Below are 288,358 nucleotides of genomic sequence, written 5' to 3' on the forward strand. Positions count from 1 at the left end.
TAAAGTAAATTGTATTTTGCATTCCTGTCTTTCAACAGTGGTGGCTTGTCAGCCACCTCTGTATCCCCAGTTCATCCCCTCATACCTGGCACAGGAGCTCCATCAACACTTCACAGTACTTTAAAAAAGTCTTTGATACTCCACTAGTTTCTACTGAGATCTCTGTTATCACAGACTCCGTGGTGTCTGCTGGTCTAGACTCTGTTATTTCTGGGTTGTACTTGGGGCAAGAGAACCTTTGGCAAATTTAGGAGAGCCTGTGACGTTCACCTCCTCCCTCCAGGTGAACATCACAAATCACAGGCTGGCTTACTACAGACCTTGCCTTTTCGGAGAGTACCATCACTCCATCTAGGGTGACCATCTATGACCCCCGAGTTTGCCATATTTCTGTGGTTCTACAACTGAACATCCCACATTCTGGGAACTTGAACCTCTAACTTATCTTCTGTCCCTGTGGGCTGGGGGAGTGGGATGTAACTCTTTCCTACCCTCATAATCCCTCCACTCTCAGCTCACCAACCAGGACACCACGTACAAGCTCGGCAGTTACAACCATGAGCAAGAGCTGACAACATCTGGTGGCTGGCCCACGGAGACGGAGGCAGAGAACACACAAGCTGTTACCCAGATAACCAACAAAGGAGGGAAACCCCAAAAGAAAGATCATCTAATTAGCCTGCCCATCTACATACAAATCATTGAGCCCAATGCCTGATTTGTAGTAAATAGTAACAATTGTTATTATTCCTGTATATTAGATGCAGTCAAAGCAAAATAACACAGGGATCTTGCTCTCAATGGCCTAGCACTCCGATGAAGAAAGACAGGAAGAAAAGACATGTGTCTGTATATTTCAAGTTAGATCTGACTCAAGGTATTTATCTGGCCTGATGTGCGTGAGACGGCCAAGATGTTTTTGGAGTCAAGAAAAGAACAGAAGATGGCAAAAAGTCCTTGCAAGAGCCAGTGAAGCAGCAGCGTGCCACTCAGTCTGTGTATGGTCAGATTTTATTACCTCTCCTCATTTGAGGACATAATGCTTCTGTCATTTCCGACGGCCTTCTTAATCTTCTTTGGTGGCTCAAATGAAATTCTGCTGCCTCTCTAGAAATAAAATAGGAAGTGATTTCTCTCGATGCTCATTTAACTGATCTCCAAATGTGTTTTCAGAGTTTGGGGACGCATCATCTACAGTTAACAGGGACAAGGTTTTAAAAGTGGTTTGTTCTCTTGTACCTTTCTAATTAGGTCAATAAACAAATATGCTAAAGAAATGCTATCTTTGCAAGCTTTCACTGGCTGTGCGTCTAAAAATTGCCCTGGAGACCCTCACTTTAATTAGATTCAGTAGGGGGTCCAGACACTTTTATTGTCATTAGAATTTTTTGGTGTCCCACTTCAAGCATGCAATGAAGAAATGGTGGCTAACATACGACTCCAAAATGAAGCATACAATAATATAGATTTATTTTTCGTCACTTGGACAATAGCGTTACTAAAGCTCTGCTTGGTGCTTTGCTTTTCAAATATTTATTTTCCAAATAGGAATTCAGTCCTGTTTGTCACAACGTTGTTGATAAGAGTAACAACTGGCAATAGTCCGAATGTGAAGCCACAGACATGGAGTTTAGCTATAACAATGCAGTCATTCAACACAGAGCTATCTATATAATGACACAGAAAAATCAACTGGAAAAACAATATGTATAATAAAACCCTATTTTGAACACATATATGATTAGAAATAAGGATGCACTGTGAACAGTGTTAACATTTGTATCTGAATTATGGGAATGTGTTGATTTTTTTGACATCTCTTCTCTGAATACTGGTGAATTACTGGTATATGAATAGCTGGCATAATTAAAACTAAATAATATGAATTGAAAGATAGAAATGAGTTTCTACTATAGCAGAGAACTGCTACTGACTCCAGTGCCCAGTGGACCTGGAAGATGGCTCTGCAGGAGGTACTGAAATTAGAGCACATTAGACCCAATGTGACCCTGGAGACCCAACTGTTCTTCCTCATCTCACGGTGAGGGAGCAAAAGCCCTAGAGGCCAAATACCTTGCTCTAACCACTGCTCCTCATTAGTGTAGTCACTGGGTTTTTCTGACTCACTTTTGAGTAGATTTCACATGCCTCACAGTCTTAAGGAGAATTGCTCACACAATCCACTTTGTGTTTCGCACACAGCTAGACACTTCAAAGAATACGGAATAATTGTATTCCGTAGAATACAATTGAAGAATAATGGTTAAATGCAATCACTGGTCACAAATAAAAAGGTGAAAAGTTTTGGAAATTCCTGGCATCAGCCAGGCTTGGCTTGGTAGAGTGACGTGTGTGGAATAGGGCTGGGATGGGTCCTCTCTCTGCACAGNATGCCTCACAGTCTTAAGGAGAATTGCTCACACAATCCACTTTGTGTTTCGCACACAGCTAGACACTTCAAAGAATACGGAATAATTGTATTCCGTAGAATACAATTGAAGAATAATGGTTAAATGCAATCACTGGTCACAAATAAAAAGGTGAAAAGTTTTGGAAATTCCTGGCATCAGCCAGGCTTGGCTTGGTAGAGTGACATGTGTGTGGAATAGGGCTGGGATGGGTCCTCTCTCTGCACAGTCTCTCCTCCTCCAGCTGGACAGTCCAGGCTCATTTACTTGGTTCTCAAAACAGAGCAGAAGCTATAGGACCTTTTAAAGTCTAGGCATGGAGCTGGGGCACTGTCATTTTCATATTATGTTAGTCAAAGCGAATCACAGGCCAGCCCAGACCCAAGGATAAGGAAATGGACTCTGCTTCTTGATGGGAGGAGCTGCAAAGAATTGTGGCCACGTTTGCGATCTATTACATGTATACAAGTACAAGGAAAGCAATCAGTTGCAACAGGAATAACCTAACGTGACCCTATGTTCTTCAGGTCACCCAGACACTAAAGATGAGCCTGGATACAAGGCTGAATCAATTAGACAGCTAATGATCATTGAGTCCCAGACTTGAGATTTCAACTTTGGCAGAACAAGGTCCTTCACCATGATTCCTCACCACTCAACTCACAGAGCATCTCTATTACCACATTGTTATTCACATATCCAAAGTGAATATATCCTTTCTTTGAGCCTCCATAGCAATATACAGGTCATCTGTGATAGACCTTACCTTGCCCTACTATGCTGTACAGGCACATTTCTACTTTGACCCCTATTCCAAATGTAGGCTGTGTTCCAGCAGGCATTGAGGGCAGGCACTGAGCAGAGCAAACACAATGGAACACGGCTGCTGTACTTTAAGACATTTGCATTGATATTTATAACTGTTTGGTCTGTGGTTTTTCTTCTCCTGTGCCCTCCATGACAGACTTTTTAAACAATGTACATCTGCATTATAAAAATAACCTAGAAATGTCCCTTCCTTTTTGTACCATGAAATAATTTAAATATTATTGGAATCATTTCTTCCTTGAAAGTACAGTATAATTCTCCTCTGAAACCATCTGTACCTTTACAGTGAGGTAGTCTTTAACACCTTTATTGTTCTCTAGTAAGAAACTTGTTTAAATGTTCTGTCTTTACAGGGCTTAGTTCTAACTATTTTATTTTCCTAAACAATCATCTTTTTCTTTTTTTTAAGATTTTACTTATTTGTCTGTAGAGGGGGAGAGAAGGAGAGAGGAAGAGAAATATCAGTGTATGGTTACCTCTCATGGGTCCCCTGCTGGGAACTGGCCTGCAACCCAGGCATGTGCCCTGACTGGGAATCAAACCGCTATCCTCTGGTTCACAGGCCTGCGCTCAATCCACTGAGCTACACCAGCCAGGGCAACAATCATCTTTTTCTTTTAAGCTCTCAAATTTATTGTGTATGTCTGAACATAATAGTCTCCAACGACTGCCTTAATTTATTGCCCCTGTATCTGTGTTTATTTCCCCATTATTATTGTTAACTTTGGGTATTTTGTGCATTTTATCTCACTTCTTTATTTTAAATTTAATTAGCTAATGGTTCTGAAAATTTTGGTTCTTAGTTTTGTTACTTTCCCAGAAATATCAAATTTAGCATTTACATATTAGCTTTGCTATGTTTCTGCTTTGTAATGTATTTTTTCTATTTAATAAAACACTTGATCATAAAATATAACACTCATATAGAAAGGTAAATGGGGCATGAAATATAAATGCATAACTTCATGAATTATTATATGGTTAAGACTTGCATACCCAGAACTCAAGTCAGTAAATCAGACATTTCCAGAAACCCTGCTGGCATGCCCATTCCATTTCAACATCATCCCTCTCCCTTAGACATAATACACTGGCCTTTAGGTGATTATTCCTTGTTTTTCCTTATAATGTCAACTCTTACACTGGCAACCTAAACCTTATATTTTAACTTACCTATTTTGGAATTTTATATGCAAAATCACAATGTGTGTATGTTTACATTATTTCATGTAGCACGTAAAACTGAAGACTTGAGTTCTGTTGCTAAATAACATTCCATTGTATGACTATACTCTTGCTTACTTATTTCATCTTTTAATGAGATTGGCAATACTTACAATTTTTTACTATCACAAACAATGTTGTGGAGTGCAGGCTTCTAATTGGGTCCTAATGTACACTTCTATGTAGAGATCCTTAATCTTTGGGTCCATGAACAGAATTTAGAGAATTCATGAACTTGAATGGGGAAAATATTACATTTGAATATTCATTAACATCACCCTGAAATGCAGCCTTCCACTTCATTTCCAATGTAAACAAAAGAAACACACCTGCACTTGTAGCTTTGTCCTAGGTAGCTTTATAATTTGTTGTTGATAGAAATAAGAGATTTTAGCCCTGGCTGGTGTAGCTCAGTGGACTGAGTGTGGGCCTGTGAACCACAAGATCACAGTTCAATTCCCAGTTAGGGCACACGCCTGGGTTGCAGGCCAATTCCCAGCAGGGGACTCACGAGAGGCAACCATACATTGATATTTCTCTCCTTCTCTCCTTCCCTTCCCCTCTAAAGATAAATAAATAAAATCTTTAAAAAAAAGAAATAACAGATTTTACACCACATGATGGCTGCAGATATCTAGAAGTATCATCTGTGCTCATCACTGTTTTGAAATTATGGTAGTTATTAGACTCACTATTAGAAGTTGTTATTTAATATGTTAATAAAGATGCACAATTTTCACCACACCACAAATTTATTGCTTAAATAGAGGGTGGGGTAAAAGTAGGTTTACAGTTATTCATATGGAAAATAATACACAAATAAATAATAATGCAAGAATAAACTCTGTGTTTCATGTACTCAGAGCTGTAAACCTACTTTTGCCTCACCCTATATTTGATAGCTGTATTCTCTAATACAACTGGATTAAAAGGCTCAATATTACAAATATTTTGAATGTCTGCTAAATTGGTCTAACACGTCAATGCCATCCCAATCGTATTCTAAATCAGTTTTTCACACTAACACAGTTCCCAAAATTTAAATGGAAATGCTAAAGATTGAGTATATCTATGAAAATACTAAAGAAGAATAAAGATATACTATGAAGCTATAGTGAGAACAGCATAGTATTGATACAAGGATAAATATACAGCAAATAAAATTAAAATCAGAGTCCATAAAGAAGCCCAAACCCATAGGCACTTGATTTATGTAAGAGATGACACTCCGGGGAAATTGGAAAGGTGAACCTTTTTATAAACGGTGCTATATCACTTTGAATAGCCATATAAAACAAAAAAATACTATTGGGACCTCTTCTTATACCATATCCACACTCAAAAGAAATTCATATTAAAAACCAGATGTAAATGTGAGAGGCCACCTAGTTATATACATTGAACTTGCTTTATCATCTGTATTTTCTCAGTCTTCTCTGTTTTGAATAGAAAATACATGCAACTTGGGACGGTGGAGGCAGCAGGGCGGATGTGACCACAGCGGTCGCCAGGAGAGCCATGGTGGGACAACTGGGTGGGTCCCTGGGAGCAGTTGAGAGTCAGCCAAAGACCAAATCACCTCTTCATCAAAACCACTTCCCGAATCCAAAATAAGCGAGTCAAACTATGTATGGCCTCATTTAAAAATTTGTGCGAAAACAAAATCATTTCCTTTTTTGTCCTCAGTTAGCCATACAAGAGATTTCACGTGCAGAACCATTTTTTCATATTTTTAGATTTAAATTTCTCACAACACCCTCTGTAACACTTGGACATCAGCTGTGCTGATTTTGTCTGTGTTTACAGAGCAGATAAGGCCCGTTCTCTTTGACTTAGCACAGCTGTGTGGCAGCAAGCTCTTGCAGAGCCTAAGAGAAAATAAACTCTCCATGAAACTAAAAAAAAAAAAAAATCGTATTAAAGTTACAGTATTTCCTGAGAGTGGCTTGTAGAGGGAGAGATCATCTAATTACAAAGATTATAGGGGAAACACTGCCTTTTTTTCAGAAAGCCTCACAATCCATCTAGCATGAAAGAAATAACATCTGTTGCCTTATTCTCAAAAAATAAAAATGTAGTCACAGTTCAACAGAGAAAATCTGAAACTGAAAAACAGTTCCCATATTCTACCATTTCAACACTTTTTGTTGAACATATGCATGAATACCAAAAAATGTGTGTATGTACCATAAGTATACAACTTATCAAATTTTCATAAAATGAACATCTCCATCCATCCAGATCAAGCAACCAGACCGAGAAACAGAATATCGCCAGCACCCGGGAACCCATCTGTGCTTTTCTCTCAGGCAATACTCCATGCCTGTCAAATATAACACTCTCCTTATTCCTAACAGCACAATTAGTATTGCCTGTTTTTGCACTTTAATAAATTGAACCGTGCCTCCCATACTTTTTCATGTCTATTTTCTTTCATACCATTTTGGTTGCAGGAATGATTAGTATTGTTGCAGATCCTCCATTTTCACTGCTGCATAATATCTCATTATGTAAATATATCACCATTGTTTACAGTTGATTGGCATTTGGGTAGTTGCTAGTTTGGGACTATTGAGAACAGTGCTTATATGAACCTTTGTGTATAGTCTTCTAATACATACACCATGAATTTCAGTTAGGAATAGACTCAAGAATAAAAGCTTGCTTTAGAAAAGAAGTATGAACATTAGAAATTTACTGGTGTAATTAATCATGTATTTGAGAATAAAGAAAATATAGACCATCTCAACAAATGCAGGAAAAGCATTTCTGAAATTAAACATATACTCATGATTTAATTTTTTGTGTCCCCCAAAATACGCATTGAAGCTCTAACCCCCGACACCTCAGAATATGTCTGTTTGGAAATATGGTCTTTAAAGAGGTGATGAAATTATAATGAGGCCCTTATGGTGGGTCTAATTTAATATGATTGGCATCCTTCTAAGAAGAGGAAATATAGACACAAAAGGAGACACCAGGATACATGCCCACAGAGAAAAACCACATAGGGACACAATGAGCAGGCAGCCAAGGAGAGAGGCCACAGGAAAAAAAAAAAAAACCGCTGACACCTTGATCTTAGACTCCTAGCCTAAGAGAAAAAAATTCCCCGCTGTGGAAGCCACACAGGCTGTAGTAATTTGTCATGGCAGCCCCCTACTTTTTTAATATGGCAAGTACCTTTTCTGTTGTTGAATGTCAAAAGCATTGCCACTAAGATTAGGAACAGGACAAGGACAATGCCATCACCTCCCACACTTAGTATTCTATTCAAAGTCCTGGTCAATGTCACAAGGAAAGAAAATAAGCAAAATGGGTAATGACCAAAAGAAAAAACACAATCCTGACATTATTACAGATGACATAAGAGGTATATGTTTAAAAAAACTCAAACTCAAATAAGTTATTAGAAGAAATAAGAGATTTTAGCAAGACTGTAACCTCTGAAAACAATATTACATTTTTATGCAATTAACACTTAGAAAATGTAATTTTAAAACATTTACAAATACATCAAAAATATAATTATACATATGCCTAGAGAAAATACTATTAAAGTCATTTAAATAACTTTCAAAAATTATGAAACTAATGAAAATTGTCAAAGAAAACCTAAATAAGCAGCAAGATACACCTATTTTCTGGATAAGAAAAGTCAATGCCATAAAGATGTCGATTCTCCAAACCGAGTAATAAAGAATTGATACAATTGTGATCAAAATGCCAAAGGACCCCTTACCCCCAGGTACTCAATAAGTATTGTAATATTTATAAGGAAAAACAAAGACCAAGGACTGCCAACTGTCTGCAGAAGAACAAAAGGAACACTTGCCCTATTAAATATCACGACAGATTTTTAAAGCTACAATACTGAACATGATATGATAAAAGTGGACGAATACAACAAAACAACAGGAAAACAAGAATGAATTAAGATCCCATTCATAGACTCTCACGTATGTGGATGCCCCCATTATTATACTGTGGACATTTCTGGTCAACTGAACACATTGATTACTTAATAATGGCCTTGAATCATTAGATATGTATGTCAAATTAGAAACTGCATATTAATCACATGCCATAGTCAAACACAAAATTCCAAGTGCCTTAAATATATAAATATGAAAGTAAAATATATTAAACTTACGCAGGTCTCTGGGTAGAAAAGGATTTATGATTTAAAAAACGGAACAGCAAACCACAATTTTTAAAAAAAAGACAAAATCAACTATTTCAAAAAACAGAATTGCCATGTACTTGGCGGCCCCGTACATGGAGGGCAAGGAATTCCGAACAGAGAGCAGGTGGCAGGTTGAACAAGCAGGGAAACTTACGTAGGAGGGTGTCTCCCGCAGCTGCAAGAGGAGATCTCCACACCGCCAGCCGGCCCGCAGGAATCATCAGAGTTTACATAGAGGCCTAAATGAGGTTCATTCGCGTATTTCTTCCTGAGGGTCGTTGAAGTACTCTCTCAAGGTTCCGACCTTGAAAACGGTTCCTAGTGAGAACGATGGACAGAACTACATACTAAGAGCAGGGGAGTGGAGAAGGAACCTCCAACTGCCCAGGTCCAGCTACGGGTCAACTGCGGGTCGCATCCGGTTGATGACTGCCTCCAACGACATTAAAAAAAAAATCAGAATGTATTTGCAGGTTCAGAAAATGGCAAGGGAATGTTATCGGAATTTTAAAATTGTAAGAAAAAAGATAACTCAAAAGGAAAACTGCAAAAGATATGAACAGATGAGGAAATTTAAGCAGCCAATATGCATAAAGTTCAACTTCATTATTTATTAAGGAAATATAAATTAAAACCACAAGATACAATTTCACTCTGTCTCAGTGGGGAAAAAATTAAACTATGATAGCAAATGCTGGCAAGGATGTGGAACCACGGCAGTTCTCGTTTTTGACGAGCAGTGCAAAGGTACATGCATTCACAAAAAACCACGCACACTCCCCTTTTGACAATCGTAAAGTTTCTAGAACAAAACAACATTCTATGTCTCAATCTGGGTAGTGATGATAGATGTTTGTTATATTATTCTCTAAAATTTCACCATAATAAAAATTATGAAAAAATGTTAAGACCTACTGATTCACCAGGCACAGAGAATTCAGAGATTTAAATATATTCAGCCCTTAAAGGAAACGATGATGCAAACACTTTTTTTTCAGTATAAAAGAGGAAGAAACTATGCTACCCACTATGCTATACACCTGAAACTAATACAAAATAATATTAAATGTAAAAAATACCGATTTCATATAAATACCAACCTGTAAAAGAATATCCCATAGAAATGTAGGAATCCAACCAAATTAATGAATATTTTGTACAAAATTATTCGTTAAAATACTAGCAACAAAATCCAGTAGCACTTTAATTCAATAATACTTGTTCCCATTAATGAAAAGATGGTTAAATATTAGGTCGTTTATTACTATGTCATCAGGTTAGTAAGTCAAGTGAGAATGAAATTGTCATTATACCCATACATGACAAAGTCATTCAATATGCTCGTAAGTGGAGAACAACAAAGAATGAAACTTTTCAGGTGAGATAATTTTTTCAATGATTTTACTGTTGTTCAATTACAGTTATCTGCATTTCCCCCTTCCACTCCCCTGCACCCCAGCCAAACCTCCCTCCATCCCTTGCTTCCACCTCCCCCCTTGGTTTTGTCCATGTGTCCTTTATAGTAGTTCCTGAAAATTCCTCCTCCCTTTGTCCCCTCCCCCCTCCCCTCCGGTTATTGTTAGATTGTTCTTCATTTCAATGTCTCTGGTTCTATTTTGGTTGCCTTTTTCTTTTGTTTAAGGTGAGATAATTAAGGTGGGGACTCAGTCCCCCTCAAAAGAAGACCAGCTAGCAACTACCCATGGGAACAATACCATCTCGAAAATCTCAGAACGTGGGGTGAGGCAAAGCACCTCCTGGAAATTGTTAAAATGTTCACCTGGCCTGGGGACAGAGAAACAAAGCAAAGTGAGGTACTGTGTGTCCAGCAGAAATTAAGGTAGTTGTGGTTATTTTAATGCATTTATTTTTTAACTGTTAAACTACAGTTATAAGTGAATTTATACACCACATTACAATATTAGTGCACCTAACTTGAACTATACATTTAACAATTATCAGTGAGTTTCATACATTTATGTTTTTACAATGTCAGTTAGCTTCCTCTTACTTCAACTTGAAAAATTTCCTTTCACGTTTTGGTAAAGAAATTAAAATATAATTTGAATGTGAATTGTATGACATAGACATATATGTATATTATGAGTTTTTCATTTGATTGTCTGCTAGGGATAACAACTACTTCTCTACCACTATCCAATAGAAATATACTATGAGTAACAAAAGTAAGCCATATACATAATTCTAAATTTTCTATATGTTGTACATATTCTGTTTTAATTTTTCATTTACTTTGGTACATATTTAGTTCATTTTTTTGTTCCTCATGTAGTTGGTATGTATTTTTTTAATTCCCTAATCAGACTGCGAACATTTTATTTTGAAGCTTTCCTAAAATAATGTATTTTGGCTTTATTGAGCCAACTTGTGTTTTTAATTCATTGATTTGGTGCTTTATATTTGTTAATTTCCTCTTCCTATTTATGTTACATTTGCTCTTCATTCTTTACCATGCTTTTTGGTAATTGTTCTTTTCCTTCTTTCTTTCTTTTTTTCTTTTACTTTCTACAGAATGCATTAAGCACGTATTCTGAACATGATTTTAGCACATTTCCTATTGGGCACTTAGAGGGCTTTTTTATCTGGGGAAAAAAGAACCCTGAGCCTTCCTTCAGCTAAATGGCGATATCTTCTCCTTCTCTTCCTCTCCCCTTTCTCCTTCCTCTTCTTACTCCTCTTTCTTGTTGCTTTTTATTTTCATCCCCTCGTTACAGGTTTCTCCTTCTGTGTGTCTGTTTTCATAAATACTAGACCCTCTGTATTTGTTCTCCAAGTCTCCTTATTTGTCTCTCATGTTCCCCCTTTCTGTTGCTTGGCTCTATATTCTCGGACAGTGTTTCTCAAACTTGAGTAATAATTATTTGTCTCTTAAGCTAAAAATACACCTGAAATACCAAAAGCATTATCCAGACTGTTTAAGAAACATCCTTTTTTTAGTTCAATAACTCAGTTTTCCATCTTATCTAGTTAGCCTTTCTTTTGAGTTTCTTTTTAACTTCTGCGATCATATGTCTGCATTTTCATACTTCCTTAACCTGATTCCTTTCATAGCAGCTGTGTCTTCTCAATTTGCTCTAAAGATTCTCTGGGAAATATTTTTTAGGTCCTATTTAACTTGACCTCACAAGCTTTTCATGATAAGGAATTTTGAAAAACATCTTTAAAAAGAAAGGTTGACTACAAAACAGGAAGATAGTAGGATGACTCCAGGGACAACCAAGAGAAAGGAAGTCTCCAGAGCCATTTATGTGATTTTTTGTCTTGTTTTCTCAAAGCCACATACAGCCACACTCTCTTTGGTATTCAGTACAAAAATAAGTCTTAAGTATTATAAGATATGGGTAATATGAGAGGGAGAACAAGCACAATAAAATAATAACCACAAGGTAAAAATTAAGAAGACATAAAACTATAACTTAAAATAAAAAATTCAAATAATTATAAGAAAAATAAAAAGAAACACATGTATAAACCTGATATCAAAAAATAGTATAAAAACAACTTTAGAAGGATAACAAACTAATCATATAAAATATAATATGAAAACTAAATCAATAAAAGATAAAAAGTGAAAAATATATATATAAAATGTGGTACCAGATAATAGTTAAGAAATAGAAGATTAAACTTAAAGAGTAAAAATCAAAGGAAAATTTTAGAAGTTAAAATGAAAATATATGTATGTCAAGGAACCTCCAAATTATCCTCAGGTTTAATGATTCACTAGAACTCACTGAACTGAGAAAACCTGCAAAAGTTTTATAATGTTGAAAGGAAGTTTATTAAAGTTAACAAAGGGGAAATGTAGATGGAGTAAAGTCTGGGAAAAACCAGTAACCGCCTTCCATTTCCCTCTTCCGGTGGAATTACATGGATGGGCCTAATTCTCCCAGCAGCAATATATGACAACACACGCAAAGTCTTGCCACCCAGAGAAGCTTGCTAGAGCCTTGGTATCTAGGATTCTTAGGGGGGTTCAGCTGTAGCACCTGCATGACTGACCTTAGTTACTCAGTGAGTACCAGGGGCTCTGGCTCACAAAACCAGGCACGCACCGTAAATTATATTGGTAGCACTAGTATTCCATGGGCCAAGGCCTCAGTCATACAACAATAGTTTTATCAGGCAGAATATCCCAAGAGCTCAGAGCTCATCCCCCCAGGAGCCAGCCACCTGCCAGTCCTGAAAACAGGCATTTCTTGGGTATGTGCAAGGTTGAAACAGCCCAAACCTGTTGAATTAACCCTGTCCTGCATCATAGCATGGAAGAAAAAAAAAGAAAATGAGAATGAAGAACTAATGCTAAAAATCTAAGAGCTAGAAGAATTAAGTGATAAGTAAATACAATTGATCTCAGTAACTAAGTCTATTAAATCAAAGCCAAGTTTCTCAATTGAAATAAGAGTACAGGGAGACAAAAGAAGGGAAAGAAGTAAGGAAAATTAGTTGTAGGCAAGAAAACAAAAGGCTCCCGCTGAGAGGCTGGTGCTGGAGAAGAAAGAATCAGAGAGGCTGTCCAGCCTCCACCCTTCTCCCAGCTTCGCATGGCCAGCAGTGTCCCAAATTCTTCCAGCACCTTCCATGATGGGTCCCACCTGGTTAGGGAAGCCACCCTTCCAGAGGCTTCAGGCAACAACAGGCTTTTGTCCTTTCCTGTGTTTGGATGCCCTTCTTTCTCTATTAAGGTCGTTGGCTCTATCATGCTCATACACTATGGAGCACATTCATGTAGACATCTTGGATTGAAAGTGTATGGCTGGCTGCTTCACTAATCACCTTAGCCTCATCTTAGCCATTTTCTCATTGTGTATCATCTGTTCTGTGAGTCCAACCTCTCTCCACCCCCAAGAATCTACATGTTACAGGAGCAGAAATTGTCCATTTAGGGAAACAAAAAGTCTGATGGGCGTCATGTCACTGTGACTCGCAGATGTCTAAAAGCTCCCACGTCAACCTTCAACAGTGGAGACAAATGAGAAAAAGAGAGTGCTGTAGGCTTTTGAGAGCATGTTATATGCCACTGCAAAGTGAAAAATGCATTTGCTGAAAGCTAACGGCCATCATTTATGAAAAGCTATCGGGGCTCCAAGTCCAATTAAGAAAGGAAAAAAAATCAATAGTGATCTACTTCCTTGTTAGAGAAATTGATTTTCCTGATAAAGTTCACAATATTCTTAGAGTTTGTCTTAATCATTTTCTTGTGAAATGGAACAGCTCCAACTCTCCCAAATTGTATAGCTAAATTGAGCTCAGCGGTTTAGCCATGCAGGGAGTTACAAATCAATTTTATCAAGGGGGACAGCATCCTTCAGATGGAAAATAAGCAAAACTACTATCCAGTCATCCTCTTGCCCAATATTTGAATGCTTGATTTATCTCTAAAGAATCTAGAAAAGGACGACGATCTTCCAGTTTTCATTCAGACCTTAGCATCAGAATAGATATCTGGTTTCATTTTCCTGGTTCTGATCAATAAAACTGTGTCCTTGGGTTTCGAAGACCTAAGTCTGTGTTCTTTTGCTGAACATGTGACTCTGGGAAAATTATAACACTTCCTTGAATGGTTTCTTCATCTTTGAAAAGCTTGGATTTGCCAGTGTTGTGCTTGATATATATTGTGGCTGTCCAACAATCATGTATAATTCAGCAATTACATACAATTAAGCAATTACGTATAGCAGACGCTGGGCTAAGTGCACCAACTCATCGATCCCGCGTGATCTCCCTATGAAAAAGCTATTATTATAATTCTTTTTTAAAGACAAGTACACAGGCACTTAGAAAAGTTTAGGTATTTTACCCAATCTTAACTCTTATCCAAGGGTATACATGCACTCATAAGTTGTGGTTTTTTCCTACTGGTATCATGTTTCATATCTTCTCTGTATATTCTAGCACACTGCTGTTTCACTACTGACACATTAAGATGAAAAATTCAGCATGAGATCATTTCCTCTCTAGGTTCAAGGAGGTTAATGTCCAAGTACCATCAAGCCGTGTCTGCGTGTGTGTGTGTTTGTGTGCGTGTGCATCCTATGGCCCAGAGGCCAAACTAAATCCTGCCTTCCTCCTGTTTTTGTACATCCCAGGCTAAGAATAGTTCCTATTTTTTTTTAATCTTTGAGAAGAGAAACAAGAAATATGTTGTGACAAGTGAAAAATATATAAAACTAGAATTTTGGTGTCCTTCAATTTCACTGGAATACAGCCCCCCCCCCCCATTTGTTTACATACTCTCCACAGGATGGCTGCTTTCATGCTACCACAGCCAAGTTGAGTAGTTTGGACAGAGACCGTAGGGTTTACAAAACCCCAAATATTTACTGTTTGGCCCTTTACAAAAAAGTTTGCCAACTTCTGCCTTATGCTCAGGCATTTTCTACAATGTGTTTTGGCTGAAAAAATACAGTTTCTTCAATGAGCGGACATCTGCAGAATAAACTTAGTTAGTTTTCTAACTTTACTTAATGTATAATAGAAGGCAGTATGACTTGGTAGGAATCTCGGGGCTTAAGACCTGTGTGTGAACCTTGACTTTGGTTTTTTTAGCTGTCAGTCCTAGGATAGCCATTTGCACATGCTCATTCTCAGTTTCCTCATCTATGAAATCAGATTCACGAACTTAGCCTGGTGCCTACCACGAAGCAATCTCCCCATAGATGTCATTTGCCTGTCTCAGCGTCTGGCAAGGCCCATGGGGAATGCATCACAAATAGACTCCAGCAATTTATCTTGTAGTCTAGACCACAAAACCACTGAAAAGTAAGGAGCAGACCAGCACCCAACCTGCTTCCGGCAGCTTGCTCACCATACTTTTCACATCTAGCTGACTGAAAAATTATATTTCAGACAGATCATTTGATTTAGCTTTTCCTTCCTGTAAACAATCACCTGGTTGCATGTGCTTCTCACCAGAAATGTGTTCCAATGCTAGACCTCCAGCCTGACCTCCGCCCAGCCAGCTCAGAGGAAAAACCCTGGAGAACATTGGCATGGCACCCCCACAAGTGGGAAAGAGGTGGAAGGCAGGGCATAGCTCCGGAGTTGGCCTTCTAACTGCTTACACAAGCCAGATGATGAGATGCACCCCCGCCCCTGCCCAAACTGCTGGGTGCTGAAAACACAACAACCACGGCAGGCAGGCTTTGCCAGCTCCCTCAGCTCACGTGCTCTTATGCCTTACCCAGTTGTGTTCTTCACGGCTGCATTTCTGCAGGGTCTGAACACCTAAGTGTGCTGGAAGCGGCGATGCTTCCCCCAGATCCTCTGGGGCAGGCTGATGTACCCATTCCCAAACATCTGTGGGTGATGCCCCTGCTCAGAAGTGCCCTTGACCAAAACCTTGGGGTGTGTCCTATTCTCCTTGCTCAGGAACAGCCCAGAGCTAATAAATGACTGGTACAGGGGTGCAAAAGGCTGTCCCTTTGTCTCCAGACATGACAAGTGCTCCACTCTGGGCTCCACGGGTACCTCCCACCACTCCCAGGGGATCAGGCCAAGGATAATGTCTCCTGACTCTACATCCTCGCTCGGCTCATTCCCCTTTCCTATCTCACTGCTTTCGTATGTCCCTACCAGACTTTCGCTGTGAAAGACACTCCCTTATTAAGTCATAAATCCTTGTCTTGGTCTCTGCTTCTAAGAAGCTTAACCTACAAGATCTCAAGTCACCCAAAGAGCACAGGACTGTCCCACAACTGAACAACCAGGTTCCTCCTCCATCAGATTAACCATGGCCACCGGTTATCCTAACAGAGGTGACAGCTCGACCAACCCAACCTGAGGAGAAGCCCAGGAGAGGAGCATGGGATCAGGGCGTAAGCCCACCCCTTCGGGGAAGCTGGCTGCACTGCCTGAGAGCAGGACTCAAAGAATACCCTTGGCCAGGACCAGCGTCAGGGGCTCCACCTGCACCCAAGATGAATTGTCTCTGAGGACTGCTTTCGTCAAGAGTCAGTGCACATTTGATTGATTGCAGGGCCGCATTTAGGCGTGAGTGGGGGTAAGGAAAAAACAAGGGGGCCTCCAGGGAAGCAATTCAAAGATTATTCGATGGCATTGTAATCTCGGACTGAAAGCCTGATGGAGTGGCGATAGCTTGAAGAGCATAAAGGGAAACACGGCCCCTTGGCAAGGTGAGGCCACGAAGAGGGCCAGGACAGCATGAGATTTAAAACAGTTCTGGGAAGAGATGGATGCTTACAGAGATTTCTCTCTTAACCCCTGGTTAACCACGATGCTACTGGACCTGAAGGATAGCAACTCACCTGACTGATGATGGAGCTGAGAGCCAAGGCCACAGGAAGCTTAAAACAACAAACAGGAGAGGGCTTTCTCTTCCCCTCTCCCTTCACTGGGGGAGGGCGATGGGGGATGGTGTGGAGACCACCGTGACTGGGAGGTGGCCAAGAGGTCATTACGTCAGGCCTGTATGCACCCAAGCACCAGCCTCATCGAGGGCGTCAGGAAGGGCAGTGGTCACCTGGTCTGCGAAGGTGATTGATGGATAGGTCTGAAGGTCGACTTTCTGCCAGATGAAACGGGTTTTGCTTCAGTGCTTATGGCTGATCGAGCAGGAAGGGAGAAGAGGACGTTTAAAGAGGATGAAAGAAAAGCTAAGAAAATAGTCCATCATAACAAAAGGAATGATGCCTTCGAAGACAAGTAGGAATGATGTTTGTGAAACCCAGAGGGCCTACAGCCCAATGGAAACTAAACCAATGACAGAAGGACTTAGTGGGAGAGAGGAAAACAAGTAGACTTAGGTACCCTCTGCTTTCTCTGACAGGAAGAACTGAGGAGGGCCCAGCTTACCAGAACAGTTGTGGAACATGGTGTGGCATTGGATATAGTGGGGGTTGCCAGTTAAATCTGTGAAAGGAATTGTATGTAACAAGTTTATACAACAGATCACAAAGGAGTATGGAGGAGCTTTCCGAGGAGGTAAAACAGTCTGTGTGTTCACTGCAGTGCTGGTTACGTAAGGTTAATGTTTGCCACGCGTTATTAAGCTGCGTTCTTGAAGTGTGTGAATTTTATTGTACATAAATTATACCTCATGAGGTTGTTTCTTTTAAGTTGATATAACAAATATGTAATGATTGTGTGATAATAAAAGGTTGTTTTACCTACGACTTTAATCAACTAGTAAGTTACAGGATAGGTTGAATCTCGGTCTTAAAACTACAGAATTATATGAATTGCATTGATAGATAACTGAGTTCAAAGAGATGGTTTTCAGAGATATCAGAGTTGGCCAAAAATGTGCCATTTTCATTTTTTAATAAGCTTCTTGACTCTGAAACTTTGCTAGGAAACAAGTGTATACATGTGAGCGGGCTGGAAAACTAGGTTGCGGTGTTTGGACTGGATTTACCAGATGATTTTATTATTTCCAGATGGCTTACAGTTCTCAAGTGTACTGAACTGCAGTGGGCACAGTGGAATCAACTAGAGCATCATTGTTATTCACATAGTATTTTTTAAATAATGAGCTCGGTGTGTTTTCAATAAATATACTCTTGTTTTTCAGGTGAAAATTTGTTTTGGAGAGAGAACATCTGCTGGACCCAAAGCTGAGATGGAAAGGGGATAGAGATCTGGCAATAATAAATATACTTAGGACCATGGTTGTCAACATGATTTTCCCCTAGCTGAATTCTGTGTGGCAATTTTTTCATGTGTCAGCCCCTTCTAGAACCTCATCTTGTGGTCACGGATTCTGACCACAAGACCACCTTTTCTGACCACCTTTTCTCTAGTAAAAGGTGATTTGCAAAAATGAAAAAGACTTACAAATGCCAATTGGGAATGTTTCTATTTGGAGACTTAATGTTAAAATCTTTTCATAGAAACAAGCCCATGGAAAGGTGTTAGAAAATGTGTATAATAAAACATGGAGAGCTAATATTAAGACATTCTTTATCATATGTTCTAAATCGGAATGGGAAAAGTATTTCTGGGCATGTTATCAATATTTGTGGGCATGCATCTGTTAAAGTCACTGCAGAATATTCGATTGGAGTGCCCTAAAATGTATGTGATTTTTAACTTTAAAGTATTTTGTTCTTAGGTAGTGTATATTTGTCTGGCTCAGGCAATTGTAGAGACTTGGAAGGTCCACAATGTTCAGGGTAGACTGTGGGCTGGAGGCTCAGGAAAGAGTCAAGTCTGAAGGGGATTTGCTGACAGAATTTCCTTTTGCTCAGAAGAGCCATTCTTTCTATGATAAGCCTTCCGCTGTCTGGATGAAGCCAATACACATGATGAAGAGCAGTCTGCTTCGCTCAGAATCTACTGATTTAAATGTTCATCTCGTACATAAAAGTATATTCAGAGAAACAGAATAATAATTGACCAAATATTCCAATATTGTGGCCCAGCCACGTTGAACACATAAAATTATCCATCACCTGACACAGGTGAGGAGGAAGGGGAAAAAACCTTCTGAAACATGTCAAAAATGGCTAGGCAAATGAAAATGAAAATGAAATATGCTGCGACCCTCTTGTATTTGCAACTTTGGTGATGTTTTTGGTGGAACGGTGCACATTCAGTACCATGAAAGTCACAAAGAGCTGGAAGGTGTATCACAAAGACATTCTCAGTCATGCCCTGGTCAGCATGGCTCAGTTGGTTGAACTGTCATCCCGTGAACTGAAAGGTCAGGGTTAGATTGCCAACGGGGGCACGTGTCTGGGTTGCAGGTTCAGTTCTTAGTCAGGGCACATATAGGAGGCAGCCAATCAGTGTTTCTCACACCGACCTCTCTCTCCCCCTCTGTCTCTCTGGAATCAAAAATAATTAAAATAAATGTTTAAAAAAATATTCCCACTCAAATGCTTCTCATTGTAATACAGGCTGTATTTCTCCGACAGTGGAATAATAATACTATAGTTTTATTTTCTGGTATGTTCAAAGTTGGAGGATTTGGTATAGTTAAATCTTAAGTAATAGTCTATGTATCTTGGGGCATCGAGGAAATTGAAAGCAACACCAGTCTTCAATAAGTTACTTTACAGTTAATAGTGGTGCTAATGAAAATGGAAATAGGGAAATGGAGGAAAGGGGAGAAAACACTTACAGAGGTTACTCCATTTATTACCAAGCCCAACCAATTGCTCAGTTTCAAAGGACCCTCTTTAGAGAGATCATGTGATTACTATACCTCAGGATGGGCCATGAGAGAACAGAGAGCAATTTATCTCCCAGTCTTCATCTCCTTGTCTCCCCATCTTCCCTTGATAAAGAGTTTAATCCTTTGGGCTTTAACTTCCCTACACATCCAGGTCATGTATCTGTGGTTGCCAGCTGGGGCCCAGTGAGTGTTATGTTCCCACAGCAACCAGGAAGTCAGGGACCTCAGGCAAGAAGCCTGTCATACTAGCATGAGATGTGTGGTCAGGTGTGTCTATGTTGGTCAGCGTCCACAGTACAGCTGTCCCACACTGGGTTCCCTGGGAACAAACCCTGACATGGGGACTTGGGCACACATTTGGTGTCATTACTGATGTAGGAGGATTTACATCTGCCATTTTGCTCTTCGGTTCCTATGTGTTTTTTATTATTCTAGTCCTCCTTTACTGTTGTCTTTAACATTAATAGGTGTTTTCTAATGCAGTATTTAAATTTATTTAATTTAATGATTTTTTATCTATTCCTTAGCAGTTGCTCTAGGGTATACCATATGCATCTTAAGTTTCCAGAATTAGTTTCAGACTCATACAAATTGTATTCCAGTTAGTACAGAAACATTACTCCTGTGTTGGTCTGTTCTCTTTTCCTCCTTTTTGTATATTAAGCATATATATGTCTTACATCTATAAATGTTACCCAATAATCTATAATTTTAGGACTTTTGAAGATGCTGATAGAAGAAAGAGAAAGTACATATTTGTAGATTTTGCTATCTTAATGTTCTTATTTGTCTTTCTGTTCACTTCACTTGTTTCTGCAAATTTGAGTTCCCATCTGGAGTCATTATTTTAGTCCAAAATGGCTTTGCTCCCATCTTTCTCATTTGTGCATTGGGAAATACACTACAATGCATTACACACATATTGTTTTATACAAAAGCTTTTAAAACAAGTTAAGAGAATAGAAGAACAAATATGAATTTATTCTCTCTCTTACAATAACATAGTTATCTTTGTCAACGACCATTGTTTTAAAGTGCCATCTGGAATCTCTTTCTTTCAATCAGAATGTTCTTCAGTGCTTCTTGTAAGATGAACTGGCTAGAAACAAATTCTCTCGGTTTGTGATTATCCCAAAATGTCTTTACTTCACCTCTGTTTTTCAAAAATAGCTTTGCTGGATATAGCATTCTTAATGGACAGTTTTTCCTCCAGCACTTCAAACATGATATTCCACTGCCTTCTAGCCTCCATTATTTCTGCTGAGAAATAAGATGTTAATCTTACTGGGGTTCCCTTATTAATGATTAGTCTTTTTTCTGCTGCCGTTTTTCTAGATTTTCTCCTTGTCTCTGGTTTTCAGCATTTTTGCTATGATGTGTTTATTTGTATACCTCTTTGCACATTAATTCAACTTGAACTTTATTGAGCTTTCTGGATATGTAGGTTAGTGTTTCTCAGTAAATCTGGAATGTTTTCATCCATTATTTCTTCAATATTTTTTGTTCCTTTCTCTGTCTCCTGTCTTTCTGTTATTTATATCACACAAATGTTGACACACTTAGCACTCCAACATTTCTCTGAGGCTCTGTTCATTATTCTTCATTATCTCTTTTCCATTTCTTCAGGTTCCATTATTTCCATTGATCTCCCTTGATGTCTGCTAATTCTTCCTTCTGCCAGTTTAAACTACAATGAAGCCCTTCTAGTAAGTTTTTACATTATATATTTTATTCTTCAACTCAAGAAATTCCATTTGTTCTATAATACAATTTCTATCTTGTTATTGATATTTTCTATTCAATGGAACATAATCATCATACCTTTCTTTACTTTTCTTTAATCCTCACCCGAGGACATGCTTATTGATTTTAGAGAGAAGGGAAGAGAGGTAGAAAGACAGGGAGAGAAACATCAGTGTGAAATAAAAAGACACCATTGGTTGCCTTTCATACACACCCCAACCAAGGATGAACCTGCAGCTTAGGCATGTGCTCTGCCTAGGGATCAAACCCATGACTTTTCAGTTTGCTGGATAACACCCAACCAACGAAGTCACACTGGCCAGGGTCCTTTCCTTCTTTAATCATTGTATGCCAAACACATTCCCATTCCAGGGAATTTCACTTTTGCTTCTCCTTCTCACTGAAAGACTCTCCCTGTAGACATTATAAGGGCTTACTTGCTCCTTACATTTTGGTTCTGGGTCAAATGTTATTTCCACCAAAAAAAAAATCTTCTCTGGCAAATCTACATTAAAAAAAGCAGTCTTTCTTGGGTGGCTTCCTAGTTTCATGCTTTTCCAAAATACTTATACTGACTTGCATGATTACATTTTTTTTTAATTGTCCATCTCACACACTACAATGTAAGAGTCACAAAGCATAAAATCCGTGGGTCACATTCATTGTTATATCATGTCCAGAGTCTAAAAGTTCTTGGCACAGAGGAGGCATTCACCAAATATTTGTTAATTAAGTAGATGAAAAATGAATAAATAATAATGTCTCCCTATACTAGGCATTTAAAGTGGGGGAGTATATTCTATGAAGAAGACTAAAAGAGACAGCAAAGACAATCTTCCCCCCTCTGCCACACGCTACTCTGTGTCTGGAGAGGTAACTCCTACTCGAAAGGCTTCCCTGCCTTGTTTTTTGCTCTCAAATCTCACAAATCCCAAAGCTGCAAGGTATGAGAGAGAGAGATGTGGTACAGGAGGAAAAAGGAATTTGTGTTTAATTTTCACAAGCACTTGTATTTTCCAGGGTTAGGGAAATATGTACAAGGGCCAGTATAAAGGATCTCAGAAACTCAGGGAAATGTTGCATGTAAGTTTTCCCGAAAAGGTTTATATATTGCTCTATGTAACAAGGTCATGCCTCTGGTTCTAATTCTTTAAAAAAAAATCTCTGATTTCTGCCAGAAAAAAAGACACCTATTCTTCTATTTTTCCATATATTTTATTTTATATCTATTTTATGAAAGATCTTCACACCTCATGTAATCAGATCCTTAATGTAACTAAAAGATTCTATAGGCCTCAGCTTCCCTCTCTATGTGTTCCTGCACTCCGCAAGCTTTCCCTTTCAAGCCTGGCCTTGGTAACTTTGACTCATATTTCAGGTCTCAGTGAAAGTCTTACCCCCACCAGGCCTCCTCTGGCCTTAAACTAAATAATTCCCTGCATTCGTTCAGGGGAAGCCAGCTGCTGTAACAAGTAGGTTGCAACACAAAACTGGCTCAGACAGAACAGAAGTGTGTGTCTCACCCGTGTAGCAATCCAAGGCAGGATAATTCAAGGACAAAGACTGATGTGGTCTCCAGCATCTTTAGCACATTGCTTTTAAGATGACCATGATTATTTCCTTCTCGGTCAGCTGGTATGATAAGAGAAGAGCACAGATGGGAGATTTTATGGTCAAACCTGAAATTGCCACATATCACATCTCACATTCCATTGTCTGGATATCAGTCATATGGCCATGCCCACCTGCAAGGGAGACCGGGAAATATACTCCAGCTGCATTCCCAGGAGAAAGAGGAGAATTTGGGTTTTGGCAAAAAGGTAGCAGATTCTGCCACAAGGCTCCCTTCTCTGCCAGTCCATTATATATTTTCATAGCACCTGACATTTCTCCATCACAAAGCCCAATGCACATGTGACATGTGAGACATAAAAAGTCTATAAAGGCAGGGGCGGAGTCTGCCTATGCCCCACTACCTGCGTTGCAAGCCTGGCATGTAATAGGTTCTCAGTAAATATTATATTGAACTCTGTGAAACAGCCGTTCTATTTGTCATAAAATGTCTGATATCGGCAATGTAAGAACAGCTTTTAAAGGCACACCTTTGACAAATGAGTTGTTTTGTGGAGCATCTTTCACAGGTTGGTGACAAGCTATTACACAGAACTCAATTTTCTGCAGCTTGCTTCTTTCCACTTGTTTTAAGCCTCGATATGTAATTAAACTCCTTGCCAGGGAAATATTTGCAGAACAAAGCGTTTTATGAACTAACTGCAGAGTCATACAGCCTGTGGAAATTCGGGGGGATGAAGAGGGTACTCACACACAGAGTTCCACTTACTCCTAAAAGAAAGCTTTGTCAGGCAGCTTAATGAATGACAGACCTTAGGTTCTAGCCCAGTTAAGCAAACATTTGTTCAGCAGCTACTGTGTGCCAGGGACTAGGTCCAGAGCCAAGGTCACAGACCATTGCCTCCTTTGAGGAGCCTATAAACTTGCGAGGGACTCATGATCAGTTTGTTTTGGAAATGTCCGCTGAGCAGTTTGCAGAAGGATAGAAAGAAAAGCCATCTGAGAGTTGATTTTAATAGTCCAAGCAAGAGATGGTGTCCTACATTATTTTCCTTTTCTTCCTTTCTTTCCTTTTATGGGGAGAGAGGGTGGGAGGAGAGGTAGTAATTGGGAGGGTTAGGGGGTGGAGAAGCTCAGCTACTGAACAAGGAAAGCAATTGTCCTTCACCTGCTGAAGAGGAAAGCAGGTAAGGCACAGGAGGGGGCAGCTGCTGGGCAGATAAATGCCAGTGGATGGATGTGCTGTGCTTAGAAGGTGCATCTGCTAACAAGGTCCCCTCTCCTTTCCAATCCCTTAAACTAAAGAAATCTGCCAGCGAAATGAAGAAAAATGGGGATCACGAGCATGAAAGACAGGAGGCTATACAGCCTTTTCCTCCTGTCCTTTAGTCCTTAGGCTCCACCTTAATCACCGTGAGCTCGCACCAGAGAAGAGGGAAGGAAAGCCCACTCCAGGGCACATGCATTCCATCATTTGTCAAGCAGGAGCCGTCTTTTCGCTGGGTCTTTGTTGCTCTCATGCTCTGAGCTAAAAATAGACTTTCCAAAGAAAGCTCCCTTTAGGTGGTCCCACCAAGGCAATTTATATTATCAGCTCTGAGCTTCGGGGCTAATTTGGAGCACTCCTGCATTTGCTGTGCTCCAGTTTTGTTTCCAGGGGCGGCTGCTTGTTCACAACAGATTGCAAAGAAGCACAATCACCACAGCCATCTCAAACCTTGGGCCAAGAATTAGGACAGAAGGTGGGGGGGGGGGCTCCCCCCACCTATAGTTTAGGTACCATGTAAACTCCAGTCGGAATCTCTGCACCAGCCTATCAAATTCTTCTGTCCATTTTCCTCCTATTTGAAGGTTAAAAATATGTGCCCACATAATTATACTCCCCTAAGTCTTCTGTTAAACACCTTGTAACGTGTATGGAGCAACAAGTCAGCTGGAGAGCAGGCTGCAGTTGTCACTGTAGAGGCTGGAAGAGCACTTCCGTCACAGCACAAAGATCTGGGGGCAGGCCTCCAATTGAGTGGCCCGTCATATTCAGGTCATTCTGAGCAATGTCACAGAGCCTGAGCCTGACACCCGGCATCATGGTTGTCTCCTCGGCCGTGGAACCTCAAGGCCATGACCAAGAAGTGCCTGAGTCCCCGTCGTTAAATAATAAGCTGTCGGTGTTGACCACGTGCAAGCAATCCCTTTCAATAGTGTGACTCCGCTGACAGGTCTGACTTCTGTTACCAAATGGCTTGTGTATAACCTGTCACATTATAAACACACCTTCCAAAGGTAATTTATTATTTAGCCATGTTGACTTACATTCTAAAGAGGAAGAAATGACAAATTCTAAAGAGGAGGAAATGAAAACTCTGGGGAGTTAATTGACTTGTCTGAGTTCAAACTTGCCCAAATCTTGAGTGAATGAAAATAAAATTGATAATTATCTTAGTGACACTCACCATCTATTTGGTAATATGTCTTCCCATCCAGAAATAAGATACCTCTCACCATCTATTAAAATCTCAAGGGCAGCCCTCCATTCACTGGTTCAACAATTACAGACTAAGAGCCCAGTGTGTGGACCAGTAGCTTTTGTTGTTATTATTTTTGTTTTAGTTCATTTATTATATGTATATGTATACATATGTTCTGCATAATTTTAAAGATTTTATTTATTTATTTTTCAAGAGAGTGGAAGGGAAGGAGAAAGAGAGGGAGACAAACATCAATGTATGAGAGATACATTAATCTGTTGCCTTGCCTCGTGCACATCCGTAACCAGGCACCTGACCCACAGCCCAGGCATGTGCCCTGACCTGGAATCAAACAGCAACCTTTCTGTTCACAGGCCGACATTCAGTCTACTGAGCCACACCAGCCAGGGCAGTTCTGCGTAATTTTATAGAGTCTATTTCTTAAGATTTTAAAAAAGTATTCTTGTTGTTTGAGTGAGGCCTTGTTTGCATTTTATCTCTCATGTATTACAGGTAGAGAGGAAAGCTATTGCCATTTCCACTTTAATTTCCTAACCAACCCCCAATTGCACTCTCTAATGAGTTTTAATAGACTTTAAGTTAGTTCCCTTGTGCTTTTCAGGTAGACAACTATGCCACCTGAAAATAACGATACTATTAATTAAAATTTAAAATTTTCCTATATCCCTCCCTCTTACATTTGTCTCTTTTTCTCTGCTATAACTACCTTCCTTCAATGAACTGTCTCATATTGCTGGAAATGAAATGTTCTCTTTATGTTGGAATGAGGGTAGTTGAGGTTAAGAGAAAAATTCAACATTTTCATATCTCAGTGGCTTTCAGGGGTGGAGGGAAGGCACAAAATCTGCTCTACCCATATTCTGAAAAATAAACTTAGAGGATAAGGTCTTTCTGAGAGAGCTGGAGGCGGTGGCCTATTCTTTGCAAGGTTCTGATGGGAAGTGAAGACTTCAGTGGTTTCCCTCCAGAACCAGAGAACATGCATCCCTTATGCGGACAAACTCTCAGAACAACCGTATGCTGGGTTGCCCAGCACTACACAGACCACTCCAGATGGCCACATCAATTGGCTTATCTCATCTGGGATGACACACAAGATCAAGAGCAGTGCTCACCTGGGACAAGACATGACCTCGTGGCGTGATGGGTAGGCATGGGGGCTCTGGATTTCATTTGAATGGACTTGAACCCTGGCCCTACTACTTCCTGTGACACCACTGGGGAAAATTACTCTTCTCTGTGCCTAATTTTTGTAGCTATAAAAGGATATTATGTGTGCCTACTCAGGGCTTCAGGGAGGCATAAATTAGTAAATATATGTAAAGTTATGAGAACAATGCCAGGCCTATACATAGTATGTGCTCAATAAATCTTGACTAGACTACTACCTGGCAAGTGAGCCTCCTTAGTACTAGGGTTCTGATGTCCTCCGGTGGTAAGACTTTGGGAAAGACACTTAAAATTTCCAGTTAACCTTTCTGAGCCTCACTTCCTTGGTCTGTGGACCTCAGAACACCTTCTTCATTGAATCACTAGGAGAATTATTTGAGAAAATGTATATAAAACAGCTAAAATAGTGATGAAATAAAGTCGGTTTCCTTTCCATTCAATGTCCGTATCGGATCATCAGTTCCATAAGTTCCTATGCCTAAACCCATCAGGGACTCAAATAGATCCAAAGAGAAAGAAAGATATTGGACTAAATAAGAAATTGCGAAGTTAAATTTCATTCCTCTTTCCCTTGGCACCGAGTCAATTTGGGGGAAGTACTTTGACTTTGGTCCTGTCAGTATTCCTTCAGGAGGATGATTTAAGGAGGGTTAATTTACAAAGAGACTATTTACAAAGCTGTAATGAAATTGGAAGTGATCACCAGGTAGTACAGTAACACAGAGCTGGTAACAACAGTACAGCTGTTTTCACCCCTTGGCGTCTACAGGGTCAAAGTCAAGGGGAAGGACTGGTGCCAGGAACTTGGAAAGAGAGATTCATGAAAAAAGTTTCTTTTCAAGGATTCGGTCAAGTAAAAATGTCAGCCAGCCAGAGGTGACCTCCCACAAAGGGAAGTAGGAAAGTAAATATTTTGAACTTCCTCCTCTATCTCCCATCAGATTTCTACTGGAGTTCCTGGTGATGGACCTCAGCCGGAATCCAGATGGGATGAAAGTAGGGTTGACAGATTAAGCAAATTAAAAATGGGAGACACATAGGTAAATTCTAATTTCAGATAATAAATGGTTAGTATGAGTGAATCCCAAATATTTCATAGGGCATTTTTACACTATAAATGAATTCATTATTCTTCTGACATTCGAATTCTAACTCTGCACCCTGCATTTTGTCAGACAATCCTAGATGAGAGATCATTGGTGGATTCTATGTAGGTCAGCCTCCCTAAGCAGATGGAAAGTCCAAAAGAGGGGTGGGAAGTGGAGTTTGAGAGGCAAATGCAAAACAGTCTGACACAAACATTAGCTCTCCTCTTTTGCCCCAACACATACGATATTTTCTCTTATTTAGAAAAGTTCAAAACCCCAACACAGGGACTCCACGAGATCACATGAGCTATCACATCATCACCGAGGAATGTCAGTTAGGTCAGGGTCCTCTCCGAAGCCACCTCCAGAACCACGTGAAGTAAACTTCTGTTGTTTTAAAGTGACTCGATCTGAGGTATTTTTATAGCATCCCAAATGGAAAAAGACACCATCATTTTTCTTCTCTGTTAATTGGTCCTGGGAAATTCCTAGTGAAGCCATAACCATGCATTAAGGGGAAGACAGTGAATGTGTTGATGGTGTTCTATTTTTAACTGAGACATTTGTATATGTGTGTTTGTAATTAATGTTTATTTATGATATCAATTTGTTATATGTCTTATTTGTGTCTATGCAAACAAGAAGGACAGATGGAAGGAGGGAAGCAAGGATACAGGGAGGGAGGGAAAGGGAGATAGGGAGGAAAACATGAAAAATATACCCAAGAAAATAAAATTAATTAATTAAGATAATTAATTAAATGGCTGTTTTCTGTATACTAACTAGTAATGGAAAACAATTACTCTTTGATATCGACTCTGAGAACGATGTTTTAGTCACTCACTAAATCTCAACTTTCTAAACTTTACAATGGAATTTCTAGTACCTGGATTACAGAATTTTTGGTGAGTTTAGAGACAAGGAATATATAAAACCTAACACGGTTTTGAAACATAAAATAATTGCTTATTAGCAATAGTAAGAGTATTTTACCTAAAAATGTGTCATACCACATGTATTTTTTTCAAATTCATAAACTTAAAAAGTCTGATGAATTTAATGGCACAATCACTCTTGATCTCCTGATCATACAAACAAAAGATAAATTCTAAAATTGCCAGTCTCTAAAGATCATAAAATAGAAACTACAGGGCCAATACTTGTCAGCATTTTGGTTTCAGTTTTAGAAGCTTTGTCTACTTTATATATCTTCCTCTAGACACTAGTCATTGTGTTTATAATTTTAGCAATGCTAATATTTATGTGTTCGGTGAATAATTAACACAATTCAGGCACCCACACAGAAAAAGTTTTCAAAACTCCAGTAGTACTTTAATGTAGTTATATCAATAAGAAAATGGGTAGATAGGATGTTCGCATAGAAATACTTTCATGATACCTATGGAATTTTTAAAATTTCAACGACACACTTAACAAAGTAGGTAGGTGTAGGTGGGTGAATACATCAGGAAACAGGAGAAGAATCAGAGTGGAGAAAGGATGTAGGTAGAATAGTAAAGAACATCTCAACTGAAGTTCCTGATTTCACCAAAAAGGAAACAGACCTAAGGCAGTAGAAAGACTTGCCACGTAACAGTTGCCATCCCAGTTATCCTTGGCTTTGAGGGAAGAGCCAGCTCAACTCTACTCCCTATCTAGAACCTTTTAATCAAGACTGACAAATGCGCTGATTTGTGAGGTTTTAATAATGTCAGAGGAAATGACTCCATGTGGAAAACAAACATTTAACCTCGCAATACGTGGACTTCATGTGCTCTAGGGAAAAAAAAGGGGGGGCTTCAAGCAATGGCACCCGTAGAGAAAACATTCATCTATAAAGTTAAAGGGAGAAGATTCCTCTTGGATTTCCTGCTGACGTGCTTATTGTTCCTGCTCTTGGTTTAATCACCCAAGTCAAGCTTATAGGGAATATTCAAGACAATAAATACCTACAATAAATGCCAACAGGTTATACCAGCTGATCCTGCCAATATGTTGTGCCCAGAACATGTGGCCAAAGCAAACTTTAATGTATGCCACAAGGAGACCAGAACCCAACTGTGGTTTTTCTGGAAGGGGGTAATAGAGTAGAAAATCGACTGGAGCAACAGCTGGAAGACTGGGATTTTTAGACTTATTTCAGCATTTTACTGAATTTGTGAGATTGAGTAAGACACCCGGTTTCCATGAGAGTCAAACAGAGAAAATAATGGTGAGGACAAGCTTGACAGTATAGTAAGACTTCAGAAGTATTATTTATAATAATCAGTATTTCATCATTATAATCTTCCAAGTTACTGGGTTAAACAAAAATGCATGTATGAAAAATTGTAAACCATTATGTAAACATAAGAAACTACGTAAGTCACTGCAGATGTTAACGCCAGTATCCTATCTTACTCTTGTTACTTGAAACTTTAAAGTTCAGGATGACAGCTATTGGAGGCAGGGGGAGATCAGAGGGTGGAGGGATCAAGCAAAATGGAGAAGGGACTCACAGACATGGACAACAGTGTGGCAATTGCAGGGGGAAGAAAGGCATAAGGGAGTTAAATGGTAATGGGAAAAATTTTTTAAATTTAAATGAATAAAATTCAGATGAATGAAATGTTCTTCAAGGTATAAAACTAAGTAAAAACTTTAAAAATATGCACAGAATTACTTTTCTTGACGATGATTGCAACTAGGAAAGGAACTACCTATGTATATGGATAAGGACTGGAAGGGAACATGGAAAAACAAACATAATTGTATTTGCTAGTGGTAGTAGAAATATGGGTTATTCCTTTTTATTTCTCTGTATTTTAATCTGTTTTTCATATTAAAATAGCTTTATTTTTAAAATAATAAAGTACAGCATGTTAAGCTAAGCATCAGGTTTTCCATCAGAGGAAATCGGTGCCCGTACAAAACTAATCATGGTAGTAACAGCAGTTCATTTTACTGAGGACTTGCAGAGAGTTACGCACTGTGCTGAGCACTTGACCTACACAGAGCTGGCTAATCTTCCCCACAATACCATGAACCATAAGGCACAAATGAGGAAACCAGTCTTCCAGCGGGTAAGTGCAGAATTACACAAGTGCTTTGCACATAACAGTTCAGAGTAAACATCGTTCCATTTAATCTGGGAAAAATAGATGGTGAGCATCACACCAGCTTTTTTGTGGTATCAGGAATATTAAAGAAAAAGTAAAGTCTATGACCTATGAATATTTTTACTTAGGTTTCATTCACTCTTACACCTGTGTGAATGGCACCAACTTCCCATCCCTTCGTGCTTGCTGGTATCCTCCACCCAGTTAAGTGCACATGCATGTAGCGTGTGCAAGGACAATTCAAAAAGTAGCCAACAGACGAGAAGTAAAACCTAGAGAGACATGGAGGAATTCACCATGTTTGTGGGACAGAAAAGAACCAAAATGACCATGGGGGCATCCAGGAGCCTGCATCGGCTCTGGAAGAACTCAGGTACTCCCGAATCAGTTCCAAATTCAGACACAGGGCCCACCAAGCAGGGTGCACAGCAGCACAGCTGCATGTCCAGGAAGGAAGGAGGAGGCTGCTGCTTCCCAGAACCTGTTTCTCTAGGGGTGCAGAAAGTTCCCTCCTTCAAAAGTATGGACAGTCTGGGGAACCCAGCTGCACCCCATCCTTGATGTTGCAAAACTGGATGCAAAGTTGGTTCTAAAGTCCTTACTTGCTCTGTGAATCTAATTTAAGTTTTTTTTATTAATGCTGCTATTTTAAACCTACCTAAAATAACAAAAAAAATAGAATACTTTTCTAGAATTTTGGAATCAAAAATAAAAGGTTTATTGTTGCTTTTTGCGAAGGAGTTGATGATGTTTAACTGAGGGTGATAGTAAAGCATCCCTAACTACACAATGGCACTGTCCACGTGACTGGAACAGTTTCTTGCCAGTGGGTAAATTATCATGCTTTCTTCAGCAAGTTGTTTTTGAGCACAAACACTGTACCAAAGACTGGACCAATCATCAGGGCTGTAGATAATAATTAGACATAATCCCTGCCTAGTCTAGAGAGCGAACACTGTATTATGATCAATGCTTCAATATCATGGCATAAATGCTTTGGCAGATGAATGCACACAACAGGAATGCACAGAGAGGACTAATTTCTATTGGGAGCTGGAGGACAGCAGGAGCTTATAAAATAACAAAAAGGCAAAGACCCACCCCCCAAAATGGGACAGTATTCTGGAAAATGATAGAGATGCATTTTTGAGACACACTATAGGGTCAGGATTGGGGACATGGGCTTTGAAATCTATGTTCCAAGCCTGGCTCTGGCCATTATTCTCTATGATCTTCCAGCCCCGATATTTCTACTGCCCTTCGCTGTGTGAATTGCAGCTTCTCCAATCAAGCTTATGCACTGCGCCTGGCTTTGCCATGTGACTTGCTTTGTGACACAAGTAGGAGCTTGTCAAGCACTTGAACATTGTGCCTTTTTCCTCTCTTTGGGTGCTGGGAACACTGTGACCACCATGCACATGGCCCAATAGCCTGTTGTTGGGTGAAAGTTGACAAGAGCTGGCAGGTGACCTTGGTCATGTGAGTGAGGCGAGCAAACACTCTCTGGCCCAGCTCACCCCAACTGCTTACCTACCGACTTCAAAGAGGAAGAGGGATCACTCGCCTGAGCGCTGGGTGGGTGTGGTTTGTCATAGAACAAAATCGAACTGGTCCACTCAGTGGCTCTGGATAATTTTCTCCACCTCTTCAAACTTGGGTCTATTACATGGAAATAATGAGAGTAACTGTCTCCTGGGTTGCTGAGAGTATCAAATAAGGTAATGCATGACAGATACTTAGAGTGCCTAGCACTAGATAGTGACTGACAGCATAACTGCAGGCTTATGCCCAGAATTTAATTTTTCCAGAGATTCAGGAGTGGCCCAATGGGATGCTGTCTATTCTATAACTATATGAGCTATTAAGTTCCTGGGACATGTTACAAAAGTGAAACATGGGGATTTTTTTGATATTTCATATAGTAGTTACTGGGTATTAAAATGCTATTTGGTGAGGTGCTGTGTTTTTGTGGGTTTTCTTTTTCCTAAATTCAACATTTTCTTTCTTTTTTTAACCATTGCCTCTGCACAGCGAAGTCAGAGCAGCTGAATTTTCTGTTTTCTGTGATTTCAGTGGAACATAATGTCTTCCTGATTCATCCCCCCTGGGGAAGCATGGGGAAGAAAATAATACTTGACTATATCACAGGAAGGATATGTGGGTTTGCTAATGGTCTTCTGAAAAAATTAAATGCTAAGTGTTTCGATTCTTTCCACTTCTCTGTCTTAAACATCAAAGCTAACAGAATTAATTTGGTAAAAATTAAAATTCTGTCCTAATGGAACACAGTTAGGAAACTATGTGAACGCTCCCTTTTCAATAATGTAGATTTAATTTCTTTTAAGTAACTTCAAGTAATATCTAATAGACATGAGTGTTTATGTTCCAACTGAAGTTAGAAATGGATGCAAATTTAAAGTAGCTGCAAATTATTGATACTTAGATTTTGAGTTTTTAACTATTTTTTAAAAAAATTAGTTACATGCTAATATTTCATATCTTTGAACTGGGTTCCACCTGACCTTCAACTGTAGTAATCCTGAAATACAAAACCTTGCCAAAGATAACACACTTATCCTTCAAGTAGAATTATTTAAGGAAACTTCAGTAATGCACCTACAAATAACAGTTTCCTGGTAGGCAACAGCATTACTACATCCTTAGTTTAAGTTCCATCTGAACCTAAACATGAGCGTTTGTAAGAACACATATAAAGGCTACAAAACCAGATGTCCAGCCACAAAGACAATGAGAGAGCTTTCAGTAAGAGTGTTGTTTATGTTCAGAGCATCTGTTCCTCCATTTGCTTGAACTGATTTATACCATAGGTCTAATTATATGTGCCTGTAAATAAAAGATAAGGTACTTAAGTCACAAGAATACTTCTGAGTCGCCCACTGGCATTTTGAATCCTAGTAGGGTGTTCAATTTGGTGACAGTATAACAAACAAGAGTATGATTCTGTGATCAGAATGCCTTCGCTTAATAGCTCTGTGCTCTTGAGCAAGATGTGTCACCGCTCTGAGCCACAGGTTCTCATTAGCAAAGTATGGTATTGCCTCCCAGACTTAGGAGAGATAATGCACATAAAACTACTTAAAACAGTATCTGGCACATAATCAGCACTCAGTACATGCTTGTTGAAGTTGGGTAGTGCATTTGACCCTGGATGACTGTGTCCTGTGATCGAGATAGTATGGCTCAGACCATTGTTCATGGACAGGCAACAATAGTCGGGGCAGTAGGACCCTCATCTAAGACAGGTTGACATGAGGGATCTCATGTCAACTTGTATTGAACCAAACACTATATATGATATCACATATAGTCTGGGACTGTGTGATGTGAAATCAAGGAAAATAAAAAAACAGTCCCAAAAAGAAAAGAGAAGCTAAGTTGAGATGCATCCTGGATTTGAGTATAATTACCAAGGAAATGTGATTGATTCATGTGCCTGGAAATATCTGCAGAGTGCAACATGCAAGCATCACCTACCTAGAGTGCTGTTCTTTGCACGGGTCAACCCCAAGTCTGGTAACCAATGAAAAGTGAGAGTGGTGGATGATGGAAGGAACACTGCCAATGTGGGAATTAGAGTGTGGCAGTGCCTACAGTGGGAACAACATGAGATTATGAGTAGAGGAACCAGTGAGTCACAGACTGTCTAAATCTCTGGTTGTTTTTGCTCCTACCTAGCAGTCTGGACTATTCGTAATGATCCTAGTCAGAATTTACTCATTACAGTCCAGAGCACATTGAAATAAGGAAATAAGCCATTCAACCCCCAAAGAGGTTAAGAATCAATAAAGTTTTAAATTAGAAGAAATGGCACAGCACTTTCAAACCATATTAGGAAGTTGTGGGGAAGTTATAACAACACTTAGAAGAATGGAACCAAGAAATAGGTCAAAATACAGTGCATCCGTTTTCAGCAATTAGGTCTGGTTTAGAGATGGTCACCTGTAGAAAATAAGGTATGGCTGATCCATTCTTTGTGTGGTTTAGGATGGGGAATTGTACTATGAGATAATGTTACTTTATCAGTGTTCTGTTGAAAGAGTTAAGTAATATTAGACATGTGTTTCTAACAGGGGAAAAGTAATACTTTTGGAGGAAAAATAACTTAGAAAAATGCATATAAAAAGTGGGAGAATATTGAATGGAAGCCATTCATCAAACAGAGTAGTATAAAAAAGGAAAGAAAGGCATTAAGGAATGACATTGGGACATTCTGGAAAAACCACAGCAAGTCACTGCCATTGTTGTTAATGGTCACATGGATGTTTAAACGATAAAGGCATCTCTTAGTGTGTGTTAGTTTCATGCTACTGACCTGTTATAATTTCCAATGAGTGAGGTTTATACATTATCCCTCTTTGCTGAGGTACCTGAATTTTCTGTAGGTAGACACATCTGTGGCTTTAGTCAAACATTCCTCATATAGAAAATGCTGTTTTCACATTGCACGTCCTTTTCCACAACTGTAATGTTCTTTGTGAGAGAGTGCTTTTCTGTCATTGGTTTTTCCCAGTGATCCTCTTTCTAAGCGTTTTCTTTCTAGAAGAAAGAAGTGACCACTTGACTCTCCTTGCCACAATCCCCCAGGCCACCTTCCTGGCAGTCCACATGCTGAGGAAGTTCAGGAGGTTTTAGTGTCCCTCCCTTAGATGCTGTGATGAAGTCAACTTTGATTTGCAAGGTTTGGCATTGTCCATGGTCAGTGATCATTTTATAATTAGCCTGATTTCCCGAATTTGGGAATCGTGACTTGGTCCACGTCAAAAGGATGCTCAACTAAAATAACTTGAATTTTAAATTTTCCTTTAGAAGTTTGTTTCTGTATACTAATTTCCCTTTTAATTCCTTTGTTGCATATCATAACAATTAAGAATGATCCAGCCAGTCATTTACATCTCCCCAATACAATGTGAGTGGCTGAGCACCCCCAAGAGGACGTCCCACGAAGAATGTGTATGGACAACATGTAAGGAAATAACAATGTAGCCTCTGAGTGGAGATTTTATGAAGCAAGAAGCATATGTAGTTCCAAAAAATGTTCTCCAAAAACCAAAAAAGCAGCCTTTCTTAATTCTTCATTTTCCATTTCTCAACAGGTGCTTGGTTCATGGTCCTTCTTTCCTTTACTTCCTGTAATAGAAGCCTAGGTGGGCCCTGGCTGGTGTGAGTCAGTGGATTGAATGCTGGCCTGCGAACCAAAGGGTCCCTAATTCGATTCCCAGTCAGGGCATGTGCCTGGGTTGTGGGCCAGGTCCCCAGTAGGGGTGTGCAAGAGGCAACCACACATTGATATTTCTCTGCCTCTCTTTCACCCTGCTTTACCCTCCCTAAAAAAAATAAATAAATAAAATATTTAAGAAAAAGAAACGCAATGTTAAAAAGAAGAAGAAGAAGAAGAAGCCTGTGTGGTTGGGGCTGGCTACTAAGAAGAGAATGTTTTTTTAATATTTTATTTATTTTTAGAGAGATGGGAGGGAAGGAGAAAGAGTGGGAGAGAAACATCAATGTGTGGTTGCCTCTCATGTGTCCCCTACTGGGGACCTGGCCTGCAACCTAGGCATGTGCCCTGACTGGAATCAAACCAGTGACCCTTTGCTTCACAGGCCCGTGCCCAATCCACTGAGCTACACCAGCCAGGGTGAAGGGAATGTTTTTTAAGAAAGGCAGGATTGTCACTTGGTGGAATAACTAGGGTTAGAGGGTTGGATGACCTTGAAGAGGGATGATTCACCCACTCAGTTTTCTCATGGACTGACTATCTTTCTGAGATTGCTTCCAACCCCCAATTTTTGGGACTACGTGATATGGAATCGGGGCAAAGTTAAGTCCCAAGAAGAAAGGAGAAACAGCGGAAAGTAAAAAAAAAAAAAAAAAAAAAGATTATGCAGAAAGAATAATGGCTTCTCCAGGTTCCTAAGGATTTTTAGGACAATACAGGAATCTGGAAGTTTTCAGTATTACAAGAAAGCAAATGTAGTGGAAATCATGTACTTAGAAATAGGTTACCCAGTCAGATTATCTAACAAATTAGATTTCTTTTTTTTTTTTTTTGAGTAGGAGTTAAATCGCCTGAAGGTGCTCAACTCAGTTAGTCATCGGGGAAATGCAAATAAAGCCAGAGAGATAAAATTAGAAATAATGCAGAACCCAGGATGGGTTCCATCAAGTGGCAGCCATAACTTGTGCTTAGGCCTTATCCTAACCCACAGTCACGTTCGAGAAGAGTCAGAGCAGCACTGGTCATTATAAGCAAAAATGGGAACAGCCTCACAGTCCACCAACACACAACGGATTCAAGAAACTCTGGCAGATTCATCCAGTCCGATTCTGTACAGCAATGAAAGATAATACATTCAACAGCATGGGTCTTCATCCACTTTAAATGATCTTTGCATATTTTACTTTTAATGTAGTTTTAAAAAATCAAACTGCTTATCTAAAATAAGTTAGAAAGAGGAAATATGCTACAGCACAATGTTTTATGCAGCTTAAAACATTTATACACACAAATGTACTCCATATATTTTCCATACATCCATACAAATATCCATACATATCTAAGAGATATATATTTAAAACACTATAGTGGGTGTCATTGAAGAAAGGAAATTTTGAGGGAGAGTTGGATTATATTGGGGGCAATTAGTAAAATGAATTAAAATGATAAAAGGGGAATTGAAAGAAATAATGGTGACATATCTAGGTCCCTTTACTACTCCAAAGTAACAATAATAAAATAAACAAACACAGATAATAAAAGCAGAGACACATATTCATCCTAAGATGCTCAGGATGACCTTTTTCTTCTCTTTCTGGAAAACTGCTACTTACCTGTCAATATTAAATCTCTTCCTTTGGTGAATCTTCCCCTAGCTCCTCGGAAAAATGAGCTCTTTCCTCCCCTGGTTACTACAGCCCTCTCTTCAAGTTTATGGTCATTATTTTGTCCCCAATTCTGCCTTCCTTGCTAAGTTGAATTTTCCTTTGGTTCAGGGAATCTGCATATAGGTCTCTACGTGCCTAGAAATAATAAAGTGTCTGGTGCGGAGCAGGTGTCAGCAACTATTGATAGATAAATCAGCAAATAAAATAAGGACTTTGTTTAGTTAGACATCTCTACCTTATTTTATAATGTCCTTAAGCTGAATAATAACTCCTTCCTCCCGCTAACACACAAGGGGTAGAAGCAAGGAGCCTTGGCGACTCAGCAGATGGCTTCCTTAAAGCATTAGACCATTGCCTGGTAGACTTGAGAATCGTGGCAGCTTGCATTTTGGGGGGCAAATGGGACGGAGATGCAGCCAGCAACCACCTCTGATCTGTCTGAATCACAACCTCGTGGAAATTGTCGCCCACTGTATCCTGCATCTGATAACTTATCATTGTTAATGGAAGAGGCAAAATCCCTATTTCCTGGCCAACTCTGCAATAATAAAGACAAATGGAACAGGTATCCTTCCTAAGTCCATGATTTATGGTAAGTTTTCCTCAGCAACGGAGGGAAGACAATGGCATTTGAGGTTTAAGGCCTGAGTCATCTTTTCCAGGCCACTAGTCAAGAGCCTGATGGATGGCTCTGAGCTGCCAAGTTAGTTATTGGAGCAACACAAAGGGCTACAGAAGGCAGAAGGAGAAAGCAGTGACATAACCCCTCCTTGGAAAACACTGTACAGAGAAGATTTGAGATTCATTTGCCCCCAACATAAATCTACAAGCTTCTGGAACACATTCATTTCAAAGTAAGTGCAAAGATTTACAGATAGAGAGCGGAGACTGTTATCCGTTTTGGCTCGGGTTCCTATTCTCTGTTTTGAGAGTCAGTCCTACTACTCACTTGTAGGGATGTCACTTAAGACACACAAGGATTAACAAAATGAATGCTCCTAATCCTTTAGGGATTGCAAATGTGCAATTTTGAATTTTAGGACCCTCTATGCAGAATGGGGTCCTGCTTCTTAGGGAACGGGAGGACCCTATATATCTGCCTGCCAGGTGTGAAGATCTTGTGTGCCTGTCAGCATGCTGGCCCTCTCCTAATCTGTGACCCATTTAAACCCCCAGAAATCTGCATGATGCTTTTTATTCTTCCCTCTGTTACTAATGAAAACTGTCCCTCCCAGGCTGAGAGAGATCAGCTTTTCTGAACAATCACTTGTAAAGGTACTTAGAACTACCCCTCAAAGAATTTCTCTGGCTCCAGCTTTTCCCTTTCTTTGTAAGCATTGTCTACACATCAGTAAAAATTACAAAGAAAAGAGACCGTGGTGCTGTAAGAACCAAACCTGAGCATCTTTTGCACAAGCACACGATCTATGTCTGCATTGACGCTGTAGATTCTGCTCAAGATTCCTTCTGGAGAAAATTGTAGTCACCTTTCCAAGGCCACTGGAACTGCCTCCAACATCCTCTCTACTTGGCGGGCCTCATCCTTCCCCTGCTCTCTGAGTTTCACTCTCTGCTCCCATTGTGAGGAGCCTGAGGCGTAGAGTCTGAGGGTGTGGGCTGGACCCTCCACTCTGCACTTACCATATCCCACCAGGGAAGTCATAATGCCTCTCAGGTTTCCGGTGATCTCATCTGCAAAATGGGCCTAATAGGATGGTACCTTGCCAGGTTGATGTTTAAGAATAAAAGAGGTAATGAGTTCTTAATTGTTCTCCAACAGTTCCTAGCAAAAAGCATGAACAATAATACATGAATAAATTATGGAGCATCTATACAGTGGGAAACACACTCAAAAAAGATAGTGTATCCTTTATTTATTTATTTAATCCTCGCCTGAGGATGTGTGTATTGATATCAAAGAGGAAAGGAGAGACAGAAACATCAACGTGAGAGAGAAGCATCAATCAATTGACTCCCGTGTGTGCCCCTCTACCAGGGATCGAACCTGCAACTAGGTCCATGTTTGACCGGGAATTGAACCTACAACCCTTTGGTGTATGGGATGCCACTCAACCATCTGAGCCACCTGGCCAGAGCAACACTGACATTTACTGATACATAACTACCTCTATGACATACTGTTGAAGGGAAAGGAAGTTACAAAACACTTAGTGTCCTGAGATTACTTTTCTGTAAATATATATAATTTAAAATATACTCATCTATGCACATGCTTCTAAAAGAAGGCTCACCAAGAAGCTAGTTGCTATTGCCTGGAGGTTATGGAATTTGGGGAGGTTTTTAATGTCTTAGCACTCTTTTTGAATACTGCTTGAATAATGAGGAAGTGGTTGTTTTGGAAAACAGCATCTAGAAATACTATGTGTAATATCATAATAAATTTGAAAGCTCAGAAAAGAAACTTGTGCAGCTGGTGAGTTAGCCATGTGTATTCCAAAGCTGAATAAAGCAATGACCAGTGGGATCGCTGAGCAAATAAACAAACATGGTTCGTTATGCCATTTACCAACTGACTTTGTGCAATCATTTAACCTGTGTGGGTTTCCATTTTACCTTGTACAAAATAGTTTTATATTAGACCTGTAAGTTCCTCCCCAGCACTGACATTTTATCTTTCATTCATTTAATAAATAGTGCCCAAGGACACCAATTATATGAACACCTAAGCATCCAAGGTAGATGACGAAGAGGAAAGAGAAGGCCCCCGATCTCGTGGAGCTTGTACTCTGAAAGACACCGAACAAGAAAAGAAAGAAACAGGATGTTGTCCATTGGTAGACACTGAGATCCAAAACTGGAGGAGAGCTGGCCTTGGCGGGTAACAGTGGGATTCTCTGATGCAGACACCAGCCACGAGCACCGAAGTGGGAGAGAGAACAGACCAGGCATTTTTGAGGAGCAGAAATGCCAGAGTGGGCTGCTCTTGTGCCTCTTGGACTGGGACCCTGAACTCATAGAGGAGGGTATGTAAAGTTAAATGCTAATTGCTAGTCAAAGGTCCAAAATGTATGAGAAACTTGGTAGTTGCTGCTTCTGAACTCTCCAAACAGGAACTATTAACAGTTTGGGAAATGTAGATATTATATGGGTATTTGGCTATAATGAACAGAAAATCCAGTTTAAACCAAATATGTTTGACCAAAATCATATGATTAATGATGATAACAATAATAATATCAGGCCTGGGCATTTCAGTCTCTAATCCTTATAGAAACTCTATGAAATAGGAATTATTATCCCATTTTGGACTTGAAACTGAGGCTGAGAGAGAGCAAATCAATTGTCTAGCCATGGCTGGTGTGGCTCAGTGGACTGAGTGCTGGCCTGTGAACCAAAGAGTCGTGGTTCGATTCCCAGTCAGGGCACATGCCTGGGTTGCAGACCAGTTCCCAGCAGGGGACATGTTTTTCTTCCTCTCTCCTTCCCTTCCCCTCTGAAGGTAAATAAATAAAATCTTTTAAAAAAAAACTAAAAATAAATCAATTGTCTAACTTTCAAATGAAGAGCTGGGATGTTTACAGTTTAGGTTCACAGCCTTTTCACTAAATGCGGGATAAAGATTCAAGTCCCCTCTATCTTGCAACTAGAGCAAGTTTGTGCATTTTCTCTTTAGAGGAGAGAGCCAGATCTTACCCAGAAAGCAGCTACTTGAGGTTTGGGTCCTGCTGCCCTTTTCTAGGCATTTCCAGTGGGACGGAATTCCATGCAGTGAAACAGTGCTACTCGGATACGCTTTTCTGTTATTCTTGCCATTATTACTATTCATTGGTAGTTAGAGAAACCAGTTCAGGATGCTTAAGCAGGATCTCACATCCTGACAACACCAGTCCCCAAATTAAATTGTTAGCTTTGGGGCTGAGGAGAGGCCAGCCCTGAGTTGCTGTGAGGGCTGCAGTCTGGCATTAAGGGTTGCTCGAAGTAGAGGCTGTTGTTGTGTTGTTGTTGTTGTTACTGTGTTATAGTTGTTGTTAGCTTAAGACTGCGGGCAATGCACTTAGTTTGTCGGGGTCTGAAAGCAGGTCCATGAGGCAAGGTTGCCAGAGGGTGACAACTAATGCTGAAATGCACTCCCCTCCAGCCCACTGCCCCCAACCTACCATTTTGTACAGGCTGGATGGCATTGGCTGGTGCTTCCTGCTTCATTTGTCTTGACTTCTGGGCTACCTTCAAAATTCGATCTAGTTATTATTTACTCTTAAGGTAAAAGAATGGAGCAGTCATCTGTTCATTCTTTGAGGACTCCCTCTGTATCTTCTATGAGAGCTGTAGCTCTTCCCTTTAAGGCCTGCCACTTCCTCACCAGCTCTGGGTTCTACCATTGAGGGGCGGGGGACAGGGGGAGCAGGGGGGGGAAGCGAGCAACAGAGTGGCTAAAACTTGATCCTGAAACAGAATATATCTGGATTCAAATCCTTGTTTCCGTGCTCACTATGGAGGCTCTGATAATTTTCTTTATCTTGTTAAGATTTTGCAGAGATTCAATTAAATAGTATATAGAAAATATACTATAGCACAGTAGAAGCCCGATATTTGTAAGCTATCACTATTATCAACAATGCCATTGCCAAACCCTACATTCTTCTCTCGTCCCATTACCAGAATGACTCTGACACGTCTGACTTTGAGGACCATTCCTTTACTGAGACCCTCTCTCCATTAGTCTTACCAATTCTCCATCCCCTGGACATTCTCATGATTTTTTTGTCTTCCCTTTCCTTGCTGGTCTTTTTGCATCCTTTATCAGTATGGCCATTTTAGTGAAGCAATCTTGATAATACCTTTTTTACCAAATGGCTCTAGAAGAAGCCAAAGTCCATAGGATAAAAGTCTGGTCTTCTATCCAGATTCAGAACAAGTGATGAGAGGAGGGCGAAAGCATTGTACACTCTTCAGATGAGCAGTGTTACGGCAAAGGGCGGCTGTATGTGATCAGGAGAAGGGCTTTGCCCTTTTCACAAATCAGTGAATGAGTAAATGTAAATGAACCAGGAGTGGCAGCTTCCAGTTCAAGATTAGAAAGACAAAATTTTGCACCCCTCACCCTTCTTCTGCCTTGATATTTAGCCAGCAACCAGAGCGACATGGACCACAAAAGGAAGCTACAAAAATCACAGGGTCCTGATACAAACTCAGGACTTAGGATAATTATTTACAACTTGAATTTTCCCCAGGTTTCACCAGCCTACAGTAGAAATGAAGTCACCTGGACCACTGTAGCTAAAATGTTACTGCAGCTGCTAAGGACCTCCAGTCTTCTGTGAGGTCTGGCCCACAGTTTGACTGGGAGCCCTGAGAGGACACCCCACATGGGGCCATGAAAAAGTGCACTTCTGCTCAGTGATGTCTGTGCTTTATCACGTGTCCTCTGGGAATCACTTAGCTGTCCTACCATCCACTGACCTCCAGGACATGAAGAACATCAGTCCTCTTCACTGTTCTCTGGGCATCACTATCGATGTATCAATGGCCCTTTAGTACCAGGTCAGGGCTGGCTTTCAGGACAATGTGAGAGGACTCTCATCCCTCCAGGACTTAGAATCAGGATGGTCATCCAGTCCCAAAGCAGCAGGGTGTGTGACCCAAGCCTCAAGGCATACTGCTGTAATGCAGGGCCATCCACCACTGCCAGCAGCCCTCCCCCGCCAGACTCAGACAAAGCAGCGCCCTGTCCGCTTCCACTCCTATTCCCAGAAACGAGCTGTGAACCTTGTGTCCTGATCACAGACCTTTCACCTTCGTGCAAACCAGTGAAGCCCACGTGCACAGACCGCCATGACTCTCAGTTTAAGATCCTCTCAATTCAACAAGGACAAAATCCTTGTGTCATTTGAAATCCCACGGCTTTCTAGAAATATCCAGCATCTTTCTCTAGTCAGTGGATGGAGGGCACTTGGAGTAACTAACGCCAAGGCTACTTTAAAACTCAGGGGGCTACAAGGGCAGTCTCCTTTTCCCACCTAGGGAACTAACATTGTTCCAAGGACCAAGGAAACAAGACAAACACAACAAGGTCCCTGCCTCAGCTCATAGCCCAGCAGGAGGTTGTATAGCTTTATCATTAATTACTTAGGGGAGGTTGCCATGAGAACATGATTTGGAAATTTAAATCAGACTAATGGGGTCAAGGAAAGAGATTTCAAGAGTAATAAATGTTCGGAGATCTGTTTTGAAGAATAAGACATGTTGCCAAGAGAACAAAAGAGAAATGAGATGGAAAGGGATTTACGTGAAAGAAACACAGGAGCAAAGTCTTGATCAGTTTGGGGAGCTACAGGTACCTTGACAATTTCCTAAGAAAGGTAGCTATTCCTGATCAAACCGAGGATTTCTGCTACAAGGGTTGGGGTTGTGAGGAGAAAAGACATACTAGCTTTTGAAAAATTTCCTTCAGGGGGACATTTAAATGCATTGGCTATTGTTTATCAGAGCTAAGCATTTACTAAAACAAAGGGTGGCATCTTACAGCTGCTCTTGAGTTCTTACAGAAAACCAAACCCAGGGATGAAAAATTGCTTGTTATCAGGATGCACTTGCCCCCCAAGATTGAAATTGCCCCTACTCCCTGGGGGTTTCACTTCCTCGGGAAAACCCTTCTCTGACCTCACGTTAGATTAGGTTTCGTATCTGCACACACTCATTAGAAGCCTTTACATTTCCCTGTCACAGCCCACGAGAAATGGCTGTGTGTGTGCCTGTGCGCATGTGACTTAATTAGTCACTGTCTCCCTCATGAGGCTCTAAGTCCCAGGAGAATGGATTCGATGCAGGCTTTCTCGCTGTTGTATCGGTAGCTTCTAGCACAATGCCTGGCACAGGGGAGATGCTTGATAGGGGTGGGTTGAGACTGCTGCTCCTGTCATTGTGTGCTCTGTTCGCTACTGTCTGTGCCTTTGGGTGTTAGAACGTGGTCTCCGTTGAATGATGAGGAATTGGGTTTTGAGGAGGAAAACGCCATGGCCACTGGGTTAGCCCTTCCAGCCTGGTCAAACGAGAGGCTCCAGGGCACTACGGTATTCAGAGCACTCCGGGGGCCCAATGTCCAGTAAGAAAGAGGCTGTCAATCAGAACAGGAGCTGTCAGTTGATGTCCAGGGTGGAAAAAGCAATAGGCTCGGCCCTGGCTGGTGTAGCTCAGTGGATTGAGTGCGGGCTTTCGAACCAGAGTATCGCGGTTCGATTCCCAGTCAGGGCACATGCCTGGGTTGCAGGCCAGTTCCCAGCAGGGGATGCATGAGGGGCAACCATACATTGATATTTCTCTCCTTCTCTCCTTCCCTTCCTCTCTAAAGACAAATAAGTAAAATCTTTAAAAAAAAGAAAGAAAAAGCAAAAAAAAAAAGAAAGAAAAAGCAATAGGCTCTTTCCAAAGGACATGAGCTACGGCCAACACACAGGACCAGATACATAATTCACAGGGTCCAGTCCCAAATAAAAATGCAGGATCCCTCATGGAAAAATTACTTAAAGTTTCAAGACAGCAAAAGAAGAACACTAAGCCAAGTGCCTCATGTCACAGGTGGCATACCCGTGAGGCTGGACTTGCAAACATTTACTGTTCATAAAGAACACATGAACCTAAGTTTACAATTATCTGTTAGAAAATAAAGGAGGGAGTTTTGTATTAATTTTTTAGTCTTTTAAATATCCAGGTGTATTTCCTTTCCCGAGGTAGAGGCTGTATCTTCAAAAAATATTGGATCTTTCTGCCCTTTACGCGGTGGGGCCATGTCATCGTTTCCCAGAGATCTACTGAGGCAGAATAGCTTGTCTCTCTGTGAACAGTCCTGGACTCGCGGCTGTACTGCAACACCCCGTTACCCCACTACTGTGAAGATCTGGCCTAGATTTGAAGCCCCACAGTCCAAAAAGCATGGATTTTAAAGTCAAAATGGGTTCCAGTTCCAGCCCCACCATTTACAGTCCAGTGACTTGAAGCAAATTATTTAGCCTCCCTAAAACCTCAGTTGGCTCTTTTGTAAAACGGAAGTGGCAGTGCCTAGCCCAATAGTGTGGTCTTGGGGACTCAACAAGATGAAAAGCGTTCAGGGGGTTAGCAATGAAATGCACAGCAAAGTGAGGACACAGCGCATCGCATTGTCTCTCTGTTTTAGTCCAAAGCTGAATGGGGGAACCCCAGCTCCGATTCCTGATCTTCGTCACTGAGCCCTATAAATAACTTGGCTAAGTCACTGTCTCCCATGGAGCCGCTCTTGCTCTGGGTGAGGAAGGAGGGAGCTGTTGCAGGTGGTTCCTCCTGGCTCAGCCATGCACGGGTTTTCTGTTCACTTGGGGTTTGGTCTGAATGTTCACTACTCCTTCTAAAGATTCACCCCGACCTGGTGCGGTGCAGCGTGCGCCCAGCCCGCAGCGTTGGCTCTCTCTGGCGCGGCCTCTGCCTGCCCTCGCCACCCTGGCATTGGCCGCGCAGCCCCGCCCGGAGCCGCCTCCCCGCCTCCCGTTTCTCCGGGGCAAGCAAGCCCGAGCCTGAGCCCGATCACCCGCTGCCGGGTGGCAGTCACGACTGTTCAATTGCCGGCGTGCGCGGCGGGGCGGGGCGCGCTCTCCTTTACCCGCCTGTCGGTGGGCAGGGCCCGGTTGGGGGCGAGGGCAGCGGAGAGCTGTCGGTGCCTCAGCGAGAATGGGAGTCCCCGGGACCCGCAGCTGAGCGGCCCAGCTGCTCAGCACGGCGGAGAGGACGCACCGGAGGAAGGCGAGCCTGGCTGTTCCTCTGGGAGCCCAACACCATTCCCGCGCCGCCACAATGATCCCTCCAAGCGGCGCCCGCGAGGACGGCGTGGACGGGCTGCCCAAGGAGGCAGCGAGCGCAGAGCACCCGCCCTCTCCCGCGTCCACCAGCTCCCAGGAATCCAAGGTACTGCGCACACTTGCCCCAAGAGAACCCCAAACTCTCCTTCTCTCTCTCTCTCTCTCTCTCTCTCTGTCCACCTTTGTTCCCTCTGAACTGGCGCTGGCATGGGAGGCTGAGACGTGTCCCTAAGTCCACCAGGGTTAGAGAACCGTTCCTCCCTTGGCACTTGAATGTCCGTCTTGACTCTCTGCTAAGGGCGCTGGACCACGTCCCTGTGGATGGACCCAGCCTTCTCTCCCCCATACCCCCAAGGCTTCACTGGGCTTCCACCCCGCGAGCACACGCAGTTCACCTGGACTCTGGGTTCGGAAATCAATCGATCTCCGGTGGTGGTAGCTTGGATGTCCGTTGCCTGTTTGTGTCCAGACGTGAATTGGGTATTTATGAGCGGGAAAAGAGTGGTCTGTGTCCCAAGGGTCTCACAGACCCTTTGCTTAGCAGGGCTCATCCCTAACTTCAGATTTCGCTTATGTTAGAAAAACTAGGCGATGGGGAATGCCGCGATCGCGGGGAAGTGGATGCCCCTCTGGTGGAAGTTAATACTCCAAGAACTTCCATTTGCTTCCGTGAGAGTTCCACTGACACACATACACAAAACCGATCCCGCAGCGCCTCGCCTGTCCCTGTGACTCTGAAGCCCTTGTGGGTGCCAGGCACGTGCGTGGAACGCTTGGAAGAGGATCAAGTAAAATGCCGCTGCATCCAAGTGGGATGCCATTTGGAGTGAAAATTCTAAGGTGGAGTTGGTACTTTTACAGCTTTTTTTTTTTTTTTTACAAAAGTACTAGGTTCTTGGCTGTGTATGCAGATCTCCCGGTGAGTTCCCCCAGCATCTTTTGCATGAGAGTGAAGGAAAGAGGGGTACCAGTTTGAAGAGCAGGTCAGATGGGGCAAAGAAAAGTCCCCTCTCTCCCCCACACACCCCTGGAAGCCACTGACCCACCAGCAGGAGCAAAATCAAAGCCTGGGGCCTCGCGGTTTCAGTGACACTAGGCATTGTATACATCCCAGCCTCCAGAAGTTAGATGGTTATCCAAGGCAGAGAGCTTTGCATTATTTTAATTCTAATTTAACTTTTTTGGATAAATGTTTGACCTAGGGCATGTGTGTCCACTAAAACTCAGTTGGGAACAGGGGCCAAAGCTTCACTTTCCAGTCCTTGTGAGGAATGGGTGAGGTAACCTAAAGCCCACCCTGGTACAATCTCAGGAATCAATGTTTCCCCTTTTTCTGCCCGAGAAAAGGAGCTGGCATCTGTCTCACCACAGACAGTCCCTCCGAAGCAGCCTCACAGCCTACACACACCGACCACCTTCCCTCCCACCAAAAGTTTCTGAGCGTCTCACTGTCCGTCCTTCACCATCAGTCACCTAAGTGATATGAGTTAGCGGCCATTTCAAAGGTCATCTAGAATGCTATGATAGAAACGAATGTAGCCAAACTCCAGAGGGAAGCTGGCATTAAACTTTTTGAACGTGGCCTGTTGCTCCGCAGTAGGTGTGTTCTGGAAAGGGCTTAGCATTTGGCTGGGTAGCGGCATGATTCAAGCACACCGCATGAGCTTGCTATTTATAGATCCGCTCATGTAAATTATGTGGCAAAGCAAAAACTACCTGTGTAATACCCGTAATTACCCACCAATTTATCTGGCTTATGGTTTCAGATTTGTGCGTGTCAGTTTTTCTCAAACATGCCTGACGTGTGTTTACCCATTCCTAAATTTGGCTTAGGTGCTCTTAATCAGTAGCGGTGGGCTACGCATTAGGTAGGGGTGGGAAGAGAATGACATGAGCCCCAGGAAATTGAATACAAAATAGTGTGCCTAGATGAATTTCCCCTGGCATACCACTTGTGGTGTTCTCCAAGGGGTCCATGCCCCTCCCACAGGCTGACTTCTGGTGTGGAGGAACGTGTCCCGAGGAGACAGGATGGTGAGAAAGGGGGGCAGAGGGAGGCTCACCAGCATTGACAAGAATCCTACAGAAGAGCCTGGTGAGGGAAGTGTGAGCAAGACATTGGTGATCACCCCACCTCACTCCCCTGGAGTGGCCCATTTGTCCAAACACTGAGTGTGACAAGCACAGGCACTAAACTTTCTCAAGAAACACTTCAAAAATTCCTTTTTAATAACACTTTTTTACTCTGACTGTTGAGAGTAGCAGATTGGAGAAGTCGAAACAAAAATAAAGAAGAAAATCGCCCATTGGGCACAATCCACAGGCGACTACTGATAATCTCTGACTTATAGCTTATGTCTTTTTTTCTGTCTATTTTCTATTTGTACAATTGAAAGAACAATGGTGAGCCTCAGCTGGATGCTGGCTACGTATCAGGCACACCTCGACTCTTCACAGTTACCTTCTGAGGGCGATGGTGCCGGTGTTTTCCATTTTATGGGTGGGGAAGCGGAGCTCAGAAAGGTTAGGTGACTTACCCAGGAGCACAGAGTTAGCTGAGTGACACCATGAGGACAGGGACCCAGGTGGCGTTGTTCTGGAGTGTGAGTTCTCAACCACAGCACGGCTGTCCCTCCTGCTTCTGTGATTGTTTTACACACCCCATTTCATTCAACATCCTAACCAAGTCCTTAATGTGTCACCAGAAGTTATTTACAACAGTTAGTTTGGTCTTCTTAGTATTTGAAATGAACTCAGCCACATTATCGTATGAAATAAAGACCAATTTTTGTCCGGCTTCTTTGCTTTTGGTTTTACTGCCCTTTCCCCAAAAGTATATTTCTGGAAGTAATTGAATGGAATATCACAGAACCATCTGGAGAATGGGGCCACACAAACCCTTTAGTCCAGAGGGTTCGTTAAAAGAGCAACGACACTGATTTAATGCCCTGAGCACATCAAATGTTTCCAGAAGTGCTTTTCCTTGCACATTCTTTGGAATGCTACATCATGGAATATCGGGATTAGAAACACTGACGACCGTCTATTCCAGGTATTTTAAAATGATAGATCATCTTTACAGTGTAAATTTATTTTATGGTGGAGAATTCCAACATACACAAAAGTAGAAAAAACCACATGAAGAAAGATCATGTACCTAATCACCTGGCCTCATCAATCAGCAATTCATAGACCATCATGCTTCATCTATTACCCCCCCTCCACACGCACTGGGTCGTTTTAGAGCAAAGTCCAGACATCAAATTATTTCACCCAAAGCTATTTCGGGTCACGTCTCTAAGAGGCAAGGGATCGTTTTGTAAACAGGGGCACAATCCCATTATCACATTTTCCAGGTGTTTAAATCAAGGGTTAGTACCATATTTTTAGGACTATAAGATGCACCAGACCGTAAGATGCACCTACATATTAGAGGAAGAAAATAAGAAAAAAAATGAAGCAAAAAATGTTGTAAAATATTTAATAACCTATAATCCCGCTCCAGAGCTGCCCCTCCCTCCAACAGCGAGCCAGGTAAGCTACATTCGGACTGTAAGACGCACCCCATTTGCTTCCAGATTTGGGGGGTGCCTCTTATAGTCCAAAAATGTGGTATATCCTTTGGGGGTTCGTGAATGGCCTTTGGAAGATCCATGAACAGCCAAAACATGCCAACTTGTGCAGGTACACGCCTCTGAGCATCATCGGGGGATGGAGCATTAGCTTATATCAGATCAATAAAGTGTCTCCAGCCTTCAAAGTGTATTCAGATATTCCCCATTATTCTCTTTCTTGCATTAATCCCGGCCCAGAGGGAGGCCATGGCTTGCCTAGGATTACGCAACTAGTTTCTGGCAATACCCTGCCCAAGAACCCTGTCTTGAACTTTGGATACCCCAGGACAATTTCCTCAGAGCAAATTCCTGTAAACACAAGTGGTAATGTAGTTTATATGATTTTCTTTGTCATAAAATCAGTTGAGTTAAAAGAGTTTGAAAGCTATTGATGAGCCTCAGTCCTCTGTCTTCCCACTCACTATTCCAGAAAAACCACAACCTAATTTATTTTCTAAGGGCTTCATGGAGAATATTGAACACTAAGAAAAAAATTCACATTTCAGCATCCCTTAATTCAATAAATGTCTTTTCTCCTACTGACTTATTGACAACATAGAAATCTCACTAGTGTCTAATAGGAAGTTTTGCTATGGATACCTTTTGCCAATGCTTATATGACCCAAGGTCACCTTATGGTAATATGAAGGGATTATACGTTTTGAGGCCAAATAGACAAGAATTCAAATCTCTGCTCATCAGTTGGCACCTGTGTGACCATGGGCAAGTTGCCTAACCTCTCTGAGCCTCAGCTCTGTAATCTCTAGAATGGGGATGCTAATGCTAAATTGGAATGATTTTCTTTCAAAGCCTGAACATATGCATAGCAGCTAATGTGTTATCAGCATGTGTAAACTTAAAACGTTGTTTACGTTCTCTTCCTGCTTCCAGTTAAATGACTTCTGTCACTAGCCAACCCCAAATGTCATCATTGGAAGAATTTCAGTAATCAAAACTGGTATTTCAATAATACAACTGAGTTTACTTCCCTTTAGCATTTTAGTTATGCTGTTGATTGCAGTGAGATTTCACCTTAGCTATTTTGCCTGCTGAAGGAGTTAAGCCATAGACTCACCAACATGTGACTTCGATATTGAAAGGGTGATAGAAGCCATCCAATGTCCATTAGAACCATGGACAAGGTGCCCCCCCATTCCAGAATGGTCTTCTCTGAACCTGGACCACTGTTCAAGCTAGGGAGAAGAAATCCCTAACCATGAAGGCATCCCCTATACTTCCTGGAAAGATTTCTGTGACATCAAACTATTTACCTATTTTGTGTCCAGTGCTATATATATATATATTTTTTAAGAAATTTTCCTTGCACTCAGAAGGGAAGGTAAAATAAAATGTAACCTTGGCTTTGTATTCACATCACCTGGGGAGCCCAGGCCATAGGCCTGACCTGTCAAATGGAAATCTCTGAATGAGGGTCTCAGGCATCAGTATTTTTTTAAATACTTGCTTAGTGATTTTGTTGTACAGCCAAGTTTCAGAAACTCTAGTCTAGGCTACAGAGATTGTAGAATGTCAAAGAAAGCAAGATCCTTTCCCCTCCAACCTAGTAGGTAGTTGAAGGAATCATTTGTATTTACTGTCTCTTCTTTATTTTCCATTTATACTTCACTCCAAAGAAATGGCTCTGGCAAACATGACCTGCTGTTGCCATCCATGTTGCCAAAGAATCTTAGGTGTTATTCAGATGCAGTTGCATTTACAAGGATGACTATGTCTTACTAAGTTGTCTTCATGACTGTAAAAGTAATCAGTGCTCAGTGTAGAAAACTGGAAAGCACATTAAAATGCAAAGAAAAAATTATTTATCACATAACCACCAAACGTAACAGTGGTTAAAATTTTTGCTGGATTTCCTTTGCATACATTTGTACTTTTACACACATGCATGCTTATAGCAGAATTAGCATAGTGTGTACACAAATGCACAGTGTGCTTTTTTTTCACCTAATGTTTTGCATAAAGTTTTCCTGTACTCTTAATACTCAGTAACATGAATATTAAAGATGGCATAATAGGCTATTTCATTGTCACACAACATCTATTTCATCAATCCCTTTTGATTACATATTTAGGTTCTTTCTCAGCTTTTATACACTGAAAAATATTAAAGCGTATATTTAATATTGTTATGTATTTATGCTTACTTTCATGGGAAGTAGAATTACTAGGTTTAGATATAAACACCTCTAAGGTCTTTCATTCTCATTGACACAGTGCCCTCAAGAAAAATTCTGTACCTTTTCTTTTCTTAATAAACCTTTTATGGAAATATGACATCATTCCAGAAATTCCATACAAATCATTTCAGAAATTCCATAGATCAGAGCTTAATGAGTTTTTAAAAAACAAACTCCTGCTGTGCATAACCACCACATAAATCAAGAAATACCATATGATCTCACCTAGAAGAGGAATCTAATGAACAAAATAAACTAAGGAATAAAATAGAACCAAAGTCATGGAAACATGGGCCAGACTGAAAGTGACCAGAGGGGAGAGGCAAGGGGCATAATGGTGGGAAGAAGGGGAAGGGACTAGACAAAGAACGTGTACGAATGACCCATGGACATGGACAGCAGTGCGGGGATTGACTGTGGTAGTAAGGGGGTGGGACGGACGAGGGCAAAGGGGGGGAATGGAAACTCATTCTAGAAGGTGCTAGACAAGCACTTCTTTTGAGTGCAAACCTTGGAGCACCATTGCCGGGTGTATGGCGTACATATACTCAGCCTAATAGACACTGTCCCCTTTCTGAAATAGCTCTACCAACTCATAGTCCCACCAGCAGTGCATGAGTTCCACCTTCTCTTCGTCCTAGCAACACTTGGCATCGTCTGTCTTTCTCACTTTGGCCAGTCTCACGGTGATTGGTGGTAGCACACTGTGGTTTTAATTTGTAGTTCACCGATGACTCCTGACTTTAGCAGTTTCTGTGTTTATTATGACTGTCATATCCTCTTTTGTGAAGTAGTTCTTCAGGTCTTTAGCCTGTTTTTCTATTATGTGATCTGTTTTTCTTCTTAATTTGTAAGAATTCTTTACATATGCTGAATACAGCTGCTGTGAGAGATCAATGTATTGCAAATATCTTCTGCTGTTTGGCTTACCTCTCTCTTCTCAACCTAAACTTTACTTTAATGTGGTCAGTTTCGCAATGCCCTTCCTTAGAGTTGTCAGTGCTTTTGTGTTCTGCTTATGAAATGTTTGCCTACACCAAAGACATGAGGGTGTTCTCCTATATTATTCCTTAGAAATGTTTTTAGTGTTGCCTTTCACACATGGTTCTATAATCCACCAGGAATTAGTTTCTTGGTATGGTGTTAGGTAGGGGTCAAGATTCATTATGGCACTGCACCACCAACTTTGCCATAAATCAGGAGACTAGATACCTGACTTACGTGGTGGTTTCTGTAATGCCCCAGTGGTCTCTTCCTCTATCCTTGTACCAGTACTGCGTGTCTTAAATGCAAAGGCTTTATGGAAAAGTTTTGGTATCTGGCAGATTAAGTCTTCCAGCTTTGCTCTGCTTTTTCAAAACTGTTTCGGTTATATTGAACCCTTGGCATTTCTATGTGCAGTTTAGAATCAGCTAATCCATTTCTACAAAAATACCTGCTAGGATTTTGATTGGTGTTAGCATAAATCTATATATTCATTTGGAGTGAATGGACATGTTTATACTATAAGTTCTCCAATAATAAATTCCACTCCAGAGTGTTTTCTGCTGCCAAGTGTCTCACCAGCTGAGAACCTAATTTTCTTACCTTTGTATTGAGGTGGGGGGGCCTTCCCATATCAAAATTTGAGCCCCAAATCTATGAGAAGGCAGGTCTGTGACTGTGAATTCCCAGGGAATTAATTAATTAGTTAGTTAGTTAATTAATTAATTTTTTGCTATGCTAAGATTTCTTTTATTATCTACTGAGTTGGTGAGAAATTTGTTTCTAGTTCATTCTGTCCTTCGTTTTCAGACCTCCAGTCCATGCAGGCATCCAATTCCAATCGCCCTACATTGATTTTTATTTATGGGAAAATAGACATGAGATAAAACATGCCACATTAACCATTTTGAAGTGTACAACTCTGAAGTACGTTTTGAAGTACGTTCATGCTGTATGGGGTCATCAGCCATCCGTCTCCAGAACTCCTCCGCAGACTGGGACTCTGTCCCCACTAAACAGCAGCCCTCCACCCTCCTCTTGCCCCAGCCCCTGGCCCCCGCCTTTCCATTTTCTGTTTCTATGAATCTGAGTCCTCTAGATGCCTCACACGAGAGGGATCGTGTCACATTAGGCCCTTTGCCACTGGTTTATTTCACTTAGTGTGAATCTTCCAGGTCCATCCCTGGGGTGTTAGGTTTTAAGGCTGCATAATATTTGACTGTATATATTGATACATACCACCTTTTGTTTATCCATTCCTCTGACCGTGGACATTTGGGTCACTTTGACCTTTTGGCTATTTTGAATAATACTGCTATGAACTTGGGTGTACAGTATCTGTTCAAGTCTCTGCTTTCATTTTTGGAGGGAGGTAGATAGCAGGAAGTGGGATTCCTGGATTATGTGGGAATTCTATATTGAATGCTTTCAGGATTCATCATCCTGGTTTTCACAGCGGCGGCCCCATTTTAGATTTCCGCCAGCATTTCGAAAGTCTTCCAGTTTCTCTACCTCCTCACTAACACTTCCTGTTTTCTAATTTTTAGATCCTAATGGGTGTGAAATGTTATCTTAGATTTTGATTTGCATTTTCCTAATGATTAGTGATGTTGAGCATCCTTTCATGAGTTTATCGCCCACTTGTATATCGTCTTTGGAGAAATGCCCATTCAAGGCCTTTGCCCACTTTTAATCGGTTTTTTGTTTTGTTTTTTATTGAGTTGAAGTATGATAGCCATTTCAGTCAGCAAATTTGAAGGACAAAGATGTATTGAACGTTCTTATTGTCTTAATTACACTTATTCACTAAAGAGAATTGTTTTTCATATTTTTCAAATTGTCCTTTTTCTTTTGTAAATTGCCTATTCATGTCCTTGTACATTTTAATAGAGCATTCATCCATTTCCTATTGATGTTTTAGAATTCTTTATAAATATTAAAACCATGACCTTTCACATATGTTGCTAACATTTCCCCAAATGAAAATTTGTTTTCAATTTTATTACATTTTCAACATAGAAGATTTCTTTTTTATGTTGTTAAATGTCACAAATGTGTTCAGGCATGGCTTCTTCTTTCAATTTATATTTAGACAGGTTTCCCCACCTTGGGAGCAGATTAAATATTAGCCAATATGTTTTTTTAGGTCTGTAATATATATTTTTATCTTTTATCACTTTAATCCATCTGGAATTTATGTTGATATGTGGTATGAAAAAATCTATTTTTTGGAAATAATTAATAAGTTTTCTAAAATCATTTGTTGAATAATTTATTCTTTTTTTCATTTACTTGAAATGTTACATTTATTTAATAAATGATAATATACAGTAGGTTCCCTTTTAGAATCATCTGTTACTTTCTAATGAGTTTACCTTTACTATTGCATTGTACTTTTGCATTACTATTATAATGTTTTAATTATTATAACTTTATAATAGACGTAATTCATAACACAAGTACCTTCCTGGGAGTTTTATTATTTACTTATTTAGCTACACTCTTCTTTTTGTTTTCACATCAAGTTATAAAAATAATATTTTGAAAGTAATTGCATCAAATTTTTAAGGTAATTTTAGTGACCTCTTTACAAGTAATGAGATTTCCCATCCAAGAACATAGTATATATCTTTAGTTAGTTACTAAAATGTCTTTTGTGCCATTCATAAATGCTTGAGAATTTTCTTCAAATAACTCCTGCCCAGTTCTCTGTTAGCTCCTTCCAGGGTATTTTATATTCTGGGTTACTCCTAGGAACTCTCTCTTAAATCTTCTAACCAGCTGACACAGGAAATTTGCTTTATATCAATTTTGTAACCCAAGATATTTTAGATGACATTTCTTACTCATTAGTAAAGAAATATAGTGTTGCTTTCTGGTTCCGGGCAGTGACTCTGGGGTCAGACACAGCCATATCAAAATGCCACTTTGGGGTGCCACCGAACAAGTCCCCTGTCCTTTATTTGCCTGAGCGTCCCTGTTCATTCAGCCAAGTGAGCACAAGAATGCCTTCTGAAGCACTGTCATTAGGGTTAAGTTTAGTGTGCACTCAGTGCTTACCACAGCACCTGGTGCATAGTAAGTAGATGTTAGCTGTTAGACTAAATTATCATACAATCCACAATCATCATTTTGCCCCTCTCATTTTCTCCCTTTTTCAGGAGAGCGGGGGAGGAACAAGGTAGGTGGGAACAAAGCTATATTATATTAGAATTTCCAAAATAGGGTTAAGAATTAGCGGAGGCATTGAGCCGGTGGCTGGCTCAATTTCAATGCTACCGATGCTTTGCTGCGAGTGCACGTTGTCTGTGAGTGCGCGTTGCGTGGTGCCGGTGCTAGGGAGTGGTCTCAGCGCGTTATATTCCGAGCCACTCTGGAAGCCCCTGCGGATTGAGACATTCAGCCCGAGAAACCTAAGTGGTGCTTTAAGAATTTAACTTCAAGACAAATCCCTTTCCGATGAAATCGTTCATTCAGTCCCCCTTTTACCCACAATCCAGACTTCCCACTCATGTTACCATTCAACGGAGACAGTCCTTCTAGTGTAGAAGAAGGGTAGTGTCCTCAGCTTACTAAGAATCTCCATCAGGAGTGGATGTGGAACCAAATCTTTTCTGGGCCCCCTCCTTGGCTGCACCCTGTATCAATGAGGGGGTGCTTTGGCCTCATTACGTGATGGATTGTATTAATAGATGGCCTAATATTAAACCCTTCTTACATTCCTGGAACAGGTCCTACTTGGCCATGGGGATTTTCTTTTAATAAACTGCTGGGTTTTGATTGCCAATACTTTATTATTTTTACATCTATATACATAAGGAGGTTGTTCTATGACTGTAACTTTGTGTCCTTGGCCAGATTTTATTTTTAAAGATACGCCAGTTTTAAAAAGTGATTTGGGAATATTCCATGGATGTTTTTGTTTGTCTTAATTTTTCCATGGGACAGTTTCTAGAACCCATATCTCTTCTTTGGATGTTTGAAAAATGGCAATAGTCCTGGCCGGTGTAGCTCAGTGGATTGAGTGCGGGCTTGCGAACCAGACGATCGCGGTTCGATTCCCAGTCAGGGCACATGCCTGGGTTGCAGGCCAGTTCCCAGCAGGGGACTCATGAGAGGCAACCATACATTGATATTTCTCTCCTTCTCTCCTTCCCTTCCCCTCTGAAGATAAATAAATAAAATCTTTAAAAAAATTAAAATAAAATAAAATAAAAATGGCAATAGTAACTAATCCTGGTGCCTATTTTAAAATAAATTTTGACATTTTTTTATTTTTTATTCTATTTTTTATAAGTTAGCTCAAGTCAGGTTGGTTAACTTGTAGTTCACCAGCAAATTATCCATTTCATTTAGATCTTTGTAACCTCTCTGGATGAGCTCCCTCCTACCTCATCTCCCCATCACTCTCACTGGCAGGAGTCCCAGGTGCTTCTACCCTGTGAACACACCTTTCAGGTAGTTCTCTACATTTGCATAACATTAGTTCCTTAGATGTGGATTTGCAATCAGGAGAGTTGAACAGCAGTGCTTAACATCTCCACTTTGGAGCGTGAGGATAAGAGGAGCCATTAACATTGTAATAGTGAAGTGAAGGATGGATTGTATTAAAGGAAGCCTAAAACGGGGCGGGGAATCAGTCATAAGAAAATGACAGAGGGGAAATGGGAAGGAAGAGAAGAAACGTGTGCATGAGAGGACTTTCAAAGACAGGGAGGAGTGCCCGGTTCTTCCTCAGAGCGCCCACTTCACAGAGATTGCATAGGGTGGATGCTGGGTTCAACCACGAGGGCCCTACCTGGCCAGAGACCATACAGTTAGAGTCAATGGCCAGGGAAATTGAATAGGAAGGTAAGAGAAACAAGGAGACAGTGAAATCTCAAAGGGTGGGGTAAGAAGGCAAGCGAGTGTAAGAGCCAATGTTGGCAGCAAAGAAAATAAGAAGCAGGATGGAGTGAGGTAGAAACAAAGCCATCAAGAATTCAGATTGTGCCCTGGCTGGTGTAGCTCAGTGGATTGAGCGCGGGCCTGCGAACCACATGATCGCAGTTTGATTCCCAGTCAGGGCACATACCTGGGTTGCAGGCCACTTCCCAGCAGGGGACTCACGAGAGGCAACCATACATTGATATTTCTCTCCTTCTCTCCTTCCCTTCCCCTCTAAAGATAAATAAATAAAATCTTTAAAAAAAAATTCAGATTGTTACCACCAGGCTTTACTGAAGCTGTTCTCTGCTCTGCTGTTTGGTCCATGCAGGTTGTCAGACAACCAACTTGTAGTTAGAAGGATTGGATTGGCCGTGAGTCACGGTAATGTACATTCCTATCTCCTTATGTGGCAAGGAGATGACAAGGACCAGACTCATCCATCAAGAAGATACTTTGATTTCTGGCTTTCATTAGCTTGGGCCATCTCTCCCCCGAATTTAAAACCAGGTGAGGGTCAAGGAAAAGGACCTTGAATTGGAATAACTTCCTTCAGTCAGGGAGTCTTTCTGGTAAACGATAGTTATTATTTCTATAATAGAAAAAGTTCCCTGCTCATAATTCTGGCAGAGATCTATTTCTTCCTCTAATTAATTAACCTTCCCCGATTAATTTTTTTCTAAAAGTACAAAGAAAGTCCCCACCCTGGAGTTTAATAAGCTTAATGAGATTTTTAAACTGATTAACTATATCTTTTCAGCACACAGTGAGCCAAAGTTTCATTTAGTGGGGTATCTATGACTTGGATGTACACATAAAATAGTCAGTTATAAGTTGTAACTCTGTTCTTTGAGCAATATTTTCCTACTGAGAAATTTGAAATGAAGTTTCTTGGAAAAATGGCAAAAATCACATGGTACAAATGCAATGAATCTTTTCAATGAGATTCATGATTGAAAAGTGCTAAAATAATTTCCTTTTTTTAAAGATTCTATTTATTTATCTCTAGAGGGGAAGGGAAGGAGAGAGGGAGAAAAATATCAATGTATAACCATTGACATTTGCCCTAATACATGCCCTCTCAGGCATCCCCTGCTGGGAGTTGGCCCGCAACCCAGGCATGTGCCCTGACTGGGAATTGAACTGTGATCCTTTGGTTCGCAGGCCCGCGCTCAATCCTCTGAGCTACACCAGCCCTGGCAAGAACAATGTCTTTTTATGTTCCAAGCATTTACTTCCATGTTGGGAATTTTGCTTGCAAATTTTCCTATAATCTGGTTCATATTTCTCTGCTTTCAGATGTAGAATATGCCACATGGAATCTCATTCATATATAACAGAACTGCAAATGCTTTGTAAATTTCAAAGCAATTACATTGTTTTGTAATTTCCTTTTTCTGATTACCCAGGATCACCATTTTAAACACCAGTTATTGAACTTTTTGCATGTTGTAGTTTTTTTTCCCCTTGTACTTATGACTTCCTACTGCTGGATGATCTAAAAATTTTTCTTACTCACCCTACACAAAGACCTGCCCTCTCTGCAGGTACTTTGAGACTTCTAATTTACTACTTGTAATTTGCTTTCATATTAGAAAAAATATCATCAAATTAGTTGGAGTTTCATGTTCCTTAAAATGAAATAGAAACTGAGTCTAATATCAGGGAAGCAAATAGAAGATATATATTTTAGTGCTTTTTTGTTTTGTTTTTGTTTTGATTTTACATAGCGATTTGTCTGCTAGTGATTTATCAGACTTTTTATTTACATTTCCTAGTTCTTGGCTGCACTTTTTTATAAGTCAGTTGCTGCATTTTCCTCATAGGTTTGCTATTCTCTAACTCTTATTTAAAAGGCAAATTGATTAAGCTGAAGTTGCTGATTTCATTTGTTTCATTAATACATTTTTACTGGATGCTTAATAGGTTGATCAGTTTGCTGGTGATTATCCCCAATGGAGATGACTTTCCAAATATCATTTTATGGAGTGAATTTTTTTCTATCTCTTCTAGGTAGATAGTGTGTAGCCTGTAAGTGACATGTCCACGAATAAGTTGGACAATGCAGTAAGGTGGGGAGGGTGTGCAAAAAGAAGCAAACATCCAGCTTACGAAGTTACTGTATTTTGCCATGTATAAGGCACACTTTTTTTGCCCAAATTTTTGAGGGAAAAATAAGGGTGCCAGTTATACACAGGTATAATGATTACATACCATGGGGATAATAATCTCATGTATAATATACATTAAAACACGGGTGTGTATGGCAAAATACACATGGCAGACATGGCAAAATGCAGTCAAATACGCAGTTTGTGGTTCTTCTGATACATACAAGAAAAAAACATGATGTAAAGGAAACAGGCTTCACATCAAACAACTCAGCCCATGGCAGCCTCTTAGTGTTCCTCCGCAGATGGGCAGGCCCTCAGTCCCTGTTGATGGCCTTTCTTCCAGAGGGAATATCCCCAACCTCCTCTTGTTAATCCCGGTGTTCTAGAATTTTAGTGGTTTTATGAACTTGTCTCAGAAAGCAATACACATTGTTTCATCTGTTCTTTGTTTGTTTGTTCTTGTGGGTAGAATTATTTTGGCCAAGTTTCTATCCCAGACTGCCCATAAGGTGACTTTCGCAGGTAGCAGGAAGTCAAAAACCTGATTACTTTGTAATATATCATGGGGGTTGAAGATGAGAGATACTTTAAACTTGTATTTCGGGAGCCAAGAGCAACAGGCCAAGCCATCTAGTGTTGTGGCAGGACCCTTTCTGGTTCCTAATTGGAAATGGACTCGTACGTTTGTCCACAGCCTGATTCCATGGCTGCACAGAGACCCTGCATCCAGCACCTGGAGCTCAGGTACCTGGTTCCCAGGCTCTGGACGGCAGCTGGGAGACAGGCATGGGCCCGTGAAGGGAGCATCGGCGTTGATCTCACCCAGTGTTCGGATTAAAACGCCACCTGCCAGTTTAATCTTTGTAAGAAGACTATTCTAGTAACATCTATAAAAATATACCAGGAGGGAGGGAAGGCAAGAAAGAAGGAAGGTAGGAAGAAGGGAAGGAGGGAAAGAAGGAAAGGGAAAAAGAGAGAAAAGAAAGTAGGAAGAGAAACAGAGTCATGGTCATCAAAACACAGAGGTCCAACTTTGAGAAATCCTTCTTCCCACACACAAAGTTGCCATAGCTACAGAAGGTACTGAGTTCATTTTTTAAAAATCATTCCTTTATCCTTCACTGTAAGTTGGAGTGTCTAGAAGCAGAGCCTGAGGTTCAGAGCATGTAATTCATTGAGGCTGTGCTCTCAGGAGAAACCTACAAGGAAGAAGGGAAGGATTATAAGATGGGAGATAGGGCAGAACAAGAGTGTGGCCTCAGGTAAAGTCCTGGCCACATCTGCAGACTGCACCCAGCTCTCCCTGCCTCAAGGCAATACGGCATGACTGTGTCACTCTGTATCGATCTTTGGACCAAAGTCATTTGTTTTATTTGTGGTGGCAGGTGGCATAATCTTCCAGGAGAGGTAGTTCCCATCAGCTGAGGGCAATTCTTAGAAGAAAGAGTGGTCTGCAGACCAAAGCAGTGGGTAATGGGTGCCGGGAACCCCACAGCACCCACCACCTCAGTTTCTACCCGCCCTGTTTCAGCCATAGCAGTTGCCTCCCTCTTCCATGCTCTACAATGAGGAATTTTGCTAAAAATTTTGGTCAACAAAAGACTGTTACATTTGCAGAAAGTCTGATACACATCCGATGAAAACAGAAGTTGTCAGCCACAGGAACTGGCTGTGTACCCCTAAAATACCACTGCATCCTGAGACAGGAGAGTCGGCTAGGGATCCTGGTGAAGGGAGTGGTCTCTTCTACCCACTCTCCCACCCCCTCCAAAAAAAAAGAAAAAAACACACTTAAGGAGGACAGCCCTTGATAGGCAGGGTTTTGCTTGGCCAATTTAACATCCAAAAATGGCTGGAGGACAAGTGGTCCAACTGCCTTGCTCCTTCAACACATTATTGACCTTGCCCTCTAATGCGACCATTCTTTAACCTTGGATAAAGACCCCTGAGAAACCTGCTGCTGTGGGGTGACTAACTCAGGACCACTGGGAAGACTTTAGCTAAACTGATTCACATGCATTCATGGGTTTCTAGAAAAATTCCCCCAACAGACTTTGAGGTCATGTGTAGCACGGGAGCCCCAAACCAGGGGGCTGCTTAAGTGCTCATGATACTCCACAAAAAAAAATTTAAAAAAATACCCAGAAGACTGGCAGATGTGGGCATGCCGTTTGTTATTGACATTACAAAGGAGTGCACCGATGGCGGGGATCGGGGCAAGAGAAGAGAGACCGCGCCTCCTCCAGTCGCAGGCTGGGTAAAAAGGGTCCCAGACAAAGGCAGCATGGATCCAGGTTGCACAAACCTACATGTGACCCACATGTGTCGTGTGCATGTGCCAAAGGAAAAGGACTAGAAGCAGTCGCAGGACAAGAAGCCACTCCCAAAAGGAGATAAGAAGGGAGTTACAATCCATTCCTAAAACAATACACATTCCTTCTGACCACAGGCCCCCTAGCCAGCCCTTATCACAGGTGGTGAAAGAGCCATGTATTGACCCCACATCATGGACACACCAAAGCCCAGACCTGGAGTCAGTGCCTAGATCAATCAGCCTGGATTACCCCTCTAGGTGTCACAGGCTTTGACCAGCCACTGACAATTCTGTGCCTTGCAGAGCCCCACACAAAATGTGGCACTCATGTTCAAACACTTTGATAAACATTTTGGAGAATGATAAGGGACAGGGAAGGGGTTAATGCACTTAAAAAGAGGGTGAGGATAATGTTCCTGTCCATGGGAGGAAAGCAACAAGTAGTGACTGCCCTTTCAGAGCTTTTATGTTCCAGACTCAGCACCGAACACTTGACTTTCATCGTATCACCCCCTGCAAAAGAGGCACTTTCCCAATTTGACAGATGTGAAGTAGCAGATAAGTGTCTTATTCAGCTCCTCTCACTGAAAACCTGAGCTACTATATTGCAGATTCAGGTAGATGATACATAGTTTAATAGACATAGAGATATATAAACAGGTACGTTGTACTAACTTTTCACCTACTGTCCAATGATCATCTGTTTCTGTGTTATGTAACTATTTACAAGTGTATGTAAAATATACTTTTCCCCTGATTGGTGTGGCTCAGTAGGCTGGGTGTCATCCTGCAAACTGAAACATCACAGGTTCGATTCCTAATCAGGGCACGCACCTAGGTTAAGGGCCAGGTCCCTGTTTGGGGGCGTGCGAGAGGCAGCTAATCAATGTTTCTCTCACACATCAGTGTTGCTTTCCCTCTCTTTCTTCCTCCCTTCCCCTCTTTCCAAAAAATAAATACATAAAATAGATCCCAGTGCATACACAATCTAGTGTGGAAGGAACATTTGGCATCATCACAGACGATCTGTTGATATTAGGGTTGAAGAAACTGAGGGCCAGAGAGTTCAAGTTCTTCTCTCAGTTACACAATGAGCACTACAACTCTAAGCCACGGGATGGACCATTTAGGCATTTACGCTGGTTTAGGAAGCCTCATGATGACCTTCAAAGACTGCCATGGAGCAAATGGTTGAAAACTTGTGTGTGCGTCAGAATCACCTAGGGGGCCTGTTAGAACACAGATTACTGGGCCCTGCCCCCTGAGTTTCTGACCTTGTAGGTTTTGTGAGGTCAGCCTGACTTTGCAGTTCTAAAAAGGTTCAGATGACGCCGAGTCTGTGGGCACCGGGAACACTCTGAGAACCACTGCTGTTGAGGTAGCTACCTACTCTGCATGCATGCGGTACCCACCCTCTTAATTTACGGCATTAACTATAATTACTCACAGGTGTTCTCTTGACGCAAGCAGGTCTGCATGTATGTTAGGGCTCTGGCTGTAGTCTCTATCAACCCACAGAGGACCAGAATGAATTCAGCCAGCAAGGAGGAATGGGCCAGGACCATGCTGGGTTGGCCCAGCCTGTCTCCCCTTCTCGCATCCTCTGTCTCGTGTGGATTTGGATAAAGAAAGCAAGGGAGATTGGCATCACATGGCTGAGATTACCTTGCTCAAACCGCCAAACAGTGTTTTGTGTTCACTTGGAAACAGCTAGGAATCCAGCCTCTGGAAAGGTTACTGTGCCTGCCCTTTAGAGCTACTCTGGCTCGTGAAAACCAGTCTCTGTCTCCTCTGGAAAGAAGGGGGCAGATGGCCAACTGAGGTCCATGAGGGGGACAGGGGATGCTCCCATCCATGCATTTCCTTGGGATTTCACATTTGAGGACACATGCTGGTTCGTGCATAGCATGAGCCTGCCTTTTCCGGCATATTCCTGGAGATTTTCTTATGTTCAAAAAAAGGCTCATTCCTTTAAAAGTCATTAACAAAAAAGGCAGTCAGTGGCATCCCTTTCAGAACTTTGCAGAGAAGTTCCTGGAAGGACCCAGAGGGAAAACAGCAAGTGTGTCCCATCAGAGCTATAGTTAGCTCAGCTGCAGGAGACCCAAGGAAGCCTGCACTGGCTGAGTCCAGAACTTGGGTGGAAATGACTCTGGAGAGCTGCAACCACAGGCAGCTGATGATTCTACGTGCTGCCTTCAGGCACCTGGGAACCACCTTCTTCTCTGTCTGCTGCCCGTCAGCCTTCTAACTAGGATGGATTCAAGGAGTGCTGGGCTCAGAGCTGTGCCTGCAGAGAAAACTCGCCCCAGCACCTAAGGATCAGGCTAATTCTATACATATTAATAAGAACAACTAAAGCATAAATTGGAAGGACCAGTGTTCACAAACCAAATAAACAAATCCAGACAAATGAGAGATTACGCAAGGATTATGAATAAGTTTTAAAACTTTCTAATTGCTATCTTCAGAAAGATCCAATAAGTATACTGATCATACCAAAAACTGGTTTCTGTTTTTTCTGAAGAGTCGATCAATGCCTAGAAATGAACTTTTGAAAAACTGAAAAGCCTCAAGTTCCTCATCAATAAAGCGAGATACATATTACTTTTGTTGACATAAGAATGTCAAAACCTGCAGAGAATTTTTATGAGTTTATTTGAGCCAAACTGATGACGTGTTGAGAAGCAAGATCTCAAATGCTCTGCAGAATGACAGTTTTGCAGTTTCTTTTCATACCTTCGGGATTTAGGAGGGAACCCTTGAAGGTGGAAGAAAGCAAGGTGAGGAAGTCTCTCTGGTTGGATTACAGGGTAGTTAACAAGATCCTGTGCCCTCTTGAGGGTGGTTATGCCTCCCAGAGACCTGGGAAAGAGGGTTACTTCCGGCATTTCCAAGGTCTTCATTTACCTAGACGCACAGGCAGGGTCAGGGCTTGCTTACAGTACAAATCGTTTACTGACCTGGGGCCTGCCCACCCACCACAGGCCGGCCCAGTCAAGAGTTTATAACCAGATCACCCTGTGAGATCGCTTTCGGTCACTGAACTTGCACATAGTCCCTTTTCGTTCACATCTTCTTTTCAGGGGATAGGAAACATTAAAAGAGAAAGCATATACACTCACAGTACCTGGCATTATCTATATGTTCACGGACATGAGAGCCAGTGGCTTTATTCAAAAAGTTCTATGACATTTTAAGGCTGAAAAAACTAGAATCCCACTTCCTTATTTGAGTGGAGTAGATGCGTTTGTTTTGTTAAAAAAAAAAAATTAAAAAAACTTACATCCTGCCAGGAATGTATGGCCTTTTGTACTGTGCAAATGTGACAGACAGCCTTGACGGTCTCAGAGGTATCATGCTTTATGTATCTGGTCCAGATTCTAATGAACTGGAGCAAGCCAAATCCCATAAATGAAAAGGATTGTAATTTGGAGGTAACAACTAATATGTCGTTGCTGTTCGGAATGCCCTCCCATTAGCAGGTAGCACTGTGCTGTGGGCTAGCGCCAGATCATCTCTAGGACAGGATTTCCAGAGGTGACAGTCCCCGCCCATTTGATGGGGCATTTACTGCCTTTGGATGAGCCACCTCGTTCACGCTATTGTATTTAGTCAAGGCAATGCTAGCTGCTATGAACGACGGAAGATAAACATCGAAGAATAAGTTTATTTCCCACATCCAATAGGCCACCGTGGGTATATTAGTTTCTATGGCTGCATAACAAAATGCCACAAATTTACCACCTTAATACAACATATATTTATTATCCCACAGTTTCTGTGGGTCAGGAGTCTAGGTACAAGCTAGAAGGCCCCTTTGCTAGAATCTTACCAGAAGGAAATTAAGGGATCAGCCAACACTGCAATCTAATCTAAGGCTCGGGGTCTTCCTTCAAGCTCACTGCCTGTGGGAAAAGTTCGGTTCTTTGTAGCTGTACAGCTGAGGTCCCCACTTTCCCACTAACGGCCAGGGGTGGCCTCAGTAACTAGAGGCCATCTCGAGTCCTTGCCACATGGCCAGCCTCCACGCGTAACATGGAAGCTTACGTCTTGAAGGTCAATACGACAGTCTCACTTCAGTCTGCGAAGATGAAGTTTTATATAACATGGTAATCCCCAGAGTGATTTTTCCCTCACCTTCTCATGTAATATAACCTAACTGGGGGAGTCACTATCCCACCATCATCACAAGCTCTGCCCCTACTCTAGGGGAGGGAATTATGTACTCTTGCTTCCTAAATCTTTCCTGTCTTCTTCTTTCACGTTGTCTCCCCTTTTTCCTCTTCCAATGCCTCTTCACCTACCACTGGCCCAGTTGTTCTCCACCAAGGTCTCTGCATGTTTAGGAGACACTGTTGGTTGCCAATCCCAGAGCCAATTACTCCTTTCTTCTTTCTTATAAAATGCTGATACCACTCTGGGGTCTCCACCCTTCTCTTTATAGCCACGCTCTTCAGGAAACATTTTTCTCAACCTATGTACCAATGCAGTAAATCCTGATTGATCTAAGCTAAATATACTGGCTTCCCTTTTCTCATCAGTAATTGGTTGAGGAAGAACATGTGTTACAATTTTGGCCAATGAGAGAAGGGGAGTCTGATGAGAAACCTGGGGAAGGTTTTCAGGCTGATAAGAACAGATGCACTGGAGGGTGCCATCGCCCTTCTGCGGCTGGATATTTGCAAACAGGTGGCCATTGTAGAGCACGAGGGAAGCCAGCTCTGAGGCTGAGATGAGGAAGACAAAGTAAATTGATGGAAAGAACATAACTCTTTCGTGATATCATTCTGCGGCTGAATTATCCATCTCCAGTGTCTCCCTGCATTACACCTCCTGTTCTATCAGGCAATATCCTTATTGCTTCAACCAGGTTGACTCTGGGATTTCCGATACTTGCGATTATAGGTACCTAAATGAGTGTGCGTGTGAATCAGGGCAAAATATTGTGGTTTCCTTACTTTACACACTATGGTTGGAAATATTAGTAATGACGATGATGGTGATGATGACGATGACGATAATGACAATAACACCACTAATGTAGAGAGGAACTACCTCTGTCCAGGGAATGATATCGAAGTCACCTGCATGAGATTTGCAAAATTCATTGCCCTTGACTTGGCTGAATGGCATCTAGGATATAAATGGAGATTTGACATATTTCCTGTACTCTTCTGGATGCAGTGCCCCCTGGTGGGAAGATCCAGAGTCAGTGTGCCAGGCAGATTCTAGAGGAGCTGTTAACAATTTGGTGTTAAGATCTTGATCAGCTGTCTCTTTCCAATCCAAATCATGGAAGCAGGGTTGTCCAAATCAGAATTTAATTGGTGTATGGATATTAAGATTATAAGGAGATGAATAGAATTCATGCTTAGACTCCATTAGCATTGGGCCAACAGTTAATTTTTCCAATATACAGTGCATTCCAGTGTTGTTCTTATTCCAAGTATTATTTTTTTTAATTTAGTATTTCTTTATTGCCATAAATGTGCATTGCAGCACTATAGATGATGTGAACTGAGGGGACCTGGACCCAGAAAGCCAAGTGAATGAATTCTTCAGGAATAGTGTCCATCAAAAGCTTAGTTGGCTTATAGCCCTGGTCAGATAGCTGATTTCATTGGAGCATCACCCCATACACCAAAAGATCACAGGTTCGATTCTCAGTCAGTACATATGTCTAAGTTGAGGCTTCAATACCAAGTCAGGGTGCTTATGGGAGGCAACTGATCAATGTTTCTTTTTCACATCAATGTCTCTCTCTCTCTCTCTCATAAAAAAAGCAATAAATATATCCTCAGGTGAGAATTTAAAAAAAGTTTACTTGACTTATAGTACTGAGAGCAATTCATCTGCTTTTACACAGTGACTATGACTTGGGAAGTATCTTGTACCCACTCAATTCATTCATGTGCATCTGGAGGAAGAAATCAAGAAGGCAAGTCACGTACTAAATTATCAAGGTAAAATACTCCATGTAAAAGGCTCCCTAAAGCCAAACAGAATGAACATTCAACTGGCAGAATCAGGAGAAATCTCTCAGCCTTACATTTCTATTTTATACAAATCCAACAAACAGATGAGGCAAAACTAGGGCATTTTGCAAAGTGGGAGAGATTTGTTCATTCCACCGAGTCACGTTGCTTGGGATAGATTAGCAGTAAGTCTCTAAAAAGAATGGAATTTGTATTTTCTTTTAAGGTGTATGGAAATGAGAATTCAAGATCATCGGGGTGGCCTATTTTTAGAGAAAGTGATTTACTGAGAGTATTTGTCACTCACTCAGGAGGACAGCCAGCAGTGAACCATGGCGGACATCCGTAGTAACAGCCAGCTCTTGGAAGAAAAAGAAAATAATCTTTCCATTCTTGAAAAGCATTGAAAAGAAATGTTATGAAGTCAAAGGTAGGCAAGGCAGGCAGTGAGGGAATGAGAAGATTTAAGGCATTTGCTATAGCACATGTGTGCATGGACCACAGATGGAGATTTACCATAATGTGTTTACCAGTTCATGGCTGTAAAGATACAGGGTCAGGGGGTTATGTGTGTCTGTACTGCATGATTTTGTGAATTTAAGAAATAACAGCTAATATGTACTGGATTGAAACTATGTCCCAGACTTTGTGCTAACAGCTTACTAGAGATTGGCTCCTTGAATTATCTCTACAGCCAATGTTTTCCATTCATGAAGAGGCTAAAAGAGCTCTTAGGAATCAAAACCAGGATTCAAACCCAGGCAGCTTGACCATTTTGGGTGGTGAGCTCCCCAGAGCCCTTTGCCATTGGTTACATTACCATGCTGCGTAACAACATCGTTTTAATGCATTATCTTATTCTGTATTTTTTGTTTGTTTTGGAGAAAATCTTGAAGGGGAGCAGTGCTGTCTATTGTCTGCCTTAAAACAGAATCAGTACATGTTTCAGGCAAAGATAATTAACCAAACAAATAAACATATTCATCTTCTTGGCAACATATTAATGAGTAACAGCAATATGCTACCAAGAAGTAACATCAGTAAATTCATCGGGAACACCAGTAAATTGAGATAGAAAAGCTAGAATTTCAAAGTGTTTTTAATTCCTGCTTGATCTTTGTCTTCATCTTCAACCCTATCTCCTAATTCATACAGTTCACTCTGCTACCTTGCCATCTGGCCTCTGGCTTACAGTTTGATGTGGTGCTTAGGGCTGTGGATTTAGAAGACTTCAAGTCTCTACACCACATCTCCACATGGATATCTAAAGTCAACACAGTAGCAACCCATCAAAAACAGTTGCCCGATATTCATCCCCTCCTTCCATCAAACACACTCCTTCCCACTGTCCACTATCTCAGTAAATGGCCACTTCTCCTCTGGCCACTGGACTCAAAAGCCTTGGACTCATCCTTGGTTACTCTCTTCTCCCATCCAACATCCAACCCACTAAGAAATCTTGTTGACTCTACTTCATAACATGTTCAAAACACGCCTCTTCTTACCATTCGGATTGCCATGGCCTGGCTCAAGCCATCATCCAGCTACGGAGTGTTCACCCTTCCTCCACACATAAGCCAGCTCAATCCTTCATTGATATACTGCTCACTCGAAATCGGGCAATGACTTCACAACACACTGAGAATGAATCTGATGCCCCTGCCAAGGCCTCTGAGGTCCTACAGGATCCAGTCTCTGCATGTGTAACCTTATCTTCATCCTTTGCCTCCTCTTCTCTCAGTCTGTTCCAATCGTTGAACAGCCATGCTCCTCAGACACACAGGACACAGTCCCATCTGGGGTTGGGAGAACGACCAGGATTGAAGAGTGCTAATAGGGGATGTTACAAAGTGGGTCTTATAGAAGTACCCAAGTAAGGCAGGCAGTATTTTGCAACTTTGATAGGAAGTGAGACCATGGCAGCTAAGCCCAGGAGAGAGTGTTCCTCTATGGTATGGTCTCTGAGGGGCAGTGGTGAGAGATCCCAAAATCTCCATGTGGCCAAGGGATGTGACGACAGTCAGCACACATACCCTGTGATGCAGCACCATGTACAGGGCACAAACATATATTATGGAATCTTGAAAGACCTGGATTTGACTCCTGACTTTGCCACTTGCTTACTATTAGCATGACTGTGGACAAGCAGCCTCTCTGAGTCTCGGTCTCCAGGTTACAAAATTTTACAGCAGTTTACTCTCCTGCAATAATATTTTGGCTTCGTCAAAAATCTGCATATAGCCCTGGCTGGTGTAGCTCAGTGGATTGAGCGTGGACCTGCGACTCAGATGATTGCAGTTTGATTCTCAGTCAGGGCACATGCCTGGGTTGCAGGCCAGTTCCCTGCAGGCCAACTCCCAGCAGGGGACGCACGAAAGGCAACCATACATTGATGTTTCTCTCCCTCTCTCCTTCCCTTCACCTCTAAAGATAAATAAATAAAATCTTTAAAAAATAAAAACAAACAAAAACCCCAATAACTTATTTAAAGAAAATTCAGAGTAAACAGAAGTGCTCTCCACAACTTTCTCTGCCAAAAATAAATAAAAATAAATTTTAAAAAAATCTGCATATACCCATGGGAGTGTAGCATATATGTGCTGTCCCAGTTAAAGCTGTATGAGTTAAAAGATCATTTTGGCTAAAAGTAACTGTAAAGCCAACTTACAGTAATTTAAACAAGTATGCGGTTGTTGTTCTCAGGTAGCAGGAGGTCTGGAGGTAGGACGTTCTTGGCCTTGGCTCACGAGTGAGCAAAGCCATTTGAATCTTCCTTTTCTCTCCTTGGGCGCCTTGGCCTGCTGGCTTATGTCCTCCTGTTTATTGTCTTGAGTTGGCAAGAGCATTGCTGTAGCTTTAGACACCATGCGTACGTTCAAGAAAAGAAGGACAAAGAAACGCAGGACCAAATAAGTCTTCTGTCTTTGATCAAGAAATCCACTCCCTGGAGACTGCGACATTGCATGTACATTTCACTGGCCAGAACTGTGGCATTCAGTCACTTTCAGCTCTAAAGAAAGCTGGACACAGGGCTATGCCAAACAAAATGGAGGTTTTGTAAGAAGAAGAGAAGCGAAGGCTGGAAGTTGGGTACGTGGCGAACAGTCTTCCATGGGCAGAGGAAGAAGGAAAGAAAGAACCGTGTAAATAATAGTCTTTGTTCCCAGAATAGAATAAACCCTTTTGGCCAAGGAACATAATCATTTCAATACATAGATTCATTTGATATTCTAGTATTTTATTTAGGATGTTTTTTTCCACGTTCAAAAATGAAATTGGTTTGTAGAATGTGAATGTTTGTATATTTGGGGGGCATATTCTCTTCATTGATATCTAGCATTGGTGTCTATTTTAGATTGGACAAAAGCATGAATTTGGAACATCACCCATTTGTGTCTATGTGATGGAACATCTTATAAAGCATAGAATTTATGTGTTCCTTAAATTTTGAGGGGAACTTACCTCTTAAAGTTTGGGTCCAGGCCCCTTTTTGCAGATAATTATTTAAAAATAATTTCTCATCTTTATAGTAGTTGAGCTAATCAACTATCCTACTATTTCTACATTAATCTTAGCAATTTAATTTCCCTACAAAATTATCCTTTTAAACCAAATTTTCAAGTGCATCAGTAGAGGATCTGAAATCACTTGCCCTTGTGATTATACCTCCTTTCTCATTTAAAATTTTGTGTATTTAGTGGAGGTATCTTTCATCTTCTCAGTTAGACTGTTTTTTTCATTTTAGTATTTTTTCGATAAACTAATTATTGGATTTATCTATTCTTTGATCTTCTTTAATGTCTGCTTTTATTTATTAAGTGCTGTCTCCTGATTTCCTTGTACTTGCTTTGTTGTTCTTTTTAAAATTTTTTTTAAGTTCCATTCTTAGTTCACCAACTTTCACTATGTTATTTGTAACAACGAAAGCTGTTGTGGCTTTGTAATCCTGCACACAACTGTGATTATGTATCTCTTAAATTTTATGACTGTTATTCCCATCATTATTTCTGAGCATTCCAAAACAGAAGCAGGTGTGTATGTGTATGTGTGTAGCTAATGAGAAGGCAGGGGTTAATTTCCAACTGGTTAGTTGTTTTTATGTTATTTGCTTTCTGGTCCTTAAATTCTTGTTGTATAGTTCTGTGCTCATCATATATAGCCTGTCTAATCATCTGTTTTGTGGAACTCACTGCGGATTCCTTTGTGGTTGCTTATAAGGTAATTTTGGGTGGGTGTCTCATAGGCCCTTGAAAAGAATATGTATTTCCTAAAGTGTTAAGAGTGTTAATGATTAAAAATACATTGTAAATTCAACTGTTCAGATATTTTATACTTTCTTTTACAATGTTAGATTTGTCAGGGATGGAAGGAAACCAGTTCAAGTTATTTTATTACTGATTCATTTCTTACTGTTTCATTTTTACAGTCTAAAAGTCTTATCTCATATATCATTAATGTCCTGTTATTTGGTGCATAACAGCTCACCACTGTTTAAACTTCATTATCACTGCGCCTTTCACCATTGACTAACTTCCCACTCTGCCCCTCTCACTTCTTTTAACTTAAATTCTGTTCTGTATCCTTGTAATGCTGCAAGGCCATCTCCTTTGCCGGCATTTGTCCCTCTTTGCTCATTCTCTTATTTAATCTCTATGGGTTATTTTGGTTTTAGTGCAGATCTTCTCAACTATGTTTTACATTTATTTAATGAGGAACATAATCGTTAACATTTATTGCCATATGTTTGATTTTTCTCTGTTGTTTTATTTCTGTTTCTGGAGATTGTCATGCTCCTTACTCTTTTTTTTTTAACTATTCTTTAACATCTGAACTTCTTTTTTTCAACAAGTTGAAGACAAACCAATTTAGTTAATATACTACTGGCTATTTAGAACATTTTACTAACACTTATTGCAACTATGTGCTTCTCATTATTAATACTGAGAGCAGAACAACACATCTGTCCCCTCTTATATCTTAAAACGAGGGTAGTGATAATAGGGCCTACCTGATAGGGTGGGTTGGAGGGTTAGAAGAGATGATGACGCATTTAAAGTTCTAAACCGTGTGTCACACATCTAAAGGACCCAAATGTCAGTTACAACTAGCACTGTTGTTGTCCTTGTTACTTGGCCTCCGTATAAAATGTGGAAATTAGCACACCCTGACCTCCTCCTCCATCCCCCACCCCCATTCCACCTACCTCCCACCCACCCCCACCCTATTTCACCCCAGACCCCTTTCTCTACTGCTTGTGTCTTGTTACTACAAGTCATGGTATTTTTATTACTGTTAAAACACTTCTAAATTATGTGTCATCTGTTTCATTAAGTATTTATAACAGGTGAGTGTTCTTTGTGACCTGTTTATAGCAGTCGTTTTTAACTCAACCATGTTTAAATTATTTCAAGCACAAGCCCTTTCATGCGTCATGTTCTCCATAGTTTCCGATCTTTTGTTTTCTCTGCCCTCGAATGGTAATTTGTCTGGGTGAAGAACGCTTGGGTCACAACTCCGTCTCATATTGTTTCAGACTGGTTCAGAGGAGAACTCTGACATGCGTCTCAGGTTTCCTTCTTTGCGGATGACCCCCTTTCCGGCCTGTGTGCGCGGATGTCCCTCTGCACTTGGGACACTTGAAGTTCCTGACGGGAGATGCGAGCACAAGCACGCTGGCAGGAAAGGAGATGTTTCTCTTCGCCAGGCTGAGCCAACACATGGTGATTCCCTCCTCGACAGATGGATCTTCTTTCCTCTTTTAGCCCAAGAACTCTCTTATCTTTGAAAGTCTCTTCAAGATCCAGTCCTCTTTTTAAATCTCTAGTGATTGTCAACTTCCTATATTTGGGGGATTCCGTGGGAGCTTCTCCAACACAGCCTCCACCTCGCTGAGTTCAGCCTTTCTGCTGAACTAGTTTTTCTTGCTTTTACCGTTCCCTATTGTTTTTTTAACTTCATAGAAACTTTGTGTGTTTTAAAAGTTTATTTTTTATTGTATTGTTTTCCATTACCATTTATCCCCCTTATTATACGCTCCTCCACCACCACCCACCTTAAATCTTCCTGGGCTGTTGCTGTGGCTACAAAGTCTTCCCTTCCCCAGTCCTAACCTACTTGGATCATCTCAGCTTTCATATCTTACTTTATATTTTTTATACTAAAATCACATTTCTTCAGATTTATTGAGAGCACAAAGTAGTGAGTATATAAAATGTACTTTTTATTCCAATAGGCAATATTTTTACAACCATGGTCTTCCTTTACTGTTGTGATCTTTCCTCATTTTATGTTGTAGAAGTTTTCACAGGCCCGGTGTTATTGGTGCGTGTTTGATGTTCCTTCATTTCTAGGTGAGAAGAGGGTTTCCAGATCTGGAATTTGTGCCTAAATATAGTGAGGAAAGTCTCCGATGACCAGTTTAGTATTCATGTGGAGGCCGTTAGAGTTCTCGTATTATATCTAAAGCTAGACAGTAGATCAGTGTAAGTTTATAAGAGCTGAGTGATACAGTAACCTCCGCGATCACATAAAATAAGCAAATAGTAAATCTTCAGTAAATGTTGGCCATCATTAGCAGCAGCAGCATCGTTAATAAATTTGACTCAATAAAAATTTGAAACCATCCACTGTTAACATAGTCAGTGAGTAAAGTCAGAGACGAGTACAAACTGAGAAGAATATTATATCGCACAAACAGCAGAGTTTTTATAAACCTATAAACATTTACATATCAATAAAAAGATCTATAACTTACTAGACAAACTGATTAAGTATAGAGCATTTAATTTCTGCCCATCCTCCACATAAATTTGACCCTATTGATAAATAAGAAATTGAAAGTTTATAACCATTTTTTTTTACCTATTGCTTGAAGTTAATTACACGGTGGAACAAAAGTAGATTTACAGTTGTTCAGATGGAAAATGATACAATAATTCATAAATAAAAATACAAAAATAAACTCTGTATTTCACACACAACTGTGAACCTGCTTCGGCCCACCCTGTATAACAACATTGCCCAAGGTGAAAAGGACATTCCATTATACAAACCAATGGAACTGAATTTAAAAATACTCCTTTTGCCAAGAAAATGTACATCGGGCACTATGGTTCTTTGATGTCTTTGCCTGTGTACGAAAAGATGTACATACAAAATGTTTGTGCTAGTATTGTTTGTAAAAGAATACATATTCGTAAAAAAGAAGCCCAACAAATATTCAGTGGGTCAAAAATATGGACATTTTCTTTTCTCTCACATGGGTTTCCAGGTAAACTGTCTAGGTAAGCAGGGCGGCTGTACTCTTTGTGGACCGATTTCCTTCTAAGAGACCACTCTGCCATCCCCAAGGGCATTGTCATCATGGCCACGGTCAAAGGGAATCCACCCCACGTCCACTGCAGGGTGTGGAAGGGGAGGGAGAATGGAGCAAGCAGCGCACAGCCTTTGGCCTAGTTTCAGAATTGGCACATTTCCTTTGACTATATTCCATTAGCAACTATACAGTCTCATTTCTGCATTTATGTGGCAAAAGCTTTGGGATGTGTAATCTAACCATATAGCCAGGAAGAAAATGATAATGGATTTTGGGGTACAACTACATGACTCTGCCTCAAGAAACACTAGAAATAATCAAATGTCCATCAAAAGAAGAATAATTAGTTAATCTGGTACCTACCTTTGGTGGAATATTAGACTGCAATTAAAGAATGAGTGAAATCTTCCATTCTGCTAGATCCAGATAATAGAAACATCCCAATGGATTATAAAATTAAAAGGAAAGATACAGAAAAATATACGTAACATACATTTGTATTTTTATAGAGAAGATATTCTATACACTTAGATACACTTATACGCCCAGAGCGTTTCTGGGAGAGGCTACTGAAGGAGGTTTAAGTCCAAGTTGAACTAGAAGTCTGATGTGAGAAGAAAACTTGCTTTTCCATAAGTTCCCTTTTTGTATTATATTAACCATGACTGATATTATGACTAATGACTAACGACTAGTCATTAGTAATATTGACTAATATTACCAAATGTGAATATATAAATATGAATAAGCCCTTCCTTGCTTAATACTCTTCAGCAATAACCTGTTTCTGTAAATAGTGTCCAGGCTTATTCACACCTTTTCCAAGTGCTCTTCCTTTTAGAGTCCTGTCTACTCTTTTTTAGAGGGGAAGGGAGAGAGGGAGAGAAATATCAATGTACAGTTGCCTCTCGTGAGTCCCCTGCAGGGAACTGGCCTGCAACCCAGGCATGTGCCCTGACTGGGAATCGAACTGCAATCTTTTGCTTTGCAGGCCCGCACTCAATCCACTGAGCTACTCCAGCCAGGGCTGGGTCCTGTCTACTCTTGTGCCTTGAACTTGCAGCTCACTACCTGTGCTGTTTCCTGTTTTCATTCCTTTGTTTATAGTCTATCCACCTCAAATACTCCTCCAAAAACCTTGCCACCCAGTATTTTTTTTCTTTCTTTTTCTTTCTTTCTTTCTTTCTTTCTTTCTTTCTTTCTTTCTTTCTTTCTTTCTCTTGGGGTGAGGGGATGGAGCTTGCAGAGTGAGTTCAGTGCCATAAAATTAACATCATGGATCTATCCATATTTTTCCTCCAGTGAGATCAAAACCTAAGGACCAGGGGCATGTCATTGCCCCTCCTCGTCCCTAGCAGAGTGGATGACACATGGCAGGTAGTCAACAAATATCTGTTGAAGGGCAAAGGTCCTCCCACCTACATAATTTGAACAACATGTATTAAGTGACTACATCCTGACTCTCTAAAGTAGCTTCTTCACTCCTCAGATTCTTTCCAGATTCTCTGTTTCATCATGTGTATTTGCTCCCAATGAATTTCTGTCCCCTCCTGCTCTGGTGTCATTTCAATGATACAAGCCTTAGAGTCCAGCATTGCACATGTGGACGAGCGAACAATGAAACATGGTTTAACGAATAAGGGAGTATCCTGGTATGAACTCGTGGCTTTTAATGTTATGCATATAGATTGACACAAAAATAAATATAGGTGTGTTGTAGGAGTGTGTGAGTACACATTCATATGTCTTCTACTGCTGTCTACTGAGAGATCCTAAAGTCAATGGCACCTGAGTGGCCCTGAGCACCTCCAGGACCCAGACCTCAGTTTGCAGGTACTGCTCCCCAGGGAGACCAATGAGGGCTCCTTGGGGAAATGGCTGGCTGCAAGGTGGGAACAGAGAAAATACAAGATAAGCCTGGAGAATCCTGTGCTGTTAGAAAGCAAGGAAGTGTTCAAAAATAATTGCAACATGTCAAAAAGGACGCATATACTAACCGAAAGGAGATGCTAATGACCAAACTTTGGATAATTTGAACAATATGAATAATGATACTAGCACATTGTAAATTATAGAATAAAGCAAATAGCCATTAGGATATGCTAATAGAAATGAATATCTGAATGATTGGATAAATAAATAGAAAATTCTGTGGTAGAATGCCAATGAATAAATATGGAAGAATACCTCTGGTTTTATTCTCTTTTTCTCAGGATTACTTCGACTGTTCAGGGTCTTTTATGATTCCAAAGAAATTTTAGGATTTTTTGTTCTATTTCTGTGAAAAAGGCCATTGGGATTTTGATAGGGATTTGTACTGAATCTACAGATTTTTAGGTGATATAGGCATTTTAACAATATTAATTTTTTCAATCTATAAGCACAGAATATCTTTCCATTTTTTGTATCTTCTTTAACTGATGTCAACAGTGTCTTGTAGTTTTCAATGTACAGGTTTTTCATTTCCTTTGTTAGATTTATTCCTATGTATTTTATTCTTTTTGTAACCAGAGGTATAATAGTCCCCAGTTTCAAACTATACTACAAAGCTATAGTCTTTAAAATGGTATTGTGTTGGCAAAAAAACACAGACCAATGGAACAATTAAAAGCACATCTATATATATGGAAAACTAGTTTATAACAAAGGAATCAAAGAGAAAGGAAGGTTTCTTCAACCAATAGTATTGGAAAAATTGGACAACCACATGCAAAAGAACAAAACTAGGCCACTATCTCACACAATACACAAAAATTACCTCAAAATGAATTATACAGACTTGAATATAAGACTGAAACTATACAACACATAGAAGAACAGAGGTGCCAAGCTTCTGGATCCCGATCTTAGCGATGTTTCTGTGGATTTGACTCCAAGGACAAAAGAAACAAAAAGAAAAATAAACAAACATAGCAAGACTAATGGAAATAGAACATCACCATTAGGCAAACACCAGGTAATAAGTTTTGCAGGCAAGAATCATCAATTTATGTTGAAATTAAAGGGCAAATGTTTGATGACAAACAGGATATTTGCATAGTCTCAGAGCATTTTCCCTACATAAAACCTGTTCATTACAAAAAGAAAACTATTAATTTTAGCGTGGAACAGCCTGGCAAATATCACCTAAACCCAGTGACCAAAGTTAATATTACCTGTAATAGGACATACTGACCTCAGGTCATTCCTAGTAGGCTGCACTGAGAAGAAGGCATCACTTTTGTCCTATTCTTATCAAAAATATTTAACTTCAGTCTAAAAGTGGGGAAACATCAGATGAACCCAAATTTTAAGACATTCTGCAAAATACTGTCTAGTAGAGCTTCTAGTCAAGATGGCAGCACAGATAAATGCAGTACTCAGAACCTCCCAAAACCACATCAGAATCACAACTCCATTACAGAACAACTACCATTTAAGACCACCTGCAATCTCGTTGAACAGAAACCCTACAACTAAGGATATAAAGAAGCCACATATACACTGGTAGGAGAGACAAAGAAGCAGAACAGATTGGACCCACACCCACATGTGGCAAATAAAAATTGGGGGAGAGATCTCAGCTGTGGAGGTTCCTCCTCGAAGAGCCAGGGATCCCAGCCCATGGTTCTAGGACTAGGAAGAGAAATCCCCATAGTTTATGACTGTGAAAACCTTCAGGATTGTGGCTGAGTTAGACAGAGGGCTTCTAGAGTCCCAGGCATTTCTCTTAAAGAGCCCATGCATGGACTTACCTGAACTTACTCCCTCTGACCTCTAGTGCTAGGGGGGCAGCTCAAAAGGGATGTCCTGGAAGGAACTGAATCATCTGGCACCAGGATGAGGGCTGAAGGGGCACCTTTTTTCAGGCAGAAGTGCTAGGGGAGGCCATTGTTTCTTTGCTAAGCCCTCCCCACACAGGGCCAGCAGGTGGGCACTATATCTGAGTCTCTGCCAACCAGGCTGACACTGTTCGCCCCGCCCTAGTGATTCCCTGAGACTCTACCCCACCCAACTCCTGGGCCAAACCCATGCCCTTTCTCGTGGCTTTTCCATGCAAATGGCCGGTCTTGGTTCGTGCTTCAGAACCTCCATAATGGCTCAAAGGTTCACAAATGCTAAATAAGCTGCATCTGACCTTCACATTCCCCATACATCTTGTTAAATGGTCCCAGCCTGGATTAAATGCTCCAATTAAAAGACATCCGGTGGCTGAATGAGTAACAAAACAAGACCCTTACATGTGCAATCTACAAGAGACTTACTTCAAATTGAAAGACACGTACAGAATGAAAGTTAAGGGATAGAATAAAGTATTTTATTAAAATGGAAACAAAAAAACTGAGGTAGTTATACTTATATCAAACAAGATAAACTTGCAAATAAAGGCTATAACAACAAAGAAAGATCCAGCAATTCCACCTCTGAGTACTTACCTGAAGAAACCCCAAACACTAAATCTAAAAGACATATACACCTATATATTCGTTGCGGCATTATTTACAATAGCCAAGACCTGGAAGTGACCTAAGTGTCCACGAGTGTATGAAAGAATAAAGAAGTAGTGACTATATACAATGCAATATGATTCCGCCATAAAAAGAACAAAATCTTGCCCTCGCAACAACTTAGAAGGTATTGTGCCAAGTGCAATAAGTCAGACAGAGAAAGGCAAATGTCAGATGATTTCACTTAACTGTAGAATCTAAATAAAAAGAATAAACAAGCAAACAGAGCAGAAACAGACTCATAGATACAGAGAACATTTTAACAGTTGCCAGATGAGGGAGAGTTGCGGGGAGAAGAGTGAAAAAGGTCAAGGGATTAAGAAGTACAAATTGGGAGCTGTAGAATATTCATGGGGATGTAAAGTACAGGACAGGGAATATAGTCAGTAATATTGTAATAACTGTATATGGTGTTAGATTGGGTACTAAATTTATCAGGGCAGTCACTTTTCAAGTTACACAAATGTCAAATCACTGGGCTGTATACCTGAAACTAGTAAAATATTGTACATGAACTGTAATTTTTAAAAAATTTTAAATTAAAAATAAAAATCTATGGCAGTCAAAAGAAAAAATACTTGCTAGGAGTCTTCCAAAGGGTCAAGGTTATGAAAGATGAATACTGAGGACCTGATATAGATTGAAACATAACTAAATGCAATATAGAATCCTGGACTGGATCCTGGACTAGAAAAAGAGACATTATGGGACAACTGGCAAACTTCTGATCAAGTCTATTGATTAGTTAATAGTTTCATATCAGTGTTAATTTCCTAGCTGCAACTAATTTATTCTGGTTATATAAGATGTCGGCATCAGGGAAGAATACGTAGAAGGCATTTTACAACTTTTCTGTGTGTGTGCGTAACTTTATATTAAAATGAAAATTTGGGGAAAAAAGAAATAAATCGTGCAATTTACCACTGGGTTGTTCTTTCATAGATAAACAATCCAGAGCCTACTAAATTGAAAGTTCAGAATAATTCTCCAACACCTAATAGCTAATGTTTAAAATCCATAATTTCCCCCCCCTCTCATTTCATATAATCTGACCCCGGGCTTGTTTTCTTGACTATCTAGAAGAAGCAGAGTTTTTGTTATTCCTTTGGCAAGAAAAACTGCCCTTATCTTATCTCTAGCTAGACAGATTGTTAAAGCCAGAGCAAGGCCTGATGAAGCTCTAAACAGAGCTGGATTTCTACTTGCTGCTCTGATTCTCCAAAGGCCTTTAAAGCTGTGAGCCGTCTAATGGAAAACCATTTACTGGGTTCCTGTGCATCCCAGCTTTAGAGGGGTTCTGCAGTGCAATGAAAATGAAAAGTCAAGGACCATACACAGGGTAGGAGGTACACAAAGGAGTCAGCATATAAACTGACTTTATTAGCCACTTTTTTAAGACATAAATATTATGAGTTACTACAATACAAAATCTCAGAACCAGGCTGTGGGAAAGGTCTCCATATGTGAACTCAGAAGCTTGGGGTCCAAGTTCTGCTCCTGCCATTAATTATCTAATCTCTATGAAAATGATCCTTAAATAGAGATGAGAAAACCAGTTTATTAAGGGCCTGAACTCGGTGTGGGGCCCTCAGCTATTGGCCTAATTTTTCTCCTCTCACACTCTTCTAACTTGGTCGGTCAGCATTTGGTTCATGACCTCTTAAAAATATAGGCGTATGTCATAGCTTTCATTATTTTTCATTAGAAACTCATTTTCGGGTATTAAAAGTTTAGTTCGTGTGAAACAAACTGTTAGCCTGACAGCAAATTCACTGCCATTCCCCTGTCCCCACCATCAACTTCCTCCTTGCCTTGATCCACAAACATGCCAGGTCAGGCTGAGCACGTACTCTGGAATCAAGCTTTCTCCAGGCAGACTGACTCCCAGACAGAACAGAGGCTCTGAAGGCTTTTGAGAAGAATTGAAAATCCAGGGGCTGCTTGTAGTGTGTCGGTGTGCCTGGGGGTGCAGGAGGGGTGCTAGGCATAACGGTGGGCAGGTGGGTTTTGTACTCCCCACAGTAAGGAACCTGGATATAACCTAGAAGAGAGGGGGCTATCTAAGCACTTAAAGAGTTGAATTATATGTTTTAAAGTTGAGTCTTCCTTCAGGGTTTAGAAGAAGGTCTCGGACTATTCCAACCTGTGCTGGTAGCTCTCTTTTCTGACATCTTAGATCAGGCAGCAATCAATACACTCCACCTATCACTTGATAATACAAATATAGGGTCTTTCGTCACCTTTGGGTAGTTTTTGGCATTGCTTTTTGTCTCCTGAATTAGATCTCCAACTTCCTGTAAGTAGAGACTGCTGAAAGTCCTTTGTATTCCCTCCCTGTGCTGCATTTCCAGAGCTGGGAGAGAACTTAGCAGCCCCTGAGCCCATCCTTTCTATGAACGGATGAAATCCAAGTCAAGGAGCTTGAGAGACCCGTCCCAGCCACACAGCTTGTTGGTGGAAGAGCAGGCGATTGGCCGTATTCACTAACTATTGTTTTACTGATATATTCATGAACAGCTGTTTTTTACAGCTGGTTCTGACAGAGCCAGGTAGATGCAAGAAGACAATTTCCGACTTAAAGTCTCCATCCAAACTGAATCAAGTCAGGACCTGGAAGAGATTGTGCTTGTCTTAAAGGAAATGAGGCCATGGATGGGTAAAAATGTTGGTAAGAAAATTAGTCCTCATTACAGGCATTGTTTCTAAAGACCCCAGCACTTACGCTTTGCCTATAGAGCCAGGGGTAATATATTCTGGGAGAGTGTGGGAAGAGCCCCAACAAACCAGAGCCTGACTTTGGAATGGAATGAGGGTGTCTGCATGGCCGATGGCGTGCGAAGGGGGCTGGGCTTCAGGTGCAAGTCACAGGGACTGTTCCGCTTGCTGCAGCATGACAAATAACCTATTTCCTTGCCATCAAGGGATTTAGTAATAACTTTTTGGGAAAAACAAAGAAAAGGATGAGCATTTCCATAGAAGGCATCACCCTACTTGAGAAGATTTTTTTTTAATTTTTTATTTAATTCTTGTTCAAGTAGTTTTCTGTCTTATGTTCCCAGCCCTGCCTTGAGAAGATTTTAAATGTGAAAAAGAAAAAATGTTCACGCTAAAATCAAAGATGTGGATCACATATGGACATCCAGAATGAGACATTTGGACATTTGCTCATCAAATGTTCTCTGATGACCTCATTCCAACTCAGAAGCAAGCCAGTGCATCACTGGCGTGGTCTTTCAAAAGCAAAGGAAACATCCTTAGAAGTGACTTCATGGTTAACTGTCAATAGGCAGGAGACTGAAGTGACATGGTGACTGTGCCTCCTGATTTATGCCTGTGTGGGTGGGCAGAGGCTCATTTGCTCCCAAATCTCCCCTGCCCCCCCAACATAGTGCAGACTTTAGATCCTGGCTGTAATGATCTAACGCGTGCTGGCTAATTAACTTTATGGGCCACTGCAGAACAGACTTGGTAAATCAGTAGACCTGCCACTGTGGTCACCTGCAGGCAGTATTCTGTGTTCCATTGCTCTGATGATGCCTGATTTCTGTTCTTCCCCAGTCAATTGCCATAGAAGTGCTTCTCAACATGGCAATCACATGGGTTATTGCTAAAATTCCAGCTGGCTCCGAAGCACACTAAGCGGAGGAATTTTACAAAGAAGAGGTCAGGGTGGAAAACCTCCTGATAGTCAGTTTGGCTTAAGGAGCTTGAGAACCCTCAAGAGACCTGTATGTGGGTCTCATTCTGCAACTTACTAGCCATTTAACTGGGTTGCGGTGGTCTCATCTGTCAAACGAGGTGATAACCTGAAATGGACCCTCTGTGCCACCCCCGCCCCCAGCCTTATACTGGGCAACGCTCTAATCTGTTCTCTCTCTGCTCTCTGAAACAGCTCTTCTGTATCTTCTCGCCCAACTTCTAGCATCTCCTCCCTCCACTTCCCCCTTGCGCTCACTCAGGAAATAGACTTCTTTCCCTTTTCATTGATAGAAACAGATGCAGTCAGAAGAGAAGATCCAACCAACACCCACTGTCTGCGTGTGCATCTCTCTCCTGACGGATGCACTGCCGCAATCCAATAAGTCAACCCTTCCTCCCCTCCCGAGGCTGCACCTCGTCGCCACCCATCTACTCAAGGACATCACTCCTGCATGTCCCCCCTGCTCATCCTTTAAAATGTGCTGAAATAATCTTCCATCTTTAAACAGTACAAAACAGAAAACTTCTGATGCTAGACCCCCCTCTTCATGACTGCTTTTTACTAACCCCCTTGGGAGCAAAACTGCCCTTGCCCTACCCCCATGCACTTCCCCTCCAGCCATTCTTTCTTGAAATCTTGCCAGTTAGGTTGTCATCCCCCTCACCGCCCCCCCCCCCACCACCACCACTTCACTGGATGCGCTCAGGTCCTGTTAAGGCTACCACCAAGGTCTCCCGGCGTCACTCCGTTTGCCAAGTTTAACTGCCAACCCTCGCACCTCCTACGACTTGACATCCGAGCTCCATTCGATGCTGCTGGGTGTTCTCTCCTCCTTGAATCATTTCCTTCCCTTAGAGTCTAAAACCTCCCTCCCTCTCATCCTCCTCCTTCTTCACCAGCCCCTCCTCCTCAGATTTCTTTCTTTGTCCTTAATCCTCTTGACGTCCAAATTGTTTGTTATTAATCCTCTAGGAGTCCTGGGCTCTGTGCTCAGCGTCTGCACACCCTAGGTAGTGACCTCACCCAGTCTCGTGGCTGCAAATGCCATCTCTAGGCTCGTGACTCCCACGTGTTTTACTGCAGTTGGGCCCTGTCCTCTGAACCCCAGAATTGCATATTCAATGGCCTTCTTGGCAGCAACACTTGAATTCAAAGCAAGCATTTCAAACTTGACTTTCCCCAGACTCGACTCTGATTTCGACCCTACTCCCTACACCAACTTACTTCTTCTCCAGGGTCCTTGCTTAGTTGTCCCCCATTCACCCAGTTGCTCCAGCCAAGCCTCTTGAAATCATTATTGACTCTTCTCTTTTCCTCATATTCCACATCCAGTTTCTCAACAAACCTCATTAGTTCTGCCTTCAAATTATGCCCCGAATTCAACCACGTCTTTCTATAACTGTATAAGGACAAGCCACAAGTACTTCTCACAAGGACACATGCAAAAGTCTCCCAATAGTCTCCCTGCTCCCACCATGGCCTCCTATGGTCAGTTTTCCACAGCAGCCAGAGTAACTTTTTAAAAACAAGGGCCAGGCCCTGTCACTCCTCTGCTCCAAACCATCATCCTTAGGATAAAGTTCAAAGCCCTTGCCATGACCTGCAAATTCCCACCATGAAGCTGGCCCTTGACCTCTCTGCGCTTTCTCTCCCTCCTTGCTGTGTCCCATACACATTGACCTCTTAGAGTTCCTCAGACACACCTGTCTTGCTCTCTTGTAGAGGCTTTTGTCTTTGGTTTCCCCACTACGCAGAATGCTCTTCTCCAAAGTAGTCCCTACATTCATTTCATGTCTCTGCTCCAATGTCACCTGTCCAATTTCAAGAAGACCTGCTTTTCACCTTCTAAAGCCTGGCTCTGGCCTTTACACCTACCCAAATTTATATTATTATACATCTTTGAATACTTGCTTATTTTCTATCTTTACCCATGAGACTATATCCCCAAAGCTCAGGGCAATGTCTGACTCATAGTAGTATCCCAATAAGTATTCATTGAATGAATTATTTTAATAAATGGATGAATGAGTGAATGGTCCTCTTAGTCACAGGGTTGGTGGGGTGATTACATGAAAGGAAGTATATTTAGAGCAGTCTCTAGCACATGGTAAAGTACTCAAGACTATCTGTTCCTTTTACCATGACTATTATAAATAGAATGGATGGGCTGTGGCAATGGTGTATGGAAGCTAATCATTCTGTGACATCTGCTATTATCAGAGTTTGCTTCTATTTCTGCATCTCATATGTCCCCATCTGGCCCCTGCTCTGGTAGGGATAATTGGAGAAAGCATGTTCCTTTGAGCTTACCGCTCAGACTCCGTTTAGCTTGTAGGCATTTCTCTTCAGCTGTCCACTTGAATAAAAAATGTCACATGAGCTCCCAGAGCAAATTCTCCAGCTTTAGAGGCAGGCAGCCTCCGAAGGTCTGACAGAATTTTCGTCCACATCTCTCAGGGCAAGAAAAGTGCTACAGGTTTCTTGGCATCATCCTAAACTTCCAGGGGACACAGAATGCCACAGGGATGGAAGGGTTCGGATGGAGGAAAGAAGCAGGTGAGCACAGGAGGGAGCCCAGACTGCACATAGGTTGGTGTGACCCCACCACCATCCTGGTATTGGCAGCAGGAGACCATGCAGGGATGTCTGATGCTCTGCTTTGGTCAACAATGTATGTCCCTTTATTATTTTTAAAAAACTTGAAATATATAAGATAAAGGAAGTAGCTCCCCCAAAGCAGATTTGCTTTCCCACTGCACATCCCTTCCCGTGCTCACGGACCACCAGCACTTCCAGCCCCCTCGTGGTGAGAGGTGTTTCTCCTCCACACCCCCATCTACCCTTGGTCAAGTCACCGGCATGGGAGTCAGAGGAAGGCAGATTTAGGTCTTTACTCACCTAAGCTGTGTGACCTTGGACAAGTTTCTTAACCTCTCTCAGCCTCCATTTCTGTAGGGGAAAATAAGAAAGGCTTCACTGAATGGTGGAGAAGATGAAGAGGCATCACCTGAGATGCTTAGGCTAGTCCCACCCTCCCGGCTCCACCCCCCCTTGCTCTGCCCACCCCCCTCCTTCCATTTGTATTGTGTGGAACTCTCAGCTCTCTCAAAGACAAATACCATGTGATTTCACTGGTATGTGGAACCTAAGAGCAAAATAAGCAAACAAAACAGAAACAGAATCGTAGAAATAGAACAGACTGATGGTGGCCAGAGGGGAGGTGGGTCAGGGGGCTGGGTGAAAAAGGCAAAGGGACTGAGAAGTGCAGATTGGAGGTTATGAATAGTCGTGGGGACGTAAAACACAGCATAGGGAACAGAGTCAATAATGCTGTAATGACTACATCTGGTAACAAGTGGAAAAAGAGGGGAAAATACTTTATGAGGTATATGATGTCTAACCACCTGATGGACACCTGAAGCTAATACAAAATAATATTTAATGTAAACTGTAATTGAAAAATGAAATGAAAAGAAGCATTAAAAAAGAATTTCCAGCTTTCTCATAGACTGTCCTCTGCTACCTTCACAACTGTGCGCTGATAAAATCAGGATAGGTGTTATGTTCTATTTCTGAGACGAGGGTAGCCAATTTATTGAACCATTTGAATTGCATGGGAGGAAAATAGAAAATGACTTTATTGTGCTATGACATTTGCTTTGATAAACCGCCCGCCCTCTCCGTGGTTTTCATAGTCCATGACAAAATCTTGGCAGATTCCTTAACTTCCTGGTTACTTTAATTTATTCAAATCTCTCTAAAATAAAACTCCAATCTCACCTCCTATTTAAGTGCCCCTTCCTCCATCACCAAGCCAGCATGTAGCCAGAAGGACCTGAAGTGTAGAAGGTCTGTTCTGCGCCTTTGCTGCTTCCAGGTCCGCGCTTCAGCGTGGCTCGGTCTCAAAGAGTGAGGGTCCTATGCCTCCCTCTCACTTACCTTTGCTGCAGATGGAGGGTCAGCTTCCCAGTAAATGCTGAGCTGCCTGGGGCTCATGACTCCATTCTCCTGTATCCATCAGGATATGCTAGTTTATGGCCCAGTAACAAATTGCAAAACAACTCAGCAGCACCCACTTCCTCCTGCTTCTGCAGCAGCCCCAACCCCTCTGGCAGGTTTGGGCTGTAGGGCAGGGGGAGAGGGACAAGAGAAAAGTCTTGGCTGGCCCACTGTTTTTGGTCTTTCTATGTGTGATGTTGCTGCGTGCCTGGCCGGTGAGACCCTGTCTGGCTGACAATGCCCCATTGCTGGACCCAGTGGGGCTTCTCCAGAGGGTCCCGCGGGGCCTCCCTTCCCTAGGGCTACCTGAAGGAGAGAGTTGGCCACAGTCAGCTTCAAATGAACAATAAAGTACATTCCCACCACATGCCAGGAAACTGGGGAGAACAGCACTGTGTTGTGTACACACAATAGATTCCCACCTTACTGGCTTAAAAGACTAGCCATCTCTCTAGTTGACGGTTCTGTGTGTTGACCATTTGAACAGGACTCAGCTGGTTTCATCTAAACGCCTTTATTCCTTGCAGGGAAGCAGGTGGCTCTGCTTCTGGGGTCCCACTTGAGTGATAAAAAGTGACTGGACCATGTGTCTCCCGTCATCCTTCAGGCTAAGTCGGGTTTGTTCCCATGGCAGGTTAGCACATTTCCAGGGGGAAGACAGAAGCAAGTGAGGCATCTTAAGGTCTGGGTTAAAACTGGCTTAAAGTCACATCTGCCACTTTCTATTGATCGAACTCCCCGAACCAATTACATTCACAGAGTGGGGAAATGTGCTCTACTTTTGATGGGAGGACTGTAAAGGCACATTGTAAAGGGGAATGGGAGAGGGGAGAGACAGAGAACCATGGCATTACTGGAGTCTATGCCCTAATAAACTCCAATATCTAATGAACATCATCCTTCTGATCTTCTTTAGGGAGGTGTTGGTGGGGGAGATGCAGACATTGCTAGGCTTGGCGGGGCCAGAACAGCCACCTTGTGTGTCCTGTTGGGGGTTTGATCACACTTAGCACAGGCCTTCATTAGAATAATGTGCTTAGCTTCTTTTTCTCCGCCAGTTTAGGCCAGGGACATTTGTTCCAGGCAATAGAGCAAGTCCCCATGGATATTCAATTACAAAAGGAACTTCCTTAAAGGCAAAGGGACTTACTGCAGGTGAGGCAGCTACTCCGTGGTTTATTTCTTTTGTCCAGGCAGAGGGAAAGCTGTGCAGTAAGGACTGGTAGTAAAAGTGCATAGTAAAACCAGAGACTTGTAAAAGGCCACTATGGCTGGGACGGATAAAGCAAGACAACTGGGGTGTAAGCTGTCATTGGATCCAGAGTTTGCCAGTAGCTGGAGACCATGCCAATCTGCTTTTCTTTCAATTTAAGAACAAAGGAAACTTCACAAAGGATTTTAAGCACATGCTGACGTCTTCTAAAAGATTCTTCTAGCTCCAATGTGAGGCCTGGACTGGAGGTTCAAATTGGCCCAAACTGACACTTTTGAAAGTTAGAACTTTTCCAAGCTTCTTCATGAATCCCAAAAGCAGAGGAGAGATGGTCCGGTTTGTCAAATGGACAAAAACAAGCAGCAGGACAAGGGGAAGCACAGAGAACGTCGAATGGGCAATTCCACATTGCGTCCCCCTCAAACATGCACACACACGCATGAAGGTTACTTATCCATCGTATGCTTCAGACCCAGGCAGGCTTAAGAGTTTGTGTTCTCTGGATACTTGATTCAGAGTTTGGCCGTGGCTTCTCCTGCTTTGCTGGGTAAAGAGACAAATAGCTGCTAACTGACCATGAGCAAGAAAGGCCAGCAGAGGCCTCAGCATTATAGAACCAGGCTTTGAGCCCAAGAGTTTGTACATGTAATATTTCCGCAACTCAAATTCAAAACACAAGTGCTGTCCAAACCCAGTGTCAGGGGATATTTTGACAGCACATTGGTGGGACCTCAAGGAGGCAAGGAGGTGGAGTAGGGGCAGAAGCTAAGGCAACACAGAACCTCTTTCTGTTATCTGGGTTGGCAGGGGGGTGGGCTGTCGAACTCCCTCTAGGCACCACCCCAACCACAGAGGGGCATCTAAGAGCTTCCTGGGGGCTGAGGGTGTCCGTGGGAACAGTGAAGTGCATGGAGCAGACTCCACCCCCACCGCATGCACCTGCACAACTGATCGTAAAAGAGTCTGTTCTGTCGTTGCATTGCAGCTCCAGAAACTAAAACGATCACTTTCTTTCAAGACCAAGAGTCTACGGAGCAAAAGTGCTGACAACTTCTTCCAGCAAACCAACAGCGACGTGAAGCTGCAAGGCGACATGCTGACTGAGGTCAGCCCCAGCTCCAGCCCACTCCCGGCCCCCGCCAGCCTGACGTCCACACCCACCAGGGCTGGCCTGCACCCGGGCAGTGGCAAGGCCCATGCCTTTCAGGAACACATCTTCAAGAAGCCCACTTTCTGTGACGTCTGCAACCACATGATCGTGGGTAAGGCCTTCACTGCCCCTTCCTCTCGGTCCCCACTGCAAAGCCCAGGGAATGTGGTATAGCATGGGTCCAGGTTCCCACAGACTCTGTGCCTCAGAGGTGTGCACACAGGAGGGTTGTTTGGGAGCATTTTGGGGGACAGTATTTGTGGAAAGGTATGGGAAGCAGGACCAGGCTGTGGAGAAGTCAGGTTGTGATATCGTTGTAACAACACTGTCAGCTGATCCTCCAGGGACCTCTAGCCCTTTATAATCCAACTTGCATTGAGGCTGGAGGCCTGGGACTTTGTACCTTTGCAGGGGATATAACTTTGAACAAAGTAGCCCTTCTTAGCCAAGGGCAAATAGCAAAGGGGGAATTAGTAGGAGGCAACCAAAATAACATTTGATGATGGTGCAGTTTGGCAGGAGCATCTAAATGAGCATCCCAGCATCTACTACAATGTGCATGGGATGTCTACCTGGGGCAGCCTACAGAAGGGGCTATTTCTTGGTGACTTACAGGTGAATGACCCAGACAGGGAAGTGTGTAAGGGATCATTCTGGGGACAGGGATCACTTTGGGGAGGTACTGAACCAGGCAGGAAATACGGTTGCACCACCGTTACATTACAACGCTGGACCCAGAGAGAACTCACTCGTGGTCCCTCAGAGAAATGGTGGTGGCCTGAGAGTCTTAGGGGTTGTACGCAGACGAAGAGAATGACATCTACAATGCCCCAGCTGGAAGAAAAATATGTGTCATTCAGGGTCACAGGGGCAGAGATTCCGCACTTCCGCCTCAAACAAAGAGAAGGTGGGTGGGACTCAGTGAATTTAAACCAGTGGTTTCAAGAACAGCAGTGTATCCTGGACATGGAATAAGAGAAAAGAGGGAAGGAGGGAAGGAGACAGGTGCATGTCTGCTCTCGGGGGTGTGAGGATGCACTCCCCTGCCCCCAGAAACTCCCTATTAGGAGAAGTTATAGGGCAAAGGCCGGAGAGGAAAATGAGGCTGAAAATCAAAAGATGCCAGGCTGATGCAGCTGCAGACTGTCTTCCTGAGACAGCGCTGATGTTCCAGACATATAGCCATTCAAATTCCCAGATTGCCTGAGAGAACACCGTGAGGAAGGTGGGTGTGAGAACAGGCCTTGCCATCCCACCCCAGCCCAGCCCTGTGGTTCCCAGGCCAGGCCTGTACCGTGGCTCCTGCTCACTTACAGCCTGGACCCTGCAGCTGGGGGCTTGGCAAGGATGCTTTAGGGAAGAACACTTAGATCAAGAGCCTCAGATGGTCCAGCTGGGAGTCAGGGCCTGGCGTAGCCCCGGGCAAAAAGCTAACACATGTATCATTCCCTCTCACCATCCAGCTCCTCCACACTGACACACAGCCCTCCTCTGAACCCCACATTTCCCCTCCTTTTCCTGTGGCCCTGGCATCTCTTCCAAGGAGGACAGTTGTCTCAGGCCTGATTCCCTAGAGGCAGAGCCTGAGATGGGATTCAAGAGCACCTAAGTCATTGAGCGGGTGTTGTCAGGAGAAGGGAGAGAGAGGAAAGCGGTGGGGTGGGGAAGGAGCTAAACAAGGAAGTGGTCTCAGCTGGGGTCTCGCGTTTGGTCTGCAGGGACCTGTGGCCTGGGAATGGCACCAGGTGTCAGTGGCCTTTGGAGGCGCCTCACGCTCTGCTGGAGGAAATTTTCAGAAGAAAGGGGTAGCAACCAGCATTTCCTGTCAGTGTATTAGTGGTTTTCACTATGGTAACGAATCACCGTACAGTTGGTGGCTTAAAACAACACAAATGCATTACCTTATATTTCTGGAGGCCAGACGTCCTCACTGGGTCTCCCTGGGCTAAAATCAAGGTGTCCGTAGGGCTGACTTCCTTTCTGGAGGTTCTAGAGGAGAATCCGTGTTCTTGCCTTTTCCAGCTTCTAGAGGCAACCACACCCTGGCTTGTGGCCCCTTGCCACGTTCAAAGTCAGCAATGGCAGGTCACATCTTTCTCACACTGCCCTTTCTCACGAGGATCCTTGTGGTTGCAGTAGAATCACCTGGATAAACCAGGATGAGGTCACCTGATTAGCAGCCTTACTTCCACGGGGACCGTGATTTTCCCTCACCATGTAACACAGCACGTTCACCAATTCTAGGGGTTAGGACGTGAATATCTGGGGGGGACGGGCGTTCTCTGCCTGTGCCCACCCAGGAAAGGGTGTCCAGGCAGGGCATGGGCAGTATCTGCCACAATGATAGGAGAAAACCTTGGCTGATCACAGGACTGGCTTCTGTTGATTCCTTTCCTTCCTGGCTCTAATGCCAATCATGAGACTGTTGTATTTCACCTGATGGCTTTGTAATGTCACATAATAAGGAGCCATTTTTATTCAAAGCAGGCATAGAGGTACCCTTCTGTTTGGTGCACCGAATGGGAGAACAATGACTCGGGTTTTGCTCCTGGCTATTCTAATGACATAATGAGCCCTTTGCCTTCCCAAACAAGATGAGATGAGGCCGTGGGGGTGGTAGAAAGGCCACGATCATGGAATCAGAGGGCTTGGATTTCTTCATCACTCTCCTTGGAGCAAAGGAAGATATTGGGAGGGTAAAACAAATTAGCTTAACAGAAAAATTTTTAACTTAATAGGCATAAATAATTGAGCATGTAATGTCCAGGTAACAAGTAATTAGTCTCTCATCTGCATAGCAATATTTCACATACACCTTGAGGATTATCTCTAATCCTGCATGCCATATTTTATGAGGGGTAGGGACAAGCAAGTGGGTGTCTAGATGAGAGTGACCAGAATGGTGAGTGGCACATCAGCACAAAATTGTGGGGAAACCCTGCAATTCTGGTGTAGAAAAAACTTAACAGTTACAGCTGTGTTCTAAAATAACATCTTTGGCGAGTGAAAAGAAATAACGTATTTGAAGAGTGAAGAGGCTCATTCTGTGTGCCTTCAGAGGAAAGGGTTGGGAACAGGTAAAGGTAAAAAGGCAAGTTTCAGTGAGTGAGAATATAACCTTTTCACTGATGCACTTGACCTGTCACTGAACGACTTGCCTTGTGAGTGGCACATGATTTAATGTCTGTCAGGCATAGGGTCATCTCAAAGGTCTTCTCTTACTTGAATATCTGATTTTCTTTAAAATGAGACTTAGAATGTCCATTGCTCCCCAAAGAGGCCAATATCTGTCATCACTGAACTTGAACTTCTGGTGTCCAATATGATCAAGAAGGCAGAGTTCTGCAACTCCCTTCAGACGTGACCAAGATGTAGTCAAGAGGTGGGATGTCCAAAATGGGATTGCTCCCAATGTCAGCCCTTCTTGTGACCATACACATGGGGCTATCCTCGTCTTCAGAAAACCATCATTTACCCACATTCTTATTTTCTCATCACTCTTATTCATGGGCTTCCTTCAAACAGGCTGCATTTTGGATCGGTGTTTGTGTCAGTCAAGGATTTCCACAGTAATGCTGCATAACACATACTCTCAAACATCAGCACTTTTTAAGTAACTTTCTTTTGTACTCACTTAGGCATCTTCGGATCAACTGGGACTTGACCAATCCAGACTAAACTCAGTTACTTATCTTCTCTCCAGTCCTTATTTCTCACTCTTTCCATGGACCAGTGGGCTAGCTGTAGCGTGTTCTTCTCATGGCAAGGGCATATGGAAGCATACAAAGCTTCTTAAGGCTTTGGATTAGAAGTGACACTGTCCCTTCCTATAGCATTCCACCAGAATGGGAGCCAAGCCCAAGCCAAGTGCACTTCTCTGTGCACTTCCACAAAGAAGTGCAGTCTGTCTCAAGTGTCAGGGACTTCAAAGCCACCTGGCAAAAGGCACGGGTATGAAGATGGGGTTAATAATTCAACCTACCATGGTGCTGAGGATGGCCTCTGGATTACTCATTTTGTTTGGTAGATTCTGCAAAGTCTTGGAGCCATACCACCCTTCAAATTCACTTCTCCATCTGGAAGTGATGCCTGGCACCTGACTGTGAGCGTGTCGGGGAGGAGGTCTCACATGGTCCATGCTCAGAATGCTTAGGCAGTTTGGCCTCCGACTTAGTTTTTGTGTCTGCCTCCCTAGCTTCTGAGTCTGATGCATCAGTTTCAGTGCCTGCACAAATTTCTGTCAGGCCTTTTCAAAGCTGTGGTATTCATAACTCTTAAGTGACTATGCATCACTATTTTAAATCTCATTGTGACCAGTGTGAAAAGACAACAGGAACGCATGTTTCTAAAATGCATAAGAGAAATGAGTTCACCTCTGAGGAATGTCACAATCATTGCCCTACAGAGGATTCCAGGTACACCTCAAGTACAGCAACAATTCTGCAAGACTTTATTTTGAAAAATCACAAAAAAACATGCCCTGTGCCAAAGAGAATTGCACTATACTTTCCTCTTATCAGAATTGAATTTATATCGTAGCTGGCTTTTTATCCTCAGAAAGAAAGAGGAAAAGAACAACCCACAAGGCCTGCTGCTCTTTTCAAAGACAAAAACAAAGTAAACCAAATAGCAGTCTCTTTGTAGGAAAGACGAAAGGGGATGAGAGAGGCAGGAGGGAAGGAGGAGCGAGAAAGGGCAGGAGGAAGGAGGTGAAGAGAGGAAAAGAAGTGAGATGAAGTAGAGGCTGATAAATGTTTTAACTCCCTGGGACTGTGCCTAGGCCTTTGTAATCTGGGACAATGGGGCCCAGTGGTTCTGCCCCTTATTTCTTTCTTTCTTTACTCCTCAAACCTGGCCTCCTGTCTCTACATAGATCACCTGAAGATTTGTTTTTTCAAGCCACAGGTTCGTTTTCATATTCTACGTTCTAAGGAAAGACCACCTGCTGCTATCCCCTTAGAATAGCATTTTGGAAAATATATTAAAGCAGATACTTTTTCCTTTCATCAAGAACCAAAGGTTATATAACCATGGCCAAGAACAATCAAATCTCATTTCTGCAGTTTCTAGATGATGGATATTTGTTTAAAAATAAAAGGAAGCTGGCCCTGGCCAGTGTGGCTCAGTTGGTTGGAATGCCATCCCGTGGCCAAAGGTTGAGGGTTTGATTCCCAGTCAGGGCACATACGTAAGTGGTGGGTTGGATCCCCAGTCCAGGCACAGGCGGGAGGTAGCCAACAGATGTTTCTGTCTCACATCAATGTTTCTCTCTCCCCCTTCTTTTCTCTAAAAACAACAACAACAAAAAATCCTTGGGTGAGAAAAAAATAAATAGATAGATAAATAAATAAATAAATCTGGCATTCTCACAGTTTAGGACTTCTAAGTTGGAGTGGGCACTCAGCATTGGGTCTACAAAGCCTCCAATTGGGCCTTGCCTGACTGCCTGTTCCTTAAAGCTGGAAGAGCTACCCGTTTGCCACAAGCAAGTGGCCAATAAAAGTAGACCTGGACCCCAGCCTCAGTCCCTGCCCATCTGTTTAGAACATCCTTAGCTCCTTCACCCTGTAATTCATTCCCGATGGCCAGCTTTGCCCTTGTCCTTGGACTTGACACCTGAGACTGTTCCTCCCCGACTGACCTGGCTCCCATGCCTTTTGGACTAAGCAGACCCTGTGGCATTCATACCTGCTAATCGAATCTTGCCTCCAGGACATTGCTGCCTTTTATGATCCTCCTTAAACTCACCAGAAAAGTTGGTCACCTACGCAAGCCAAAGGTGATCAACCCAAGCTTTCTGGGAGACCTGAGGGAAATAGGCAGTCAGGTGTATTTGTCTACCCCAGTGCTGGATGTCCGAGTCTTTGAGTCCACAGGACTCAAGACTCAGTCTTAGACTAGGAGAACCCTCTTGTACTTGGTGAGATGAACATACTTGCTCCACCAAACACATTCACTCTTGCCATCCTTAGGCCATGGCAATGGGAGTTGGGGGTGGCGGGGCTCATCTTCATTGTGCATCAACTAAATGTATTCCATCTACGGCACTGTCTTCACATTGAATTAACTACCTACAATTACTCATTTCAAGAGAGTATAGGGATATCCTTGTGGTAATCCGCATCTCATTGAAATCTCAAGACTTGAACAAGTCAACGTGCACTATAATGTAACTAACTCAATGCATGAGTGTACTCCATAAATTAAGGTCTTTCCAAGGAACTCTATCTATTCTTCTATTTACCAACAGATACTTTCTTTCAAAAACTATTTTTAAATTAACTAAGTATTTTTGTTGGGGTTCAATTAGAAGTCACAGCATATTAAAGGAGTTTATATCTTCTATACAAATATTTAGCAAAGTGACTAGATTTCATGGCCTAAAATTTTAAGTTTTCTTATAGTCAATGCAGAGTCTAAGAATCATTCACTTTCAAACTGTCTATGTAGCAAGCACTGGGGAAAATAATAATAATGGCTTTGTCGTAAGTAAAAATCCCTAAACAGCTCCTGAGATAGAGGTTCTTGTGAACATGGTTTGTTGTGGGGCGTGCTCAGGAACAGGGGAATCAGAGCAGCTGGAGGGTCCAGCAAAGGAGCTAAGCAAGTATGTGGTGTCAGCTGAACTTGGCTTCAGGCTGGTCCCACCCATGGGGAGCTCTGGAACACAGACTCTATCACCCAGTGGTGCCAAAGGGGTTGGCCTTTGGAGTCATTGGCCATGGCTGCCCTCAGGAGGCAGTGGGGCTGTGACATCCCAGGCAAGGAAGACCTCATTTGGATGAGAGTGATCCTCTGAGAAAAAGGCACGTGTGAGCCATTAGCAGCCAACACTCACAGCATTAGCATGATAAATAAGATCTGGACAAGGCACCAGCACCACTGCCACGTTAAACATCCTCTAATGCCATAAGATGCAACATAAAAACATCCTCTAATAGGAATGCATTTAAAATGCAGATGGGCCTTAGGCATCGTGTACCTATAACACTGTGTTATCATGACAATAAATAATACGACATGAGGAAATATTGCATCACACTGAGTCCAGGACCTTTCTGCTCTGCCCTTGTTTCACCATTCACTTCATTATTTCCTAACCTCGTCCAACCTTGTCCAGTTGCTCAAAAAAGCCAGATCAACCAAACCTTGAATGGAAAACATATGCACACACAACTAGAAAGACAAAAGCAGTGTTCACTCACCAATAAAGTTATCTCTTATCAGGAAAGGCCAAACAGAAACCGAGGGGACTATTAAAAAGCAAAGGTCAAATCCGTGTATTCTCTGAATGGAATTAAAACCCCGAGGTGCCATCAGTCATTGAACTGGACAGTTGCTTTTAGGAGCTGTACAGCTTAAATAAGAAAATACCAACACTCTCTAGGATCATTTCCTTTAATTTCAAATAGATACTTTTCTCTGAGCCATGGTATGTGTCCATCTTAAAACACTGTGGCCAGACCTTAGTGGTTTGGCTGACGGGATGGTTAATCTGTGGTGTTTTAACTGCTACTTTTTCTTACTCAGGGGCAAAAATGCCTTGTGATGCCCAGTCCAACCAAAGTAATCTCTCTGTATTTCTTGTTCATCGGGTCCCCTTGAGAGAATCATTCTGGCTCTGGGGCCCGAATTTTAAGCACGAGTAAGAAAAACAGAGCCCAGTCAGGCTAGAGAGATGGTGACCCAACCAGATGGATGTTTGCAGGAGCTGGCACTGTCCGGACGGGAGAACACGTGGAGAAACACGGTCATTGTCTTGAAATAGCTGAAGAGCTCTCATCTGGAAGAGAGATGAGACTCACCCAGCATCCCAAGCACACACTGATAGAGGACGCAGTGAGGCAAGAGTTCCAGATAAAGAGGAAGAGCTTCTAAAAGTAATTTCAGAAATAGACACCATAGGTGTGGGGAGAGGAGACCTTCCACGGTAAAATATGCGGTATGTTTAGAAATGTTGTGTGCTCTTCTCCCTTTAGCTATTCTTCGTACTCTTTAGCATTGACGAGTCCTTCTATCCTGAGAATGGCCTAGTGTTATCGGTGGGGAACAGAGGGAGTGGAGCAAATGGATTATAACTGAAGAGTTCTCACTTTGCTCTAATTCTTCTTGACTGCTGTCGAACGCCCCTTGGCATCTATCTCTTTAATGTGCACAATTCAGAGAGCCTTTCCAATGCCTGTAAAAGCAAATTTATTAACAAGTTATTGAGATGTCAATTCGGGCCCAGTGTTCACAAGAAAACATTGTACCCGGCCCTGTTCAACTAAAGGGGCACAAACTACTTTTAAGCCAGCATCTTATATTAGTTTCCTGAAATTTTATGCCTTCTGCCAAGTACTGTTTATTTTAAGAAATCTCTCACTGCAAATTACCTAAATGAAAAAGTAAACCACATTCCTTCCAGCAAAGATGGAGCAGAAATGGATGTTAGCTGACTGTCAGGACGGAGGTATCTTGGAGTCTTGCACAGAAATGGAAGCAACAGCTGGTAGCGGCTAGCGTTATCCTCTGGGGCCTCAATGGGACACACAGGTCATTGCTTTGAAAATGTAAAAATCCTTGACCTGCCACCAAAAACGAAGACAGGACGAGGGGAGGTGGAGAGGACTTCCCATGGTACCATATTTCTCACTACTTCCTGCTCCATCTCTCCCTCTATCCTCATTTCAAATCAATCAAGACCCAATTAAAATGTTCTAGACACCAGGTCTTGACTGACCACTTATTTTCTTGGAATTTGCATGTCATTTTCCAGACAAACTTGACTTTGGTAAGCTCCTCGAAGATGTGTTGGGTCTAATGTATGTTCCTAGTCCCACAGTAGCACGCACCAGGTGTACCTAGCAGAGCACATACCTGGCACTGCATATTTTAAAAAAGAGTAATTAGTGAGTGGGGAAAAAATAGTCTGCCGTCAAATACTAACCAACACAATCAAGGTGAATTTAAAACAGTGCAGAAGAAAAACATGGGAAAATCTCTAATCCTTCTGAAACTCACTCCCAGGCACATCAAGACTCCAGCCTGCCCAAGAGGAAGCTGGACACAGAAGCCCTATTTTCTCATCTGTCATCTTTCTCTTTTAGTTCTCCTCTGTGTTGCATATTTTCACGCCAAGTTCCTCAGCACACAGAGGGCCATTACAGAAATATCTCCATTGTGAATTACATCCATATCCAAATAAAATGACCTCCTATCTTGTTTAATACTCTTTGTCATGAATTCCACTGTTAAAATAATCCTTGCACTGTACTTTTTTTCTAATCACCTGTTTTGCCTTTATCTACCCTTTAACTTTAAACCTTTTCACCATGTTACCTAATTGCTTCTCTTGAAAATACACTTAATTGGATTTTAGATTACATGTCCCCCTAACCTGAATTTTTATTCTTAAATAGAAGAGGTTTATAGATGTGCATTCATTGTCATGAGTAAAATATTTGGCTTCTGTCTGTCTGTTACTCTTTTTTTCTGTTTCCTGTTTCCTTCCAGTGTGTATGTGTTAGTTGTGTGTGGTTTATATGTTCTTTCTTTTCATGATCTTTTGTGTTTTGAAAGACATATACTTTTTTCCTAATGATTACCTCTAAGATTTTCAAAAGACACTCTTTATTCTATATGTCTCAAGTTATTAAAAGTAAAGGTAAATATGATATTTTGATTCCTCAGTTATTTGAAATATGCTCCTCGAACTTTTAATCCCAACTTCCATCCCACCAGTAATAGTATTTCTATGCCTTGCTTTTGCAGATTAAGTATAGCATTCTTCTCAGCCCAGATTTTTATTGTTATTCCAATGTTTTGCAAGTCAGTCATTTGAGAATAAATCTTAAAATACATGTACATTTTATAACAAGACTTATACATTTATTTAAACATTTCTAGTTTTAACTGATTTCAACATTTACCACCAGTTCTCTAGTTACAGAATATCTCCAGTCTTAAGCTCTTCGCTTTGTTTTCTTTCTCGGTTGTTCCTGAGCACCAAAGGCATAAGTGAGTAAATTGCCACAGGCCCCACTTGCTTGGCTCATGAATCTCTTGCAGATTGAGGCTGATTGGTGATGAGTTCAACCTGGATCTTCTTGCAGTCTCTACTCACTGTCCCTTGGCACGGCTTTGTATCCCTGCCCACTCTGCCTAGTAGCACGTTCTCCTCTTCCAAATTAGTCCACGAAATTCAAAGGTCTGGGAACTGCAGCTTTACGACAGTATTTAAATCACCTATAGCATCCTTTCTTTCCTTCATACCTCTAGTAAGGATTTTGATTATAAAATTGTATTTTTTTGCATCCTTACAGTCCCCATACATTATTTCAGGTCTTTTCTTTTTAATTTCTTCCTTTGACTCCTTTATTGTAACATCCGGTTCTTCTGTATTTTTTGTCAACAAAAAACAGATGCTGTATATAAGTGTCTGTTTAACATAACGAAACAAGGTATGCCTCCTCTTACGGCATTGGTGACAGGAGCAGAGGAGGTGGGTTATGTCACGCAGCCACGCAGGCTAGGCATGTGGCGAGTGTGACGGCATCAGCTCAGGAGGGCGGAGGCGGTGGGTGTCATGCTGTGTTCTCTGTAGAAGCCTTAGTGCTAAGCCCAGCACCATTCTGTAACTGTTGTTCAGTATGAATTTGTCAGGGAAGTGAATGCAAAGATGAATGACTGCTCGACCAATGAGAACCATTGTCGGGATTATGATTCTGATTATTTGTGTTACACACAAAGCAACACACTCAGAATTGAGAAGGTAGAACTCTAGATAGCGTCGACAACCAGTTGTCCATCAAACCCCGGCACCGGCTGTGTGCCTGGCCCTTTGCTGCTATCTGCCATCTTCATAAGTTCAAATGAGGAGGCCAAGAGGTCGCAAAGGAAAGGGAAATAGAAGTTATCTAGAAAGAAAGAAGTGAGAGGGGGCCGTGGTCACTCTAAGCTGAGACCCGTTGGGCCTTCCCTCACAACAGACTCTGCAGTATTCAGAGTACGAGGTGGGTTTAACCAGCCTCACGCTGCTCTCACTGGTCTTCCTCCAGAGCCATCTCATCCCCACCCCCACCCACGTAGGCGATCAGACTAGGACATCCTGAAGCCAGGTTATGGATGGGAGGATCTCTGAACCGCATTTGGGGACCAGTTTGAGGAAGTCAGGAAGCTAAGGGAACTGTCAGAGTCTAGTTAATCTCAGTGATGTTGGTCATACTTCCACACATGTTCCTAATTCTTTTTTTTGCAATGTATGCATATGCTAATATTAGGAAGACAGGGACACCGCCTCTCTCCTCCACCCCATCATTAACACCCTGTGACTATTGAGAATAAGAAAGGGACCAAGTGGTGAAAAGAGAATCTTTGTATGTGTCCAACTTCCCAGAAAATAAAAATTTCCCAAGCTGCCACACACTGCCGTTATCTTATCAATGTAAGAAAGAAAATGCGGAACTTCATTCCTGTGAATTATTTATTTTACTAGTAATTGAAGAAAGACTTAAATGGTCAAGTTTGGGGGAAAACATCATTTTTAAAAAGTCAGCCAAAGGCAAGAGATGGGCGCTCGTCAGTGAGAAATGATGGTGTTTGCAAGCGCTTTGCTGATTTCCTGAATCATGGCCCGGAGGTGACCTTTCAGAAAAACAATAGGTTTTTTTGGTGCCCCAAAGAAGAGCTTCACATTCTAGCACCTTTTAACATCACACCTTAGCAGAAAGAAATGACACTACTGGAAAGTATTTTCACTGTGTATGGAACCAACCAGAGTGGAGAGAATGACCATTAAGGTGGCCTTTGTTCAGTGTTTAGTCATTGCCTATCTGTCACCAGCTAGATGCTATTTAGTAATATCATAGCAAATATATACTAATTCTATTTCCATGTTCTTCTGACCTACTGTGCTTCATATATTTTTCCCCTTGTCCTGTCCACCAAGAAATAAAAATGGTGCCAGGGCAGAAGGAAAGGAGGAGGAATCACTCCAGGCTGGGTTTGGGTGGACAGAATTAGGCCCTGCTGTGAATGCTGGATATGCTTAGAGAGGTGTCCAAACTTGAAGCTGCAAAGCCTTTTTGTGACCGTGCGATTGCTGGCTCTCATCTTCCTGCGAGGGGTCAGACCAACCCATGACAGACAAATGTAGACAGGCTTCCTGCCCTCGGACCCATGAGCAGTTCCATGGTTGGAAGCTGGGGATCTAGGGGAGTAGGCCACCTCCTGTTGTAAACACAGGGGGATAAGGACCTGTGGGAAAACGGGCGTCCTGCACTCCCATTCGGCTGCCACAACAAGGAATGCTCTACTGACCTACTTTAGAATAGTCGTTTGGTTGGGCAGCCACGGTGGATACCACATCATAAAGTGACAGAACGGGGCCCGCAGTGAAAAGTGGGGCATCTTCCCTGTGTGTCTGAGGCTCAAAGCATCAGAAGGTGTGTGTGTCTGCGTGTGTCTGCGTGTGTGTGTGTGTGTCTATGGGAGATACTTGGACACTGTGACCCAGCCATTAAAGAAAGAGGATGGGGGCAAGAGAAGTACATGGTTATTTCCTACTAAAGCACTTTTTTGTAGCTTATCATCACTGGCTGATTGTACAACCAGAAAAACAAAACATAGATTATTTTTTCCACAGGCTAAGCTTACCTGGGGGGAAAATATAAAAGCCTACAGCTACCCTGTACTCCCCACCCCAACAACAAGATAAGAAACAAGTTTGTGAGTACACACATTTACGCATGTGTGCACACCATACACACACTTCTGCACCCCCACCTTCCACTACACAGGAGAATTGACACGGGAAATGTGTGTTTCCATTGGCACAGCAGAACCGTGGTTTAAAGAATTCACACCCACTTCAACCTGTGCCTGAGCCCTTACTATCTAAGATCCAAACACCATCTTCATCCTGTTCATAATGTTGTACAGAGAAGTAACCAGAATCACATGTCATTAAAACCAAAGAGGGACAATGAACCAGCCTGACTCAGTTTGGCCCAGAAGGACTCTATCACTTTGCATGAGACTGGCCTGATATCCCTGTTGATAAAAGGAAATTTCGGGGAACATTTTCAGAGCATCTGTTTTCTGATTTAGAAAGAGAAATGAAAAACGCCTATCCGACAGAGGTGGTACAAAGATTACATGTGACCATAACCAAAGTGGTGGTGTTCGGGTAGCAGTCACAGGGGTCTTGGCTTCTCCCTGTCTTGCTGTGCTGCTGCTGGCCTGCCCTACTTTCCAAGGTCTAGCTTCTCATTCCCCTGCCAGAACCTTGCTGCCCAGGTGTCTTGTCGATACCAAAGTATTTAAATGTGTCCACAGTGGGACAAAGCATCTTCCCCTCTCGTACAACCTGCCCCTTCACTGATGTCCTCTCCTGTTGGGGCAGATGGCACCTGCGTGCTCTCAGCTACCTGGCCAGAACCTCAAGGCCACCTTGGACTCCTCCCTTCCCCCTCTGTTCAGAAAGCACCCCCACGAGCACACTGTCAATTCTCCTTCTGTGAGTTCCCTGAGGCCAGGCCACTCCTCCCTTCCCCACTGCTCCCACCCAGTCCAGGCTTCAACACATCTCACATGAGTCTGTTTTAAGAATTTCTGAAATAATGTTCTTTCTGTCCATCTTTACCTCCTCATCCACTTTACACATGCTGCCAACCCTCTTCTCAAAGCCAACAGACACCGAATTACTGCTCCCCTCAGAAATGCTTGCACTGCCTCACTGCCTAAAGATTTGCTCAAGGCTTATTCTAAAACCTCTAGTAGCTGACAAAGGTGAAGAAGGGCTCTGTCCCAGCTGATCTGTAGAAGGTGAAGCTTTGTTCACTACTCTGAACATCCATCAGCAAGAGCCCTGGTGAGCATCTATGGTTACAAACTCCAAGTCCAGAGCTGCAAGAGGGGGCTGGGAGAGAGGCAGAATGGCTCAGGGGAGTCATGGGTGGGCACTTGCAGTCTGGCTCTGCACTAAGTAGATCAACTGACCTTGGACAACTTCATTTACCTTCTCTCTAATCCCAGTGTCTTTCAAGTGACATTGCAAATAACACCTAATTCCTGGAATTTTGGACAAAGTGACATAAATAATGTTCTTTGTGAACTCTAAAACTTAAAAATGGCTCACTATCAGTAAAGCTCCCTTTATGCATGAAAGGCTGATGTTAGCCATCTGCCAATTTCCTAGGAAAGCAAGAAGGGGTCGTGCATGGGTTGGCCCATCCATTCTTGGGAGGACTGAGGACAGATACAACTGCTTGAGCCTGAAGCTAGAAGAATAATTGTGAAGAAAGCAAATGAGACCGTGGACACTGCAGACCTTGGAGAAGGGAAGAAAGCACAGCAGAGATTATTAATACTAGGGTCAGGGGTGTCAAGCCCAGATATTTCCCAGATGGTCATGAGAAAGTGATGATCCTGGAGGACGTCTCCTCTCAGAATTTTAAGCCAAACTCACATAACAGAAGGCAAGCTCGGCAGCCATGATATTACGATGTGAACTGGTGACCCAGGGGGTAGAGGCTATGGACTTCAAGCTCAAAGCTCTGAGCCAACCCCGCTCCTGTTGCTATTTTTAAAGTTCAGTGCGGGTGAGGGGCGGGGGAAGTAGGGAGAGTTTTTCCACTAGTAGTCAGGAACCTAAATAGGAAAGATCAACAAAGGCATTTATAAACAATGAATGCCATTGATTTTTTTAAGCTAAGAAGGGGGTTGGAAAAGTCGTTGTGTAGCAAGGAGTGGGGAATACATGCAGAGAAAGATGGCCCAGGGTCTTCATAATTTTTCATGGTTCTTTCTGCCTCCTTGGTGAATTTCAAGTCACTGGTGAATTACTAGGTCACTGACTTTCTTGGGAAACTTAGAAACCATCTTGTTCGATTGAACGCGTAGTGGGAAAGACATAGGCTGCGTTATTTTTAATCAAGGTCTCATGACTAGAGTTCAAGTGTGATATAAAACATCTCCCCCCTTTATCCCCTTTAGAAGGAAACTTTCTAACTATTGAGTGATATCTTCAGTTTGGGAGCAGTTTAAGGAGTATTGCTCTAATTCCAAAGCTCCAGCTCTTTGAAGGACACCACTGTGAGGACAGTGACAAGTAACCTAGGACTCCTTTTAGGATTGTGAGAAACAGGTCGTTGTAAGCTCTGGTTTGAGCTATGTCTGCTTAGCTTCCCAGCATGGGGCAATGAGGAGACCGGACATCGTATTCTAATATCAGCTCCGCCGTGAAGGAGCATGTAGTGTTTGCCACACTGCTTTGTTTCTTTGAGCCTTAGTTTCTTTATCTGTAAAATGAGAGGGTTGCCTACTTATGGTTTTCTTTTTATTATTTTTAATCTTTGCACATTTGATAGAAAAAAATGCATATCTTGCGGTTTTTATTTCCAGTTCTTTGATTACCAGTAAAACCTGCCATTCATTAAATGCTTAACTCTCAATTCTGTTTCTTTTAATAAGCTGTCAGTTTGTCTTGGACCATATATTTTTGGCTTATTCATCTTTTCCCTTTACTTTGTAAGAAATGCTCATAAATCTTTTACAATACAGTATCATACCCATAGTTTTATAGGGCAAACATTTGCCCCAATTTATCTGCCCTTCAGTTTTGTACTAGTGGGTATATTTTTATGTAATCAAATTTACCAACCTTTTGGTATATTGCTTTCTCTCATAAAATATTACTTAGAAAGATCTTCTTAAATCATGAATAAATAAGCTAGTATTTATATTTTCTTCAATTAATATAATGGTTTCAACTTTTATTTAATTTCTTCACCCATCCAAACTTTTGTTCAGAATATCCTGTGAATTAAGTATCTAGTGTTTCCCCAAAATAATTTACCAGGTGACTCAACAATATCTGATTTGAAAATCATTTTTATTGAACATTATTAAATTCTTAAAGATGCTTAAGTATATTTTGTGTTCAGCACCACTAACACTCTGGTTTAATTATTATTGTGGCTTATAATAGCTCTTTTTCAAAAATATTTTGCTGCTCTCAAACATTTATTCTTCAACATTAATTTTAGAATCATTTTGTGAAGTCCTCCACCCAAATCCCATTGAGATTTCGGCTTGAATTCTGGAATATTTGCAGAACTGTTTGGAGAAAATTGGCATCTCTTCCATGCATTTCTTTTCTTATTTAATAATAGCATACTGAGTATTAGTAACATCAGGCATCTTTGTCTTCTTTCCAACTTAAATAGGAATTCACTCAAAAAACGTTTGTGGGGTATCTCCTCTGTGCCAGGCTTTGCTCCGAGCACTTAGGTTGTATCAGTGAACAAACCAGGCAAATATCTTTGCCTTTGCAGAGCTGACATTGTGTTTGAGGAGACGATGGCTGGATGGAGTATTCTAAGGTAATAGGTAATGTGGAAAGAACGATGTTAAGCAGGGTGAGAAAGATCTGAAGTCCTGGGGCAAGAGGCGGGTTGCTGTACCGCATGAGATGGTCAGGGTCAATCAGATCTGAGCAAGACTCGAAGGTGAGAAAACTCCGAGGAAGGAGCATCCAAGTGAAGGAAACAACTAGAGCAAGGCAGGAGCATGCTGCATTTAAGCACCAGCCAGACAGCCAGTGTGGGGTGCGGCAGAATTAATGAAGAGCAGAGAGTAAAGGAGGGCAGGGACCTTGCGCAACTCTGCTGGCCATTGTGAGGACTCTGGCTTTTGCTCTGTAAAGTAACTATAGCACTTCAATCTAATTATATTTGAAAGTATCACTCTGGCTGCTATGTGAAGAACAGAATTTGCTGGGATGGGGGCAAGGATTGAAGCAGAGAAGACAGGAGGCTATTCCCACAGTAATTCAGGTAATAGATCAAGGTAGAGCAGGAAGAACTGAGAATGGTCCAGATTCATGCTGTATTTTGGAGGAAGTACCCAGCAGGATGTTCTGCATGTGGGCTGCCTGGGGAAAATAGGAAACAGGGATACTTCCGAGGTTTCTGGCCCTAGTTACTGGAAGAGTCATTTGCCATCAACTGAGATGGGGAAATTGTAGGTTGAGTAAGTTCAATCCTGTGAAATCTTTTGTTAAGCCAAAATGGCATAAAGTGGAGAGTATCTCAAGCTTTCCAAAAGTTTGCTTTGTGCCAGAAAGACCTACATTAGTTGGGAATAGACTTTCCCATGAAAGTGAAGATCCTCTTCGGATTCCTGCATTTAGCTCTGTCTTCATGCTACAACAGCAGAGTTCAATAGATGCAATGGAAACCACTGTGGCCTGCAAAACCCCAAATCCTTACTTTCTTGCCCTTTACAGAGAAACTTTTCTGGCTTCTAATCTAACTCCTCAGAAGGAAAAAACAAACAGACAAACAAACAAAAATACCTCCTAACTTTGGTTCCAAGCTTGGCATTTTTGGAAAGTTTTCTTCTGGAGAGATCCTTCATTCTGTTGCCAAAGTCTCCACATTCTTGGAATGTAGGTGTTTTTCAAAGAAAGAATCAGGAGGTATCTGTTTTTCTCCTGGTAGCTAAGTCTTCACTTGATTATCCTGCAAACCACATTTTGAAAAGACCATACTGGACAATGAGAAAGTATTTCTAATGCTGCGGGGAGTGTCACACTGGTGGTATGCTCAGTGTGGGAGACATGAGTCCCAGAGAGAAGGACAGGAGAGTACTTCTGTCCCCTCTCCCTCTGGGTGTGTGAGGAACTGAGAAGAAGGCTAACCTGCACTGTCCCCTCTAGCCCTCAGCCTCTTGTTTCTCCCCTATTTCCTTAAAATCAAAATGGCGAATGAGGGCTAGGGCACGAGGACCCACCAATGGCAGCAGACATGACATTCTCGGTCCTGACGGCTCCCCCACAACCCCTGACAGAGCTTCCCAAGTCCTAGTCTGATCTGAAACCTGAAGTCTGATGTTTCAGCTGCGTTTTTCTACAACGCGAATGAGAGGTTGCACCCATTCATTTTGGTCTTGCTTTTGTAAAAAAAAAAAAAAAAAAAAAGTCTTCTCTTCTCGCTCTCAAACCTGTCCCAGTGTACCTTTTTGCTAGAGCTCCCTGGAGGATCTCTCCAGACGAAGGCCAACCGTGCACTGTGGACATACACGTTCCCAGAGAGCTGAGGGGCCAGGGCTCGGTGCACTGGCAGCTCACTCCGGCTGGAACGTAGCGCCAGTGCTCCAAGGTTCTCAGTCTCTTTTTAGCCATGGCTCTGAAAACTCAGCATTTTGGTCTGCCTCGGGTTGTAAGAGGCCCTTAAATCGCCAACCTATCACATTAGTGTGTAAATAAAATATAACTATTATATATGATTATGTTTAAATATTATTTAAATAAAAATAATAGAGTTGATCAATATAAATCTTATTTTTGAAAGAACGTTGGAGGGAATTATTCCATTATATAAATGAGACATTTCTTTAATATTTTATGTCATACTTGAGTTCAAAAGGTATTTGAAGAATTCTTTTACAAAACAAGGATCGATTTGCTTGTTTGTAAATCGAGTTATAAGGAGGGATGCGGTGCACACAGGAGAGTGGGGCAGAGCTCTGTCTGGGTCATGCCTGACCCAGTCCTGAGTTCCAAACATCCAGGTAAACCTTAAGGAAATTGGAAATATGCTCTCAAGGAAAGCCATTGTTCAGAAATGCCGATGACATGCCTTCCAGCCATGGCACAGCTGACTTTTGCATGGTGAGTTATGCTTACCAAAGACAGGGCCCTTGATTTTCCCATTCTGTGCTCATGACCCCTTTCTCAGATGGGAAGACTGAGGCTCAGAGACTGAGTGCCTTGTCCAACGTCTCAGAGCTGAGGACTAATATCTTAGCCTTTTGATGCCTGAGACCTGACTTCTTCCACCCCACCATGGTGTCTTCATATATCATATATACAAGTACAAACACACATATGTAGGTATGAACATACACATGTAATAGAGTTTGGGCATGGAAGTGTTAATAAGATGTAAAACAGCCGCCCTGCTTTTGTACTTTTATATCCTCCCATTTGTACTTCGGCTCCACTCCTCCTTTTAAGAGACTCAACCAAGATGAAAACATCGTTTTGATGAAAGGCATTTGGGACATTGATGCCATTTCCAAAACAAAAAGTACGTACCTGAATTAGTGCGTATGAAAACTAGAAACGGCAGTGTACCCTTTTATCGGTGCATTTGTGGCCTTGTTTCCTAATGCATTACTGAGCTTGTGAGTCATCACCAGCTTAGAGGGCTTGGCAGTGAAGTCTGCCATCGGAAGGACTCTGTATTTCCTGCACTTTCCTCCTGCATTTTCGCAAGGGCCTGCACTGGGCTATAGAGCAGTGGAGCCTATAACCCCACATCTTCATATACCGAGGACTACATTATCCCAAGGCAGTGACTTAACCCAGTTCCCAGCAACTTTATTTATTCACTTTTTGTCACAGGAGTACATGAGATGAGTTTAAATATGGTTCTGCAAATTCTACCATGAAAACTGTCTCATTCTATAACCCAGATAACTTCCAGAACAGCAACAACTTTCAATCTCTTTGTATGTTCTGGCATGTATTTCAATATTTCTGAATGCTGTGCTTCTACTACTATTTATTGATTAATCAAACATTCATTGGCTTTCTGTAATAGGAGGTGAGAATTCAGCTCTCAGCCCTCCAACACTCTCCTGCTTATTTCCTTCTTTTCACTCTCGTGGTTCCAAAAGGGTCATACCACATTTTTTGCTCCCTTGCTCTCATCTTCCCAAGTAGTTTTATCACAGTTTTGTGTTAACTAGATGGCCCATTTATGCACTAGGGTGACTACTGCACACTTCTGATTCAAGCATTTTCCTGTGATTATGTTTTCTTTCCTTGTGCAGTTTTATATTTTCTTAAATTAGATATTACCCTTTTCATTTTCTTGACTTTCATGCACCTAAAATTGATTTTTAAATGCTCCATATATCTGGTAAATGTCATATCTATTATAATATCCAAACTTCAAAAGCATCAGTAAACTTTAAAGTTCCGTTTTCATCGTGTAGCACCTGTCTAACTTGGGCCATTGCCGAGTTTTTGTGTGGCCCTAGTATTTGCTTCTCTGTATCAGTTCATCTGTTGTACACTGGATCCGACAATGTCCTCTTCCTGGGTTTATTCCCTCACCTTTCCAAGGCACATCATTCATTAGTTTTCTAAGAAGGGTATGTAGAAAGTCAATATTTTGAATCCCTGAAGATCTGAATAGGTGTTTATTCTATCTTTATACTTACTGGTAATTTGGCTGAATATAAGATTCTAGGTCAAAAATTATTGTCTCCCAGATTTTTGAAATTCCACGCATGTTCAAGGTCCACAGTCTCTAGTTTCTAAGCTGCTGTTGGGAAATTCAGTCTTCCTCTTTTCTGCTAAATTGATTACCTTTCCTCCAGTTGCTCTCTATCTTCCAAATATATGTTGAACTCTCTTCTACTCTCACTGCTCTCCCCAGTAACCTTGTCATCTGAGATTTATACAATTTTTTAATTATTGGACTGTAATTTCATTGAGGTTTTCATATGAATAAGTGAAATCATGTAGTCAGTCCATTATGTTTACTCAAAGTCCAGTGACATTTCTATGTCTCCAAGTATTTCAACCCATACAATCCACTTTGCATATTTTTTTAAAACGAGGGTTTCTTTTTTTTAAGATTTTTTATTTATTTATCTTTAGAGGGGAAGGGAAGGAGAGAAGGAGAGAAATATCAATGTATGGTTGCCTCTCGTGAGTACCCCCCCCCCCGGGAACTGGCCTGCAACCCAGGCATGTGCCCTGACGGGAAATCAAACCGTGATCATGTGATTTGCAGGCCCGTGCTCAATCCACTGAGCTACACCAGCCAGGGCACTTGGCATATGTTTTGACACTGTGACTATTAGAAACCCTCAGAGTAGTTAGTGCTATTCCCATCTGATACAGAGACAGCTGAGGCCCTGGGAATGTTAATAGTTTTCTTAAGTTTAAAGAGCCAGCATGAGACAGATGTGAATTTAAATTCATATTTTCCTCACTCTCCTTGAGGCATTAGGGTCACATGCAGTGATGTCTTTGTGATGGAGGTCACTTTATTAATAGCACATGTCAAACCACAGCTTTCCTCATCTTGCGGCAGTAAACTAATACCACGGCTTGATATGAGTTATTCCTTTGAATTATACTCTGAACCACAGCATATAGGTTTTCCTCTTCAATCATTCCTGCTATTCCAGAGCAGAAATTGGAACACCTAAACCAAAATAATTGCTGCTCGTCTGACTCACACAAAATAGTAGATTGTATTAGAACAGACAAAGAAAACTAGAATTATGGTGTTCAGGTGTGAAGGAGGGGGAACAGCCTTTAATATATAACGGTGCTCTTTCAGAGTCCAGGACACAAGGAAATAACTTTGTTCTTTGAAGCTTTTACTTATATTTTCCACAAAGGGCACAAATAGCCTTCTGTAATCAAAAAAAAGTGGCTCCTTTCGAAGTCCTGTCTTTTGAAGGCATTGCAGTCTTTCAGCTAAGTCGTTCCTCTCACAGGTGACACAGGCTTTCCTGCCAGTATCGGTGAACATGCACACACACCCAGTCATTCATGGCGTGTGTATAGATCACTTCAATTTCCTGTGGTTGTAACAGCAGATATGCTTTGTGTTCAACGAAGTCTTCCTGAAAGGATTTTTCAGGTATTACCTCCCGAAGGGTTTTCTAAGCCCTTTCCAAGTCAAAAGTTTCCCTGTTGTCTTAGTTTTGGGGTTTTTTTTTTCAGCTGAATGTCAGGTTTTTGTACCCATTATTCTACCATCTTATTACACCCAAGTACATCTTCATGTAGGTTAAGCAAACCAAGGAATGGGAGGAAGTGTCTGGGTCAAGCAATAAGAGTGATACTAGGCAGGCCCTTCTCTGACCTGGGGCAAATCATTCCACTGCTTAGACCCTCAGGCTGCTGATCTGTAGAATAAAATCATACCCATAAATGACCTCCAAGTCCTCTTTCAGCTCTTGAATATCATTTCTAGGCCATCAATGAATCATGGTTTCAATGTATTATCTAAATCAGGCACCACTGTTTCAATGTATGTGTGACCATGAAAGACGTCGCTTGTTAACTTATTTAATATATTGGCCGTTGTACTCAGAGCTGGTCATACAGTGACGAACGAACTTAGCCTCACTGCATTCACAGTCCAGAGGAAAAGGCAGACACAAACAAACTCTCAAATAAATAATTGTGATTTTAAAAAATGCCTTGACAGAGTATTATGAGAAGGAATAATAGGAAAAAGACAATTTAGACAGTAGAAGGGGAAGGTTTCCAAGAAAGCTTCATGGAAGAAATGACAAGTGATTCAAAGGATGAAGAATAGTAAGACAATTGAAGAATGATAGAAACAGCATCCTAGGCATATAGGGCAGCCTGTGCAAAGATCCTGAGGCATTAAAGAGCTTGTGCACTCAAGGAACCTGAAGAAGATCACCTGGTTAGAGCATAGTGAACAAGCGGGGTTGGCCTGTGATAAAAGTAAGAAGTCGGTTCCCACCAAATCATACAAAGCCTCGTCACAATGGGGAGCATTTTATAAAACACCAGAAAGGTGGGGGAACCTACTGAAAGATGGTAAAACAAGAGAAGGAGTTGATTCAAGTATCTTTTTAAAAGATCACCCTGGTCACTCTACACAGATCGAAGGAAGGCAAAAACACATTAAGACAGTTCAGTGGAAAATTAGTTCAGATAAGGGATAATGGTAGTTTGGGTGAGGAGGAGGCTATGGCGCAGAAGATGGTGAATTGTACATATCTTGGGATATCCTCACTTTGCATCTGTAGTCAGCTGTGATACACAGTGGGATATCTGTTCCACCTGTATTGGTCATTTTTCTGGGAGTTACACAACTCAGAGTCAGTGGTAGGAATTCAGGTAAAAATGCACAAAATCTCTGGACTTGCACTACTCAACAGTACACACAGAAGAGCAGAAACAGGTGACCTATATAAAGAGCAAAGAAAATGGAATTTACTAGCTGGAATTGAGAGAATAATGAAAGTGAAGGCAGCTAAGATTTTCTGGGGTAATGGATAGAAACAGTGGAAAGAACCAAACCTGACAGCGTAGGTAGGAAGTGTGGGAGAAGCTAAAAGACTCTACCATAATATTTTGCCCCTTTTGAAAGGTTCATGCACAAGTCACAGAAGAGAAGAATTCCCTGGGTTGTGCAAGTGATCGCTTTTCCAGTGAGTTCATATTAGTCACCAGCAAAGGGTAGGTTGTATCCTAACCAAAGCTCACCCACCATGTGTCTGACAGGAACAAATGCGAAGCACGGACTACGCTGCAAAGCCTGTAAGATGAGCATCCACCACAAGTGCTTGGAAGGCCTGGCATCCCAGCGGTGCATGGGCAAGCTGGTAAGGGCTCGTGTCAGGAGGGAGCCCCAAGAATGCCTTGCCCAGGCACTTGCCTGCCCCTATGAGATCACTCTGTTCAAACTCCTTCCCTGCAGCACCCCTGAGAACTGACACCTGGAAGGCAGCCCCAGAAACCCTGGGGCTTGTTGGCAGAATCCCTGCAACTTGGCTTCCTAGCTTGCAAAGTGATAGAGCAAAGGAGTAGCTTTGTCAGCATAAGGGATGAACGCTCCACATAGAAAACGGACTTGGTATCCTGAATAGGGTGACCGACTTGTCCCAGATGGGGACTTGCTCAGTTTTAGAAACTGGAAGTCCCACATCCTGGGACTGTCTAGGTTATAAAAGTGAAACTTAAGCCACCAGGAACATTGCCTCAGTCCCAGGCAAACTAGGGTGAGTGGTCATATTAGTCCTCAATGGGCCAACAGCTCAGTGGGTATCATGAATGGGGCAGAGATTAGCCACCCTACCAAAAGCAGAGAGAGTAATAAAATCTGCAGCACTGTAATAGAATCATGGTGGCCAAACCCAAGGAGGTTGGGTAACCCTGGCCCTTTCTGGACTGGTCATATCGTCTCAGGAACGTGGCCTTCATTCATTACTGAAGTCATACATAGTTAAAAAGCAACCCAGAGGATATTTCAAAACTAGGATAGCCAAAGAATTGCAGAAGGAACCAAGAATGTCTACCCTAGAGACACTTACAGCATAACAGTTGTCTTCAATAATAATTAATAATAATAATAACAACAACAGCAACAATACTTGCCACACAAAAGAAGTGTTGTCCTGTGTAGCTCCAGAAAAAAAGGACCTAGGATCAGTAGGCACCAAGTCTTAATAATCAGAGATAAAATCAACAAAGACCTGCTTCCAGGGTTAGTGCGAGCTCCCCTACCCCCCAACCTTCCATCACTGGCAATGTGCAAACAACAGAGAATACCAATGCCAGGACTATTGGAGAGGATTGTGGAATTCCAACAGAGGCTGGGACACTAAGTGTTCGTTCCAGGAATATAATCCTGGAATATAGTAAGTCAAGGCTCTTAAAGAGTTCATCATCTTACTCTGATTGACAACATCCTCTTCTCTAAGACCCTGCCTACCTGTTCCCCTCCTCCTCTTCCAATGGTGATTCCCAAATGCCAAGGCAAAGACCATGAATGAGAGGTCAGAAAAAAACAGAATATAATCTAGCACAAAGCAAATGGTTCTGGGTAGAGCTCTTCAGACAGGCAAAGACCTTTAGGCTGACCTCTGAGGTCTGCTTTCCCATTCCCAGGCCTTTTATGATTTTAACAAACCACAATAATAAGCTGTGGTGAAATAAGGCATCACGATCCATTTGTATTCTGGAAGATAATGAGGATCCCAGAGACAAGGGAGGCTGCCACGGGCTGCAGAGAGGAAAGAAACAGGACAGGGAAGGGCAGGGCTGGGGCTTGCTTTCTGGATGGAGTGTGGCTTAGGACAAGTCACATTTTAAAGGAAAAAAAGGAGGTCCCCCAGGAAAAGCAACTGTTTAATTTTTAGGGTTCTTATGCGACTTTCTCCATCTCATCGGTGGCATTAAGCCCTTCTCTTTCTCATTCTCTCTCCAGCCCAAGGGGTTTCGGCGTTACTACAGCTCCCCCTTGCTCATTCATGAACAGTTTGGATGCATTAAAGAAGTTATGCCCATTGGTGAGTTGGAACATTGGTGGGTTGAGCTGGGATTGGAGCAGCGATGTCAGAGTTAATGGCTACTGTTCTCCCAGGCCTGTGAAAACCATGGTCCTTCATGGGGTGTGTTTCTGCATTTGTTTTGATGATGGGGTTATGATTGCCTGTGTATTTTGCTGAAAGGGAAATATAAGGTGGACCAAATTATGCAGAAATATAAGGTGGACCAAATTATGCAGGAATATTCATCTTCTCCCTGATGAATCTCAAACCACACCCAAGTTCCTAAGGCTACCCCACCCATCAGCAGCATGGTGCAGTGGAGAGAGCATGGAGTGTGGCATCCCACAGTCCTGGTTCAAAGCCCAGCTTCCCCACTGACCAATGTGCATCTGAACCAGCTCCCCAACCTGTCAACCCTATAAAAAGAGAAAACCCTAATAGTTGCTTTTCGTAATTGTTGTAAAGAAATAAATTTAAATTGTAGACCAATGCTGGGAAGGCACTCAGTGAGTATCAGTTGCTCTTTAATGAGGACAAAAAATGCCTTACACATTTAGATGGTTTTTGGTTTGAATTTATTCTTTAACAATATTGTTCAATGTACTTCTATTTTTTTCTCTCTCAAAATCTCTACATCAATGTCTGTCTCTTGGCAGGGGTAAGAGGGTGAGTTTTAAACTAAAAGTTTATAAACTAATAAGTTTGGCATTAGAATTCATGAGGCCTGGGAGGGTCAAATTCTTTCAAAAACACTTGCTTCCTACTGCAAACTTTGCGTCTCAAGGCTTCGTATCTGGGAGAGCCAAGCCTTGCAATAGAGGAAGTAAAGCTGGTCTCTGGGAAGAAACTGGAGATTGGCATCCTGAGGACAGATAATGAAAGAGGAAAAAGCAATCCATCGGGAAATGTTTGGGAGCGGAGGGTGCTGGGTGCAGTGGAGGGACCTGGAAAATGGGCCCAAGTCATAGGGATCACATATGTGAGGAAAGTTTATCCACAAAAACCCCATGTTCCCAGGGGTTAGTGGGTCTGCTGCTCAGCCCCTGCTTTCTGGTGCATTTGAGAGGTGGCGCATGACGCAACCCAGGATATGCGATAGGTGATCCGATGCATTCCTGAGAGGGAGGTGAGGAAACCTTTCTCTCAGATGAGCTTTCTCTTCCATTGCAGCCTGTGGCAATAAGGTGGACCCTGTGTACGAGACACTCCGCTTTGGCACCTCGCTGGCTCAAAGGACAAAGAAGAGCAGCTGTGGCAGTGGCTCTGATTCGCCTCCCAGAACCTCTGTAATTGTCCTCTTCCTCCCTCAGTCCTCCATGGTCCTCTTGGGCAGGGTAGGGCTCAGGCACTGAGGTGCGAAGGGTTCCACCTAATGGATCATGAGGGCAGTTCTGTTGGGAGTCAGGCAGCCTCCAAAAGGAAACACTCTCCATCACCCTACCACCAATGTGAGATAACACATCACTCAGCACAGGTTACTCAAACAATGGCAGAAGCAGGGAGTCCCAACTGTGCCCAGTTCTCCCTCCAGCTATATCCCAGTTCAGCAATACAGCCATTTCTCACATCTGCTCAGTCCTTTCTCTGTAAGGCAAGGTATACCCTTGGTTTCCCACAAGAACTGCCCACCCCAGAGGCACTTGACCTGTGACTGGATGAGTGTCTCCCAGAGACACTCATCCCTCCCAAGCACCTCAACCGTGTTTTACCTGTCTGAAAGTGAGTGCTCCGTGCATCTCCATGACCTGCTATCATCATCCCGCCTCTGGATGCCCCAGCCAGAATTTCTAAAAATGCTCCAAGTGCCATACAACTCTACAGCTGAAGGCTACCATGTCTTCTACAAGGAGACCTAAAACTTCCAATTCACATTCCCAATTAGGATAGCTTGCACACAGTTATCAGTTCCATTGTTGCAGCCTCTGCTGAACTGGGGAATTCCGGGAAAGACAGAGAGAAGCCTTCAAATGGTCTGCCCCACAGGGTCCTCTCAACGTGCAGTGATTGGGGTAGGTTGTGGGTGGAGGGCAGGCTGACCCCTGAGAGGGGTTCTCGGGGGCTGAGTTGAAGCATGTCCTTCACTGGGTGTGGGTCAATCAGCAAGATTACAGATTGTTGTCTGTGGTAGGTATGTAGGTCCAGTGGATAGGTAGGTAGGTTTGTAGTTCTTCTGACCAATACCACATGGGCATTCTAGAAGCCATCTTTAAACTTACAGAAAGCCCTGTTCTTCATATATCCCACTAACTTCAAAGAAGAAACAAAAATGATTCTCACTCTTTTTCCTTGCTGAAAATACAATTAATATTAATTAGTTCTTTCTTTTACTACTCAGTTAGCAAAGATGAATTAAGTGCTTACAATTACTGGCAATGTAGGGGGCAGAAGAGAAGTGGAAGACAAATGGAAGGTTCCAGTCAAGGTGACAGTGTAGGTAAATGTGGTACTGGAACCTCCCACAACCATATTAAAACTACATCTGAACTACAGAACAACCATCGTTCAGAACCACCTGAAATGTAGCTGAAAGAAGTCCTATAACTATGGATATAAAAACAAAGGCACATTGAAACTGGTAGGAGAGGCAAAGAGGCAGAAAGTGCTGGTTGCATACCCACGTAGGACTATTAAAAATAAGGAGAGATATGTCGGATGCAGAGAACCCACCTGAGAAGCCAGGGGTCCTCCCGCACACCAAGTCCCCCAGCCCAGGGTTCCAGGGCTGGGGAGAGAATTCCTCATAACTTGTGGTTACGAAAACCAGCAGGATTGTGGCTGAGTAAGACAGAGGGCCGCAGAAGTCCCAGGCATTCCTCTTAAAGGGCCCACACATGGACTTACCTGAACTCACTTGCTCTGAGCTCCAGCACTGGGAAGCAGCTCAAAAGGCACCAGGGATATCCAGGGAGGAACTGAATTGTCTAGCATCAGGATGAGTGATGGATGGGGCAGCTTTCTCCAAGACTGAAGTACTGGCAGTGCCACTGCTCCTTTGCTGAGCCCTCCCCCCACAGAGCCAGCAAGTGGGTGTCATATCTGAGTGTCCATCAACCTGGCTAACACAGTTTATCCCACTCTAGTGATTGCCTGAGAACCCAGCAACTCAACAATGGGCCAACCCAAGTCATTTGCAGTGGTTTTTCTATACAAATGGCCTGCCTTGGCTCAGGCTTCAAACCATTCTACAATCTCTCAAACAAGCAACATCTGGTCTTGGTATGCCCTGTAACTCTCACTAAATGGTCCCAGGCCCAGCATTAGCAGCAGCTGGAGTTGGTTCACTGCTTTGTGTCTCCTAGGCACCTCTAAGCCCGACACCAGTACCAGCCATCTGCAGATCACCTTGTAGCTCATGCAGGCTGGGCAGGACACAGGTGGTAGCTGATCTTGGCCTGCACCTCCTAGAAGGCCCCAGAGCCAGCACACCCAGTGGACAGCTTCAGGCTATACTAAAGCACCACCCTCAAAGGTCCACAAGCAACACAAGGGTCAGACTCAGCAGGCACCAGAGAACAACAAAAGTTAAGTCCTGCTCCATGGGGTGGGCCCCTGCATAGCTGATTCTTCACAGTAGTGGAAGCCAGTCTTCACAGTTGATTGGCCTGGGGGTAAATCCCTCCCACTGATGTGCCAGCAGCAATCAAAGCTCAACTACAACAGAAGGGTGCACACAGCTCACACAGTGGGGAGTGCGGGGTGCATCTGGAGTGCCCAGCTTGGGTGATTAGGGAGGCTGTGCCACTGAGCCTTACGGGACACCCACTACATAAGACCACTCTACCAAGATCAAGAGATGTAGAAACAAACACAGAGAGACTGCCAAAATAAGGAGGAAAAAAACATGTCCCAAATATAAGAATAGAACAAAACTCCAGAAAAATAACTAAATGGAGATAAGCAATCAACCAAATGCAGAGTTTAAAATGCTGGTTATGAGAATGCTCAATAAATTTAGGAGGAAAATAGGTAAACTAAGTGAGGAGATAGAAAACATAAAAATAAACCAGTCAGAAATGAAGAATAATGAACTGAAATGAAGAATACATTATAGGAAGTCAACAGCAGAGTAGATAAAACAGAGGATCAAATCAGAAATTTGGAAGATAAGGAAGCAGAAAACATCCAATCAGAACAGCAAAAAGAAGAAAGAAAAAAATGATGACAGTATAAGTCTGTGGAACAACTTCAAACATACCAACATTTGCATCATGGGTTTACTAGAAGGAGGAGAAAAGGCAAGAATTGAAAACCTATGTGAAAAAAATAATGGAAAACTTTCCTACTTTGGTGAAGGAAATAGGCATATAAGTCCAGAAAGTGCAAAGAGACAAAACAAGATGAATCCAAAGAGGCCCACTCCAAGACACTCAGTGTTTAATCGTAATTAAAACACCAATGGTTAAAGACAGAGAATCTTAAAAGCAGCAAGAATAAAGCAGTTAGTTACTTACAAGGGAGCTCCCATAAGACTGTCAACTGATTTCCAAACAGAAACATTTCTGGCCAGAAGGGACTGGCAAGAAGTATTCAAAGTGAGGCAGAGCAAGTACCTACAACCAAGATTACTCTGGAATTGAACGACAGGTAAAGAGCCTCTTAAACAAGAAAAAGCTAAAGGAGTTTATCAGCACAAAACCAGTATTACAAGAAGTATTAAAGAGTCTTCTTTAAAAAGAAGAAGAAAAAACATGAGAGGATCAAAACTATGAATAATAAAATTACAATAAATATACCTACCAACAATTGCTTTAAATGCAAATGGTTTAAATGCTTCAATCAAAAGATGTATGGAAGCTGAATTGACAACAAAATGTGACCCTTACGTATGCTATCTACAAGAGACCCATTTCAGACTGATAGACACATGCAGACTGGAAAGTAAAGGGATGAAATAAATATTTTGTTAAAATGGAAATAAGCAAACAAAAAAAAAACCTGAGGTAGCAACACTTATACCAGATAAAGTAGACTTTAAAACAAAGGCTTTGTTACAAGAGACAAAGAAGGACCCAGCAATTCCACTTCTGGGTATCTACCCCCAAAAACTCAAAACACTAGGTCAAAAAGATTTATACATCCATATGTTCATTGCAGTATTGTTTACAATAGTTAATATATGGTAACAACCTAAGTGTGCATCAACAGGTGAAATAATAAAGAAGAAGTTATGCATGTATATAATGGAATATGACTGGGCTATTTAAAAAAAATAAAATCTTGCCATCTGTAGCAACATGATGGACCTAGAGGGTATTGCATTGAGTGAAATAAGTCAGACAGAGGAAGACAAATGCCATAAGATTTAACTTATGTGTGGAATCCAAAAAAAAACAAAAACAAAAATGAACAAGCAGAGAAGAAAGAGACTCATAGATACAGAGAACATTTTGACACTTGCCAGATGGGAGGGGGTTGGGGAGTTGGGTAAAAACTTGAAGGGATTAACACGTATAAATTGGTAGCTACAAAATAGTCATAGGGATGTAAAATACAATATGAGGAATATAGTCAATAATACTGTCATAACTATGTATGGTGTTAGATGGGTGAGGGATTTATTAAAATGATCACTTAGTAAATTATATAGATTTCTAATCACTGGTTGTACACCTAAAACTAACATAATATGATATGTCAACTGTAATCAAGAAATAAAAAATAAATAAAAGGAAGAATCTGACAAAAAAGAAGACATAGAGGGCATGGCTCTTTACCCTTAGAAATCACAATTTATTTCTCAAGAACAAACTAAAAGAAAGCTGATAATGGTAGTTTATTTAGCATTTTTATATGTCTTAATCTCTCTTTATGCAGAATAAGAACATACCATGTATGTGTTAAGCATTATAATAATGTCATGTAAATGCTAAATGATTTCACAGTAAAAATGGAAAATGTTTACCTTCATTAGGCATTGCCTCAAAACAGTGAGGGTGTAATTTGTAGCATTTTAAGAGGCCTGAACCTGATGAACTTCCTAGGGGTCTATAAATCAAGTCAGTGGTCCCAATGATAATGTTAATTCATTTACTGAAAGGAGGATAGAAATGGTGCTCAATGCAATGGAAACATACAAAGTACATATGGATAGGATATATATTATATACAAATACATTATGGCTGAGTGGGTTGGATAGTAATAATAGTGTAAGTAAAGTTCCTAGCACAGGACCTGGCATAATTGACCCTCAGTAAGTAAGTAGCAGTTGCTGTTTTTTTTTTCATTAAGCATCTAGGCCAGCTGGGATTTCTCCAAACAGGACTTATTAAGTGAAACAAGGTTGTAATCTATTCAAAAGGTCAATGTGTTCTCTGAAAAGAGCATTTCCCAGGGCTACCTTTAACACGGTCTATTCTTAGCTCTGTAGGGAACCCCTGTGTCACTCCAGGGTTCCACTCTGGTCTGCGCAGCCTGTCTCCTCTGACATGTCCTCCAGCCATTCCTGTGTTGGGTCCGCTTTGGCTTGGGCTTTGTGTTCTATGTGCTTTTCCTGATTACCTTTTTCACATTCCTTTTGTCCAACCATTATCTATCTCTAAGCTGATGCCTCCCTGAGATATTTCCTGTCCTAACATCTTTTCCAAATGTTAGACCAAGTCCTACAGATCTCTCAAAATCAGCATGTCCACACAAAACTCACGTTCCACTGGTAAGGAGCTCCTATAATTCAGAACTCAGGATCCCTTCTCTCTATGCCCAAGGTTTGAAACCCATCATCACTTGCGCAGATTACTACAAAGGTACTCTTCCATTTGAGTCTACTCTTAGCAACACCTCCAGATTTATCATCTCTCAAAGAAAGACGGTGCAATTAAAACACTCTATGGATTCTCTTAAGCCCCAACTCTTTAACAAGACAAATGAGGCCCGTCACTACTCTAAAGATCCTCCTTCACCTGAACTCACCAAGCTTTTTAGCATCTGCGTACCTTGGAGCATGCTGTTCCCCCCACTTGAAATTCTTTAAAACTCAGGTTGTTTTTTTATACAAACTGTGAAGAGTTCTCAGACTCCCCAAGCATGGTGAATTATTCCTCCCACAAGCCTTCAAAACTTTCTTTCTTATAGCATCTAGAGCATTGCCCTAGATGCAATGCTCTAGATGTAATTCTCTGCTTTTGTATCTCTTTTCTGAACTAAACGCTGAGCTCCTATACATCAGGGCCCCATTCCTTATTCATTTCATTACACCAGTGCCTGGCTCTTAGTGGGCACTGGAGAAATGCTTGATGAGCAAGGAAGAATTAACAAGAAATCCTTGAAGACTGACCGCAGAGCGCTCAGGGATTCACACAACACCTCCTTCTCCTGCCCTCAGCACCAGGCAGTTTGCCACTCTCTGAGTAGCAGACCCTCTCCAGTCGTTGAGCCTTGCCCACTCCCTGTCTCTGCCTCTACGCAGATAGCAGCTCTCTTCCTGGTCTGGGTTGGGCATGCCTCCCCTGAGTTCCCACAGCAACCAATTTATTCATCATAATGTCTTTGTATTGCTTGGAAATCTTCATGGTTTAATTTCATTTTTCTCTTCTGCAGTGCCTTCCTCAACTAGACTAAGCTGCTGAGTAAGGATTCTTATTCACTTACTTCCATTACTTTATGCTAGTGATCCTCAAACTTCGGTGGGTCTCAGTGTTCACTGAAGCGCTTTGTAAAAATATGAAGGCCGAGGCCATGTCCTACTTCCACAAGCCTGGACCTCTGTATGCATTATCAGCTCTCCAGGTGATAGGTGATTCTGATACCCTCCAAACTTTGACAACCTCTGACCTATACAGTTCTAGTCTTTGTATAATCTCACTAAGTATGTGGAGAATGAACAAATGAGTTAATGAATGAATGAACACCCTTCTAAGTCAAACTCTCTAAAATTCTCAGAGGAACCTAAAACCAGCCCTGGGTTCAATCAGTGGTTCTCACTGTGTGGTAACTGGATCAGCAGCAGTATTGCCTGGGGACTTGTGAGAAAGGCAAACATGCATTTTCCTCTCAGACCTCCAGAATCAGAAAATCTAAGGGTGGAGCCCAATAATCTGTGTTTTAACAAACACTCCAGGTGGCTCTGATGCACACTAGCATTGGAGAATCGTTGAATTAAATAAAGGACTTAAGTTGATTTCCAAGAAACCAGCCCTGCCAATCCTCCCTCTTCCTTCTTCATGTTCTCTTGTTCTTACTCCCTCTCTGTGTGAACAGCTCTTGAACCATACATTCACACTTGATCTGAAGTCTGGAGGTTCAAAAATGCCAACCACGTCCCTACCACCATGGACCGCATTCCATTTCCCTCCTCGGGAGAGTGAGGAGGACCAGCAAATCCTTTCCCCCAAAGCCACATGGAGCTGGCCCTTGGCCTGCAGCCATCCCTTCTTTGCAAGTCAAGACTTTTTGTAGATACTACTCAACAATCCAAAAGATAAGCACAAACAGCGCTGGCCAGAGTAGGGACCTCTGTGCGCTCTGGCCTGTATCCTGAATACCCATCTTTGGTGTGAGCCTGTATATTCTCATCCCTCTCCCAGCCCATGCACCCGCCAGGCCCCACTGAGGCCAGCATTGGTGGAAGGCAGATGTAAAGCCAGGTAGGGAGGCAAGAACGGAAAGGAGGCTTCTCCAGGGATGGCTTGACCTGTCCACATCAGCCTCAGGTGGCCACTCCTGTGAAAGCTCTGCAGAACTGCTGAGGGGCAGACAGCCTCAGAAACACTCACAGCAGCCGATGACCCTTTTAGCCTCCACATTCTGGGCTCCTGCTAAGAAGCAGCAAGACTGTCAGGGAGGCAATTTGTCCAGTTTGCTTTCATGTCTAAAATAACTTTGTTTCTAGCACTGTCTGGACCCCACAGGCTGATTTTATGGTCAAAAAGCATAGTTTTCTGAATGTCAAGGAAGTGTCTATTTGTCACAGTCCACTTAGGCTTCCTGGCACTGGTTCCTTCAGTAAAGGTTTCCTGGAATTTTGCTTGGTGACAGCGTTGTTCTGAGACCTGCAGGGAGACGAGGACAAATCAAATTGTGCTGAAGTATCTGTCACTTCACTACTTCCCCGGAGCCCAACTTGCCTTGACGGTGGAAAACAGAAACAATTGATTGGTCCTTTAAAATGATTTCGCTTTCTTCCTGCAGGGGCAGATGATAATGAAAACTGGTCTCTTACCATTCTTGCAGTACTATGTCCTAGAGCTAACATATTCCCACACAGCAAAGCTCGGTCCCGCGGGCTAATTTTCTTCCAGGGCTGGAGAGGCATTTCCTTTACGTTGTCGGGAAATCACTGCCTGGCTGTTTCTGAATGGTTATGTTTCCTTTAATGGTCTTTCAAATGCTTCTAGAATGTAAAAGGCTTTATGGCTTTGAGAAGGCCTGCGAAACTAAATTCAGACAACTTTCTGGGAGTTGGTTGGCTAGTTTATGAATAATCTTCAGTTTCATAAGGTTAAATTAATCTAATGGCAACTTTTGTTCAGCAATCGTGAGCTTCAAAGGAGCAGAATGCAAGTGACTGAGAGGCTCGGTGACATTTGCTGTTTTTCTTATTCCTGATATATCATGAAAATAAGAATGGCTGAAAAAAATCTTAAAGTTAATTTTTTTGTCATATAAATTAGTCTCTGAAGAGTTCTGCTAAAGTGCTCTAGAGCTAATTAGGAGAGGTAAGAAGGGAAATGTGTTCTTCTCTGATAAGAAAAAATAAGTAAAATATTTTTAAAATGTGACTCTCCTTTGAGACCCCCTAAATTCCTCTTTTAGGGAGCCAGGCAGATTGAAGTGGGGGCCTCTGGCCCTTTGAAGGAGACGATCTGAAATCAGAGATGTGCTAGTAAATGTTTAACCACCAGCTGGGACTGTGCCTAATGGGGAGCACCTGCCAGTTTCCGTGGTGTAAATACCGCTCCCACCATCAGGTTTAAGCTCCCAGTGGGGAGGACTCCCACGGCTCTGCCCAGCCCACCTGCCTCGCTCCAGCACACCCCTGGATGGAGCACCGTGCTTACAAGCGCAAGCTCTGGAAACAACCCCTGGGGCTTGAACCCCAGATCCCCCTTATCATCTGTGGGACATCAAGCAGAGTTACTAATTCTTGCTGGGCTTCCAGTACCTATCAGAAAAATAGTTCTACCTAGGATTATGGTGAAGAAAAAATTAGATGATATATATAAAAGAACTTATATGATAAATGATCAAAAACCATCACTACTTAGAGTGCTATTATTGTTGCTATTGTTGTTGTTCTGTATCCTAAATGGAAGAACTACTATGACTTCTCTTATTCTAAAAAAAAAAAGGCAAAAATAAGTATTACAAAAACAATTGATTTTTGCAGCAGTGGAGTTTTTAACTTGTACCCAAGTAACACAGCCCTCACTAGTGCATCTCATTCTCTGTGATTAATACTTAAAACTCGCCTACAGAGAGAGCTTTAGTTCTATTGAAAATTAGCCCTGGCTGGTGTAGCTCAGTGGATTGAGCGTGGGCCTGCGAACCACACGATCACGGTTCGATTCCCAGTCAGGGCACATGCCTGGGTTGCAGGCCAGTTCCCAGCAGGGGACTCACAAGAGGCAACCATACATTGATACTTCTCTCCTTCCCTTCCCATCTAAAGATAAATAAATAAATTTTAAAAAAAATAAAATTATAATTGACAGGACATGGGCAGGAAATCTGATTTCTCTGTGTTGTCTCTTCCTGAGAAGAAGCCTAACTGTGACCTATTAGGCATCTCATCCAACACGTGTTGAATACCTACCATGGGCTAAGCCCTGAGCCTGCCACAAATACCTGCAAAATGGGACAGTGCCCCTGAGGGAAAACATGGCCTCTCTGAAGTTAGCCAAATGGACAAGAAAGCAGTGATTGGATTCTTAGGAGAGTGTCATGCAAATTCTACCCCAGTTGTCCTACTGACATGGAAATCTCTGTTCAGTTGACCCACTCACAGGACATTGCTCATTCCATGCTGTTCCCTCTTTTCTCCAAGACATCAGATCTTGTGGAGGTTCCTGAAGAAGCTGACGGGCCGGGAGACGGGTACGACCTACGGAAACGCAGCAACAGCGGTAAGTGAGGAAATGGGGGACCGAGCCCCAGCACAAATGCAAATCACATTAGTCCAAGCCAGCAGGCAGGAAAGTAGGTTTCCAGTCCCCCTGCTTCCTCTGCTAGCTCAGGAATTCAGTCTGGGCAAGTGCTCAACATTCTGGAGAGCAACTGGCCATCCTTACTGGTGGATTTCAGTGATTTCAGTAGAATGATCCCTGAGTTCTGCTGCCTGAGTTCTCATGCCTCATGGACTTAACTATAATGGGGTTTAGGATTCACCTCCAGGCCTTTTTGACAAAGTGTCATTCCCCCCACTAACCTACATAAGATCAACAAAGTCACAGAGAAGCTACTCCATGCTACACCGGAAGGACCTCAGCCCGGGGGGCGGGGCAGGGGGGCGGCCAGGGAGGGAAATAGCAGCCTCACATGTGGCTCTCTCCCAGCAGGGACAACCAAGTCTCTGGTATGTGCAGTCTAGCCCAACATTCCTTATTAATATCATTTAATTTTCTAATAGCTTCAGCCCTGCTACAATAATTTCTAAAATAGTTATTAAATGATAACTACATACAATTGCTTGCTAACATTAAGAAAGAACCACCTCTTAAACCAGAGCTTAAGGAAACATAACCAGCCTCTTATGAATGCATCCTGCCGAGCCTCTATCACATGAACAACTACTTAATCTCCACGCGTTTATCCAGAAAACGTTTATGAAACATTTACTATCCCCAGCAAAGGGACCTACGTCACTGACACTGTCCTCGAGCCACTCATAACCGAGCAAGGCTGCATGTCCTGACTTGTGTCATTTACTGGGCTGAGTGCATCCTCAAGGCAGAGGTTGCCCCTCCCGACTGTCATGCCCGCATGGGAAGCGTGGGAACATACCCCTTAGGTAGATTTTCCCTTGGCAGCCTGCCCTGCCTTTTCCAGACTGGAAGCAGTATCTCGTAGTTGCTTTGTCAGCAGCTATCTTACAAAGCATCACTTTTGCTTCCTCAGTCCCAGGAACCCATGTTCGTCTCTTCTCTAGTTAAGACTGTGCCTCTAGGAGTCCCCCAAGGCAGCACGCACTTAGCTTCCCCCATGACTCTCCTCGCTAAACAAGCACCAGCGTTTGCACAGCCCGCCTTGCCACGCCTGCACACATCTGCTAAAGCCTGCTTCGAGGGGAAGGATTCTTTGCATCGCATGGGGAAACTGCACTTTGAGTCAATGCAAACACTCACTGAGCACTTGGCAGTGTCATCAGAGAGACAAACTAAAGAGTGCCAATGGTCAGGGGATGCTCACAGCAAGCAGTAACGTGGCAGGACCGTCCCAGCCCACGTCTGTCCAGCATTGCAGGTCCAGCAGCTGAATTTTGTCAGCAACCTCCGGGTTCTTCAGCATCCGAAGAACAAACTCACAAGAGGCTGGGATATAATTCAGACATGCCTGCGTTTTAATGCTTCTGGGTCTGGTTAGCTGCTCTGTCCCTGAGTCTGACTTCTGCTTGCACTCCTCACCTCACCCTTCTCACCAACATGAGGGCCTCCTCGTCACCAACCATGCTGGGCGTCTTTGGCCCTTGGCCCCTCCTGGCTCTGGTGGCAGACTGCCGGACTGTACCTGGTGATCGTGTGGCTGTGAAGCAGTGACCTAGCCTCTCTCTACCTCTGTTGACTCATCTATAAAATGAGGATAATCATATCACCAAATCTATAGGACATTATGATCTTTAAATGAGATAATGAATGTAAGTGCCTTGTGTACACTGATCGCTGAAACCCCATTTCCAGAACCAGGGCTTCTTTGCTGTCTCCAGACACCTACAGCCTCCTGGATACGGCCATCTGAATGTGGACTAGGCATCTCTAAGTTAACACTGGATTCCCGATTGCTTCACCCACCTATCCGCCCAGGCTGGCTCTTCCCGGGTTGCCCTGCTCAGTAAATAGAAACTCCCTTCTATTAGTTGATCAGGCCAAAACTTGTGGCATCAGCCTTGACTCTCCCTTCTTCTCACACCTCACATCTAATCTGTCAACAGGTCTTAGCTGCTGCTCTTCAAAACCTTGCCCAGCCTGCGCCTTCCACTTGCCCCATCCTGCTCCAGCTCTCCCGATGCTATTGTTCACCCATGCCCTTAGTGGTTACGGTCTTTATTGGCCCTGGGGGTTTCGTTACTCAATAAGGGGTCTTCATAGGATTTTATAATGTGAAGGAATCATCATCCCGATAGGAATCCTCAATATGAAGCACAGTGGTTGTTAATTAAGTCATCATAAGGTCACAAAGTGTCAGAGATGCCGTTTCAAGCCTCACTACTCCAAGGGTAGCCCATTGGCCGCAGCCTGGGCACCACTTGAGAGCCTTTTAGAAATGCAGAATCTCAGGCTGTTCTAGAACAACTGCAGAATCAGAATTCATATGTGAATCTGTGACAGGAACCCCGTTAAAGTTGGAGTAGCAGGATTAGAAGTCATGGAGCCAAACTCCTCCCCTCCAATACATACACACACATGGATATACACACACCACATACTGTTAGATGGGGAAACTAAGGCACTGAGTAATACACTCAAAGACTCAAAAGATTCACCATCTTTCTATGTTAAGGCACATTTTTACACACTGATTCAAAGAAATCTGTTAAAAGAACCTAGCAAGCAATAAACTTCTAACAAGCTTGGCAGATATATTAGCTATTCCTTTGATCAGCAGTTGCTTTCTTTCTAACGCACCCTTGGAAGCAAGAGAGATTAATAATGCAGCAGTTTGTGTCAAAACATTTTCTTTGATTAGATGCAATCCCTTGTCCATGCAGTTTAAGAAACAGCATAGGGCGAACACCCTGCTCAGGAGCCCCGGTTCCCACTAGTCTTTTCAGCATCGTGGCGAGGATGGTGCTGGCTCTTCAGAAGCAGCACTTGGTTTCCAGGCTCAAACAGTTCTGCACTACATGTTTCCTTTATGTTCTGAGACAGGCACAGTGCACACAAGTATTATTTCTGCCCACAGGTGGTATGTTGTCCTGGAGGAATAGTTCCAAAGCCACCTTAGAAGAGAGTGCAATTCGTGTTCATATCTTTACTGTTAGGAATGCAGTCTCTGCTTTCTTTTCCTAGAGGCTCTTGGGCAGGTCTGAGTATTTCTGGTTGTTGTTTTCAACACCATTCCTGGATGCAGCAGAAATACACGAGGGGAGAGTTGCTGGTCTTCACCTTCGCTTTAACTGCCAGACACTCCACCGGAAGCAAGGTGGTGAGCAAAGGGAGAACAAAAATCTAGGCTGCCTATTTAGGCTCAAAATGCCAAAAAGTGATGTTACTGGCTGCCTTCGATAATTGTATCTCAGTCTAAGTGTATGTGATCATAACTTTCCTGGAAGAAAAGTAGAGGGAAAAGAACATAAGCAAGGCAGATTCCTAGAAATAGTCTTTTTAAAGGACTGAGTTAATCACATTCACTTGAGGAGGTTACACAGCCCAGTAGAATCTTAGGTTGCACTAAAGCCAGGGAATTTTTGCCCAGGAAGGGAAGTGGCAAGCACATATTTGTAAAATGTATTCTTGCCTTTAGTATGCACTGGTTCTATATCTCAAGTTTTGAGTTGTCACCAAAAGAAGCGGGAGCAAATATGTTAATGGCTCTCTTGGCAGATGCTCCTGGTTCTGGTCCCCCTCCAGTGGACAATTCCCAGATTACAGATCAAATATTACACATGTTTTTACAATACACGATTAGAATCTAGACCATTTTAAACAACATGGATGGGCCCAGAGAGTATTGTGCTCAGTGAAACAAGTCGGACAAAGAAAGACAGATACCATCTGATTTCACTTACATGTGGAATCCAAAACAAACAAAATGGAAACAAACTCATAGATACAGAGAACAAATAGATACTTGCCAAGGTAAAGGTATTGAGATGTACAAATTGGTAGTTATAAAAACAGTCACCGGACTGTAAAGCACAGAAGAGGGGCTATAGTCAATAATAGTGTCATAACTGTGTGGGGTGTCAGATGGGTCCTAGACTTACTGGGTGATTACTTCAAAAGTTGTACAAATATCTAACCACTGTGTTTTACACCTGAAACGAACAGAATATTGTATTTCCACTGTAATTGAAAAATAATGTTTAAAATGTTTAAGTTACTCTAGGCAAATGTTAAGCAAAAGAAAAATTATATAGCTATATTAATGTGTGGGAAAATGGACTTGAAGATCAGGGGGGAAAAAGCATTACTAGGGAATAGCATCCTTACCTGGCCACGCTCACTTCACCAGAAGATATAAATGCTAAATTTCCATCCGCCTAATATGTAGCCTTTAAATAACGGAAACTCAAAGAGGAATGGATAGAACTATTAGGGAAATTGACACCCCCCTTCATAGTGAGGGATTTTAACACAGTTTTCAGTCATTGGCAAGTTGGATAGATGAAAAGATTCAATACAAATCTAGAGGAACTAAGGACCCATTTGACAATTCTAATTGACTTGAAAAGGACACTCCATCTAACAAATGGACAACTCACATTCTTTTTAAGACCATTTGGAACAATTATAAAAATCGATTACCTGCTAGGCCACAAGCAAGCTTCATAAATTAATATCATATAGAACACATCTTTCTGACTACCATAGAAATCAAGTCAAAGGAGAAGTGGGAAAACCCATAATTTGGGAAATTAGAACACACTTTTAAAATGCTTGTGTGTTTTTTAAAAATCCACAATGAAAATTGGAATAGATTTAAAACTAAGTAATAGGGAAAACCCTATATATCAAAATTTGTGGAATGCAGCTAAAGTTGTAACTAGAGTATTTAGGTTTAAAACTATTTTATTAAAAAAGTAAGAAATGCTGAAAAGTAATGATCTAAGCATCATATTTAAGAAGTCAGAAAAAATAAATAGAATAAAGCCAGTTAAAGCAGTAGGAAGGCAAAAAGATAAGAGCAGAAATGATTAAACTACCAAGACAGGTCATAAACCCTAAGAGTGGCTCTTTAAAAATTAAACTTATAACATTTGGCAATTTTAAGAATAAAGTAGAGATCCAAAACTAAAAGCAATAATAAAAAGAATGAATATTTTTTAAAAATGAATATTCAGAGATGAATAAATCTTAAAACTTTTTCTAAATGGGCAGATACCAAGAAAGATATCAATGACCAAAGTGACTCGAGAAGTAATAGAAATAGAAAACTTGACTTGGCCTGTAATTGTAATAGAAATGGAATCAATACTTTCATTTTTTTGTGCAATGAAAATACAAGGTCCAGTCAACTATGTAAGTACATGCTACCAAACATTTAAGGAACAGACAGTTTCAATATCACATAAGCTCTTCCTGGACAACAAAAAGTGGCCAGGAGAGAGAGCAGTAGCATCATCTAACTTAGTTTATGAGGCTAGTACAGTAGTGACCTCAAAACCAAACAAAGAGAGTGAGAGAAAGGAAAATCAGGGGCCAGTTTCCCTCCTGAACATGGAACAGGAATCTGAAACAAGATCTTAGTAAACTGAATCCAATAATATATTTGTAAAAGGCAATGCATAATTAGCAAATTGGACATTTCAGAGATGCAAATTTGGGTCAATGTCAGATAAGCCAATTATGTAACTGGCTGCACTACCAGGATACAGATAAAAAAGTAAGAATAATCCTCTCATTAGAAAACACAGTGGTGGACATGGTCCTCAGAGGACTACAAGGTGACAAAGAAAGAAGATGGAAAAGGAACAGACTCAAGTCCTTTGGGGATATGGTAAAAACTAAAGATTCATTGTGTGTCTATAAAAGAAAATACTGCCCTGGCAAGTATAGCTCAGTGGATTGAGCGTGGGCCTGCGAACCACACGATCGCAGTTCGATTCCCAGTCAGGGCACATGCCTGGGTTGCAGGCCAGTTCCCAGCAGGGGACTCACGAGAGGCAACCATACATTGATACTTCTCTCCTTCCCTTCCCCTCTAAAAGATAAATAAGTAAAATCTTAAAAAAAAAACTGCTAAATGAAATAAATCATATGGAAAAAGATAAGAGCCATATGATTTCACCCATATGTGGAATATAAAACACAAAGCAACAAATGAACAGACACAGACAACAGTACGGTGGTCACTAGAGGGGAGGGGGGTGGATGAAGAAGTTTCAGGGCATCCAATACATCCAGGTGGAAGGAGCCTAGGCTTTGGGTGGTAAGCACACAATGCAATATACAGATGATATATTGTAGAATTGTACATTTGAAACTTATATCATGTTTTTAACCAAGCCTACCTCAATAAACTTAATTTAAAAAAGAAAATATGCCTGAATAAGGAACATATTCTTTGCATACTTGTCATGGATGAAACTAACCATCAAATTTTTTAACAAGATCCTGAAAACCCTGTCACCTGCTTTATTTCTGAAGAAGGAGAAAGGGAGAAAATATCCCCTTGGACTTGAGGGGCAGCTAGCCACAATTGAAAGCAACCGTAGCCACAATTCTACGCCTCTAAGTTTCTTCTGATCCATAGAGAATGCTTCAACTTCCTTGACTGGAGATTCAAGAGTCTCACCTTTCCCCCAGAGCAAGACCATTGGGATGAAAGAACAAAGAACAACAAACTCAATAGCACCAAATGGGGTTTAACACAGACAATGGGGCCTGATTTGTCCTTTCAAATGAAATTTTTACACTAAAATGTGTTTAGAAGTCATAGTTGTTTTTCCTCTTATGTTCAAAGAACATGGGGTTCAAGCCCTCCCCTCCCCCCAACAGGGGCATCTGCATTACTAACCAGATAAACCAACCAGCCGCCCGTACCACACGGGACTCTGATGGCCAGCGGGGCTGGCCTGGCTCAGCCTGCCCACAGGGACAGGATGCAGTGACTATGCTCCCAGGGAGAACTTGTACTGAGGACGCCACCAGTCAAAGAGTCAAACGCTGTGCTCTGGGTCCGAGATGACTCGCGCACCCTGCTCACTGCGCAGTTTCCCCCCACTGCGGACGGGAGAGTCTTGGAACACCAGTCTCACCGATGGTGCCGCGTTTCTGTGCTCACATTGATGGTAAACAGAGTGACTATCATCCCCACAAGGGAATGAAGGTGAAATTGAGGGTGACCTGCAGGAGGTCCTGGTCGGCGCTGGCGTGAGCATGTTGGTACTGAACAGGAGGCTGCAGCACCCCCGTGCACTTGCTCTTTAATCTAGGAACTGGTTTTGAACTTGAAGTCGAAGTTCCACATTGGTTTCTGTCTGTTCCCAACAATCTGTTTTGGAATTCTTTAATGAGCTGGGCATGCTCTGTGGAATGGCGGGGTTTGGGGAGACCCCAGTAGCAAAGGGCTCATCTCTAGGGTGCGGAGATCGGATCACGCATGCCCAGAGGCAGTGCAGCTTTTCCGTGGACTCTGGTCCCAGGCGCAAAGGCAGAGAGGAGTCCAGCGTGTGGTGCCTTCCGTACAACCTGGTCCAAAAGGCAGCAGTGCAAGTGGCAGTCCAGGCACTCTTACAAATCAGGGAGAAGTTCACAGCGTCCTCGGGGCGGATTGTAGGAGGCCAGCCACAGCCGAATATCCGTGGGGTACTCTCCTCGTCCAGCCCCGTTCAGGTCCCTGTGCCTCCTGGTTTTCTTTTTTCTGGAGACAGTTCTCTCTCATCTGGGCATCCATCTCGTCATTGCTGTCGATGACGTCACAGGGCTCCCACAGCCGCAGAAAGAGCTTTCATTGCAGGAACCGGAGAGTCTTCCAAGCCACAAAGATTTTACTTTTTGCTGAACGGCGTTGGCAACAGCTTCCTTGACTCAGCCAGACCTCAAAACAGCCGGGTCCGAGTTGACATAGTCCTCCACGGTCACTCATCCAGAGCAGAAATCGTCGGCTCAGAACTTGAGTCACTTCCCTCGCCTGAGCACTGCAGTGGTGTCAGAGTGAGGCCGGCCTAGTGGCCCAGGACCCCGGACCACGTCTCGGGCCCCAGAGCCAGCTCCGGGGGCCACAGGCCAGCTCCAGCGGCTCCATGGCCATCGTGCCCCTCAAATTGTTTTTAATAAAATAAATGTAAAGAACCAAATATAAAAGGTGTATTATATATATATATATAAATGTGTGTGTGTGTATATATATGTATATATATATATGTGTGTATATATATATATATGTAAAACAGTTACCTTTCTTATTTCTTTTCCCTCAAACCAAAGTCTTAGACTTGATTCTGGAAAGAATGGGCTTTACAAAGTAGTTTGGCACTGTTCAGTTCTGCTTGCAACCGCGTAGCTGAAAACCCATTTGGGGGCACTTCAAACTGACGTTTTGTGTAGTTCACAAAAATGATACCAGATGTCTAATGGATATTCAATATAAAGCTAAAATGAGGTGAAATTACAAAATTGTAAACCCAGCCCAAACCACTCATGGCGTCTGCTCCTTATGCAGTTCCCATTTTAGCGCCAATCAGCAGATTTCTAGGAAGATTCTCTTTGTGGGTTTTCATTCAAATAGTTAACATTCTTTTAGAAGTATCCAGTTTTCTGCTTACAGAATCAAGTATTTGCACCCGGATTTCAGGTAATCGGATTATACCAGTGAAAAGTATTGCTGCTTTTACTGATTTTAAACTAAATTGAGTGGTCAAATGTTGGGGCAGATGAGGGCCAGAGGATTGGCCCTTCATTTTCCAGTCACCTAAAAACCCAAGCTTCTCCAGGGCTACATATTGGTCTCCTAGGGGTAATGGGATTGCGTCCATAGGCCCTGGCACTGCAAACTGGAGAACAGCTGCTTGCCGTGCGTCGGCACATTTACAGGGGCTGTTCCGATGCGTGCTTTCTACATAGTCATCGAGCCCATTTTAAGGACAGTGGACGTTGTCCATTTCACTCCCTGAAATTGGCAATAGAGCTTCTTGTGGTAGATGGAGTTTTCTCTTCCTCTACTGATATTTCCTTGATAATCAAAAGGGTGACCAAAAGGAAGAATAAGTCAGCAATGTGTGATTTTTTTAAATGTCAAGTCATCTAAGTGGTAGGTTGATTTAGACACCATAACTGTATCGTATAAGCTTGGAAACATTTGCCACATGTGTGTTTAAAGAGAAGACATGCAGTGGGAACAAGGCCATGACTTTGGTCACCAGCGTGCACTTGGCTGATAGAACTGGCCAAGGCAGAGCCTTCACACCCATCGGGGACCTCCCACAGCTGTGCAGCAGACAGGAAGCCTCCTGCCCATTTTGAGGAGCCTTGTTTTTGATCAGAGGCCACAAAGGGGCTGCTTAAATGCAAAAGCGAGACAAATGTACAACCCAAGAACAAAGTGAGAAACCATGATTTTATTTTTTAATCCAAATAATCACCTCAATGCATTGACAATAAGAGATCAAGGAACTATTATAAAATTTAAAGCTAAAGCTTTAACCCACACAAAATAGAATACAGACATCATTAAGAAACTAGAATCAAGATACTGACATAGATAAGAGAATCCAGTATTTAGAAAAGTTTACTTAAATATCGTTAAATAGGGCCATACATCGCCCTCCACCCCATAACAAATGATTTGATACATTTTACATAGATGAATGGCACGCTTTCTATTCATGAGGCTAGCACTGTCAAATGAGGCCAAGTCGTAACCGCACAACTGCCAGGCAATGAAGAGGACGCGTGCCAGCTGGAGGCGTGTACAGGGTGTGGGCAGGCAGAGAAGGCAGAGCCGAATGTTGCCTGGGGAGTCAGGGAAGCAGCACATGGATGATGGTGTGAGAGCAGGGTCACCGAGAGCAAGGCAACGGCAGTGGGTCGGAGTGAAGTGCAATCTGTGGTACAGGGAATAATAAAGGCTCGCCTTTCAAGCACGTTTCCCAAACATGGTGACTGGATTCATAGCACTCCTGTTTTCTCTGTCCCCTTCAGTGTTTACGTACCCAGAAAATGGCGCTGACGATGTCCAAGACCAAGCAAAGAACATAAACCACCAGGTATTTATGGATGCCATGGAAGGCCGTTTTTGTTTCCACATGTATGTTACGTGCAAGTAGATATATTCTCTGTAGTGTGTAAATTATTGACTATATTTTATAGTATATAAATCAATAGTCTTATTTTTATGTTCATTTATATGTTGTTACAATAGAGCCCCTAAGACAGAATAAACTGATAGAATCAAGAGAATAAAATAAAACATACTTCAGCTTTGGATAGCAGAATAAACCAAATAAGAAGGATACATTTGTGTACTCTTTTTGTTTTATGTACAGCACATATTTATTACATTATTATATATTTAAATATAATATATAATTATATATTATTACATATTGTATAATGTATACCTGTATGTAGCATTATACATTTATATATTATATAATTTTAATTTATTATATGTAATTTAAAGTATAAACATTATATAGAGCATTTACATTTAATTGGTTAATAATAGTAACTAATATTTATATAACACTTATAGTTCTCTTTATAGTCTACAAATTGGGGATAACAATAAAATCTTCCCCACAGGGCTGTTGTGAGGTCATGCTAACAAATGAAACATGCTGTCTGCCACACAATCAGCTATCAAAATAGTAGATTTTATTATCATTATTGCAAGGTTTCGTAGCTGGTAGATGGTGATTCCATGACATAAACTAAATATGTCTGATGTCAAAATCTGTGCTTTTTGCAACTGATAAAAAGTCAATTTGAGCCCTAGCTGGCATGGCTCAGTGGATTGAACACCGGACTGTGAAGCAAAGGGTGGCCAGTTCAATTCCCAGCCAGGGTACATGCCTGGGTTGTGGGCCAGGTCCCCAGTAGGGGGCACACAAGAGGCAACCACACATTGATGTTTCTCTCTTTCTCCTTCCCTTCCCTTCTCTCTAAAAATAAATATTTTTTAAAGTCAATTTTATGGATCACTTAGTAAATTATATAAATATCTAACCACTATGCTGCACACCTGAAACTAATATGATATTGAATGTCAGCTGTAATTGAAAAATAAAAAAAAATTTTCAGAAGTCAATTTGAGGAACCATTTATTCCTTGTCACATGTTCCTCTTTCTATGGGGAGAATATTCTCATTCCTGGGGCCAAGCCTGTATCACCCTTCATGAGGGACTAAATATAAAATATTATTTGAAGAAAATTATAGTATTTCTGACAAAGAACTCCACATAACTGTTTTCAAATGGTTTGTAGTAAAGTCAATCTCATCTAAGAAATTAAAAATAAACCAATAGTTGAAATAAAAACTAAAAACTAAAAGAAGCCACTGGTCTTTAATAATGGTTAGACATTTTATTTCATAAGCTCCATACACTTAATTACATTTCATTAACTTCACCAATTTTTTTCTCCTCTTAATTTCTTACTCCTTCTCTAATTCTTCTTATATTTTCCCTCTCAGGAACCTCTTTCCAAAGACCCATTACAGATGAACACCTATGTTGCCTTGTACAAATTTGTACCACAGGAGAATGAAGATTTGGAAATGAGGTAAAAACATCTTTTAAAGGGACAAAAAAAAAGGCAAGAGTGAAAGAAAAACAAAAGTCATTCTATGCAAAAAAAAAAAATCATTGAATTGTGCCACCTCTGGGAAATTTAGAACAATTCTCAAATTTTACTGTGCATGCAATGAGCTGAGGGACTGGTTCCCACACAGATGGCTGGGCCACTCCCTGCAGTTTCTGATTCTGTGTGTCCCGGATTGGGCTTGAGAAGCAGTGTTTCTAACTGGTCCGCAGGCAGTGCCGATGCTGCTGATCAGAGACCACACTTTCAGAAGCACGGTTTTAGCACAGCTGGCAACAGATAGGCTAAAGGCAGTTTTCATGAACACTGACCATCAGATGCCCTTGGCATCCTGTGGGGGAATCACACGGATTGAAGAAGTAGGCTAAAACAACTTGTTTCTCCTGCTGGCGTCCGGCATCTTCCCCTGGCTCGCACCCCGAGATAGGCTTTTGTTTCAGGATCCATCCCACTTATGGTCACAGACCCATGGGGATGGTAAGGTGAGGTTTGGGGACCCTGGGGAGATCTGAAACCTTCTCCTGAGCTTAGTTTGGGGGCCTGGTGTTTCAGGGGTAGCTAAGCTGGAGTCAGCCCTGCGTTCACATCCTCCTGTTGTGTGGCCTCAAGCAACTTATAAACCTCTCATTGCTCTGACTTCCTCCCGTATAAAAGAATAAGAATGACCTCTCCCCAGAAGGTATTTGTGAGGATGAAATAAGTAATATTTGTGAAGCATATAGCGCAGTGCCTGGTAAACCCTCAGTAACTGGTAGTTACTACAGTTTTTATAATAAGGTGTTCACTGGCCTGTCTCTAAGAAAGGCTTTACTCCCCCTCCTCCATTCCTGGCCCTAAAATGTAAGTCATCTGGGGAGAAGGCGTTGGCGTTTTCCAGGCCTGGAACGGGATAGTAAGGGCTGCTTCTCTAGTCAAGTGGGCCCTTGGAGATTGGCTCTTTCCAAGTCTGAAAGAATGGAGGGAAAAATTAACACTGAAAACTACTGGAATGTCAGAGCATCAATGAACCGGTCCCCATTTTGGGGTGGACTCCTCCTGTGTGAATGCCAAGGTGGAGCCACCAGTCACCCTCTTCCTATGGCTCCCAGAGGGGCCTGTCTCCCCACCCGAAGGCTGTGCAAGCTTCTCTACATCCTCAGACTCGTACCATTTCCCAGAGTCCCTCTGGCACTTGCCTGAATACAGCTTCCCACCTCAGTGACATCTGCCTCTTCTTTTCCACTTTCCCCAAATCCCCTTAAAGGGGGAGAGCTGCCCAAAAGACTCCAGTTACACCCTGCTGGCTGGCTCCATGTGCCAGTGGGTCAACATCTGCTGGCCCTTAGAGTGCGGCATTCAGTGCAACTCCACAGCAGGTGTGTGTATCCTACTGTGCCTGGTAACACCTCCTGGCTCACACCCGAGGCCAGCTTCGTTTCGGTATTCCTGTGGTCTGCTTCCAAGCGATTCTCGGGCCTTTGCAGAGCAGAGTGCAGGGCCTGGATCCCGGCTCCTTCGACTTCTGTGGACCTGTAGGCTCTCGTACATCGGAGTTTTCTCCATCACTGAGTAAGAGGGGCCATGCTGAAGTCCCTGGCTAGAGTTGTAAACACTACTCAGTCTGGCATTGGTGCAGGAGAAGGAGGTGGCATCTGTCAAGTGGAGCCCCGTTCTGTCAGAGGCAGACCAAGCCCTGAAGGTTAGAGCCTGCCTAGGATCCATCACTGGGGTGGCGCCTGCTCTTAGCCAACAGCCCACACTGACCTTTTTGCTGATGAAGACAGGATGACACGTGTGTACTTTTCAATAAGTACAGTGTATTTTGTTCTTGAGATTGTCATTGGCGTATCTAAAATTTTAAATTTACCAACTTCCTATTATGTGGGTTTTACCGTTTCATATTAGAAAATTATCTGAAATCATCAGATAAAAAAAATTCCTGCTAACTATACAATGTTACTGAGGAATGATGTCTAGCTGCCCAGTGGTGGCCATAACGTTTGGTGCTTATAATAGGCAGCCGCAGGCCATTAAAACTCAAATGGTCTGCTCACAAATCCAGCGTTTACGGTCTGCTTCGAGGCATACAGTTCATTCCCCGGAGTGAAATGTCTACATTACACAGGCTGCAAGATTGGAGTGATACATCATACTTAAATTTTTTTTTCTTTTGCCAAGAGATTCTAGGTTCACATTTGAAAAGCCAGCTGCTTGATTTAGAATGTGTAAGGCAATGCCTGGGGAGTTGGTATAATTCCATGAATGAACTGGGGCTTGGTGAATGATTGTTTTCTCCTTAAACCAGAAAGTAGGGTGGAAAATCCCTTTGAACAAAAGACCACTCATATCCACCTGTGTTCTGATGGAGGGGAGCATGCTGGGTAATGTCCTCAGGCAAGAAAACAAAAGAGGTGAGAGTCTGGGGAATGTTAGGAGGGTGAGCTGGGAGGCAAAGAAGGCCCAATAAAGCCAACAGTCGTAGATCAGAGCAGATGAATCTTCACTTCAGCGGACATTTATTACACATCTGCACAAGAATAAGGAAATCTTTTTTCTGCCAACATCCAGCAAACGGTCCAGATCTCCCTACTGACTTCCAGTGGCACATCTAAGCCCGCCTATCCTAGGAATGGATAGCATACAGCAGCTCCACCCTCCCTCCCACACACCTGCCCCTTAGGGTGAATGGTGTCACCATCTGCCCCGACTTCCAGCCAGCCACCGGAGACTTCCCTTTACCTTGTGCCCAAAATGTATTTAATATTCAGATTCTACTGGTTCTCTTTGCCTAAAGTCTACTTACTATCTCCATTCCCACCTTCACCTCTCTCCTGGATTGGTGTAGTAGGCCCTACCTAGTCTCTGGGTTTCTAGGCTTACCTCCCACGCCTACCTTCCCATCCAGTTTGGGAAGAGAGTACCCAAAGGGGACAGTGCTGTGCTTTGGCTGGAGGATGTCTAAATTTGGAGTCAGAGAGAATGGGTTCAAATCCCAGCTACTCTTACAATAGATCATTTTACCTAACTTTCTTTTTTTTAATATTTTATTTATTTATCTTTAGAGGGGAACGGAAGGAGAGAGGGAGAGAAATATCAATGTGTGGTTGCCTCTCATGCATCCCCTGCTGGGAACTGGCCTGCAACCCAGGCATGTGCCCCGACTGGGAATTAAACTACGATCCTTTAGTTTGCAGGCCCGTGCTCAATCCACTGAGCTACACCAACCAGGGTTTACCTAACTTTCTGAACTTCTGTTTTCTCATCTTGAAAATGGGGACACAAAGCTTCCCTTATAGGATGGCTGTGATTGAATAAGATGACAATATCATGTACAGAGTGGTAACTTAATAGTGTTCGCTCTAATCAGTTCTATTCCTACTATAAAAGTAGATGCTTTCTTTTCAGACTTAAGACATTAGAGAAAGAGAATGAGTATCTCAACATGGATTTCCTGAATATTTAAGAATGAAATGTCTGGGCATTTACTTGACATGGGTTAAGTCCCTGGGAAGCCACTCACTAGCTGTGTAACTACAGATGCCTGCCTCAGGTCTGCTCGCAACACATGAATCTTTGCTTAAAACTATCCAGTGTCCTCCTATTTCCCTTGTGTAAAACCCAGAACATTTACAAGGATGTCCAGAACCTGTACAGTCTCATCCCTGGTGACATCTCTGCTTTGTGTTCCCCTCACCTCCCTGCTCCATCCACATGGCCTTTTCCCTTCCCTAGAAGGTCCATGCAACCACCTGCCAAGGGATTGGCCTTCCTGTAGTCTGCTCCGCCCCTCTCCCCACTCCTATCCACCCGCCGCCACCATCACACCACACACACACACATATGTGCACACATATACACTATTCTAGTTGATAATCGTGCACCCACTAGATCTCAGTTCAGATTGTGCTTTCTTGGTTCAGCTTTTCCTGACACCCCCCACCTGGGTGAGCTCCCTCTTTTATATATTTTCATGACACCATACTTCTTCCCTCTGAAGCACTTGTCTCGACTTGGATTTAAATGTTTCTAGTACTACTTGGTTAACCTCTCTTGCCCTTATAAACTCAACGAGAAGAAATCTGTAATCGTGGCCTTTTCTATCCCGGTAGCATAGTACAGTCCTTAAAATATAGTAGATGCTAGTAAATATTTGATGAATCCATGAATGAGCACTATGGAAATTAAATGAGCTACTGTTGTACCTGGCATCTATAATGAGTGAGCACGTGAAGTGCATGGTAATCTAATAGAAAATATAAAGGGGGAAGCCAACCAAGCCCAGAGGGGCTCTCCAGAACCTATTTCTTAGAGGAGATGGGCTTTGACCCCACGATGAGTATTTGTCAAGGAGAAACTATAGAATGCAAAGCCAAAAGGAGCCCACGGTCATATTCACAAGGAGCAAAGGATTAAAGACCATTTGGAAGAAGCCCTTTACTGAGCATTCACAGGGAAAAGAAGCCAGGTGCTGTCCCCTTATTCTTAGGGCAATGAGTACTCCTCTTGGAAGCACTGTGGTCCCATCACTAGTCTCTAAATGCTGTCTAAAGACAGGGTTCACACAATCTGCTTTGCTACAGTGTCCGCAGCATACACTTCCTCCCTAAATTCATCTACCGTTATCTTCTGAAATCCCCAGAGCTCACATACACTGATGATGCTCTACCTTCCCACCACCATGGGCAGGGAGTTGGAGAGAATAGGTGAGAGGGCAGCAAAAAGAAATACCTGGGAGTCACTTAGACCTCATCTACCATCCAGCTCAGATCCTCATTAGCTGCATCAACATGAGCACACTGTTCTCTGGGGCCTCAGTTCTCCCCTCCCTAGGGCAACTGAATATTTAACAAGCTATTTAAAATAAAAGCTGGGATTTCATTCCAAATACAAAGCAAGGTGCATCATATATTTTAGATATCTTCTGTTCATAATTTGCATCTTTCCTAGTCTTCTAAACAAGCTCATTATTAACACAGCCCTAAGGATATATAGTACCAAAAAAAACCCACAGTCAATGACTGTCTCTGGCCATTGAGCACATCTAATGAGACTTTGTCTAATTGCTCTAGTGACAAGGAGGCTGTGATATCCTACCCCTCATATTCTGAGTAGGTTTTCTCGTTGCTGAAAAACATGCCACACGTATGGCATTTCACCACTGACATGAGAGATGCGATGCCCTCACATGTGAGATCTCTAGTTCATTGCTGATGATTTGTGGTCTCAGAATATTATAGAGCCACCCAAGTTCCTCTGCGTGGAATGAGCTCACGCAGATAACCTTCTGTAATGAAGGCTCTTAACAATTTCCATCAATAACCCTTATTATCAAGTTTTTTTAAAGAGCTCAGAAAATTACATTTTATGAGCTGCCAGCTTAATTCATGAACGAAATTCCTTAAAATGCTACTTGAAATAAAAACGGGAGAACACCATTATAGTCAGTATTGATCTATTGCTTCCTGTAGTCCCACCAGCCATGTATCAAATCATCCACTTGGCTAAGTGGGTGAGCATGTGTGTGTTATATACTTACATATGCACAATGTGCACACACATTCCCACATATACACAGTCAGATCTGCACAAACACAGTCACACATATTCATGGGCACACATTCACACACCCATGCAAACCCAAGTATACATTCATTCACACACACTCATACACATGTATCATTAGCATGAGCTTGATAATACAAGCTTAGCTTTTCCTTTTTTTTTATTTTTAAGTATATCTTATTGATTATGCTATTACAGTTGTCCCATTTTTTCTCCCCTTTATCCCCCTCTGCCCTGCATCGCCCTTCCCACCAGCATTCCCTCCCTGTTTTATATGTCCATGGGTCATACATAGAAATTCTTTGGCTTCTCCATTTCCTATACTATTCTTAACCTCCCCCTGTCTATTCTGTACCTACCCATTATGCTTCTTATTCCCTGTACCTTCTCCCTCCTCTCCCTCCCTGCTGATAGCCCTCCCTGTGATCTCCATGTCTGTGATTCTGTTCCTGTTCTAGTTGTTTGCTTGGTTTGTTTTTGGTTTTTAGGTTCAGTTGTTGATAGTAAGCTTTGCAAAGAAAGTAAATCTTGCCCTCCCTATGGGCAATGGGGCCAGCCCCGTTATCCTCACGGCTTTTGGATTCAGAGGTCTGCCAACAAAGTCACAGAGCCATTGCTTATTATTCACACCAACGCATCTTTTCAAATTCAACAAGAATTACTATTTTGGCTTTGACAGGTTGATATTATCACATAAGTAACCGGCAGAGGTGAATAATTCCGAGTAAACACAAACCCCTAAACATCTTAAGAACTCTGAAATAAAAGATCCAGAGTAAATGAAAGACGTAACGGTTCAGATGCACCATATCATGCCTATTCCAAAGAATACATTTTGGCTTCCCACATCTAACTCATTTTCATTTTTATTAGTTCTCCTGAAAAAGATTTATATGATAATGGCCATGTTTCATAAAGGGGGGGGGTAGTTTATGAGCCAAGAGAGTGAAAGCAGGAACTGCTTTGTCAATGGTATTAAATTCTAAGAAAGACACAAATTAATTGCCACTCCAGTGTATGTCACCTAAATTTGGGGGGCTTCAAAGAAATACCTATCCTATTTTGTAACCCCAAATGAGGATTTAGATTCTTGATAAACTAGACCCTAGAAACAGGAAGCCTCAGATTCTTCCATGGGTGAGTCTGAATGAAACCAGCCAACTCTTTGTCTCGTTAGCTAGTGTTTGTTAAGAACCTCTCATTTCATTCTGATCTCTTTTGGAGCACCATTTGGTTGAGTTAAAACTGATTTTAACTCCTGCATGACTGTTCCCAGGATTTGTTTCATCTGTCCATCGCATAGTGAATGTACACCGGCTACCTAACCATTCGCAGGCTGAGTCCTCAAAAAGCTCATGTAGACAGGGCCGGGGGTGTGGAGGCAGAGGGTCAAAGTGTAGACAAGACGGTACACTTCAGCGTGAGGTCTTGTGGTGGGGTGGCAGCCCAGGATGCTGCCACGGTACCTCAAGGGGGCAACATCCCAGCAGCCTTGGCAAGTCAAGGAAGGCTTTGCAAGAAGGTGGCATTATAGCCACACCAGGGCTTCAGGAAAGGGGACATGGGACTTGTGCAGCTTGTTAGTGAGCAGTCTACAGTGAGGAAGCAGTCTAGTCCTTTCCTCTACAGTGAGGAAAGGACCAGAGAAGAACAGGTCAAATAGCAAGACAAGAGGATTACATTAAGAGGTCCCAAATGGAAGGGGTGGGTGGGAAAAGCAAACAAAAGCATTACAAAAAGAGGTGGTGCCTAATCATTGCAGGAGCAGGGGCATGTTTAGATAATTACATTCATTCCAGTCTTCATTCTGAAAAGACTGCCTTAAAATTCAGTAAAGCACAGTGAATGGACAGTTAGCTGTTTATGGTCCCTCACATCTTGGGGAAAAGGTGGGAGTTCTACCTGGGTTTTACCAGAACCCAGAACGCACAGATAGAAAGTAGATATCGGGCTACAAACCAGGGAGACAGACTCTGAGTCCACTTGTCTTTCTCTCACCCCAAGCTTTCCATCCTACATTGATTGTGGTAGTTATCCTCTCTGATAAGGTTGACAATTACATTGAAACCAGCAGAGTCAGACAGTGTATTAATTTACCCCATGTTAGAACCATTCCCATTGCTTCTTATGAGTCTATTAGGATTGTGACGCTCGTGTATAAGACCAGGACACTTATGAGCTGTAGAATGTGTTCATGAAAAGTCACTCTTCTTCAGGGATAATTTTATTTTAATTAAGATAAAATCATGACTCCCATACAAATATAAAATGAACACATCGTGTTAAAATTTTTATTAGACTCGGTAATTAATGAGAGAACCAGCAATGTGCCAGATCTGGTTCAAAGGAGAATTCAAGCAGCACACATATGTAGGCAATCAGGGGTGTTGATGTGAATTCACAAAGGCATGCAAAACGGGTCAGTATTCACAAGGTAGTCATTGATCGTATTCCATCAGACATGATTTACTTGCATTTCTATGGACAAGAATCATTTGTGTTCTTATCAGTTCTCTACAACTTGTGGATATGAAAAATAATAGCTCAAAGACATTGAGAGGGGGATATCCTGGGAGGGTGGGCTAGACAGATACCCAGATCGGTAGGCCTTTTTTGCCCGTTTCAAAGTCTTTCACAATTTTCCCTGACATCCTTTTGTGTTCTTTCAGCAAATCTGCTGGGCTACCCGAGCAAGTTGTATTTTACAGAGGAGAAAGCTGTGGCTAGGATGGGTCACACTTGTTAACAAGCCAAAGAATCTCCTGGAGAAAATTAAACTAAAGATTCCTGGGCTCCACCAAAGCTTAGCAAGTCAAATCCCATTTGGAAATATGTATGTTGGATGTTTCCCCAGATTCTGATTATCTTCCTGATTTGAGAACCACTGTGACATATCAGATAATACACAGTGGGCCAGGCGCAGACTCCAACCCAGGAGGCAGTTTTCCTGATTCTCAGTCCTGAGGCTTAGTACACTGGACTTCATTGGAGTTTTGGCCTGTAACTCTGTGCTGATGTCCTTCACTCTGTAATGCTTTATACACCTGCCATAATGTAATGAGAGCCCTTGAGACAGAATAAGACAATAAGACTCCCTTGGTATCTCATTTCCATTCTCTAAGTACATTACTGCTTGGCAAATGCATCAAGTTAATTAAAACTAAATGTAATTCTAATGCACCAATTTGATTTAAAAATAATCTTCACAGTCACCAGGACATCAAAATGCAATTAAGGCTATTTGAGGCAAGTCTCTGATGCATATTATGTTTGGATGCTGCTCTGTGTCAAGAAACCCAGATCTTCCCAAATGTCACTAATGTGTTTAGCAGCCTCTGTCTCACTCAAATGCCTCTTTCAATTAGGTTCTGGAGAGCGTGATCCATGACAGTTCAGGAACACTCGCCCAATCCCATCCAACCAGCCTCTTAGCCAAATGCCTTTTCTCTGAGCTGGTCTCTGAACTTGGGAACACGCAGGCAGTCTTCTGGATACCGGGCTTAAGACAGAATCAAATTGCACCATTCCAGAGTTCCTTGTTACCTACCTGCGTTCTCAGATTGTAAAAGGCTCTGGACGAGGATTATGGAAATCGAGAAATGGGTCTCAGGGAAAAAATAAGAGATAGATCTAAGATTAATGGAGCAGTTTGGCAGTCTCCTTTTCTCTGTTCCCCTTAGGCTGATTTTCCTGGACATCTGTTTTGGCTGAGTGACTATGGTTGCTGTAAGCTTCATTTGGAATTCTTTTTGCATAATGAATGGGAAAGGGTGAGAAATATTAAAGATATCTCAAAGTACTTGCAGAGAAAAAATGGGTGGTTCTGATGCGTTCTCACAAGGCGTGGGTGGTACAAGAGGCAGCTTGATCTAGCGCTGTTAGTAATGGATTCAAACCTGTCCGTTAGTGGTGAAGTCTCTCTGAACCTTCTTTCTCGTGTGAAAACACCACATGTCATTTCCACTTCACACAGTGAACATTGTTGTCCCCTCTGCAACTTGGCTGTCCTCAAAATCTCCAGCCTCTTTATTGCAATCAGCCCCTGGGTGGCAGAAATACTAACGCCAGCCCCCAGACTTGCCATACCTGTGTGGTCACTACCTGACGTGGAGGGGCAAGAGGTATAGAGAATGTAAGGGGAGGAAAAACTTTTCCAAAGCTCTGAATTAGAGCCAAATATTAGTGTCTGAAGCCGCTAAAACCAAGAGTTCAAAGCTATTTTATTAACCAACGACCTCTGCCAAAAACCTAAGAGAACGCTCCATTAAAAAGAAATTATCGTTAGATCTCCTCATTTCCAAGTGAAAAATTACGAGGAAATTAGAATGTGTAAATCCTTACTGTATATCAGTCACAGCGTTAAAAACTTCCACTTATACATTCTTATTTAATATACACATGGCAACTTTGCAAAATAAAAATAGTCCTTATCTGTTTGTGGTGCATAGTATGTAACTATTTGACTATAATGGAGGTAGCTGAGTCTTAAAAAGGCATGTATGTTGGGAGTTTTACACAGGGTCAATTTCCCATTTGTCTGTGCCCCCTGGCATGTTTCTCATTCTATAGAAACACTATAGAATGTCTATAAATACCAGTAAATACCAGACTATAAATACCAGTTTCCAGGTCTTTCCCCTTTAAGATCACAAACATCTTAAGAACAATGGCTATATCTTAATAACAATAATCGCCACCACCTACTGTGGGCTTGTCCAAATGTGCTTTACAAGTGTTATCTTAGTCCTCAAAAATATTGATGAGATGGGTACTATTATTATCTTCACCTGACCGACTAAAACAGAAAACACTGATGCTAAGAAAGATCTTTCCATCTCTGTGCACTCAGGGCACACCCAAAACCTAACTTGTCATAAGCATTCAAGAAATACATGTCATATCATTTCCTCCAGCTCAATAGGCAGAGATGGCAGGATAAAGAAAGATAAATGTCCTTTGTATCCAAAATATTCAGTATATCCAAAACGTTATAAAAGCAGAGAAGGTCCAGAGCAGCCTGCCTTGTCCACATGCTTCCAAAGGAGGGCTGATGTAAAGGCTTAGGTTGTCCCAGACAGTGGAGATGGTGGCTCTCAGAAGCAGTGCCCTCAACACAGGGGTGTCAGGGTCTCCACTCTTAGGAATCTGTGCTCCACGTGAGGGATAGAGAGAGGCTGCGCAGGAGGGTTGTGGGAGAACTTACACTCCACCCTCCAGGAACTCCTACCCGTAGAAGATTTCAGGGTCTCCATAACACCACGCAGAAGACTTCCTTCCAGTTGGCCAGGCTCAGTGAGGACTGCGAGAATGAACCCGGATAGGCAATCATCGAGCTCACAGGCAAATACACATGAACACACAGATACACTCACAAAGAAACTCTGTCCTTTTCACCATTAAACCATAATGCTATGGTTAGGTTTTGTTTTCTCATTCCTGCCCTTGTTGACAGTTCCCCATTACCTCATCATTTTAAAGCTTCCCGTAAATCATGATATAACCAAACCAAACTCTTCCTCTGAGCCCAGAAAAATTTTCCTGAGCAAACAGAAATAAGAGGCCAGCTATGGTGCTCTGATCTATCTGCATGGAGTAGTACACTGATGCTTTCATTGTTTATGAATTGTGTTATCCTTTGTATCATGCCATACACACACACAAATACACACACACACCTCTAGCTTATGTATGGTACAAGCAGAATTTGCACCTAAATGTAGGATGTTCTGATTAAATTAAGCAAAAGTAACCTCAGTAAGCATTTGGGGGCCTGACAAGTTTGTCCACAAGAATTTGGAAATAAAGACAGAGTTAAAATCTATGCATAAGAATAGACCAGGAACATCAAGTCGCCTGAAAGAAAGAGAATGGTTGTTAGACCTGAGCTGGATTTTCCTCGAACATGCTCGGAGTATGATAACCTGAAATAAGGGAGAATTGTTCCATGGAACAGGACCTGGTCCACCACAAAAGCATGAAACAATTTGGGGCAGAGAGTCATGTGCTGGCCAGTGTCCCTCCTAGGACTAACCAGGGCAGGGAGAATTTTAGACATTAGACTTCCACTCTCCTGGGAACAACAGCAAGGTTCTCCTTATGTAGAGCAGGTGGGCAGAGTGTTTGGTTTCAGTCCTTTGATGGCAGGACAGAGAACCCCGACACCACAGGAAGGAGAAGAGAACTAAGTTGAGACCTGGTTTGAGAAGAGAACTCCCAGCTGGGAGTACAGGGCTGCCACCAGGGCCACACAGGCCTGCATCTAAGATTTCAGGTAAACAGCAGGATGGAGCTGTTGGGGCAGCTTAGCTATGGCCAGCTGCTGGGGTCAGCTAGGTTTACCAGGCTCCCTGTGAATTGGCTAATTTGAATAATTTCACAGGCTCCAAGGCATAAGAGTTGCCCCTACTGGTCTGGTGTCTGCCCCACCCCACCCCCAACATCCCTGGGCAATTAAGGCTGGAGGCAGTGCACAGTGGCTGGAGTTTGAGAGCCCAAAGATAGGTGGTTGGAGTGTTGACTTAATCAGCTCCTTAAAGGAAACTCTCTAGTCTCTACCCAGAGTTTCAAAACTGAGTCAAGACACATGAAAAATGAAAACTAAAAACACTATACTGCACAGAGTGGTTTTATTTGCATGCCTACTCAGGTCCACCACCTGGAGCCTAGTGTTGAAAGGGATTCTGATGCAGGCTCAGCAGGAAGCCTGCTGAGACAGGTGGGGGTGCCAGGCAGGAGTAGAGGGGCAGCACAATTCCCACAGCTGACCCCGATGTTAGAGAGCTGCATCTTTGGTTCAAGGGCTGCCCTAGAGCAAGATCCCCCCTTGCTCTAGGCAAAAAGAGGCATTGGCCTTCTCCACTGTTTGGCTGGAGCACAGACTAATATCAGGAGTCTGCTCTCATTCTTTACGACAGCATCCTCTTTATTTCCTTCATTGCCCTTAAGATAATTTCCAATTATATATACACATTATATATTTATTATTTATATGTCTAGGAAGTGTTTTACTATTTGCTTATTATCTATCTTCTCATTAGAATATTAGCTTCAGAGGGACTTTATTCTCCAGAGTATAACCAGGGTCTACTAAACTGGCTCTTTCAGAGTCAGCATTCTAGAATATTTTTTAACTGAGTGGATGAATTAAAAAAAAAAAAAAAAGAATAGCCCTGGCTGGTGTGGCTTAGCTGGTTGAGCATCATCCAACAACCAAAAGACTGCAGGCTCACTCCCCAGTCAGAGCACATACATAGGTTGCGGGTTCTGCCCTTGGTCAGGGTGCATATGGGAGGCAACCAATCAGTGTTTCTCTCTCACATCGATGTTTCTCTCCATCTCTTTCTCCCTCCCTTCTCCTCTCTCTAACATCAATAAGCATGTCCTCAGGTGAGGACATGATTATTGTCCTCACAATAAGGATGTCCTCGCCCACCAAGCCATGCTTCTGATTCTGCCGGTGCTCTATTTTTAGGAAAAGACAGAATCCCCATCACAACATCAGGAGTATGTCTGGTATTTCCCATAAAAGCATAGCTTGTACTCCAGGGAGTGCGTTATTCTAATGTGTGGCTTAGTTAACAGGGGTCATGCACGCTGCTGGGAGAGTTCACCTCCGGGCGCAGCCAAGAGTGAGTCCCCATGCAGACTAGAGAAATAGAGGTTGGTTTAGGCAGCATCTTCTGGCATCCTTAGCACAAGGTGCCTCCCTCCATCTCCAGTTTTACATTCTATGTAAAATTTCTCCCAAGCCATCAGCAAAGTCTTTGTAGTTGATATTAACACATGGTTTCTCAGGTTATTCGGTTAAATAAAATCGGCTAGAGCTAGAAAGATTTTTCTACGCCAACTTTCATCCTTGCTGCTTAATTAAATCCCTCACCTGGGAAAAGAGTCATTTTCGGCCACCTTGCTTTCCTTTGTGGCATCAGCATGAGACTGTGACTGCTGGAATACCAAAATGCCAGTTGTGTTTAATGTTTCAGGTGTGACAAGCCTGATATACTTGGCATCCCCTATGAAGATAGGTATTAACTGAGAATTGAAAATGACTGCAGCGGAGAATCAGAAGAGCACAATGAGCACACAAATCTACTTCCCCTCCTTCTACAATCCCTTAAAATGTCAGAAAATATATACTTTTTAAAGAATACATCCACAACCATACTAGAAAATGAGAAATGATGCCTTGAGAGGCCCCCAAATCTTGGGAGTTTCCTGGCAGCCTAGGAAATAGAATTGAGTGGAGAACAAGATGACCAGAGACCAAAGAATGCTCAGGAAAAAATCTTTAGCTGTAGCAGCACAGAGAGACACTGAACTCACAGAAAATTCACTGAAGGGCATGAGGTGTGTCTGGTGGTTCGACTGTGTTAATGGCCCAAATTCTTCACCCCAACCTGTACTCATGAACGTTCCTTCTTACCACAGAGGTGGTGCCTACTACCCCATCCCTTGAGTCTGTACTGACTTCATGACTTGTGTTGCCCAATAAAATGAGGCAGAAATGACCATGTGGAAAAGGTATTAAAACACACGTCCACACACTCACACACACATGCAGATGTAAAAATCAAACAAGACGTGGTAGATCACCAACACATCAAAATATGTAAGTCTTCAGTTAAACTCAAGTAATTCCTCATGAATGATGTAACACACACACACAAGTCTAGAACAAACTCCCAAATTATACCAACGTTAAGAGGCCAGGAGAGTAGAGCTAAGCAAAAAAGGATAATAGGTTTTAAGAAGGTGCTGAGAAAATGCAGATAATGTTAAAGATACTGACTAATTTTAAATGCAGTAGGAAACTAAAGAAAAATCAAAATACATAAACATATCTGCATGTAAACATAAGTGTATGGAGGAAACACGGGAAACCACTGACAGTGGCCCCCTCTGGGCCATGAGAGGAGGATTGTGGGGCAGAATATGAAGGGTAACCTGCCCTTGAAACTTACCTACGTCCAAATTTTGGAGTTTGTTAATAATGTAAATATGGTGATCTATGTCCAGGGTCCTGCAGAACTAATGTGTGCTTGGGTGTGGTCAGTAGGGTAATAATATAGGTGTGATAATTTATGTTTGAATTTGAACATTTCCCCTAAAATGACACATGGTGTGCTTCAGTGTGATATTGTTATGTTACAGAATGACATGCTTATGATTTTTGAATAAAAGATTTTATAACAAAAAGGGAGCATTATTTGTGCCAGACCCTGTATAAAAATAAACCTAAGGATTATTTTTTAATATAGCACAGATATTGCACTTGCTCTCAGTATTTAACAAAACTATTTCATGGGTGGGTAGAACTGGTAAAAATCATGTTTATTTTCTTTCTATTTATTTTAGGGTTCGTTGTATGAATGAATAACTGTTACTTTGTACTTCTAAGTGTCAGTTGTTTTTGTTGCTTTATCCCCCTCCGCTTCCTCACTCAACTCGTTCACTCTCCATTTTAGACCAGGAGACATGATTACTCTTCTAGAAGATTCCAATGAAGACTGGTGGAAAGTAAGTCTTTCTCTTTCTCTAAAAACAATCATCTGATTACTATAATTATAATGAATGCTATAATTACAATGAATTATGGGTATGTGTCCTTGTTTTCCTTTCAGGGGAAAATTCAAGACAGGATTGGCTTTTTTCCAGCCAACTTTGTTCAGAGAGTACAACAAAATGAGAAGATTTTTAGATGTGTTAGAACCTTCATCGGGTGTAAAGAACAGGGGCAGATAACACTGAAAGAGAATCAGGTGAGCAAAGCATTCAAGTATTAAGTATCACCTAAACAAAGTAACAATCATTTTAACAAACATAGCAATATCTATAAATCTGAATGAGTGGGGTCACATTCCAAGGACTCACTTTGAGAAAAGATACTGATAATATTAGTGTAGTAGGATCTCAACCTGCAAAAGCAAAATGTTCAGGAGCTCACTTGGTGGTGTCTGTCCACAGGAGGAAGTGTCCATGATGTCATAGCAGCAAGGTGAGAACACCTGGTCCCCACGCTTTCCTCTGAGGGTCACCAGAGTCAGATGTGGATCGATGTTCCACTTGGGGCTCCCTGCTGGTCTTCACTAATGTGTGGTTCATTTTTCTTGGTCTCCTGGGAATATTTCATTGTTTCCTGCTGCTGATGTTCTACAGCTCATTGCATTTGCTTTCAGCCACAAAGGCCCCTCTTCCATCTCCCTGTTCAGATTTCAAGCTTCTGCCTGCTCGCTGGAAACCACGACACTCCACAACCAGGGACTACCCCAGACCCAGGCCCTGGATATCTCCCTGCATCTAATCCAGAGGTGTCTGGAGCCATCTTGCTCCAGCACCATATTAAATGTGGCGTTCACTGTGGTGATACTGATTTCCTGAGACGTGAGGCACGAATCCCCTGTACCTACTTGTCTTCATCCTCCTTGCTTCATGCTCCCCCACCTCACTCCTGGAATGTTGACAAAGAATTGAGACACACACGCACAGCTTAGCTCTTCGTCCAGCAGAGACAGCTTTTCCTCCCGCTTTTTTTTTTTTTTTTTTTTGACTACGGCTCCCTTCATGGCATGTCCTGGATCCTCACTATAGGCTAAAATAGGATTCTCAGACCTCCACTTGGCCCTTCATGTATCTGGGGATCCTTTTAGAAATCAGACCTTAGAAATCTATTTTCTCTCCGAATAAAGTCTCCTTGGAATCCAGCCCCAGATCCCACTCACCCAAGGTGAACACAAAGGGAGAGGAGAAAATGGGGCCTGGTGCTGCATTTCTGTTACTGGAAACAGAGTGAACCAGATGGGGCCTCGGGGCTGAAGGTCCTCCTCACCTCTGCCCCAGCACGCGGCCACCCAGGCCTGTCTGAATCTCGGGATCCTACAGCTCCAGGTGGCCTGTAGGAGAACAGTGGGTCAGGAAGACATGTGATAGAACTGGCCCAGGAGATAAGGTGGCCTGATGACCTCCCAGGAGGAGCCTGAGGGGGGGGAAGCCTTAACCGATGATGATCAACCCTGGGACATTTCCGATCCGATCTCCTCCCTTTGCAGAAGTGAGGACAGACTTGAAAGGATAAAAATCTTCAAATATTATGTTGCCACCTTAAATGACAGTTTTATAAACAGTGAAGGGATAAGTTAAGTATTAATGATAGACTGGTAGTGAAAAATTATACAGCGATAAGGGAAAAGAGAAAAATAGGAAAGTTTGTTTAAGGGCTTTTCTCTTTCCGTCTAAATTAAGTTTCATGGTCCAAATTACTTTTAAATATTATTTATTTACTTTTAGAGAGAAGGGATGGGAGTGAGAAGGAGAGAAACATGGATCTGTTGCCTCTCCCTCACCCCCACCTGTAGACCTGATCTGCAACCCGTCTGATTGGGAATCAAACTGGTGATGTCTCAGTTCTCAGGCCGGCACTCAATTCACTGAGCCACACCAGCCAGGGATCATGGTGTAAATTTCTTTAAACTAAAATTTTTAAAAATTCCAAGTTAAAAATACTCAATCTTATCATTTGGATCTATTACTATAAAATACACAGGGTCACTGTGATTTTCCTGGGCCTCAGCCTTGCACATTCCCACACACGTGCACACTCAAACCCAAACTCACACAACACACCATCGCGTCCCAACACTACTGCGTCTAATTGCAGTCACCATCATTTGCACAAATGCAAGTACCTCCATCAAGTGATTTTTGGTTATTAATATTTCTAAGGTCCTTAGGAAATTGGGTCACAGGGCTGTATGCTTTTACTTAAAATTGGCATTCTTCCCACTTATAAAAACTGCCTGTAAGATAGGCCCACTTTGGGACAGACTGCATTTGGTAAATTACACAACCTCTCTTTTACCTGGCCCCTTGTGAACATAATATATGTTCAGAGAGATCAAAAGCCATCAATGTGCCAGCATGAAATGCACCTTGCTTAAAATCTCCTGCTTCTTCATCTCCTCCCCTAAGTTTCTCATTCTCCCTGAAGCTAGTGTCTGCCCAACACATCACTTCACCATTTGCTGCCTAGAAGTAGCAGAAGGCATCACCTGCCTGTAAGAGCAGTGGCATCTGACAGACTCCCCTTTAACAACAGCCCCCGGGGCAACCCCACCGTCTCTCCCACCTTGGCCGAGGGCATTAACCACTCTGCCTTCCATAAAATATATGGACAACTCCCCTGTCTGTTCCTTTTTGGATTATGATCACCTATCTTGGGGTCTGTTTCATGAGGGAAAGAAAGCCTTTTATCTCCGGTCTCTGCTTCACAGAGAAGTCAAGGACAGATTACCGCTCTCCTAGACATAGTCACAATAACCATTGTTCTAAGTATCGTCACTATTATTAGTCACTATTTTTAAATGCCATACATATATAGCATTTGTAAAGCTTAAATGTACCTACATTTTATTTGAGGTTTCACACATGTCCTGTAAATTTTACAGAGTAATTATTCACTATTTATATTTTATAAATGAAGAAATAAAGGCTCCGAGAGGTCACCTGTCTTGCTCAAGGGCACAAAAACCTGATAAGTGGCCAGGCTGGAACTTAAACCTAGTCTCCAAGTTCCAAGACTATGCTTTCCACCGAGCCACGCACCCTGGACAACGTGGAACAAACTGAACAGTGAGGCACTATTCACTTAGATTCCTTCTCCGGGACGGCAAATGTCACAAAGACTCTTTGAAAACAAATTATTGCTCATTCAAACACCCTACTGAGTCATTCTCAATTCCGGGTAATGGACTCATCCTCATCAGCCTGGAACCTTCATGCCACACACACCCCACCCACCAAACAAGCACATTCCCCCACTGGATTCTATGCCAACCCTTCAAACTTCTTCAAGCTTACCCAGTGGCATCCTTCCTGTTCCAAAAATTTGGAAAGTGCTTTGAATGAAATAGATCCAGGAAGGATGTTCTTCTTGGTTGGCAAAGTATTATAAAACCATTTTGCCAGCATGTTTGATTTTTTTTCTCAGAGTAATCTTATGCTTCCCCATTTGAGATTAAACATTGTTTTCATGTTATTCATATTCAAACTGGTAAAACCAGAAGACAAACTAAAATTTGCTCAAATTGGTCCATTTCCAGAAGCAGAACATCTGCTCAATGACTTGGACAAATTCCTTGGTCATATCCCCCCACCCGCACCCCTGGCCTGAGAATATTTCCTGGGAGTGGGCTCACACCTGCATTCTCCCCTCTCATGGCTGAACCCATAGTCATGTTTCTTCCCTCAGACGTGTTTAAGGCACAACATAGGATTTCAGCCTGAACCTGGAACTCATAGATCTGCCTGTCATTGTTTAGGAAGGTGACATAACTCCCAACATTTGTCCAGCCTGGGGTTCCTTAACTGTGTGGTCTTTGGACCACATGAATCAGAATCACCTGGGAGCTTACAGAATATGCAGATTCCTGACTCCACTCTAGACCTGATGAAGCAGAGCCTTTCGGGGTAAAAGGCAGACAATCAGTCTCTTTTGCAGTCTCCCCAGGAGTTGTGACCAGTGTGAAGGGTTGAGAAGGACCTTCATTGTCACAGCCTCCTTTTGAGTCTTCTGGTTGTTCTGGGAGAACTGAAGGCACTTTTATTTGCAGTTACATATTGGTCAACAGAAGCTGCTGAGGTCTCTTTACCACTACACCAATTTTCTGTGTTCCATTTTTGTCAACGCAGCAACCAATGTCAATGTCAGCCACTGGAAAGAAGATTTACATTTTTACAATCTGTTACTAAGAAAAAAAATTTAATTTGTCTCCGCTTCAGTATCCTGAAATATTTTAGGCATAAAATTTCAAAACATGCTTGTTAACTGAGAACATGGGTAACAAGAACATGGGTTCCAGCGTCACAGAAATGGGTCCATATCCTGTGTGATTTTAGCAGAGTCACCTGGGAATATCAGCATTCTCATCTGTAAAATGGGCATAGTAGCTGCTCCCTCCTGACTCGGAGGTGAGGGCTAAATGGTATGTCCCGTGTGCAGCCCGGCACAGTGTCTGCCATGACAGGAGGTTATTTCCCTCTCCACCATCATATTCAGAGTGAAGCCTGAATGGGGAGTTCATTTGTGGTGGCCAATGCCATCTAAAATTACCTACTAAGCATCAGAAAATAGCCAGCATATTTGTAAGCCTAAAAATATAAAGAGACAAATGGTCATTAGCAGGGAAAAAGAAGAAATCTGATTCTGAAAATAAATTCAATGTATCTCTAATTAAATCACATTTCTGCCTCTGCGGTTATTATATTATTTTTTCAGAGAGCCCTTGTTTCCAAATAGAATTAAGTTACCCTTTTGTTGTGAACACAACTAGAGTCTTCATTGACATGAGTATGTTTCCTTTATCTCTGAAAATTTTTTAATATCCTTATTAAATCAACTTTAAACACCATGAAAGTATTGTTTCCATATTCATTCCATAGTTCAGTCATCCCTATAGAACTGTTTTCACTGATTCTTTGTATTCTATCAAGTGTTAAAGAAAAAAATATTCTGGATTATAAAACTAACCTGCATTTATTGTAAACAAAATTTGGAAAAACATCCCTAAAAAAGGGATAAGAAAGAAAAAGATCACAGGTTATTCAACCACCAAACTGTTATTAATATAAACACTTTGGTACATTTCCTACCAAACATTTATTCCAATTCATATTTTGATATCATATTCTATTTACTTTCCCAATTTTTTAACATAGTCACTACATGTTTATGAAAACACAGTTTTTAACAACTGTATAACAAATATGTCATATAAACCAGAGGTTGACACACTATGACCTATGGCTCAAATCTGGCCTGATTTTTAAACAATTATTAGAACGAAGTTTATAAGAACATAGAACACAGACTCACACATACATATAGTCTGTGGCTGTTTTCACACTACTATGGCTGAGTTGTGTTATTGCCACAGAGACACTATGATGTGAAAACCTAAAATATTTACTATTTCGTCTTTTACAGAAAAAGTTTGCCAAGCCCTCATCTACAAGAACAAGAATGTATTTAAGTATTCCCCTATTGTTGGCTATTCAGAGGTTTTATTTGTTTCCCTGTTATTGATAACTGCAATGACTGTTTTTCAACCGAAAGCTTTTTTCCATAACTCAGATTGCTTCCTTAGGCTATCCTTTAGAATTTGCTAGGAAAACAGGTAAAAGATTTTTGTAATTCTTGATATATATGACAAAATTGCCTCTAAACAGATCAGGCCTATTTATTCCCACATCAACTGTCTATGAGAACATTCAGACCATCATGTTGTCTATTATGTCACTGGGTAGATGCATAATATTTCATGTTAATCTGCATGGCCAAGATGGTTAGAGATGTTGAAATCTTATCATGTATGTATTAGGCATTATATTGCTTTTATATATTTGAGCACTTTTTTATATTTGAGTACTTTGCCTATGTCCTTACACTATCGAATTGGCTTTCTATCTTTGAATAATATTTACAACTAGTCTACCACCTGTGGCCAGCATTCTCCCAGTTACCTTTGGCTTTTAATCTTAATGATTGTCCCTTCAGAAACTTGGTAATTCTCTGATTGAACCCTCTCCATTTTATCTTATTTTCCTCAGAGTGTTAATCTCTTTATTGCTCTCCACTTTATTGCTCTCCACTTCTTCCTAAGAGAACATTTTGAGATACCCACTCCGCTTTAATTTTCTGAAGTTTCAATTCAGTCCTTCATTGCTCCTCGTATGGATTTTAATTTAGTGATCATTTCCTTGCAGTGTTTTCTTCTCAGTTAGCCCCCTCCCCTCAGCAGCATGTTCTCTTTACATCTCGTTACATCACTCTTACCCTGAAGAGACCCTCTGCTTAAGACAGAAAGGCCAAGTCTTCCTTCAACCTACTACGTTCAACATATCTGAAAGTATTGAATGAGAGAATATATTCTTTCAGACGTATGTGCACATTTTCTGCAATGTTTCTTAATGATTTTTAGTACCAACCTTGACCCCTTTATCTTGTGGTAGGCAGAATAACAGCCTTGTGTCTTAATACCAAAAACTTTGAATGTTACCTTAACTTGGCAAGAAGGACTTTGCAGATGTGATTAATTTAGCACCTTCAGGTGGGAAATTATCCTGGATTATCCAGATGAGTCCAGTGTAATCACAGGAATCCTTATAAGAGTCAGAGTCAGATAAGTAGGTGTGGTGATGGGAACGGAGGTCAGAGAGAGAAATTTGATGAGGTTATGCTGCCGCCCTTGAAGATGGAGGGAGGGACCAGGAGTCAAGGAATATGAGCCTCTAAAAGTGGAAGGCAAGGAAACAGATTCTTTCTTACAGCCTCCAGAAGAAATGCAGCCCCATCAACAGCTTGATTTTAGGACTTCTGATCTCCAGAACTGCAAGAAAATGGATTTCTGTTTTCTCAAGCCACCAAATTTGTGGTGATTTTTAGAGCAGCCTTAGGAAACCAATGCAAAGGGTACCCGAGATAGATTGCTATCATGAACCCCATGATGGGAGACATCTTAGATTGTCTTGGTTGGCCAAATTCAATCACTTAACAGCAGTGACTGTATCTGGCTGGAGTCAGAGAGACTCAGAGAAGAGGGCAGAAGATACATGAAATCGGAGATTGAGTGTGAGAAAGACTCAACCCGCCCTTGAGGGATTTAAAGATGTGGGAAGGAGCCACAAGGCAGGGAATGCAGGAGGAAGGAAAGCAGAGAATGGCCCCTGGCTGACTGCCAGCAAAGAAACAGGCCCCTCAGTCCTACAACCACAAGGAACTGAATTTGGCCACAACCTAAATGAGCCTGGAATTGCATGCACACCCAGAGAAACAGAAAGAAAAGAAAAGGATGGAGCCCCGTTGACTTCTTGATTTTGGCCTTGTGAAACCCAGAGCAGAGAAAACTAGCCATGATGGCCACACATCAGACCTACAAAACTGATGTTATCACTTGTGTTGTTTAAAGCCACTGCATTTGTGGTCATTTGTTACAACAACACTAGCAAACTAATACACATCTCAAGTTACAGAACTCAAGTTAAGTCAACCTCAGAAGTAGTTTATCATGTGCTCTGGGAGTTTAGAATGTTGGAAGAACAAAAACAATTGAGGTTTCCCAGCTGAAAAGGTGAGTGGATCAGTGTGTGTCCAGCTCAGGGTGTTTTCAGGGCTACTGGGTTGGAGGAGCAGGTAACGATGCATGAGTCGTACTAACTTCTGGTAACTAAGGCATTTATCTGATGTCGGTCTGCCGGGTTGAGTTAGGGTTTGTTTCTTTTGCCATGGCTTTCCCCAACCCCTAACATCCTAAACTTTTGGAGTACATGAAAAACTACTTCCTGCTTTTTGTCAGCCCCCATAGTCCTTGTGTCCCCATTCCCAACCACTAGAATCTGTATCTTACTAGTTGGGACCTCGAGTCCCAGGAGACACTTGTGCTACCTCTCATTTTCCCTACCTCCTGTCCGTTCCTTTTCTAGGAAGACCACAGGTTCTAACAAATGCAGAAAGAAAGGCGTCAATTGGGAGGTGGGTCATGTGGGAAGGAAAAAGCATATTTTAGCTATATGAGAAGGCAAAGCCCATGGTAACAGAGAAATGGCCACCCTGTTTTCAGCTCTGGGCAGCTGCTGCATCTCTGAGGCTGGGAAAGACCGTGGAGGAGAAGATCTCTTTTAAGCTGGTAGATTTATCCTTGACACAGCAGCACAATTTGCTTCAGTCATCAACTGAGTTCAGGACCAAAGGTCTTATAGAAATTCCATTCAGCTTCTAAAGCAGCCAATAGCCTTGCCATTTAGTGTTATGACAGTTCTTCTCCATTCATGTCCAAGGGTGCTAGACAAAAAATAAAAAACTTTTTAAATAAAATGATTGCTCATCTAATATCAGTGGCAGCACATTTAAATATTAATGAGTATAGAGGTCATGCAGGGGACAACTTAGATGATATTAGTATGGGTGCTCCCGGAAGTGGGTTATTGGAACTTTAGTCAGGTAGGACTAAATGGGACTGAGCCAATAGGAGCATTTGACCATCAGGCAACAGAATTTGGGGCAACGTAGGAGAAGAGGCAGAGGGCCATGGTGTGGGCCAACAAGCTGATATTAAATAGAGACAGATCCCACTCCCATGGACTGGATCTTCTAGTCCATAAAAACTAGGGGAGTGAGAGCAGGAGGATGGTAGAGCTACAAATACAGAAACTAGAGCTGAAACATGGGTGAGTGGTGATAAAGTAATAGTAGTAACAATTATAATAAAAACAATAATATGATAGACTAAGAGACCAAAGGTTGAGTGCTATTTTCAACTTTAACTACCAAGCTGAACTTGCAACCCAGCAGAGTCCAGACTTTGGGCATGAGATTGGGAAGGCACAGGGTAACTCTTTTAAGATAGAAAACCATAACTTGTGTGTGTGTCATGTTAAGAATGCAAAGTCTCTGAGTGATGCGAAGAGGCTGGCTGTCACTGGGCTTGAGAGTCGGGTAAGCACTGGGCTGGTTGGAGAGGGTGTGCGGAACCTGTAGCGCAGCTCTGCTCTGGTTATGCTGCACCCACCTTGGTACTAATGCCCATCTCACCCCTGCTACACACATGATGTGCCAAAGTCAGGTTCACACTACTGTCAGCAAGTTGGGTGGATGGGTCAGTGTTAGTCAGCAGTGGTAAGGAAGCTGGTTCAGCCTTTGGAGGTCTTTTGGTGGTCTTGAGAGAGGAAGGGAGATAGAAAATAAGGAAGAAAAGGAATAAGGAGAGAGGGCAGTATGACAGCAGGTAACCAAAGAGAGAGAAGAGAAGAAAGAAGAAGAGGGAAAAATAACTGCTTTAAATAAATCTGACCCTCCCCTTCCTCCACTTAAAATCCTTAAACACCCAACCCTTGATTGACGCCAACATACATTTTTGCTACTTTCCCATACTGCAGAGCCCTGATTTTTGTTCTCTTGTCCAGCTGTATCCTCTCTGACTCAGGTAAATGCTAACTGAATTGATAGAATGGCTCCTATCCTCCTGCCTGGTGATATTTTAGTAGTTGGCTTATGACACACTTCCTATCAATGAGATAGGTCAGAAGGTCAGCCAAGGGACTCAGCGGGGCTTGCCTGTCCCCACATTCTTGTCCCTGGAAGCCTTTCTTCTCACTGCTTACCACCTCCATCTCTAGTTACATTGTTCTAGTTAGTCGTCCCAAAGTGCCATAAAGTTACCTGTGAGGCTAGATCCGATTGCCATGTATTTTCACTTTGGAACCTTTTTCTTTACTCATTAAATCATCCAAAAATATGAATTATTTAAAATATTAAGTGTCCACATTGCCAGTCAGTTTACGAAGTGTTGTTCACTGGATGGTCAGTGGTTGAAACAGGTGAGGCCCTTGCCCTCAACATGCATGAGATTACTCCATGAAATGTCTTTCTTCCCAGTTCTGCTCAAGCAACATGAGAGCAGGAACCTGTCTATTCTCACTCGTTTCCCAGCTTCTGGAATGGTATCTCGTGCATAGTAGACACCAAATAAAAATGTGTTGAATGAATGAGTGAATGAATGAATGAATGAATGAATGAGAGAATGAATGCCGAAGGCAGGAACTCAAGGGCCCTTAGACAACTGAGGTGTTTCTGACTTGGCCTGATGAGTTAAATACTTGACAGGATAATAAACCAGCCAGGTTGTCTGCAACTGAGGAATTTTCTAGGACTTGGAACTTCCAGTGCTAAAATCAAGAAAGTCCGAGGCAAACCTAAACCAGTTGGTCACCCTATCCCTGACCCTCCAACCCGAAAAATTTCCTGTGGTTCTTCCTCAGCTCCCACCCTCTTCTACTTACAATTAATCTTCCGAGCTGCTCCTTCCATCCCACCACTAAAAGAAAAGAATTCTTTCCAGCGCTGCCATGGCTTCCTAAAGTGGTAGGTTCTCAAGCTGTTCTTGATCCTCAGTCATCAAGGTGAAGCTCAGAAAACACTCAGTGCCAGGACCTAGTTCTAAACCCAGCTATCTGCCTACTTTTTGACCCAGCTTTTTCTCACAGAGCCACCACTTCCCACCCTGACACTGCTCTCCGTTTTCTGATTCGATGCCCCGCTGATCTCAATCAGCAGCAATTCAAACTACAGATTCTAGCTTCTTTCTTGCTGACACTTGTTTTTTTTTTTTTTTTATTTCCTTGGCATTCAGATCTGCCTGACTTCGGAAGAAGAACAAGACGGCTTTATCAGAGTCCTCAGTGGAAAGAAGAGAGGCCTAGTGCCCCTGGATGTCCTAGAAAATGTCTGAGTGCGGGGCCCTCCTCCTTTTGCAGCAGGCAAGTCCTGCGGTGATGCCTCATCTCACACTGTGTCCACCCACGGAGCTGTCGCACTGACCCGGCCACCCAGAACACAGTGAGACAAGACTCAAGGATCTGAGACTCAAGGATCTGAGACTGGAGTGACAGTCACAAGACAGGGGGGTTATCACACAGCAAATCCAAGCTGCTCGAGATGGGGATGAGGCTGAGAGAGTCACTGGCAGAGCTGAGGACGCTACCTGGTGACAGGAGCAGAGCAGCCACCACAGCTGTTCCTCAGGACTCAACCCCCTGCCCGTCCCTGTGGTCTGAGTTAACCCACTGGAACGTACTCCAGTCTGCGGTGTGGCCCCGGTGCAAGGTTCAGATCCATGTAGCCAAGTGTGATTCTGGTTCCAGACCTCTGTCCTCAGTACCAACCATGAGCATCATCACATGAGACCCCAGGCAGTCCCTCTGCAGAGCATCGGGAAGTCCTACTTCCCAGCCCCCAGCATTCCGGGCCTCCTCGGGCTGCCCCCTCACTTTACCACACTTTGTGATTATGCTGTGTCTTCTGTCCTCCGAGTAAGCCCTAGGGGTGTGCATTACATGTGAGAGCTCAGCTGATGTGGCGCTGACTTCAAAGACCTGATCTGCCCAAAGATGGCTGACATGCAGTCCCCTCAGCTGCTTTAGTGACTGACAGGTGACAGAGCAGGACAGGAGGCATAGATACAAAGGGCAAAGTGGGGACAAGGTAGGGCAAAGGACCCTTATTTATTGAAGATTATACAGCCCTTTCAGTAATGAAGTCCTTTCCCCAAAGAGATGGAGCTGGGGAAGAGAATGTGGCAAAAAGCCTCCAAGAGGAGCTTCACTTTCATCTTATATCTTCTGTGTTAGGGGAACATTTTCCCATCATGCCATTTGGCAAGGCTCTCTCTTGGAGGCTGAGTACACCTTACAAAGGGCCAGAAACGTGGAAAAGACCCAAGAGCATCTTAGGAGAAAATTAGCCAAATTGGAACCCACTCTTTTTTAGGGCAGTATGTTATACCCTAGTAGATGTAAAATGGAAAAAGAATCCTTAATGATTCAGCCTCAGAGAGCAGAGAAATGTGGAGCCTATTTAGCATCAACTAGAGGAGTCTTGTTACTCTGTACTTGTACTAATGTTTACAAGAATGCAATATACTGTGATGCCTTTCTCCTCCTTCAAACTTGCATCCTGTTCCTCTTTAATGTGGTTAAACTTCAATTCACAGTGACCTTGGAATCAATGTCAGTTTGATTTATTTTGTTGCAGAGCAATAAAACCATTAGAACAATTGGTTTTTAAAAGACTTCAGTGGATGCATCCTGTGCATATCAGCATCATTGGGAAACCAAAGCGTCATTCATCTCCATTTATTTCTTTGGTTACTGCTCAGCGTGAAGATGGGAGCTGAAATCGGAAGGCTGATGGTTTCACAGTCGTTGGATGCCTTATTCTCATTTTAAAGCCAGCCTCCAGAAGGTCCTCCCTCTCCAATGCAACATGCAGAACTGAGTGTACAGAGACAGATGGATTCTTTGGGAGCCAGGGTGGGTAATATGGCTGCCATCCTTTAAGATGGAATGCTGGAGTACCAATGCTCTGTGCCTCAAATTCAATATTCCATTTAATGAAACTCACATAGTAGCTAGAAGGAGCATAGAAAACATGCGTCCTGATCTCTTTTTTCCAGTGGAATATCCATTGAAACGCTTTGGTAAGGCAGTGTCATAGCCTATGCCAACTGAATTTGCATGAAAAAAAATCAGTTTGTCTTTGGAAGCTGAATAGAAGGTTGTGACAGCCAGCTTCCCAAGTGGCCCCTCATGACCTCTGTCCCTGGATATCCTTGTCTTTGTGGAGCCCACTGCCACATAGAATTGGGGCTGGCTTATGTGACCAATAGGATATAGCAGAAGTGACCCTGCATGACATCTGAGGCTAGGTCAAAAAGTCATTGCAGTTTCTGCCTTAATTTCATGGAACACTCACCCTGGGAGTCCTGAGCCACCATGGAAATTTGTCTCCTCTGAGGCCACCGTGCAGGAGTGGCCCAGTGGACAGACCACACATTTCTGCAGTTAACATCATGGAGGAGCAGTCAGCCCTGCTGAGCCTTGCCCAGGCTACAGGTTGATGAGCAAGATAAATATGGCTAGGGTTTACAGAAACAAGTATAAAAGACACATGGACAAAAACTAGGGGGAATGGAAATGGGAGGGAGGTGGGGAGAGCTGGGTGGGTGGGTGGGATGGGATGGGAGTAAAAGACAGAAAACTATACTTGAACAACAATTAAAATAAAAAAGAAAAAGAAAAGATAAATATGGTTAGGTTTTGTAAGTCACTAAGTTTTAGAGTGAGTTTTGAAATACTGAAATAGATAACTGGAATAGGGACTTTGTAATCTGAGCCAATGCTGGAAAGGAGGAAACATACACTTTCCGCATCATGAGGCCCAAAAGTTTTTGCCAACGTCAAGTGACCCTCCAAATGCAAGATACCCAGTGTGCCTTGGTGATCTGGCCGTCCAGCTCCCAGAGGAAAAGGCAGGAGTTCCTCACAGCATGGATTGCCACGGATGATTACACACACACACACACACACACACACACACACACAGATCAGAGATTCTGGGAGCCAGAGCATGTTTCTCTTCCTCCCGCCTGTCTGCAAAAATAGCAAGAACAAGGACGGCTATGACCGACTCAAATCTTGAAGGTTTCCATGCCTAAGAAAAGGCTGGCAGAAGGGCCACAGCTTCAGAAGGGGGGGTGAGATGAAAGTCTCGGAAGACAGACACTGGTGAAGAGACAGGGAGGAGAGGGAAGTGCTGATACAAAGAAAAACAAAGGGCTAGGAGGGGGGCTATGCTCCACAATGTGAGGGAAGGGACTCAAACCCCCTCACCTCCTGCCTCTGCCCCCAGCTGAAGGGTGGTACACACGTACCCAGCCCCTGGAAGCTGTCCCCAACACTGCACCAACCCTGTAGGACGTGGATTCGGTCACAGTGGATTTGAAATAAAGAGCTGATGGATCCTTCCTCGGGGCCTCAGAAAGTGAATAACAGAATTTCTTTCATCACTGTCACTAGCAGACAGAGCCCCCTTTAGTGTGGGCAGTGGGGCTACAAAGAGAATCCACATGTGAGCATCCAGCGGGCTACCAGTAGGGTTGATTGCACAGATCACTGCAACTCCCAAACTCTGCACACCAAACACATGCACACCCATGCACTTCCATCAAGAGGAAGAGTCCAGCATCGGGGTTCCATATTTAAAGCAGCTGGTGGGGGTGGGGTGGGGTACATACTAGGAGCTTATTAGAGTTAGTCCTGTTTGCTATTAAAGAGAGAAAGATAAAATCCATGAAAAGCTCACAATGTATGTAAATAGCCTTGTGCCAAGTCCTCCTAAAAGGAAAAAGAAACACCGTGAAAGTCCCAAAGTGGGTCCAGGTCACTGGTTGCTCCAAGGAGAATAGAGCCAGGAAGGAAACCTACTGGTCAACCCCAACCTAGAGCTGGACTCAGACAGCTGTGAAAAAGTGTTGTGTGCTCAAATAGAAGCTCAGATTCTGGTAAAGTGAACCAGACTTCTTCCCTCAAGACTTCTCAGAGCCTATAAAGGGGGATTTAGGATCATGGAACACCTAATGACACCAGGTAGAACATTCCCAGGAGGGCAGTTCGGGCAATGCTACAGCACAGGCTTCTCACATAATGTCGTATCCACCCGGCAGCCCCAATGCCCCCTAACAGCCCTTCTCTTCTCACATCTCACTAAGTTACCTGTGAAACACTGAAAAGGACAAAAGTGTGTAATCATAGTAAAAAATGAAGACTAAAAGACAATCTTCCCTGGAATCTGAGTCTGTAGGGAGTAGGAGAAAGTGGTCTCTACGTCCCCAAGGGGTGAAACACACGGAAGGGCCAGTAGCTTTACCGTCCCCTGACCAGCAGGACATAAGCTGGTACAAATCTGAGAGTAAAAGAAACTTCAGCAGTGACCAAAATAGCTTCCAAAGGAAACGGAGTGAGCAGGTGTATTCCACAGATTTACCACAAAACAAACCCTTACAAACAACACAAAGAATTAAATTTAGTGTTAGTGACATCCTGAAGTGGTCATGTAGATTCTGTTGTATGTTTTGTACAACACTTGGTGTTTTTCTTTTATTGTTGTTCAAGTACAGTTGTCTTCATTTTCTCCCCACACCTGGTGTTTTTGACCCTTAGAATATATTTTTTCTTAGCTTCCTTATTAAAGCAATTTTGAATAGTTTTGAATCTTCCTGTGGATAATAGGAACTTTTAACTGTACCCTGAAATTTTAACAATATAATAGTAATTTATATATTTCCCTTTTAATAAATGAAAAAACGGCAGGTTTATTTTATCATTGTGTCATCAAGTTTAAGCAGCTATTGAATATCTTTATGTCTTCATTGAAGTCAGGATATGCTGAAGTCCTGAAAATACACCCTGGAAAAACCTACTTCCAAGAAAAATGGTAAGTCATCTTTCAGTTTCCTCCATTGGCCTCATTTACTCAGGTTCTTTGGTTAGTCCCCTGCTCCCATTCTGTCTGTGCATGGCAATAGTGTTCTTTGTTCATCTTCTCCTTTCAGACCAGCTTTTTGAAGATGGTATGTTACGTTCATTTACCTTTGTTCTTTAAGGTAAAAAAAGAATCATCCAAGGTTATGACTTTTCTTGTGAGTGCAGCTTTGACCATTTAAAGTGTTCCCATTTTCTTTCATTTCTAAATACTCTGTAATTACAGCTTTGAATTTTCTCTTAGATATTTTATCGTGTGTATGTGTGTGTTTAAACTCATTACATGTTGTAGTCAGAAAATATGGTTCATATTGGTTTCTGCTTTGAGGAATTAATTGCCATTTTATTTTGTGTTCTAATATGAGCAATCCTTATAAATGTCCAATGGATGCTGATAGAAAAGTCATGTGGGCTGTGCATTAAGTTCAATATGAAAAAAAAGTTCAACATGTATTTACTAAATAAATGTTTTAAGTGTACTAGTCACCTGTGTTCTGACTTTTTTTTTTTTTTTTTTTTTTGCTAATGTGCTCTCAAAGACAAGGATGTCAAGACCAAGCCACAGTGGGACTGAGATGAGAGACACCTTACAAAGACCTGCAATTGCTTCTTTAGTACCAGCTCTTGGAGGAAGGAAATGCCAGCCAGTGTTCTCCACCACAGCCTCCCCTTCCACATTTAGGGTGAACCACTAAGGTCATTTCCTAAGTAAACACACTCTCTTTAATTCCCTGGAGTAAACTGTAAAGAAACCACTTTTAACTGAAGAGATTCCAAAAATATTTTTGGAAACCTTCGATATTGGGTCAGGGAACTTTGAGAGAGAAAATATACAATGAAATCAGCAATCACTGGTGGATGGGAACCACATTACAGCTCTAATGGGAAGGGAGAGAAATCCTATAATGAATTGGTGAGATGTATTCACACCTAAGAGTCTAAATATGAACATGGTATATCACAAGTCTCTGGTTTCAAGCCATGAATTTTGCTTTGGTCATTACGATGGTTATTATTTTTTTCAGTAAGATCAACCAATATTTGTTGGCACTTACAGGGAAAGGCTAATCAAACAAGTAATACCAAAAAAAATGGATAATTACTGGTACAATAGAGAAAGAACAGTGAACCACAAGAATATGCTAGAACTACACTGGTCTCATTAGGAATGAGATCTAAAAAGTTTAAAGCTCTCTCGCCAAAAATGTTCTCACTTTCTAAAAAGGCAATTTCAGGCTGGAAGTGGTCCGAAAGCTTTCCAGCTCGCTCGCGCTCTCTCTCTCTCTCTCTGTCTCTCTTTTATAACTTACTTAACACTTGAAGCTCTTCGGTTTCACTAGAATGCATGGATTACAAGAAAGGCTATTTTGTGGAGATGATGTAGAGTTAGATTCTGTAGAGGTAAGGCAATTCTTTTCATTTTTTAGTGGAGCTGTTTCCAACAGTGTGCTCCCTTCATGCTGTAGTGTTGAGCATTTGACCAATGTCAGCAGCAGGAGTGGGTGACTGGGTGGGGAACAGAGGAGATGATGATGAGGGGATGGGGTTGGGTGAGAGCATGGGGGCAGAGGGGGGGGGTTTCTTACTTCTCTATGCTCTATTTCATTTCAAAGAAGGTTTAGGTTCATATCTCAGTTCCAGAGAAATAGCCCACGGAGAGTGAGCCACCCAGGTGAGACCTCATTCATCCCACATCAATCCTGACACTCGGGATACCCCCCCAAAATAAATCATAGACCAATAAAAGTGAAAACATCAACAGAATATAAACAAATACACTGACTTCTTCACAACAGGGATAACAATGGTCTTAAAATATCACAGACATCCTGTGATTTGGGTCAGATTCCCATCACACTCATGACTAACCTCACAAGAGACTTTCTGCTCTAGAGAAGTCAGAAAAATAAAACTGCCTATCCCAAGGAAGGCAAAAGTTGCTTTCCCCCTTTGAATCTTGGAGACAAAATTTCAAATCTTAAATATTCAGAAAGCAGCTTCGTAGAATTCATACCCTTGCAGACATGTGATATTACAACCATAAAATGTAACTCAATGCAACAGTACAAAGTAAATCTTGAGCCAGTGCTGGAAATAAAGAACTCTGTGGACTTTCGGGCCAAAGAAATGTTACTTGTACTTACAGCATCAGCCATCTAAGAAGCACCATGCAATCTTGTTGGGGGCGAGGGGTGAGGTAGGGGGCATGACAATGAGGGTGCAAGAACTCAGCCATCAGATGGCAGTAGCAGGAAGCAGAGCTGGACTAGATGAGACTCCAGCAGTCTTGGGGTGGGGGTGGAGCAGCATCTGGCACTAAGCAATCACTTGCACAGTAGCAGGACTGAGCAGGCTGTATTTCTCAGAATGTTATGGAGGTGTCTGTTGAAAAACAAAACACTTTAAGAGCTGTTGGTTTGGAATGTGAGAGCCTCAAGGGACCAGCTGAAGTAACATGTTGACATTGATGCTAACCTGACATTTAGGAAAGGAGGGTCCTGTTACCTGCAGGGTTATAGTTTTGCTGATGGAGCCTACAAGTAGGACCCTACCTGAGTCTCCTTGAACCCTAGAAGAGAAATCTTGAGCCCTAGTCCACTGAGACTCATTTAGGACTTCTGGCCTCTGTGACTGTAAGATAATAAATTCATATTGCTCTAAGCCACTTAGTCTGTAGTCATTTGTTACAGCACCAGTAGGAAACATCGCAATGCACTGTCACTTGGGAAGGTAGAGAGATGACAGGAGAAATCTAACTGAACCTCCTGGTTGTACTTTAAGAATATTGTCAAGGAGGATGAAAGCCTGAAAACTCAGAATTAGGACAAAAGAAATAGCTCCTAAAACTCAGAAAAGGCCAAGCAAAGAGAATAGCAAAAAATCCAATAGTGTGGTAGTAATGTGTAACCAGTGTGGAAAGCTTTTATTTCTTCCTCGGGAAATAATAGACTGAGCTGGACTCTGGGGATGAGAACAGTGAGGAGAGACAGCTCAGTCTGGCTAGCAGAACTGCACCCAAGTGCACATACACGCATACACACTCACATTCTCAGGTGGAACTTACTTACACTGAGCCCTGATAAAGAGTTAAGCAGTTTTTCCAGTCTTTGATTTCAAAGCTATTTCTTGCTTGTTTTTTACACAAAAATCAAAATCTCCTTGCCTAGGCTTCTAGAAGGGGTCTCCATAGACCTTTCTCTTCTTGCATCTCTCTTTAACCTTTTCCTCCTCCACTGACGCTCTCACCACCACCATCACCCAAAACTACAACTCAGTTCCTACAGCAATAATCCAGCCTCCTTAAGGAAATAATGCTTCTCTCATATCTTATCAACTTCATAGCCTCAAGAGATGCATGTCAATAATTTTTTTCCTCTTCCCAATTTTTGTTTCTCCCAGAGAAGGGTGAATTTTGGTCTCAGTGACTTCTGTTTTTGTGTGATAAGGGACCAGAGTCAAAGATGAGCTCTGGTGCAAAAGGATGCAGAGATGGTTAGATGATGAGCATTTGCACCCCCAGATGCAACTTGTCTTTCAAACACACTGTGTATTTTAAGACAGATCAGTCGTTATGCAACAATAAGTAATTTACAAAGCATGAAAAAAGCATGTCTCATGAAGAGAGGATTATGGGAAATAAAGAGGTTATACCATGCCTCAGGTGATTCACGGAGATGAAAAAAAACAAAAAGAGGCTTATGGGATGGCATGGAATCTGAGAGAACTCAATATTCTATAGAGGTTGTGGTGGAGACAAAGTTAATATTGGGACAAATCAACACTGAAGGGAAGACACTCTTAGGAACACGAGAGGGAGCAGGCTGGAAATGAGGGAGGCCCATGCCCGAGTGGCAGAGTCTACAGCCATATAGGGCAACAAGAAGGGCCCCAGCAGGTCAGCCAGCCTGCTTGGCAGCCTGCTCCACTGCACTGTGTGCTTTCGGCTCCCCCACCACTACAAAGCCTTTTTTGGTGGTGGCTCTCGGGAGCACCTCGAAGCCAGAATCATCTTTCTAAAGCATCACTTTGCTCCTGTTGGCTCTCTGCTCAAAATCTTCTGTAGTTCCCCAGATTCAAAGAACCCAGCCCAGCCCCTGCGATGGGATCTTTTCCAATGGCCCAGGCCAAGTTCAACTTCTCTAAAATGACTCAGTCCTGACCGGCACCACTCTATCACTTTGTGTTTGACTGGAAGTAATTTTGAAAATTGATTTCAATGAATAGCCTCTAAACTTCTTGAGGCCACAATGCGAGGCTGGATTGCCTGGAAGAAGGAAATCACCATTTTTTGTGATAAATTCCGATTGCCATGGAATATTGGCATCAGTGGAAAACTCCCCAGCCCTGTCAGTCATGACAAACACATTCTCCCACCTCTTGCATGTCCAGATTGTGGCACCAGATGACCATGACCTCTGCCTATAGCAGGTTAAATTGATCAGCAAAGCCCACCAAAATAGCAATCAAGGTCAAGACCTGGACTACAGATTGGGTTTTGTCACATTCTTGGCAGAGAATGTAGGTCCAGCTCCAGTCACAAGGTGAGGGTGTGATGTTACAGGTCCATCACCACCTCCAAAAACAACCTAAAGGGCATTTGATGGCAGGGCTGCCTGCACAAGGCCCCTTTGTGCATCTACCCCTCTCCATCTCTACTGCTGTTAGAGACAGCTTGGATCAGGTGCAGGTAAGGGAGCAGAACAGAAATTGTTTGCATTTTATGATTCTAAGTCTCAAGCTATGAAGGATATTAAAAGCAGTGTATTGAGTAAGTCTGTGTCTTAGATTAACTGTAAGACTTGCCTTAGCCTCCAGAAGAAGGACTGTGAGCCTTTTGCTCAGATATTCTGACAAATTGTTCCAGTCCCCATGCAATGTTTTGACAGGTGTGAGCTCTGCACTCAGACTGTCTAGGTTCACCTCCGGCTCACTACCCAGCCACTGTGTGAACTTGCAGCCCATTTCCTCAGCCTTAAAATAAATACCAATATAAGTTTGCTCTCTTTATCTGAGTTTATCTTGGTTTGCTCACTTATTTTGTTTTTTAAATTCCACATATAAGTGAAATCATATGTTGTTTATCTCTTTCTGTCTGACTTATTTCACTTAGCATGATACCCTCTCAGTCCATCCATGTTGCTGAAAATGGTAAGAGTTCATTCTCTTTTATGGCTGAGCAGTATTACATTGCATATATGCACCACATCTTCTTTATCCATTATCTATTGATGGACAGGTTACTTCCATATCTTGACTACTGTAAATAATGCTGCAAGATGGGAGGGGGTTTAGGGGAGCAGAGTGAAAAAGGTGAAGAAATTAAGAAGTACAAATTGGCAGTTACAAAACAGTCACAGGGATATAAATTACAGCATAGGGAATGTAGCCAATAGTATTGTAATAATTATGTACGGTATCAGGTGGGTACTAAACTTTCTAGGATATCACTTCCTAAGTTATATAAATGCATAATCACTATACCGTGCCCCTGAAACTAACATAATATTGAATGTTAACTATACTTGAAAAATAAAATAAAATATAAATAACAATAAATGATTATTAAAAATTAAATTTAAAAAGTCAACTAATGCCCAACTCATGGGGTTATTTAAAGAATTGGCCCTGGCTGGTGTAGCTCAGTGGATTGAGTGCAGGCTGTGAACCAAAGGGTTGCAGTTTGATTCCCAGTCAGGGCAAATGCCTGGGTTGCTGGCCACTTCCCAGCAGGGGATGCACAAGAGGCAACCATACATTGATATTTCTCTCCCTCTCTCCTTCCTTTCTCCCCTAAAGATAAATAAATAAAATCTAAAAAAAAAGAAATGTCTCAAAATATTTAGAAAGAAAGAATGAATGAATTGAAAAGTCTTAGTATAGTTATATAGTAATTACTATGTAGTAATTACTATAGTATATAGTTATATAGTAGTTACTATGGTATATAGTAACTACTCAATAAAACATATCTATAGCCCTGACCAGTGTGGCTCAGTGGGTTGGTCATCATCCTGCAAACCAAAAGGTTGTCAGTTTGATTCCTAGTCAGCACACATGACTGTGTTGTAGGCCAGTAGCTTGGTTGGGAGTGTGCTAGAGGAAACCAATCAATGCTTCCTCCCTTCCCCTTTCTCTAAAATAAATAAATAAATAAATAAATAAATAAATCTTTTTTATAAAAAACATATCTATAAATGTACATCATTGCATGTGCTGAGAAAAACTTCCTGAACCTACTTTCCATTATAAGTGACTACTCTTTGTCTCTGCTCAGCCAGGACTCACTCTGCTTTGTAAGAGAGATGCTTGCTTGTCTTTCTGTCTCTTCCTTAATTTTAAGCAATTTAAAGGGAGGAAGTGATCTTTTACACAGTTTCAGCAACACACATTGGTGGATTGTTGTACTAAATCTATTTTCTTTTTTTATAAAAATGAAATAATACTTATGTGATATATAAAACACTACTTTTACCCTCTCTTCTGTGACTCACATTTTTACAGGGGTTTTTTTTTATCACTGTTCAAGTACAGTTGTATCCATTTCCCCTCGACCACTCCTGTCCTTCCCATTCCTCCCCACTCCCACCCTCAACACTATCCCCTTTGGCTTTGTCCCTGTGTCCTTTATACATATTCCTTGTTCACCCTTCCTCTGTTTTCCCCCATTATCCCCTTTCCCGCCTCCCCTCTGGTTACTGTCAGTTTGTTCTTTATTTCAATGCCTCTGGTTCTACTTTGCCTGCTTGTTTGTTTTGTTGACTAGGTTCTACTTACAGGTGAGATCGTATGGTATTTGTCTTTCACCATCTGGCTTATTTCACTTGGCATAATGCTCTCCAGTTTTATCCATGCTGTCTCAAAAGATAGGAGCTCCTTCTTTCTTTCTGCTATGTAGCATTCCTTTGTGTAAATGTACCTCAGTTTTTTGATCCACTGATGTATTGATGGGCACTTGGGCTGTTTGCAGTACTTGGCTATTGTAAATTATGCTGCTATGAACATAGGGATGCACAGATTCTTTTGAATTGGTGTTTCAGGATTCTTAGGGTATATTCTCACCAGTGGAATTGCTGAGTCAAAAGGCAGTTTCATTTTCATAGTTTTTTAGGATGAAAGTAACTTTTTTTAAAAAATTATGTTGTTAGTTCTGATTACTATGTTTTAATCATCTTCTCTATTTAAATTTATCTCTAACTAATTAATTAAGTCTCCATCACAATCTTTAGAAATTCCCCAAGATTTGTGTTCTTGTGGATCCTTTCTGCCTCCCTGTTCCTATTGCCTTGAAAACTGTTTGTTTTTCTGCCCTGTCTCAGGCTGGATATAAAACTCAGTCTTCTCACCATTGTTTATATGAAATTCAGTCCTGTAAATCATGTGCTGGGTTTGATGATTCACTCCCATAAATCAAGACCTGCCTTGATGATGTCAGTAAGAATCCAGGAGGAGTCCTTGCCTATGGGTTTCCACCAGTGCACTATCCCCCACAGTCCCTTCCCTGCTTCCTCTGCTTTCTCCCGCCTTGTCCCCAGAAGCTTCAAACTTGCCTAGAGAGCACAAGCAATTAATCTCCAGCTACTTCATTCACTTTTCACATCCAAATGTACCAAAACGCTCAACAGAGCAAGAGATCCTCCTTCTGATAAGACTTACTATCTGTTAGGGATTTATATGACAATCAAAGTTATAAATAAGAAATACCACCTTGGACTTATGGTCAAGGTTGAGATGTAAGTAAACACACTTCACCTCCATGTACAACAGCAAAAAAAAAATTGCAACTGGACTACAAAACAAATACCATCCAGATTCATCAGAAAGTTGAGCTGTAAGCAAGTCCAGAAACCAAGGATTTAAAGAAGCCACATCCATCCAGATGGGCCACACTACTGAGACAGGGAGTCAAAGAAGCTCTCCCTAATACACAGAAACAAACACAGGAGGCTGCTGAATTGAGGAGACAAAGAAATATGGCCCAAATGAAAAAACAAAACAAAACTCCAGGAAAAGAACTAAATGAAATGGGAATAAGCAACCTATCAGATGCAGAGTTCAAAACACTAATGATCAGCATGCTCAAAGAAATCATTGAGTACTACAACAGTGTACAAAAGGCCAGGGCAGAAATGAAGGTTGGATTAAATAAAATAAAGAAAAATCTATAGGGAACCAACAGTGGAGGGGATGAAACCAAGAATCAAATCAATGATTCAGAACATGAGGGGGGAAAAAAGCATTCAATCCCAACAGCAAGAAGAAAAAAAGAATCCAAAAAACAAGGATAGCATAAGGAGCCTCTGGGACAGCTTCAAATGTACCAACATTTGAATCATAGCAGTGCTGGAAAGAGAAGAGAAAAGGTAAGAATTTGAAAATATAATGAAATATAAGTTTCATAATTTGTGAAGGAAATAGACATACCAGTGCAGGAAGCACAGAGTCCCAAACAAGATAGACCAAAGAAGACCACACCAAGATATATCTTAATTAAAATGCCAAAGGTTAAAGATAGAGAGAGAATCTTAAAAGCAACAAGAAAAAAGCAGAGAGTTACCTACAAAAGAGTTCCCATAAAACTGTCAGCTGATTTTTTCAAAAGAAATTTTGCAGGGTAGAAGGACTGGAAGGAAGTATTCAAAATGATGACAGGCAATGACCTACAACCTGGATTACTCTTTCCAGCAAAGCTATCATTTAGAATTGAAGGGCAGATAAAGTGCTTCCCAGGCAAGGTAAAGCTAAAGGAGACTTATTGTTCTTCATAACCAAGCCATTATTATATGAAATGTTAAGGGAAGCTATATAAGAAGGCCAAAATAATGAACATTAAAATGGCAAAAATTCACAACTGAACATGAAAAACAAAGTAAAAAACAAGCAGAACAGAAACAGAATCATAGATATGAAGATCATTTGGAGGTTATCAGCTGGGAGAAGGAAGGGAGAGAGTCGGGGAAAAGGGACAGGGATTAAGAAATACAAATTGGTAGGTACAAAATAGACAGGGGGCAGTAAGACTAGTATAGAAAGTGGAGTAGACAAAGAACTTGTATGCATGACCATGGACGTGAAGTAAGGGAGGGGACTACTGGAGGGAATGAGGGTACCTGGTAGAGAGGGATAAAGTGGGGAAAATTGGGATAACTTAATAGAATAATCAACAAAATATATATTTTAAAAATACCATCTTTAGCTACCAAAGAAAGCCCCCAGGTAGAAGCGTACACTGGACTAGCTCTCAGTGTTTCTCCCCCGGACCCCTGCCCTGGTGCCTTTCTAGAGGAAAAAACTCCATCTTCAGCATCTCAGAAGGACACTTCTTCAAACACTCTCAATCGGGCTACAGGGCCAAGCCAACTGGCATTTCTCTTCCCTGTATTCACGTCATCCTTTGAACACCTATTTCTGGAAGTTTCACAATTTCAGCTCTTCAGCTGAATGGTGATGGGAGTGAAATGTGTGCTCATTTGTTTATGAACATCTTCCTTTCACACCGAACACAGAGTGACTTTTATGGGGTTTCTGATTTAAGATCTGGATAATTACAGCAGATAGACGAGTTTTGGAAAATCACCTTTCCAGCATACCACAGACAAGGAACGATGAGGCATCCTTGGTGATAGTTCACTGCTGGAGAAGCAGAAATTACACCCCCAACCAAATAGCAGAAATGCAATGACCTGGAACACCACGATATCACTGTACAAGTAGGTTTTTAAAATCATCATCATCATAATCATAATCATAAACAATATTGATTTCTTTACATTTGCATTCTTCAGGTCTAAAAACTTCCTTCAGAACTGCATGTATCTGGCCTTCCCTCCACAAGACGTTAGCTGTTACTGGTCCCACTTACACAATCCTTCTTGCAAGGATTATAATCTAGTTCACAAATTCAGAATAGTGACATTATTTGCTTTTTTATAAGTCTAAGTATGCTACTAATCTAATTGTGTACTCTAAAATATAACAGCGATAGCCCACAAAAAAAATGTTTTATCTTTATTTATATTACCACCTCACCACAAAAAGAGCATAAATAGAAAATACTTAATAATATAGCTATTGACCTAGAAGGCAACTACTAGTTATTTTTTCATAATATAATGAGAAGAACATGGATTTTTTTTTAAGTGAAAACAACCTAGGTTGGAAACTCTGATATAGTTTTTCAGTAGATTGTGGTCTTCAACAAATTGCTTAACCTCAAAGATACTAATACCTACCAGAAGACTTGTTGAGAGAAGCAAAGGGGATATATATATATATATATATATATATATATATATATATATTAGTGATTAACACATAGAAGGCTGTAAAATCTTTATTGTTGTCCTCCAAAAGTGGTATTATCCTATTGAGAAGCTGGTGCCTTATTGTAACCTGTTGACATAAAGTTGATTCTATTATATGATAAATATTTTCAGAATACCTTTGTTCAATATGTGAATAGTTAATAGTTAATAAACCAAACTAGTATATACTGTTGTCCTCTGATTCTCCACTTCAACTTGTCAGGATACAACTGTAAACAGAACACACCAAGGACTGGCCCACACCCTGTGGACTGGCTGCCGCCTCCTTCAAGAGCTATGGGCAAAATTCTTCATGCTTATATGGTCCTTATGTCTGAAACACTCAAAGCATTTTTCCGGAGATTAAATCAGGACTTTCATGGGATCCTGGTTAATAAATGTCAAGTCTCCAATGCAAAACCTCAGGCTGTCCTTTTGAGGAAGGTGGCCGACAACCTTATCTTTCATACAAATAAACTGAGGCATGAAGAGGATAAATCAGAAATCTCATTATAGATCTTTAACTTCACAAATACACTTTTATTTTATGTATGAAGACCAGCATTTCGTGGGAATGCATGGAGAGAGCACAGCTGTGGCTCCTTGGAAAAAAACAGCCTACCATTCCGCTAACACAGCTGGGAGGGTTATGGGACACAGTGCAGGAGGCTGTTAAAGGCAGGGCTGCCCTAACCGGATACAGAGTCTGAGTCGGGGATGTCAGCACAAGCAGATAGGCTAGACCTCCAAAGGGGCGTGGCCATGGCACCTGTCGTGAAAAACCCGAAGTTCCTATTTTAAGCTAGGTGCCTGTGGTTAGAGTAAGCCTTTTCTCAGAAGGAAAAAATTGCTCAAGGGGGACTAAGAAGGGAAGACTTCATGCACAGGGAATGCTTAAGTGCTCTCTGATCAGCATCTGTGAGAGCCGTCTTGGGAGAGTGTCCACGACTATGACAGGAGGAAGCAGACCTTGTTGAGTAATTACCTGAACTTCAAACATGCACCTCCAGTGCCCCCTTAATTCGACCAAACCATTAGTTAACATCTATTATCACTTACTACACACCTGGTCTGGAGCCTGGTATGGTGGCTTTGGAGGCTTTGCACTGTGACAACATAGCTAAGCTGGAACTACATCTCCCAGAATCCCCTTCCTCAAAAAGACCCAAGTCAGTGCGAGTTATGAGTTTTACATGAACCTTGAAATGTGGAAGTAAAGCAATTGCCATATTTTTTACACACTGAAGTGGAGTAGGAGACACCAGGCACTGTGGCAGCTGGCTCACAATGTCACTGTTAGGTCCTCCAATTCGTGCACATATGGCCTCTGGGTGAAGGGCACCAACTTCTCCAGCATGTCAGCCACAGACTGAGTTTGTGGGTGGAGAAAGACAAATGTGGCTTCCAGTTCACTCTCAAGGATTCCACTTATCTTTGCTCCCCACCATACCCACAGTGGGGTTAGATGAGGTAGTTTCCCATCTAACTACTAACATGGTCAACCTCAGGTTGCTTTACACTCAACAGGACATAGAGACACAAAAGCAGCATTGATTTCTCCACCAGTTTCTACAATTGCAGAATCTTATCTTTATAACAAACTTTGTTTTTTATATTACTTAAAGTACTTCTGCTCCTCTGATAAGAGCCTGAGTGATACACAGGTATTATCTCATTTAGTCCTCACTAAAGTCCTAGAAGGTAGGGACTATTATTGTCCCTGTTTCACAGGTGAAGAATTTGACAGACAAGAAAATGGCCCTTTGTCACTTAGCTAGTATATGGTGATGCTGGGATCTGAACAGAGACTGTCTGATTCCAGAGCCGGGGTTTCAACTCTTTACTTATTTCGCCTTTAATTCCATACAGTTTGGCTTCTGTCCTCATGATTTTTGTCTTCTCAACACTTTCAAAATATCTTCAGAAAACATTCCTCCATCTTTTTTCTGGACCTTTCTAAAGACCCTGGTACTTTTCTTTATTTCTTTCCTTTATCCAAATTTTTCTCTTCTGTTTCCTTTAGTAACTCTCTGCTGTTGTCTATCACACATGCATACACATGCACACATACGCATGCACCCACAATAGGTGTGACCTTACCACTCTGGCTCCAAATTGCATGCCCATCTCCTGCAACCACCTACCCAATAGTGTCCCATCAGCCCCTTGAGCTAGCCCAGACTTCTGCCATCTCCCACTGGGGGCTGCCAAAAACCCTTCTCCTGCTGCCTCTAGTAGTAACAGAAGCAATCAAACCTCAAGTACACAGGGGGACAGAGACCAGATGAGAAAGACACAGGATGGGGAAAGAAAAGAGGAAACAGAAAATCAGCCAAAGAAAAGGTACCAGGGGAGCAGAGCAGAACCCAATGAAATCTTCTAAGACAGCAATAAACTCCCTTCTAAGGCAGAAAAAATGTAAGACCAGGATACTTTTATAAAGAAAGAGTCAGGTCATAAACTATGGAGACAGGGAGAAAAAATATAGATTTCCCAGAGAAGGGGAGCCAGGAGGACCACAGCTGGATTGTCCATAGAGTGGAGTGAGCAATGAGAAGTTTTAATATGAAACTAATAACAGAGACAGGACTAACATCAGAGATGTTAGTCATCCTGAAACCAGCATCTGGAGCTGGGCAGAGCCAGAAACTCAAGGGATAGATATAGTATCTGGACTTGTGAACTCAAGGCAAGTGTTCACCCAGGAAGGAATTGCTAAGTTCTTTGAAACTTGGCTAAGTCAAGAAGCGTGAACTGCATGTATGAATGAACTCAACAACTCCTGGGAACAGAATCAGTGGCAACGGGTCCAAGGATCTGCCTTTTTACGAGAGCCAAGAGTCGGAAGCAACCTAGATGCCCATCAGTAAATGACCTGGATCAAAAAACTATGGTACATTTACACAATGGAATTCTATGCTGCAGAAAGGAAGAAGGAGCTCCTACCCTTTGCAACATCATGGATGGAACTGGAAAGCATTATGCTGAGCGAAATAAGCCAGGCAGTGAAAGACAAATACCATATGATATCACCATTAACAGGAATCTAAACAACAAAGCAAACAAGCAAGCAAAATATGACCAAAGACACTGAAATACGGAACAGGCTGACAGGGACCAGAGGGGAGAGGGGAGAGAATCACAGGGGAAAAGGGGAAGGACTCACCTGAACAAGTATAAAGGACACATGGACAATAACTAAGGTGGGGGCGGAAATGGGAGGGAGGTGGGGAGCACTGGGGGTGGGGGCAGGGCTGGGAATATAAGACAGAAAACTGTACTTGAACAAGAATTAAATTTAAAAAAAAGAAAATGCATTTAAAAAAAAGAATCTGCCTTTTACTGAAAAATTTCCCCACTCCATGCCATGTTCCCCTAGAAATGAGAACCTGCAGTTTTCCAAGAATGGGACAGGGTCTTGTGTCTTTTTTTCCCACAGACATACCAATATGACGATCAAAAATACCAGGAAGTAAACAATGAAATTCAAACCAGATACAGAAATAAAACTTGACTTTTTGGCCTCAGCATATTTGGTAAACCTTTGCAAAGGAAAACTTAGCTGACGAGAAACTTATGAAAGCATCCAAAAAAGAGGCAAAAGTGCAAAAAGAAAACCTGCAGGCCTTAAACCCAGTGCTCTTAGACCCAGGAACTCTATTTCTGAATCTTACAAATGGAAAAATACTAAATGGAGAAACAGCTTTTTCCCCAAAGTTGTTTAACTAGGTATTACTTATAATAGCATAAAATTGGAAACAGTCTATATATATATGGGCAAAGGGGATTGGTTCAATGACAATAAAAAGAAAAAACAGAGCACATCCCAACAGTGAAATATAGTGCATGTGTTCAAAAATGAAATGTGTGTAGTGTGTGTGTAAAGGGTGGGAGGAGAGACAGATAGAGAACAACAGAGAGAAGTACTGGTAAGTGAAAGGAAAGTTGCCCAATGTCAGGTAGGACATGCATTCATTCTGGTGAGTCTCTCTGTGAGGGTGTATCTACCTATGATTACTTATCCCTAGGAAAAGTCTGGAAAGAAATATTACAGACCATTAACATTGTGACTTCTGGGACTAAGGAGAATAGAACAATGATGCCAGGGCATTCCTTTTCTTTTGTGTACTTCCAAATTGCTTGAATAATTTCAGATTTCAAGCAGAAACCTGTCCCATAAAATCCATCATTGTATCTCAGAAGCTGCTTTCTCCACAAACAATTACATTGCCCAGTCCTCTGTGGAGCTAAGTGTGGTCACGTTTGCCACAGTATGTTAGCAGACGTGAACTATTTCCAGGTCAAGGCCTTTCAGAGATGGTGGGCCACTTCCACACATTCTTTCTCCTTCCACCACTGTTAGCTTGGATATGGCAACTCAGCCTTAATTATTTATAACAAGACCTAGGTGTATGGTGAAGCCACAAAACAGAGAGAACCATGTTCCTGAATTATCCTGTGGAAGAAAATCTACTGGGGACTGTTACGTGAATGAGAAATTAACTTCTGTCCTCTTTGAGTCACTACCTTGAGCTTCTGTCATTTCAGCTTGGATTAGCCTTGCTAAAATTCCCAGTACTACTTTTTTGAGGGTTTTTTTCATCAAACTTTTTTACTTTGAGATTTGACTCCCAAGCAGTTACAAGAAATAATACAGAAAACCCCATGTATTCTTAACTCAGTTTCCCAAATGGTGCATCTCACAAAAACCATAGCACCATGTCACAACCAGGAGGTTGACAAGGACAGAGTCAAGGTAGAAAATATCCAAACATCCATCCTGACGAGGATCCTTCGTGTGGCCCTTGCAGAGCTCACTCACTTCCCTCCAGGCCCCGTGTCCACCTCAACCCCTAGCAAAAACTAATCTGTTGCCCATTTCTACAAGTTGTCATCTAGATAATATCACGTCCATGGACTCCTAGAGTGTGGAACATTTCAGGACAGGTGTTCTTCACTAGGCACAGTGTTCTGGAGACTCATTCCACTTTTTATATGTAACCATAGCTCCTTTTTGTTGCCAAGTAGTGTTCTACAAGAAGGGTGTGCCTCAGTTTACTATTCATTCATTGAAAGACATCTGAACTGTTTCCACCTTTTGGCTGTCATGAATAATGCTCCTATAAACACCCGCATCTAGGCTATTGTGTGAGTGTAAGTTTTCCTTTCTCTCAGATAAATGTCGTACGTGCAACTGCTGGATCAAATGGTAGCTGCGTTTTTCGTTTTTTAAGAAACCATCAAATTGTTTTTCCAGAACAGCTGTGTCATTTTACAGTCTCATTCAAAACATATGAGTGGCAGAGTTTCTGTGCATTCTTGTCAGCATGTGGTGTGGTCACTGCTTTTATTTTAGTTATTCTCATAAGTGTCAGTGATATTTCAATGGTGGTTTTTATTGTCATTCCCCTAATAGCTAGTGATGTTGAACACTTCTTCCTGGGTTTATACATGATCTGTGTATCCTCTTTGATGGAATATCTCTTCATGTCTTTCGCCCATACTCTAATTGAATTGCTTGCTATTTTTTTACTTTCGAACCTTGAGAGTTTTTTTTGTAAATTTTGGATAATTGTCCTTTATTAAATATGTGATTTGCAAATGTTTTCTACCACTCTGTAGATTATGTTTCATCCTTTTAACATAGTGTTTTTTCACAAGCAAAGGTTTTAAATTTTTTTGATGGCATCCAATTTAACAATTTTTCTTTTTCTGGATCTTGCTTTTGATGTATCAAGTCTAAGAACTCTTTGCCCAGCTTTAGACCCTGAAAATGTTGGAAACTTCCACCAAGATGGAGGCACAGGTGGAAACACTGTGCCTTCTCCCATAACCAAGTTTGAATACAACAAAGGTTTAGTAAACAAAGACACAGCCAAAGAACAGAAAACTGAACTATAGGGAAGTCCAACAACAACAAACCATCCAACCAGGACCAGTAAGAGGGGCGGAGCCAGCAGTGGAGCAGAGTCTGGCAGGAAGGATCCTGCGACCCAGGCAACCCAGGCAACCCAGGCAACCCAGGCAACCCAGGCACACAGGCAGCAGGGTAGCAGTGCGGACCCAGTGAGGGTGAGGGGCAGGCTGAGCGTGGTCACACATTCACGTGCAGATAAACTAGCAGAGGTGTGAGCAGTGAGATGGACCCTGCAGGCCCCAGCGGTGAACCCAGTGAGGGTGTGGGGCAGGCTGATGGAGGTTGCACATTCGCTCCGGATCAGGCGGCCCGGGTGGCGGGAGAAGGCAGAGGAGACCACCATTGCTTTCCTTTGACCCCGCCCCCACATAAAGCATGACAATCCAGCAACTGAGTTGCCCCGCCCTGGTGAACTCCTAGGGCTCCACTTCTCATACATAACAGGCACCAACAGTCCAAAATATGGCTCAAGAAGAACTCAAAAGCCCCAGAGCCAATAACACTAAGCGACCGAGAAATAGCGAACCTCTCAGATGCACATTTCAAAACACTGGTGATCAGGATGCTCACAGAACTGGTTGATTATAGTCACAAATTAGAGGAACATATGAAGGCTAAACTAGTTGAAATGAAGGGAAATGCACAGGAAACCAATAGTGATGGAAAGGAAACTGGGATCAAATCAATGGAGTGGACCAGAAGGAAGAACAAAACATCCAACCAGAAAAGAATGAAGAAACAAGAATTCAAAAAAATGAGGAGAGGCTTAGGAACCTCCAGGGCATCTTTAAACGTTCCAACATCCGAATTATGGGGGTACCAGAAGGGGAAAAGAAACAGCAACAAGTGGAAAACTTATTTGAAGAAATAATAAAGGAGAACTTCCCCAGTCTGGCAAAGGAAATAGACTTCCAGGAAATCCAGGAAGCTCAGAGAGTCCCAAACAAGTTGGACCCAAGAAGGAACACACCAAGGCACATCATAATTACATGATCCAAGATTAAAATGAAGGAGAGAATCCTAGAAGCAGCAAGAGAGAAGGGGACAGTCACCTACAAAGGAGTTCCCATCATACTGTCAGTGGATTTCTCCAAAGAGACCTCACAGGCAAGAAGGGGCTGGAAAGAAGTATTCCAAGTCATGAAATCCAAAGACCTACATCCAAGATCGCTCTATCCAGCAAAGCTTTCATTTAGAACAGAAGGGCAGATAAAGTGCTTCTCAGATAAGATCAAATTCAAGGAGTTCATCATCACCAAGCCCTTATTATATGAAATGTTAAAGGGACTTTTATAGGAAAAAGAAGGTGAAAAATATGAACAGTGAAAAGACAGCAAACTCACAGTTATTAACAACCACACCTAAAACAAAAGCAAACCAAGAGGACAGCTAGATCAGGAGCGGAACCATAGAAATGAAGAACACATGGAGGGTTAGCAACAGGGGAGTGGGAGGAGGAGAAGTGGGGAGAAGGCACAGAAAATAGCATAGACAGTAGGTAGAAAATAGATAGGGGGAGGGCAAGAATGGTAGGGGAAATATAGAATCTAAAGAACTTGAGACACATGGTCATAAACTAAAGGGGGGAATGGTGGGGGAGGGTTGTGCAGGGTGGAGGGGAATGAAGGGGGGAATAGAATAACAACTGTAATGGTATAATCAATAAAATATATTTTTAAAAAATTTTGTTTTATGATTTTAAAACAGTTTTATAATTTTACACATTCCATTTTCAGTTAATGTTTACATAAGATGTAAGAAAAGTCAAGGTTCCGTTAATTTGCATATACTTATATGGATGCTCCAGTTTGGGTCATTGGGAAGACTATCTTACGTCCATTGAATTACTTTTGTACCTTTGTCAAAAACAAAAACCACTTGGGCATATTTCTGTGGTTCCAGTTCTGACTCCTTCATTCTGCTCCATTGATCTATATGTCTACCTCTCAGCCAGTACTACACTGTCTTGAATACTGTGGCTATTTAGTGAACATGAAATTGGGTGGACTAATCCCTCTTACTTTGTTTGGCTTTTTCAAAATTGCTTAACTATTCTAGTTTTTGCCCATATAAATTTTAGAAAATATTGTTTACATTTACAAAAAGATATATTTGAGATTTTGATAAGAACTTCATTAAACCTATATATCAGTTTCAAGAGAATTTACTATGTTGATTTCTGCCAGTCCAAGAAACAAGATGTGTCTCCATTTATCCAGATCATCTTTGATTTCTTTCACCAATGTTGTGTAGTTTTCAAGTCTCTATCTTGGATATCTTTTTTCATTTCATTGACCTGATATCACTAAGTATTTCACAGAGGATGGCAAATGTTATCATTTCTTTTTGGACATGCAACAATACCTTAATTTTTTCTCACAACTAACATTAGTTTCTGATGATAGTACAATATTTTTAATTTAAACTATGTTCATTCATCATAACTTTTTAACTTTTAATTTTGACAATATTTTTGTTGTTCAATTGCAGTTGTCCCCATTCCCCACCCCCATTACTCTCTCCTGCCCTACCCATCCCCCACCTTCCACTTCCAATTCTCCCCGCTGTTCTCTTTGTCCATGGGTCCTTTACACATGTTCCTTGACTCAATCCTTCCCCTTCTTTCCCCTATTCTCCCCCTCTCCCCTCCCCTCTGGTCACTGTCAATAAAGAATAATTTTGACAACATTTCAAATCCCCCAAAATTTGCAGTGATGTTACAAAGAACTCCTATATAGCCTTTATGCATGTTCACTAATTCACATTTTTGCTGTATCTTTTTACTTATTTTATCCCTATTTGAGAATAAATTATAGGCAGGATGTTTCTTCATCGCTAAATATTTCAATGTAAATTTCTGAAAAACAAGACCATTTATTAACCTAACCACTGTGCAATTACCAAGATTGAGAAATTTAACATTGATATAATTCTATTATCTAACATCAGATCGTATGTAATTTCCCTACTTGTCCCAATAATGACTTTTATAGCAATTTGCTCTTTAGCACTTACTGTTCTTAGTTCAAATCCTGGTCTAATTTTTTTTAATTCCTCTTGATGTATTTTTTTTCTCTCAAAGGTTTTAGGATTTTCTCTTTCCCTTATAGGTTTAAAATTTTACCAGACTCCAACTACATTAAATGTATCTTCCTTAGCACCAGGTAGAAAATTATAGTCCAAAACTTGTGACTTTCTTGAACCACAGAATAGTTTTACTTGCATTTCTCACATAATTTGTTCCCCCCCACTTTCTATGAAATTTCTGGTTCTTATATTCTTCTAAGCAGTATTTACTGGGTGCTCTCTGTGCCAAATATTACCCAGTGAAAAGAAAAGTAATTTAGCCTCAGAGAAAGACACTGGCTGAGCTGAGTATTCACCATCAAGGGCACCATACTTGGTCAAGTGTAAGGCAGGACAGGACACCCATGCTCCCCAGGAGTCCTGCTCTAAGAACTCAGGCTATGTAACCCCAACAAAGGAGACACCATTCAACTTCCCAGGCAGCTAAGGAGGGCATTTTGGAACCTGAAGGATGACAATCCAGAACTTTTGGCCAGTGCTCTATCCACTGGAAATAAACCACTTACATATATACATGTTGAATGCAGAGAGCCCAGACATCCAGAATCTCTCTCAAGGACATGCCTCCGCATTACGCACACACACACACACACACACACACACACACACATACGCATAATATTCTTTGTGATGTAGATTGTCAAACCTCTCAAAGTACATAGTTTCACTATGAACTTGGAGTTTTTGTTGATTTGAGGACAAATAACATGTTTTTCCTTACAAACCCCACCCCAAACCTCTTGACACCTGCCCTAGGGGAACAACAAACACTCTCCCATGGTGATGTTCTTCTGTGTCTGCCACTCTTCCCCTCAGCAGGTGTGTGATGCTGGAGCTGCAGAGAGATGGCAGAGCTGGGGCTTCTTCCGGTAAAGATGGAGGCTGGCACAGGTGCACAGGCTGGTCACCTGTCTACACCAGAGAGTCAGCTGTGTCCTGGTCCCGAGTTGATCAACCTTTCATGGACCTACTCAGGCTAATCACCAGCATCTAAGAAAGAAACTAGGATAATCACTTTCCAATGAAAATGCAGAGTAAGTACCAAGATGACCAGAAGTACTCCTCACTCTGCGAAGAGCTCGGACTTTGAAGAGTAAGAGGCCTGATGTCAACTCTCAGCTCTACCCCTAACAATAGTGTGATCCTGGGTGGTGACTTAACTCCTCTGAACCTTGATGTCCTCATCTGTGAAATGGACAGTAAAAATGCCTGCCTGACAACATTGTATGTATTCAGAAAATGTAAAATGGATATTTTTATGACAATTTTCAGCAATTCAGGCAAAAGTCACCTGCATTGGTAATACAATACAGTCTGTTCCAAGAGGTATAATCATATAATAACCTAGGTAGTAAAAGCCAAGAAATGTTTTTTTTCCTGCCATTGGTTTTAAAGTTTATTTTTCCAAAGAAGTTTACAGCTATGTAAAAATTAAGATCCAGTAAACAGATTACATTTTTTATTTCTTTCCTAAAAGCTATACTGTACAATGTAAGAACATTTTCTATGGCATAACTGATTTTTTCTCTTCTCCTGTCTTCAAACACAGCTGTGTCCATGAAGGTCCAGTCACTCTTATGTTTCTATTTGTATGTATTTGCCTTCAGTGAGATAGAAGTTACTTCTTTTTCCATATTACTATAAACAGAAATATAGCACATTTTTAATTTGCTTCAACTTTGAGCTAAGATTATGGAATATTCAATCCAAAAGGGAGAACAGTCTGGTCTTTTGGGGAAGAAGAAGATTACTAGGAGGAAAGGGAAGACAGATCAAGTTCTCTTTTCAATCCTACCATTAAGAAACTATCCATAAATAAGGTCTTACTAAGGTTGTATATATGTGTGTATGTATGTGTATATACATATGTATATGCTGGTATATGGGTGTGAGACAGATAGATGGTAGGTTGGTAGGTAAACAGGCAGGTAGATAGCTAAATAGATAGATACACAGATAGACAGATCTCCCTTTGGTTTGTTTTCCCTGAAGATCCCTGACTAATGACAAGAAGGCTATCCATGGGTAGCCATACCACACCTTGCAGTCCTTTAGCTTCCCACGTTGAACAGCCTCCCATCCAAGGCTCATTCAAGCAGCTTCTCTTTCCCCCCACCCCGGTCTCTTTAGGTCTATGTCCTTTCATCTCACCTCATTCCTACAGCAGCACTTGAAATCGGGATCATTAGATGATGAAGCTGCAGCTCAGAAAAGGTCAGTGACCTCCTCCGGCTCCTACAGTTAGTTACAGTGACAGCCACAAAGCATAATTATGTGAGTGTGAGACACATCGTCTTTCTAATTACTTTGCATTGACTCATCATGGCAGGGTACGCAGTGCCTGGCACAATGCTGGACAACATCAGACACCTAATATGCATGTGTTTTGGACTATACCAAACTCTAGTATTAGTTTCTTCACTGGAGAGTATCATTTGTATCTTTATGGTTTCTTGGGCTTCTTGACTGTTGAGTTTGAAAATTATCCTCAGGTAATTTCTATACTTTTCACTAGATGTGCAAACCAAGTTTTAATGTCCAAGCCTTGGTGGTAAGGATCTGCTCTACTTTTTCACCCCCAAAGAAACAGCCACCCATATGTTGCCTCATAAACTTCAGGAATTAAAATATTAAGTAAGGGAATTGTTCATTCATCTATTGACCTTTGTCCTGTTATTTAATAAGTTTGAATTTTGAAGATATTCCTTGTCTCTCCCCTAAAACGATGATGCAAACTCTCCTAGGATTTACATTTAATGAGGGAAATATGTTCCTCATCTGGTAAGTGTTTGTGGACATGTATTTAATAAAGATGTAATTGGTTTTCCATTAAAGGATCCAGTTTGAGTTTAACGTTCACTTCACTTAACCATTTCCTTTTTCAAATCATCGTTTGCAATGGAAAAAAATTTTTTCACATTGCCACCAGCAAATGAGTATGTGTCTAATGTTTCTGGGTCAAATGGAGTCTCACCTTTCTTCTTTCAACTCTGTAAGACCACATTTCATGCCTGTACTTCTTGAATTGAGACTTCCTACCCGCTGTGGGTTAAATAATCAAGAGGACCTCCAAGAGTAGTTCTCATCTATCTTGGAAACAGTAAAGACTTAGGAGTCTATAGATATTTATCTAGCACAGATCATTAATGGTTCATTATGATTAAAACCTACCACGTGCCAGCCCTGGCTGGTGTGGCTCAGTGGACTGAGTGCAGGCCTGAGAACCAGAGGATCGTGGTTCACTTCCCCGTCAGGGCACATGCCTGGGTTGCAGGCCAGTTTCCAGCAGGGGACACATGAGAGGCAGCCATACATTGATATTTCTCTCCCTTTCTCCTTTCCTCTAAAGATAAGTAAATTAAAAAAAAAAAAAAACCTACCATGTGCCAGAAACCAAACTCTGTGTCTCCAGACAAGTATGCAATCCTCCTCCTCTGTTGGAAAATAAAATCTTGTTGGAAGGAGTAGGAATAAAATTTCTGTTGGAATGCTTCTGAAAGAGAACTAAAAAACAAAGCAGGAAGTATAAAATTTTCATATTAATGGTATAGAACAAGTATGGCAAATAAAGAGCCACTTCTATCACCAATATCTATGGCTGATGTTACTACACTCCTATGCCCCATGAGCCTGGAAGAACCCTCATTTCAACATCTTCTCAACACAGTAGACTTGGGAGCCACACAAATCAGTCGGTGTAGGTATATCTGTAGGTATATCAGATATAATTATATCTGTTTGCTATTTCTATATAGATAATGCTCTAGGAGTTCAAAAAAAGTGAAATGATATAAGAATGGAACAGTTAGAGAAGCCTTCTTAAGGAGAGAGAGATGTGAGTTTGAAAAATGAATGAGATACAGTTACTGGAAAGTAGAGCTTAAAGCATTCAAGCAGAGGGATTGGTGAGATCAAAGGCATGTCAACAAGAAGTGGATTTGGCATGATGAAGAAACCTTGCAAATAAGAGGGACAACTTGACCAGCCCATTGCCTACCCCAGTGATTGCTTTCCTATATCAGGAAAATGGATAGAAAAATATATAAAGCTATTAATTTCCTATCCTCCTGTCTTCTCCTCCTTCAAGGATTTTAACAATCAAAAAGACATATACAGAAGGAAAACTAACTTAAAACATAAAAGGGCAACATTCTCAAAAACATGCAAACTTCAGTATATACCATAGGAAATCATTTCAGCATATCAGACGTGAAGGAATTCAACAGTTGGACCCTCTCATCTGCAACAAGAATGCTGTTTAGTGATGTTAGACAGGAACTGTCCTGATGCCCTGATTCAACCCCAAAAGGGATCAGTTTTCAGCTCAGACTCCAATCAGGATTGTTTTAGAATAAAGGGCATGTGTAATGCAGAACAAACTCACAAAGCCCCCAAAGCAGAGAAAGAAACTTCTCCCAACAATAAGGATTTGGCACTACGCAGGTTTTCAATCATTTAACAATATTTAAAGTAGATTTCAAACAAGTATGTAAAAAGAAACTGAGACTCAGCATTCTGGTATGAAAACTCTGCTCCCCCTACCTGCAAAAGCAAAGATGCTGTGGACCAACAGGAGCAATTAACACTCAGCAAAGCATGGACCAAGAAAGAAAAAAAATAGTGCAAATTGGATGATAGGAGAGAAGAGTCCCTCTTGTTCGGGGAGGTTTTTTTAGATTTTGCATCTAAATAAAATCATACGGTATTTGTCTTTGATAAAATCTATCTACTCAAAGATTCTAACAAAAGTTTAAATGTAAATAGAAATTAATATGTGAGTCCCTTTGCAAAGTATCCACAGTTATTGCATGTACTTATGTATAAATTAGCTTCTTTGAAAAGTCTATATGCTTGTTATTCTATACGTAGTTTTGATTGTTATAAAATAGTCTTTATAATATTTTCTTTTTATCTTATTTTTATATTAAATCATTTTCTATTATTATTCTATTACACTTGTCCCAATTTTTTCCCCTTTGCTCTCTTCTGCCCACCCCACACCCTGCTTCCACAGTCCATTCTCACACCATTGTGCATGCCCATGGGTCATTCGTACACGTTCTTTGCCTAATCCCTTCCCCTTCTTTCCACCATTATCCCCCCTCCCCTTCCTCTCTGGTCACTTTCAGTCTGTCCCATTTTCCATGATTGTCGTTCTATTTCTGTTCATTAGATTCCTCTTACAGGTGAGATCATATGGTATTTGTCTTTCATCACCTGGCTTATTTCACATAGCATAATATTCTCCAGTTCCATCCATACTGTTGCAAAAGGTAGGAGTTCCTTCTTTCTTTTTGTTGTGCAGTATTCCATTATGTAAATGTACCCCAGTTTTTCAATCCACTCATTTACTGATGGACACTATGCTGTTTCCAGCACTTGACTATTGTAAATAGCACTGCTATGAACATAGAGGTGTGTAAGTTCTTTGGAATTGGTGATTTAGGATTCTTAGGGCATAATCCCAGCAGTGGAATCGCTGGGTCAAAAAACAGTTCCATCTTTAGTTTTTTAAGGCAATTCCATACTGTTTTCCACAGTGGCTGCAACAGTAACGGTCTGCATCCCCACCCACAGTGCACCAGAGCACTAGGGATCTCTTTTCTCCATAACCTCACCAGCACTTGCTGTTTGTGGACTTATTAATGATGGTCATTCTAGCAGATGTAAGGTGATAGCTCATTGTTATTTTAATTTGCATCTCTCCAATGGCTAATGATGTTGAACACTTTTTCATACATATGTCTATGGGCTATTTGTATATCCTCCTTGGAGAAGTGTGTATTCAGATCCTTAGCTCATTTTTTAATTGGCTTGTCTTCCTGGTCTAAAATCTACTAAATAACTCCTTCTGATACTATTAGAAATGCCTGGTCAATGAAGATAGACCTTGCTTGGCTATTGCATTCAAGATTCCATGCTCAGGGTGGACCAAACAAGTAAGCAACCTATTTAGATCAACATCCCTGGAAGCAGAGCCAAGAATCTGGGTACACATTTTCCTGGAAAAGCACCCTGAGGAAAAATCTGTGGAGGTAGAAGGCTAGCAAGGTGGGTTAAGGGGAGGAAACTAGCAAGGGTGCGCTCTCAGGTGTAGTCTGGCCTTGTCCCTATCTATAGTGGGGCTACAGAGTGAAACCCACACTCCAAAGGACTAAAGGAGCTTATCCTCCCATATCAGTCATTTCCATAGCTCTTCAGGCCTTGTAGCTTCCCTCAGCTCTGGAGAGTTTTTCAACTGTGAAGGAGTAGCAGCTGACATTCACAGAAGCTGGAAGTATGGAGGCACCAGCCCAAGACAGGGGATCTTGACCCTTTGCAGAGTATCATCTTACTTGGCCACATTTTTGTCTAGAAAAACTCTGTAAGCTGCAGTACCAGAAAACCTTATTCCAGCACCTTCAGACTTTAGTGAGACCCTTTAGAAATAGCTCCTCTGGAACTAGCCCCCAAAACCCCACTTCTGAAATGTATTCAAAAGGAGAAACAATAGCAGCCATAAACATTTTTGCTTCCATATCAGCCTTTGATATGCTAGAGGATCAGGGAAAGGGGGTCTAAGAAGAAATGGGACTGGAAGACAAACCCTGGCAATTCCAGAAGGAGTCAGGCTGTAATCAGAAAAATCACATCTTTTGAGTCACACGTATCCCATTGCATTCTGAGGTCTGGAAGTTACTGATACCCGCAGACCCATAGTCTCCCCACTGGTTAAATGGAATAACACTGGGTGCCTTGCGTATCTGTTGGAGGAGAAAATGTTTCAGAAAACTCCAAATGCAGTATTTGGCTCACTGTGTGAATATCTCAATAAACGGCATGTGTCTATGCCCTCCATTCCCAACCACTGAACATCATTCCCCAAGTCCAAACACCTGGATTAAATTTATCCACTGAAGAACCCAAACAAAAAACAATAATGCTTCAGTACTACCCTTAAAAAAGTCATGGGCCAGAGCACAGATCATAAAAATAAGTAGAGTTGCATTCTTACACAGAAACGTTCTTTGTCTGAAAGATAATGGTTAAAAACACCAGGGGCTTCTAGTCAAGGTGGCAACATAGGTAAACACGGTACTTGGAATCTCCCACAATATCAAAATTACAGCAAAACCACAGAACAACCATCCTTCAGAACTGCCTGCAATCTAGCTGAATAGAAGTTCTGTAACGAAGGATATAAAGAAGGAGCCACATCAAAACTGGTAGGAGAGGCAGAGAGGTACAATAGGCTGGTCTCACACCATTCCATATATATTTGGAATCTAAAACAGAACAGAAACAGATTCATAGATACAAACAAGATTTTGACAGTTACTACATGGGAGGGGGGTTGGGGAGATGGGTGAAAAAGGTGAATGGATTAAGAAGTACAAATTAGGCCCAGGCTGGTGTAGGTGAGTGGATTGAGTGTGGGCCTGCAAACCAAAGGATCAAGGTTCAATTCCCAGTCAGGGCACATGCCTGGGTTGCGGGCCAGTTCCCAGCAGGGGATGCACGAGGGGCAGCCATACAGTAATATTTCTCTCCCTCTCTCCTTCCCTTCCCCTCTGAATATAAATAAATAAAATCTTTAAAAAAAAGAAATACAAATTGGTAGTTACAGAATAGTCATGAGGATGCCAAGTACAGCATAAGGAATATAGTCAATAATGTTGTAATAACTACATATACAGTGTCTGATGGGTATTAGATTTATGGGGGTGACTATTTCATAAATTATATAAATGCCTAATCACTGAGTTGTACATCTGAAACTAATGAAAACTATACTTGAAAAATTAAAAAATTAGGATAAGAAAATAAAAGACACCCAGCACTGGGGAAAGGAGGAAGAGGGACAACTCAGACGGAATAGAGAAATTGAAATGTAGAATTTGCATACCAGGGTCTGAGGTTGAATCAGCTCAGCCTTTTAATACCAGCATTGAATGATATTTTGAGTAAACCAAGATGGTGCTAAGTTACTGTCCTTCTCCGTATCTTCTGATAAGGACCACAACTTGCCAGCAGCCAACTCATCTCCTTGTCACATAGTGTGAAATAACACCTGTCCAATCCTGAAGAGCCTCCCTCCAAATAATCCCATACGGACAAGCACCACCTGATGACCAGCGTCCCTCACAAGTCTTGTTCACCCCCATCCCCAGCATGGATGGTGGGGATGAATACTGGGGACCAGGTAGGCATGAATGGAAAGTATGAAATAAACTTCCCCCACCTGTTTTCCTGTCTTGCCTATGGTTGGCCCTTTTGAACTTTACATTTACCGGGCAAGACTCTAAGAAGCACCAGAAGCTGTTCAAGGCTGTCCCCTACCCAGAAGGAACTTGGCAAAGGTGCTAACGCTATTCTGCCCACAGAGTTGTTTGGAAGAAGGGCAGTGGGATATAAGAATTTACAGTTGGATTTTTCTTTCATTTGTTCAGAATTTGGTGTCCCCTACCATTTCACCTCCCTCTCCTTTAACCCCAGCTCTGCTTAGAAAATTTTACTGTTACAAAAGTCTGCTCCACAGGAAAATATATCAAATTTAGAAAGCCATTGGTATGTAAAGAACCCTCATTTCAAGAGGCTAGGACAGAGTGTGCCGTGTAATCAAAGGCAATTAAAGACATTCACACAACTGTGAATATACATCCTTTCCATACATAATTTCAGAGAATTGTTCAGAAAACTTACATACTGGAGCACTGGATGGTTTCCAAAAGGCACTTAAGGCATAAGAAGCCCTTAATTGGAGCTTGCAAACATAAGTTTTGTTTGTGTTTATGCATGTTTATCAAATACAATGCAGGCTTTGCTTTCTGAACATTTGGCCCTAAGTTAAAAGAAATATGCCAGCAAATCCACCAAAAAGTATACTAAACCCAAAACATCTTCTGTTGAATCTGGAGGGAGGCTGACATAGACTCTGCTAGTTTTCCAGTTAAAGGCAACATCTGGATGCAAGAGTTCTGTCTGCTTTGGCCACATCTGGCAGAGAGGCAGAAAGCCTTACCAAAGGCCTAGTGTTTTCATTGCAAAGCTGCCCAATGCTTATAGCACACCTGGAGTCAGTTAGGAGGGCAATGTGCCCATGTGAACAGGATGATCTCACTCTGTGCCTCTGAGTGACCTCAAGCATTTGCCATCTGCTCCAGGACATGCAAAGAACCACCTACAAGCATAGTAGATTACTTGGATGGTTGGGGGAGGGCAGTGGAGAAGGACACATTTCTCTTCTCTCCATTTACTAAATAAGAAACAATCAGGACTTTATAGTCCATCTACCTGGCTGAAGTACCAACTCTGTTTGCTCTGAGACTAAGCAAATTATATAACATCAGCCTCACTGTCCTCATTGCTAACACAAACATAATTAATAATGCCTGACTCATAAACTATTGAAGACTGACAAAATGACAAATGTAAAGTGGCCACACAGAATAATCTCTCAAAGAATGTAGGCTAAAAATATTAAATGATTTTATCATATTCTCCTTGTATTTTCTTTTTGGCTTCAATGCAGAAAAGTCTCCTCCATTTAGTAGTAGTAGTAGTAGTAGTGGAGAAGGAGAAGGAGAAGAAGGAGGAGGAGGAGGAGGAGAAGGAAGGGGAAGAGAAGGAAATGGGGGGAGAAGGAGGAAGAACAGGGCAAGGAGAAGGAGAGGAATAAAAAGAAGAAAGAAAAACTTGACCTCATAATTTTGAAAGAAAAGTCCACATGTGTGGTCCTACCCTCATTCCCATTCATTCTCACTTCCTTGCTCTCTCCCCCATAATAAATGATGAGAATAACTCATCAACAGTCTTTGCCATGTGACTTCGAGTGTTTCCCAGGCTACCCCCACTGACCTGCTGGCCACATGACTGAAGTGGGTCAGTAGAATGTGGACAAACGTATTTTCCACATGTGAGCAGAAACTTTACGTGTGCTCACTCCCTTCATTGTGGCCTCTTGCATTCTTTCCTTCCTCCATGAGAACAATATGGAGAACAGAGGCTACTTCTTTACCCTGAATCCTGGAATGAGATGCCTTGAACCCAGGAAAGCACTTCAGAATCACAGCTAATCTCAGCCTTCATGTAATATCAGAAAGAAATACATGTTTGGGAGACTTCTGGCAAAGATAGAGGTGTAGGTAGACACACTGTGCCTCCTCACACAACAAAAACAAAGGACAACAAAATTTTAGAAACAAAAAAACAACCAGAACTCACAGAAAATTGAACTGTATGGAAGTCCAGCAACCATTTATCCCGACTGGTAAGAGGGGCGGAGTTGGTGGCCTGCAGAGAGGGGTCATGGCAGGAAAAAGGAGTGGTTGGCAGTCCTGGGCATGCAGGCGGCTGGCAAACCCCAGGCGCGGGGAGGCAACATCAGACCCAGTGAGGCGCACAATGCAGCTAGCTGACCAGGCAGTCCCACACTCACCTGCAGATAAACCAGGCAAAAACGGGGAATGAGGCAGACTGCACAACCCAGGGCCCCAGCACTGGGAAATAAAGCCTAAAAGCACCGATTGAAAACACTTGTGGGGTTGAGGCGGCAAGAGAGACTCCCAGCTTCACAGGAGAGTTTGTTGAAGAGACCCACAGGGTCCTAGAACATACACAAGTCCATCCACCTGGGAACCAACACCAGAAGGGCCCAGTTTGCTTGTGGGAAGTGCCAGAAGGAACTGAAATTGTAGAGAGAGTGGATTGAGCACCATTGTTCCCTCTCTGACCCTGCCCTCACATACAGAGTCACAACCCAGAGACTGGGTTGCTCTGCCCTGGTGAACACCCAAGGCTCCACCCCTCATACATAGCAGGTGCAACCAGACTCCCCCAAAATGGCTCAAATGGAAGAACAGATCAAAGCCCCAGAGCCAATACTTTTAAACAACCAAGAGATAGACAACCTATCAGATTCACAGTTCAAAGCACTGGTGATTAGGATGCTCACAGAATTGGTTGATTTTGGTCACAAATTCAATGAACAAATGAAAGCTACACTAAGTGAAATGAAGCAAAATGCACAGGGAACCAATAATGATGGGAAGAAAACTGGGACTCAAATCAATGAAGTGGACCAGAAGGAAGAAAGAAACAACCAAACAGAAAAGAATGAAGAAACAAGAATTCAAAAAAAATGAGGAGAGGCTTAGGAACCTCCAGAACATCTTTAAACGTTCCAACATCTGAATTACAGGGGTACCAGAAGGGGAAGAGGAACAGCAACAAGTGGAAAATTTATTTGACCAAATAAAGAACTTCTCCAATCTGGCAAAGGAAAAAGATTTCCAGGAAGTCCAGGAAGCTCAGAGAGTCCCAAAGAAGTTGGACCCAAGAAGGAACACACCAAGGCACATCATAATTACATTAGCCAAGATTAAAATGAAGGAGAGAATTCTAGAAGCAGCAAGAGATAAGGACAGTCACCTACAAAGGGGTTTCCACGAGACTGTCAGCTGATTCCTCAAAAGAGATCTTACAGGCAAGAAGGGGCTGAAAAGAAGTATTCCAAGAAAGGCAAGGACCTACATCCAAGATTGCTCTATCCAGCAAAGCTTTCATTTAGAATGGAAGGGCAGATAAAGTGCTTCTCAGATAAGGTCAAGTTCAAGGAGTTCATCATCACCAAGCCCTTATTATATGAAGTGTTAAAGGGCCTTATCTAAGAAAAAGAAGATAAAACCATGAACAGTAAAAAGACAGCAAACTCACAGTTATTAACAACCACACCTAAAACAAAAGCAAACTAAGTAAACAACTAGAACAGAACAGAACCACAGAAATGGAGACCACATGGAGGGTTAGCAACAGTGGAGTGGGAGGAGGAGAAGGGGGAAGAAGGTACAGAGAATAAGTAGCATAAACAGTAGGTAGAAAATAGACAGGGGGTGGGCAAGAATAGTATGGGAAATGTAGAAGCTAAAGAACTTATGACACATGGACATGAACTAAAGGGGGGGAATATGGGTGGGAGGGGATGTGCAGGGTGGAGGGGAGTGAAGGGAGGAAATGGGACAACTGTAATAGCATAATCAATAAAATATATTTTAAAAAAGAAATACATGTTTGGTTTTATTCTGTTGAGAATTGGGTTGATTGTTACTGCAGAAAAAGCTAATACCCAGCTAGTGACTGAACTGACTACCTAAGTATCCCCACTATAATACCAATGAGAAATGACATACCAAGGATCACCATCCTCCTTCCACATCAAGCTCCCTCTCCACTCACCCACCAGTCTGTATCCACAATTCTCCTGCATACTGCCATGTTTATAACTATCAGCTCCCTTGGCCACCAATGATTGACTCAAAGGTAAGATTCGAATCCATCCACACTGGGAAAATGGTCTGACATAATCGTACACACAGTGAGGTTGGTCTGTTTCTACTGCTAATGTTCCTGCACAGGAAAGAATTCCTGGCAAGGAGAGGTGGGGCTGGGATGACCACACACACAAACAGGAAGGAGAGAGGTCCTCTGTCTAGACAGGAAGGATTTACCATGAGCCGTTTGGTAGCTGGTGGTCAGCAGCTTGAAGAGATAGGTCCAGATAGAACAGAGTGGAGTTGAAGCAGTTTAGAGCCAAGTCTTTCCGTTCAAATATGGTCTTGACCAAAAGCTTGAAGAGCCATCTAAATTCCTCCATGTGGTGAAGCTAAATCTGAAGGAAGAATACAGAGGCCATAGCAAAGCTGATTGATCCCCAGGGCTGGGAGAAGGACTGTCAGGCAGACCTGGGACATCACGGGGGAGATCCAGGCACCAGGGTTCTGACAAGTCATCCCAGGAGTATGAGTAAGGCACTTTTTCACCTTTCACGAGCAGCTGCTTTGAGCCAACCTGGGCCCTGTGTTCACTTCGTTTTCAACATAGCAAGTCTAATCCCAGTGAGAAGTGCTGGGACCTCCCAGACATCACTCCAGTCACTCAAAAGAAGAGGTTCCAGAACAAACACTGGGGTGTTCTGGGCTGTGAGGTAGCAGAGTCCTTCACTTCACACCCCAACTGTGTTTTTCATTGGGATGAGAAAGAGCCGTCTGCACCAAGGAAGAAAAGGACTCTGCAAACACACCCTCCTTCTCCCTTTACAGAGGGAGAAGCTAGGGCCAGTGGGACACCCACCAATGCCGTCCCCTCCCAGTGTATTTTGTTGGGTTGGGGGCTGGCCGGGACTTGTTGGCTCAGTCCCAGGTGACCAGGGTGACTTATGTGAGGCTTCAGTATGCCCATGACAGTTACAATCCCCAGGTCCGCCCCCAGGGCTCCTAGAGACCTTGGCTTACTTGGATTTACACAGAAGCTGGCTATGTTTGTCACGGGGGAGGGCTCGCCCGCCCTATTTCAACAGAAAAAAAAATCAGGCACTATAAATAAAACATTACAGGTCTAGAAAAGAATAAGTGAATGCTTACCAAAAACAAAAACAAAATCCCATGAGGTCCTCAGAAAAGGAAAAGGATATAAAGTAGGCATTCTGTATATTCTGGAGATTGAACCAAATTACAAAGACAGCCCTGTGAGCTGAAGCTCAGCTTCCCAGCTCAAGGGCAGTGGGTCAGATGATTTGAACACCACGAGGCAGACCCCTCCTATTTTCCCCTGCACAGGTTGGAAGCAGAAAACAGGATTAGGATGGGGAAGTAAAAAGGACAATAAGTAAAGTAATAAAAGAAAGACTATGCAGGAAGTATGGATAATCATGTTCTATACACTGAGAAGTGGGTAGGATCATTCCAATTCTCCATACCAAAGAGGAAATAAAAAGCATCATTGAAAACCAAGATGATATCTTTTAATTCTTACAATTCTCCAAGGTACACATACTCCTCCTTTTACAAAGCAGCTAAACAGCTGAACCTAACCTAGGTTTCCAATAGTGCCCAAGTTCATTTCATTGACACACAGGGATTAAAACCCACCCCTGCTTAACTCCACAGCCTATCTCAACCACAACACAGTCTCCTTCTTTGACGTTTAAGCAGGGTGTGATTTTCTATGGATATGCCCCTTCTTTAGATGTGCAGTACCCTGGGTATGTGAAGGGCTTTGTCCACGTGTCATATGCATTCCATTTCTTCTCTGTGCTTTAAATTCCCTTCATTCTAGCCCTGGCTTAGTGGATTGGAGCATCATCCCATACACCCAAAGGCTGTGGGTTCGATTCTTGGTAAGAACACAGATCTAGAGTGTGGGTTCGATCCTCAGTCTGGGGGCACACAGGAGGCAACCAGTCGATGTTTTTATCCCCAGCCTTCCCCCTTCCTCTCTCTCTAAAATCAATAAATATATCTTCAGATGAGGATTTTCAAAACTTCCCTTCATTCTTGAGTTTCTTTGGAAGCTGACAGGAAGCTCCTCGGTTGAGACTTTGTTGGTGGAGTCCATGTAAACATACAGAAAAAAAGTGTTGCCCTGGCTGATGTAGCTCAGTGGATTGAGCACGGGCCTGTGAAGCAAAGGGTCGCTGGTTCAATTCCCAGTCAGGGCACATGCCTGGGTTGCGGGCCAGGTCCCCAGTGGGGGACACATGAGAGGCAACCACACATTGATGTTTCTCTCCCACTCTTTCTCCTTCCCTTCCCCTCTCTCTAAAAATAAATAAATAAAATATTTTTTTTAAAAAACATACAGAAAAAAGTGTGCCCTGGCTGGTGTGGCTCAGTGGATTGAGCACCAGTCTGCAGACCAAAAGGTCACCAATTCAATTCCCAGTCGGGGCACGTGTCTGGGTTGAGAGTTCAGGTCCTCCATTGAGGGCATGTGAGAGCAACCGATCAATGTTTCTCTTGCATATTGATGTCTTTCTCCCTCTCCTCCTCCCTCCCTTCCCTTCTCTGTTATAAATAAAACCTTAAAAAAAAAAAGAAAAACTGTAAGTGAAGTTCACATTCTTCAAAAGGAATATCTGGATAATTCAAGTGGCTATATTAAAACTGTCACGTTGTGCCTCACCTTGGTATGTAGACACTGCTGCAGAAATCAGGTGTTTTCAAAAACCTTTACTATGTCTTGTCACAACTCATCAAGGATCTTCCAAGAAGAAGACATTTGAAAAGTCCTTTTGGGTAAAACTACAACAAACAAGCCCCACTCCCCCTCATAAATCATGCTATTGTGCAGTGATGCACCAACAAGGCAGGCCTCATTTATCTCCCCAAAGCAAGCCTGGAAGACTACGCTCAGAAAATATTGGTCTTGTTTGTTATCTTTCTGAAAGGTTAAGAGAAGGATTTGCTTATCTATAATGATTTATGGAACTGACAAGCAGGTGCACAAATGTGGCCAGGAAATGCATACAAATAGAACAGCTTAGAACAAAGTTATGGTGTCAGGGCACAGAGCCGATAGCTTCGTTGTGTGATGCGACACAAGAATCAGGCTTCATAAATCACATGTGTCAAGAATAAATAAAAAGAGAACCAGACAGACCAGTGCCCCTGGTTGTTTCTATCTTTATCCTAATTTGTTGGCGTGCCCTGCCCTTCCCCTGGGTTAGAGATGAGGGATCTTATTGCTTTCTTGCTGTCTCCAGATGAGGTCTAAACACCAATAAAGAAGTCACCCTAGCTCTGTCAGTGTGTCCTGTCATTTTATGACTTGCCCAGTGACTGTGAAATGATTTTCTGTGATTTGGTGGCTTAAGCACTAAGCAAGTATATCTGAGGGAAACCCTGTCCATCCCACCCAGTGAATTAGCTTTCAGCGGCTACCACGAGGATGCCTGGATCCCAGCTCTAGGCTCGGCCAACCTGAGAGACTTTAGGCAAGTTTACTGTTCTCTCAACTTTCATTTTCAAAGCTATTTAAAAAAATACGCCATCCCTCAGTTTGAAAAGCTAAAATAATCCAGATGAACCGAAAGAAACTAGAGCAAGTCATGCTGGTACCCAAGACCCTTTGGATATTTCATTGCCAGGCTTGGGAGCTGGGGGTGAGGGGACAGCAGGTAAATGTTCATAAACTTGACCTGAAAGACACGTCTTGTATCCTTAAGTAAAGAAATAGAACAAATGTATGTAGGATATGACAGTCTTCTTAATTCTGAAATTATATCATTGAACTTGTAAAGAATAATTAACCATCTGCTGATTTAATTGACATTTAGCACAAGTGAATTGTTCTGAAATAAAAATGCTTTATAACTTTCTGGTTTTGGTAAAACACTCCCCCTTTGTGTTTTATTGTGGCCCTAACAATAATTCAAAGACAAATAAACTTCAATACAACACCCTCTCCTACCTCCTATAGTGTCTTGTGCTATTTTAAGCTCTAACTGCACCACGGGTAGCAGTTGATATAAGCACCTTGCCAGAAAACCTTTATTTTCATGCCTTAAAGACAGCTAACCTCCAGGTGTACCATTCAATGGCTCCAGGTGTTCCATTCAATGGGTAACGTGCAGGCTGCAATGTTTAAGTGCTTGTTTTTATCCATTAGAAGCCTGAGCTGGGAACAAACACTGTTGAGTCCATTTGCAGGATTAAAATATGGCAGGGATGACTGGATCGGGATCTTGTCCCCTGCTCCCTATCGCCAGTTCTTCTCCATTAATCGAACGAGACACTTTCAAGGAGGCAGCCTTATGCTTATGCTGCTTGCCCAGCTGTAAGCCTGCTCGGCCTACCTCCTGACTTGTGGCTCTTGTCTCCCATTTCCATATCAGTGCTCACCTCCTAGACCTAGACCTTCAGCCACTCCCATTTAGACTTGCTGGTCTTCCATGGACAAAGGCTTGCACTTGCTCCGTAGGTCCATCCAATTTTCACTGAGGCCACTGATCACAACCTGGCCCTCTCTGCCTGGGTTATGTGGTCCTTCTAGGCCTACCAGAAGGAGATACATGGCAGTTTATTTTATATGTGACTGTGGCATCCATTTTCAATTAACTTGAGGTATGGACACAGGCCATTCCATTTCCTCAGTTTTTTAAGCAAGAAAACACCAAAGGGTAAGACTCAGAGGAGTTGACAAAGAAGGCTAATTATCCCAGGGCAGGGAAAACCCAACAGATATGACTGCCAACTATGTTTTTAATAATCTTTTCAATTGAACTATAATGTATATAGAAATTCAAAATTATGCATGTAAAGGTTGGTGGCTCCTCTCAAAAGAATACATGCATCTATCAACCAGCCAGATTCAGAAGCAGAACATGACCAGCGGGCCAGGATCCTCATGTGCCCACAACCAGAAACCCCTTCCACCTCAAAAGCAACCAATGTCATGACCTCTGTTCCTAGACATTAGCTTGCCTGTGTTTGGATTTTATATCAATGGAATTATGCCAAACATATTCTTTTGCATCTCAACAATTTTGGTTTGTGAGGTTTATCCACGTGGTTCTGTATAAATAATTTCTTTTCATTTCTGCACAGTATTCTACTGAACCAATGAATGCACCACAATTTGTGTGTCCATTGTAATGTTGATGGACTTTTGTGTGCAGCTTGGAGTTACTATGAACAACACTGTTGTAAGTATTTTTGCACTGATTTTCAGTGTATGTATGTGCACATTTCTGTTCGGTATCTACCTAGAGTAGAATTTCTGTTAGACTTCAGCAAATGCCATTAAACAATTTTCCAAAATATGTATGTTAATTTACCACTTATTGCCGGCAGTGTTTAAGAGTCATGGAAGCCTTCTTTCTCATTTATACTTGGTATTGTCAGTCTTTTTATTACTGAGTCTCCTGATGTGTACACAGTAATAGGGGTATCCTAGACCCAGGCACCAGTGGAATGGAATCTAGGCCATAAACTATAGAAGACCCTGCTCTGGTCCTTTTATACTCATATCACCCACCAAACGTCTGCTGGACCTAAAGCAAAGAGAGCAATAGAAGACCTTACTGATATATACTGCTCTTGTACCCTCAAGATAGAAAAGAAATCTTTTCTACAAAAAAAAAATTTTTTTAATCTTTTTAAAGCTTTATTATAAAAAAAAATGTTTTTACAGATAAAAATCTACAAAAAAGGAAAGTGAAGGGTAAAAAACTTTTAAAAAGAGAGAAAATGTAAAGATTAACACTAGACTGCCTTACTCAAGACTATGAAAAACTGGGTAAAATGTGTATTTTCCCAGTAGAGTATAATTTACCAAACTGATTCCCACTAAGACATACACATGGGACATTAAGCCATGTGGGTTAAACATATTTTGAGGTTCACTCCTAAAATAAATTTCTGAAAACTACTGAAACAGGAGACCACGACACTGATCCAAGGATGGCATTAAGATTTTTCAATATGAAAATGAGAGGATTGAGAAAATGTCCCAGTTTGGGGTGGAAGGGAAGAAGGATTAAATTTAGTTTCAGGCGTATTTCCTTATTTCTCAACAGTCAACTGTCAAAAAACAAAAACAAAAACAAAAAGCCCCAGAGAGCCACAATGTGAATGTGGATTTGATTCGGTCATTGGGATTAGTAAAGCAAAAGAGCAAATCATGCTAATAATTTCATGACATTATCATGTGCATTCTCATTTATTACTTGTCAATTAACTTGATAACATATCGTTGTGATGAGCATGTAGAATTGTCCACAGTCACAAAAAATAAAACTGAAAGATTATGGTTTGGCTCAATGTCCTTTTCAGCACCAGGATTCTGTTCTTTTCTGGAGTTTGAAAATGATGTTATGATGAGTTCTGAGTAAAACAATTACAGATGGATGTGGTACTTATAAGATATCTCTACTGTGCTTTCTACTCCAACCTTCCAAGAATACTAAAACACAAAAGTACCCAGTGTAGGGCTTATCACACAGTAAATACTAGTATTATAGTCAGGTCTCTCAAATTTAGGTAAGGCTCAGAATACCCTGGACAGCCTGTTTACATGCTGATTTTCAATCCTGTCTGCTTCAGGGAATCTGCATAAATTCCCCCAAAGTTATTTGGACGCATGTGTTTCCATAGGCCTCATTTTGAGAAATACTACCATACAGTTTCTCCTCTACATATGTGCATTGAAGAACCACTTTTTTTAAAGTTCTAATCCCTCACAGACTTATAGTTTTATAAGACATAACAAAAATGAATTACTATAAGAAACAAAATAAAAACAAAAACTTAAATACAAATATAAATCCAGGTTTTTTATTATTAGATTTAGCAGGTCTAAAAAATGACATATCAATAAATGCATCAATTCTTCAATAAATATAATCTGAACAAATCTGATACAGGCAAAGAACAAAATCAATCTATGCGCATTATTCATTGAAAGTGTTCCTAGAGACAATAAACATCATGATTATAGTCATAACTTTTTGTCATTTCACACTCATAACTAAACTAAAAATTATGAAGTACCAAGCCCCTCCCCCCCATTAAGACCTATGAGCACATTTGGAGCGAACGCCATGTATATCAGCACTTAAAGGTACTTTAATGAAACAAACACATTTGCTAAATTGGATTGACAGTGCTACTCACAAGGAATAACCAGACATAATATCTAAATGAGTTCTGCATTTTGTTTTCATAACACTCACAGACTCGCTGTAGACAGTATGTTGGCAAAAATAGGAGAAGAGAGTTTAAAGCAAGCTTATGGATTTCAGCAAGCTCAGGATCCCCTTTCCCGACTTCTAGCGTGGCCGTACCTGGCATGACTACTTTGCAGCTTATGTCGCAAATGACTCACCTAGAAGTTTACCACCAGAGCTGGTCTATATTTCAATTCAAAAACAAAGGACTTGTTCATTGCTTGGATGTGGCAGCAAGAGCAAATCACTATCAAAATTCTTAACACACCCCCTCATTTCCATACTAACCACCTCGTGGGCCAGGCACAAAAGGTGGCTGACTAGCACAGTGTTCAGAACACACTTCGAACAACACTGACCTAGAGGACCTGGAAAGTCAGGACTTCACTCTGCAAAAACTCAAGGCAAATGGGCACAGTCTTCTTTAACCCCAGAGAATCAAAGGCCAGTGACAAGTTAGCATATTTGGGGCAATGCATTTAACTGCTTAATGCCTCCAATGCCGTGCAGATTGTAAAAGAGTGGGCTGGTAGACATCCGGGTCTTCAGTTTTAAAATTATGCCATCTTCATGCAGCATTACCTTTGCATTCTTTTATAAAGACTATGTTTTGGTTGAAATTCGTATAAATAATAATTGTTATTTGACATTCATAATGACAGCAGAAAACAGTTTCAGCCAGACAAAGCCTATGGACGTGAGCACACGGGACTTTCATCAGCAAACATAAGAGACAGAAATCACAGGGACAAACTCTGGTACCCCAGAATAACCACAGCAGTGTCCTAACTACTGAAGCCAGACTCACTGGCAGAAAGCTCCAGCATTACTGTGACAACTGAATTAACCAATGGGTGTGTGGAGTCAGTCCATACATGGGGCATACCCTCCTTCCCCATAAGATGTCAGGGAAGCAAGGAGTGTAGACCTCAACATGGCTTGGAAATTGTGTGCAACCACTGAGCCCTGTGAAAAAGGCTTTCGTGGAAATAGGCACTGAATGGTGCCCTATTTGTCTATGTCTGGTTCGACTCTGACTTTGGACTCTGAGTGTCTCTCTCTTCCCCATCGCTCTATGCCAGTGGCTCTCAATCTCTGTGACAGAAAACGGTTGTCACACAAGCATGCCTCCAACTGTTGATCCCTGCGGAAAACCCCTCTTCCTACAACGGGGGATATATTTGGGTCCATCAGCTGACATTCTGTGCTACACTGGACAACATAAAGGGGAACAAAATTTGCTGGGAGTGAGAGGTAAGAGACACAGCAAAAAGCCAAACAGTAAGCAAAGGAGGAATGTGAGAATTTCCCCCCTGGGTATATTCAAGGTTGTGGTCAGAGCAGGAACAGCTGAGCTCAAACAGCAGCACGAGAGGCAAACCAGGGACTAGCAGGGCAACAGGTCCTTTAAAGTGGGGATTACACTGGAATGGCTGTTGGCTTGCTTGTGCCAGATTGATTCCTCTGATCCCTCAGAGTGTACTGCCAAATAGTCAAACACAAAAATGCATCTGCTCCATTCACGTCTCTTCCTACCTCCCACGACAGCGGGAGGAAACCAGAGGTGGAAGTTAGCTCCTGGGGAAGGAGAAAGAGATACTTTAAAATGTAGATTCTCAACACTCACCCCAATCCAAACAATCAGAGTCTCTGAGGGTGACTCTCCCCCAAAATGGGTGGTTCTGGCTGAAATAGGGAGAAAAATCTCAGTCTCAAGTGAGGTAGGCCACCCCTGCTGGCCGGGATCCCAAAGCCCAGCTTGGACAGCTGCTTTGCCAAGCCCCAGTGAGCCCACCTGCAAGCTCAGCTGCCTGGACCCTGGGTCTCTCCTGTCCAAGGCAGTGGGGCCATTGCACCTCGCCACACACTCCTATTAGGGATGTTCGAAATCTGCCTGGCTGCCTACACAGCTTGGGAGCCGACCCTTCCCCCAGCCCTTGCCAGACAGCTCTGAGTCTGATTTCCTGGGGAGCTCCTCAAGGTTCAGCTGGAACCAGGACTCTAACCCATAACGCCTGCGTGTTAAGGGCCTACAGCATGCAGATGCCATACTGGGTCCTTTATATAGCTTATATCCTGCTGTCCTCACAGCATCATTCTAAAGTAGGAATTATTATCTCATTTTACATATTTGGAAAATGAAGACTTGAAAAGTTACCATACAGCTTGTGAACAGTGAAACTGGTTGTCTTACCCCCAACACTCAAAATTAGACTCAGGGCTGGGAATTTGGAACACCCTCTAGTTCCTGTCATCCCCTTCTTCCTGATTTTGATCCCATTTCCTGAATCCCCAGCTGTCCAATGCTCTGGCCCAAACCAGACAGAACACACAGAATCACACGTGGGGTGGGCGGGCCCTCTCTCTGCTGGGCCCACTTATCTGACCAGGCACCTAGGATGTCAACCTGGTCCCAAGATCAAGCTAGACTTTGTTTCATTTTGGAGCCTGTTTAAACTGGTCACCCAGGCAGAGAGTCCAGTTACATATCCAAGTCAGACCCTTGGCACGTCCTCCCTTTTACTGTTTCTGTAGTCTCAGCAAACCTGGGAGAAAAACTACATATTTCTGGGATCTTGGAAACTCAACCAAGCCTTTCTGTTCAATAACAAAGCCAGGTCTCTTGAAGTGCAGCCACCTACGCCTACATCATGTGTAGTGATGTACCACCTACACCAGAATCACTGGGATGCTCTAAAAATGAACATCTCCAGGTGCCCCTGAGAACTCCCAATCCAGACGGCTCAGGTGGTCATTTTCCCTAAGGTGCTCTGTACACATTTCCTAAAGTCCAATGCATCCTAGTTATAGAAACAGTTTGCCACCATCGTCTTTGCCTCTGAAATGCGTATATATTTACTTTTCTGACATAATTTACAACAATGCTTATAGGAACTTCTTCAGTTCAGTCATGTTAAGAGCAAAGAGGAAAACATGAAGTGACCCCTCCGGAGCTGCTGTAAGGGATCAGGCACCTTGTATTCTTCTTGAGGTTAATCCTCCCCAAAACCCTGTAGCGGTGGCTCACTATCACCTACATTATCACTTAGAGACAATGAGACACCAAAAGGTTAATGACTTGCCCAAGGTCATGCAGCAAGGCCAAGATCAATGTAGATACAAACCAAAGTATGTCTTCTTCCAGTCTCCAGAGCAAGTCCCTCCACACCACTCTAGGCTTCCCCCAATTCCACCCACAGCATGTTCTGCACACTGCTGGTTGCTTTGACTCATTTCAATACTTACTTAGTTGGTTGTTTCACCATAATATAAAAATTACTCTTACCTTTTGTACACAAGAGTTGCCAATCATCATTTGGTATATAAATGAATGAATTCTGTGTAGGCTTTTAGATCTACAACACAATCATGCATTTCAAACCACCATGCCATAAACCAGCAAAAAATACTCTTATTTAAACTCTGAAATTTAAGCTTTTTTATTATTACAAATCAGGGAGTTGGCAAACTGGCGTGTGAGTCAAATCCAGCCAACAGCCTGTTTTTGCACAGCCAGCAAGCTAGGAATAATTTTTATATTTTTAAAGAGTCATTTTTAAAAGAAAGAACAGAACGGGTGACAGAGACCAGAAACCATATGTGGCCTGCAAAGCCTAGAATATTTACTATCTAACCCTTTATAGAAAAAAATGGCCAACCACCACTATAGATGATAAAAAATTATGGTGCTAAGACCATGCATGCTCACAGGAGTGATATCACATAAAAATGATTCATTTTATATATAAACAAAGATATATGGATAGTACACAAACAGACACACAGCATAGCTGTGCTTTGAGAAATGTCATGGGGGAGGAAGTAGGAAAAATGCCTAAATAGGCTCTTTACGGGACAATAAAGAATCAGAGAAACACTGTGATAAACAACAGCTAAGCTAATGTGGGAAATGGCTTCATGTGTGAGGTGTCCACTGTTCCCAGGCTTCCTCTTCACGGCCAAGGTGAAAGGCTTTCCCCTAGACTCAGACACACCCATTAGCACAGAGCTGTAACCATCACTTCCCCAGCCCTGCCAGGACAGCCCCATGCAGTCCCATGGTGATTAAAAATAAAGTTAAGGACTTCATTTTTTGAGCTGAGAAGCTCACATATTGCTCCAGTTTTCGGCACTGGAGACATCTCAGAGCCAAAGACAAGCATCCCCAGGTTCTCTTGTATCAAGTCCAAGGACATCAAGAACTAAGCCAGAGAAGTAACTGGCAGCCAGAGAAGTAAATCCTCCGTGTCCTTTGTAGCAAACATTCACAAGAGTTGTTTTCATTATTTTTCAACCCACTCCGATCCACAGCCTTCCCATAAAGCTGCTGTTGCCATGGTCATCAGAGAGCTCTCTGCTGAACAATCCAGTGGGTATTTTTCTCTTCTCATATTACTTGACCTCTCATAATCCCTTGAAATACCCTCTCCTCCTTGTTATACTCCCCTCTTCTTTTCAGTACTCCACACTTCACTGGTTTTCCTCTTTCCTTCCTGGACGATCCTTTCAAACTTCCTTTTGCAGATTTCTCTTCTCCCACCTGATGTTTGAAGGTCAAAATTCCCCAGGACAGTACTAGATGCTTCCTCTTTTCTTCTCCGTGTTTCTTCCTGGGTCACCAAATCCATCCCTAGCTTTAACTGTCGTCTTTATGCTGATGAACCCCAAGTTTGTCTCTCTTCACCTCTCTCCGGAATTCTGGGTTCATGTCAAGCCACCTTCTGATGTCTCCACTTTGATATCTAACAGACACTTCAAATGTCAGGAAGAGCTTTCTTTTCTCCTCTCCTTCCAACCAACTTAGCCCTAACCAGAGTGTGTCAAAGTGCAGTCAGGAAAGCAGAATCACTCTAGGTCTTTGCAACAGAGAGGATTTAACATCAGGAACTAGTAATACAGGCGATGGAAATAAGAGGTGGTAGAGCAACCCACACACGGGCCACAGCAGGAAGAGAAAGACACCATCACCGGAAGGGCTGGAAAGACAGAGGTGGAGGTGTCATTAGACATTAAATCTCAGTGCCACCCAGGGAGGCCTAGAACAAGAAAGGCTGACAGAAGCTAGAGTCGTGGGAAAGACCGGACCTCTGCTAGAGATACCTGTTCCAGAATTAGAGAAACATCCCTGGCTTCTCCCTTCCTCCTGCTCATCAGTCTTCTGCTGTTGCCTCCATGGGCCACACCTATGAAAAGCCAGTTAGTTGACCATGAGGCAGGGAAAGTAAGGGGTCTTATGACATAAAGCATGACATGGATGGGATGGGACAAGGGTATGTGGGCGAAGAGGAAGTGACTACTCCCTCCTTTCCTAGTAAATGGCACAATTCCCACTGAATTGCTAGAGCCAAATTATAGAACTCTTCCTTGAATCTGCTCTTTTCCTTATCACTCATTTATAGTCTAATATAAAGTCCCACCACTTTTAGCTCAGAAACAAATCAATCTACTTCCCCTCATTTTACCCATCCTAGTCCATGTCATCTTTATCTCTCACTTGGTCAACTACGAAACCTCCTACTGGTCTCCTAGCCTCCACTCTTGCCCTGTTTGCAGCACCTACAGAGCAACCAATACGGTCTTTTAAAATTTGATACCAATTATACCATCCCCTGCTTAAAAACCTTAAATGGGATATCCACTTCCTATAATGGAAGTCTGAGCAGTTTAGAGCAACCTCGCTGCTAAAGGGCCTAAAAATCCAGGTGAAAGATTTTTTTAAGAAAGAAAGAATTATCCAACCAAAAAAAAAAGAAAAGAAAACCTCTTTTGAGGAAGAGGATCAGAATACTAGGCATCAAATTATTTCTTTAAAAGTCAAGATGCAATGTACAACACACAACCAAAGAAGCAAACGAGGCTCACAGGAAACAGTGGTTATGCCCAAGAACTAGCAGAAAGAAAACACACAAATTCTCAAAGATTTTATAGTATTGTTATTAGCAGACTAAGATACTAGCTTCATTTCTCAAAGGCATAAAAGCCAAGTTTAAGTTTTGAAAAATAACAAAAAAACTATAAAGTGATGAAGAAGATTTTTAAAGAACCCAATATAAATTAAGAATTAAAAATGCAAAAACAAACAGTATTATAGCAGATTTTACTTTACCAAAAGGGAATAGCAACTTGGTTTATAGGGAAAATACATTATAAAAAATACAACACATGGAGATAATAAGATGGGAAAATAACAGAAGTGAGCACAATACCTAAAAGATACTATAAGAAGATTGCATATACATCTACTGAGAATCCAAGGAGGAAAAGCAAGAGAGAGAGGGGAGTAGAACAGGAACAATATATGAAAGAAATGGCTAAGAATATTTCAGACCTGACTAAAAATATCAATCCCAGATTTCAAGAAGCTGAATGAATCCCAAACAGAATAAATTAAAAAGAAGCTCATACATGGCCACGTTATAGCAAAACGGCAGAAAAATAGAGACAAAAAAAGAAGTTCTACAAAAGCAACCAGAGAAAGGGGGAAAAAATGACAGTCCTTGGCAGATGCCTTCTTACCAGCAACAACAAAAAAAAAGAAATAGAATTATACCATCAATGTGTTCAGAAAAAATAACTCTCAACCTAGAATTTCATACCCAGGAAAAAAATTCTCTAAGAACAAAGGTAAAATTAAAGGTATTTTCAGGCAAAGCTTGGGGACTGTATTACCAACAGCTCCATATCAGGTTTGAAGGAGCTACTTTGAGCAGAAGGAAAATTATTTCACAGGAAATGTTGGGTGTGCAGAAAGGAATGAAGAACAAATGAAGACATAAATATATGAGGTTAAGCTATATAACTAAAAGACAGCATCTTAGCCTATGATTCCCTAGATAGCAGATCCTGGGACAAAGCAGGCAAAACCCCAGAGAGAATTGGGACAGCAAAACAGGAAAGGAGAAAAAGACAGTCACAAGGGTTTATTACTGAGCAAGTCTCCTCTGTGCACAGCTGGAGTTCAGTCTCACCAGGGCGTCCTGTGAAGCCAAGTAAAATTTTCCACCTGAAGGGCAAAGAGAGGAGTGCTTATTCACTAGCATCTGTCTCTGTTTGGCCATCATCCTAGTCACACGTCCAGGCTACAGATGTGTGAGTGCTGAGCGGGCTCATGCAGACAGGCCGTGAGAGGGTTAAGAAAATGTGAGATAGAAGATCAGAAATGTTCAATATGTAGACAGAGTTAAAGTGCTTTTAGGTCTTTGTCTCTACTAGAACGAGATAAAGGCATTCTTTAGCCTTTGATAAAGTAATGATTTCTAGTGTAATTTCTAGAGTAACCACTAAAAGAATGTAGCTATTAAGTATAAGGAACAAATAAAGAAAAATTAAATTTTAAAAATACTTAAATAAAAAATAAAGTAGAAAAAAGAGGATAGAATATAACAGAATAAAAGCACAAAATAAAATGTTACCTTTAAACTCATCTACATCTGTATTTATATTAAGTATAAATAGATTAAATTCCCAGTTAAAAAATAAAGATTATCAAGCTGAAGACCCAAATACATAAACAGTAAAATTTCACCATGGGATATGAAATCAAGATTTGTTAAAGGGATCAGCATATCACATTATCAAATTAAAACACCTACTGTGTGAGTTCTTCATATATTTTGGAGGTCAAACGCTTGTCCAGTGTATCAATGGCAAGTATTTTCTGCCATATAGTTAGTCCTCTTTTCATATTGGTGATGGTCCCTTTAGCCATGCAGAAGCTTTTTAGTTTGACTGAATCCCATTTGTTTATTTTTTTCCCTTATTTCCCTTGCCCTAGGACATATATGAGCAAAAATGAACTCATAGAACTCAACACCAGGAAGATAAGCAATCCAACTAAAAAATGGGCAAAGGAACTGAACAAACACCTCTCCAAGGGGAACATACAAAGGGCCCATAGATATATGAAAAGATGCTCGACACCACTCGTCAGCAGAGAGATGGAAATTAAAACCACAGAGAGGTTCCAAGATGGTGACGGAGTAGGACAGAGCAGATTCCATCTCCTTGTACACATGGGAGAGGATCCTGGCCAATCAGCGGAGGAGCAGCGCAGGCAGCTGGCAGTTCCCCAGCATATATGAAAATAAGGGACCAGAAATCGTGAGGGACGATTCAGATGGTAGGGAGACGTCAGCGGTACAATGGAGTCTCAGGGTCCAGATCAAAGACAGGAGCAGCAGGGACTTCAGTGGGTGCACAGCTCAGAGCCCAGTGCCCAAGGCCCAGCACCCAGCGTGCCTCGGCGGGCACCTAGAACACCTGGGTCAGCACCCAGCGCTCGGGACCAGCTCCCAGTGCACCTCCCTCAGACTCTTTGGAAGCCCTGCACCTGCCGAAGTGTCCTTGGGAGAGAGCTGGGTTATCAGCTCCCTCCCTCCCCGGCCAAGCAAGGCTGAGCACCGGGAGAGATGTGTTTGCTAGAGTTCACAGAGAGGGTGCTGAGGACGAAGGGCCGAGATCAACCTCGGACTCTGTGGTCGCCAGCCCTGGGGAACTAAGAGGCACAGTGTGGGGCTCTGACTCCGATAGTCACAGCTGCCTGGTCTGCCCCCACCCAGCCTGGCAGAGAACCCGAAGTTGAGCGGAGGACCTGGAGTTCCCCCACAGAACTGGGAACGGTGGGGGCTAGAACCTGCGGGAACCAGGCAGCCTGGCCGCACCGAGAGCCCTGCAAACCAGCCCATGGTGGTAACCCCTGGAAGAAGAGTGCTGTGAGGAAGTCCTAAATCCCCTTCAATAGGGCGCTAGGGAGAGGCGCTGCCAGTTTGGCTCTTGGAAGAGCGCTCTTAGAAAGACCCCTCAGCCTGCTGCAGCCAGAAAAAAACAGTTTGGCCAGTTTGAAACCAACAAGAGATGGTTTTGTTTTTTTTTTAAGTAATCTTTTATTTTTTAATTACATTATTGTTTTATCTTTCAATACTTTTTTCCTCCTTTCTCTTCTTTTGTTTTATTCCTTCTTCCTTTCTTTCCAAACTTATCGCTTTTTCCTCCCTTCTCCTGCCTTTTTTCTTTTTTTTTTTTTTGTCTTTTTTCTCTTTTACCCACAAGCAACACAAACAACTTGAAACTCCAAAAAGACCAGAGCTGGACCCAAAGAAGAGGCTTCCCAACAGTAGAGTTAGAGAGACAAATTTCACTTTGCTATAGCAGAGAAGCCACAAGTTGCTGCACATTTGTATAATTATTATTATTTTTTCATTATTCTCACTTCTTTTATATTTTAATAGTATCTTTGTATTCCTCCTCTTTCTGTATAGACTTCTTTGCCTTGGCTGGTTATATTGTATCATTTGACAGGTTTCCCCTGTTCTCTCTTCCACAGTGCATTGCTAATTTTCTATACTTCATGTACCTTGTGTTCCTTTAGCATACCACCCAAAGTTCTATACCCCCTATTTAGACAGATCACATGGAGTCTGTCATACGATTGTTGCTCTAATATTATTGTAAATAATAGCTGTTCTATACAACTGTAAATATTTCACAACACATCTCCCATATCCTAGTCCACTTCACAGTTTCTTGAATTCTATTACTGGAGTAATTAACTCTATTTGCTCATACACTACACCTATTTACTGCCCTTTACTCTCACCTTACCCCAGAATCTGACCAACTACAACCTCATTGCTTTCTAGATCCAATTCACTAGCCTTCCTTCTCCAACAAGAGACTTACCTTGTGTCCATCCTCTCTTAAAAGTGGCAAGTTGGGTTGAAGATTATGGTTAACACTATATATAATGTAAAGATCTTCTATCTCTTCTCTACTGGCTGTGACTGTAAATATCAAAATATTTTCTCGCTGTCATAAACCATTCTGCCTCCCCCTCCAACTGATCACAAAAAAAGGGGGGAGTAGGTGGAAGCAGAGAATGCCAGGATAACCGAAGGAGACCACACCACTGAATTTCACAGGCATTCCACCACAGAAGTTCACACCATAAACCCAGGGAGTCAGAACAGATCAATTTAAGAAGCTGAGGCTAACAAGAAGAGTCTCACAAACAGTGGGAAGACAAAGAAACAATCCCCAAATGAAAGGAAAGGAGGAAGCCTCGGAAAGAATGTTAGATGAAATAGAGGCAAGTCAACTATCAGATATTGAATTAAAAGCACTGGTTATCAGGAAGTTCAAAGAGCTCACAATGAGCTACCTGAAACTACAGAGGATCTACAATGATCTCACTACAAACTATATCAACACAAAAAAAGAAATAGAAACTATCAGCAAGGGGCAAGAGGAAATGAAGAATACAATTTCCGAACTGAAGAAAAACAGCTGAAGGAATTAAAAGCAGAATCGATGAGGCAGAAGATCAGACCAGTGAGTTGGAGGACAAAGTAGAAAAAAAAGCTCACAGAAAGAGCAAGAAAAGGAAAAGAGGCTCAGAAAGAATGAAGAGGGATTAAGAGAAATGCAAGACAATATGAAACGTAACAATATCCAAATTATAGGGATACCAGAAGGAGAAGAAGAAGAACAAGGGATAGAAAACCTATTTGAAAAAATAATGAGGGAAAACTTCCCTAGTTTGGTAAGAGAAAAAGTCACACAAATCCAGGAATCACAGAAAGTCCCAACCAAGAGGAACCCAAAGAGGCCCACTTCAAGACATATCATCATTAAAATGGCAAAATTCCAAGATAAAGACAGAATCTTAAAGGCAGCAAGGGAGAAAAAGGAAGTAACATACAAGGGAGCCCCAATAAGGTTGGCTACTGACTTCTCAATGGAAAGGCTCCAAGCAAGAAGAAAATGGCAAGAAATATTCCAAGTAATGAGAACCAGAGGCCTGCAACCAAGAACACTTTACCCAGCAAGGCTCTCAATCAGGATAGAAGGCTAAATAAAGAGCTTCCAAGACAAAAGAAGTCTAAAAGAATACGCCTCCACCAAACCAGCTCTGCAAGAGATGCAAAAAGGACTGCTGTAAGGAAAGGAAGGAAAAGAGAGAAACAGAGAGGAACACAGGTACAAAAATGGGAATGAATAAGTACCTATCAATAATAACATTAAACATAAATGGATTAAATGGTCCAATCAAAAGACATAGAATAGCTGAATGGATAAAAAAGCATGATCCACACATATGCTGCCCACAAGAGACCCACCTCAGGACAAAAGACCTACACAGACTGAAAGTGAAGGACTGGAAACAAATTTTCCAAGCAAACAGACAAGGAAAAAAAGCCCGGGTAGCAATACTCATATCAGACAAAATAGAGTTCAAAAAAAGGGCCATAACCAGAGACCCAGAAGGTCACTTCATAATACTCAAGGGAAAAATCCACCAAGAAGACATTAACATAATAAATATATATGCACCCAACATAGGAGCACCAAAATATATAAAGAAAATCTGAACGCAAGCCAAGACTTCCACCAAGATGGAGGCATAGGTGGAAACACTGTGCCTTCTCCCACAACCAAGTTTGAATACAACAAAGGTTTAGCAAACAAAGACACAGCCAAAGAACAGAAAATTGAACTATACGGAAGTCCAACAACAACGAACAGTTCAACCAAGACCAGTAAGAGGGGTGGAGCCAGCAGCAGAGCAGGGTCGGGCAGGAAAGATCTCCCAACCTAGGCACACAGGCAGCCGGGGTAGCAGCTTGGACCCAGTGAGGGTGCGGGGCAGGCTGACCATTGTCATACATTCACGCGCAGATAAACCAGCAGAGGAGTGAGCAGTGAGATGGACCCTGCAGGCCCCAGCGGGCGAACCCAGTGAGTGCACAAGGTGGCGGGCTGATCATGGTCACACATTCGTGGGCAGTGAGACAGATTACATGGCCCAGCAGCAGGAGGTGGCAGAGGGGACCACCATTACTTTCCTTTGACCCCGCTCACACATACAGCCTGAAAAACCAGCAACTGAGTTGCCCCGCCCTGGTGAACTCCTAGGGCTTTGCTCCTCATACATAACAGGCACAAACAGTCCAAAATATGGCTCAAGAAGAACTCAAAGTCCCAGAGCTGATAACTCTAAGCAACCGAGAAATAGCGAACCTCTCAGATGCACAGTTCAAAACACTGGTGATCAGGATGCTCACAGAACTGGTTGATTATAGTCACAAATTAGAGGAACATATGAAGGCTAAACAAATTGAAATGAAGGGAAATGCACAGGAAACCAATAGTGATGGAAAGGAAACTGGGATCAAATCAATGGAGTGGACCAGAAGGAGAACAAAACATCCAACCAGAAAGGAATGAAGAAACAAGAATTCAAAAAAGTGAGGAGAGGCTTAGGAACCTCCAGGACATCTTTAAACTTTCCAACATCCGGATTATAAGGGTACCAGAGAGGAAAAGAAACAGCCACAAGTGGAAAACTTATTTGAACAAATAATAAAGGAGAACTTCCCCAGTCTGGCAAAGGAAATAGACTTCCAGGAAATCCAGGAAGCTCAGAGAGTCCCAAAGAATTTGGACCCAAGGAGGAACACACCAAGGCACATCAGAATTACATGATCCAAGATTAAAATGAAGGAGAGAATTCTAGAAGCAGCAGGAGATAAGGGGACAGTCACCTACAAAGGAGTGCCCATCATACTGTCAGCGGATTTCTCAGAAGAGACCTTACAGGCAAGAAGGGACTGGAAAGAAGTATTCCAAGTCATGAAATCCAAAGACCTATAGCCAAGATTGCTTTATCCAGCAAAACTTTAATTTAGAATGGAAGGGCAGATAAAGTGCTTCTCAGATAAGATCAAATTCAAGGAGTTCATCATCACCAAGCCCTTATTATATGAAATGTTAAAGGGACTTATATAAGAAAAAGAAGATGAAAATATGAACAGTGAAAGGACAGCAAACTCACAGTTATTAACAACCACACTTAAAACAAAAGCAAACCAAGAGGACAGCTAGATCAGGAGCAGAACCATAGAAATGAAGAACACATGGAGGGTTAGCAACAGGGGAGTGGGAGGAGGAGAAGGGGGGAGAAGGTACAGAGAATAAGTAGCATAGATGGTAGTTAGAAAATAGATAGGGGGAGGGCAAGAATAGTAGGGGAAATATAGAACCTAAAACACTTGAGACACGTGGTCATAAACTAAAGGGGGGAATGGTGGGGGAGGGTTGTGCAGGGTGGAGGGGAATGAAGGGAGGAATAGAACAACTGTAATGATATAATCAATAAAATATATTTTTTTAAAAAGAAAATCTTAGAGGATTTCAAGAAAGATATTGACAGCAACACAATTATAGTAGGGGATTTTAATACCCCACTGTCAAAAATGGACAGATCTTCCAAACAAAATATCAACAAAGATTGTAGCATTGAACAATGCCCTAGATGAAATGGACTTAACTGATATATAGAGAGCCCTTCATCCCAAAGAAGCTAAATACACATTCTTTTCAAATGCACATGGAACATTTTCAAAGATAGACCATATGATAGGGCACAAAATGAGCCTCAACAAATTCAAGAAAATTGAAATCATACCAAGCATTTTCTCCAACCACAAGGGACTAAAACTGGAAACCAACCCCAAAGGAAAAAAACCCAAACACTCAAAATCATGGAGATTGAATGGCATGCTATCAAACAACAAATGGGTCAAGAATGAAATTAGGGAAGAAATCAAAAAGCTTCTGGAAACAAATGAAAATGAACTCACAACAACCCAAAACTTATGGGACACAGTGAAGGTAGTCCTGAGAGGGAATTTCATAGCAATACAGGCTTACCTAAAGAAGACAGAAACATTTCAAACAAACAACCTAACCCTATGCCTGCAAGAATTCGAGGAACAACAACAAAGACAGCCATCCTCACACTATACAAGGAAGAAAATAACCAAGATCGAGCAGAATTAAATGACAAAGACTAAAAGCACAATTCTAAGGATCAATGAATCCAGGAGCTGGTTTTTTGAAAAGATAAACACAGTAGACAAACTTTTAAGTAGGCTCATCAAGAAAAGAAGAGAGAGGACACAAATAAACACAATCAGAAATGAAAGAGGAGAGATTAAAACTGATACCACAGAAATAGAAGAGATTGTAAGAAATTACTACGAAGAGCTGTATGCCAAGAAATTTGAAAACCTAGGTGAAATGGACAAATTTCTAGAAAAATGTAATCTTCCAAAACTCAATGAAAAAGAAGCAGAAAACTTGAACAGGCCAATAACAGCAGATGAAATTGAAGTAGTAATCAAAAAACTCCCATCACATAAAAGCCCTGGACCAGATGGTTTCACAGGAGAATTCTTCAAAGCTTTTAAGTAAAAGCTAACCCCTATCCTTCACAGACTATTCCAAAAAATCTCAAATGATGGAAGACTCCCAAATTCTTTTTATGAAGCCAGTATCATCCTAATTCCAAGACCAGATAAAGACACAACAAAGAAAGAAAACTTCAGGCCAATATCACTGATGAACATAGATGCTAAAATCCTCAACAAAATATTGGCAAATCGTATCTAACAATACATCAAAAAATCATACACCATGACCAAGTGGGATTCATCCCAGGAATGCAAGGATGGTTTAATATTCACAAATCAGTAAATGTAATACATCACATAAACAAAAGCAAAAACAAAAACCATATGATCATATCAAAAGATGCGGGGAAAGCTTTTGATAAGGTACAACACCCAATTATGATAAAGGCACTCAGCAAAGTGGGAATAGAGGGAGCATTCCTCAATATAATAAAGGCCATATATGAAAGACCTACAGCCAACATCATACTCAATGGACAAAAACTAAAAGCTTTTCCACTAAGATCAGGAACAAGACAAGGTTGTCCACTTTCACCACTTCTATTCAATGTAGTATTGGAAGTTTTAGCCACAGTGATCAGACAAGAAAAGGAAATAAAAGGCATCCAAATAGGAAAGGAGGAAACAAAACTGTCATTGTTTGCACATGACATGATAGTGTACATGGAAAATCTTATAGGCTCTACCCAAAACTGCTCAAACTAATAAATGAATGTGGCAAAACAGTGGGTTACAAAGTCAATAACCAGAAATCAAAGGCATTTTTGTGTACTAACAATGAATCAGCAGAAGCAGAAATCAAGAAAAAATCCCATTCGATATAGCAAAAACAAAGATAAAATATCTGGGAATAAACCTGACTGAGGAGGTAAAAGACCTGTGTTCAGAAAACTACACAACACTGAAGAAAGAAATCAAGGAAGATACAAACAAATGGAAACATATACCATGTTCATGAATTGGAACAATTAACATCATCAAAATGTCCATACTACCCAAAGAAATTTATACATTCAATGCAATACCTATTAAAGTACCAATGGCATATTTCACAGACACAGAACCAACACTTCAAAAGTTTATATGGAACCATAATCAACCCCAAATAGCAGCTGCAATTTTGAAAAGAAGAACAAAATAGGAGGGATCACAATACCTGATACCAAACTGTATTGCAAGGCCACTATAATCAAAACAGCCTAGAACTGGCATAAAAACAGGCACATAGAACAATGGAATAGAACAGAGAGCCCAGAAATAAACCCAACTCTCTACAGTCAATTAATATTCAACAAAGAAGGCAGTAACATAAAATGGAGTAAAAATAGCCTTTTCAACAAATGGTGTTGGGAGAACTGGACAGCTATGTGCAAAAAAATGAAACTTGAGCACCAACTTACACCATACACCAAAATAAATTCAAGGTGGATAAAATACTTAAATTTAAGCCGTGACACCATTAAAGTCCTAGAGGAGAGCATTGGCAGGGAAATCTCAGATATTTCACGCAGCAACATTTTTACTGATATGTCCCCTAGAGCAAGGAATATAAAGGAAAGAATAAACAAATGGGATCTCATCAAAATAAAAACCTTCTGTGTGGCTAAAGAAAACAGTATTAAAATAAAAAGACAACCAACTGTATGGAAAAACGTATTTGCCAATGATACCTCAGACAAAGGTTTAATCTCGAAAATACACAAAGAACTCACATGACTTCACTCTAAAAAGACAACTAACCCAATTAAAAAATGGGTAAAGGATTTGAACAGACACTTCTTCAAGGAGGACATACAGAGAATCCAGAGACACATGAAAAGATGCTCAACATCGCTAGCTATCAGAGAGATGCAAATTAAAACCACAATAAGATATCACTTTACACCAATCAGAATGGCTATCATAAACAAAGCAACAAACAACAAATGTTGGAGAGGTTGTGGGGGAAAGGGGACCCTAGTTCACTGTTGGTGGGAATGCAGACTGGTGCAACCACTGTGGAAAACAGTATGGAATTTCCTCAAAAAACTATAAATGGAGCTGTCTTTGGACCCAGCATTTCTGCCACTGGGAATATACCCTAAGAATCCCAAATCACCAATTCAAAAGAACCCATGCACCCCAATGTTCATAGCAGTGTTATTTACAATAGCCGAGGGCTGGAAACAGCCTAAGTGCCTGTGAGTAAATGAGTGGAGTAAAACACTGTGGTACATTTACACAATGCAGTACTATGCAGTAGAAAGGAAGAAGGTGCTCCTGACTTTTGCAACAGCATGGATGGAACTGGTTTACTTCCACAATAGTCTTCCTATAAGACTATCACGCTAAGTGAAATAAGCTAGTCAGTGAAAGACAAATACCATATGATCTCACCTATAAGAGGAATCTAATGAACAAAATAAACTAATGAACAAAATAGAACCAGAGGCATGGAAACATAGAACAGACTGAAAGTGACCAGAGGGAAGGAAGGAAAGGAGATAATGGTGGAAAGAAGAGGAAGGAACTAGACAAAGAACATGTGTGAATGACCCACAGACATGGACAACAGTGTGAGGATCGGCTGTGGGAGCTGGGGGTGGAATGGGCAGAGGAGGGCAAAGGGAGAGAAATTGGGACAACGGTAATAAAATAACAATTTTAAAAATGATTTAATAAAAAAATTTTTAAAAGAAAATACCTATTGTGGTCAACATGCCAATTCTTTCTAAATTAATGTACAGGGGTGGGTCAAAGTAGGCTTACAGTTGTGAGAACATGAATCACAGAGTTTACTCTTGTATTATTCATTTATGTATTATTGTACTATTTACTTGTGTTATAACTGTCAACCTACTTTGGCCCACCCCTGAACAAATTTAATACTATCAGAATTAACACAGCAACAAATTTTTTTGAAAACTTTACCAAATAATTCAAAATAAATCTGGAGACTATTCAAGAACATTTTTCTAAAAGTAGAATAATGGAAGATGTTAACAATGTCTATAAAACTGCAAGAAGAGAAAGACATAATCATGCCAATTCATATGTGAACACTGACAGCTTTCTGAATGCATTTACATTTATTATTTCATTTGATCCACGTAATAAATCCTATAAACCAAACAAGCATTATACAGGGGAAGTAACTGAATTTCATCAAGTCTAACTTGTGCAAGTTCACCCAGCGAATAATTCAGCTAAAGCTCAGTTCTAGCTCAAGCTCACTGCTGGTGGCCCTCCGGCGCACTCATCTTTAGACCTGTCTATACTCATTAACCAGCTCTACTTTTAGAATCAAGTCACAGTTTTATATACAACAGGGCAAATATAAAGGAGAGTAAAGTGTGAGAAATATCCTGGGTTTGTTATAAAATTGTTTTTCTTTGAGCATTAAAATAGCACAATGTTGACACAATGACAATACAAGCAACAATCTCAGGCAGAATTCTCCCTTGGGTTTTTAAAATCTGATATTAATCAACTACTTAGCACAAGCTTTAAGAGTTGATTTCTGCCACCCGCCCCAGATAATATCATAAACCTGTAATCTTTTCTACGTTAACACCTCCAAAATTTTTGTACATCTTTTGCTACTATAATTTATTTTATTTTATTTTTATTTATTTTTAGAGAGAGGAGAAGGAAGGGAGAAAGATACAGAAACATCAGTGTGGGAGAGAAACACTGATTTGCCTCTTGCACATCCCCAGCTGGGGACCTGGCCTACAACCCAGGCATATACCCTGACTGGGAATCGACCCAGTGACCTTTACGTTCACAGGCCGGCACTCAATCCCCTGTGTCAATCACACCAGCCAGGGCAGTAGTCTTTTTTTTTTTTAAACAATATCAGCTTATGTTTGGAAAGCATCTGAGTTGGCTCAAGGCATGTGCCTTGAACCAACTACCATACATTCTGCTTTGTGTACTTGCAAACAACTTAACACTTTCCTCTTCCCCACAGTGATAGCAGCTACTTACTTACTGCTGATTCTGCAGCTGTCCTATGTCCAATGTAGTACCACGTCAATACAGAAATACATGAGTGAGCAAATCTGTCAGGTCTTCAGAATTACGACAGTTGACAGTGATGATGATGACGACAACCACAAAAACGTCTCCTTCTACAACGTCAGAGCATAATAAACTATTTAAGCAGCTTCCTGCAGAAAGCAAACATGGGAAACTCTACCACATGGACTTGCTTCAGGAAGTATGCCTCTTCTTCTCCAAACGTCAGCCAGCCCAGAGAGAGGTGCCGCAGGAGATCCGCATCGCCAGCAGACATCTCCTACAGCAGGGCTGTCAAACTCGTGCTCACCGGGGGCCACGCCGACCGGCCTCACAGTTGCCCTCAAAGGGCAGAATGTAATTTCAACTCCTTAACAGTTAAGGAGTAGTTACATTTATACAGTCCCAAAATTATTTTGGCCCTTTGAAGGCAACCGTCTTCAGTTTGACAGCCCTGTCTTACAGCACACACGCTCTGCTTCAGGACTATCATCAAATGTTGCTACTCGTAGGTCCCATAAAGGCTACAGTGCTCATCCTAGAATCAGTTGTTAGATTTCCAGTGAATGAAAAACGATAATGAATTAGTCATTTAGACATTCATAGTGACTGAGCATGAAGGAACCTAGTTACATACAAATATGTTTTTCTTTCATGTGTATCCCAAAAATGTCCCATTTTTAAGTACATAAAACTTTTAAAGGATTTTTAAGAGCAGAACATGGTCCTTTTCACATACTATTATACATAATTCTTGAATATTTATTTTACATCCAAAAAGAGTTCTTTTACATAGTCAGTTTTATCATGTCAAATTAACATACAGCAATGTAATGCCAAAGAAATTCCATAAAGTCATAAATTCCTCAGCCTCCATTTATCTATCTCATACATCCCACTTTTTCTGACCATTAGTTACCTAACTATGTTTTATATTCAAAGGAATACAAGAGAAGAGAACCAGACCTCCTATACAAAAACAAACACATATTGTTCTCCTCGTAAAAAATATATATATTATATATATATGAATTATATATATATATATTCATATATGTATATATATATGAATTATCCATGTCCCTGGGAGACCAAGTCATTGTAATGAATTATGAAACTCTGAGAAATCCTGAAGCCCTTTTCAACCTCAAGCTGATCATCCGAGCGTGGCCCATTCACAGGGAATCTGTGCCTGAATATTTTGATTCTTAACCAAGAGCTGCCTCATTATCTCCAGGCTGAAACCAGGCTGCAAGTTCAGCCAACCTCTCACCTCCCTGACACACACACCTCCAGAAATGTGGTCACTTCTGCATAATCCTTTTGTCACTCCTAGGCCCGTCATTGGTCTCAGACTCCCCTGCCTTTGAGACTAGCTCTCGATTGAAGAGTGTATTCTCCACGCCCCTTTATCCCCTTTCTGCTGGCCCTCCCAAGCCCCTGCACATGGCGTTTATCTGTCCTCTCGGTCCTACCTCTGTCCTTGACAACTTCTCCTAAAAGCAGACCAGTCCAGGGGTCACCAAGGGAGGTGGGAGAAGACCAACTTCCGAAGCTCATCGCTGAAAAGCAGAAAGCCCTGGACTGTAGGCGAAGGCTGAATGAGCATGGAATCCCCATCTGCTCCCCTTGCAAGTGTCTCTTGATTACCTGACTTTTCTCTGTCCCATCAAGATGTCTGGAATGAAGAAGGAAATTCTACTCTGGACCCAAGTGACTGGCGGCAGCCCTACCTTCTCACTTTCTTCAAGACAGCCCAGCGCATGGACTAGGCCCTATTTCTCCTCATTCCTATTATGACAGCAGCCGGAATGACTACCCGATTCTCACACTCTATCTGTAGTTCGCCTGTCTCCATCCCCAGCCAGACTCTCTTCCTCCGTCTAGGCCTGACTAGAACCAGGCTGACCATGATCTTGCTGAGACAAAGCTGAGTGGGCGGACCCTCTCCAGGACCCCAGCCACTCCTGGGTGCCAAGTTGTCTCTGTGCTTCTCCTGGGAGCAGCCCACCATGTACCCTCTTCATCGGCCCTCAGGGACTCCCCTTTGCTCCTGACTATTTGCGTAGCTGGTGTCACCACCTCACTAAGGGACACCATTGCCTCGGGAACCATCAGTGCAGCTATTTCCAAACTAGGGTGCTAGAGAGCATGTCTGATACAGTTGAGCTTGCACCCAACTTCAGGCTTTATGCTGGGATAACTGGCCCTTGGCAGAAATCTGTGCTCCTCAAAGTTTCTTGGGACATCAATTTTACATAATAGCAGTAACTGAAAACTTCTTAAATATTCAAACAAAGAGTAGATTTGGGGGAGTAAAATACAGAATGTAAATAGTTTTTAAAAATAAAACCCAAGACTTCTAGGATATTTAGAAATATAGATGGAGCATACTAGCATAATCCCAGGCCACACCCCCTTGCCCCGCACAGGGGTAGACATTGTCCCCCACAGGTAGGTGTTCCCTCTTCTCACCTGCTACCGAGCACACGGGTGAGACCTGGCTCTGGGATTGCTTCTCATTATTTAAGGTGACTCCTGTTGGCAGGAGTAAACCTCACGTTTTACAGAAAACATGTGGCTGTTTGCCCTGTGGCCCCACCACTGACCACTCACGGGAGGCCGTTCCACATGTTATGCTTTAGAAAAAAGGTCGCAGGACTGAGGCGCCTTCAGAGAGTTTTCCTTTGACATTTGAAGTGCAATTATTTTTGTGGGAGTTACAAAGAAATGGATATTTCCGTGCTAATTGTGGATAATTTCCTTTTTCATTCATTTGTTATTATAAACTGAGCTTCAGTGAGCACTCTTGTTGTATGTGCGCACAAATGATTAATTATTTCTCTAAAGATAACAGGAGAGGCATGTCTTTCTAAAAGAAGTATAAATTGGCCTAATATTTCTATTTTTATAAACCCCAGGACTAGGTCATGGGTAGGACACAACCCTCTGATGGCAGAAAGAGGTGTATCTGTGAATACCGGGGTCATACTGAGGTTTGCAAAGTGTCATCTTCGAGGTCCCCTGACCACATCTGACCACAGCCCAAATCACTCAAATGCCCTAACTATGATAACAAATAACAAAATTGGAGAGGAGACAGATTTAGTAAGACCTACAACTGGATTCTACTAAGCTTATTACCCCCTGAGAATTCTAGCTGCTTGCAGAAAGCTTTGCAGGACACATATCTTATCTTTAATACTAAAACCCCACAGGATTGTACAGATAAATGCTACTACAGACAGCAATGAACTTGAGGTCTATGAGAGCTACTGAAATTTAACAGACAAATGTACATCTTTCTTCCTCAAAATGTGGGTTATAAAGAACATGAACAGAAGAAAATGAGTATGTAACTCACACACAAGGATACATGGCTGACGGTTTCTGCTTCTTTTGAGGCTCGTCCTGTAAGATTACACCCTTCACTGAATTAGCTCGGGGCATCACCCCACACTGGTCAACACCAAGAGATTACATAGTCAACATCTCAGTTCCCAGCCCTGGGAGAACCTGCCGTACATGCATATTCAGAGGCGGATGGACTGACAACTGAACACCAGTGTGCTGGTTCTTCACGCTCGCTAACCATTTCATCCTCACGACCACTTCAAAAATGAACGGTATTAGCATCAATTCCAGATAAAGACGCGAAAGGTCATGGTAAGCCTGGATTTGTCGAATACACATGAAGTTTGATCTGAAGTCTCAAACACAACACAGCTATACAATTGTGGAGGCTGATAAACGCGGCCTTTCTAAGATCATCATAAAGGAATAAATGGCTGTGAACACAGTTAACGACCCGTTGAAACAGAGATCAGTGCAGCCAGAGTTCAGAGAGGGATTGCATTCCTCTATGGGAAATGATGAGAAACCCCAGAGTCCATAGAAATCTCACAGATGCTCCGTCTGGAGCCTTGTTTAGGGCCAAATTACAGCTCTCGGTTTATCTGATGAAAGGTAACTCAAGTAATCTGTCAAGGTCAACACAAGAAGCACACTGAAAGTCACAGCTCCGTTGCCCCTGAATGGCAACAGAAAATAATTGTAGCACATCTCTGGCACCTTTGTAAAAATAAAAAATCTATAATCTGCAAAACTGAACAGAAATGTTGAGCAGAATGTTACCCACTCCGCTTCCCAAATCCCTCATAAAATGCTAAGGACCAGGGGAACACAATATTACACACAACAGCAAGATAACTCAACTAAGTGTGATTTTTATATTCAAGTTGATTAAAGAGGTTACCTGCTTCAACAAGCTTCAAAAACTGCTCTGGATAGATCTTTTCCCCCGCAGGTCTCATAAATTACACAGTTCATTGAATCTGTATTCGACAGAAAATATCATGGTGTCAGCCTTGTAAACGCCAATGCCAAGCCACCAGCCCCTTTCATTCTGTGTTGCGATTATAGAGTAAATGATTTCATAAACACATTGGTTATCTCACATTGGGCACGAGTCTGTCTTCAAGGCCCTACAATCTGTCATCACTGTTAATGAGATATCGACCTCCTCATAACCCAAGCAAAAAAAGTTCCCCGTTGAATGTCAGCCAAGAATAAAACCTCCAGGCCTTCTGCAGACTCTGAAAGTTCCTCTCAACACCATACCAGGGACGGCCTCGGCAAATGAGCCAGGAACATGACCACACCACCAGGGCCACATCTGCACAAGGTGAAATGGAGGCGTCGATGATGCCTGGGGTCCTTTCCCTCCCCAGGATGACACAGGGCCCCTTAAGCAGTTGGAGCCTTCAGAGCACATTTCTCAAACATTGCATTAAAGACTCCCTAAGAGCAGCGTTTCTGAAGGTATGGCTGTTGGAGGGTGTTGTACCAAAATTTCCTGGAAGTCTCGTGTGATATCTTTAAACTTTTATTATACATCTTATATCCCACTCCACAATATATCCAGGCTTTACTTTAGTATTTAAGAAGCTTCGGAGCAAGTGAAATTGACACTCTAGGAAGTGGAACCACAGTGATACGGATGCCAAGCAGGCTGTGGCCTCCACCCACACAAAACCCCAGGGGCCACATATCCCAGTTTAAGATCCTGGGTCTCAGAGAGTTTTCTGAATGGAGCTAGTCTCGTTTAATTTTGAGAATGGGGAAGTTGATAAGACTGTACATAGTTTGCAGTTACAGGGTATTCTAAATGTCTCCTTCCTTAGGTGCAATAAATTAAGCCTTCCCCTGTATTCTTGCCAGATTTCGTAAGAATCGTTGTCTTTATATCACTGTTAGTAGATCCTGGGGCAAAGATATAGATAATTATACTTTTATATACACAGGCCCGTGCCACCTAACAATGTTTCTGTCGGAGATGGACCGCATATACCACGATGACCCAGTCAGGTCATAATGAAGTGACATAATGAAGTGACTGCCTAGGGACACCCTCGCAGTGGCAAGGATGTACTGCAGCGCCTGTCTGTTTTGTGCTGGTCTTAGTCTATGCAGAGGAGTGCTACCTGCTAGAAATGCCGGGGGCGGGGCGGGGGGGCACTCACCTGGGCACAGGTAAGCTTCCCACAAACATCTCCTTTCTAAACCAAAGTTACCACTGGACTGACCCTTGTGGTTCGTAGTTTGATTGCAAAGTGCCCTTCAGCAATAACCAGTAGGGAACTTTGAGAAGAGGATGGGAAAACATAATATAGCTAATTTTAACTCAACTGTGCTAATGCAATATTTTTGGTGTGGAAGGAGGCGACGCTTTTAGTTTGCAACTAAACTTAGAGTAGCAAGTAAATTACGGTAACTATTTGCATACATGCTAATGACAATGCCAGTCTTAATATATCAAAGCAATCACCAAAACAGACTCCTTTCCACCCAAAGAATCTAACATTATTTTTCAATTCAAATAAGTGTGGTAATAGAGGACTATGGCTCCCATCTCAATGTGGGATGCAACAGTAAGCTACAATATTTTGATTCTATTTCTCCAAAGATAATTTTTTAAAAATATCAGCTGAACATCCTGGAAACTATTTTGAACTGTCACTGCTGGGGTAATAAGTTCAACTAATTGTAAAAACAGGCCTCTTACAGAAACGGCTTTGTGAAATTATCCTCTGGGAGATGTGAGACTTCATACAGTCGTGCCATCAGAGGAGAAGTTAAAACCACTCATACATTACCAGTTCACAGATAATGAGAGACGAAAGTTCTTTGTCAGTGATAACAGATATGCTGCTAGGGTCGAGATGCTCTCACAACAGGTGCTGCAAAGAAGGACCTCATGCCGGCTTCCCAGATTCAGAAACGCAGTGACAACAGGCAGACAGCTGCAGCTGTGAGATTAAAGAATCTTCCAAAACCTTCATTCTAATCCTCCTTGGTCTTAACCTGCTTCTACAAGAGCTGCCCAGTTATAAAATACAAGCAATCTATGTCTTTATATCACATTGTTGTATTTGAATTTGGTGCAAGTAACGAGCAAAAATTTATCGCGGGTCCATTGAATGAATATGATGAATATATCGTGGCCCATTGAATGAATGTAATGAGTTCCACTTTTCTAAATATTTCCTAATTCATGTCCCCTGCACCCAGACTATTTGGCCTGGAAAGAGAGCAAGGAAGATGCTGTGTCAGCTGAAAGGAGACAAAAATGGAGAGGCATCCGTGCCCCACTAGAGAGAGGGAAGTCCACCCTGGTGGCTCTAGAAGACCCACACTTAGCATGTGAGGAGGCCCTGGAGCAAAGCAGAAACTGTAATAAGAGAAATAAAGAGGCTGACTTTGGTTTCCACACCTGAACATGGTGTGAGTCCATTTGGAACCCTCACACAACAGTTTGAACAGAGACAGTGGGAGAAGAATCAAGTCATCCAATGGTCCACAGCAGTAGAGTCAGAGTGTGCTCAGAAACCCACATTTGAGGGATTTGGTGCCCAGCTTGCATTGTGAGTCAATGTGTTGAGTGGTCCAGCTTGACCAACCAGTCCCAATTCATCTGGGAGCTTTCTGGGTTTTAGCACTGAAAGGCTGACGTCTCAGGAAACCCGAGTCCTGCATGAATGCTATCTCTGTATATATCAGTTTCCAATCATTCATTATAAGTATAGTAGTAAATATGAAACAGAACATTCTAATTGGATTAGATAGCCATTTAATATAGATCATAATAACAGAGCGCCGCAAACCTTATCTTCAAGGGAACATACAAGCTTAGCAGTTCTCGACAGACACGCATTTAAACTGCCTTTTGAGGACTGCTCACAGGCAGAATTTTGGCATGCCGTCTGTCTGATTCCTTCAAGTATTTATAAAATAAATAGAACTCTAAACCTGACCCATACTGTCCTGAACAAGTCCTTAAGAAAAACAATCATTCTTCAAATTATAATTATGCAAGGATAACATCCAGAAATGTTGGTTTGTGTTTGCTTCAGCGGCTGCGGGAGGGCTGAAACATCCGGAATACTGAGAGCAGTAAGCAGCGGCCACAAACCCACCACTGACGTGAACCACGCTGGGCAGCAGGGGAGCGCGGGATGGATGGATCAGCCCAGCGACCCTGTCCATGTCCTGCCTACATGCAGGAAGAGCAGATGGAAGAACACCTGAGGCCCTGCCTCCTCCTTACCTCACTCCAGACAAAAGTCACATGTCCACTGACGTCAGCCTCTAAATTTAGCTTCCAGAATGGATTGATGATATGCCTCTGCTCTCATCACCCAAAGTCAATGAGAAACTTAGCAATGACATCACTGCACATTATGACTACTTTTAGGGAAAGGTGTCCTATTTAAATGGGTCACGTAATGCAAACAGCATGTAGAAGGGATTGACATTTAATAATAAGGGGCCTCTAACTGACCAAGCTCATTTGAATTTCTGGTCCATTTGAGTTTTAGCTTCTCTCTTCTTACCTGATAGATGTGGTCATTAAAAGTAAGATGGTATCAAACTGCATGGATGATCAAAAAATTAAATCATTACCTTCTGGTAAAAAGATATTATTTGTAAATATATTTGGTGTCTATTTCCAGTAAATACATATTTCTTGAAATAATAAATACATTCCTTGGCCACAAGCTTGGGCTCTGACATAGTGAGAGGTGAAGTGAGCAACTCCGTGACCTTGTAAATAAAAGGAAGGCGCAGACTTACGGTCTCTTGCCGGAGGAAACACGCAAAGCTTGATGAAGTAAACGTGTCTTCTCTGTATCGAGTATGAGGAGGAGAGGGGCGGTGGGCACAGCCTCAGATCGGGACAAGGAAACGAAAGTGGACAGAACCAGCTCAACGTTACATCCTGCTATTCCTGCACCTGACCCCCAAGCACTGTCCCTGCATGACCCTAAGGGGTCATTCGCTCTCAGCGTTCCGCCCTTCTCACTGGTTAGCAGAATATTCTCAAGCATACACAGACCATGCTCCAGACAGATCACATGTTAGGCCACAAAACAAGACTCAACAAACTGAAGAAGATTCATGAACAAAGCCAAAGGCGGGTAGGATGGAGGGTGGAGTGGCGAAAGTGATGGCGGGAAAGATGGAGACAATGGTCCTTGAACAACAATAAAAAATTATATTAAAAAAAAACAAGAAACCATACCATGTATCTTTCCAACCATGCTGGGTACTCTCCACTTGCCACTCCCTGGCATTTGTCCACACTTCCCTGTCCCACCCTGGCTCCAGAAGGCTGACCTGGGAGAAGTGCATGACCCAGCCTCTTTGGCCCTCTGGCGTTCTGTGGGATTGGGCCAAGAGAGATACCATTAAGCAACTGAAGGGGAGGGGCGAGAAGCTACGGGTTTACTCTGGCTCCCCCCACTACACAACACTTTGACAGCGTCCGTGTTTCCTACCCAAGCGCACAGCTCTTTTCAGACAGCCCCTCCCTGACAGTGACAACTCCCGCCAAGTTCCCACTCCCACCCCTTACCCATCGTGAGAGGCAGTGGCTTCCCACCAATTTGGATGTCACCGTGCTGCACCAATCCTCATGAAGCTCTCTGAAACAACATCGGCACACCCATCCATTTTCTATAAGACCTTGACCGATCTTCCACTGTGAGCATAAACAGAGCACCGAGCCACTCCCACAAAGACTTTGAGTTGTAAGCAACAACTTTTTTTCCTGTGTTCATGGAGCAAGCAGCACGCTAGCACCAACATCTGCCTCCACGTGGCAAATGAAGCTTCCTAATGAGTCTATCCCATCACTTCCAATCAGCATTACGAAAGCCTGTGCTAAAGAGAAATGTCTGTGTTGTGAAATCCTGCCACAGAGGACTGCGTCTGCATCAGGGAAGAAGAACAAGGTGGCAGACATGGGGGGCAGCCTTGCTGGAGGGAGCCAGCCTTCAGCACGCAGTGTCAGCGGGGCAGAAGCAATTGGAAGGGGTTAATTTGGGTTGTTCTGAAGGGCCGACCCCAGGAAAATATGGTTCAGGACGGGTGATACACACAAGCAATGGGGCAGCAGAGGCTTCTCATGGTGATTAATGAAAATCTTGGCCTCTGACTTCCTTAAACTCACAAAGAAAATTAAATTTTCTACCAGATCTCTGCTCTGACTGGGGCCAGGGAAGCTTATTGTTTATCCCTCAGGATGCAGGCAGGGAAAGGAGTGATCTAGAGAAAATACAATGACCTGGGTGTCCAGGACTCCCTCCCTCTTCTCTCCAACAGCCAAGCCTCGTCGGCTAAACCGCACTGGAGGAAGGGAAGACCCATGACCTGTGCAGAGCCTCCTGCCACGTGCTGGGCATTTTTCAGACTTTGGCTCATTTGGGATGACTTCCACATAACCCCGCAGGTCAGCTATAGGTGGAGGGAACCTTCCTGAGGAAACGAGTCAAGAGACAAAGCCACTCTAATTAATAGTCCAGGGTCATAGAATATTATTCTGCCTTTCTTAACCCATTTATCAAAACAGAGCAAGGGGAAAAACAGAACAAGGGGAGTTGGTGGGGGGCAGGGGAGGCATAAATAGGTGAAACTATTCTCTATGAAACCGTAAAGGTGGGTATATGCCTTTATGCATTTGTCAAAACCCATTGTGCAACGCAAAGAGTAAAACGTAATATAAATTACTCATTATAGTTAATAGTCATGGATCAATATTGAGTCACTGATTGTAACAGATGTACCATATGAATGCAAGATTACAATAGGGGAATTGTGTTTGCAGTGAAGGTGGGGTGTTGAAGAATGGGTATACAGAACGACCTTCTCAATTATCCTGTGACTCTAAAACGGTACTAAAAAAGTAAAGCCTATTAATTATTAAAAATTATAATAACCATCTCACTCACTCAACACCTCCCCTTTCTATTGCTTTGGAGTGCACCTGGTCTTTTCCACAATGAGGGCACAGTTGGCTGTTTGTGTCTACAAGTTCCTTACCTGCAGATGCAACCAATCATTCAGTCCATAGTCAGTCAAATCCAAGAATGGGGAACCCATGGACGTGGAGGGCTGCCTAAGAGACCTGAGCATCCTCAGTTTTGGAATCACATGGTACCTGGGCCGGATCCCTTGCAGATACCGAGGGGTGACTGTACAGGCGGTTTTGTAACTGGGACTACCAGGCTGGTCTGTACATGCTGGTCATAGGAGATGGCCCAGGGCTAAGTATCCAGCTACAACTAGGTGTCCCAGGATACTAAGAGCTGAGTGGGAAAAGAGGGAAGGAAACCTGGTTAATCACCTGTGGATAAAGGATGACGGTCACAGTGGCAGGAGAATTTCTTCCTGGTAATTCTCTTGGCAGGTGACAGAAGTTAGGAAGAGCTGTGAGATGCTCCTGGGGTCATGTTTGGCTTTGTTGCTTAGTGTATAGGAGCTGCAACCATGAGTGAGGTATCCGAGGTAGGGAGCAGATAAGTGTGTCCAGACTCCCATAATATAACCATTATTGTGATGTTAGGAAAAAACCTTAAGATTCTGATAGCCAGAACTGCCTCTGGGTTTTGTAAGATATTCCAGGAACTTGAGAAGTCTGGTTACTCCAGAGTGTTGGGTTACCTTGGGCTCTCAGGGGGCAGAGGCTCAGGCGCAGGGAGATTTCGGGGGGGGGTGATCCCAGGAAGCAAAAGTGAGGGGGTGAAGAGAGGCGGGACAGGGAGGAAAAACCAACATAGTCAGGATAAAAGGACTTGTATAAAAGGACTTGAGAGCTGGCGACTGTCAGGTGACAACCAAAACCCTCTGTGAAATGTCAAAACGAATGGGACAAGGCCACTTATGGTTGAACAAGACAAAAGCTGGGCCGCTCCAGTCACGACTGAACACAAAGATAAAGACACTGTAAGAGCTCAATGACAGCCCAACATCCATTTCTTTCTAACCCAGTGAGTCCATTTAGATAGAAATGATTAAAATACCCAGTCATCAAATTGCCCTCAATTCAGCACCCAATTCAGAGGGAAAAAATACACTTCCTACAATCCTTTCAAAATCACGCAGCACAAGCTAAAAGAGCCCACGGTTGTGTTCTCTTGGTGCAGAGAACAAATCAACCCCATTTTGTTTGACTTCAGGCAAGGCGCTGCAGGCCTTGGCTGATGGAACTGACGTCAGTCAGAGGTGTACCCGTGGGTTCATTAGCTCACGAGTGACGGGGACTCAGTCCCACTGTGGACACCACAGACTGCAGAGCATGCATCTCAGATTTATACCAGCAGAGGGTGGAGACTAGAGAATCACCAGCGGAGTCCCATTCCTCCGAACTTAAGAATCACCCCTTGGGCGTGAATTCCTCTGTGTTGTTGGATTGCACTGTGGTCGACCAACCTTCTGCAGCTGTAGAGGGATCTCAGCGACAGCACAGAAACACCTGGACTTGTGCTCTCCAATGTGCTCCCTGCGGGGCTCTGGTGAAGTATGTGGCACTGTCCGCCAGACACGTGGGTACCAGGTGGTCAGGGTGGCGGGGGGGGGGGGGGGGGGTGTGCATTGCACATCATGCTATTTGAGATAATCCTTTCTTTACAGAGGCGGGAACAGAGACTTGAAGAGGTGAGAAAGGGTGAACTAGGGTCACATGACCATTTTCTCCATGTTAAAAAACAACAGTGTTTACATCTTTTTCTGGATGTATTTCTAGGATCTTGTCAACAAAAGAGAATTTACTGAGCTCTGTCTTTCATTGTACAGAATAGCAGAACAGGGCTTGGAGAGCACCTGCGACCACAGGCCATCGTGAGGAATGTGCAGAATCCTGGGGAGCAGTGCTTTGCAAACGGCTGATTGTGGAACCCCTTTCTCCTTCCGACGAAATCTGATGGGGAGCCTGGAGCAGAGGCTCAGAGCCTTCCCTCCTTGGGGCAAACTTTATGGCCTCAGTCAGCTTCTGAGGCTTCTCCATGAATGCCCAAATTCTAAAGAGCACAGGGGTAAATCCAAATAAAAGATAGAATGCTGGAGATTTGAGCGCCTGCACCAGCCGGACCTCCATCAACTTGTCACACGGAGTTAGTCATGTCACTTACCTTGGCCCTGAGGTTCTGGTTCCTCTCTTATAACAGGGCTACCCCATTCACCAGCCAACAGTTGAGGGCTAAGTAGGCTGATACACAGTCAACCCTGCTCCCATCATTCACAACTGACTTCATTCATTCTCCAAGTACAAAGTCAACTGGTTGATCCTCACCATGCCGCAATGGCCCACTGTGGCACCCACCCTCCTTTGTTATTCATGTGTGGAAACCCAGTGTCTCATGCCCCACGACTGTCATCGCAATAGGTACATAGCTAAACACAGAGACAAGGCAAAACCAAATCCTCTAGCTCTTGTTTGCAATCTCCCTTGGGAACAAAAAAGAAAGAAAGCATGCAGAGCTGTGTGATTGGGTGTAAATATATGGGACAGAAATGAGAGGGTTTTAGGAGCCCAGAGATCCATGGAGAATGGAAAAGAAGAAGGAAGGAAGGAAGGAAGGAAGGAAGGAAGGAAGGAAGGAAGGAAGGAAGAGAGGGGAGGGAGGGGAGGGAGGGGAGGGAGGGGAGGGAGGGGAGGGAGGGGAGAGTCAGAAGAAAAGATAAAGGCCAGGGAACCCGTCACCACGCTGCTGCCTGCACTGAAGGGTGAAATGATGCATCATCTGGGATTTGCTTTCAAATGCTCCAAAAGAAGCACAGGTGGGAGGACAGGTGAAACAAGTTGGCAAAACGTTGCTAATTTAAACCTGGGTCCTGGGTACGTGGGAGTGCATTTCTTCTCTGAAACGCGCTGTGTGTAAAACGCCCCATTAGGGAAGGGCTGCCCTGGGTTTTTAAGCTGTGAGTTTCGCCCATCTGCAACACTTTGCACATTACCATGGTACACCTTTTAAAAAGCCGATTCATTTTACAGATGAAGACTCTAAGTGTCAAAGTGATGAAGTAGCTTACCCAAAGAGGGCTGGAGCCAGGAGTTCCCAGAGCTGTCTGACCTGAAGAAAGGCCTTGTGAAGAGGTCCAGCTGGATTTGACCTTGACTTCTGAGGGAGGCCGTTCCAGCAACAGGAACAAACCTCCTGAGATAAGCCCTCCAGGATGGGACCAACAGTGTGAGGAAATGGTTTTGCAACTCATAAACTATATTATTACCCCATAAATAGGAGCCGATTGCCTCATCACCTAATCAACCCCGAGTGGACTAATAAAGGTGATTAGACTGACAATTGGGTGTGGAACGGGGGACTGATCCATCTGAGGTCTCCGGGGTGATGAACACTAGAAACCCACAGCGGCTCGTGGTCTCCGCCATACTCTGATTCCAAAGTGGGAGTAAAGGGGAGAGGGAACCTGAGCAGCAGAGTCAGCAGAGACTCTCACTCCACAGAGATTTTGGAAAATGAACTTTCCTTCTTCCTTTTTCACTCCCAGCTCTGGGCCCCTCCAAAAAAATTTACTGAGCACACCCACTGCAAGCTGGGCACCATGCAGACTGAACGTGGGGCTGCAGAGGTGCAGCAGATCAGACAGACCCCCAGGGCTCCAAGCCCAGCATCCAAGAAAGGTGTGTGAGCATCTAAGTTCAGAGGGAGAGGTCTGCCTGGGGTGGGGCTGCTCAGAGGAAGCTGAGTGCCCATTCCACCACGAAGCAGAGTGGGGCTTAGGCAAACAAACCCTGGGAGGGGTACCCAGGCAAAGGCGGACATGCTTAAGATGTGTTTGGCTGGGGGGAGTGGGTGAGGGGATTGGGTAGGGGACAGCTATGAGAACTTACAGAGGAAGCTGAAGGAAAGAGTCCCTTAAACTTGGGTGCCAGGCTTGGGAGCCACTCTGGGTGCCTTGTGAACAAGGCAGATGTGTCCATACACATTGCGGTGGATTACATTTGAAGGGGGCAGTTTTTTACTCCGCCCTTTTCCGTGTGGCTTTGCATTTCCCCCATATAATTCCCATCCCTTGGCTTCAGGATCAGCTGTAAAACTTGCAGTAGCCAAGGGGATCTTAGCAGATGTGGCACGAAGCCGGCATTTGCAGTGGGGACGTCCTCTTGGCCCTCTCCCATTGCCATGACCCAGACATGCCCTGGGGAGGAGACTGGCCCAGGAAAGATGAGACAGTGCTTGAGAGAGCCCCAGACTTGCAGTGAGAAGGGGAGTGTCCCAGACATGGCAGTCAAAGCAGAACCACTCGACCAGGCCCTACTCAGATCGGCCCACCTCCAGCCAACTCCTGATGCTTGAACAGTCCCCGAGGTCAACAGAGGCATCTATCTGACCTGCAGATACATGAGCTAAATAAACACTTTTTGTTGTACGCCACTAAGATTTTTGTGTGCTTACTTGTTACATAGCAAGAGCTGACTAATACACTCATCATATTTCCCTCTCAAAAAAAAAATCAGGAAATTCTGACAAGGAAGCTAATCAATTTGTGGATAATCCCAGCCACCTGTGAAGCTAAAGCTAGCATGTACTTCTCCACTCATGGAAGAAAGGGCAGGACACTGCTGGAAACAGCTAAGGAAAAGTCATGGCTCTGGGTAAGATAATATGCACCCATTCCTCCCATGTATGTCTTCCTAACCTTCCAGGAGAAAAAATACTTTTTCCTAGAAGTTAAGGATATTCTAGAGGGTCCTGGGAAACTTTTAGCCAATCCTGTGGAGTTGGCAAGCAAACTGCTCTAGAAAAGGAAACATTAAAAGTCCCCAAACTTTACACACACACACACACACACACACACACATATACACACACACAAAACCTCCAAAGCTAAATATTTTAAGATTTTGCAGTGTGCAGAGATGAAAACACATTCCCACCCTAGAAAGAGAGTTGCTTTGTGTAACAAACTCATCTTCTTCAACATATAAAAACATACATGTCTGAAGCCATCATCAATAGGGTGTCTTGGGCATGTGCAATGCAATTTAGTTCTCTAGTTTTAAAATGTTGGCTGACCCTTAACAATATTAAAAGGTTCCAGTGGTACAGGCCTCACAACTGTCAGCAACTCTGTTATTAGAAAAAAAGAGTGTACAGTTTGAACATTTCGGTCCGAGACCTTATCTCCTCCTCATGACAGCTGGTCCCCACAAGCTTGGGCTAAGCAGCTCTAAACGTGTATTGCTTCCCTAAGCCAGGAATTAGGGCTGGTAGCTGTTGAGAGACTTTGTTGTCCCCAAAACGGACATTCAAATTCTAACAAACTTTCTCTTTCTCACAGACCAAAATTCAGGCAGAAATGGACTCAGACCGCCTGGCAGCCTCACCTGTGCCCACACCTGGCCCCATGCCCCAGCCCACCACCCCTCAGAGCCTGCGGTCCGGCCAGTGCTGCCCAGTTGGCGTCCTGGTTTACCCTGAAGACCTGCTCCCCCTGCCAGGGCCACCCACCTGATGAATCAGGACACTTCAAGCGGCAATATGGAGCTTCTAATTCTTAGGGCATTTTCCCCCAGTCTTTTAGAGCATCAATAGCAACACGGATCTCATCAAAGTGTTAAGGCACCCCTTTCGGTCATCATAAAAGTGAGGCCCTGACTGACGTGGGGAAGCTGGTTGGGCATCACCCTGCAAAGCGGTTCCCAGTCGGGGCATATTCCCGGGTTGCGGGTTCAGTCCCAAGGTCAGGGTGCAAACAAGAGGCAACTGATCAATGTTTCTCCTTAACATCAGTGTTTTGCTCTTTCTAGCTCCCTTCCCATCTCTCTAAAAATAAATAAATCTTTTTTAGAGGGTGCGGATAATCCCTTCCCACAGCCTCACCCTATCCTTTAGCATCTCTTGGCATCTGAGCTTTTCCCCATAACAACCCATCCTCTGACCACCTAACAGCCTCAGCTCATACCTGTCCCCACCCTTGGTCCAAGATCCAGCGCATCACTGGGCCTCACCCTGACCTCTGGGATGGGGTGAAGCTATGCCGGGGGGGACGAGTGAGGTGCAGGGGCAGGGCTGCCCTCTCTAGAGCTTCTCCCTGGAGCTCTCACTGCCATGAGCAAGAACATCTTGCTGCAGTGACACAATCCTTGTCAGACAGCAGCATCCCATTTTGAGAGACTGAACCTAGCAGGGCAGAAAATGAGAAAGATACCAAACCCTGATTGTCAAGGAAAGCACTTATCAGAAGCCAGTGCAGTTCACATCCCTCGGGCACAGGATAAGGAAGCAGGAGCCTGGCCTTGTGAAACTCAGGTCACTCCGTGATCAGAAAGCTAAGCCCCCAGGCCTGGCCACAGCGCCTAGGAGGCAAGGTCGGATTCCCTGAAAGTCTCTGCCTCTCCTAGGAGAGGCCAAACCATACGTTGCTAACTGCGCCATCTGGTGGCTCCTTGAGGATATGCCAGCCTGTGAAGCTGAAAAGCACCAGCAAAATCTCAACCAAAAGGGTTCCGAGAAGTTCCAGTTTCTCTTTGCCTTTAATTCTTCCTTCCACCTGCTCACTCGTGTTTAATGGTCAAGATTTCTCTGGTGTCCCCCCAAAATGAGCATAAGGAGAAATCTGCCAAACTCCAGGTCAATTTGGAATAAAGCAATTTATTCCTTTGCTGGGGGCATCAGACATCCAATCAGCCAGGAGCACGTTGGAATGTGCCGGCCCATGCGGGCAGGCAGCACCGAGTATGGCTGTCCGCACCCCGCCCCCCAACCTTCCCCTCAATGGCTTGGAAAGGGCAGGAAAGGAGGACAGAGGAGAACCTTCCCTGACTGCCCCTGGCGCAGCGGGGTCACAGTACCGCGGGGTCCTCGGCCAGAACAAAGATCTGTGACTGCCAAGTTATCGGGGGCAGTGGCACAACTCAGAAGCTTTTTAACGTTTTCCAGTCCTCTTCCAAATTCATGCTCACCTCACTGCCTAATAAATGCCACGAGGAGACAATATCCAGCTCGCCCCAAAAAGTCTTACTGCAAACACAGAATAAGGGAAACGCAACTGAGCAACCATGCCCCTGAAGGTCTGAGATGACTAATGTCTCCACTAGGAGGTGCTCTTTCGGCTCAGCCCCGCACAGGAAGTGACCATTTCCAGGTAAAAGTGCCCACTAGAGCTCCTGCTGAGATAATTCTGATCATGCCAGAGAAATCACAGCAGACAAAGGGGACACGGGCCTCCGGGAGGTGCTAGGGTCATTCATGCTAGACTGAATGACCCACAGTTCCCAGACTCACAAAAAATTCGGGTTCTCCAAGCTGATGCTGGATGGGCCCCAAACGCTGAGGCGCGTCTCGGCATTCACCGGTGTGGACCTGTGACGGGGGACAGCGGAGGCCTCCCCTTCGCCAAATCTCCGAAAGACCCCAGGACCTTGGCACACACCCGGGGTGGAGAGATGCCCACAGAACACCTGAGGTGAAACTTCCTGTCTGCGCTGCAGAATGGGCATTCGAAAATAAAGAGGGGTGACCCTGCCCGCACACCCCAGATTAGAGACGTGGGCTCACAGCACCCCAACCACATGGGCAGGAGCAGATTTTGCAGACACTAGAACTGGAGGGACCCAGAAGGAACTATAAAATGGAGGCCGAAGACAGAGAGCCGGAATTACGGAGTTAAATACCAACCGGTTAAAGCCTGGGGCCGCACACAGTCTCTGTAGACCAGCTGTAGACCGGCCACCTGGTGTCTGACCTTGTTGGTGAAAGGTGACTCCCAGATCCTCAGTGAGGATGCCCTGGAAGCACAAGTCAGAACCTGTGATTCACAGCTATAGCTCTTGAGTGGTCAGTCACCTTGTCACTGAAGATCTCAGTAAGCGTCACCTGAGCACCCTCTCCCAGGAGGTGCAGGAAGTCCCCCAAATTCCCAGGGAGGCACCGTGAGGGCTTCTCCCTCTGTGGGGGACCATAACAGGAGACCAGAGAGAGCAACAACCCCACCCGGAAGGACTGGCTGGGCCTCTGAGATGCCGTCTCTCTGCCTCTCCAGACAGGCCTCAATGGGGCAATTTTCTTTCCTTTAGATACAAATTATTTTAGCCCATCCCCCTTAAGACTCAGATCTGTAGTCAGGTCAGTTCTCAAAAAGCAATTACTTGATTGTCACAACTCATCAAGCCAAACACTTAAGAGCAGTGCATTGTATTGTATGCTAAATAGCCCTCAACTTCAAAAAAAAAAGAAAGCAATGCTTTCTACAGATGTTCATAAAATCTGAAAACGGAGGCAAATATACACGTCCTCAAAGGCATCTTCAGTTTGTAAAAAGTGGTATTTCCACACTGTGGAACACCCCAGATTTGGGTCAGGTTAGTGAAGACTGAACATGTAGTATAACATTCCCATTCTGTAGAGTGTGGGCCCCAACATTCCCACCGAGAGGAGTTACCTGGGCGAGGCAGACCCAGGTGGGCAGCCCCCAGCATGGTGCCAGAGGGCAGCAAACAGAATTGGCTCTGTGGTGGGGGGAAATATCCTTTATGGGTTTTTTTTTCTTTTAAACTGGATTGGGAAAGAAAAGATCTAAGCTCCATTACCACCCACTGTGCTTCGTTGGGCCAGCTGACATGCCCTCCCCCGGCCTTAGGTGTTAGACTGTAGGAGGAGTAAGATAAGATCTACATCCGAACTGTTACCATTCATTCTGTAGTTTCACTATCTGAGAGCGCTCTGGTGACCTTCCCTGTAAATCATAGAAATGAGGCACCCAGTAAAGTGACTGACCATCCATAAGAAGAGACTGCTATTCCGAGTCGCTAGACAGAAAACCAAGACCACGCAGCAAACTGAACACGCACGGCCTGAGGACCTCCACACCACTGAAGGAAGTGCGTGCTGGATGTGCCTGTTGCTAAGGGTAAAACCACCCCACTTGCCCTTTTGGAGACCCCTTAGAATGACTGGTCGAGGACCAGCGCACAGAGGTCTCACACCCCTGTGGTAGCACTAGAACTACCCCTCCAGCCAGCAGGTGTGAGCCCTGGAGTACACCAGCTTGGAAAGGCCGACGGCCTGCTCCCCGGAGTGGGGTATGAACGTCTCCCAGCAAACCATCAGCCGCTAAGCGGGGCCCAGCACTGCTTTTACAGTCCAGGGGAAAAAACCAACCAGGAGGTAGCCCAGGGATTCAAACCTCAGCCGCATCACCTGCCTGTGCTGCATTGGGCTAAACTTGGCTGACTCGACCCAGATAAGGACCCTTGCAGAGGGAGTGTTTGCAAAAGATTATTAAAAACGGTAAACACACCGCAATGCAACACCAGCAAATAATATCCAAAGCTGACCACGCGCCTAGTACTTACTGCTTGGGCCCCATTGTGATTCCAAGTGCCAACAGCACCATCTGCTGCCCAGACCGTGAAAAGTCTGGCCTGTTTCCCTTCAACACCATCAACACACAGTGCTTTAAGCTGGTGGGTCACCTGCCAGGTGGGTCTCACACCAGGTGAGCATGCTGAGGACCCGCAGTGCTCTCCAAGACTTGTGAGCTGTTTGCACCTGTTTTCGTTTGTATGACAACCTAACAAACTTAATACTAACAGATGCCGGATCATCGGGATAATGACGGAAAGGAGAGCCCTCAAACCAGGTTCCGGGCCTGCCTTCAGTTTGTGTTTGTTAAGGATATGGCTAGGAGGTTGAGTCAGGCGCTGCGATTTTAGTTGTGGCGTGTTACTGAAACAGCAGGGGTGAACTAACTTCTCAGGGAAGCATTTGTACCATGTCGGAGCCAAAGGACTGAGCCGCGAGTACCAGAGTGATTGTAGGAACGTGCACGGAGCTTCGTAATCACGGGGCTCAGGTGGTATCAGCACACCTAACCCCACGGCATCGGAGACCGAACTACAGGGAGCATGTGTTCACGGCAAAGGCCCTGGTGGTGGAAGCAAAACATCGTCCCTCCCGTGGAGCCGCTATAGACTATTGATGCGGCTTTTTTTTTTGAAGATCATTTGTCATTTTGTTTTATTTAGCGGTTCAGTAGGAATTATAAGGATAAGAGATATATACCTAGCGTTGTTTGAAATACTTAAATCACATCATAACATTATTTACTTCTAACTTCTTTTTAACCTGTCTCCCTATTTCTATCCCCCCTTAGATGCACCTAGTGTTATTTGTTAAACAGATGAATAAATTATTTCACCACAGAGGATTCGCTAGAATTTCCTTCCTCTAGAAGAGGTCCTCTATATAAAACTCAGGATTAGTCAGGTGTTGGTTTCAATCGTGGTGTGCTGTGTAAAAAAAAAAGAACCTCAAAATGTCGATAGCTTACAGCCACGTGTTCTCACCTGCAGGTGTGCAGGTCAGTTAGGGTCGCTCCGCCTCCGCCTGCAGGCCAGGGTCAGGTGTGCTCCCGTGACCCTTCTCTTTGAGCCAGGGGCGCTTCTTGTGTGGCAGGTGACTGAACGCAAGATGCAAGCTGAACAGGCAAACACCTTAAAACCACTGCACCCATCATATCTGCTCCCATTCTATTGGCCAAAGCCAGCCACATGGTCAACACCAGTGACGTTGGTAAGGAAGTACAGTCCTCTCACAGAGGTTGGGTGAAGCCAGGACATGGGCGTGGAGAGAAGGTGGAGTTGTGGGCAAATCATACGGTCTATTACAGTCCACATTTTAGAAATACCGCCTTTAAGGAAAGAGGCCATTTATAGTCCTTTTACTCCCTTAAAAAATATAGAACCTCCAATCCACGTGGTAATCGAGTCTGTACATTTTACACTCATCTCTCACTTTCTGAAATCTCCACCAAAATAACTAAATGACCCTGGGGTCCCAAATTCTAAGTCATAATAGGAAACCAGAGAAGGTAAAAACCGTACACCGCAAAGTTTTCTAATTGAAACGGCGAATAAAGGGCAGTCTGGAAGAAGTTCACCTTTTCACCGGCGGCTGAACTCCTAAGGCCCAACTGGAAAATCAGATTCCAGGGTCCCATCGGCTCTAAACCAAACTGGCTCGGGGGGCAGGGGTCGCAGCCAGCCAACAGCACAATCCTGCAGAAATGGCCCTGAAGCTGCTGCCAAGGCCCGATGGAATGGGGTCCTCAGCAGGGTGACCTCCCTTCTCCTCAGAGCCCACCCGTGCACCGTGCATGCGGGGAGTGAGCTCCGTGGTACCCGGACGCTGCTGAGAGCGGCCCCAGCTGTGGGTGACTGGGCTGGTTGGGGAGGGGACCTTGGTCTCCTGGAGGCTTTGGTCTGCCGAAATAGACGTTGAGGGCAAAACGGCCAACACAAAGGGGGCTCCCAAGGTAAGGTGCCTCCCTCTACGGACAGGAGAACCTCCACTGACTCGCACGGAGGAAGGAAGGCACCTGCCCCAGGGGCCAATGCTATACACACGGGGCCAGTCTGGTCTGTAAGGATGAGCGGTCAGAATAATCACAGGATGCACAGAATGACTCTGCAGTTTGAAATCAGCAGCCTCGCCCTGACTGGAGTACCTCAGTTGGTTGGGCATGGGTCCTGCAAACCAAAAGTCTCTGGTTTGATTCCGGGTCCGGCCACTGCCTGGGCTGCCCGGTCGGGATACAAGAGGCAACTGATCGATATTTCTCTCCCTCCCTTTCCCTCTCTCTAAAAAATGAATAAATAAAATCTTTATTTTAAAAAAAGAAGCAGGGGGAAATAAAACTGAATTCCCTAACTCCTTGCACCAAAATAAATTCTGGGTGGATGAAATGGTTAATGTTTAAATGTTTAAGAAGCATATTACTTAGGAGAATAGTTAATCTCGGTATAGGGGAGGTCTCTGTAAGCAGTATGCTAACGCCAGAACCCAAGGCGGAGACGCCCAAGGAGTCAGATCATCAGAAGAGGACCATGTTTCCTGGAGGGGACGCTTACCAGGATTATGCCCCCAGAGCGGGGGACAGCAAGCGGGAAGTGGCACTTAGCAGAGGCTCTAAAGATGCCAAAGATTTTTTGCTCAGCCCCCACACCGCCCCCTTTGCAGCCCATGTGCCATGGGACCGCCCCAACACCAATCAGACACAGCTGATTGGGCTAGAGGTGGTCACATGACCCAAGATGAGCCAATCAGAGTTTCTTTCCCAGGAATCTGGAAACACATCCCTGAGAGGCGGGACCAGTTAGCTTTGAGGATCCAGCCTAAGCACCATGACGCCCATAAACGTGAGGGAACGAGTCCCAAGAAGCTGATGTGAAGCAAGCTTGTGGGCAGGGGACGAAAAGAAGAGGAACCCGGTTCAAGACCTAACTGAGAGACCACTGGGCCCCAGAGAGATGGAGAGCCTGGAGAATCAGCACAGATGACCTCTGGTTCGCAGGAACCCTTTTCCCTGCGATGCCCCGCCTACCCATGACCTTGCCATAAGTCCCCTCCTTACCTGCGTAGTTTGGACAGCTAATCTTCTTTGTCAAGACGCAGCTTATGGATACACGTGTCACGGAAAGTGCCTTAAGAAGGAAGGAACACAGTGGAGGTGAGGGGCAGCGTACGCAGGAGAAGCCACTACTGGCTTGTTCTGCTTGATGGTGATGTCGGGGAGCGAGGGAGGCACAACCTGGGAAAACACGTGCAGAAGGGAAGCCTGCAGGGCACAGCGCAGGAGCAGCAAATGTCCCGGGGCGCTTCTGTCATTTTCTTTTAATTTTTATTGAATGTATTGTGGTGGCATTGGTTAATAAAATGATACAGGTTTCGGGTGTACAATTCTACAATACATCATCTGTATATTGTACTGTGTGTTACTATCCAAAGTCAAGTATCCCTCCTTCCATCACCATTTATCCCCCATTTACCCTCTTCTACCTCCCCCCACCCCCTTCCCCTATGGTAACCACCATACTGCTGTCTGCCTCCATCAGTTGGTTGTTGGTTTTTTTTGTTTTGGGTTTTTTTGCTTAATCCCTTCACATTTTTCAACCAGCCCCTCAACCACCCTCCTCTCTGACAGCTGTCAGTCTGTTTCCTGTATCTATGAGTCTGTTTCTATTTTATTTGGTTGTTTGTTTTGTTCATTAGATTCCACATATAAGTGAAATCATACGGTATTTGTCTTTCTCCGACTGGCGTATTCACATCTGTCATTTGCAAGGGAGTTGGCAGAGCGGAGGAAACAGGGATGTTCAGCCCTTGCTGGAAAAGGCACACGGGCAGCCGGAAAGCAGCTGCCTCTGGTTACAAAGGCCAGCCCTTCTGGTTCCGAGCAGGGGACCGGCCCTGCAGCCTTTTTATGGCCTTACATTGTTTCCCTGGCTGCAGTTTACCCTTGAGGGCCAGTTTGGAGAAAGAAATGCAATCACCCTCCAACGGGAAGGCTCAGCTCCCCTTCTTTAATCAGAGTTCTCCGTTGGTGCCACTGGGCAAACGTTGGGTCTTTTATAAAAATGGAATCAAACTTGGCTGATCGGATTTTGGGGAATGGAGACTCTTCCTGAAAGACAGGTTTTGGCTTTGTTTTTTAATGAGCACAAACGCGCGGAGCAGCCCAGGGCCACGGCCAGAAAGCGAGCAGTTGAGCCTCAAAGAAAAGAGGAAGATGAAACTCAGAGGCGCCCAGCAAGTCATGGGCCACCATCATTTCCGCTTCAGTTTTTCTAGATTGTGTGGCTTTGTCCATTGGCCATGTCTCCACGGCCAGAATCTGAGCTGAGAAGTCATTTTAATCACTGCTGATGCAAAGGTGGACGGCGGAGCAACCACCTTCCTTTGGTCCTTCTAGCCATCACCTGCGGTCTCGTCCTCTCCAGGTCTCAGAAGCACAGACATGAGAGCCCAGCCCTCTACTTCTGTGTGGCTACCTATGTCTTGAGATATAGCTAATGGTTCGTCCTGCATTCATCCCTGCAGTTCCCCCTTTCCCCTGAATTCAAGCTGCTTTCCGGGCACATGGAATCTTCTGGGTTTGTTTCCAAAAAACATGACTGGGACTAAGGTAAGTCACTGTCCTTGGCCACAGAATTTAAGGAGCCACCAAAGGGCCGGGGGGACCCTCAGCAATCAAGATTAAATAATATTTTAAGGCAACAGTTTTAAAAATAAAAATAATTTTTTTAAATTCACAATTTTGAAGGTGTCTAAGGGGACCTTCCTCATTCACTGCCCCCTAGTCCCAGCCTTGCCCAGAGGTGAATCTGAAGGACCTATGGAGGATGGAAGGAAGGAGAAAGGAGTTTAGGGAGAGAAATAGAGGAAGGCAGGGTTCTCCCCTGAACCATACAAAGAGCTTCTCCTGTGCTTGAGGGAAGAGAGAGGATTCTGTAGGTTCCGGGAGCCACGAGATCCAACTGGAGACCCAGGGAGGGGTCAGAACCTCCAGGAAGAATCATCAGTGTGAGCACGGAGACAAGGCGGCCTGCAGGGGTACACATGGCTTCAGGCCCTGGGGCGGCAACGAAGCAGGAGAGAAGTGGGCAGGGACTGTGGAGGTGTCAGCAGTGACCCCATGGAACAGATCACTAAGGGTTGTCCCCCAGGACATGGCATTTCACAAGATGGTGGATCTGGGAGTATACGTTCACAATAGAATCCATTTGACAGAAAATAAAAGAATGCAATGATTGCACACCTGTGCTTTCAGACTAATAAAAATACCTGTCATATCTAGGTACAGAAACTGAAGCCAACGGCAACGTTAATTAGGCAACTTGCATTAAGACTGAATTTTAAAAAACAGAAGAAGGCTGGATAAATCTACATGCGATGGAGAAATGTATCGGTTTCAACATGTCACTTTCAAATGACATCCTCCGTCTTAGGAAGAATGCTCATTAAAATCACATTTTTCCATTGCCCGCGTTACCTCTGTGATGCTCCTGCATAAGTCTTCTCTCTCTGTCACGTGTCTGGGAGCTTCCGATGAAGACTGACAGGCCCGGCAGGAAGCGAGAGGGACCACAGACTCATAGGTGGTCCCCCAGCCCCACCTCGCACCAGGTTCTTTTGGGAAGTTGGCACTGAGAGTTGACACAGCAGGCCCCCTTCTGTCAGCTCAGGAGAGAGACCAAGATCTCTCAGGTGAAGTTTCCTTTCAGGCCATAATGAAGTTATTGGCTTTCTGTTGACATAAATTACACAGGTATCTCACTAGGCACAGCATCCTTCTTCTCTGTGCTGCACAGTATTTATAACAGCAGCTGGATGTCTCGGTGCAATTTTTCTTAAGGTCAGATTTTCTTCTCCAGGTAGAGTCGGTGATATGAAACTTGTCAGAGCAAATCTCGATACACCTCTATATTCTCGTATTATTCAATTCCCAGATTCTATCAGGAAAATAGACAAGGAGGAAAGCAATATACCATTAACAATGAAATACATACGTGAGGCTTCTCTGTACAGGAGCTGTACGAAACAGAAAGAATACAACCCCGGGGGAAAAGAGAAATTTCCACTATTTATTCCAAGTACTATCGCTTTCTGGAAGGTAATTACAGAGTTTTCACTGTAATTCACTCCCAGATTCTAAGACACCTCTCCTGTAAGAGACACCTCAGGTTTAGTAAGACCTTTCAAGGGGAAGGGGAAACTCTATTAAGTACTTGTCAATTGTAAAATGCACTCCCATGGAAGAAATGCTGAGAATGAATTTAAAAAAAAAAAACAGCTATGGAGATTCAATTTCACACAGCAACTCAGTGCTTAGTGTTTGCCACGGAGGGATGCCCGCAGTGATCCCACCCTGGGCCCCAAGGGCAAGATCAAAAACTGGGGATTGAGACACAGAAAAGGGGAGCAGGTGTGTTTTTTCCGTGCCCCAGGCAAGGTCACGTGGAGGGCGGGCCATGGCCTGAGATTACCTAGGGCTCAGATCTCAGCTCTGCCGCTCACTCCATCCGCGACCTCGGTTTCCTCATCGGTAATCCCGGATGTCTTCATTCCTGCCACAAACTTTGATTAAAAGTCCACAATTTTCCAGGCACCGCCCTAGACAATGGTGACACCTAAGCGAACAAGACAGAGAAGGTCCCTGCCCGCCGGCAGAGGGAGGGGCTGGGCACCCACGGAAGGAATGGGAATCATTTCGAGGACAGAGATGGGACCTGGGAGGGGGCAGCTTCTCCAAAGAGGCAGCATTTGAGCTCAGACCTCCAAGAACTTGAAGAAAATCATTCCAGAGTCAGGAAACAGCCAGCACAAAGGCGCCCAAAGAAGGGGTTGACATCCTGGAGAGCCGGCAGAGGCCAGAGGAGCGGGGGTGGAATCCCAGAGGCGGGGAGGCCCGGCTGGTGCGGCAGCTGCAGCCCACCCCCCCACCCCCACCCCCACCCCCCACCCCCACCCCCCACCCCCACCCCCCACCCCCACCCCCACCCCCACCCCCACCCACCCCCGCCCAGGACTGCTATGGTGTTCTAATGTCGTGGGAAGTCGTTTTAAACTGAGGGCACGTGATGACATTTTTGTTTTAATAATTCACCCTGGTCTTTCACAGGACTGATGCTGGGGTGGGATACTAACGCCGACACCCTGAGCACGTCTGGGGTTTCGCTGAGAAAACCTCGAGGAGGTGGCAGAGTGCCCGGCCCGCGCCTGTGCTCCGACGTGGCCACTGTTAATTATAACACATACGGGCCTCTGTGCCCAGCGCCTTCATTCCTTCCAGCGACCACGGTCCATTCAGTAATCAGCTGCAGAGCGATTTCCTGGCCAGGGCAGTTCCTGACGGCCACAGCCCACATTTGGCAGCTGGTGTCTTTGATAATCCACGTGAGGGTGGGCAAGTCAGGCCACTTTTCTGAGTCAAGTCAGTCTCCCCAACCGTTAAGTGGGGCTGTGAATCCTACCTCCGGATCGCATGGTTTTAAGGTAGAAATGAGACACAGGAATTCACGCCAAGACCTTTACAGTGCCACGCAGGTGTCAAAGTTTAACCAGCAGCTTCTGTGTTACTACTTCTCAATTATATCCAGATAAACTAACATTTTAGAAATTTCAGAAAAAGAAAAAGAATACATGGGAAACCGGAAGGAAAAGGAGGAAATTTTTGTTGTTTTTTGTGTGCGTGTGAGAGAAGGGAAATTAATGCAAAATCAAGTTGGTGCATCTGGTCAAACCCAAGCTTTTCTAGGTCTAGGAAAAGTCCCCCACGGGTGCAGGAAGAGGAGGGCATCAGATGGCAAGTGCAGCGCGCTCGTAACAATAAAGAGTTAGTGAGAAACAGCCTGAATGCGCATCGGGTGGAAAACGAGGGTGCCAAGTGCATAGATCCAGGCAATGGAGGTGGGCTGGACTCAAGGTGGGGGCGGAGATGTCAAGGAGGATGCCCGCGTGTTAGGTTTGCTCAGAGAGCCATCCCCTGAGCCAGGGAGCCGGGGAGCTGGGGCGGAGGGCTGGGTTTGGGTCATGATCGCACGCTCTGCCCTGGAGGAACTTCCGAGGCCTACACATGGGTGTGTCACGTGGATGTGTCACCTGGCCAGTCGGACAGATGGTCTGGGCTTAGAGGACAAGGCTGGACTGGAGACATAAACGGCGGAGGGGAGAGGGGGACGAAGAGAATCATCTGCCAATAGACCGTGCGTGCAGGGAAGCTGCCAAGAGGGAGTGACGCTCTCTGTCACTCTGTTGACAGAGGACCTGTCAGCTGGAGCTGCTACAGGTGTAGTGTTTTTAACAGCTTTGTTGAGGGGTAAGCGACACATAATAGACCACACATATTGAAAGGGTCCCCGTGATGGGTTTGACACGGATACACCCGTGGATCCCTTGTTGCATTCAAGGCAATGAACAGGTCTGTCACCTCCCAGGTTACCTGGCGTGTCTGTGTAACGCTTCCCACCACCTCACTCCAGGCAAACCCCGACCTGCTTTCTGTCACTGTACACTGGTGTTCACTTTCTAGAATTGTTTATGAATAGAATCATACAGAACAGAGACTTCTTGGTCTGGCACCTTATATTCGGCCTAATTATTTTGGGTTTTGTCCATGCTGTTGCCTATATCAAGAGTTCACTCCTTTTTATTCCAAATAGTATTCATGGCTTACACACTCAGCAATTTATGGATATTCAGGTTGTGAAAATTTGTGTTCAAGTATTTTTGAGGCCACCTACTTTAATTTCTCTTGTAACTAGCTGGTAGAATGACTGGATTGTGGGGTAGGTAGATGTTTAACTTTTACTGAAACTGCCCAATTGATCTCCAAAGGGGGAAGGCCGTTATATATCCCCAGCAGCAAGGGGCAAGAGTTCCAGTTGCTCCTAATCCTCTCCAGTACCTGGTATGGTCATAGTTTTCATCACAGCCATTTCATTTTAGCTGTTCTGATAAGTGCATTGGCTGTTTCCTTGTGGTTTTGATCTGCCTTTCCCTAGTGACTAAGGAGGGCACTGCAACCTTTAGCTGGGGGAAGAAGACGAAACCTGTACAGGAGACCCAAAGGGGTGCATGGGGATGCAGGAAGAAAAGCAGGAAAAAATGGGCCACCCCAGAAGTCAACAGGAGAAATGCTTTGAAAAGGCAGTGGTCCACAGAAGCATATGATGCTAATGTGAAGGCTGAAGATTCTCTTTTGGATTTCGGCCTTTGGTGACTTTATCAAAAGGTGTTCCAGTGGCGATTCCAGCTTTCAGCCTCTTTCTTCATGTTCAGAATGAGCACCACTGCAGTGCCTGCTGGGTCCCAGCTCCCCAGGGCCCCTCTTTTTTCAGCCCCTGAGGTTAAAGCACCAACTGGTACCCCTTCCAGCAGTTACAAGTTTCAGGGTAGGGTGGGGTGCAGGGGCGGTCACAGGATCTGTTCCCTGGAAAGCCAACTCCAAGGTGAAGATTAGCATGCGGAAGGCACATCAGGGGATGGTCCCAGGGTTATCACCTCTGGCAGAGAAGGGAAAGAAGCAGGATTGGGCAAGGAAGAAGCCGGGCTGTGATGCTGTCTCAGCCCAGGGCTCAGCCAATCCCCATGAGAATGATCCATCACTGTCCCCACTGGCCACTCCCTCCATGGGCCAGCCTTTGGATGCAAGCTGCCCCAGGAGGAAGGTCATGACCCTGGGGGAGCCAATTCTTCCCAGCTAAGGACGTTCCCGTAGACGGTGACCGCTGCAGGCTGTCAGCCAGCACCCTGGGCAGTGTATCCCCTTCGGTCCTGAAGCGGGATGTGTGGTGGCACACTGAGTGTCCTTGACAAGGGGTTTCTCCTCCAAACTTCTAGGTTCTAATCACCCCAACCTCTTCCCTTGGTTCCCCACCTAGGAGTGGAAGTCATGTCTTGCCGTTGGTGTGTCTAAATTACTTCAGCGCCCCCTTTGTGCTTCCACTTTCTCCAACATCCATCTAAGCCATTCCCTCTACTAGGCTCTCATGCTGCACCTGTGCTCCGGACACACTCCCCCCCCCCAGAGGACCCCAACACTGGGAGAGGGGAGGGGACGGCTGAGAAACCCACACTCTGAGACTGGCTCTGTGCCCTACTGACCCGATTTCATGTAACCCAGAAAGGCCAATTTGGCAAATAACAGCACTGTATTTTGCCCTCAGCTCCTGCACATTCCCCGCGTCATCTGAACAGACTGACATCTCGGCACAGAGGTCTGGACTGGAATCCTCAGGGAACAGGCCCTCCGTGCCCTCCGGGGGTCTTCCCTGTGGTCCTGAGCTCTCTCGGCTCCCTGAAGTCTGAGTGTAATCCACTCATTGCACGTCTGACACGTCAATGCACTAAATGGCTCCCCCGTGATCCGAAAATGTGCACACGGGTGCAGCCTGAGTGCCAAACTTCACGTGGCAGTGACTCTGGCTCGGGCCTAATTGGCCGTAAAGCAGTATAAATAGGTACCAGGGGGGCAAGGGTAAATCAGCGGTTTTGTCATGCCGTTCTTCAGACCACAGGAGGGCTGACTCTCAGCTAAGACGAAAATGCGCGTGACCACGGCCAGCACATGCGATACAAACAGATCTTGCTGGTCCACCAGGCGTCCATCACAGCAGGTGTATGTGGTCACGTCGGCTTCAGGAGGTGGGTCTGAACTATGGTTCCCTGGCTCTCAGCACCAGCACTGAGACGGAATCAGAACACGGCCCACTTCAGTCATTCCAAGCATGTTTTATTAACACAGAGAGACTATGATTTACCTTATTAACCTCACGAGGGGAACGGAGACCCTGGGAAGCACCACGCATGTAGTACATCGTGAACTTGACTACAGAGAGGGGGCAAAGCACATCATTATTAGCAAAAGTACCTCACCAATAACAAGTCGGTCCCTCCCCACACACCCCCCAAACGTATGAAAGGCTTCAAATGTACAAATCTAAAAATAGGTTGCATTTCACATTAAGACTCCAGTTTATGTTTAAAAATATACTGAGCATCTCTCCTTCCCCTGACTCTCCAATTACGTGAAGAGGCCCTTTTGTCCTCTTTCTCCGAAACTTCTATCCTTTGTGCTGGAGCGGAACGGGGGGCAGGGGGAGCTGAACGCAGGGACTCCAGACGGTGACTATGATGCAGACTCCACAGACCGCTTGTGCTGGCTCTGGAGGTGGCCCTCGCTGCCAGGGGACACCTCCTCTTGTCGGTTCGCTGTGCTGGCCTCCCCAGCAGTTTCAATCCAGGGGTGCTTAAGAACTTGATGGGCTGTGTAGCGCTTTTTGGGGTCGACCACCAGCAACCGGCTCACCAGATCTTTGGCAGCTGTCGGAGAAAGAGAAGGAGGGGAAATGAGATGAATACAGATGTCTCTGAATGCTTCTTCCCCCCACGTGAGCTAAGAACACAAACATCCACATTAGCGCCACGTGCCACAGGAGAGCAGCGCCGTCCCACAAAACTCATGGCAGTGATGGGAACCTTCCATACCGGTGCCACGCACGTGGGGCGACTGAGCATTTGAAATATGGCTGGCACGACAAAACAACTGAACTTTTATTGTGTTTACTTTTAATTAGTGTCCATATAAATTTAAGTAGCCACGTGCAGCCAGGGGCAATCCCGTTGGACAAAGAGCTCTAAGGGGATGTTTGTTCATTTCTCTGGAGTCACGGGGCCAGCCCACCACTGACAGCCGTGGTGCCCAGCCCGAGAGAACAAACCCAGGCCAAAACCATAGGTCCACATTCGGTCAGCTTGTAAACCAAACTATCAGGTCGTTAAATAACGTATGGGCATTCTTCCTCCCTACATTGATAAATGCGGAACTAATCTTAAATGACACATTTAGGGGAAACTGGGGGGAGACATTGTCACTCCTTGTCTGCATTTTTAAGCTAAAGACTCAAAACCTCCAATGATCTAGTTCTCGATTTTACAAGGGCAGCGGGTAGGCAGACCAATCAGTAGAAACACGGGAGAGGGTCCATTTGAAAAAGCCGGAAAGGAGACCATCGCCCCTTCTCTCCAGGGCCCCCTGGTGGTGCACAGGTAAAAACAAGCATTTTCAGCCCGTCCGACTCACAAGCACGTCTACTCATGGGGTGGTTTGGGTCTTCACAGGTGAGGGTGACACGTTTCTGATACTCTTTTTCACTTCTGATGGTCTTCGCTCGCCTTAAGGGAAAGTATCTGGCGGCCGCAACTAGCAATTTGGCTTTTCCATGAAGTCTCATAGTGAGTCCTGTTTGGGGTGTAGATTTGTGTCGCGGGCATAAAGGATGAAGCCCAGCCTGTCGACAGGCCGCCTCTGTGCCAGGCAGGCTGTGGACAGACCCTGTAGAGGGTCTTCTGCATCCTCATCATGCACCTGACCTAGAACCTGCTCTGCAGTCAGAACCCGGGGTGGCGGGGCGGGGGCACCTCCAGCCCTACACCCCTTCTCCCCTCGCTGGGAAGCCCCGGGTCTCACCATCGGAGATGTTGTCCCAGTAAGGGGCCAGGAACTCGAAGTGGCCCAGCTGGATGATGTTGAAGAGCTCGTCCTGGTCCCTGTCCAGGCTGCGGAAGGGGGGGAAGCCACACAGCAGGATGTAGAGGATCACGCCGGCGGCCCACATGTCCACCTCCAGCCCGTATCCTGTGTGATGGAGGCAGAGACACGAGCACAGCTGAGCCCAGGAGGGGTCGGGCGCGATGAGGCACACAGGGCAGAATCACTGCTTGGGGCTCAGCTCTCCGTGAGCCAGAGCCACCTCCAGACCCGTGACTGCCACCCCCTACAGACACGAGGTCCCTGCCAGGGTTACACCTAGTTCGGTCCAGAAATTCAAAGTGCATGTTTGGAAACTCTGATCTGCCATGGCTGTGACATCCAATTGTAAGGTCCATGGACGCAGCTCATGGCACAGGGTACGGATCAGCTCAGGGTTGTGCAGCACACACGGTAAGTCACATGTGGCAGGGCCTGTCACCTGTCATGTGCATCAGGACTCCACATGGGCCCACATGTGTAGGAAATTTTAAAGCCTGGCCCTTCACCGAGACACTTGGAGAGATCCTGGCCTGCACCAGCAGTCTCTGCTCCCTATATGGTCGTTGCCTTCTCTCATTTCAAAAATATTATTTATGACTCTTTTATGAATATAAAAAGATGGATATTACTAGCTACATTCACCATGAGCACATGAACACACATGTCCACTTTCTTTAATGAAGTCAGGCTCCCACTGTACATGTGTTATACCCAACTTCACTCACTTAATATTACATGACATTTCCTATATAGGAGCTTCCTATGAAAAACATAAAAAGCACTCTTCAAAAATATCATCACTAATAGCTGTTAGTCTTCTCTGTACATAATGAGTCCTCCACATTACAATTTAACTTTTTTCTAATTTTGTTTACAACTATAAGCAATTCTGTGGTGAACCTTCTTACATGTTAAATATTTGTGCACATCTCTGATCATGTTCTTGAAATAGCTTTCTATGAATTAAATGCACAAAGTAACATGCAGTAAAGGTTTTCGGCACATACTGCCCAGTCAGCCACCCATAGTCTACTGGAACGGCAGCACGTGCACTTTCAAACACTTTCTCTCTGTGGGAAAGTCAAGCACCTGGCAGCCTTGACTGGGGAGTTAGATGTTCGCTATTAAGCCCCAGAGCAACGTTGTCAAGACCCAAATCCGCAGCAAAATATTAAGGGAATGAGTCGCCAAGGACCTCTTTCTGGCCAGTTTGAATGTCCTGTCCTCGGTTCTCAACCACTTGCCTTCTCAGGAGGGGCCGGTCCTGCTGGGCCTCCCGCCTTCGTGAACTGCGCCCCTCAGTGGCCGTGACACTGCGCTGCCCTGCTGCTCCCCCGGCCTCCTCCAAGGCCCTGTCCTCTGCAGGCCCCTCCTCCTTTCTTCCCCCCGAGGGAATCTGCTCCCCCCCCCCCCCGCCTGTCCTTGCTGGCATCACTGGGAGCCATTATGTCTCCCGCACCTGCCGCCATCTCTGAGCTGGGGGGTCTCAAAACCACACACTCGGCCCAGAGTTTCACCTCCTGGCCAAGCAGGCAACTCCATGTGTCCATCCGGAAACCTCCACAAGGTCAGTGTGTTCACATTGTAACTCACCCCATCCCCACCTCCCAAAAGAGCATCCCCTTCCAACACCCTGTTTAAGTTGGTGCCAGCGCCCACACGGTGGTTTTCTGAAGATTCGTGCGGACTGTAGGCTCCCCTCCTCTCACCCGGGTCATCGATGCCTCCGTGAAAACGCCTGCGGTTGTGAGTGTTCTCCTGTCCCACCGTAACCACATTCCCCCAGCTGCTGCATGGCCGTGCTGGGCCCCCATGCCTCTGCCCGGCCTGCCCAGCTATGGCGAGACCAGGCGCAACCTACCCAACCAACCCAACTCCCCTCTGCAGCCCTGGGGCTGGTCTTCCTCCCAGTGTCTCTACCACCCAACCTCCCCGTGCATGTGGTCTCCTCATCTTAACTTCTCCGATGCCTCTGCTGACGGGCTCTCCCTTCTGCCTATCTCTGCCCCTTCCAGAACTTTCCCTTTGTGCACAGGGTGCTTCCCCTGATTTCTCCTGGGGTGCTCAGTAGTTTAACAGTCATTCTGATATTTGGAGCCATATGATGATAATAATATTAATACCCTTTTATATATTTTACAGTGTGTCACTAATGCAGGTCATTGGACCCTCATACAATATAGAAAGAGGTAATACGTAGTATTCATGGGGTCTGAAGGGGATTCCCTTCATCCCAAGATGCAAGGTTGGTGGAGGAACTGTTAAGCCAATTACTTACCATTAGAGGGAGCCTTGGGTGGGTGGCACCCAGGGCCTTGTTTGTGTGAGTCCCCACCCAGGGCTCCTCCATCTCCCACCTCACTGTCCCAACACCCCCCCCCCCACACACACACACCCCAACCCCACCCTGTAATAAGGGCAGCCCTGGTTTGGAAAAAGTTCTCATGCTTTGGTCAAAGAGAATTGCTTCAAATATTTCCATTAAAACCGAAGGGCCACCTTAGCACCAGCTCTGAGATTTTCGACCGCTCCGTATTGGAAAACATAAACACTAAATATTTACAAAATCAAACTTTAATTAGTAAGTCAGCAGGATCCCCACAGAGCCATGCGTCACACTCACCTTTCTCAGAAAGAATTTCAGGAGCTACGTAGGTCGGCGTCCCACACACAGTAAACAGTGGTCTCACCACGTGCTTGGCAAGGCCAAAATCAGCCAGTTTCAAGGTGGTAGATTTGTCCTCATTCCGCTGAACCTGAAAGAAACCCAGATCCCCAAACAGCCAAAACTGGTGAGAACAAAGAAGGAAAACTGCTGAGACAACAGCCCAAGAGGCTGGGACAACAAACAATAAACCTACATACACCCGTATAGCTTAGCCCAACACTGATAAACCCAATCTGATCTCAGCAACAGGTGCTCACATTTTCAAGAATAGGACGAATGAGTTAGAATTACGCCGAGTTGCCATAGATGGCTATTTAAGTTTAGACTAAATTAAACATGGAGTTTCTCAGATGCCCTGACCACATCTCAGCTGTGCCGTGGCTACCAGAGACCATGGCTACGACACTGGCCAATGCAAATGCAGAACATTTCCACCATCACAGGAAGTCCTACTGGGCAGCACTGACCTTGAACAAGGATCATTTGTATTTAGAGTACAGACTAGTTTTCGTGAGGACTAGAAAATGCCTGTGGGCAACACCAAGTCTAGGAGAAGGGGGGCGGGGGAGAAGAAACAAACTAGGGTTAGAATGAAGCAATAGACAAATCAGCAGCAGAGTGATGCCAAATACAGGCCCTAACTGGGGGGTGGGGGGGTGGATGAGGGGGAACGGGGCAGTGAAGAATCAAACAGACCCGGAGTCTTTAATTCCAGTTCCAAGACCTGGAGCTGGATGGTCCGGGGCAGTTTCATTACTGATCTGAGCCTCCACTTCCTCATTTTTTTAATAGGAGGTGACAATGTCCAGCAAATAGGACCTCTGTTCTATGTCTATAAGTGATGGGGCAACGTGTGGGCCCTAGAGTGACCACCAGTCCCAGACTGCCTGGGACTCAGGGCGTTCCCAGGACAGGGGGGCTTCCTTCCTGAAAACTTCTGTTTTTGTAACTGTATTTGTAACGTAGTCGTGAGCAACCCGGACGAGGAGATCAAACCCACTTGCACCTAGTAAATCTTTAAAAATTAATGCTATTGAGCTGAGATTTACTCCTACGTATTAGAACAGACAAACTGGTTCTAGTTTTCCATATTTTCGCCTGAAGGTGAAAGAAATGGTGTTTGAGTCTTCCTTTAGAGCTCACGTCCACCCGATTTTAGAAAGGGTAGAGTCGGTCATGTTTCCACACAGAAAAGACAGCTACCCCCACTCTGAAATGAGTGCAGAGCACCGACTGCCCTCCCAGGTTCTCACCGAAACACGTCCCGCCTGACAGGTCTCATCCCTTCCCACAAGTCCAGGTGGCTGTCCTCTGACCCCTGGTAAGCCCATTCCCACTGCCAAGTTCATCTGCCCTGTCCTTCTTCACCCTCCAAGTATCAGTACCCTAGATGGCTGATAGCAGAAGGTGGGTCTTAACCTAAAAGAAATGAATCTCAAGAGGTGAGCTTAGCAATTATTTGGATCGCCATGCCAAAAATAACGAAGCTAAAGATACAATTCGTGTAAAGGAGAAATAAAGAAACCACGAAGGGGCAAACCCCTAGCATGCCTTACAGCAAGTAAAACCCCCTTGGTGCCCTTCCGGGACCCTGCACAGCCTGAGGAATTTGTCACGAAAGCCCTTTTTGTAACATTATGGGAGAATAGCCTCAGGGACCACCTGCCTCAGGTTCTCTTGGGGGCGTCTGGATGGGCCTCCTCGCCTCCTGCAAAGGGAAGACCTCTTTGCTGGAATATTCAGTGCCGTGTGCCAGTTACAAGTGCAGATTCTGACCCCCAGCTGTCAGGGTCCAGGCTCCAGCCCCCCACGTCTGGGTAACTGGTCGAGTAACTTGCACGCTGTGTGCCTCCAGGTCCTCGTCTGTAAAACGCGGACGTGAACAGGCCACGCAAATATAGAACATTGGGGCGATGCAGTGTTCTTGGGACTATGATGAAGATTAAATGAGTGGATATTTGTCAGGTGTCATCAACAGTGCCCAGCACCTAAGAAGCGCGATATAAGTGTTTGTTAAGTACATGGTATTATTCTAGCCACTAACCAGTTCATCTGTGAAGGGCAGGACTGACTTCAGGCAGAATGAGCGGCCCAGGAAGCTGGCGACGACATCTCCCTGCTCCCCTTTCCAGACCTCCTCCTTCAAACCAAAGCCCCCCATGAGGTCCATCCTCTGCTGTCAAGGCTCCTTCCTCCTCCCAATGGCTACCTGACTGCATCTCATCACAGAAGCGAAATGGGCCAGCCAAGGGGGGGACAGTTAATGGCAGCACGGTGGCAAACATACTGAGATAAGCCTGGTGTTACCACCCGAGGTAGAGACTCACTGGGGCCACCAGAGCTTTAGAGCAACTGATCCCCTTGTCTGTGGGCACATGTCCTCTCGTCTCTGATGGAGCTGGGCACAGGTTCCCGGGGAGGGGGACGGGAGGACACTGGGGAGCACTCTGGTTCTTCCCACCCCCATCAGAGCCATGGGCACGGCAATACTCCAAAATGCAGTGGGGTGGAACAGCCTCTCCCCATTCTCCCCACCCCAGAGTGAATTCTCTGAACCTGCTCCGGCTCCTGCCTGTGAGCTCACAACTCCATAGGTGGAATCTGTCTTCATTACCGGGTCTGAGCCACCACGGGCCAGGCTGATCAACGCAACCAAATGGGAAGTCAGAGACGTACAACGAAAATGAGACTCTGCCTGGGACTGCATGTCGAGGCAGGCATAGCCCGAAAGCAGACGAGGGAGATAATTATTAGAATAATTTAAATGAGAAAATCTAGTTTGGAAGGGAAGGACCAAAAACTCTTGTGCTGCCTGGAGTCTCCAGATGGATCATCTATATTAATCACATTTGCTGGGCGATTGTTGAAAAAAAATATGTCCCTCACAAATATTTGCAAATATTTCCAAACAAATGATCAGCATTAATAGCATTTGGCTGACTTACCAGACCAAAATAAAAATGCATTCCTATATGAACTAACAAAACTCCCTTCCTCGAAGAAACCCAATTCCAAAACCAGGCTCCAAGGAGGTTGTAGCCCTTTAAGCATGGTGGAAACCCAATCTTTTATTTTCAAAAGTTATGATGTTAAATGTCCAGATGCTGTTGGATCCGTTTTTCAAACACCAAATCTGCTATTTACATCAATTTTATGGCCTTTCTAAAGGCCTTTCTATATTATGCTGCTTCTTGTCTCTTCAGGTTTAGCTTTTCTCTTGAGCTCTAAGGTCAGCCCCACAGCACCACCGAGTGGGTGGTGAAGGGTTGAGGGGCTGTTGGTCCCGTCCAGATCGAGGCCCGAGACGCTGAGTGTTGCTGATTCTTCTGTCTCCGGCACTTACTGTCAGGACTCACGTAACACTCTTCAGTGCCGTCCCTGTGACCTGAGGCTTCTACAAGTTCACCTACAGAAGCAGCTTAATTACAACACTGAACCAAGTTGTGTTTCCTTCTGTTTCTTCCACAGGGAGGAACCTCACATTCTTGGCTTCAGGGCAGTTAGAACGGTCCCCATTCTGTTCCTTGACACCAAAGGAATGACATCCTCCTGGAATAATTCTTCCTCCACAACAGGTGGGACTTCTGACACCATCAGATTTGCCACCCACAGAGGAAATGTGTGGAGAACATCCTCCCACCAGACTACCATTCCCCTCCGATGGGAATCTCAGAATGGAAGAGTCCACAACTCTGGGCAGCAGTCCATCCCACTTACTCTGACCTTAGGAAATCCACGCCTGTGTTGATCAGAATCTTACTCCTACCCCCGTTTCCAAACCGCCCTCTGCAGGGATACTGACCAAGGACACACCTCTCCCACAGATGAGAAACAGGTACCATGATGCCCCGGGTTTCCTCTGGCTCCACTGAGATCACATCGGACGGTCCTCCAGTGGATCCTCACAGGACCTGGTCTCGGGCCCATCACCCCTTTCCCATCCTTCCTATGCCAAGTGCAGTGCCTCAATCAGCAGCACCTGGGAGCTTGTTAGAGCTCTCGGCTGCCCTAGAAGCTCTGAACCGGAACCGGGTCTCTACAAGCCCCCAGGGTGAGTCCTGTGCACAGTGACGTTCTGAGTGATCCCCATTCCATCGCTGCCTCTTTGAATGAAGAATGCCCCAAAGCAGCCAACACCAGACACCAGCTGTGATTTGATTGGGGGTAAGGGTGGGTCTCAGGACTCTCAGCCGACCGGGCCCTGGGTGCCCATCAAGGCAGCGGAGGATCCCACCAAATATCCCATTTCGATGACCCTTTTCCAGAAAGACTTTGCAAAGAGATCAGAACATGCCATCCCAAATGATGCCACTTTGACGTATTCATGCTTTTGTCCCGAAGACACTTGAGAAACAGTAGATGTGAGAAAGGTACTCGGACCTCCTCCTTCCTACCTAAAAGCAGGACATAAAACTTCCCGTGAGGAAGGTGCCCGCCCTGTACCATGAGGGGCAGAGCACTGTCACCGGGGACTTCCACCAGCCCAGAGGCACTCGGAGGGAGGACTCGGCAAAGCTAACTTGCCGAAAACAACTCATCGTCCCCCAGTTTCCCCCATGCATGCACCTCCCACAGTCTGCCACCCCAAATTCCAGTCCCTTTTCCTTTGTCTTGTCACTTCTCCAAACATGTATTGTTCTTTGTTAAAATGCTACCTAAGCCCCAAGTTCTAACCACTCCTTTGAGTTACTCACCACTGTGTTTCTCCCACATGTGTGCAAAACACACATGTGAATGAACTGTTGTTTTTATCTTGTTAATCTGTCTTTTGTGAGTTTAATTTCCGGGGCCCTAAGCACAGAACTGAGGAGGATAGAGGAAAAAGGTGTTCTTTTCCCCTCTCCTACACCTTCCTGGGCCGGGTTTGGTGAAGGCCCACCCACAGCCCCACGGTACACATCTGACCTTGCCCTGACCCCACACCCCCATTTCTCTAGTTTTGGTCTCTGAACTCCCTGCTCCGGGTCACGGTCCTTCAGAGTCTCTGTTTTCAAGTTACCTCTACCTGCAAGGGTGTCAGAGGTTAATTTGCACAGAACTGTAGTGAAGGTTGACCCATCTGCATCCTTCACCCCACTTTCCAGCCACATCAAAGTACTCTGCTTTGAATCCAGGTGGATTTTGCTATTTACATAAGGGCCCAGGTAACATCTGGATGGTCTCACAGCATCAAGAGGAGTCCTTATTTTTCTAACAATCAGCCTCCCTTCTCTCCTTCAACGGTCAGTCAACGTACATGCGATCTTGTAGTTACCAACTCTGAACAGAAGATGGCAGCAGAGTACAGACCAAATACCAAGAGGCTCCCTAAGGAAAATTATTTGCTGTGGGTAAGGCTTATTTATCTTTGCCAATATCTTACTTGATTCTTCATGGTTCCTTGTGCCTTTTCCGCCAAGGTTCCATTTTCAGCTGTTTATGTGGACCAAACTGATCTTTAAAAACCAATTCACAACGAAATGCCAAAAATCAATTTCCATTTCAGCAGTAAAAAATAATGTAGCACACACAAAAAAATGAACTGAAAAAATCAGTAGGAACAAAGTCTTCCCTGGCACCTTCCCTGGTACATGACAGGCCTATGACATGCCTTTGGAGCCTACAAATGATGCCAGTTTTTCAAACATCTCATATTCATTCAGTTAGTATTAACGAGATGCCTTCCATGGGCCAGGCACTGTCTTAGGTACTAGGAATAGAGTAGTGAATGAAGCAGATAAATTCCTTGCTTGTATGAAGCCCTCCTTCTACTAAAACATAAGATTCAAATAAATTTGTAATTTCAGGTAGTGATGCTCATTTTAAAAAGTGGGATAAAGACTGCATTGTCTAGCGCGATATCCACTAAACCACCACGCGGGGCTAATTAATTTTAAAGATTATGTAAAGTTCAGTTCTTCAGACAGCCAAGGTGCATTTCAAGTGTTCCCAGAGCTAGTGGCTATCGTATTGGGCAGTTCAGATATAAGATGATTCCATCATCATAGGACGTTCTATTGGACGGTGGCAGGGGATGGCACTGAACATTTTAAATAGGGTAGTTAAGAAAGGATCCACTGAGGAAGTAACATTTGAAACAACTCAGGGGCGAGCCGTGTTAGAATCTGAGGAGCGGGTAAGCTTTCAGGTGAAGGACACAGCAAAGGCAAAGGGTCAGGGGCCAGCATGGCCCACTCAGGAACAGCTAACAGGGCCAGGAGAGGAATGAGTGAGGAGTGAGCGGGTGGAGCGGAGCTTTGAGAAGAAGACAGGGCCACACTGTGCAGGATCTGCTGGACCATAGAAATGAACTTAGCCTTTATTTGGAGTGTAACAGGAAGCCAATGACAGCCCCGAGCAGGGGAGTTACAGGTTCTGGTTTTCATCTGGAGATGGCCATTCGGGCTTCTGTGCAGAGGACGGCTTTGGAGGGAGAGAAAGGACCAGTGAAGGAGGTGACAGCCATAGTCTCAGTGAGAGGTGACAGGGGCTTGGCCTTGGGTGGTGCAGCGGAAGTGTGTAGAAATGTCCTTCTAAGGGCAAAGCCAGGATTAGAGAAGGGACTGAACATGAGAATGGGGAAAAAAGACTCGAGGGTGACTCTGAGGTTGCTGACTCGAGCAGCTGGGCCAGGGTGGCACCATCTTCTGAGGGACCAGGGTGTCTCGGTGCAGTGTGGGGACAAGAGCCTGGCTCAACGAAGCATGGAGAATCGCCAGCGTTGTGTAGGACACCTCTCTGACGGATGTGTGCGTGTGTGTGTGTGTGTACATGTGTGCAGGTCATAAAAATGAGGCAGTAGATGACAGGACCTGTGGAGAAAACAAGGGTTTGCTTCTGTGTGGAGCTGCAGGATATTACAGTGCGTCCATGTGGTGAGGGAGCAGGAGGAAGGAAAAGCACCTGAGAGCTGCCTTGTCCCACGGGATAAGGAGGCCAACTGGTCTTTCTGTGAAATTGGGGGCCCAAAAATATCCAAGAGAATCACCCACAAGGTTTGGGGTGACTTTGGAAACAGAGGCCTGGCAGGCACCTCCTCTGCACAGTTTCCTAAAAGCCGTCATTCCCCCAGTTTACCCTCCACCAGCAGTGGCCCAAAACCCCTGAGAGAGGACTCTGAAGCATCCGATGACCCCAAATGGAGGTGAAGAGAGGAAGGGAGGGGGAGGCGGGCCGCCCCAGATGTGGCCTGAGCAGAAGCCCCTCTGTGCCCCAAGCCAGCCCCACACTGAGGGGACAAGGGGACCCAGGGGTCCCTGCTGTGAGCACTTCTGAGCCACAGCCCCCGCCCAGCCACCCCATCCCTTTTGTCCCTGTTTCCAGAGTGGGAACATGTCCCCTGCCTTCCCTTATTCTGGGACAGATTGTTCTCAATGGCCTTGCTCCTGCCTGAGACATCTCCTGACTCCCCCACCCCACAGCTCCGCTCTCCTTGCTGCAGGTGGCAAGGTCATTGGCCACAGGTACCCTGGCCTGTCCACTGCCCATCCTGTGTGGGCCAGGCCAATCACCAGCAGCCTGCTGGCTCCTGTCTGCTGCCTCCCCTCCCCCCGCACCCAGGGCCCCATCAACCCAACACAGCACGTCCCCGCCTGGGAAGCACACGCTGGCAGAAGCAGCAATCACCACTGATATTTCTGCAAGCGGGAAATTCTCATAATTAAAACTTATTTTGCAAGATCTCAGGAGACTAAATAACCTGGAGGGAGAAAGAGGACTATCAGGAAGTGGGGTCTGTAGAAATAAGCTCAGTAACATAGGCCTCCAATTTTATTCTAGGGCCTGATTATCAGATACAAATATTTTGGTTGATTAAAACAACATAATAAGCTGGCTATATTCACTAAGAGCTCTTAGTATATTCAGAAAGTCTCCAAAAACAGCAACAATTACAATCAGCCATATAATCAAAAATTAGTTTGAACATAATCATTTCCCCAAGCTGAGCAAATACAGATCTTAATATAGACAGCAACACGTTCAAGGAAGAAACAATTACTTGGATAACACGAAGCTCAACCCAGTGCGGAACACTAAAGTAGGGAACATTCACTGATGGATGGCAGTCACCATGGTGATATTTACTAATATTAGACCTTGGAAGGCCTGGCAAGTGCTCAACGTCATTATCATATCAGCAGGTTTGGAGATGACACCTCTCTAAACCCAGACAATGAGCCCACAGTCCAACCCAACACGAACCCGGTCTTTCTGAAAAACCAAAACCCGCTGCCATTAGAGAGCATGTAGCCCTCTGATATAACAGTGTGTTGAATTTGACTCGCCCAGAAAGAGGACAAATAGTGAATAAATGTGACGGGTCTATTGATTGTGATAAATGCAAGCTGATAAAATTACTCATGGGGCTAAAAGATACTTACCCATTCCACATAAACGACTCACATGTTTAGACTGAAAAATTATAGCGACTCTGCAATGTTCCCACTGTCTGTCTCTCTCTGACTCAGAACATACACACACACACACACACACACACGCACAAGGCACAACGCACAACACATACACACACACTTCACTGCCCCGAAGGGCACCAGAAACACATGTTTACTGGCACTAAAGTCCACAAAGACTTGCCCAGGCCTTCTCTGAGGCAGTCAGCTTGTCCACAGTAACCATGCACCTTGCCATTTTCTGCTTCCTGACGTGAATTTCTCCGTGCAATCTAAACTGGGACTTTTTCTATTTTAAAAAATTGCTGACAAATAAGTCCCTTCACTTGAGTGAGAGTCCCTACCGCCCCAGAGATGGGCCAGCTCGACAGCTTGGCGCCAGGCCCTTCCCGAGGAAAGGCAAGCTCAGATGACTGGCCCCCTGAGAAAACGGTCCTATGAGGAAATGATCTCATTCAACCTCCTGGAGACCCTATACAACTGTGAGAACACGTTATGAGACACAGGCCAAAATGCTCAGCCCTGGGCCTCTGGGCAGAACCTCTGCTGCTGGGCCAACCCCGGGGAAACAGCTGAGGGCAGTGAGGAACACTGAAGTGGCCGTCATGAGCAGTGGGGAGCACGTCATACATGGAGATTACTTGGGACCCAGGAGACAGAAACAAAAAGCAAGCAGAGCCCTGGCTGGTGTGGCTCAGTGGATTGAGTGCGGGCCTGCAAACCAAAGGGTCACCAGTTCAGTTCCCAGCCTGGGCACACGCCTGGGTTGCAGGCCAGGTCCCCAGTGGGGGGCGCTCAAGAGGCAACCACACATTGATGTTTCTCTCCCTCTCTTTCTCCTTCCCTTCCCCTCTCTCTATAAATAAATAAATAAATAAATAAATAAATAAATAAATAAAATCTTTTTAAAAAGATTTGGGCTTGCCTGCCTGGTATAGCTCAGTGGATTGAGCACGGGCCTGTGAACCACACAATCGCAGTTCGATTCCCAGTCAGGGCACATGCCTGGGTTGCAGGCCAGTTCCCAGCAGGGGACTCATGAGAGGCAACCATACATTGACATTTCTCTTCTTCTCTCTCCTTCCCTTCCCCTCTAAAGATAAATAAATAAAACCTTTTAAAAATATTTGGGCTGTATTAGGTGACCAGGGGAGAGTTCAAAAAAGCAGTATTTTGCTCTGAATCAAATACTGTCAGCAAGAGAGTGCAACCCAACGACTGGGCATCTTGGCGACCCTCACCTAGAAGGCAGGCGAATGAAGCGCGGCAGTCACACACAGCAGCCAGCAGGGGGAGACGTGGCCGTAGCTGTGGTTTGGGCCACCTTTTTGCTATCTGCCTGTGGGCACGGTGACAGAAGGGCTCTTGCTTTTGTCTTGAGCCATCACAGTCACAGAGTGGCCTTACCTGACACCAACGTTCTGTGACATGGTTTACGCTCAACAGGAGAAGAGCGTGCCTGTCAGGGGCCGCTTCTCTCAGAGCTTCCTGCGCTCAATCCTCATCCCCCCTCCCTCGGTAAGCAAGCACTGTTACCATTTCTCTCTTAAAAATGAGGCATTAAGGCCCAGAGAGGTAGAGGGCTTCCCCTAGAGCAGACAACTAAGAAAGCCGGCATTCAAGGCAGGTTTCCTGACTCCAGAACCAGCCTCTCATGGCAAGAAGTTACCTTCCAGAGGCCCAGGGGTGGTTTCAGTGGACCCGAAGCCTGCAGGGGAACCTGCCACCAGTAGGCACCTCAGTACCTAGGCCAGAGTGTGTGCAAATACCCAGGAAATCAGCACCCCCGATAAGTCTTGAGGTGACGGTATTCTTCTCCCAGGGATGAGGAAACATATTCCATCTTATTTCAATTGAAAACTTTCTTTTTCAATACCGTCATCAAAACCGATTCATGTCAGTAACTTACACGAACTACCACCAAAGTTTTAAACACTGGAAACAAGTGGGTTCTCATGGCGTAAAGGTAATGGGCTAGCGTGCACGGGCAAGAGAGTAGGCGGCCGCACTGGGGCTTACCAGTAGGTTTTCTGGCTTGAGGTCCCGGTGGACGATGTTCTGGTCATGCATGTGGACCAGCGCCCTGCACAAGTCCCTGAGCAGGAGGGCGGCATGGCGCTCAGGGAACTTCACACTTTCCAGGATGGCGTCGAACAGGTCGCCGCCCGGCACGTACTCCATGATCAGGTAGATGTCCGTGTCCGTCTCGTACACCTCATGCAGCTTCACAATGTTGGGGTGAGACAGGCTCTGGATGATTAGGATCTCACTGTCAATCATGTCCTCCTTGCCCTTGAGTTTGGACTTGCCGATGATCTTCATGGCGTAGGCCTGCCCGGTCTCCCGGTGTCGGCACTCCTTCACGGTGGCGAAGTTGCCATCCCCAATGACCTGGCCGGTCTCGTACTGCTTCTCCACGTGGGCCGAGATGATGCCCGTGGGCCGCCGCTTCCGGCTGCCGGGCCTCTCTGTCTTGCTGTCTTCTGTCTTCATCTTGGGCTCCTTTTCTACCCTTGCGAGTTGGTCATCTCTGGGAAGCATCCTTCTCCCACTGGACACACATGCCTTTTTCTCCTTCTCTGCCTCCTGCTCTTCCCCTCGGGTCCTGGGGGGCTTCTCCGAGTTGGCCTGGTGCTCCCTGAGGAGCCAGCCGCCACGCCTGTGCTTGGTGTCTTTCTTTCCATCCTCTCTGATGGGTTGAGCTTCCAGAACATCCTTCTTAGCCTTGGCTGCTCCTTGCGGCTGACCTTCCTGACCTTCGGGGTCCCTGTCCTCTTTCTTGTCTGTGTTTTTGCCGGGTCTCCTCGGCTCCTGCACAGGGTTCCTAGGAGCGCTCTTCTGGCTGTTGCCCTTCCACCCTTCCTCCCTGCCCAGGGGCTTGGCCTCAGGGGACCTCCTGCAGCTCCGGGTCCTCACCAGCTTCTCCACATCATACCGTGGGCCCTTGCCCATGTCCAGCTCGCTGGTCCCCAGGGACAGCCCCTCCCTCTGCAGGCCATGCCGGAGCTCTCGCTCCCTCTTGCACTTCTCACACCTGATGATTTCGCCTGAGGTCTTCTCGACCTCCACTGCCAGGTGCTGCTCCCCGCTGGCGGGCCTCTCGGCAGTGGCTTCCTTGGGTGGTTTGCTGCTGGGTTCAAGCTCCCGTTTGCCCCGCACCCACGTCTTCTGGGCCCGGGCCCTGTCCTCCAGCACTGGCTCCACGGGGGTCTTCGCCTGATGTCTGAGGGCTGCCTTGGACCCCACAGCCTCACCACCGCCCTTGGCCGCGTCTGCCTCCCCACAGTGGAGACTCCCTTTCAGAGCTTTGCAGTAAAGCCTGCTTCTCAGCCTTGGAGAGGGGGCCCAGCTGTGCTGGGTCAACGTCAGGGCCCGGGCCTTGTTGGGGTAGAGTTCTTCCACGGCCGCCTGAATGCTCTTCAGCGTCAACGGCTCCTTGCCTGTGGCTATGAAAGCATCCCCCTCCCTGAAGAAATCAGAGACGCTGCGGATTTCCCTGCCCTTGAGGTTGAACAGTTTCCTCACACGATCGCTCTTCCATCTCGGGAAGCCCAGGGCCTCCGAGACGTCCGCCAGGAGCTGCTCGAAGGTCTGCACCGAGCGTCTGTTGAGCAGCAGGCTGATCTTCCGGAGGGGGTGCCCGCCCAGCTTCACCACGGTCACCACCCGGGGCTTCAGCGGGCCGTTCTCAGCGTGGGTGCAGTGGAGGCCGTGCTGGTGGCTGAGCACCGGCAGCACCGTGGAGCCGTGGGGGCCCGGGACCGGTTTCTCCAGACTCCCTCGGCTGGCGGGCAGCCAGGTGGCCTGCAGTTTCCGCTCCATGATTCTCGAGCTTAAATATTTTAGGGAGTGGTCACATAGGCCGCGATGTCCTGCAAGGGGAACACGACAACACAGTGTTAGTCAAGGAGGACTTGGGCCGTCCGCAGAGCTTGACCCGAGGGTGCTGATTCCATCCTAGTTTAGAAGGGTGATCTTTGAGGACCAGCCTGCGACAATGGCGCACCTTTACGCCACAGGGCTCATTCCCAGTCCCCTCCGCGAGAGACCAGGAGTGCAGAACAGAGTCAGCCTCGGGCCTTGGGTGGCTCCTTCGGGCTTCCCAGGGACCCCCAGGTTGGGCCGCACCTCGGGAGCCCGTTCTAAGCTAGGCCTGACCTTGAGGACATACATAATCCTGCTCCTTAAAGTGAGGCAACCGTCAAGGACCTACAACTGAGATAAAAGATCTGAGGTTTGCTATCCAGGAAATACCAACCAGAGGTCAGAATATTCTGGAACTTTCAAGAACCCAAATCTTACCCACGTTCAGTTTTCTCACCTTGACGTTCAACCCCCTCCAGGGGGGGCAATCTGGGAAGCGATAATGAGTGCAGGGCCTGAGACAGATCTTGGTTTGATCCCTGGCACAGTCACTGACCGCGTGTGTGTGACCCTGGGCACACACCGCAGCCTTTCCATCCGCAAAGCAGGAACGCCGCCCGCCTCCTCCCAGGGTTTTTGTGAGAGCAAATGAGAAAATGATGTCTATTTACTTAGAGTGCTTGACAGTAATCACTAATGACCAATACTGTCTGCACGACCTTAATATCTCTTTGGTATGCTCATTTCACCCTGGTAGCAGTGCCGTCTGTTGCTAAGGAAGAATGCTACAGCACGCAGCTTCCCCTGGCCTCGCAAGAACTCGTGGGCCCGCGTGGCCTGCTGGGTATTTCTTACAGCTCTGAGTGAGCTTGTCTTGCCCTGGGGTTGTGTTGTTTTGTTTTAGGTTGAGTATTTCAGTCTATGTACAGAAACTTTCTTCTCCAAGACAATGTTTCTCTCATTTACTAAAAAAAGGGGAAAGAAAAAAACCACAGTCATCTTAATTCAGAGGTTCAGTCCTGAGACTGTGGTCTGGATCAAGGAATAAATGAATAAAACAAGCCTGATCAACTGTAGCTGGTCAGCGCAAAGCAGATGAGGCAAAAGCAGTTCGATTTCCATTTCTGTCCAGGTAGGAAAGGAAACAGGGAAGTGTCGGAATCTGTAGACCCGTTCAACCGTGAGGGTGGGCTGCGAGTTCTTAAAGTTACCCCACAGGGTCCACCCTCCATATCCTTACATGTAGGGTACACGTGGGAACCTGCCGTCTACGCTCCCTTTAAAGTCAAAGACAGGTTTTTAAGTGCACTTGACTTGTGACAAAAACTCCACTTGTGCCAGGATGGGCAATTTGGCCAAGCATATTTACCCAGAATGTTTTTTTGTTTTTCAGTTTTAACAGACAATCTGTTCTGCGGTGACTTCCACCAGACACAGGTGTCAGAGTAGATGGCAAGCAGTGGCTGGGACCGCTCTTCCCCCACGCCATAAATGTATGAGCTTGGCAATCACGTCCCCAGTGAAACTATTTATGGACATCTTATTCCTTTTCTCTTCTCGCTCTCTCTGATCTGCCTCCACTTCTGTCGGCGAGAATTCTGACGCTGAGAGAGAGCAGCCTCCAAGAGTAATGCCAGTTTGTGTTTCCCCACTGGAAAAATCGAAGGCGATAACCTTCAAATGCACGTTGTTCTTATTTCTTATTCTTATGTTGCTTCTTGGAATAAAACCCGCAATGTGTACTTGTCAGGCTAAGGAAATGAAAAAAATTCTCTGTTTCAGGAAAAGGGGAGGACAGAGAACTTTTCAGGAGGAGCAGGAGGATGAGGGAGCCCTCCATGAACACAGTGGGCATGTGAGAGAGTTTGGCATGGGCAGGGGATCTGGGGGTCCCAGAGAAAGGTCAAGTTCAGGATGCCAGGACCAAGAATGATACTCAGGGAACAGGACAAACACTGCGTGGGCTCACATGTCGAGCAGTGACCAAGGATGACAAAGACACAAATCATGATGAGACCAGGGGCTCAAGGTCCGAAACAGTGAAACCATGGAGTTTGGGTGTGGAGACAGGTGACTTGACCTTGTGGTACCCAGAGTCAAGGCTGAAATGTTCTCCGGAGAGGTTGTGCCCCTCCAGTTTCAGCAGACCCAACCTCAGATCCAGACCTGATTGCTGCTCATTCAGGGGGACAATCTGGGAACACCCCATCCCTGAGCCCAGGAGAAGTTCCACCAGCATGGTCCCCATCCCAGGGCACAGGCGCAAAGGATGCGAATGGAGACCGAGCAGCTCGACCTCCACCACGCCGCCATCAGGCACGCTCCGTCCACGGCCCGGGCATTTACGAGCTCATTCAGAACCACTGTGGTCAGGGGCAAGAGTAAGAACTCAGGCCTCCCCCTCCCCAACATAAAACTGGGCTCTGTCTGCTTCTAGCTACACAGGAGCTGGACAACACCGCCTCAAAGATGCAAACATTTTTATCCTCTCTTCCACAAGCCCTCCCCTCCCCCCTTTAAAATTCTCCTGAGCACATTTTCCTTCTGTAAAGGTAAGAGGATAAAATCGGGAGACTGGATGACTGGTCCTTGGTCAAGGAGAGCAAACGTCAGAGAGAAAAAGAACATGAGACACCCCTCAGGCCCTGGGCTAGTCTCCAGGAACAGTGTCATCTCCCCCACCCCGCCCCTGGACAGCAGCACATGGAGCATTTCCGACTACCCACCTGTCAATGGCAACATCCAGGTACCTCCCCCAACCAGCCCGGCCCCACAGCCAAAGGCCAGGCCGCGTTCATGCATCTCCAACAACTTACAAAATCAATTAGGTGTAATCATGTGAGATTAGGTGTAATCATGCGGGAAATTCTACCCATCTCGACCTACAAAAAAACGGAAATCTCCTGCGATCTCGATCGGTAACCCCTACTCTGCCCCTACATCCACAGTAAATAATTAAAGACGGTATAGATAATGAATATCAGACATGCTAATTCCCAGCCCTCAGTCCCCAAGCCAGCAGCTCCCCAGGAAGTGACACAGAGCAAGGACGCTCCCGTGGCTCCCTGTTTCTCCGCCAACTTCCTACAGCAACATAAACTGGCCTCCGTGTGGCACCTACTGCTGTTTTTGCCACATTCACCGGGTATACAAGTGTTCCTAAGGTTCTCCCCCGCGCCAGCCTAACCCCCCACACCCAGCAGAACAGGCTGTGCTTTCGCCAAGCCACTGCTCTGCCCAAGAGCCCACAGTGGCTCCTCCTTACGGTCCTGCAAGGTCAGACCCAACCTCCTCCACCTGATAGGGAAGGCCTTCCGTGCTCCAGTGGTCCCCATCCATCCCAACCCCACTCCACCCTCACTCTTGCCCATCCGAGCCTCACCGCCTCGTAATACCTAAGACCCACATGCACCACCAAACCTTCCCCAACCTCACAAGTTCACAGTCAAAGCTCCCTCCTCTGAAGACCTGCTCATTTGATTGAACTAACACCTATCATGAATGCTTGACTCCCGACACCAGCACTCGGCTGAGGAACACCTGGGCTCCCCCTCGGCACTTCTCAGCTAAAGGTTATGTCACCTTCACAGGTGTAAATATTCTTCCTCGAAACTAAACGTAAGCTCCCCCCAGTCAGACACCAGGGAATATGGGGATCCCCCTGCTCCATCCTGTAACACGCAAGCAGCACTGGAGATCCGGGGAACCGGTCCTCAGCCCTAACACCAAACGCCTGTGTCCAGTCTCAGGCTTCTTGCTCTCATCGGAAAACCGCATGTAACTACTTTCAGTGCTGGTAGACATCCCACGACAGACCTCCTCAATAGATTAAATAAGCGAGGTGAAAAAAAAAACATGATTTCCCCCCCAATTCATGAATATCTCAAGGGCAAAGAGAATACGATGCTAAATGTGAGTCGGCAGGGTGAATTTGCCATTCATGTAGCAGTTGAAACAGAAAACCAGTAGAGACAAGATAGTAATAGAAACACTCCAGGAAAAAATCTAAGCACACACCTCCTCCTGCTCACTGACCCTAGGCTTCTCTCTGACTGGTGTGACCCAGTAAACTCAGTAACTGCACAGGCATGTCGCTGTGATGACCTCTCGTGCAGGGGCATCAAACTCATTTCCACCCGGGGCCCCATGAGCCTCAGGGTTGCCTTCCAAGGGCCAAATGCAATTTTAGGACCGTATAAACGTAACTACTCCTTAAGTAGGGGCAAGGAGCTCTACATTCGGTCCTTGGAAGGCAACCACAAGGCTCATGGGCCCCCCCCACGCCCGTGAAAATGAGTTTGACACCCCCACTGTAATGCATTCAGCTCCTATGTACTGCCTCCATTCAGATGAGCTACAATAACCTGATTCCACATTGGTCAGCTCGACGCCTTATGACCCTGAAAAGGTTACCAACATGACTGGAAGTCACCTTAACCCCGTTTCCTTTCTAATCATTTATCATCGCTTTGTTGATGCTGCTAATCTTCAAGTTTGGGAATCAAGGGGAAAAAAAAACAATGAAAAACATATTGCTAAAATGAATCCTTTGTCTTTTTTCAATCAAACAAAGAGAGTGTCCCTTTTCCTAAAGTGTCTCAACCAGGGGCTCCCACTTCCAAGGTACTGTGTTCCCTAGGGCAGGGCTTCGCAAAGGTTCGCGAGAGCCTAGGGCCAGGGTGGGGCCTGAGATTCCGCACCCTGGCCAAGGTCCCAGGCGGGGCTGATGCTGCTGGCCCAGGGCCCACACTCTGGGAAGCGCAGACACAGAGAGAAGTTCCAGAGCATCCTCTGGGCATGCCGGTCAGCTCTAATTAACGTCCAAGCGGCCCATAAACCGTGCCTTGAAGAGGTGTCGTAACCAACAGTGTCTTTACTTTCATAATGTGAGTGGCAGATGATATTTAATCAAAACATGACATCATCGGTGCAGAGAAGCAAAAGGTCTGCTCATGGGTCCCCATCAAAGGGTTTTCTTTTAAGTACAGTAAACAGAAATGGGGACATAGGGACTACGCAAAGGGGACCGGCAGTATGGGTATCACCTGGGAGCTTCGTAGACATGCAGAATCCCAGGCTCCGCCCCCAGACCCACAGAATCAGACTCTGCATTTGAACAAGACCCCAGGTGGTCTGGTGCCCAGTACAGTCTGAGAGCCCTTGCTATAGACTATTTCTTGCTTCACCAAAGTGGTTGTTAGTAAACCGAGACACGCAGGCCACAGTGGGAGAGAGCATAAAGCCTTGAATGAGAACATATCCATTTGATTAACCCTGAAAGTGTGGCAGGCGACCCCACGACATCCAAATGGGGACTCAGGGCCGGCCCTGTGTGAGTTCCTTCTCTGTTGCCTATGCGTACAAGTTGCCACATGGGCAGGCTCGGGGGTGGTCAAAGGGGGAAGAGGGAGGTGTTTTGGGCACAGGCACAGGTGGACACCTGGAAGGACATAACAAGCATAGGAGGAAATGACTAAAGAGCGGAGGGCAGGGCATCTGTGCCCTGTCCTGCTAAGCCTTGGAGCACAAGGTTAAGGATGGATGCTGTGTGCGAAAGCACGTGGGTGGCGCTGGGCCCAGGTGACAAGGTACAATAGTGTAGGCAGCACAGGCCCCAGGGCCCAGGGTTGGGGTGGGGGATGGCAATGTGGGGCCCAGGGGACAGCCAGGGGAGCGGGGGGTGAGGAGTGCCATAACGACTAAGGAAGAACAGGTGCCGTGGTGTACCTGAGCACAGGTGACATCCTGCCCTGGGGATTCCGAGGACACTGGCTGAGGTCCCATGTGAGCAGGTGGGGCCGCTGGGACTCCAAGCTGAGCATTAAAATTAACACGGCCTCGTGTGCCCCCAGGGCTGGTGAGGCCTCGCACATTCCGGCGACCACACAATAACCCTTTCTCTCCGGCCACTCTTCCTCCAGATGAACCCTTCTCCCGACTTCCGGTCATTTCATCGCACGAAGCCTGCGCGCTCCTTTCTGGCCCTCGGTCTGCATGCCACTGCTGGGGGGGGCCTCTCCAGATGCCACCCTGTCCCTGGTGCTGTCCTTCGTGACATCCGATGCTGGGTTGCTTTGCCCGAAGCTTCCCTGGGGGGACAGCTTATCTTTCAGTCTCACCCCTGGGTTTAACGTTTCCTCCCCACCCTCCCAGCTCGTCCGCGATCTCATCCCTGGGGGCCGGTCACAGCTCACCCAGTAAAATTCCAAGAGGGCAGGGCTCCCAGGCCAGCTGTTGTTTCTAATGACCTGGATTTTCGGTCCCAACCCTCTGCTGCAGCCACCGTACCCTTGACGTGACCAAGTTTTGCTTCTCCCACAGCCATCCAGGCTGTTCATCCGGAAGGGGAGCCGCAAACCACGCCTACCAGGGACCTGTCTGCAGTTGGCTCCATGCCTCCCGGCGAGCCCTCACCATACTTTGCTCTTTCGGTGTGGTTAGCACACCCAAGGGCCTCCGTGGGCCCCGGAATCTCCACTGACCTGTGTCACCACAACTTTCGAACCCTGGGGTACCTGGTGACAGCTCCCCATGCTCCATCCAGCCCTGCAGGGGAGGCTGCAGAAAGTATTTTGCAAGAAACCCCTCCATCTTCTTTTTGTCCAGAAAGGCCGAGCACATCTATGTCGTTTCTACATCTCCGCGCCTTGGTTTGGATGGGTCTTGTTCTGATGGAAAACCTTTGGAGAATCTGAACCATCTGTCAGTGCCGAGCCCTAAAGCTCCTGGCCCTCACTCATCAGATGTTTATTTGGGCGTCCGGCAGACACCACCACCCCCTATTACTGTCCACGACAGAGGAGGCCAAGAGGCTGTGGATTCTTTAGGAAGCAGTTTTTAGATGATTTTGACCTCTTGATAAGACACCCTTCGTATACATCATATAATTAAGTAGGAAGCAAGCAAAATAACGGAAGAGGAAATGTGTCCAAAAAACATAGAGCTTCCATTCACATTCAGGAGAGATGACGCATTTGGAAACCAATGAGGCTGTTTATGTAAAATAATACAGGGATATTATGAATCATTTCATGCTAATAAATAAGACACATAAAATGGGCAGATTCCATGAAAGATATATGCTACCAAGGTTTACTCGAAAAGAAGTAAATAAACTAAATGGCTCGACTGTGGTATTTATCTGAAGTTTAGGTACACCAGACTAAGGGAGAACTTTCCATAAATACTCAGGATGTGATCATTTGCATGGTTGACTGGATTTATGGGTAAAAAATTTTTATGTTGATGATATGCATCCTTTGTGAGCAAAAGTAAAGCCAACAATCCAATCAAAGGAGCATGCAACGGAGAATTCTAAGGAGGATCCGTGTTCTGGACACAAAGGCTGCGGGAGTGAAACTCTCTGCATGTAGAACTGAAAAGGCCAGGAGCCCACCACCCTCAATTTTCAGATGCAACTGCAGACCAGAGAGGGTAAGCAATCAGCCCAGGGCAACACAGCTAGTTAGTAAGAAATGAAACAATCCTTCCACTGATCCTCAATCTTTTTGAACAATGGCTCAGAGAGCGGTAGGGGTGTCATTTGAATCATGGAACAAAGCAAAGCTCATGGGACCGTCCAGAGGAAGTGGAGCATGGACACCCAAGCAAAGCAGCCTGGCTCAACAATCAGGGCAGTTTCGCTCTGTCCCAATTGTTAAGCCAGCCAGCACCCCAACCGGATAAAATAAAGTCACACAGTGTTCCTGCAGCTGGCAACAAGGGAGCTCTTCCCTGATATCCCCACAGACAGGGTGATCTAAAACACCCACTCCCCCATTGGTTTAAGATTCCAAACAAAGGGGAGTGATGTGGGGGCAAAGCAGATGAAGGCGCGAACTTGTCTTCCTTTAGGAAATTCAAATGGGGCTTGGGTTTCCTCTAATCTGAAAGGAGGCAAAATCATGGCACCAAGGCCCTGACTGCAAAAGGCACCCCACAGGCACCCCAAGGCACTCACAGTGGCCCCAGGACCCACCCTGATTGCCAGAGCCAAGAGGGACCTTGCCTGCCTCTCTAAGAAGAGTCCCCAGGGGTCCTCACTGACATGGGGGCCCATGTGGCCAACCCCTCCCCCCCAGCCCAGCCAGCCTCCCAGGATGGCTGTAAAGACTGGAACAAAATGAGAGACCCAAGGTTGCCTGCTCTGGGAAGCGCTCAGTACTCCGTGATGAAATCAGGCGGCCAACAGAGGCACCAAGCGAGCTGGCTCCTTTGCTGAGAAGCCTAGCTCAGCAGGCAGAATCGTACGCCATTCCCTCAAACTGCCCGCTGCTGTGCACAGGCCTTTCCAGAGCATCATGGAAGCGTCTGCACGTAGATGGCCATCTTCAGAGCCTTTGTGGGGTAAACTTTTGTGGGAAGCAGTGTCTGGCTTCCTGCGGAGTCATGGTTGTGTTTCCTCCGGCCCCTTGCAATGCTGTCTCTTGGCATTTGCCCAAACAATGTCATTGGCAGGGATGGGTCCTACGAAATCAATGGGGCTGGCTTGGCCAGATTCCACACGCACAGACCTGATGCCAGGTAGGGGGTAGGCTGGCAGCAAGCAGGTGTAGGATGAGAGGACCCAGTAAATCCACAGTTAATGAAGACAGCCTGCTAGCTGAGTTCATCATGATCAGAATGTGCTGGGTGATGAAAGCCACCATGCATGCAGGACTCGCCATCTGTCTCCTCCTTACATGTCTCTAAGGGTGCTCGGTCGTGAACATTCTCTAGGGCCAGCACAGCTGTGGACACTCTAGGTGCCCCACACACCCCCTCACCAGGTAGCGGCCCCACCCACCAGCGCTTGTGAGTGTTGGCTGTTAACGGGACACCACTGCTCACTCACTCGTCCTAGGAATGACCCTCTGCGGGGAGCCTCTCCACCCAGGAAGTGACACAGTTCATCCTTCACTGGGAAGCCCATAGTCAGTGACTGACCAGCGGGCACCGGGCAGGGAACAGAAGACCAGAGCCTTGTCCTCAGTGGGGCAATTCGTGCCCCAGAGCTCCCGTGGCGGCCACCACCCATTCGGCCTCATTCCTCCTCTGCTCCTGACAACAGCCCCCGCGGATCACGTGCACAAAAACCCTACTCCAGGTTCTGCTTCTAGAGAACCCAGACCCCTGCCATTGCCCAAAATTACAAAAGGCCTTTAAATTTTAAAATAAGAATGAACACTGAGTGTTCCGTGGCATTTTTTTTCAAATTCATACATAGAAGCCATCCTTCCTCTCGTGCTTCATTAAAAGCAAAAGGCAATTAATTACCCGGAGATGCCGGGAGTGTCTTCAAACTGCTTCTACACACACATCCCTCCTACCTTTGTTCGGGTCTCAGACTGATCTAATATCATGTCCCGGAGAGGCCCTTCTAGAAGATTCTCGCCCTGCCCCCACGTCCATCCCCTTCCCCCAACACCCTGCCTCTTTCTGCCTAACACCCATCACTACTGGGGTTCCCATGACCTTCACTCCATGCTCCCACCTCTGAGTCCCCAACCCTCCAGCCCTGCACTGTCTACTCCAATAGCCACCAGCTCCATGGTGCTATTTTCCATTTAAATTTAAATTAGTTATAATTGCTGTGCCCGCCACCGTGGCATACAGCACTCAAATGTATACCCGTGCGTGAATAAAAGATTAGTTCGCAGTGATTGTCAGTCATTCCCCAATATCTAATTTTGTAACTTTCACACTAAACACTGATATTCTCAAGGACAGGAACTGTAAGGACATTTAAGAAAAAGTTCCTTTAAAAGCTACTAAGGGAGAATTTTCAGTGGATGGCAGTTAGTTGTGGGTTAAAAAAATACAATGCCAGTCTCCAGAAGGAGACGGCCAGCTAGCCAGAAACTGCTGAGAATTTTTGACACGTATCGAAGGCAGCATGAAAAACAGAAAACTTTCCTTTTTTCTCCCCTGAAACAGGCGGATATTTAAAACCCCATTCCCTCTTCTCAACAGAATAAAAATCCAGCGGCATGGTTGTTTTCTTTGTTAACACATCCACACTTCAGACGACTTCCAAGCCCACGCAGTGTGTGTATGGCCAAGAAAACACGCTGGGGGCCAGATAAAGAGATACCAGTCTGTCTCTAACCCACCCCTGTCCACCTCAGCACTAACACTCTTCTCCTTTCTAAGAAAACAGCTTCACTAGCCCACCCACTTCCTACTTGGGATGAAGAAAATGCGACTAACCACAAGGAGAACTGGGCCGCCACTGTGGTCTTGCCTTGCAATGTAGACAATTGCCTTTGTAATGCAGACAAAGCAACTGGAAAAAGAGAGAGTAACTCACAAATATTCCAGAGCACATGGGGATACTACAGGGGTCTCCTCACTGGTTCTCATCTTTGTTTTGCTTTTTCATTTGTTCTCGGTTTCTCCTTGATGGGAGTGGGAACTAACGTTTTTTCTTCCATACTACAGGGCATCCTTAGAAAAGGCTATCATCTTCAAAGCCTGTGAAACATCTTCAGTTGCACTGTTCCCATGGAAAACGATCAACTCCTTTGAGTTCTAATTAATGTTAATGGTGTTAAAAGGAACGGACTAAAAGGTTCCCACAGCCAGTGCCTAGCGGCCCTTGCAACCTCGCCCCTGGGGCTCCCTCCTAATGAGATTACTGGGGAGGTCTGCAACCCTGGGCCTCGATTGACTCCCGGTTCCAAAGAGGAAAAGAAGCTTCCTTTCAATTTAGTGCACTTGGTTTCTTTCGGTCTCTCGTTTTTCTTTTTAAATTAATATGCCCAATGATCTGGGTTGTCGTAACTCGAACGCAAGGTGAAACCCTGAGCAGGGCTCCGGCGTCCTCGCATCTTGACTGACATGAACCGGTCTGGCCGGCCAGGCCTGCCTTCAGCATCACTGAAGGGCTGGCGTCCTGACATTATCTCTTACTGGCCAGACACAAATGTAAACATGTTCTTACTAACGAGTGTCAATCGGCTAAGGGGAGACTAGGATGTTGGGGTCAGTGAGGCCCCGGACCAGTCAGACATCTACAAGCACAGCGTAAGAGAATTTACATCTCAAAGAGAAAGGGGGATGAACCCACGCCGTTTGTGGCCACGGCGTCTGGAACTCCGCATCTGCATGGTCGGGTGGGATTCTGTGAGTCCTACCGCCTGCCTGACTCCTTGCGCACCCCTCCTCGCTAGCCCTCACTCCCTCCTTCCCCGAATTTATTGCAGCTCTAGAATGTATCTATTTGTTGTTCTGGAAAAACAATTAGAGTATGTGGAATGCCATGAAATAGCTTTATACATTTTTACCTCATAATATAATTAGAAAGTGCATGGCTATAAAGCCAAAAAATGTATAATCATATGTATTTATATTACACTTTCCTATATAACAGCAATAACCAGTTGGAAAACATTGTACAACTTAAACATAAGAGCTTGTATAATGTCAACATATAGAGAAGTCTTAGGAATGACCTTAGCAAGAAATATATATGCTCAACATAAGGAAAACTACAAAACTGGGAGAAGACGTGGAAGACCCATTTCAATGACTGCCTGTTCCAACACGAAGAGTCCTAATAAACAGGTCGATTCCGCCCCACCGCAGTCTGTGGGTTTGAAGCAATGAAAGCACTAACGCAACCGTGGAGGGAAGACAGGAGGGGCATGAGTAATGAGTAATAATGATAGTAAAATATATCACAGGGCTGTAATTATAACGTCTTGGGACTTATACAAGAATAGCTGAGTTTAAGCGAAAAGAAAACTGTAGCCCCAGAATAGATACTTCTCCGCGTGAGAATTTAATGTATAATCAAAGATCATTATAAACTATTCAGGAAGGCCAAAATAATTTTTATTCAATGTTAAAATAATTGGTTAATAACTTCAAAATAAAATGAACTTGGATTTTTATTTCACAAGCATGTACCAAAATCCATTTCAGACTAAGTAAAAGCCATAGACAAACATAAGTAAATGGTACTTTGATATCAATCAAACCACTGAAGAGGGAACAAGCTTGGAAATTAGAAGCATTGAAGAAGATTACAAGTACGAAATCCCCGGACTTCTTCTGTATCACACAGGACGGAGGTGTGAAATGGGCTGACTTAGATATCAGCACCCCACAGGACAGTGCAGATGCCGGGTGTCAGGTAGGAAGATGCCGCAGCCCACAAACGCCAAGATGCTCAGTGGCTTTCACAACCAAAGCTTCTTGTTCCCCTGACATCCAATGGGGAGCCGGAGGGAGCTGAGCAGCGGGACAGACACGATGGCAGTGCCCTGGACCTTACCCGAGAATGACACACAGCCCTTCCTCCCACCAAACCAAAAGGGTCTTGGGCTGGACTCCCCCAAAAGCCGAGCCTGGGGCAAGGATATGAGTTTATTTGGGAGGTGATTCAGGAAGCACTAGAGGAAAGTGAAGCAACAAGGAAAGTGAAGCAATGATTCTGTAGCGTGACTAAGCAGGTGACTGCTGAGGGCAACCTGGGCTCGGCTGCACTGGGAACTCCTGGGGAGAATGGGTAGAACACACCCAAGGGTTGTCCCAGCAGAGGGGCGAGGAAACTGGGGTACTTATTCACCTGTTCCCGTCCATTAGTGGTTGAGGGCTGCTCCTAGGATTAAAGAATGGCGTAGGCAAAGATAGGGTGTCAAGGAAACAGTTTGGGGTGTTCGAGTCCTTGAACTAAGAGCTGTATGGAGCAGGGAGTATGCTAGGAAGAGCTTGGTCAGGGAAGCAGAGCTCAGTTCCTAAGGATGTGTTAGCCAGCCTAGGCTAAGCTCTGCTGCAGTAACAAATCCACTTCATCATCCTAGTTGCTAGGTCCAGCACTTCTAGTTTTCCCCAAGAATGAACCAACCATGGCCCTGCAGCCAGAGAAAGCCCTCAAAAAGGGTTGCAGTGGATTGCAGGGAAACCATCAGAACAGGGACTATGGACAGGGAATGACAACATCTGCAAAAGAAGGGACAAATGATATCTGGGGACCACCACTGTCCTGCCTCAGACACAGAGACACAAACGCCACTGAATTCTGGGTGCAGACCATCTGAGACAAACTCAGTATCTGGAATAAGTTCAACAACCAGCTTTGTCCAATCCATTCCTGCAAAGAAACTCTTAAACCAAGGCTATTACTGCTGGGAAATCTGCTCCTCCAACCAGCCCTGAGACCCAAAGATGCTTTGTGAGAGGCGCGCTGGACTAGCTCACAGATGTGGAGATGGCTGTCAGGGAAAACGGCCTGCTCATATGGGGTGATTCCAAGAGGAAGACACAGCGTGCCTGTCCTTAAGTAGCACGTGGTCTCTTGGGGTGACAAGTAAGCACCTGCTTATGAATCATTCACCACAAGATCCAAAGAGATGTGGCGGGGGCAGGTCCCACATCTCCAGAGGTCCTCGGAGGCTCGGCCACGAAGGTGAGGCCTGTCCCAAGGCCAAGAGACAAGCAGAAGTTCATCATGAGTGAGACCAATCAAGGTCAAAGCCACTTCTGGCTCATGTTGCTTCCATCAGTTGGGGCATTAAGTTAATAATTCATATAAAGAGGAAACACCAAGTTACATTTTAAATTATTCAATGCTAAAAACTTTAATCACCACAAGATTTCACTCTAATGACCACAAGGCTTCGTTTTCAGTGTGTGACATTTCTGTTTGCTTCAGCGGCCTGGTGCTCTTTGCCCTCCACCTCCCCAGAGTGCTGAGTTTCCACACTCCTTGTTATGTAATTACCTAGAGATCATTTCACCTGCACCAGTCTGCCCTTTCCGCAGAGAAATGCTGAGCACCTCTGTCCAAAAACAGAGTCGAAAGTCGGTTGTTGCTGCTCTTAATAACCAAAGGCAGATAAGCTGACCTCTAGGCAGATAATCTCACCTTACGTAGTATGAAAGCTTCTACCCAAAACCCTCCACAAGTTTCTCAATTTTTTTTTCACTTTCTTCAAACACGTGGAAGACCAAAAAAGTGTGTGATTAATTAGGCAAAATGCTGCCAGAACCCTCTCCTGCAGGCACAATAGAAAGGCTAACGCGGCCACTCTTATCACCCAAATGAACGCTAATTAAATATCCTGGGGAAGATAAAACAGACACCGAAAAACACACCAGTTCCTCGGAAACTGGTTTAGAACAGTTCAGGTCAGTTACGAAAGATGGGGTGACGAATATGGCGATCACAGCTCCAGCCCTGAACTCTTCTCTTCCTTCAGGGGATGCCGGGTCCTGGCCCTGGTCAGGGGCACCACCAACTGCCCTGATCCCCATGACGAAGAGTCATCTCTGACTCCTCCTCGCTCACCCCCCAAGGCCAACCAACCTCCCAGCCCCGTGGATCCGATCTCCAAAATGCCTCTCCAGTCTGGCACCTGAACTACTCACGACCCTACTTACAGCCCACCCTCGTCACCTCTAACCCAAACCACCTGTCTGGCCTCCCCCCTACCCCTCACCCACCCTCCTGCCTGGACAAAGCAATGTCCCTAAACCACAGCGCGGGGCATCCCTCCCGCTCTGTAAAACACTCTAGTGTTTTTCTACCTGTTTCTCCAACTCGGAGCCTCAGACAACAGCTAGGGCGCTCAGATGGTCTCTAAAATTATTTCCTGTGTAACTTTGTGCTTCCATTTTCACAATCACCTTTTTCGAGATCATGGATAGAAACACATTCCGGGTCACCCGAGTGACCATGTGATGGCCAGTGCTACCACATTATTTCACCGTATGTGTCCTTGCGCTGATGGTGTAGTTGGTAACAAGAAATAGTGTTTTAACTGTCACAGGCTAATGAGAAAAATAACAAATGGGACTTCATTTAGAGGAAACTGATGGGAGAACTAGCCATCACAACTCACGGCGCTAGCACACAGCATACCAAATCCTGGAGAACCTAAACAATTGTTTTTAGAATCAGACACAGTGAGTTCATTTTAGCAAAAATAACCTCACCCATCACATTAAATTCACGCAGTTCACCTGGATTTACTCCATTTGCTGCTGTGTTGATATTTTACTTACACATGTGTTGTGGTTTTATGGTCCCAGGCAAGCTCTGTACATAAGGAGTTTAGATCTATTGAATGCTACCTGCACATTTGAATTGCATTATAATAAAATAACTGAAGCCACTACTAAGAATCTATAAATAGATTTTTTTTTCCTTAATGTAATCCACATATGACTCGCATTTGAGAAACTCTGGCCTTCCCAGTGAGACTTAAGGTCCATAAAAGGTATGTGTGGGAGAGACAGTGATGTTCTCTGAGCTTTCCATCCATGCGCCCATCATTTCCTAAGCCCCTCACAATGAGCTCTAGAGGATGGGCTGTGGGCATCAGCAGTTCCAGACTGAAGCACAGAACAACCAGGGAGCAACCTTCCCAATACCTCTTCCCAATACCTAGTGTGGGTGATTACACAGACCACATTCTCCAAAAGGCGTACCTGCAAGCTGGGGAGAAGCTGCATCAACTTGGCCCTCCACTGACCTGTGAGGGACACACGGTGTGAGTGAGAAGTAACCTTTGTTGCCCTGTGCTACTAGTATAATGAAGTCGATTTGTTACTGCAGCAGAGCTTGGCCTACACGGACTAATA

At 43.5% G+C, this 288,358-nt stretch overlaps 2 protein-coding genes and 1 pseudogene across 2 annotated transcripts; 1 reads left to right on the top strand and 2 right to left on the bottom strand.

Annotated features, from left to right (window-relative positions):
* The first annotated feature begins 46,266 nt into the window (after positions 1-46,266).
* Positions 46,267-165,417, top strand: STAC (SH3 and cysteine rich domain). The gene is made up of 11 exons (XM_037070769.1): positions 46,267-46,756; positions 90,475-90,751; positions 113,918-114,018; positions 115,623-115,704; positions 116,857-116,972; positions 126,666-126,744; positions 136,639-136,703; positions 138,132-138,220; positions 153,265-153,316; positions 153,421-153,558; positions 163,978-165,417. The coding sequence occupies exons 1-11, from the start codon at positions 46,646-46,648 to the stop codon at positions 164,074-164,076; spliced, it is 1,209 nt and encodes a 402-aa protein (XP_036926664.1). The 5' UTR covers positions 46,267-46,645; the 3' UTR covers positions 164,077-165,417.
* Positions 133,608-135,140, bottom strand: LOC119004118 (transmembrane protein 183A-like; annotated as a pseudogene).
* A 90,635-nt stretch (positions 165,418-256,052) lies between the features above and the next one.
* DCLK3 (doublecortin like kinase 3) lies at positions 256,053-272,801 on the bottom strand. The gene is made up of 4 exons (XM_037070831.1): positions 270,947-272,801; positions 260,493-260,625; positions 257,807-257,974; positions 256,053-256,659 (listed from the first exon to the last, which is right to left on the bottom strand). The coding sequence occupies exons 1-4, from the start codon at positions 272,747-272,749 to the stop codon at positions 256,466-256,468; spliced, it is 2,298 nt and encodes a 765-aa protein (XP_036926726.1). The 5' UTR covers positions 272,750-272,801; the 3' UTR covers positions 256,053-256,465.
* Positions 272,802-288,358: the final 15,557 nt, after the last annotated feature.

This window comes from Sturnira hondurensis, unplaced genomic scaffold (assembly GCF_014824575.4).
Source record: "Sturnira hondurensis isolate 20B ecotype Veracruz unplaced genomic scaffold, ASM1482457v3 Scaffold0019006, whole genome shotgun sequence".
Classification (NCBI taxonomy): domain Eukaryota; kingdom Metazoa; phylum Chordata; class Mammalia; order Chiroptera; family Phyllostomidae; genus Sturnira; species Sturnira hondurensis.

Coding starts and splice junctions, on each gene's coding strand:
- STAC (XM_037070769.1), top strand. CDS start 46,646: ATGATCCCTCCAAGCGGCGCCCGCGAGGACGGCGTGGACGGGCTGCCC. Junction 46,757..90,474: donor CCAGCTCCCAGGAATCCAAG/GTACTGCGCACA, acceptor GTTGCATTGCAG/CTCCAGAAACTAAAACGATC. Junction 115,705..116,856: donor TAAAGAAGTTATGCCCATTG/GTGAGTTGGAAC, acceptor CTTCCATTGCAG/CCTGTGGCAATAAGGTGGAC.
- DCLK3 (XM_037070831.1), bottom strand. CDS start 272,749: ATGGAGCGGAAACTGCAGGCCACCTGGCTGCCCGCCAGCCGAGGGAGT. Junction 260,626..270,946: donor TCAAGCCAGAAAACCTACTG/GTAAGCCCCAGT, acceptor GGTTTCTTTCAG/GTTCAGCGGAATGAGGACAA. Junction 257,975..260,492: donor TGAAATTCTTTCTGAGAAAG/GTGAGTGTGACG, acceptor TCCATCACACAG/GATACGGGCTGGAGGTGGAC.